Below are 276,398 nucleotides of genomic sequence, written 5' to 3'. Positions count from 1 at the left end.
GATACTTTCAAGATGCATTAAGCCTTTTTTTATGCTTCTTTCTTCTTTCTCTGACTTTTACTGGGAAAGTAGGCTAAAAAGATTATCAAATTATCATGCCACGGAGCGAGTTTCATTGTTGATGACGTCAGGAGCGTTACTCGATCATTTGCTATTATATGTATGAGGATTATGATCAGGGTCCAACAAATCCCGGGCGACTAAAAAAATTTCAGAACAAAAAACTTTAGAAGCTATTTTACGCTGAACTTTCCTGTAAAATCTGGGAAATAATTTTTTTGGCCCCTGAAACTGTTTCCTTGCTAATAAGCTTTCACAATTTTTCTTGGTGTCTGATTACGATGAGTATTATTATCATCAAAATAGCCATAACAAAGTGATATTATCGCCATGGTATCTAAGAACCAGTTGAAAGCAGGCTTAAGACGGCAGAACATTGTGGCCTGCAGTTTGAATGTTAGGTTTATGAAGTTAAAAATGCTTTACTGAAAAAAAAAGAGTTACTCGCCTTATTAAGTAACCGATTTTATCTCGAATTGAAAAAAAAAAATAATAATAAGCACTTTACAGTAAGAAATAACAATATGGGATAAAAACTAGCAAATGCCATCCATCTCAGGGCCACCAAGGTGAGCCCTTGTCAATTATGTCGCAGGGCCCCTCCCGGCCTCCCAAAAAAATTAAAAAAGAAAGACGAAAAAGAAAAGGAGGAAAGAAGAAAAAAGAGGGAAGAAAAGAAAAGAGGGGGGGAAGGCGGGGAGAAAAAAATTATAACTGCTTACTAGAAGAAAACTAACTCTATTTTAAGTGCAACAGACTAACTTTTTCTTAATCTTTACGTTTTCACTCACTTGGAGTTTTTTGCCCCCTTTTTCTTACTTCCTTTCCTTTTTTTTCCTTCTTTTTTTCTTTCCTTCTTTTCCTTCTTTTTTTTTGCGTCAGTGTCTCCGGCCCCCTCCCTAAAGCCCGGAGCCCGAGTTTCCGACTTGGCTGACATGACCTCTAGTCGAACCTATCCATCCATATGTTTTATTTCATAAAAGACACCGGAGAACATTTTCTGCTCTACAGAACGATGAAGGTGATTAGTTGTCAAGTAAACATTTGTAGGAGAATATGGAAAACAATCAATCAATCACACACACAAACACACGCACACACACGCGCGCGCGCGCGCTTGAAGCTTTTTTTTTTTTTTTTAAATTATAAAACTGAATCATCAGGGAAATGAGAATAGGAAATGGGTATCACATGTAATGGTCCGGAAATGCGAAATATCAAGATTTCGGCTCCATTAGGCGCTGCTATCAAGTGAAAATGAAAACCATGAACTAGATATATACTTAAGGAAGACTAACTCTCTAGATTCAGTGAGCTGAGCGTTGACCACTTCTTGTTATAACACCGCTGGAGAACGAAGAGTGTTACATGATATTCAATAGCAGGTAAGTTTTAAAAACATTTTAACTTGATACTCAGGGGCGCACAGAAATTTTGGGGCCCGTCACAAATGACTTCTCCGGGCGCCCCTTCATGTTGTTTAACTCTATATTTCACGCCTAGTTTTGAAAATATTGGGCCCCCTTCAGGCTCGGGCCCGGGCCAACAGGTGTCCCTTCTCCCCTCCCCGTGCACGCCCCTGTTGTTACTATGGACAGGGGTCTCCGATGGGAGGTCACGAGCAGGGCCGTGCACAGGAGGGAGAAGGGACCCCTGTTAATTGGCCCGGGTCCGAGTCTGAAGAGGCCCCGAGATTTTTAAAATGAGGGGTAAAATATAAGTAGAGACGTAGGTGTAAACAATATGGAGGGGGGACTGTTAAAGTCATTTGTGACGGGCCCCAAAATTTCTAAGCACGACCCTGGTCACGAGAGGTCACAGTGACCTCCCAAAAGTTTCCATATTGGGAAAATTTTGGCTGACTATTTGGAAAATTTAGGGACATTACCAGGGCTGCGGGGTCGGGATTATTGGGTAAAGTAGTTGAAGTCGGAAGTCGAAGGTTTAAAATTCCAAGAGTCAGAGTCGGTCATTTTTCTTCGAAATCCGCAACTCTGCCAGCGCTTCCAGATTCGGAGTAGAGTCGAAATGATTTTGGCGTAAAGGAGTCAGGGGTACCCCCCCCCCCAGAACATTAACGCACTCCTCTAAATATTGCAAAGATCCCTCAAAAAGCGAGAGCCCCCCTCCAAAAAAGTAAAAATACCCCTCGAAATACCCCCCCCCTAAAAATTTCAGTGGTGCATTCTGCGCCATGAACTCCTCTAGGTGGGCACCCCTGAAATAGTTGAATTCGGAGTCCATGCAAAATTCCCGGAGTCAGAGTCGCTCATTTTCCATCCGACTTCGCAACCCTGGACATAACCGCACTATTGCAATTTTTAAATGCTCCTAATGTCCTAATTCATTTAAATGTACTAATGAGTGCACAACCGTATTTTATCATTTGGCAGAATTCCGAAAGAATTTCCGGCAGAAAATATTTTGTCCGTCATTTTAAAGGTTTAGTTTCCAAGATGGCGTGCTAAGTAGTTTTCTGTAGAGGTGTTCAATGTCGTTCTTTTTAATGATTAGTTCGTTCATCAGAGGATCGTTCATTCTTCTGATCCGTTCATTCAACTCGTTCATCTGAACCACTTCGTTCATAAAAAAAAAGTTGCAGGTGATCTCCCTGAAGACATACTCACGTAAATTCGAAATGTTTCATTAAAACTGAAATATTCTTTGAAGGAAAGATAAGTAAAAAGATCTAAAAGTAAGAAAATATGCCTATGGAAAAACTTTAAATCAAAAAACTTTATTCAGGTTTGTATGCATAAAGCAATTATATTTCAGTTTGTAAGATTTTTTCAGTTGCCGAATGGTAAGATATGTTTCCCATTCCAAAAATCGCAGGTTCCATTTCAGCGTCGCAAACAACTAAGTTATTACATTTTTCCAGAACACATACTTTGGTAGCTCAGCCGGAGTCCGGATAACTTAATTAAAAAAAAAAAGACTCACCAAAGGAAGTTTTAATATTATTCCACAATGCACAGTACCAATGAGAACAGAAAAAAAAAAACGCATTTATTGGGAAAAAAAATTAGACAGAAATAATCCTTATTAAAAATCTCTGGATATTGAATGCAAAATAACCCGACCTGTAAGTCTTCAAGCAAGGTAAAAATATAGCCAAATCAACACAGATGTAGTCGATAGAGATGTTAAGACAAAAGGATCGCCAGAAAAGTCATAAAAGGTATTTTTAGAAATAATTTCGGCAACAGAAAGCGTGAGAAGGATTTTAGCAGGTGCGTGAGACAGGAAGTGGAATGGCTAAACATTTTGTTAACAGCCCAAATAAGTTACACGAAACATTAATGATGGATACATTGGAAAATTGCAAAGGAACTGCAACGGTTTAAAGAAAATGATGGAAAAAGCAGAAAATAAAAAGATTCAAAATAAATATATTGGACTGCAGTGGAAAAAAGGAAATTTTTGAGATTGATTGAGAGTTAAAAATTTGAAGATGAATGTATTTTTTAAGAAAAATACAATTTTATCACAAGTGCATTTATACAATGTTGCAAACTGCTCATCGTTCAAAAGAACAGTCGTTCATTTTTTAAGGTGAACGAACGGTTCCATTCATTTCAAGGATTCGTTCTTTTTAACCCGTTCGTTCATGAACGACACATCTCTATTATACTGAATACTCGATTTCCATAATATCTAATGTTCAATGACGCCCAATGTGGTTGTCCCTGATACTTCTAAATCAATAGTGTCCCCACCTGTGCAGGTATCATCGACATCTGTAAAAAAAATCAAAAGTCAAGTAGAGGTAAAATAGTCTTTATCTTTTTTATGATAACCGTCTTACCCTCCCCCCCCCCCGCCCCCAAAAATATTTAATCAACTGAAAGAAAGAAGCCAAAAAAAGAAAAAGGCTAGAAGCTTCAAAAGAATTAAAGGAAAATACTAGTCCCAAACAATCCTCCTCCCCATCAATGTGTGTAACCTCATGTTAACACATCGTTAACAAAGTTTTTTTTTTTTTTTTTTGTAAGAAAGGTTTTTGAAAAAGAGAACCCCTCCCCTTGATAATACAAATGAACTACTTGTTAGCACTTAATGTATTCAGGGGTGCCCAAAGGGGGGGGGGGGGGGGATTATGGCACAAAGTGCGCCATCACAATTTTAAGGGGGAATTTTTTTTAAGGGGCTAGGTCGCAAGGTGTTCCATCAAAACTTTTGGAAAGATTTCTCATTTTTTTGAATTTAATTATTTAAATTTGTTTATTGATTTATTTTTAATTATTTATTTTATTGTATTTTATTCTGTTTATATTTTATGTCATTTATTTATTTAGTTGTGTGTGTGTGTCGTTGGCGTAGTACAGAACCTTTCTAATAAAATAATAATAATTAAAATAAATAAATAAATAATATTTTTAAAAATAAACAAAATATTTTTTAAAAAATATTAAAAAAACAAAGCTAAAAATAAAAAAAAGGGAAAGAGGGCTAAGGAAAAGGGGGGGGATTCGCGTCATTGAGCTTGGAAAGGGGGATGGGCACCCCTGAATGTATTTATTAGTAGCTTTCTACATACGTTATTTAAGTATTTAAACATTTTTTTCCTAGTATGATAGGATGTGTTGAAGGGTAGTCCGAAAGAACTAAATTTCGGAAATCGTATTCTCCACAAGTCTGCCCTTGTTCCATTAGGATATATAGGACTAAGGGTTGGATTTGATTTGAAAAAGTCGATTCGTTAAAATTTAGGAGTTGCGAAGATTCACGGGCAAATGAAGTTTTTATTAAAACAATGATATTTTTGTTTAAAAAAATTTACTAATGCTCTAATGAAGTATAGAAATGTTGTGGAAAAGGAAAACGTCCCAACAATATTGCGGATTTTCACACGATACTTGATATTTTTCGCTGCGGTATTTTTGTCGCTTTCAGAGGCGCCGCGAAGATAAATTTTTGGGAGGGAAGAAATTCTCAATTGGCCGAATGATGATAATTTTGTCGAATGGAACTCCAAGTTTCGCCGAGTGATGATTATTTTTCCGAATGCAACTCCAAATTTCGCCGAATGATTATAATTTTTCCTTAATAACTCCAAATATTGCCAAGTGATTATAATAGTTCCGAATGTAACTCCAAATATTGCCGAATGATGAACATTTTTCCGATTTTAACTCCAAATTATGTCGAAGGATTATAATTTTTTCCGAATAGAACTCCAACTTTTGCTGACTGGTGACATTTTTGCAGAATCGTCAGACAAAATTTGCCGAAAAAGAAATTTTGTCACAGTGACCTCCCGTGACCTCCCATCGGGTGCCCTGGTCGCTTTATTTATCACATTCAAGACTTACCGATTTTTTTTTTTTTTTTTTTTTTTGGAGGAGGGACATTTTTACTGAATCCGTAACATATGAATCAGAAGGTTATGACACAATTTTTCATAAATAATTGCATTTTAGAAAAACCATGTTCGTTACTTTATTTATGTACTATTAGTAAAAATCCACTCGAAAACGTAAACCTTTTTTGAAGTACTACGCCTCATCTGCGTGTAAGTCAGCATGGAAAACGGTTATCAATATAAACATAAATCTGCGTTATCTGACGAGAGTTTGTGTGCAAAGTCAGCATCATATCGCGCACGATCAAAACCGCACACACGATTTAGTTTGTCAAACGTAATGAATGGCAGAGGTGGCGGATTTTTGCAGAAAGAAGAAATTGCTATCTCAGTTATCCTTGTGACGTCAGAAATTTACGATGATTCCCTCCGAAATATGCAGGATTGAGACAGAAAGAGTTCGCCGTTCCGACGCTTTATTTGCAGAGCGGAATTTCTCGTGCGGGCTTCAGGTGAGAGGTTTTTGATTTTTCTCTCTAGTGCAGGGTGTGCTTCATACCTTTTTCTCCCCTCCCTCCCCCCTTTTGTTTAACCTACTTACCTGCAAAAGAATTGATTGAGAGAAGACATGAAACAAGGTTTAATACACCGTAAAAATATTGCAAGAAAGAAAGTACAGTTTGGCATCGATGCCCCCGGTAACTTAGCCACAGGGGTGCCCCAGTGGGAGGTCACTGTGACCTCCTAAAATTTTTCTTTTTTTGGAAAATTTTCTTATGATTCGGCAAATTTGGAGATGGCATTGCAAAAATACAAGTATTTAAAACAAATTAAAATGATGCTATGCTTATATGTATTTTGTCAGTCGCTAAAATTAAAAATCGAGTTTCATTCGTTTTGAAAGTCCCCCCCCCCCAAAAAAATTTTGTTTGAAGAGCCCCTGCGGTGCTCTTGCGCTTCTTTTCAATTTTGTACAAGAGTTTAGACAAAATTTAGACTATTTACGCATAAAAATCAGCTTAAGAGTATAGAGCTCCCATGCTTCTTTTGCTATAAAATTAAGCTCGGATTATTAGCAATAATAGTTAGATCAAATAATACTCACTATATATTTTATTAAATATATAGTAAGTATTAGATATATTTTATTAGATGGGGAAAATCTAATACATATCTATGATATTGTCCGATTTGCACAAATCTTGTTTTATTCGAAATATTTTCGACAGAGCACTTCAGTCTTATGTCTTTCATTCTTTCTCCATCTCAGGGTCTCCCTGATGGGAAGTCAAAAGAGGTCACTGTGACTTCCCGAAAAATTTCCTTAGTCAACGAATTTTGCTTGCGATTTGGCAAATATTGCAACACCGAGATTGTTTTGTTCTGTTTTTTAAATTTTTTAAATTGTTTTTTTTTATGATGCTTGATGTACTTTCTCCTTAGATGTTATGCTATGTGTGCTTCTCGCATTTTATCATACGTTAAAAAAAATTCGAGTATCGTTTGAAAAGTTTTCTCCCCCCTAAAACTTATAGTCTTCGGGGTGTGTGCCTCTGCCCCCTCTCTCTCTCTCTCTTTCTTTTAAAAGATTTTTTCTTTAATTCTGAACCGTAATAAGAAACTTGACTTAAACTCCAGCAATATATTTGAGTTTTTAATAGGATTTGCTGCGAACAAACATAATTGTTCCTTACATGTTCCGTATCATAATGTATTAGTGTTCTGTTCCACACGGTTTATGCCGCATTGAACCAGTACATTAACAATTTACGCACAATTATTTATTTAAAAGAGCCATTTTTTCCTTTGAATTACTTAAGGTAACAACGCATACGTTTCAACTAAAATTTGCACAAACACTGATTTTCTTGCTCTTTATTTACCGATTCAGTTTTTCCATGAATATTTCTGTGCAGGCGCGGCTCCTGGGGGTAGGCGACCTAGGCAGCCACCTAGTTCGGCAGATTTCATGGGCGGCAATTAAAATCTTTCGAATGTATTAATACTGTTTCAGTGCCATAAAACGAACAACTTTAATGCTAAAAACAGTGGCGTCACTACGGGGGCGGTCCACTTCGGGTTTTACCCGACTGGAGTGGGGGCATGACACCTTAAGTGGAATTCCAAGTTTTTGAAAAATATGAAGCTAAAAGGCATTTTTAAGACTACAAATTTTAAAATTTTCCGAGGGTATATCCTCCCCGCCACCCCCAACACTTATATCTGTTTTTGAACATTTGCCGACTTAAAATTTCGTTATAACACAAATGTAGTTGTTTCTGAATTGCATGAATTTCATGTTGACGTATTTTTTTTCTTTTGCGTCTGTAGGGGGGGGGGTTGCCGCCCTGGCTATTACCCATGCTAGGTACGCCACTGGCTAAAATAGATAATTTAAGGTGTGTATCATACCATTGCTTGGATATGCAAAACCCAGTTTGGAATTTAACTAGAAACTCACTTTAATTTTGAGCATTTGACTATTATTTTAATTTATTAATATATTACTATTTTATATTATCACTATTACTATCGTTATCATTCAATGGAGGAAGGTGGCACTTGTCAACATCGCCTAGGGCGGCAAAACTACTAGAGCCGGCCCTGCTTCTGTGACAAACAAACAGTAAGTGTTGTTGTACAGTGAGTTGCAGAGTGATGCTTTTAACTCTCTGCAGGTTTATGGAGCCCATTTTTTTTTTTTTTTTTTTTTTTTTTTTTTTTTTTTTTTTTTTTTTTTTTTTTTTTTTGCATCAAAAACAATTACTGGAAGCAGAGCAAAATTACGGTCAAGTACATAAAAAAAACCTTGAGCTTTAACTTTTGGTATTAAACTTAATTCATTAAGTGAGTCAACGTGAGTTGCAGTACAAATAAAAACATTAAAAAGAGTTAAAAGCCACTAAACAGCTGTTTCGAGGCTATTGAAAACAACCATCTTCATCAGCGCATAAAAAGAAAGAATAGTGCATGAGGTCCAAACTAATGATCAAGTGAACGAGAAATACAAGACTCAAAGGAGTTAAGGGGTCTAAGGACCTTTAACCTTCAAAATTTTCGACTTTCTGGAAAAAATATATGTTATGCATATTTTAATTCTGAACATTTTGATACCTTTTTTATTACTATAAACAAAAAACTTTTCAAGTTATCGTAAAAATGCGTAACCTCTCCACGTAGAGATTTATATTAACAGCAGGGTGCTTATTCCAAGCTCGAAATTCACCTTGCGAGATTAGTTCTGATCGTCTCACTAGATGGCGCTTTAAGGAAAATCGCAGTCTCGCAGTATAAATCTCGCAAGTTCGTATTCTAAGCTCCAAAGAAGGGGAAAAAGTGACTTTTCGCGCCTTTACTTGCGAGCGAAATCTCGACTGCCGCGAAGTAGGTGAGATTATGCGATTTTTGTGATACAATTATGGGAGTTTGTTTTTCTGAAAGGTATTGGATCGAGGAAAACGAATTTGGATGATGCCAATTTTGGAAATGGTTCAGGAAGGGGGAGGGGGGGGGGTTAAAACTGCCCCCGGGGGGGGGGGCAAGTGGTTTTCTATTCAATTTGTGATACAATTGCGGGAGTAAGTTTTCTGACAGGTATTTATTGGCAGGAGGATAACAAATAATGAATTAGGATTTTGCCGGCGCCGAAAATGGTGCAGGGGGCAAGGGGGGTCGTAACTGTACAGGGGGAGTGGTTTTCCGTTCCATTTTCGTGCCGCAAAAACGGGAGTTAGTTTTCCGCTTGCCAATACATTTCAGAAAAACTAATTTGAATGTTGCGAACACCGAACATGGTGCAGAGGGGGGGGGGGGTGCAAATGGTTTTTAGTGGAATTTTTTTGATAAAATTACGGGAGTTGGTTTTTCTGAAAGGTATTGGCACGAGGAAAACGAATTAGGATATTGCCAACCCTGAAAATGGTGCAGGGAAAAGGGGCGGGAGGGTCATATAATTGCACTGAGGGGCAAGTGGTTTTCCGTTCAATTTTTGTGACACTAAAACGGGAGTTTTGCAAAAACATTTTGCAGGGAAGAAGGGGTGGGGAGGGGGGGCAAAGTGGTTTTCGGCGAAATTTTCGTAATAAAACTACGGCAGTTGGTTTTTCTAAAAGGTATGGTATTGGTACGAAGAAAACGAATTAGGATGGGGCCAACCCCAAAAATGGTGCAGGGGGGTAGAGAGGGGGGGAGAGTTATAACTGCAAACATAAAATAGGTATATATGCAACATTTTTCGCTTTACAACAAATTTTCAATGCTTAAAAGACTTAAACCCACTTTCACAACATTATAATACACAAATATCCGAATTAAATTGCAGACACGTGTTTTGGAGACATTAAGAGCTCCTTTTTCAATACAAAAGATGTCAGTTTATGAATAAAAATGCATTCTCGGCTAAGGTTGTTTATTTCCCTTGATTTCATTTTCTTTTAACCAAATCCATCACTTAGGAAATACGTTGGGCGGGGGGGGGGGGGATCGGGGACTTCCATTTTCAAGAAATAATGCATTTGAAAAAATTAAGGAGCGATGAATTTTCTACTCCCCTTTATTGGTTTTGACCGCTTGACGGCCTGCACAAATGCGTCTAGGGCAAATTATATAAAAAGCGTTCATAATTTTTATTTGTCTTTTGTACATTATCCCACTTAAAATTTAGTTGTTTCACAAAAGTACTATTTGTTTCTGAAAATTGTATGAATTTGAAGTTTACACAGAATATACAATCCCCCTTTTTTTTTGCGTTTAAGGGGGGGGGGGGCGGTGACATCACAAATTACCGCCCCGTCTGTCACCCATGCTAGGTACACCACTGACGAATGTAATTTTTTTCTGTCTTCTTTTGCTGTAAAATCCTCCTCCCCCTTTTTTCCCCTAAATTCTTTATTTGTTACCTACTGTCATTATTCAATTTCAATTGAATTTAATTTGTAAGAATTTTTTTTTTCTTTATTGAAATTTGATATTGATTAACTAATTACAAAAAAGTACAAAGCCTGGTAATTTCTGGGAAATTGTTTCCAAAATTTGATTTTCCATTTCGCCCCCATTGCTCCTTTTTTCATTTCTTCTTCAATTTAGAATATTTCCTTTGGGTTGAACGTTTAAAGTTCTTTATCAGCTGAAGTGAAACGATGATTAAAAAATATTACTCCCTTTACGAATATTTTTCAATATACATTTACAGAAGCAGAGTATTTATTCATTTTAAACTGCTCTTATAACCAAGATTGCTGTTTTGACTTTTTAATCTTGAAGATAAAGATGAAATTATGTAATCATAGTTACAAGTTGCTTGTTTTGAAAAGGAAATCTAAAAAAGTACTGTTTTGAAGATATCTTAAGATTGGGTCTTGGAAAACAATACCTAGAAAAAATGGATAAATAAATAAGGAATAATGAAGAAATAAAACTTTTTATTTAAGCATATGCTTATTAAATTATAATTTTAAAGAAAAAGAGAACAAAACTGGAATATGCCTTTGATACTGAGATTGTTGCTATAATTACAAGTTACAACTGAGCGGGGGGGAAAGGTTGGTTTTTACATTACCAATCCTAATATGGAAGATTGTATACTCTGTTATGACTGCTCTCATCCCCAAAAGCTCAATTAGCCCAACAAACCTTTTACATGTTGCAGGGGTGCCCCTCCCCCCAAATATCGCAAAGACTCCCCCCTACAAAAGCAAGAGCCCCCCCCAATAAACAAATACCCCTCAAAACACCACCACCATCCCCTAAAAATTTCAATAGCGCAGTCAGCGCCATAACCTAGCCCCCCCCCCCTGCATTTTAGTGTTTTATATTCAATTTGAATTACCAGATTTTTTCATCAAGACTTTTGGATGCAGCTAAACCTTTCGCATTCGACACGAGACACGACAACAACATAATATACAATCCCCGATTACGGACTATTAATATTTCTTCGTCTGCATTTATGACAGTTAGGATTTTTTTTTTTTTTTTTTTTTTGATATCATGATTTTTTCTAAAGTTATTATTATTATCATTATTTTGATTATAGTTTTTCGGGAAAAATATATTTCATACAAGACGTTCTTACTATTATAGATGGTTTTATATTATAAATCAACAAAATGTACGGTTATTTTTTTTTCTCATATATGTATTGGCTTTTTTCCCCTCTTCAATTTTTGTTTTAGACACTGTAATACTGAAATACTCGTATGCATAAAATATGACTTACCTTTAGCCCTCGGCTCATTTTTCCTTTGTGTACTATTTTATAAAATTATCTGTGAATTTATTTTTATGAATTCTGGATTTGCTTCTAGAAAATCTAAAATTATTTCGATGTGATTCTTTGCAACGTAAAACGTATTCTTTGAAGTATGAGCCATTAGCGTGCCAATCGTCAAAATTCGCGCCTTATCTTGCACGGATGGAGCAAAACAAAAAGTATCTGCGCCTAAAGACCATTGGTTGGAAGAAATCACGTGCCTCCTCCCCTCCCCCCGCGCCGCCAAAACCGGCGAAAAACTCTTCCTCCCCCATCGCGGCTGGAACTTGGACTCGTCGCCACATCGTAATAAGAATTTTTTTATCTCAGAATTCCACTTTGCGAGATTTCTCGTCACGTGGATCGGCTCTGACGTAACGTTTCGAACTCGGAAGTAGAAAATGCTTGGAATGACCTCCCAGGTCCCCTACTCTTAAGGAGACCAAAAAACCACATGAAATTATCTTTATTTTGTCGGAACGTTTCCCAATAGGGAACTCCTTTCATTTCTGTCTTTTTTTTTTTTTTTTTCTGGTCATCTTGCGCTTATTTTTCCGTTGGCCTATCGGAAGTGACATCACAGTATCCATCGTTATGCTGGCCTACGATTTGCTTTTGAAATTGCATGTCTCCTTTCCCTTTCTACCCCAAACTTAACCTTTGACCAGCTAAGTGGTCTTCTAAATTTTTGTGCATCCTTTGGCCAGGGTGTTGTTGTCCAGCTGCAAAAAATCGCCTAAGAGGTCTGGTGTCTCATTTTGTTTGGGTAACATCGGGGTCGCTATAAATTGAATCGAATCGGAGAAACAAACACTGCAAAACTCGAAACAGAAACCTGGAAGCGCCGAGAAACGAGATAGGAAAAAAAGGAGCAGAAACTCAGATCCCCGTCTGACTTCTGTTGACTTATTAGCACGAGAGTCGTAAAAAAAAAGGGGGGGGGGTAGTTGTCCATCTAGTTTCAGTATCTCAAAGTTGTCCCGTTGTTTCCCCTAAATAGCAACAAATACTCTGGAATGACTTTCAAGCTAGGGAGGCCGGCGACACGACTATGAATGGTTGACATTGCACACGGGAGAAGGTGTCTCCTTTCTAGCATCCCTCCACTGAAGCTCGTGTGCGCAGAGCATTGGAGTTCACTTTCCGACTTTCCGTTCACTATACATATCACCTATTTTGTTTTTTTTAGTCCATTTTTTTTCCGATGTTCATTTCGTTTTATTTAATATGAATTAAACATGGAAAATTATAAATTATGCAACTGTTCCAAGTCTTCAAAGCAAAAATAATTTCCCCAAAATAATGAATTTCATCTTGACAATTATCGAGGGGGTCCAATTTTCAAATATTGAAGGGGTCCGGTGCTCAAATATTGGGGGGGGGGGGGGGGTCCGGGCACCTTGGGACCCCCCCCCCCCCCCCCCCGGCCGCGACGCCCATGTGTGCAAGTATTTTTTTTCATCCTCATATTAGAGAATTTATACGAAAATTGGGTTTTATCGCCCCCTAGGGGGGTTTTGTCCCCCATAACGGGGTGAAAACTACCCTATGTGTTATTCTGATGCATAAACTATATCAATGTAAAGTTTCAACAAAATCCATTCTGTAGTTTTTGTGTGAATGTAGGATTGTTTTTGTAGATTTTGTGTGTAGGATGTTTGTAACAAACATCCATACATCCATACAGACAAAACTTCCGCATGTATAATAGTAGTAAGATTAGAAGCATGAATTTAAAAAAATAAGTCAAGTATTACGCAAAACGAAGAAATTTTCATTTTTTAAATTAAATTGCGAGTACTAATAATATCTTTATATAAACTTCCGATCAGATGTCAGCTTTAAGAAAATATTCTTAGGCTAGAAAAGTAATCAGTCTTGAAGAATAACAGAAATAATTAAAGAATGAAATTTAATTCTCGAGTTTGAAGTGAAAATAATAAAAATAAATAAATAGATAAAACACCTTGCTAACGTACTGATTTCATACTGTCATGTCAATGTATCCTGACATTTTCCTGTCATAGCAATACATATGCAAGATTACAAAAGCAAGATCATCATGCCTAGACCTTGATTTCATGCTGTCATGACAACATCTTGATATTATCCTGTGCTATCAAAGTACGTATGTAAGATTACAAAAGCAGCCTACCTTGATATTTTCCTGATATTATGCTGCATACATCTTGTCAGTCAATATTGTGGCAGCCTGCTGACAGCATAAATGGAGTAACATAACAATACTGAGGCAGCATTAATGCAAGATGATTTTTCTTGCATGTCAACCTTTATGCAATACGGAGGCAAGATATTTTGCTTACTGGGAACAGAATGGTTCGCCTCTTAGAGTGACGTCACGTCACGGCGAAACTAGTTTTCAGCCCTTTGGCCCGGGTCGTCAAGAAGGCAGTGCACAAATACACCGTCAGGGAGCTCAAACATATCCTAGTTCCATTTTATAAGAGCCATTTTATAGTGCTTCGGGTCATTGTCATTTACCGTTTGTTCGATCCCCGACATTGTTAATAGAAAAAAACCTACCTCTTGTCTTTTTGTGTGTGAAAATCCTAAGGCTTTTTGCTAAAAGGTAATAAAATGTGTGGGAAAAGTTTTGTTTTGTATAAAAATGTATACCGGAGTGACGTACGGGCAAAGCGGGGGGGGGGGGGGGGGGGGGAGGAGATGTCCTTAAGGTGCCCAACGGTTCAAGAAATTGAAAATAACTAAAATACTAATACTTATTAACGTTCTAAATATACACTGCTATAGCCTCTGGGGCTGGCCTCCGCAGCTTTTGTTGCAAGGGGGGGGGCCAAAATTTACAGCTTTGGGTCTCATGAAAACTTAAAAGTTCTACATTTTAAAGTTTGAATTTGTTAATATGCACTTAAAGTACCAATAACAAGTTGTGTTAATTACATAAAAATGATTTTAGGGTTTTCTAGTTGGATTTAGCCAGAAATTATTCAAGTATCAACATAGTGGCAGGGATATGTATGTTATCCCCATTAAACGCCAAGTCTCCCATTTTGGGACCATACCATCTCCTAACCTAATAAATATTTTTTGCCAAATTTCAGCTACATATGATTGGAGATGTGTATTGAACATCAAAACATATGAAAACTTAAGTATTTTTAATGTGGTTCATATAGCGGCGCTTAATGGGTTAAAGTAAGGAAAAAATTACTAAAAGCTTTTTGAATGTTTCCATAAATATATTTATCAACTTGCAAAAATATCCGGCGTTGCCTGGGTTAGTAATAATTATGAGAAACAATCGCTATTGAGCAATCATGATTGCTTATTGCTTTCATTTGACTGTTTTGAGGTCCTATCATTTTATTTTCCCGCCAGCACCCTCTGCAGTACCACCGTCAGCCGGTCTCACGATGCTACTCCTCTAGCAAAAACTGTCTCCAGGTTGCGTCCATATCCTACACTTACACGCATACATACACGCACGTACACAGACACACACACATACATACATGCCTACACACATACACAAACACATACACACGCCTACACACATACACAAACACATACACACGCCTACACACATACACAAACACATACACACACTCAAACACATACACGCATACATACAGACACCTACACATACACACACACCTACACACAACTATCCACACACTAATACCTGCCCACAGGCATTAGTGTGCACACAACAACCCACACAAACACACACATTCCCCCCCCCCCAGTGGCGTAGCTATGGTTTCTGCCGCCCAGGGCGGCTCCTCAGTTTGCCCCCTCCCCTTTTTTTTGAGAAATAACTAATACATTAAACGATCAAAAGTATTTAAAATAAAATTTAAAAAATATTTTATGACGAAAGAAAGCTAATTTATTTCCATATTTTTCTTACAGAAGAAAAATAAATCAGAGCTTCACCGAAAATTTCAAAATTTAAGTCAAAAATCCCAATTTTAAGCAATTTTTAGTAACGCTAATAGAAAAGGGAGTTGGGTTTCTTAGCAGAATTATTTTCAGAATTAAAGTCAGTTTTAGGCGTTTTTTGGTAATGTTAAGGAGTTGGGAGCTCGTGAAAGAAAATTTCCGAAACTGAAGTGTAAAAAATAGCAGTTTTATTGATATCTCTGGAGACGTTAAGGGAATGGAGAAGATTCGAGCGCCAAAAATTTACTGGGGTTTCCTCCCAAAATATTTGCAAAATTGAAATTTATCTTTGGCTATCTTTGGTGACAAAAAGAGAATGGAGAAGGTTCGGCATCTTTCTTTGGAAAATTTTTCGACAACGAAGTTTTAAAAACGCAACTCTAGGCTATCTTTGGTGACGTTAAGGGGTGACCGAATGTCACCAAAAGTGTTGAGAAGTCAGACTTTAAGAGAGAGGAGAAAGAGAGGGCAGAGGGAAGGTTCCCTCCCGAAATATTTCTCCAGCTATTCTGGGCAGTGGGGGATTGGTTAAAGAAATCGGCCTTGGTATAAAGGGATGTCGCGGCCCCATAGCTTCTGTAGATACTATTTTTTACAAAAATGATTGGGGAACGATATCACTTAAATATGAGGAAATTATTCAAAAAAAAAAAAAAAATAATAATAATAATAATAATAACAAAAAATAAATAAATAAATACTTTCTTTTAAACAAAATTTAACAGATGGAATTCTTTTCTGTGTTTTAATGGTGAACAATAGAGACAAGATAAGCTAAACCTTTGTTTGTAAAAAAACAGGGTGGCGACAGGAACTGTGAAAAAAAGTTCCCTGACTTTTCCCTGATTTCCCTGATTAAGTTCACCAAATTTCCCTGATTTACGTTACCAATGATAATGGTTTTCTTTCTTTGCTTTACTTGAAATCCCTTGTATGTTTGTATAAAATGCAGTGTTTTAAACATTTTAAGTTATGTAAAGTTGTAGAACTAAAGAGAAAATTACAAAAAAAAAACTTTACTTCCAGAAACTACTTAGCATAAGAATTTAAGAAACTATTAAAATTACTTTTAAAAACATGTGTATTTATGATAGTTCAAAATAATTTCAATTACTTTTTAGTTCTAAGTTTTCAAACAGTATAATAATTGTTGCAAGAATAACAAGTAATAGTGAAAGAATAGAATTAATGTAATTATTCTTATATAACTAATTGACATATTTATGCAAAACAGATGAAACCATTTGACAACCATTCATAGGGAGCTTTTCTCTAATCAAGGACATAGGTTTTAATGAATGAATACAGCATTTTTAACAATAAAAAAATAAAGATATTTTCTTAAGTACACAAGTTAACTCTATTTCAAATGATTTCAGTATGTAACGAGAAAAAATCTTAAATTGCTTTTGTAACAAACAACTTTGAAATGCAAGGGGGAAAAAAAGGAGAAAAAAAAAGCAATTAGTTAATTTCAAAATATATAAAAGAAGAATATAACTTGGTTATAAAATTAAAGAATCACTAAAGTCTGAAGAAAAGAAAACCTTTATAATCTGCCTGTAAGGTTGTTTATTTTACGTAGCATTGAAAGCGTAAAAAGAAATTTCAAGCTAGGTAAAATAAACAACCTAACAGACACAAAAGCAATCTTAAGAAGTTCATCCTGTGGTTAATAAGTAAGATTCAATACTTTGACGTTGAGGAAAAAAGATGCACAAATATGCGGCAGTGTATAATCGCACCTCATTAATTTTATTTTTATTATTTTTTTTTTTCTTGAACAGATAATTGGCGGAAAATGCGTAGGGAATTAAGAGTACTTAATTTTGTAAATCAAAAAAAAATTTTTTTTTTCTTCAAAAAATCATTTTTCCCTGACTTTTTGTTATTTTTTCAAAATTCCCTGATATTTCCCTGACTTTTCCCTGATTAATAAAGTACCCTGACTTTTCCCTGATCTCCCTGATTTCCCTGATCTGTCGCCACCCTGAAAAAGGTGATTGTAATAATCTATTATTTAAGTATTTTCAAGTTGCCTGGTGCTGTATTGATTATTTCTGTAATGATATCTTCTAACATTACTTCAGTTAGAATAGGAAGGTTATTAGGGAGACGAGGGGTATGGGAGTTATTAAATGTAAGCATTAAAAACCTAATTGTAAGTTTAACATTGAATCGGAAATATGGGGTCCTGGGATCTCTCCCCCGGAATTTTTTTTTCAAATTGTAGTCCTAAAAACGCAATTTTAGATGATCTCTATTGATGTTAGGGAGAACGGAGATTCGAGGGTCCTCTTCCGGCATTTCTTTGGAAGTGAAACTCCAAACTTGCATTTATACGTTATCTTCAATTATGTTAGGAAGATGAGGTCCGGGAAAATTTCAAAATATTAGCTCTGAAAACGCAGTTTTAAAAGATTTTGGGTGATGCTAGGGAAAGGAGAGATTCGTGCAACATCCACCAAGAATTTTTTTGACATTCAAATCTTAAAAAAGGTAATTGTGAGCTTTTTTTTTTGATAAAAACTAGTACATCGACAGTTATTCAAAAAATATGTTCTAAAAACGAAACTTTCACCGACCTTCGATGATTTTAGGAGGAGGAGTTATGGCGAGGCTCTACTTGAAATTTTTTTGAAATTGAAGCATTAAAAACGAGATTTCTGACGTGCTTTACTAATGATGACGAAGGGGGAGGGAGGGAGGGGGGACTTTCTTTAAAAATTTTCGATGCTGTATATTCGAAAACGGAGTTTTAAACTATCTTTCATAATGTTTCTAAGAAGAGAGAGGATCAAGGGCTTTCACCTGGTAAACAATCGAAACTTCGGAAAGAGAAATCAGAGGGGTAATATTTAATGCGGAAAGATGAGGTTAGTGGACAATGGAAGATATAAAGTATTGGTGTACCTGTGAGTCCATGTCAATATGACATGGACTTTTACATGATACAGAATCTGAAAGTGAGAAACGAAGTAGATCGATAGGGAAAGGACTATGGCCAGTTACAAAAATTGCTTGGTGTGTGATGCTTAGATTTAAATATGAGGTTTTAATTTAAGTTTTGAGAATAGATCGAAAAATCTTCTGTCATGATGTTATGGGGAAAGTGGGGATTTGGGGGTTTTCGTCCCCCCCTTTTTTTTGAGATTGAAGTCTAAAAAAGGTAATTTTAGACGATCTTCGATGATATTATGGTAAGGAGATGCTTAAGGGGCCTCCGAATTTTTTTCGACACTGATTTCTGAGGCTCTTTAATGATGGGGTGGGGACGTTTCTAGGTCGATTGTGGCGAAAATACTCTCCTCGCAGTTTTTCGAAGCTGAAATCCCAAATACGCTGTTGTAGGCCATCTTTAATGACGTTAAACTGAGGAATGGGGTTCGAGAGTTTTTCCCAGGAACTCCTTAAAAATCTAATTAAGTCTCAAAAACGCTCTTAGGCAAGCTTTGGTGACTAAAAAGGAGGATATAAGCTCTTTTGGATCCCTCTCTTCCTCCCCCCCCCCCCTCTTGGCTACGTCCCAATTTTCTTTTATTTATTTTATTGATAAAAAATATGAAACCCCCTCCAACAGTGTTCCCCTCAAAAAATAGTTACATTTAGATTTTCCATACTAAAATTTTCAATTTACAGCCTAGTATTTTTATTTGCTTGAAATGCAAGCCATCTACGGCCCCAAGTAAAAAAAAAAAATTTTGAACTGATCTGGTGCTTTGGTGATTTTAAATAACCTTAATGATCTTTGGTCTTTTTTTTTTCACTCTATTTAATTTTAAATATCATTCCTTCTTCTCCTCTTGATAAAGTTTTGTTTCAGTTTTCGATTCATACATGATTTTTACATTTAAACACTTAGAACTACTGATGTGACTGTTAATTACAATATTTTCAATCTCTCTCGCTATACTTTAATTTTTCTCCTAGTTAAACCATATTTCTGGAGCTATATACTCTGATTTTCAGGATGATATTTTTCATTTTTAAAAAATAGGAAAGGTAAATGGTAGAAAAGGTCGGTGTGTCGGCGACCGCTGAGAATCATATTTTTTATATAATCATTTTTAAACTGAAGGGTCTTCAACCGTGGGTTTGAAACTTTCGAGGGATATTGAGTAAGAGAAACTGAATATTTATTTTTCCCAAAAAAAAAAAAAAAAATGTTAGAAACGTACATTTAGGAAGTTTTTACTTAAATAATCTTTATAATACAGAATTTTGGATGATCCAAATTGTGTTTTACGATTGCATTTTCTGTTAAAACTTTATTGAAATATATTTTTGTCACTTTTATCGCAATTGTTATGAACTACAAATCATAACAATTGTGAATTGCCATTCATAAGTAATGTAAATGTGAATTGCAATCTTACTACTATTATATATGCGAAAGTTTGTCTGTATGGATGTATGGATGTTTGTTACTCTTTCACGCAAAAACTACTGAACGGATTTTGATGAAACTTTACAATAATATAGCTTATGCATCAGAATAACACATAGGGTAGTTTTCGTCCCGTTATGGGGGGTGAAACCCCCTTAGGGGAGCAATAAAATACAATTTTCGTACAAATTCTCTAATATAGGGATGAAAAAATACTTGCACATATTTACATTATATGTTCATCGAAAGCTCTGATTTTTCTGCTGAAGATGGCACCTATTCGAAATTTCTAAGTAGAATAAAAAACGAGTTATGAGCTTTTTAGTTCCATGTTCGAAGGCTTTCCTCAACTCAATACAGTATTTAGTGTATCATCTCAACCCCCTGTCGATAGCGACAATTGTTGTATTGTTGACTATCTTGCTTTTCGTGACTGTTCAAGGCTTTTCTCAAGTCAAATCTTGAAGTAAGATTTTTGCACAAGATTGGCAAATAATATATGATTTGGCTGATCATTTTCCATTTAAACGGAACTTTAATGTAATTAATGGTTTTTATTATTATTTATGCTGATTGAACACTTACTCATTATCCAACCAATCAGCAGATCGCCAAAATTTTTGCAGAAAGATTTCCGTAGCTGATGCATTTGACAGTTTTTTTCAACGTCGCTGTTTTTGAAGCCGAAGACCACGTCATAATGTTTATCAGCTTTCACCATGTAAACAAAATATCGCCAATCAAAGAATCTTTGAAAAACTTTTTTTACTGTGTTAAATAATCCAGCAACTAAATTAGGCAAATCCATACATTTCGGATGAAACTCTTTAGCGCCATTTTATGGTGACCAAAAGTATCTCAGCACCTGGCGATAATATCTTTGTAACGAAAATTAATATCATATCGTTTTACAAAGTAAGGAAAGAAGGAGGGAGCATCATCGAAGGTATCCCAAAACGATTCCCGCAAATTCGGTAAAATCGCACCAAGAGCCCACAATGATTGAAATTTCCCAAAATAACTAAAGCAAGTATAAGGGGATTACGAGCAACTTCAATAGCAATACAGAGAAGGTTTTAGACTCCATGTTAAAAAAAATAAAATAATAGTTTAAAAAACTAAAAAAACACGCTTTCGTAGCAAAATGAACTAAAAAGTGAAAAAAAATCTTTGGATGATAGTAGTTGACCAATCACTTAATTTCAATGTAATACAAAAAAGCGTGGGGGGCTGTCTATTTACATTTTTGCTTGGACAACAAATGGAAAAAATTCATGACAACTGATAAGAAGCCCCCCACGCTTTTTTGTATTACATTGAAATTTAGTGATTGGTCAACTACTATCATCCAAAGATTATTTTTCACTTTTTAGTTCATTTTGCTACGAAAGCGTGTTTTTTTAGTTTTTTAAACTATTATTTTATTTTCTTCTTTTTAGTTTAATTTGTTTTACGAAAAAATATTCATTTTAACATTATTCAAAATCTTTTATATTCATAAAATTTGCCCAAAAAAAGCTAATCCAGCTCAGTCATCGATGTACAGTGGCTCCCAAAAGTGTTCGTACACCTTGAAATTTTGTAGTAAAACCAAAATAACGCGAAACTGAATTCGAATATGAAGTCCAATTTTTTATCACACCATTCCCATACCATTCTGAATAAAACTCAGTAGTTTTTTTTCAAAATATTGCCAGATTTTATTTTTGAAATTTGTCAAAAAACGAAGAGAAAGAGAAAAGATACGCCACAAAAGTCATCGTACACTGAAATATTTTCGAATAAATTCATAATTAAAATTATCATATGTGGTTTATTTATTATTTTTGCATTGTGTTGACTCTTAAAGGTCATTTGGCTTTAATTTTTTTGTGTATTTATTCCTTAATATTTTGCTTATTACTTGAAAATGGCTGGTATTCGTAAAAAACCACAAACACCATTCGAAAGTTGAATTTTTTCCCCACAGTAGCGGTAAATTGGTTTGAAATGTCTCTAAATTAGTTAATTTATTCCATTCTATAGTAAAGTGCTTGATAAAATGCTTTAAAGAAAGGAATCAGATCGAAAACAAGGTAAGAAAAGGTTAACTGGCAAAGTTAACAATGCGTGATCGGAGGTTTACAGTTAAAAAAATTATGAAAAATACACATTTGAGTGCTGAAAAAGTTTCTGCAGAATTGAATGAAACATTTTACGTTTAATTTTCACCTAAAATTGTTCGCCAAGTTCTCTGATTAGCTGGATTAAATGGGACCTCATCCCGCAGAAATTTTCTTGTTCGTGCGAAAAACAGTAAGCTTACGCTTTTCGTCGTAATATCAACGATAAATAAGCTCAAAACGTTTTGGAACAACGTCTTACTTATAGATGAAAATAAATTCAATATTTTGGTTTAAATTGTTGTATAATTGTAAATAGAAGAAAAAATGAGGAATTTAAACTTAGGATCATAGTTGGATCAGTTAATCAGGACGGTGAAGGTGTTCTAGTGTAAGGGTGCATTACAGCATCAAGACTTGGAAATTTGGAATTTTTTGATGAAATAATGAATCATTCTGTTTATTTAAATATTTTAAAAAACAATTTTAAACTATTTGCCCAAAATTTGGTAATCGGAAGCAACTTTGTTTTTTTTATCAAGATAACTACAAGAAGCACGCGTTTGCGTTTGGTGCCTCAAAAATTGTCCTTAAGCTTAGAAATATCTCCTCAATCGCCAGATTTGAACTTAATGGAACATATTTGGAGATATCTGGAAGCTGGATTACGAAAATACACCATTGAAACGAAAAGCGAACTAGAAACAGTAAGACTGGAAGTACGTCTGAACACTTACTCAGAAATTACCCAAAAAAAGAAAGAAAAAAAACAATGAAATCTATTCCCATACGTTTGAAAGCTGTTGTTGATACTGTATGATATTCTACTAAATAATAACTTTGTAAAAAGTTAGATTATTTACTAATTTTTTGACATTTTTTCAAAGTGTACGAAGACTTTTGTGAGATAAAATTTCCGGAAATTTTTGGTTTTTGATTTTTTAAAAATTAGGTTTTCATGTTTTATTAAAAATTTTCATGTAGTTTTGTTAAGAATAGATCATAGATCTTATAATAAAATACCTATTCCGAAATATTAATTCTAACTAATGGATAATGGCCTATTTCATTGAATGTCGTAGGTGTACGAACACTTTTGGGAGCCACTGTATGTGTGCGGAAATCATATCTTCATTAATTTGAAAATTTGAGAAGCATTTGAATAAAAGTTTTGTTCAACAATGGTCTGATCAGCAATGAATTTCCAATTGAAGGCTCACCTAAATTTTGGCATGAAATTAGTTAAAAACAATTATATTTCATGTTCTAATTACCTTGGAACATTGGAACAAATTTTGTCTGATGCAGAAAAATTAAAGGTTTTTGTAGATATTTTTAAATAATTTTTGCGAGCATTTTTTAATGTATTTTATTAAATTTTTCCTTTTTCACATTGTTGGATTTATGCCAAAATATTGATTAAAATTGGAGGAAACTAACAATTAAAAGAGTTAATTAATTAATTTGATTATAGAATATTGCATTGTCATCGGGTCTGAGGTCGCGTGCCAAATTTCAAAAGAATCCGATCGCAGGAAGTGGGCGAAATTTGAGCTGCAAGATTCCGTTACACATACATACATACATACATACAGGTGAAGCTAATAAAAGCGTGTTAAAAAAAGTATCAACAGATTAATCTTTTTAAACATGAGAGGAATAATTTCATGTTTTGGAAATTTGTATATGCTTAAATATAGTGCTTTCGTTTCTCAATCAATACTATTTTTTTCTTTATACTTATTGCTATTTTACTTTTATGGATAAGGAAGAAACTCGATTTTTAATCACGTCAAAAAGATGTGTTTTAAATTCTTTCACTTAAACCAGAAAACAAAAGCAAGTAACGATTTTTTCTCATAATTATTACTGACCAAGGCAACGCCGGGTATTTTTGCTAGTTCATAATGAAATTGAAAAATGGACAATAGTATTTAAACTTTTAATTACTGCCCTTGTTTTTCTGTTTTTATTGCATTACTAAAATGAAATTGGTGGCCCCATTTCTGAAGAACTGGGCTGGAGTAGCACCCCCACGGCCCCCTTAGTAACGGCCTTGCACCCTCCATCCGTGGGCTTGAGCCCATGCGTGTAAAGAGGGATTGAAGCTAGAGAATTTACGTTACTGTATTTACATTTTACTATTTGTAGACAGGGCAACTGATCGGCCCGAAACATGACCGGCTCACCGGGCAAATGCCCGGTTGCCCGCCGGGTGTATCCGCCACAGATTCTGGGCTGTCTTTCTTTCAAAAAAAAAAAAAAAAAAAAGATTTCGCGAGTTTCCCTCGGAAATTTCTGAAAATGAAATTCAAAGCTGTCTAAGACGACATTTGGAGACCGCTTAGAGGTTTGAGGCCCCTTGGAATTTTTCTGAAGTTGCTATTTGAAAAAACGCAATTTTAGGCTATTTTGGGGGACGTTGGATAAAATGGAGAGCTTAGGGAGATTCCTGTGAAAGTTGGTAACTGAACTCATTTATAATTGATAGCGAGCGATCCGAAAAAGTGGACTCCCCCCCCCCCTTTGATAAACCCTTGATTTTCATCTGCCACCTCACTCAGTTTGTAGTTTCAGATCAAGGGAAAGAAAAACCAGCAGTAGTGCTGATATGTCAACAAATGTTTATGTGGTACATGTGGGGCTATAGGGGCAACGTTTTACAAGCACGAAATTCCGAATTTCCAGGAAAAAAAATCGGACTAGTACACACCCGCTAGAATAATTTTATGATCATAGTCTACCAAAACCTTACACTTTAAAGTTCTTTTTTTTTGGCTCCAGTTTTTATACCATTAAAATCATTTTAGAAATATATGCTGAATTATTTTTCACACCAAAAGTATCAGAATGCCGCCCGGGGCGAACCGCCCCTCCCTAGCTACGGCACTGCCTCCCCCCCACACACACAAACACTCATACACACAACAGCCCACAAACTCATACCTGCATAAACATAAGAGACATAACATAAACATACATACCCCCCACACACACATAAACACACATGCCTACATACACACAGACACTCGTGATTGAGAAAAAATAATTTGAATTCAAGAGGTCAAAATTCATTTTTTTTAAAATTTGTTTTCTGTTTTAACTGATAAATATATTTATCAATTGTGCTTGAAGAAGCATATGTAATTAACTTTTGCATGATAAAACTAAAAAAATATTTTTCCTTCATACAAATTTTTGAGCAGAGTTCATATAATTACAAATTCTGTAAATTAGTAATTATTTTTATGATTAATTTGTTGCAATCTGGCTAAATTCGGCGTCTATTCCATTATTCTTCATCTAGAATTATTGTAGTTACTTAACTTGTAAATAGCTTTTTGTTATGTACATACAACCCCCTAACATCCGATTGAAGTATATGGTCCCTCCAATTCTGCACGCTACGATTTGTGAATGAAATAAAAAGAAGATATGAGAAATTTGTAGAACCGGAGTAGGATTTTCTAGAATATCTGAGAAGCTCTCTTTCGATGTCTATAAATAGCCGTGTCGCATGATAAAAAGTTAGTCTCGAGTTAGTTTTTGCTTGTGAATCGTGTCAGCGGTACGCTGGAGAGCAGTATTAGCTCTGTTTTGTGAAGCCTTTGAGCTGTATTTTCTTGCGTATTTTGATGTAAATACGTGGTTGACCGCTGAGTTTACGGTGATAATCGATATTTGCCTAATTGCTATGGTTAATTTAGCATTTGTAACTATGCTTCCTGTACATAGCTGTAAATAAATCTCCTGTGTTTTCTCAAGAACTGTGTCATCATTTCAAGAAAGTTTGAAGCTGCAAAGGAACTCTTAACAATATGTTTAATAGACCAGTGCTTCTCAACCTTTTTTACTTTGCTGCACACTTAAAAGAATTCTAGATCAACGGGGCACACTGAACTTAATTTCGCAATGGTAATATAGAAATGTTTATCATTCACAGGTAAAAAGCCGGGGGGGGGGGATTTTTTTCATATGAATAAAACAATTACGCTAGTTTTCCCAGTCAATATTTGTCTTGCAACAAACTGGCTTACTGCATTTCGTTTTTTAAAATCAAAAACTGTCATACTTCCGTCCCTCAATTCGAAAATTATTGATAGTACCTTACCGCATGAAAGTCAGCGAATCTTTGTATGAAGAAGTAGGGAGTGGTGGCCTGCACTCAGTTCTTCACAAAATATACGGAGAAAAGGCGAGAATTAAGCGGCCTCGATTTTATGAAATTCACGATTTTAGCCAAAGCTGACTTCAGCTCATGTGGTAAGATCTTTGCTATGAGAGCTTCATGATGGTGGAAACAGAATATTGTTTTAATTTCCAGTTTGCTAAGTCTCAGAACCGAGCTTTGAGGAACTACGATAAAATTAAATTAGTATCGGAACCGGAAATGAGGAAAACACAAGTTAAAGCTGTGGCTAAAATTCTGGGCGGGAGGGCACGATCCCTGCCTGGGGGAGGGGGCGATAATCCTGTTTGTGAAAGATTTAGAAAAAATTCTGTATAATCAGTTGATTTCGTGGAAATTAGAATCCGTTTTCAAAAACTGAAAGTAATAGGATCACAAGAAGATAAAAGAGGTGAAACAGCAAATCCCGCCTCTCCCGTTCCTGGACAGGTCTAATTGCACAAGATCGACAGGGTGAATTGAGAAGTTACAGAACGATACAAACGCTATACATCAAGGCTCTTTCTTATTATATAACTACGAAAATACTGCGGCACATCGGTTGCGAAGCCCTGTAACAGACAGTATGGTTTCATCTATTTCCAAAACATTTTATACAGTTTTATGGTCAATCACAGCCTTCTATATATCAGGCTTACGTGCTGTATTGCGCAATCGATGTCACGTGACCTCCCAGAGGCGATGAGCGGTAAATTCCCTTTAGTTCAAACAACGTTCGTGGACTAGCTGATCGTTGCAAAACAACTCTGGAATTCGTTAGCAAAGTAATAATTATTCGAAAAGTATGTGTGAATGTTCAGTTTACGTTATGAGCAGTCTTTTAATGAAGACTAATGAATGATGTTCTTTTTTTCTTTCTTTGTATTGTTGTGCTTAACGCTGCAGAAGTCGTTGGGATGCTTTAGTAGTGAAAATTTAACGTTTTAACATTTCCGAATATGTTTGGAAGCTACATTTTCGGACCATAACATGTTTTCAAGAAGGTAAGTCTGATTATCAATGTTTTTTTTTAATAGAATCGATAATAAAAAATAAATACTAGTTAAATAATTTTTTCCCTGTAAGGTACAAATTTTTATGTGTGGTTTTTTCATGCTATACATTTTCATTACTTTCGATTTTAGTGACGAAGGTTTTCAGTCCCCACTTTGGGTAATAATTATATTTTGTAAATATTGTTTCAAGGAACTTTTTAGCATGAATTGTCTGAAGAGTGCGTTTTAGTAGAATACAATAAATAGCGACATTTTAAAATGACCAATTGTTTTATATTTTAAAGCAGCTTCTATTACTGTAAGGTATACATTTTTATGTATGATTTTTTTTTTTCATGCTATATATTTTTATTACTTTCGATTTTAGTGAAGAAGCTTTTTTGCCCTCAATTTAAGCAATGATTTTTTTTTGTAACTAATGTTTAAAGGAACTTTTTACATAAATTATCTGAAGAGTGCAGTTTAATAGATACATTAGACTGCGGCTCTTTAAAATGGCCAACTGTTTCAACATTTAAAGCACCTTCTATTTGTACAAATATATTTCAAAATGTTGTGGAAAATTTTTAGGAGGAATTCGTATTAAATGAAAATTAATTAAAGCTTTTAGCAAATATTGGCGAGCCATGCATTAGAAATCTGGTACATGATCATTACGAGCTTTGGTTTCAACATTTTCTTGATTTTGCGAAATGTAGGTAATGCAAACGATTTATAAAATACTGTTGTACAGTGATGTTCCCATCAATTTTTCTGAGGGTTTACTTCCAGCAATACATTACGCACAATTTGTGTATGTGATCAAATGCATGTCATAATATGAAAATTTATGAAGCTTGAGGGTATACGCTATATGTCTAAAAAATGTTTGAGAGTATACGGCGTATCGAGTATACTCTATGGGAACACCACAGTTGAATAACTTTTCAAAAAAAAAAAAAAGAACTAGTAATGAAAAAGTAGATAAAAGAAAAATAAAGAAGTTAACTCACAATAGATTCCCAGTAAAAATTTATGATAAATCCATACATTTTTTGCTCTGAAATATATGCATCAGTATTGTCATAATATATCAATTGTTTGGTTTGTTTCATTTGTTTAGATGTTTTGTAATTATTATTGGGTATTACAGCGATTCATTTCTCAAAAATGTATGCTGTTTTTTTTTAAATCTTTAGCAGTTAGAAAAATGTTTAAATATATAGGTTCCAATTTATATTATTGTTTCATTTGTTTACATTTATATCAAAGAAAATCAATACTACTGTTAATCATTCGCGGGAAAAATGATTATTAGATTATGAATGACAATATGCACTTCCCGTTTATCTTAACTCATTTTACAATTTACAGTAATCAAAATTTATTTCGTACTTTCTTTTACGTTAGGATTTAAATTTCAAGAGGTTTTCTTTATATCCATACAAATAAATTTTCATTTTCCTTTCTTATCTGTAGGTATATGTTGCGTAATATAATATTTAATGTGTCATATGCATACAGTTAAATTTAATTTACTAGTTAAGAACTATTTGTGTCAATATTAAATCTTAAAGGATATTAAGTTTTAAATGGGAGATGTATCAGAGTACTTCATGTGAAAACCATTTACTTTCTCAATGGATTTTTAAAAAATCTTAAATTTTTATTCACGGTAGAGCTATGATGAGATGTAAACAAACCGCCTTCATGGGCGGCCATGTTGAATGAGCGCGCAGGCCTTGTGTTAAGATGGCTGTGGGTCAATTGTCAATGAAAAATTTTTTAAAAAAAATTCTGAAAAAGTTGCAGCCAAATACGACTTATGCGCTTAGGACAGCAGAATAGCTGTATACAAACTAATCTTACAAAATGTCGATTTTATCCACAAAAACGTACAAGAAAAGACAGAAAGACTAAATTTTAGGTATCTTTTCTTTTAATAGTTAAGATACAAATGACACACATGCGCACAGCATTACTGTCACTATTATCTACATGTTTGGTGATGCACCACAAATCAATGGTAAATACAATCAATTTCAGTGGTTGCAGCTTTTTATGTACAGCGCCAGACTGGAAACAGAACATGACAAGCAATTAAAAAATGCTAAGACTGAAAATTACAGATAAAATTGAAAATAAATATTTTGTTTCAAGCAACAGAGATTTTTTAAGAGTAAAATTTGTACTTGTGACCAGGCAATGAAGATTTTAATTATGAGAAATGGATAAGATGATAATATACAAAAAAATGTTTGATTACAAAACACAAAATAAATTCATTTCAGAGTTGAAAGTAAAAATACACATAAAATTTAATCATTAGCTAATTATTTTTTTACAATTTATTATATATTCAGTCTAAATGCTATGCATGTGTTCATTTCAATTTACTACAGATGTACACTTAACACAAAAATGAAAGTCAAGCAAAATAGTAAAGCTTAAACATATCAATGCATTATAACAATTTTATAAACATAAATTGCACTTTTGAAAATAGAAAAGCAGTATTATTTGAAATTTTAATAACAGATAAAATTTGAAATTGAATGTTTTTAATGCTTCATGTCATTATTAGTAGAAGTCTCTACCGTTTTATCGTTTAAAAGTTCCTAAAATACAATAATTAATCCTTATCATAGCAAGCATAAAAAAATCTACTTAATGCAATAAAAAACAAGAAAAGTAAATAAGCCTGATATTTTCCACTTTCAGAATGTTTTAAAACTAATGTCATAAAGAGTACCTATTTTAACATAGTTTGTTTATATATAAAAGAGCAAAGACAGAATAATCTCTCGGAGAGAAAAATTTATTTACATTTAAACACATAAGTATTTATTAATTTAAATCTAGTCAGTATTTTTAAGCAGATACAAAACGGTGCTAATTGGAAAGCAGTTGAGAGAATTTGCATGAAAAACATTTCATCTCACCAATGTCAAAAACATGTCTTGAAAAGCAAAAATATTTACTTTAATTAATAATTACAGATGAAATTGTTTTTTGATACCACAATTTAAAAAAAAGCTGAATAATAAATTCTGAGAAAAATTAGGGAGGAGGGATAGCTCTGCACACAAGTTAATTACAGCGTTCAAGATAAAAAATATATAGCTCAGCTTTGTGTGTTGTGAACAAAATGTCTCAAGTTTTAAGAAGCTAATCCTTACATACTCTACTTGTGAAGTTTAGTTACCTTGGACAGCAAGTATATTAACTATTAAAAATGCTGACTAAAGTAAAATTCTGACCAACTATTTTCATATTAAATAAATATCATTAGTTGGGAAAAAAAATTGTTGTCCTGGCAGATGGAATTATATATGCAATTTGAAATAATTATATACACCACAACATATCAATATTTCAATTAGGCAATACAAATTACAGTATGTGGAGTGAAAAATCCAAAAAGCATCAGTTTAAAAAAATCTGAATAAAATTTTATTTCTTTTACTTAAGAATTTTTCATGAAATTTTAAATTATTTCGATCTTCAGAAGGAGTACAGAAATCACAAAATACAAACTAAATGCATGACTTCAAAACGTAAGTTCAAAAAAAAAAAAAAGGGGGGGGGGACATTGAGGCAAGACCTATATGGAATACAAACATGAAATTTTCTGTGTGGTATAAAAAGTGAAACGTTTTCCAGAATTTAAGTTCTTATCCAAATTTTATTGCATTCTCTAGTTTCCAAATTGCTTTTAGTGAAGAGCAGTGATTTGTGCTTAGTTTCAAGCATCAAATATTTTTGTAAAAGGAATTAACGAATTAAAAAAAAAAATCTACCGAGTAATGATAAAAATGGCAAAAAATATATACAATGAAAAAAGCAAAATACTACATACATATTTCATATTTACATACAGGCTCTTTTAAAAAACTCAGATCTAGCCTTACTGATGGGTTCACCATTCGCTAAATTAAATTTCAAAATGAAGTTACTCTCAATCATGTTAGAGGATGATTATGTAATAAAACTGTACTATAAATTGTAAAGAAAACAATAGAAGTGAGTTACAGGTTTATAACTCGTATCCAACAACATAACATTTCCCCCCCTCAAATATGTTTTATTTTATACATAAATGTAAGACCAAGATTTTTCTCCAAAAATAGAAAAAAGAATGTTTGTATAAAACATAACAATGTTAACAACATTTGCTTTTCAACTTTATTTAAAATGCAACAAAATTAATAACCATAACAATGCATAAGATCCCCCATTAATTTAGAATTTGAAATCACCATTCATGAAAAGTTTCAATTTGATTTGATCAGAAGACTATTTTTTCCTCTTTTTTCTCATTCTTTTTGAATTTTTAAAAAAACAAGACAGTATGGGGATAATCGTGTATTTAAGACATTTACACATGCTTTACTTCTTTAGTAGTAGTATATTTTTATTTCAAAACTTTTTTTTTTCTTTGGAGGCGGGTGGGTACACTTTGTGTTGTTTACCTTTTATAAAATGAGAAAAAGCATGGCAAACCAAAAGCAGTTGGTAAAAGATAGTCATCAGATTCACATGCTTTTTTAGATGCCTTACTCAAGACAATCAGGCTTTGACAACATAATTTTTTGTGTGAAAAATATTTATTTTGGTGCAGAGTGGCATAGAATTCCATAAATGGCAAAAGTTTGATGCAGTCAGCACAACGCTTGCACCACTGAAGAAATAAAATTTCAATATGCTGCAACAGAACAAACACATCCAAACTAGAATTCACTTCCCTCAAAATCTAACTTTGAGCTGAAATGTGGCTTTGTCCTTCCAAAAAAAAAAAAAAAAAAACTCAATTTTTTCAACATTTTCATGAAGAAACTCGAAGATTTTCAATAAATAGAATTCATTTGCCAAAGTACAGTGATAAAGCTTTATACCGAGACTTTGTACAGATATTTAAAAAGATTTTTATACATATATACACATAAATATTTTACATTACCATTAACATATCTTAAGAATTTCGTGTACTGCAACTTAAAAATATACCTAGGCAATTTTTCATACTAATTTATGCTCTAAATACATAGTTTGGCAAATATCTGAAAATAAGAGAAATGCAACTTTTAACATTTTATTTTGCCAGAATGCCTTGACTTTTCTTCCAAAAAATCTGAAACCCTTGGCATTTTTGGCATTTGGAGATTTACCGATCGTTGTCTTTTTCTGTATAAGTGAAAAATAATAACAATAATGATATGCTTGGAGAAAATAAAAGCAATATAAAGACAAGGAAGGAAACTTATTTTTTTTTTCTTCTCCATTCAAACACAAAATCAATTCTAACCTGAATATTGAAGCTGCAGTCTAGCTGATTTCATTTAATCAGTACAAATACGGGTAATCGAGAAAACACTTATCGTACCTCAAAATTTCAATGCACACAAGTGGAGTTACACTAGTACAATTTGCATAACTTTCATGGATATGAACAAATCTCTTCAAATCCATTTTTACAGAAAATTTTATAAAAAGAAATTATTGCATTTGTATCTTTTTTTTCTGATATAAATTATTCTACTTTAAAAGAGCACTTATCACAATATTATTTTATACATGAAAACTGCTTTTGAGGGAGGAAGCAATAAAAACATAAAGCTCAAAGAAAATTATTTCTCTCATAAGTAACTATTTCAAGCTACAAACAGATGAGAGGGAAATGGATAAATTCATTCAAATAAAAAAAATATATATATATATATATATATATATATATATATATATATATATATATATATATATATAAAATCAATTAAACCATCTATAAGCCCCTTCAGTCAATATCTATAGGAATGGTGAACCTAAGAGTATAACACCAAACAGATATAGTGCATAGAAAGATAAGTTTTAGTTATTTTTTAAACACATTATATTTTTTCTATTTTGTACATCAACAAACACAGAAGGTACTTAAGCCTTGCGTCTCCAGGATTTCCCATTCAATTACTTTCGACAATTATGAGTGTGACCAGTACAAAACAAGTTAGATGTAAAATTTCAGCTTAAAATCCCAAGTCCACCATGAATAACAATATATTACAAGTGCAATGAAAATTTTGGCTTCTACTGCAAATGAATTTTTTTCTTATGGTCAGAGTTCTTATATACACTATTTCTTCCCCACGATGGACAGAATGAAGCAATTTCTTCGACACGAGAATCCGCTACTTGTCGTTGACACCCCTCGGGCTCACGGGTACTTTTAAGCAGATGAGCCACATTGCATACTACTAAAGAGAATGATATTTTCAATTTTTGAAGTATTTACAAAACCATTATTTGCTTATGGATGATGGCTTTTTGCAGGTGGGAAGAGGCTCTTAGTTAAAATACGCTACTGGGTCAGATGAACATGAAATCATCCACACCTTTTATTTTCACAACTACTCATGTAATGTTCTCTCTGAAAACTTTAATTTTTTGTACAAAATAAGATTCCAACATCTCGGCACAGTTATAAAAAGGGGATGACCTCGGGTTATAATATCTACAATTGTCGAATATCTTCGTCATATCACCAATAAAATCAGCCAGTTTCTTGTAAATGTGGTTATTGAGTCTGTGCTCCACAGTTTTCAAATCTGAAAGTTAAAAAAAAAAAAAGGTTCATTTAATATCATGAGGGGGGAAATGCAATTTTTGAACATACACAATTTAATTTAAAACAACATGTATCAGAGAATTTTAAGAAATTTTGTTGGTATGTTACCATATTGATGAGACTGATGCAATCAGATTGCTTCATTAGGGCAGGATTGCTTGGTCATAACAGCCCTTACAAAAAGAAAAAGTTACCTGTAATTTTTGGGCCTCATTAATGTTGTTTTTTATCTATTTAGTCCATTCCGAGATAAATATTAATGACAACCTAACTGAAAAACCAAGAGTTCTATGAGCAGAGGTGCAGTTTAACCCCTAAACACCCTGGTAAGTTATCATGAATCTTGAAGAATGAAAATAAAAAGTAATGAATTTAATAAATGATCTCTAAAGCTTAAAATACAGTATACTACAAACATATCCTCATCACCAGACACCCTTCGTCATTTGGGTTATCTTCTGAGATGGAATTCATACCGTGTAAGTAGACTTTTTTCCCCATACATTGATATCACATTGTACTGGGCTTTATCATAGTTAATTTTCTTAATTTCCTTTGTATCGGCAAAATTTCTTAAGGGTTTTCAGCAGGAATGAATTCTAGATTTTATGACTGAAACTTATTGATGGTTTAGCTTAGTGATGGGCATAATCGAGATCTTTTGATAATCGAGATCTCGGGAATCGAGTACTTCCGATAATCGAGTGATTGATAATCGAGATCTTTTTTAAGTCGATCACTCGAGTGATTGATAATCGAGATCTTTTGAAATCGAGAACTCGAGCGATTGACTTCTCGAGATCTTCCGAATCGAGTACTCGAGCGATTGACTTCTCGAGATCTTTGAAATCGAGTACTCGAGCGATTGACTTCTCGAGATCTTTTGAATCGAGTACTCGAGCGATTGACTTCTCGAGATCTTTTGAATCGAGTACTCGAGCGATTGACTTCTCGAGATCTTTTGAATCGAGATCTCGAGATGTTTTAAATCGAGATCTCGAGATGTTTTAAATCGAGATCTCGAGATGTTTCAAATCGAGATCTCGAGACGTTTGAATCGAGTACTCGAGTAGTTCATTTTCTGAGCTTTTCCAAAATTGAGTTGACTGCTACGGGGGTGCCCACTAAAAGGGGGTGGGGCATGGCGCAGCCTGTGCAACTAAAATTTTTTAGAGCCGGTTTTTTAAGAGGGTTTTTTTAATCTCATTTTCGGAAGGGGGGGGGGGGGGTTCATGGCGCAGCCTGCGAAACCGAAATTTTTAGAAGCGGTTTTTTGAGATTTTTTTAAAATCTCATTTCGGGAGAGGGGGGGGGAGAGCTCTTTCTAGACGGATGCTCCGTAATATTTGAGAGGGTGGGCCATCGCCTTGCGAAAGGGGGGAGGTGGACTTCCTTGACTTCAGTTGAATTCCCGAGTTGTTTTGGCAAAGGTGCGCTCGAGATAGGAATGTGACATTTAGCCTACCATTTAGGGGTATAATAAGGGGTGAACCCTCCTGGCTTTTAGAAGTTTTAGGTTAAGTTGGGGGGGGGGGTTATTGACATCCCCCATTTAGAAGGGGGATCAATACCACTCCCCCCAAAATTCCATGAAAATTTCTAGTTTTTACATTTAAGTGGGTCTAGTTTTTTGTTGTTTTCCGATAAAATGAGCAGATACACCTTTTGTCCCCTTACCCTCCGGTAAAGTTCGAAATGCAAGCTTGTTTTAGGGGGTCGATTCGATAGATTTTAGTCTTCATTTTTGGGGTCGCAATCCTTGGGGGATGCAGGTTCGACTAGATTCCCTGTTAGCTTGTCAGAAACTAGGAGCTCGGCATTTGGGCGACTGAGTAATTTATTCGAACGGTTATGCATTTAAACTAATGATTTTCAGTTATCACTTGATTATTTCGAATGGTTTCGGACTCGCAAACACGAAGTTAATAATGTAAACAAGTAAGGGGAATAGTTGCTCTGCGCAAAAGTGCTCATTCTTTCCTAGTTTATAGCTTTGCTTTTTTTTTTTTTTTGATGTTCTTGTTAAGAGTAATTAAGTATATTTATCTGACTAATATATGAGGAGGGAGGGTAAAATATTTCTGATTACGTTTTCCAGAGGATTGGGATTCCCGACCTATTGATAAGTGTACAAGTGTGGCTTGAAGTGCATTGAAGTTCATGATTGTTTTTTTTTCTTTCTTGATCCGCCTCTTTTTTATTTTTCTTTTTCATTCGTCGACTTTAGGAATATGCAATAACAGTAAAAGTGTTGGGAGTAAAGTTGAAATGTTTCTGAGTGCATTAAAAAGAAATATTGAAGCTTGTCGTGTGGGATTAATTTTAGCTTCCACTCTTCGGGCCCAATTTTTAAATAAAAATTACATTTTATACAGATTGTTTTTTTTTTTTTTTTTTTTTTGAAATTCCATACGCAAGATATTTGTGACTTCTTGTGTGCGTAGCATTTATTTTCGCGTGGTGGGTAGTTAAATTTAAGTATTTTGCTTGTTTTACTTGCTTCTGTTTATGTCATATTCCTTATAGTTTCGTAAATGTTGATTAGTATATTATTTACTCAACTTAAAAATTTTCAGTCAATTAATGTGCAATTTTATGGTTTTTTTTTTTGTAAAGTTGAGGCAATACTGCTGAAAATGCTTAGGCTCGCAACGGTCCATTTCGGAACTTAAGGTTCCGTAGCTACGTTTCATTTTCCGTACGCTGGTCCTCAAAAAGGTTAAAATTGATTGTCAAGTTTCTCTGAAAAGCAGATTACGTATTCTGTTTTCAAATCATCCGAGATGCTCGATAACCGAGCATACCACAACAAAACAACATATTATACAAGAGAGAGCGCGGGAGAGGGGGGGGTAAATGGCGCAGACCGCGCCATTGAAGTTTTGAAGAGGAGAGGGTAACTTAAGCGGGCTTTAATTTATTTTAGGGGGTTCAATGTCGCATTTGAAGGATGAGTGTCATCACCATGGGGGGGGGGGGTGCACCACTGCATTATAAACACCTTGCGTTTAAAACATTTCATAAACGTTTTAACATAGCTGCCACAGCGTTAACAATCGCTTTAAAACGTTTACTCAACGAAGTGTGCTCTCTGAGTAACCCCATTCGAAAAAAAGCAGAAGCAATTATTAACCTTATAGAATGACAGGGGTGACACATTTGAGAAGCAATTATTTGATTTTAAAACCTTATAGAATGACAGGGGTGTCCGTCCGTCCCTGTGAGCAATGGCGCGCTTTTTATGACAATCCCCCCTCCCCCAAGAAACGATAATCCGAAAAAGCTCTAAGACTACATTAAATTTTCAATTACAACGGTTTGTACCATACCGGTCCAAGGGCGCACCATATGCAAAATTTTAAGGGGGGGGGGCCTCAGATATTTTCCCCCATGTAAAGTCAGAACAAACAACGTAAGTAGAAGCACAAATTTGTAAATTACAGCAGACACGTGTTTCGGCGTTACAGGGAACGCCTTTTTTCAATGCAAAAAATAATGAGCTTATGGATGAAAAAGACATCCGACAAAAGATGGTGGTGGAACTTTTGTCGGATGTCTTTTCATCCATAAGCTCATTATTTTTTGCATTGAAAAAGGCGTTTCCTGTAACGCCGAAACACGTGTCTGCTGTAATTTACAAATTTGTGCTTCTACTTACGTTGTTTGTTCTGACTTTACTATTCAGCACAAAGGTATTTATTTATCTTATTTTCCCCCATCGTTTAATAGGATATTTTCCCCATAGAAACCGATTTCAGTACAGATTAGAGTTATTAAAATTTGACATTTTTAATAACTTATTGATTAATTGCTGGAGAAGAAATGATTTTACATTTTCGCAAAAAAAAAGTACTAAAAGCAAGGTTGTCCCTAATTTCAAAGAAGGGGGAGGGGGCTTGAGCCCCCACTTGCCCCCCCCCCCTATATGGAAGCCCTTGATACCGGTTTAATATATTTTTAAGTTTAACAACTCTCAATTTTAAACCTCCTAGTGTCGCCCAACGACTTGCCCATATTATCATTATCCCTCACTTTTTAATAAAAATTGTACATACGTACGTATTTAATCTTAATAACTGTCAAGTTCAAAACAATATGGAAAGCGTTTCTCTATCCTTTGTTTCAAAATTTCACCACCAGATCTCACCAGGGATGGATACAGAAAACCATTTGAAGGGGGATGGGGGTTATGCTGAAGAAAGCCCTCCCCCATGAACGAAATTAACGTTTTAAGTACGAAAAAATTCTGGAACTTTTTGGGGGTCAATAAAAATGCCCCAAATCGGTCAGGAATAAGGCACATAATTGGGGATAAACGTTGCAAATTAGTTTCATAAGCAGTAAAACAAAGTAGTTGTTCAAATATTTTCTTTGAAAAATAATTGATGTATTGAAAAGATAAGATACTGTCATCGTTTGCATTTTATGCATAAATTATTTGAACACAATGTGTACGGATACTATTCTCGAGAGTTCAGGGGGAGGGGGTCATGACCCCCACGACCCTTCACTGTATCCGCCACTCACACAACACATGCCCCTTCATAAATCCGCTCATATGATAATTAACAATTTTCGTTCTAAAAATATCGTTCGATTATTAAGGAATCTCACAAGTATCGAAAATTCGAAGCCAAACATTCAACTTTTACCCCATTCGAATAAAGCAAGAGAAAAGCAATCATTCGATTTTAAAAATCATTCCAAGAGCAAAGATCACCACCTATGAAGCTCTTCCCCCAAGAGCAATACACCCAAAAGAGACGAAATCCCCTAAAAATTACAATCCCGCAGTTTACGTCAAAACTCCCCCCCCCCTCACCTCCCCTCGTATTTGCACCCATAGGAATGAATTACACGAGAAGTTAACCACTTGTTTTATTAAGAAATAACTAAGTATCTTTGTGCCGAGAAGTAACATGAAATAACAAACGTTTTGTATCCCAAATGCACAGAGTACTGCAGAAACGTGTTTTGGAGTTTTAAGGTACCCTTTTTTTCAACAAAATAGTAAGCTTTTACATATAGGGGTCCATTCCTTTGTTACGTATGGATGATTTTGTCCATTTTTGACCCCTTCCCCACATGTAAGGGTACGTAAGGTTTTTCAAACCCCTCCCCGTATTCTTACGTAAGATTCCATTTCGTTTTTCGAAATAATGAAATAACTAATCTAATATCACTGGAATCGAAATTTAATTCACTATTATTAAATTAAACCTTTTTGTGTGAAGCAATATTTACTAAAAAGTTGGAATCTAGACTGAATGTGTTTTCGACATTTTTTTGTATATGATGCGATAGTAGTTAAAAATAAAACATGCCATACAATAGTGCAATTCTTTTATTATGTTTTACATAATTAATTCTTCGTAAAACAAATAAAAAACAGTCATCCTAATACGTTTTTATTTTCCAGACGCAAATGAAACATCGGCTTGGAAAATACTGCGTAAGAATGCGTTTGAACCCCTCCCCCCCTCAAAGTATGTAGACATTTTTTCAACCCCACCCCCTCGGGATCCTTACGTAATTAATGAATGGTTCGTAAAGACATTCAGTAATGTCCTTACATCCACAATCTCACTATTTTGCGTTGAAAAAAGGGTTCCTTGAAACCCCGAAACACGTGTCTGCAGTGATATGTATATTTGGGCTCTAAAACGTTTGTTACTGCCTATTACACTTGTATCATTACCCAATCGTATAGTCGAAGGTGAACGTAAGGGGGAAGACGTCCCCTCAGGTTTTCAACTTTAGTATTCCCCCCTTTTTACCTGAACTATAATTTTAATGGCTCTCAAGTTAAAACCTTATAAGCGCCTCCAACCTTTACTTCCACCACCGGGACACACGACACATGTCTCCCACAAACCAGTCCATGTGTTCATTCATTAACACCTTTCGCTCAAAACATATCATTAGACTACCAAGCATCCCCAAAGAATCATTTGATAATCAAGCATTCAACAGTATACATTCAATTATAACACTATTCGAATGAAACATTAGAAAGGCAATTATTTGATTGTAATGCCATTTAGATCGCAAGGGTATCTATTCCTCAAGTGTGCTGGCACACTTTTTAAAATTAGGGATCCTCTTTCCCCCTCAAGAAGGACACTCCATAAAAAAGTCTAGCGTCCATTAGGAATTTCAATGGCGCAGTCTGCGCAATGACCCACCTCCCCTGTGGGCTCCTCAGCGCAGCCCGTCTTTCTGGGGGAAGGGTTAAAAGGTTTCAATGCAAATTTTTTCGGAAGACAGAAAAAAACCATGCTCATTCATAAGTAAAATCATTAACTTTGACCGCCTAAATGACGTATCCGCCCCTGTAACTAAAACACTTCAGAAGCAAGGTTGCCCACCCGCCCTGAGGTCAAGCCCCCCCACCCTCAATATCGCAGAGACCTCCACCCAACAAATGGGAAAAATACCCCTTAAACCCCCCCCCCAAATGTCAATAGCACAGTCCTGCGCCATGACCCCCCCCCCCTCCATAGGTGGGCACCCTTGTCAGAAGTCAACTATATTGAGAGGTTCATTCGATTATCAAATCGATCGAAGATTACACTGCTCGAGTGATTGACATCTCGAGAACTCAACATCTCGAGAACTCAACATCTCGAGAACTCAACATCTCGAGAAGTTCAAAGCGAGAACTCGAGCAGTTGATCGCTCGAGTTCTCAGAAAGTGATAATCGAGAACTCGAGAAGTTTATCGCTCGAGAACTCGAAAAGTGATAATCGAGAACTCGAGAAGTTCATCGCTCGAGAACTCGAAAAGTGATAATCGAGTACTCGAGAAGTTCATCGCTCGAGAACTCGAGAAGTGATAATCGAGAACTCGTGGTAATCGAGTTCTCGAATGATCTTGAATAATCGAGTGATTCGATTATGAGAACTCGATTATGCCCATCACTAGTTTAGCTAATAAAACAATGAAAAGACACCATTCATAAGCCCAAGAATATTGTAAAAGGGTATGCAAACCTCCAAATATCTCTTATCCACAGAGTTTTTTTTTATATATATTTTTCTTCTCTTTTCGTTTTTTGGTGCACGTTAAATGCTATGAATGTCACAATATTCTTGGTGGTTTTTATGATTTTCCTAATACCATGGGAGGCAATTTCTACAATCCATTAATATTGAGACAAAGGAAAACAGTAGACTGTTCCTTTACTGTCTGCTGTCCTTTACAGATGCTATGGGATTGTCAAACGTCCAGTTAAGAAGAGTCTATCTGAATCGGGAAAAGCAAAAATCGGTTGTTCAGTGCATGATGTTTCATTCATTTCAATGTCACACTGCTTAATTTAGACAGGGTTCATACCCTTCAGGGAGAAAAAAAATTCAAGCACTTTTCAAGGCAAAAAAAATTTTTTTTTTCAAGGCAATATCATAAATTTGTACTAAAAATATTGTATGTAGATTTCTTTTAATACAAACATATAGTTCATGGGCAATAATATGAAAAAGTAAAGGAAAACAAAATCGCCTTTTCTACAACAAGAGACTCTTTGATAGAAGACCTATACTGCATCAGAAGTTTTTTTTGCAAATGTTTGAAAAGCTCGGTCATAAAGAGGAGCAGGTCCCTTGAGGTTTAATTTTTAAGCTCCGCCACACAAAGGAAGGGGGTTATAAGTTTGACATGTCTGTGTATCTGTCTGTGGCACTCTAGCGCCTAAACGGATGGACCGATTCTGAAAAAAAAAAAATTTTCTTCGAAAGGAGAGTTGATCAAGAGTGTTCCTAGCTAGGTTGCGTCTTTGGATGACATTAATTAATGAAGATATTAATTAAAAACCTCTAAAAGGTTTTTCGTGATTTTTGCAGTGAAAACATATTTAAAAAATTTAAAATTTAATACCAAAATAAAAAGATTTTTTTCCCGCATCTTATAGAATGTGTTTGGAACTTCCATGTTGTATAGAATTCAAATTATAACGTTTTTTAAAGCAGATTTTAATAACGTCTAAGACTTTATTCACCAAATTCATTGTTGGCCGACAAGGAAATTAAACGCAACGATTAAAAATTTGTATCTGTTAGTTTCTAAAGGATTTTCAATTTTCCCTCTTGATTCTATAGTCTATCAGTCGCGGTTTTTAAAAATTTTTAATTTCATACAGCTTGTTCAATCTTCATATCATCGCCTCAGAGCAACAGTAGGATATCATAGTGTTAATTCTGGGATTAAATGTATTAGTGTTGCCCTGAGGGGATGATATTAAAAAAAGTAATTTATAGAATCTGCAAACTAATATTTAAAAGAAAAAAAAACCCTTTCTTGAATGCTTTTAAATTTTATGGGAAGAAACCAAAATACCCAAGTTCAATGGAATAGCTGGAGAAGAGGTTTGGCAGTCACCCCCCCCCCCCCCCCCCCGGTTTCAACATTTATTCCCAATACTAATAGTGGTTTATACACGTATAAGGGCGGTAAGAGTCAAAAATACCACCCAGAAGGTAATTTCTGGTTGCACTATCGAGTTCAAAAATATTAGAGGTTTGTAAATTATTTATATGTATTCATACTTGCCAACCTTCGAAGAAAAAGAAAAAAAAAAAAACAGGAGATTCCACTAGAGGTATATAGGTGATTCACCAGCAACATATCTTCACAACAATTATTAATTGCGCTTTTAAATAACATGAATACTAAATTTCAAGTGAAACGGGGAGTTTTTGCAGATGTAAGCTAATTGGTAGCAGCAAGAAAAACATACTGCAAAGGAAAAACCTAATAATAAGTAGTGAAATTGCTTAAAGTTCTGTACATTCCCCAGTCTCTTCTAGAAAAGTAGGCATCAAAATTTAATTCCTAAAATCCGGGGGAAAAATAAATAAATACATTATATATATATATATATATATATGTAAAAAATAAGTAGGTATAGCGTAGCACATGTTAAAATAACTTCAAACTTTCAAAATAATTGAAATATTTTCAAGACGCAAAAAGATTGGAATCTGCAGCAATTTTCGGCAGAGCACGTGCTTTGTTGAACATGGAAATGTTCAATTTTTACTAACGGAGTTATTGATTGGAAAAATTCTTATTCCCTGACATTGGTAAACCAGAAAGGGACACCATCTATTGAGAAAAAAATGGAACTTTTTTATAATTGACTGAAAAAACGGAAAATCGGGAGATGGAAGCAAAAAACGGAAGCCTCCCGTTAAAAACAGTACAGTTGGCAAGTATGAGTATTCAAAGTATAAATCAATTATTCGTATGTATGTATTAGTTTTTCAAGCAGTAATGTATTTCAACTGTCTTTAAGTAAATTTAAATATTAGTAAGAAAGAAAACATTTTATGAAAGTCCCAAGTCTAGTCTCCACACTTCAAAATTCGCAAAAGCTGCTCAAGAAGTGATAAATACGCTGAATGTGAACTTGAGCCAGCTTTTACAGAATAACTTGTAATAGTCAATAAATGTGCAAGCTCAGATTCACAGAACCATATTTCCGAATTGAAAAGTTTCAAAAGAAGTTGACATACATTATGACAAAAGTAGTTTTATTTTGGGGTTATTGTTGAAATTAGAATTTAAATTTAGAGAAGCAACAATATTTAGGTGTGATTGCGATTTCATAAAAAATTCACTTGTAAATTTCAAAGAGCTAATTGGGGGAAGAGTGGGGAAAATAATTTTTAAAACTAAATTTTCTATTACTTAAATATACATACATACAACAATTACTTTTGATATACATACAATTCCTTTTTTATGTATGAATATCAATGACCTTCCTTAAGCTATCTACCCCTTTGCTGATTACAGCCTCTTCTGGTAAGCTGTTCCAAGTGCCCACAACCCAACAAAAGTAGTAATTTTGAACATTTGAGGTAAAGGGTGAAAATCAGAAGTAGGGAGATGAAAGTATAATGAACACTACTGGATTTCCAGTGAATAACCAAAACACAATCACTCTTGTTACATAAGTTAATTATTTTAGCAGACATAATTCATTTTTTAAAATACAAACTTTTAAGTTAAAATGTTAGGTGCTCAATTGCTTAGATTTAAATTTTTTTCAAAAAATCTGTAATAACCAAAAAGTTAGCTAATGACAATTAGAATCAAAGTTGTAAAATTAAATAAACATATATGTAATTAAACAAAAAGTGATTAATTTCTTAGTTGTTAAAAAAAATTATATAAAGCAAGCTAATCTGATGTAGCATGTTTCATAATCATTTCTAATTGCTAAACATATAAAAATATTTACAGATGCAAAAGGGTTAAAACCTGAAAAAAGGAAAGCAAATTGTTGCGAATTAAGTTCAAATGTTGGCATGTTTCCCATTAAATAACATTATTTTTTACTAAAATGAAACATAAAATATGCTAATTCGAGGTAGCATATGCAAAAATATCATTTGATTAGCCATAATATTTAAATAATTGGAAGATGCAAAAAGATTTGAAATTTCAAAAACAAGAGCAATTTTCCGCAAAATACGGGAAGTTCAATGTTGTGGTTTCCAAAATAGTTTCTTTTTTATATATCGAAATTAAACAAAAAAAAAAAAAAAAAAAAAAAAACTAATTTGAGGTACCATAAGTCAAAATTATAGCTTCTGATTGTAAAAAACTTCAAAATATTTACAAGATGCAAAAGGATTGAAATCCCAAACACGGGTGCAATTTTTCGCAATGTTGCAAATTGAACACATGTTCAGAAAGTTGCATTAGCGAAATACTTTTTTCTTAATTTTAAGCACACTCTTATGATTTTTGAACGAATTTAAGCACTAAGAAATTTTTTTATGGTTTAAAAAATTTTTCAAGGTTTTCAAGCAAATGAAAAAACTTTTTCTTCCAAGCACTTTTCAAGGTTTTTCAAGGGCGTATGAATCCTGTTAGAGGCTAAGATCCGCAAAAGCTGGCATCTCTAAAAATTAATAGATGCGTCCATTTCCGCCTGTAAACCAAATGTTAGCTTTTCCATCTCATTGATGGTCAGACTATATGTTCCCTCCAAAGAGCTTTGTATCTTTATTTGTTTTAAAAAATTCTTGTTAATCAGAAACGCTGTCATTCTTATGCAGGAAATTTTCTACAATTTAGAAAGTGGAAACTGCAAAAAAAAAAAAAAAGTCTTTAACCCATTAAGCGCCAAGTCTCCCATTTTGGGAACCTTCAATTAAGATTTTTTTCTTCATTAAGTAATTAAGATATCATTTTGAAATTTTTTAAAATGACTGATAGAGAACCTAACTTTACTGGTAATTTTTTCAAAAAGGTTTGGAATGTAAATTCTTTTTTGAAAAATTTTTAAATTTTGCGAAAATTTCTTGTTTTTGCATTACACGGGGAAAAAATTCCCTAAAAATAATAAATGCAAATGCTTTAAATTAGGAACATGGAATATGAAGCTCAATAGACCTTTTTTCAAATCACAACAAACAGGGGCCAAGAAAAATAATTTAAAGGAGTTTTAGAGGACTTTATTTACTGAAATCCCAAAATGGGAGACTTGGCGTGTTCTGATTAGCAGAGCAAGTCATGCCCAATAGAAATCGTCTTCACCCATTTTGCATGAAGGAACTCTCCCCTTTTTTCCTGTTGAAGCCACAGCCCCCTTTGTAGTTTCTCATTGTAAATACTCTTTTGTTGTTCAAGGTCAAGAGCAGGTGCTTTTATCAAAACAAGTAACATTCCATTCGTTTAGAAGAAAGTTCTGAAAAAACGGGTGCCAATCCTCCCTAAGGAGAATTACACATCTCTCCAAATTTCTACAGACTATTCCTCCCCCCTCCATAAAATATTTTGTAGCTCAGTCAGCTCCATGCTCCCCCTTCAATTAGGGAGGTTGAATTTCAACAGACAATTTTCCTCACCTTTTTTTTTTTTTTTGAAATCAAAAATGTAGTAAGAATTTTTGACTTTGCTACGAGCTTCAAACACTATTAAAATAATATATTTTAGCTTAAAACAAGAAAATGAATGCAGTATCACTTGTTTGTGAATCGCCAAATTCTTTTCAGATAGTTGAGAAAAAAAAAACTTGAATCGAAATTGTTTAGATCACAGATAATGCGATAACTGCCTCACTTTACATTTTTACCATTTATCGTAATTTTGCTGGATGAAGTCGAAGAAACTATGACCTTTGATAATTCCTCAAAGCGAAGCATGTTAGACATTTATCTCTAAAAACATTATGATGATGAATAAATCATTTCATCAAACATGTGAAGCAACCGAAATGTTCACTGCAAAAAAACCCTTGCCTAGAATAACACAATTACGCCATCAGGGAGCCCAAAAATATCTTAGTTCCATTTTATAAGATACATTTTATATAGTGCTTCATGTCATTGTCATTTACCATTGCTCGATCCTCCTACATGGTTAATAAAAAAAAAAAAGCTACCTCTTCTCTTTTTGTGCATGAAAATCCAAAGGCTTTTTGCTAAAAGGTAGTAAAATGTGTGGGAAAAGTTCCGTTTTGTACAAAAATGTTTAAGAAGAAGGAATGCAACAAGAATGAAAACCAGACACGGAGTGATGTACGGGCAGAGGGAGGGGGGAGACGTTCTTAAGGGCCCCAGTGGCTCAAGGAAATTGAAAATAACTAGCATACTTATTAATGTTGCAAATATGCACTGCTAGCCTCTGGGGCTGGCCTCCACAGCTTTTGTTGCAAGGGGGCCCAAAATGTATAGCTTTGGGTGTCATGAAAACTTAAAAGTTCTACATTTTAAAGCTTGAATATGTTAAATATGTACATAAAGTACCAATACCTAGCCATAATAATTACATAAAAACGATTTTAGAGCTTTCTAATTGGATTTAGCCAGAAATTATTCAAGTATCAACATAGTAGCAGGGATATATATATTGTCCCCATTAAACACCAAGTCTCCCATTTTGGGACCATACCATATCTCCTAACCTAATAAATATTTTTGCGAAATTTCAGCTACATATGATTAGAGATGTGTATTGAATATCAAAACACATGAAAACTTAAGTATTTTCAATGTGGTTCATATAGCGGCGCTTAATGGATTAAATAGAGACTGTTGGTATTCAGAGAACCAACATGACGCCCCGAAGTCCCCCCTAAGAGAACCAACAGTAGAGAACAGGAATAAAATATCACTTCAGAACAATCTGCATCATAATAACAGCATTTCTATCACTGAACAATACCTTTTTCAAAATCAACTTGAACATTTCCAAGCAAATTTCTGAATATGCATTTAAATTCATTTAAAAGCATAAAAATTACAAAAGGATTTGTACGTTAACAATCCTGGAATTCTTGGGAAAGTTTCATAATTGCATCTCTCTACATATGCCGAATTCAGTTTATTAACCGGATAATCATTGACCTCTTAATTTTTATGTCACATTTTTAACTAAGTAAGCCCATGATTAAAATGAGAAGTAAAAACAATAAATAAAATAAATATAACACAAATCGTTAAGGAAATGCTGCAAATGGCTATTTTAAGGCTACAATGGATCCCCTTATCAGGTGTTCACTCAAAACATTGTGTGTTGAGCACTCTTAGCACTGCTAAAGGGGCCCAAATTAGCAGCAAAATAGCAATTTGCAGCATTTTTTGTGACAATTGTACTTTAGTTACATTGTTTTATCATTTCAAACTGTTGACTTCAGAAACATAGTTATGCTTGGAATTTTTTTTTTTTCTTAAGTTCAGACATTTTTGCAAAGAGGTTTTTAAGAAATATTTACAAAATAACACTTTTTTAAATATGAGTTCTGAATAAACTTACCCATTGGCTCTTTTATCACTTTGTAATAATCTGGAGCTTCTAAGGGATCCACAGGCTTCATAAAAGGCCAAGCATGTTTGTGTGCCTATAATCATTAACTATTATTAATACTAATAGACTCTTTTAAATACAATCAAAAATACTTGGCTAAGCAAAATGCAAAACAAAAATTTTTTTCACTCCAACCTTAGTAAAGCCATCCCTAAGTAATCACACAACTAATCTCCCCTCCCCCCCCCAAAAAAAACACAGGAAAATTTAGTTTGCTGATCTTACAACTATCATACATTGCAGGGCCTTATGTAGGGGAGACTGGGGTTAGTTGTTACACAGGGTAAGTTATTACATTCGAATTTAAAATTAACCGCCAGTAGAAACTGCCTTTCCTTGCACTAGATGATAGCAATCGCCCATCTGCATTCCCTGACAATCACTGGAGTGCCTGCAGTCACTAGCAGGGACAGTGCTCAAGGAAAACAGTTTTTTGAGTCTGGAAGTAATTTTTCTTTTTGCTGTTATTTTTCTATTTGTGACGAAGCCGTTGCAGATAATGGACTGATTTCTATACCACGTGAAAGCTTAGATTTCCAGATAAGTGCTAACATATTTAAAAGTTTTGTACAAAGATGTAATACCAGTAATATGTGCCAAGATTTGAATTATCATCACATGGGGCAAGTTGTTACAGCTTTGTTGGGGTTAATTGTTACAAGTAACAACTTGCCCCATGCAAGTTTTAATTTAATATTATTTTTTCTTTTTAAAGGTGATATGGCGTGGGACTATAATAACAAGACGGACATTGACAAAACATCTAAAGAAACATGCCTGGAGGTGGGTTAAGAAGCAATGGTAGGAAGTTCATTATGAAAGGCAGCCGTTCAATACAAAATAAAATTCCTGACAATACAGAGATTCAGCAATAAGATTAAAAATGGTGGTGGGAAGTATTTCTGATCTGTTTCATTGCATGATTTAATTCATGTAAAATACTGTAGTTGGATGATAATAATATTAATAATTCTGATCTCTTTCATTGTATGATTTAATTAATTGTTAATATGTATGGTTGAATAAATAATAACAACAACAATGATAATACTTATAAAGTATTATTGAATGTAGTTCTTTCTCCACCGCTGCAGACAGTGCAGAAGTGAAGACGGTCCGCAAGCAGAAACCATAGGTCAGAGCCACTTTAACAAATACACCAATAAAAAATGTTTTGCAAGCCAAAGCTGGGAAACAAAATTTGTGAAAAGGAAATTGTCTCTAACAGAGAAGAAATCAACAGACACAAAGACAAAAAAGTGCAAAAATGTGCATCCAAACAGTGCGTCCTTCGGATGAAGATGATGACTGCTTCTGCATAGAATGCGCTAAATCGTATTCAGTATCCAAAAAAACATCTAAATGGCTTCAATGTCGTAATTGTGATGAATGGGCACATGAACGATGTGCTAAGTTTGATAAGTTATATGTTTGTAAATATTGTAATTCGGACAATGATTATGATGATGATAGTTGACCAGAATAAGTCGTTAATAAAGTTAATCTGTGACGCCAAACAGTTTTTGATTTTTAACGTGGTTAAGAATTTTTAAAATTGTAACAGAATAAACCACAAAATGTGAAAGATTCATTTTATTAATTATATATATATCATGTAACAACTAACCCCATATAGTGTAATAATATGCCCTGTGGTGGGGTAAGTTGTTACAATGTACAGTAGTACCTCCTTTAAGGAACACCTGTATTTAAGGGACACTTTTTCTGGTCCCAGTCCCTTTGAATAAGAACCTCCATGCATTTGCCTCTCATTAAGGGACACTCTATCTAAGGGACAAATTTCATCTAGAACGTAGCATTACTTCTTGGGATATGGCACTCACAATGGAAAAAAAAACATTTGATTGGGCCTCCTCCTTTTCAGCTATTGACACCAAAATAGAATCGGCTCTTATACCCTCTAAAGGCTACTTGTCGATACATTTTTGTTTGATTCCGTTCATTATTTCTTAAGATACAGCAGACACAATTGACGACAAAAAAACGTTCTATAGCTCAATCCTTGTTTGAGCGATTGACACCAAAATTGAATCAGCACCTGTTAGGGGCAACATATGGACTAAATTTCGTTTGATTCCACCAGTTACTTCTTGGGGAATAGCAGGCACGCATAGCTCAAGAAACCTCCCATTGCTCCATCCCCCTTGGAGGAATTCTCTCCAAAAACCAATGGGCACCAGTTCACATAAGGGCACATATGTGTACCAAATTTCGTTCGATTTCTTGCGGTAGTTTTTGCTGTAGAGCGGCCACAAAAAACTAGTCACACACATACGTGACACACACACAGACACAGAAACAGACAGTTATTTTCCAAAAATGATCGAAATGGACTCAGCACACCTCAAAACGTTCGAATCCGTCAAAATTCGAAAATGTGCACAAATCTAATACTTTCTTCTATACATTAGATATAGAAGAAAGTAAAAATGGGGGATTCGGGGACCAATTTAATGAAAAAAAGAGATCTTAAAGGACTTAAGGATCACACTAAAAGCCTTGAATTATACTATTCAAACAAATACCATAGAACATGGATTGTTTTGCAAACAATGAATGCAATAACACCTTTCAAGTAGATTCTTTTCTAGCATGAAAATGCTATCACTTTTAAAGGGAAGATATAAAACAACAATCTTCTGACAGGCAACATTGATTGAACTCTTAGCAGGAAACCTGGATTTTAATTTTTTTCCTACTTACCATGAGTGTTTTGAGCAATCTTCTTATACTCTCATAATCTTTATCTTCTAGCATCTTCAAGTTTGCATGATTGATATCAGTATTGCTCTGACAATTTGGACAGATGTATTCATCAATGGAGTCTGCTTCACTTTGAAGAACACCCACACAGCGGCCATGAAACCAATCTTGGCATCGATCGCAACAAATGTAAAACCTGTTGAAAAATATTCATTTTTTTCAAGTAAAAAAAAAAATCTAGTTTAGTCAGAAGCATTAAATTGCACACATACATAACAATATCATGATAATTCTAAGACAACAGTAGCATGATGGCATTATACAGTAGAACTTGGATGTAATGCCTCACAACATTTAACATTTTCCTTCATTTAATATTTTTTCTCATTGATACTGATATTTTATGCAAGAAAAAGCGATTAGTTACAATTTGAAGCTGAAATTTAAGTAAATAATATGCAACTACAATAAGTCTTTTAGAACACATTGATAATAGTATTTTTAATGAATGCAGGGCTCCCAAATGGTCAGCTTTTCCCGCCAAAGTCCGTTTTTTAGGGTAAAGTCCGCTTTAGACCGCTTTTTAACATTTTGGTCCATTTAGTCCGCTTTTGTATTGTTTTTACTAAAAAATCAGATGTTAAAAATTTTCATTACATTAAAAGATACTGTGTGCTGACTTATGTTAAGCCCGAACACGCTGCCGCGGCGCCGTTTTTCTACTGAACTTGACTTTCTGGTATTATTTCGCTTCAGATTGACGTCATTACTCCTCCTCCCACTGCTGTAACATGGAAATCTAGCAAATGGAGAAGTTTTAGGGAAGAGTTATGACGTGAAATCAAAGCATTTTGCTACCGATATTTTTCACGGGTTCGTACGCACTTGAAAAAAAATCAAGAACGTTTCGTCAGTGCAATTTTCTGAACTTGTGTTCAATATGTAGCATCGCAAAAAATTACTTCCTGTGTTTGCGAGTTCAATCTTTTTGCATCTTGTTAATATTTTGATGTTTTTGACAATCAGAAGTTACTTTAACATTCATTAACTTAGATTAGCTTATTTTATGTTTAATTACAATAGATAATAAACTTTTTTTTCGGAACCATGATAACATCCAACTTTCTTGGACTTCGCCGAAAATTTCTTGCTGGGTTTTGAGATTTCAATCTCTTTGCATCTTGTAAATATTTTGATATTTTTGGCAATCAGAAGTTATTTTGGCACACTCCAACATAGATTAGCTTATTTTTTGTTTAATTTTAATAGATAAGAGACTACTTTTTTTTTGAAACCATGGCAACATTGAACTTACTCGCACTTCGCGATCTTTTTGCATCTTGTTAATGTTATGATATTTTTGGCAATCGGAAGTTATTTTGACATAACACCTCCTTAGATTAGCTTATTTTTTGGTTAATTTTAATAGACAATTAATTTTTATATTTTTGGTACCATAGCAACATTGAACTTTCTCACACTTCGCGGAAAGTGCTTGTCGTTGTTTGAGATTTCAATCTTTTTGCATCTTGTAAATAATTTGATATTTTTGTCAATCAGAAGTTATTTTGACACACTCCACCATAGATTAGCTTATTTTTTGTTTAATTTTAATAGATAAGAGACTACTTTTTTTTCAAAACCATGGCAACATTGAACTTACTCGCACTTCGCGGAAAATTGCTTGTCGTGTTTGAGATTTCAATCTTTTTGCATCTTGTTAATATTTTTGGCAATCGGAAGTTATTTTGGCATACGCCACCATAGATTAGCTTATTTTTTGTTTAATTTCAATAGGTAATAAACAACTTTTTTTTTTTTCGAAACCATGGCAACATTGAACTTACTCGCACTTTGCGATCTTTTTGCATCTTGTTAATGTTATGATATTTTTGGCAATCGGAAGTTATTTTGACATACACCATCATAGAATAGCTCATTTTTTGTTTAATTTTAATAGATAATAAACTTTCTTATTTTTGGAACCATAGCAGCATTGCACTTACTCGAACTTCGCGAGGAATTGCTTCTTGTCTTTCAGATTTCAATCTTTTTGCATCTTGTACATATTTTGATATTTTGCGCAATCGAATGTTATTTTTCACATGTGCTATCCTAGACTAGCATATTTTATGTTCAATTTTAGTCATGTTTAGTTTTAGAGAATTTTTTTTTTTTTGAAATTATGCCAACAGTGAACATACTTCGCGAAAATTTGATTCTCTTGTGCAAGATTTCAATCCTTTTGCATCTTGTAATTATTTTAATATTTTTTTAAAATTGGAAGCTGTTTTGACATGTGCTACCTCAAATTTTTTTATTTAATTTTATTTTTAAAAACTAAAAAACTTTGTATCCTAATTTTTTTAAGTACTCATAATGAGTATTTTCAATTTGAAAACATAGCTCTATGAATCTAAACTTACACATTTATTTATTACATTAAGTTATCCAGTAAAAGCAGGCTCAAATTTACAATCAGTGTATTTATCGCTTAAGCAGCATTTGTATATTTTTGGGTATGGTGACTTTAATAAAAATTTTTTCTTTTTCACTAATTTTTATATGTACTTGAAGACAGTTACAATATTTTTTTGGTTCCCGAACAAATAATACATACATATGAAGAAATGATTTGGATACTTAGCATACTAATAAATGATTTGCAAACCTCTAATATTTTTGAACTTAGTCAGTTAGTAGCTTAGCCAAAAATTCAGGGCTCCCAACACATTTTAATCATAGAAAAGGGTAAAAGAGGACCAGTTTGAATCAAAAAGGGGACCAAAGAGGACCGGTTAGGATTAAAAAGAGGACCTTGGGAGGACCAACCATTCATAGTTAAACCCAGGGAAGCACCAAAAAGGCAAATTAGCTGCCTGGCACTAAATACGTGAAGATAATTCGTTAATTAACCATAAAAATAATTTTTAATGATAAATCCTTATCACCTTCTGTACAACTGAACTTTTCATCCATTGAATTATCTTATTTACACAAACATTTGGAGGGGGGGGGGGATCACAAGCAAGCATGTAACTGATCATCTTACAGAGTAACTTTAATTGTAAAATAAATTTTTCTACTAATTAACAGGTAAAAACTGGCTAATTAAAAATAATCACCTAAGTGACCGATAATCAGTGCATACATAAATTATTACAGTAAACACCTTGGCACATAGTAGTTTACAAAAATTTTCACATAACCAGTTTAAAGATAATTCATTTTGATATAAGGTACCGCAAGACAAGAAGACATAGTTTAGAGGCCAGAAGGTCCCCCTCCCCCTCCACAGCCCTTGGTTTTTTACACATATTTCCAGCCTAAATATGGTAAGTTTATATATATATGAGAGTTCATGACCAAACACACCAAAGCAGGAGGTAATTTCTGGCTACGCTACTGACTAAGTTCAAAAATATTAGAGATTTGCCAAATCATTTATTAGTATGCTAAGTATCCAAATCATTTCTTTATATGTATGTATTAGTTGTTCGGACACCAAAAAATATTGTAACTGTCTTCAAGTATATATAAAAATTAATGAGAAATTTTTTTTTATTAAAGTCACCACACCCAAAAATATACAGACACTGCTTAAGCGATAAATACACTGAGTGTAAATTTGAGCCTGCTTTTACTGGATAATTTAATGTAATAAATAAATGTGTAAGTTCAGATTCATAGAGCTATATTTTCAAATTGAAAATACTCATTATGAGTATTTAAAAAAAAATAAATAAGGATACAAAGTTTTAGTTTTTAAAAATAAAATTAAATAATATAATTTGAGGTAGCACATGTCAAAACAGTTTCCAATTTTCAAAAATGTTAAAATAATGTGCAATGCTGCTATGGCTCCAACAATAACTAAGTTTATTATCTATTAAAATTAAACAAAAAATAAGCTAATCTATGGTGGCGTATGTCAAAATAACTTCCGATTGCCAAAAATATTAAATATGAACAAGATGCAAAAAGATTGAAATCTGCAACACAAGAAGCAATTCTTCGCGAAGTTGGAGTTCGTGCAATGCTGCTATGGCTCCAAAAATAAGAAAGCTTATCTATTAAAATTAAACTAAAGATAAGCTTATCTATGATGGCGTATGTCAAAATAACTTCCGATTGTCAAAAATATCAAAATATTAACAAGATGCAAAAAGATTGAAATCTCAAACACGACAAGCAATTTTCCGCGAAGTGCGAGTAAGTTCAATGTTGCCGTGGTTTCGAAAAAAAAGTAGTATATTATCTATTAAAATTAAACAAAAAATAAGCTTATCTATGTTGAAGTGTGTCAAAATAACTTCTGATTGACAAAAATATCAAATTATTTACAGGATGCAAAAAGATTGAAATCTCAAACACGATAAGCACTTTCCGCGAAGTGCGAGAAAGTTCAATGTTGCTATGGTTCCAAAAATAAAAAGAGTTAATTGTCTATTAAAATTAATCGAAAAATAAGCTAATTTAAGGAGGTGTTATGGTAAAATAACTTCCGATTGCCAAAAATATCAAAATATTTACAAGATGCAAAGAGATTGAAATCTCAAAACCCAGCAAGCAATTTTCGGCGAAGTCCAAGAAAGTTTGATGTCACCATGGTTCCGAAAAAAGAAGTAGTTTATTATCTATTGTAATTAAACATAAAATAGGCTAATCTAAGTTAATGAATGTTAAAACAACTTCTGATTCTCAAAAACATCAAAATATTAACAAGATGCAAAAAGATTGAACTCGCAAACACGGGGAAGTAATTTTTCGCGATGTTACATAGCGAACACAAGTTCAGAAAATTACACTGATGAAACATTCTTTATTTTTTCAAGGACGTACGAACTCGCGAGAAATATCGGTAGCAAAATGCTTTGATTTGATGTCATTAACTCCTCCCCCAAACCTCTCCATTTGCTAGATTTCCATGTTACAGCGGTTAAAGGAGGAGTAAGGACGGTTGAAGGAGGAGTAAGGACGTCAATCCGAAGCGAAATAATACTATAGAAAGTAAGGTTCAATAGAAAAACGGCGCCGCGGCAGCGTATTCGGGCATAACAAACGTCAACACACAGTATCTGTTAATGTATTGAAAATTTTTAAAATCTGATTTTTGAGTAAAAACAATATAAAAGCGGACAAAACGGACCAAAATGTTAAAAAGCGGTCTAAAGCGGACTTTACCCTAAAAAACGAATTTTGGCGGGAAAAGCGGACCATTTGGGAGCCCTGGAAATTACCTCCTGCTTTGGTGTTTGGTCATAAACTCTCATATGTATATAATCTTACCATATTTTGGCTGGAAATATGTGTAAAACCAAGGGTTGTGCACAGGGAGGGGGACCTCCTGGCCTCCAAACTATATCTTCTTGTCTTGCGGTACCTCATATCAAAATGAATTCTCTTTAAACTGGTTATGTGAAAAATTTTGTAAACTACTATGTACTAAGGTGTTTACTGTAATAACTATCTAAAAGGTCTTTATTAGGTATGCACTGATTGATCGGTCACTTAGGTGATTATTTTTAACTAGCCAGTTTTTACCTGTTAAGTAGTAGAAAATTTATTTTACAATTAAAGTTACTCTGTAAGATGGTCAGTCACATGCTTGCTTGTCACTCCCCCCCTCCCCCATCCAAATGTTTGTAAGAATAATATAATTCAATGGATAAGAAGTTTAGATGTACAGAAGGTGATAAGGATTTATCATTAAAAATCATTATTTTGGTTAATTAACGAATTACCTTCACGTATTTATTGCCAGGCAGCTAATTTGCCTTTTGGTGCTACCCTGGGTTTAACTATGAATGGTCCTCCCAAGGTCCTCTTTTTAATCCTAACTGGTCCTCTTTGGTCCCCTTTTTGATTCAAAGTGGTCCTCTTTTACCCTTTTCTATGGCTAAAATGTGTTGGGAGCCCTGTGAATGTTGTAGTTTTTTGGTTAAACAAATTGTTATAAGCTGAAAAAAACAAAAATATTTAAGTAATCCTCCCTAGTAGTGGACAAAACTCTTGGAATCTTTAAAAAATTTCATTTGATTGAATCTCAAAAATGAAAAATTCACACATAACTCACTCAGAAACCAATCCAGTTCAAACCCAAAAAACAGTTGATGGCTGAAATACATTTATTATACAACAGGTCTGTCCAACTGCAAAGAGCCCGCGTTTCAGAATTCCGGTCTCTGATCACCTGGCCGGGCTGCAGTTTAACACTAGAAAGACGGAGGGGCCTGTGTGACCCCTCGCGTAGTTTGTTGTTTAATAACTCGGATAATATCTAACGGAACTTAATGGAATTTTCTGACTTTTCATTATATGACACTATTTGAATGCTTGTTTAATCATTTAATCATTCGCCTCATAGTACTGTTAATATTGATCCTTATACCTAGAAAGACGGGAGGGGCCACAGTGGCCCCTAAGCATTTTGACAATTAAAAAATTTATTTTTTTCCTTTCTCCTAATTGTTGTAGCATAAAAAAATGCCATTCACTCTAGTTTAACCTGTAACTTCCTCTTTATGCAGCCGATTGGATATCCAAATGCTATAAACAGTACCGACTGCTTACCATCCGAACGGTGGCCATTGCTCTTAGAAAGGAAAACTAATTCAACCTTTTGCCCAGTATAGAGAGAAAAACTAAAAATAATTAAGTACTACGTTTTTATTTAGTCATGAAAGAAGGTGTATCAGGCATGTGGACTCCCTCAGGAAGAATTTTTAAAAGAATTCACTCCAAAAAATGGGTAGGGGCCACACTGGCCCCTTCAGTCTTTCTAGGTATACAGAAAATGTCAGTCGTTCTAGTGTTAAAATGTTGAACAATATCTCTTACCTCTTATACCATAACAATTAATAATAATTAACTATTAACTATAAAACAATGAAACAGAAGGATTATGAAACAATTAGTTTTCATTTTGATGGGAAAACTGAGGCCGATCCGCCTTCTTTACAAACTTAGGAATGTAAACATCGATGCGGGCCGCACAATACGTGTTGGCGGGCCACCAGTTGGACAGCCCTGTTATACAACATATTCAGAAGCTTCAAAAAGAGTTGTGTTTATCTTAACGTGAACAAAATCTTTATTGTTTTTCATTTTTTGAAAGAAAAAAAAATAAATAAATCAAAAAACGGATAAAATGAATTGACTTCTGAGTGATTCAAATAACAATTCACAACAACCAACAATAAATAATTAAAGCAACACAAAAAAACTCTTACTGAGATTCATCATAAGGTGACCGACATAGACAGTAGAGTTCTTCTGCTGCATTCTCTGTGGCTTTTGTACAATCATTGCACACATATCGGGACATGGATTTCGCTTTGGCTTCAGTCAAGCCGATGCACTCGACATGGAACCAATTTGAACACATATCACAGCCAATCATAAACCTGTAATTTATTTTAAAAAGGAAGACATTAAGAGTTTTATAAAATAATGCATTTATTGGAACTTCAAATGCTAAAGAAATAAATAAATAAAATAATTGTTTCTTGAGAATTATATTTTGCTTTGAAATCTTTCAGAGAAGGAAAAAATCCAAGGGTCAACAGCTTTTTTTATAGAAACAAACTTATAACTTGGCTTAGAGAATTGGAACTTCAATGGATATAGGATTAAACAATTCCATTTGTTGAAATAGAGACAGGAAAAGCCACTGTTTAGCTATTAAGTTGTTCTTTTATCTGCTGTATAAAATATGTTATGTTTATTCATATTTTGTGATAAATATCAACACATTTTTAAAATTAAAAGAAAAAAAAAAAAAAGATTTAAATAAAAAAAAAAGTTGTATATTTTTTCTTTTTTTAAATCTAAAAAATCAAATTTTGCAAACTACAGATGTTACGTATGTATTAAAACACTTTAAAGAAGTTGAAACAAAAATTAATTTCTGTACCAGCAATTCCATACTTAACTTTCTGACATTCAACATTCTTAAAGAGCATGAATTTCGTTAAAAACTTTTCAATTTAATGATTTTAATAAAAATACAAATGAACTTAATTTTTTTGCCTCTTCACAAGGCACAATATGCATCTTAAATGCAAAAAATCTTATACCCATGGTGGATCAGGGTTCATACACTTGTGGTGAAAAAAAATTCCGACTTTTTCAGGTTTTCCAGGTTGTTTTTTTAGAAAATTCCAGGTTACACGCTTCATTCAAAATTAAGTTTAAATAACAAGACAGTGAAGCACCGTTTCTACGTTTCTCTTTGATACATTTTTATCAATTACACATTTTTTAAATTGGTCAATGCAGAGGCTAATACACATTAACGAATACCAATAAACGTTTTTTCATGGGGTCCCTTCAAAAACGTATAAACGGTGATTCACTGTATTTTAAAATAATCAAAATTGTTTAAAGTAGCAATGCGTAAGGACTGAAAATTTTCCCCTTTTGTAGCAATAAAAAAAATCTTGGAATTTTCTTTCTTACATTTTGTTTAAAATTGTTTTTATTTGTTTACAACTTGCTAAAAACAAAGTATTTCAACTTATTTTAGCATTTCTTCCATGCTACGTTTCATGCACATTAGCCTTTTGTTGTAAAGTCTGTTTTTATAAATTTACGTCTACTTAAATCTTGCAAACGACCAATATGGCAACGAAGAATATAAGAAGATTTCTTAATTTGTAGCATAAGAGTATTTATAAATAATCAAAAATACTTAGAAAACTACAATTAGGACAAAAGAGTCAGCTTTTAGCGCATAGGCATCCAAATCGATTAGAATAAAAAAATGATCTGAAGATAATATTTGGCATTGTTATCAATAGTTTGCATTGCAATAAACATCCAATGCTGTTTTCAGAAACCTAGGCACTTAAAAAAGTCTTGTGTACTGCCATCTTGGGAATGACCAAATATGGCTGCTACGCTAAAAATTAAGACCAAATTTTTTGAACTTGTAGCATGAAAACAATTTAAAAAATAATAAATCTTCATGAAACTATCATTCAGTTGAAATGTTTTAGCACATTTGCGTCCAAAGTAATGAGGATGCTTTGTTTTTGGAAACTTAGGCATTTAAGCATTGTGTTTACTTCAATCTTGTGAATGACCGAAAATGGCGACTAATTTTCACACATAGGAAAAAAAAAGAAGATTTTCCCCAATCGGTCCTTTCATCCTGAAGCTTGTGCTACTGAAGTATTAATTTGTCTTTGTCGAGTTTGCGCATAGTTCCCGTTCACCGGAGGGATTTTTTCTTGGGAACTATTGAGGGGCAAAAATGGCGACTGCGGAAGTTTTTTTTTTTTTTGGTCGACACTTTTTTTTTAAAATTCCAGCATCATTTTGCCTCAAAATTTTTAATTTTTTCCAGGAATTATCGATAAAACCAAAGATTAGATCTCATAGTGCAAAATTCCTTGAGATAAAATTGGTTAAAAAAATTTGGGAGCAAAATTGGAAAATTCCCTGTCATTTTCCCTGACAATGGGGTTGTTTCCAAAATTTTAAAAGTATTTTTTTCTAAAAGAGCATGCTTAAAAACATAGAATCTGACCATTTTTTAAATAATTTCTTTAAGCTCAATATTAAAAAAAAATTACTTTGCTCTTTCATCATTTAACACTTCTGCGGATGACACCACAAATGGTGAAATGCCATTCAGTGTTGCCATTCACGGTTCAAAATATTTAATTCGCATCTTTACTCACGTGTATTGGCAACAATTTGGTTGATAGCAAGCGTAGAGCGCAATTGTAGTTCGCTTCTTGATTATCATAAAGTGTAAATGCAGTAGAAAGATGTGACGTCATAAAGACCACACCTTGTTTGAAGAATCGGACATTTTAAAAAATTAATTAAAAAATAACTGTTAGGAAAATAAAAGTATTTTCTGAGTCCATGTTATTATTATTATTATTTTTTGCTTATTCTATCAATTTCAGTCACAAAAAGTACTACTTTTGACTAAAGGAAAAAACCCCATTCCAGGTTTTCCCAGAGCGTACGAACCTTGCGGACGTAAAGAGAGAGCGATTTTCAAAGTGTTAAAATTATTAAGAACAACACATAAAAGACTTTATTTAAGCACATTTTTTAGAATTGCATTTTAAAGCTCTACAATAAATGTATTATTAATAAAAATCGACGTAATTGAAGCAAAAATCAAATTAAACCAGCTATTTAGATTTTAACTTTTTGACTCTCATAAAGGACACAAGACTTGGGCTTGAAAATATTAACTCTGTGATTTTTATAGGAATAAAAAAAATTCATTTGCCCTCTAAAAATGCATAATAAGCATCAAAAATCAGGAAAATTCAATTCTCATATTGGATGCAAAGCGATCGCTTCAATCAAAATGAAAGCATCAAATGTCTAAAAACGTCAAATGAAATTTATTAAGGGGTCACAGTACCTTCAGGACATCTTTCTTAAATTTATGTAAATTTTATTTCTCTTTGAAACCATAACATGCACATTTATCTTGCAATCAATATTTTTTTTTTAAAAATCTTAAAACATTGCCCCCATTTTTTAAAAATTCAAAAATGTAGGAAACTTTCAATTTTTAAAAATATCTAAGACTTTTTTTGTTTTTGCACCGATTTAAAAAAGGTTTTTTGCTAAGCAATCACGAAAATCATATCTAAAAATCTGTGCATTCATTTGCTTAACTATGAATAAGAACATTTTCTGTGATTATTTATGTGAAAAATAGTAATTGTTTTAAGAAAAAAATTTGATTTTAAAGGTATAACATGCTCTAAACATTTGAGTAATTTATAAAATGCTAATCAGATGCACAGTTTTGTTAAATATGTTATCCTGACTGCAAAAAAGTATTACTTAAAAGCTGTATCTTTAATAGAAAAAAATCCTTAGGGATTCTAATGATATGAAAACACAAAAAAACGATTACCAAGAAAAAGCAATCTTGAGTCATTCCACGTCGACTGACCTAATTTTTCAAATCGTCCCCACTGAACCATCTCCAATTTGTATAAAATTTTATAAAGGCGTAGAGATGCCTTTGAAACTAACCTGTGCAAATTGTCAGCATCCTAGATCCAAATCCTGAGGATCTAGGATCTTCGAAAAATGTGATCCAAGATGGCGGATTAGCTTTTTGTGCCAAATTGCCATGTTAACACCAATTTTACAGGAAATTTTATTACACTGGAAGCCTGAAATTTTAGGCGCTTAAAGTATGTTTGACCTTCAGTATATTCAAGTATTTTTGTGAATTTGAGCTCGTTAGATTTTCTGTAGCATGACGTGAACTTGTGAAAAAGCTCGATGGGAAATTTTTTTCCTGGATTTTAGGTTGTCCTAAAATCTGAACAAAGATAATTCAAAAGCTCGTACTGCGTGATTCCATTGTAAAAAAGCTTGTTTTTAATGGGTTACAGTTACAGAGCTTAAATATCTATTTCCCAAAAGATATTGTGATTCAAAGTGGCTATCAAAACCGTTCAAATAAAAAATAGCCTATTTTCAAAGCGCTATAGCTCAAATTTGTCACCTCGCATCTTCTTTTCATTAATACCATTAGAAAGAACACATTTTTCCCTTTCAAAATAAGTTTTTTCTTCGATGGTGTTCTTTCGAATAAGGAAAAAAAATGAGCTTGAAATTATATCTGTCGTAATGAATTGACACGTTCAATCTCAAATTACGGGACGTTTTATAACGCTGGAAGCCTGAAATTTTAGGAGCTCCAAGTACTTTTGGTTGTCAATACGTTCTGGTATTTTTGTGAATTTGAGTTCATTAACTTTTGTGTAGCCCGTATGCAAAGTCTTGACAAAACGCAGCAGAGAAACCTTTTTCTGGATTTTAGAATGTCATAAATTCTGAACAAAAATTATTCAAATGCTTGAACTTTGTAATTCTATTGTCGATATGCATGTTTTTAATGGGTTATAGTTGCAGAGCGTAAATATCGATTTTCTAAAAGATATTGGCATCCCAAGTGGCTATCAAAATAGTTCACATGAAGAAAAGCCTGTTTTTAATGCCCTGTAGCTCAAGTTTGTAACCTTGCATCTTCTTTTCGTTGGCGCTATGAGAAGGAACATATTTTTTCCCATAAAAATAAATTTTCTTTCTGATGGTGTTCTTTCAGACAAGCGGGAAAAATGAGTCTGAAATACTATTTGTCGTTAGCGAGAAAATCTCGTTCTACAATAAATAAAGAATGGTGAATACCGTGGACAACCAATTTATAGGGATTTTGCATCTGTTATTAGTCAGAAATAGTTTTTTATTAATCCTTTAAAAAGTTCGTTTGCAGATTAAATATGTTAGAATCAGAAAAGTATTTTGTTCAGGAAGCAGACTGTTACATCAGACGGAACAAGATAATTTTCTTTTTTTATCATATTTCATTTGCAAAGTATCTTTTTAAATGATTAATAAAAAACTATTTCTGACTTATAACAGTTGCATAATCCCTAAAGGCGGTTGTCACGGCACTCACCATTCTTTATTTATTGTAGAACGATATTTTCCCACTAACAACATAGTATTTCAGGCTAATTTTTACCCGCTTTTCTGAAAGAACACCATCAGAAAGAAAAATTATTTTTATAGGAAAAAATATGTTCTCTCTCATGGTACCAACGAAAAGAAGATGCAATGTGAAACTTGAGCAACAGGCAGGGGTCTGTCCAGGATTTTTCACTGGGTTCGTTTTTTGTGAATAATCAATTAATTTTGTGAAAAATCAAATTTTGCAAAAAAAATTTTTTTTTTTTGTAAAAACAAAATTTTTGAATCTTGAGGTGGCGCAAACTGCACCATTGACATTTAATGTTGAGTGTTTTCCCTCTTTTCTGTTGAGAATATCATTCTTGAGTGTGTTTCGAGTATTGGAGTACGGGAGGGCGGCATACACTCTGGGAGATGGGCACCCCTCAAGTATCAATACTTATTTACCATTCTACATTATGTTAAAGTATACTAGAAATGTTATATGTATAGTATTTAAAATAATTGTAATAAAGAAATTCAGGCAGGGGTTCAGCATTTAACTTTTTGAACCAAGACATTGTTAAAAAGCATAGAATTTCGTTTAAAATTTATAAACTCCATGATTTTTACAAAAATAAAAAGTATTTTAATTGTTTACCTCTTAACAAAGCGTACTAAACATCGAAAATTCGAAAAATCAGATTCCCAAAGCGGATGCAAAGAGATCGCAATCCTCAAAGTGAAAGCATCAAAAGTATAAAAACGGCTTGTAAAATAAATATTTCTGATAAAATTATTTTAAAATCGCACTTTAGAGTCCTATGATAAACATTTCATTAATGTCTGGACACAGTTGAATCAAAATAAATAAATAAATAAAAAATAAACCATCGATTCAGCATTTAATTTTTTGACTCATAAACGAAAATGGAATTCCTCTTTAAAAACTTATATAAGCGTTGTTACAAAAATAAAAAGGCTTTTCATTTATTTGCATCCTAATAAAGCGAAGTTAGCTTGAAAAAAGAATAAAGTATGATTCTCACATCGAATGTAAAAAGATTGCGCTTTTCAAAATGTAGGCATCTAAAGAAAAAAACAATAAATAAAAGAGCTTATTTAAAATTAATTATCCTTTTTAACATCGAAAAATCAAACCCATATAACTTTCTCCCAAAATGACAGTTAAACATCGCACCCGCCAGATGCTAAGTAGGCGATAAGTTCAAAGTTGGTAACCCTATCTAAAGCGATCACATTCACCCCACCCCCCCCATCCCTACTATCCTTTGCAGTCCTAAGTTCATTTCGCTGTATGTTATTGTTTATTAAATCATGAGCCCCGAGAAAAGTGCTTACAGGGAGAAAAGTGCTTACAGTGCTTACGACTAACTTTTTCAGAGAAGTTTGCAACAACACCGCTGCATAAAACAAACAAGCAAAATTATTAACTAAACTGACTTCCAGCTGTTAATTTCTTTTATAGAAACCAACAATAAGCAATTATTAGGCCTTAGTAGTTATTTATCGCTTGCAGGAGCATCACAAGAAGGCCTTTTTTTTTCTTTTGCAAAATTAGCAGATTTTGTATAAGTTGACGCCTCTAATATAACATTAAAAAAGGTTCCAAACATGCTGCGTTATTTTGATTTGAGATTTGCTCTTTCAATAAACAATTTGTGAAAGATCCGTTTTTGTTTATCAGAATTTTGTGAAGGGTCCGTTTTGGTTGGTGGGGATTTTGTGAAAGGTCCGTTTTTGTTGATCAGATTTTTGTGAAGGGTCCGTTAACAGACCCATATTTCCTCTGGCCAGACCCCTGACAGGGCATTAAAAACGGGCTATTCTTCATGTGAACTATTTTGATAGTCACTTTGGATGCCAATATCTTTTAGAAAATCAATATTTACGCTCTGCAAGTATAACCCATTAAAAACATGCATATCGAAAATAGAATTACAAAGTTCGAGTATTTGAATTATTTTTGTTCAGAATTTATGACATTCTAAAATCCAGAGAAAAAAATTCTCTGCTGCGTTTTGTCAAGACTTGGCAAATTTGCTACATAAAAGTTAATAAACTCAAATTCACAAAAATACTAGAACATATTGACAACCAAAAGTACTTTAAGCTCAATAAATTTCAGGCTTCCAATGTTATAAAATGTCCCATAATCTGAGATTGAACATGGCAATTCATTACGACAGATATAATTTCAAGTTTGTTTTTTATCCTTATTCGAAAGAACACCATCGAAGAAAATATTTATTTTGAAAGGAAAAAATGTGTTCTTTCTAATGGTATAAACGAAAAGAAAATGCAAGGTGACAAACTTGAGCTATAGTGCTTTGCAAATCGGCTATTTCTTACTTGCATGGGTTTTGATAGCTGCTTTGAATCACAACAACTTTTTGAAAATAGATATTTAAGCTCTGTAACTGTAACCCATTAAAAACAAACATTTTTACAATGGAATCACGCAGTACGAGCTTTTGAATTATTTTTGTTCAGATTTTATAACAACCTAAAATCCAGGAAAAAAATTTCCCATCGTGCTTTTACGTGCATGCTGCACAAAATCTAACGAGCTCAATTTCACAAAAAAACTTGAATATACTAACGGTCAAACATATTTTAAGCGCCTCAAATTTCAGGCTTCTAGTGTAATAAAATTTCCTGTTAACTTGGTGTAAACTTGGCACAAAAAGCTAATCCGCCATCTTGGATCACATTTTGAGGAGATCCTAGATCCTCAGGATTTGGATCTAGGAGGCTGAAAATTTGCATAGATTGGTTTCAAAGGCATTTCTACGCCTCATTAAAATTTCATCCAAATCGGAGATGGTCGAGTGGGAACCCCTAGGTCACTTGACATGGAATGATTCTCTTAAGTTTTTCCTCTCCGTAAGTGCACATATAAAGCATGACGTAAAACCACTCATAACTGTTTAACTATTTGAACTAAAGCAAGGAAACTTTTTCTCTGTGTTCGGAATAATTTGTAGTTTTGAAATAAGCAATAAAATTTGTTTTGATCGTTTGATCATTTTTGAGGTACTGAGACCACTTAAAGCAAAAAAAAAAAAAAAACTTTAGAATGGTACTTTAACATGTCGACAAGATGTCATATTATTAATGATTATCGACATAATCGGCAGAAATTTGGAAAAAAATTTCGGATGTGGGGAAGAAAATAGTCTAACGAAAAAATCGGTTCCGATATTAACAGATGAAAAAATAGTGGAATTCTGGTAAAATATATTCATTCATAACAGATTGGCGATAGAAGAAAATCAATTATCTTTAAGGTCATGTAGAACAAAAAAATAAGGAGTTTGTAAGGAGATAATAGCAAAATTCAGGAGTTTTAAGGGCGAATTTTCTCTTCTTAAAAAGCAGTTTATAAGGAGCATACAAATCCTGATTCTGTTGTCTTTTTTGTTTCATATATTTATCTTTTGTCTTCAATTTTGCATTATTGAAAACTAGGGCGATAAGTGAACCACGAAAAGTGTACTTGACAGTGAAATTATGTAGCCACTGGTCCACTGGAACAGTGACTTTGCAAAATTTCTAGCCCAAATGTGTTTAAGTGTGTAATTTGAGTTTCATACCTTTTGCTATCATATGGCTTTTTACAAATGCAGTAGAGCTTCCTCTGGTCCAATGCTTTATGATCAACAGGTTTAGTGATCGCAATAGTTTTTTGTTTCTTGGTACTCCTCGAGTTTTGTTCAACGTTGCCGCCTGCATCACTGTCGCCAGACTGTGATTTTCTTTTCTTGGGAGGCCTGATAACTTTTTCATCTTTCATTTCCTTTTCAATTTTAACAGGTTTATTAGGAACAATTTTGACCGCTTTATTTGCTCTGACTTGGGTCTTGACAGCAGCTGGTCTTGGAGCAATCTTCGGAGATTTGACTGTTTTGTTGACTTTTTGCTGAACTGCTGGCGCCTGGACTGTTAAAGCTTGTGGAGGTATTGCTGTCGTGAGGGCCTCACGTTTCTTAACTTCCACTTGAACTTCAGCCTGGGAAAGAGAGAGAAATCAAATTTCAGATGTAGAGCATATGCAAGAAAGAAGTCATACTGCCATGGGAAGGTAAAGAGCAGTATTTGCATTTTTTTTTGTTTTGTTTTTCCATTTATCTATTGTAATTAAACTTTATTGTAAACTAGGGGTACCCGCATGGCTTTGCCTGTAATAGAAAAATTAAAAGGTCTTTTGCAGTGGTGGCTCATGCCTTGAAAAAGTGAAGGGGCCAGATCTGGGTGCACTCGCTCCTCCTCTCCCGGTTTTTGAAAAAAAAAATAAATAAATAAATAAAAATATTTTTTTTTAACATATAAACTTTTTATATTTATTTTTTGTGTTAAATTAATAAAATTAAAAGTAAATCACGAAATATATTAATCTTATGTTTATGTCCATGATTGCCGGCAGATAGGGCACTTTCTCCCCCTGACTTTCAAAAGTAAAATTTAATTAATCAGATAGGGAAATCTACAAAATACATCACGAAAATTATTAATCTCACGTTCATATCCAATATGCTTTCTGGCGTTGCAGTACGTCTCCCTTTCAATACCTGTAATTGGCCGTAAAGGAAGTACTTTCAATCCCTAGCTTTTTAAAAACAGTAAATAAATTTTAAAAAGCAATATTAATCTAATATTTTTAATAGTAATGTTATTTTTAATCTTTTAATAACTAATTATTTTGAATGAAGAAAATTTATTTTCTTTTAAACAAAACTAAATTACTAGTGCAAAAATATTGTGATCAGAGAAATAAGTAAAAATTATAAATTAATTTACTTTTTTAACAAAGATGAAAATACATCTCTGTATTCACTTTAAAATAGATAAAATAAAAACAGATCAGCTAAATTTAAAAATCTTAGCGATTTATATTTGAGTGTGTACCCTTCTGCATAAAAAAAAACACCTCTTTTTATTTTCCTAAAATTATTGATGACTTGTCACATTTTCTTTAAAACTACATGAGCAGTAATTATTTAAAACAAGTGATAATTTCTGTGTAACAATGGGAAGACATTTTTTGAATTTAAAAAAAGAATCTTGTAACAATACATACACACACGTACATACAATACAGCACACGACAGTGGCGCAAATAGAAAATAATTTTTAAGGAAGTAGGAGCATAGCATTAACAAAATCTCATCAATTTGATTGAATTGATTTGCTCATCATAAAATATCTCAATTTTGAAACTTGTAGTTTTAAAAACGATATTTTACATGATGGTCTTTGATGAAGTTTGTGGAAAGAATGGTACAACGGACTCAGCGGAAATTTGTAGAAATTGAGGCCTTAAAATGCGGTTATAGGCCATATTCATTGATGTTAGGATAAGGGATGGAGCTCTGGGACTCTCCTGTTTTTTTTTTTTTTTTTTGTTTTCTTTTTTCGAAAAATAAATAGAAATAAATTCCTCCTCTCCTCCCCCTTCAATTTTTCAAAATTGTAGTTCCAAAAACGCAAATGTAGACAAACTTCGAAGATTTTTACGGGAAGGGGTTCTGGAGCTCTCTCCCTTGGAATTTTTTTCAAAGTCCTAAAAGCTTAAGCACAATATTCTATGATATTATGAGGAGGGGTTCAGAGACTATTTCACTCAAATTTTTCATAAGTTGCTGTTTAAAAAACCTATATTTTGATGATATTAAATTAAGGCGATTCAAGGGCCTTTGTCTGAATATTTTCTGAAAATGAAGTCTTAAAAAACATGATTGTAGGAAAATATTTGGTGACATTAGGGACAGCAAACTTTTTCGAAATTGAAGCTCCAAAAACGGAATTTTAAGCGATTTTCAAACGCAATTTTAAACTATGTTGTAAAGTATTCGGAAACTTTCCCAGAAAATTTTGCGAAATTGAAGATTTAGAAATGAAAGTTGAAATGTTCTGTCATGTTTTTGGAGGGGGGGGGGGGCACCTAACTGAGTAATTAGTTGTAACTATCGAAATTTTTCAATTCAAAGATTTCTTTTGAAAGAAATTGAGATTTACCGTAACATTACTATTCTTTTCGAATTAAAATCTTGTCTGCCCTATTGTGTTTCTCACATACGTTTTGATTTAACATACAATTTTAGCAGAAATAAAAACGTGAAGAAGTAATAACTTTTAAGGCACATTCAAAACTAAAAGAAAAATAATCGAAAAAAGTATGATTTCTTCTGTGAATTGTTATTATAGTACGCTAATTATTTGAAGACTAAGAGTCAAGAAAAGAGCAAACGGTCAAACCTTGTGCAAATGAAGGCCGTTTTTTACTGTATGTTGTTTGTTTTACGTAGCCTAAATCACGTAAGAAGAGCATTCAAGCTATGTAAAATGAATAACATACAGGCATGATAACTGTCTCTGCGAATCCTGCTGCAAATATTGAGACTCAATGCTTTTATGTCGAGAGGAAAATAAAACTCTCAGATAATCCACACCTCATTAATCTTTTTTTTAAGCAGAAAATCCGCAGATTACACGCAGGACAATATCAGACAATTCATTTTTTTTTTTAGAATAGGTACGCACAAAGAAAAGGGGGAAAAAAATATATATATAAATTATTTTCTAAAAAAAGTGAGAGGGCCCCGGCTCCTCCCACGAGCCGTCACTGGTCTTTTGGTTCGCCTGTATGTTTACAAATAATGTATGGTGAATTTTCTCACCAATTGGCTTGTACCTATGTTACGTTTCCACGTTACGATAATTTCGTGATTTACTCGTCCATCTTATGATAATTTTGTTCTTAAAATTGGAATAGAAAAAGAACCATGTCCAATTTTCGAAAAATCACTTCGAGGTGCACACCCCCTTGCTACAAACTAACTTTGTGCCAAATTTCATGAAAATCGGCCGAACGATCTAGCCGCTTTGCACGTCACAGAGATCCAGACAGAGAAACTTTCAGCTTTATTACTTGTAAAGATAAAGAAGCTTGCTCATTTGGTTTCCGTTGAAAATAAAGCATGAAAAAATGTCAAACTCCGACGTTTTCCAATTGTCAGTAAAGAATCCAAAAGGCATTTCTTCAACTATCTCAAAAACTGAATTCTGCAGATGCTGCCCTTCACCCGCCTATGCAGAATACTTCTTAAATGCATAGCTTTTAAGATCTTGTCCTAAACATATAAAAGTATCTCAACCATTAAGAATAGGGTAGTTTTCTGTTATAAGTACATCTATCAGGGTTCATACTCTATTTGGATGAAAAAATTCCATGACTTTTCCAAGACTTTTTCATGACCTTGTTACATGAAGAGAATAAATAGTAGTACTTAATATCAAACTTGTCAATTTTCGGAAATGAGCATTAGCAAAACTTCTGCATGAATGCCACTACCTTATTGAAGCACTTACTTGTGATTGAAAAAATATCAGTGTACACCTAAAAAACTAAACTATTCTTATTTGTCTTTGTCAGATAAATTTAAGTAAAGTAAAAATACAGTGAATGTAATATAATGACGCTTAAATGTTTATTTATTTATTTTTTTTTTTTTTATAAACAAGTAGAATGATAATGAATGGGACAAAGTTTGAATGAGTCATCACTAAGCTTCCATAAATTTGCTTGAAAAGTTGCCTTTTAGTGTTAACTGTTCATTTAATTATCTACATAACTTGACAGTATTTTGGTACTTTACAGCAAAGCCACATTCTTAAGTAAATTACTGTTTCTAAACCAGATACTTATTTAAAAAATATATTTAGTGGTAAATAAATCTTCTGATTCATATTTGCTTGATTACTTATTTGCACATTTTCAAATGCATATAAATTAATAGGTTCAGAAATTCCAGAACATAGGGTTTGATTCCTGACATTGAACGTAGTAGTGGGTTGCATGGATTAGTTTTGCGGGCCATATGTTAGGCACTACTGTTTTAGAGTATTAGAATACAGTCGAACCTCCATATATCGAACTTCCACATATCGAAATTTTCTATATATCGAAATCCCAGCAAATTTCTATGTTCATCATACAGAAAAATAATTTCTATATATTGAAAAAATCCCTATATATCGAATTTTTTTTCGAGACATTCGTAGATTTTTTTCCCTCTTTAGACTGTTTGTCTCATGAAAAATGAAGGTTAGAGGAAAAAATTACGTCCAACGGAACTCATAAGAAATCTGGGGTTGAAAGGTGTGTAGTTACGTCGTTGTTCCGTTCTGAAGTTCTTAAATTCCTTTAAGTTTATTTCAAAAACTTAGCTGCAACCAGTAACACTGTAAAATCAGTTTCAAATTATCCCTTTTGTTTGTTGATTATCATTTCTAGTCTTCTTAGCTTCTGTAAAAATCAGTCAAGTAGATTAATTTTTTACTTTTCTCTCGATCACATTTGTTCAAACGAAAATCCCCTAATGTGGCGATCAAGTTGAATTGCCGAAGAATATAAAGATGTATAGTTGGCGTAAAAATATCATTTCTGTTAATTTTTTAATCATCAACTTTCAATTAATCCGATACTCGTGTAAATTATAAATTGGGTATCATACACGAAAGTCAGCTTTTATTTTAATGTTTTAGGAGACTTTTATGATAAAATAAGATCGTTTCCATATATCGAAATTTCTATATATCGAATTTTTTCCCGGCAATTTGCTACTTCGATATATGGAGGTCCGACTGTATTCCTATTTCTGTATTCTACCGCCTGACTGAAAATCTCAATTTTCTAAAACCTTCAACAAATTAAGATAAACTCTGATAACTTTAATAATAAAGTTTTTAGGAGTGATAGAAGCGAACTTGAATACAATTGAATTGTGTTTTTTGAGAAGGCGAAATCAAGAATATAAGCAGAGTTGAAAATAATGGTCAATTAAAAATGAATGACGTCTAAGCAGTAAAATTCTATGGCAAAAAAAAAAAAAAAAGACGCGGCTGCTACTAATGCTCTTTTGGCTACTGTTGTTTTCTCTTTATCCAGAACATTTTTCCATGATCTTAAATAAATTTCCATGACTTTGAATGAAAATTTCAATTTTCCATGACTTTTCCAGGTCTGAAATTTGCTTAAATTTTTTCCATGACTTTCCAGGATTTCCATGACCCGTACGAACCCTGATCTATAAGTACATCACTTGGCTCATTTTAAACTTTAGCGATCATTTATTCATTGCCACTATGCCTAGCCAAAGATTACATAGAAATTAATTTTTAGGGGAAAAAAACTTTAATTTGCCTTTTTCAACAACTTTAAAACAAAATCAACCTTTAGACAAGACTAAAGTTCCATTAAAATGAGAAAAAAAGAAGGCCCAAATAAGTCAAGAAATAAGTTAAAATAGAAAATAAGATGCCAAGGAATGCTATTAAATAACTTGGAAAGTTTAATTCAAATATTCTGTCAACTAAACATTAAAAAAAGTAATTAATTAATAAAAGCAAGAAGTCAAACCAATTGCAAGATATACTAATGAAATCATTAATTACAATGTCCCAGTAAAATGTAAAATCAGAGAAATAAGAGCAAATAGGGCAACGACATACACATTATTTCAGTAAGTTATATTCATTTCGCTAAGGGAGGAAAAGTAAAAATGTCAGCAAATCAAGTTTAAACGGCGGGGGGGGGGGGGGGGGGGCACATACATAAAAGGTTGAGGACTCCTGCTATATACAAACACTTTTTTAAATGCTCTCTGACAAAATTACTCAAGAATTCTTAAGTCTGTGTAAAAGATCAAAAAGTCAATAAAAACAAATTAGGAGAAGGCAGTTAAAATTGCCTTGTGGTAGAGAAATTAAAGAAAACAGGTGAAGATTGGTTGACTTTTCTCCGCACGCACCCCACCTCTTAGCCGTAGGCCTTAGGTTCCACCGCCCGGGGGGTCCGCGTAGCGGGCCCCCCGCACGGCTGAGTGCGGCGGTCGACTGAGAAAAAAAGAGGTTAAAAATAATAACATTTAAATTAATGAAACATATATGAAGCATATTAAGTACCTGTATTTCCACCTGAATCTCCTTCTCCATTACAGATCTCTTTTTGAGGATATCCCTTCTCAAGAGTTCAGTATGTTTGACCAGGAGAGTCTGTAATTTTGCATTGCTCGCCCTCACTTTCCGCTCTTCGGCAGTTTCTTTCATCTTCTGCTTGCGTTGCGTGTTCTTTTCTTCTCTTTCGACACGGTCAACGATGGCTTTCAAAGCTTGTTGACATATGATCAACCTGTTAAAAGGTTTAAGAGCATTAATTTTCTGAAAAATTCTAGTTGGAGCACACTGAAATTTCAGACTTAATAGGAACAAGAAAAGCCAGTAAAGAAGCAGGTGAAATTTCAAACTCCTCTGTACTAACCAGAAGGATTACATTGCATACACAGATGAGTAAGAAACGGAAGATGGCAAGAATTTAGGCAAGCAAAAACCAAATAGGCATATATGGAAAGCAGACATGTTTGATTATTTCTCAAGCAATTTTTCTAGATGCGAGCTATGTAATGCATAGTTAAATCTTACAATAATTCTTGAACTAATCATTAAAAACTAGGTAAAATTTTTGTTAATTGCCAAAATGCCTGTTTGATATCTGACATAACTCTATGCAGCTTGATACATTTGAGTACGCCCGATGAGATCAGTCTGCAAAGTTCACTGTTTTCAAAACACACATTAAATACTTTAAAAAAAATTAAAGTTATTGCATTTGCTTCCCATGCTAAGCAAAGACAAAAGAAAACATACTTAAACTCACCTTTGGCTGTCTTCTCTCTGTTCGGGAGTTAAGGTCTTCCCTTTGTTTTTGTCTATCAAAACGGAAGTCAGGGGACTGGCAATTTTTATTGGTGTGGCAACAGATTTTCCTTCGGCTTCCAACTGTTTGTGCATCTGTTGTTGCTGATGACGTTGCATGGCCAGTAACTTTTGCTGAATCTCTGGTGATGCATGCTGATTCATGAGAGCTTGTCGCACAACTGGAGAAAAATGAATAAATATTAACTCATAAAATGTCTTTAAAAATATACATCAATTCTCAAAATATGTTCAAGCAAACAAAGAAGTTATATGCTATTTTTAGATGATATTCAAGATGTTTACTTGTTGAATAATTGCTTATCTAACTAGGAGGCTCCACCCCTATTTACTTTTGCCTGTTAACCCCATTTACTTCAATGCTCCCCATAGAGAAAATTCTTTTATCATATTTGCCATGGATTTTACCACATAAATGATCCACATAGCAGGTATTTCATGTGGTTGGGTTGGCAATACCAATAACTTACTTTTCTAACCCCACCACTTAGCGATGCATTTTAGGTGCCAATAACTTACTGGTTCAATTGCACCTTTTTTTCAACCAATGCAACCGGCTGCTTATGAGCTTTTCTTTATCAGCAGACTTCAATTAGGGCATTCTCTTTCTTACTGTCTTCTTCCACAGGTCACAACACCAGATGGTTCATCTTCGTTTACCAATGCTATTAGGGCAGAGATGGCAAACCTGTGACGTATAGGTTGCATGGTGACACGTTTGCTGCATGCCACCCCACATTATATAAATAAGAGTTCAATGTAAATTTTGGAACTTCGATTTTGATGCATTAGATGTGGAGGCCTATAAACTAATTTATATAAGAAATGGATGATTTTCAAAATGGTGTTATTTGGACAACATTTGTAGAATTAAACATAAAATTGTAAGATCTGGACAATTGTAATGCATATACAGTGGCTCCCAAAAGTGTTCGTACACTTTGAAATTTTTTAGTAAAACCAAAATAACTCGAAACTGAATTCGAATATGAAGTTCAATATTTTTTCACATCATTCCTATGTCATTCTAAATACAACCCATTGGTTTTTTCAAAATATTGACGGATCTTTTTTTTGAAATGGGTCAGAAAACGAAGAGACAGATAAATAACACGCCACAAAAGTCATCGTACACTCAAATATTTTCGAATAAATTCATGATTAAAATTATCATGTGTCGTTTTATTAATATATTTGCATTGTGTTGACCCTTATAAGTCATTTGGCTTTAATTTTTTGTTTATTTATTCCTTAATATTGTGCTTATTACTGTAAAAAGGCTGGTATTCGTAAAAAACAGCAAACACCATTCAAAGTTTCCACAGTAGTGGTAAATTGGTTTGAAATGTCTCTAAATTAGTTAATTTATTTGGTTGTATAGTAAAGTGCTTGATAAAATACTTTAAAGAAAGGAATTGGACCGGAAACAAGGTAAGAAAAGGTCAACCGGCAAAGTTGACAAAACGTGGTCGGAGATTTAAAGTTAAAAAAATTATGAAAAATACACATTTGAGTGTTGTAAAAGTTTCTGCAGGGTTAAATGAAACATTTTACATTTAATTTTCACCTAAAATTGTTCACCAAGTTCTCTGATTAGCTGGAATAAATGGGACCTCTTCCCGCAGAAATTTTCTTGGTCGTGCGTAAAACAGAAAGCTTACGCTTTTCGTCGCAAAATCAATGATAAATAACCTAAAATCATTTTAGAATCATGTCTTACTTACAGATAAACATTAGTTTAACATTTTTGGTTAAATTGTTGTATAATTGTAAGTAGAAAAAAAAATTAGGAACTTAATCTTAAGAACTTATTTGGATCAGTTTATCAGGACGGTGGAGGTGTTCTAGCGTGAGGGTGCATATCAGCATCAGGACTTGGTAGTTTGAATTTTTTGATGAAATAATGAATCATGCTGTTCCTTTAAATACTTTAAAAACCAATTTTGAACTCTTAGCCAAAAATTTGGTTATTGGAAACAACTTCGTTTTTTTATCAAGATAACGATAAGAAGCACACGGTTTTCAACGTTTGCGTCTAGTGCCTCGAAAATTGTCCTTAAGTTTAGAAAATACTCTCTTAATCTCCAGATTTTAACTTAATGTAACGTATTTAGAGATATCTGGAGGCTAGATTACGAAAATAGGGCTTTAAGACAAAAATAGAGTTAGAAACAGTGAGACTCGAAGTGTGGTTGAACACTTACTCAGAAATTACGCAAAAAAAAGAAAGAAAAAGAATAAAATCTATTCCCAGACGTTTAAAAGGTGTTATGAATACTGTATGATATTCTACTAATTAATAACTTAATCAAAAGTTAGATTATTCAATAATATATAGACATTTTATAAAGTGTACGAAGACTTTTGTGAGATAAAATTTCCGGCACTTTTTGGTCTTTGATTTTTAAAAAATTAAGTTTTAATATTTTTTAAAAACTTTTCATGTAGTTTTGTTAAAAATTGATCATAGATTTTATAATTAAATACCTATTCCGAAATATTAATTCTAACCAATGGATTGGGACCTATTTCGTTGAAAGTCGTAGGTGTACGAAGACTTTTGGGAGCCACTGTATATGAATAAAAATTGAATATAATATTTCAACCGAATAAAACTCATGTTCAGTGAAAAAGTCAGCGAAAGACATTTTGAAATGTTTGGATTAGCCTATGCCTGTAAATAGTTATTTCCAACATGAATCTTATTTACAAGTAAAAACAAAAATTTCACTAGCATCGACTTGTCTGTTGCATGTCCATGACTAAAAGTTTCAAATATTGAACCATTGTATGAATAAATTGTGCGTAAGACAACAAACATTACATTAAATTTGATACTTCTGTGCTTTCTTTCTGAAATTGATAATTTTAAACAAACAATTATAAAAAGTTAAATTTGTTTTTATTTTAAATATATATACTTGAAATGTTTAGGGTGAAAACATTCAATGGATAAAACTGCAGCTTTTTAGCATAGTAGATAATAATAAGATCTAAAGTCATTACATGGAAATTAAAAGTTCTGGTTGCATAAACTGTGATCGATCATCAGTCACTTATGTAACAGAATTAACATTAATCCAAAAATAAGAAAAAATGTTAACTACACAGGATAAAAAATTTCGAAGAGACATATTCGAACTAATCAGAGGGGGGTGAGGTTGGGAGAAAACAATACAACTATATATAAGAATTCAAAGGTTAGGACAAATGGAGAAACTGGACGACAAGTTACAAACTAATCTTTGCATTGAATTCATTTGTTATGCATAGAAATACAATGCTTCTAAAAAAGGTATTCCTCAGCTTTAAAGTCCAGATTTTTATACTACAGAAGAAAATTACAGCAGTTTCATGTATATTAACTAACAAGATCAAATTCAAAAACATTAAAAGAAAAAAGAAATTTCCAAATATGCAATAAATAATTGCAATCTTCTATGAGACTGCAAAGAGAGATAACAAGAATATTTTTATAATTTTTAAAATATAGCCTCATAACTGCAACATTTCAATCACTGTAAATTTAGTACCCTTCTACAAAATACCAATTCTTTTCTATTTTGGGGGTGATGTTCAGAAGTTCAGCACTATTAGTGAATAAAATAAAAAATAACAATTGCAGGTACAAAAACTTACTCTGCTGCTTAATAGCATTGGTCAAAACAAAGCCTGGGCCGGCCTGTCCTTCGGTTTTTGTGACGGTGACTACTTTAGTTGGGCTGGTGAGAACTTGTTTAGCTTCTGGAGTAGTAATTTTTACAGGAGTTGGTGGCAGTAAAAGTTTACTTCCCACTGTAGTCGTCTGGCTAGTAGCCACAGCAACTTGGGTGGCTGCTGTCGTAACGATGGGTTGGACCACAGTTCCGATACCTGGAATGGTGATGGGAGTTTGGATCCTCACTTGCTGGCCAGCTGGAGTGACAGGACGTACTAGCAAAACAAAAATTAAAGCAAATTACTTCTCAGAAACTTGAAAAAATTTTTTTATTTCACCCAAGAAAAGCCTAACTGTTACAAGGAAAACACTTTTTCACTTTAATTTCTTATTTTTTATTTGACGTTATTTGATATCCAAAAATCAATAGTTAGAGCCTGTACTGTTAACACCTAGCAAAATGAATTCAAGACCCAGAAAGACTGGTTTGAACAGACAAAATTGTAACAAGTATGCATTATTACCTTTGATTAAATAGCAATAATGCCATTAAAAAGTAATCTGAGCATTAAAAAAAGTAATTTTTTGTTCAAAGGCAAAACTAATTGCACAAACACCTTACATTTTTCATACAGAACTGAAATAAAAAAGATTTATTTTAGTTTGACCTGGCTGAAGTTGCATTTTAATTTTAGTCAAGATTCATACAGGTTAAACTAGTATGTTGTGGCCATCACGAAACTTTCTTCTATATTTTTCTTTTTTTTTTTCTGATCCCTCCCCATGCTTGACGAGGGAAGCAATATTCCCAACAAAAACAAAATGACACATGCAAAAACTTGACGACTATCCCAATGTCTGAATTATTGCAAAAGCAAAGCAAAGAGCGAAAATTGAAAGTTATTTTAAAAGCCTTGCTTGAATGAATTACAAATATTTTATTTGTTAACAAACATAAGATGGCAACAGTTCAAAATTTTAAATCATTGAGATAATATTTCCTATCATTTCCATACAATTAAAATCACGAGAAATACGCAGACGACAATCTATTACGATTTATCTTTCTTATTGTTGCATTAATAAAAATATTTTTATTCGCAAAAAAAAAAAAAAAAAAAAAAAAAAAAAAAAAAAAAAAAAAAAAAAAAAAATCAACACCTCTTGGAGCGATCGGCGTCAAAATAGAACCAAAGCCTGTTTACATATGGATTCACATATATTCCAAATTTCAACCAGAACGTAGCATTACTTCTTGAGATAGGGCACACAAAATGGAAAAAAAGAACGGGTGATTGCGCTACCCCCCCCTTTTAGCTGTTGACACAAAAATAAAATCAGTTCTTATACCCACTAAGGGCTACTTGCCGATAAATTTTTCTTTCATTCCGTTCATTATTTCTTGAGATACAGCAGTCACAATTGACGACAAAAAAACGTTCTATAGCTCAACCCCCGTTTGAGTTATTGACACTAAAATTGAATCAGCACCTGTTCCTGTTAATACCAACATATGGACCAAATTTTGTTTGATTCCGCCAGTTACTTCCTGAGTAATAGCAAGCACGCGTAACTCGAAAAACGTCCCATTGCTCCACCCCCCTTGGAGGAATTCGCGCCAAAAACTAATGGGCACAAGTTCACATAGGGGCACATATGTGTACCAAATTTCGTTCGATTTCATGCGGTAGTTTTTGTTGTAGAGCGGCCACAAAAAACTGGTCACACACAGACGTGACACACATACACACACACATACAGACAGACAGACATTTTCCAAAAATGGTCGAAATGGACTCAGCACACCTCAAAACGTTCGAATCCGTCAAAATTCGAAATTCGAAAATTTGCACGAATCCAATACTTTCTTCTATATATTAGATATAGAAGAAAGTAAAAAAAAAAACTCGGAATTATTTTAAAGTTGAGATTTTGCTGTAAACACATATGTTGCTAATTTACGCAGTGAAGAAAATAAACATATTAAATAAAGAAATCCTATTCTCCAAAAAGATTCAAGAAAATTGCTGCCTTGTAACCATTTTAACGAATTTCATAGGCTCTAGGCTGCTGACAAGAAATAATTTTAATTTCCTATGGATTCTCCTCTCCCCTAACAATTACTGCTATGCTGAAGCAGTGACTCGTACAAGGTATAAAACTTTCTTATTTAGGCTTTTTTAAAAGTAAACCAAATTTCTGCTGATTAAGCCTTTTTTTATGTTTAGAACTTTTTGAAGTGGATTTAAACCATTGTGTCACAAATTATAAAACTTATTACAGTAGAAACAAAAAGAAACTGATTTAATTTTCACACACGTGAAAACCCTGATCTCCAAATAATTGTAAAGCTAACATTTTACTCAAAACAAAGAACATTTTGACTTAATTATGTTGTAAAGATATTTAATCAATGGATAAAATGAAAGAATCAGTCTCCTAATGGATGCAGAAAGAACGAGCACAGCCAAGAGTGTATTAATCACATGAGCAATTTAAAAAAATGTTTTTATATTGTGAAATAAGCAAGAAATGATCGAAGTAATGGGTTTTAAGATTGGAAAACCAATAATTTTTTCATTGATTCACTTAGTGTCAAAAAATAAAATATTTTTAAAAACAGAAAATATTGTCCATCTGAAAAAGTAGCCAAAATAACCGGTGCAAAAAAAATGCGACTTGCGCCCATCAATTATATTGTCGACATGATTCCTTATCAAAATATTGCTTCACTAATTTTACAGAACATGAATTATATCAATCGGTACGTATTGGTTTTCCTGTCACAAATAATAACTGAATAAGCAAGAATAATGACCCCCCCCCCCCCCGCAACATAATTGTACAACAAGCACAGAGCACTTCACTTGATGATTTGTGAAGAGAAAATATTTGAAATTACTTACCAATTTTTGTTGGAGATTGTAATACTTGAGTTTGTGGTCTAATCTGAATTAATTTACTTTGTGGTGTTGTTGTAACAGCAGCTGTAGTGGCTGCAGCCAAATTTGGAGATATAGCAACAGGAGACTGAAACTAAAGGAAATAGAAAGGATACATGACTTTTAACTAATATCCTGTCAAGCAAAGTATACATTATTTAGGAATACTGTTACTTGAAAAAGAGTTTAAACATGGTAATTTTTTATTAATGAATACTTTTTAGTAATAATTATTACATGAACACCAAAATATCAGTGAAATTTTTAAAGTTAACATACATGTAAACGAACAATAAAATACACACAAATTCAACAATAATCTCAGATTTGATTTTAACAGCTCATTAATGACATATACAGGAGTCTCTGTTTAATGCAATCACTTTAGTAACAATAACTAATTCATAAAAATAAACATCATGAAATTAGATAAATTTACCAGTTATTTAAGTTACACACAATAAATTTTAAAATAAAATGAAAACAACTCATTCGATATTCCTACACCTTTAAAATATAAAAATTATAAACATAATTTTTCGAAAATCATCAATTGTTGATCGTGTACAGTTTTCAGGAGCTTGAAACCCTCGTTAAAGTGGTGCTGTAGTCTTGCATTCCCCTCATTTCACTATCTGTAGGAAGTGCCTCAACATCAAAGCATTCTTAATCTGACTCATGCATTTATAATTATCGAGTAAATTTCTGATTATGTTAGTGTGCAGCTACAAGGATATTTTGATCTATTTTGTACCTGCCAACTTCTTCCCATGGAAGAAAAGGAAAATTTAAGTTCAAAAACCAGAAGAAACAGGAAGCTATTTTTAGAATAAACGAAATGATAATTTTATACTGCTATATCATTATATAATACAGGAAAGAAATGCATTTGGTTGGCCAAGTTGGGGGAGTGACCGGTAGGCGGCATTAAAACAGGCTAGATGCAGTGGCGTAGCTAGGAAGGGACGGGGGGGGGGGGGGGGGCGCCCCAGGCAGCACTTTTCGGGGGGGGGGGCGGCAATTTCACAATTTTAATGCGAAAATGTTTCACACGTTTTCTCAATAAGGAAAATCATACTTTTGATCTATTACTGGAGGCAAAAAAGAAAAAAAGGTCTTCCAATTGTAAGGTTTTAGTACGACTGTGATAATAAAATTACTCTTATACAAAACCTGTGGTTTTCTTGTGGACATCTCAGCACTATTGTTTTTTTCTCTTCCTTTGACTGAAGCTACAGACTGAGGGAGGTGGTAGTGTAATGTCAAGGGACCATGTTTTTGAGCAATCACGATTGCTTATTGCTTTCATTTGACTATTTTGATGTCCTATGACTTTATTTTCCCTCCGCTACCCTCTGCTGCTTGATTTTAAGTAAGTTCGTAGGAAACCACCATATTAAAAAAAAACTTTTTTATTCAATCTGATAACAAAAAAAAAAAAAAAAAAAAACCTTACATTTTGCTTCTAATTAATTTCTTGATTTTTAAAAATTTAGCATACTGCTTTATGTATTTATAAGAAAATTTTTTCGAGGCTAATATATTCACTTTACAGTAATGAGCTTTGTTATTCTACTATGCGAGTAAATGATATTTGAGTCATCCTCTTACCCATGCATTGGTAAGATGCATTAACCAAAATTCTTGATTTGTTAGGGTAATTTTATTGTTAATATAAATTTTAGTCTGGGTTTTTGACAGAAATCTAGGTCATATTTACTAGAATCAGATATGAATATAAATCTGAAGGTTTTAACTCATTTTCGGCCGAAGGTGCGTATACGCACCATTTCAGTAAAGAATTTTTAATTAATGATGTTTCGTATATTTTCACAAATGTAATTTTTATGCTATTTTAAAAGGTTTTGAAGGCATCTATAAAATAATAGTAATTCATTTGGAGCAAGAAGAAAAATTGTAATTTGAAAATTGTAATTGTAATTTGTAATTGTAATTGAGAAATTGAAATTTTCTCTAAAGAAATTTTCTTTAGAGAAAATTTCAAAATATGCTTGTTTTTTACCTCAAACCGTCGACTGTCAAATTCAATATTTTTAAATTGTATAATTAATCCCCACTTGAGATTAATCACACGTTCTTATAATGGGCTAAAGTTGTAAATTCTATAGATAAAATAGAAATAAAAATAATGTCATAAAAAATCTTATAAATCGTTATTTAAATTTAATGGTGCGTAAACGCACCATTGGCCGAATGCATGAACAAAAAGCAAAAATTGAAAACCTAGTTTTTATGCAAGGAAACTTACGTTTTTTTTTTTGCAAATTGTTGTTATTTTATTTAAATTTGTCTAATAGATGTGTCTGAATCATGTGTCTAAATAGACTTGTCTAATTTCTTTTTTCAAAAAAATATGCTAATGACAATAATAGTCACGATTTCCAATTTCCAGCAACCGACTTGAAAAGATTTTTAGGCATACTAATTCTTTCTGGATACCATTCTCTTCCCCCAAGTAAATATGTACTGGTTTTTTTGATGAGGATAAAGGACTGCCAATGTTTTGGAAAAGAACGAATCGAATCATATTTAAAAACATAAAACAAAATATCCATTTATCCGATAACTCTTGCCTTGATAAAACAGACAAGTTTGCCAAATTACGCATATTTTTCCTGCATATAAAAAAAAATGTATCTACAATTTGGAATCTTTTGCATCTGGAACAGCTCGCGAAAATCGCATTGCTGAATGTGTACTGGATGACTGCAAAAATATGAAAAAAAACCTCTCGGGGCTCCTATGATTTTGCATTCAACAAGGATGCGAAGACATTGGCTATCAAATAGAACGACAATGCTATAGCAATGATTGTTACCAATAATGGGACCGTTTTGCCAATTGTAAATGCCAAACGTATAGCCGCAGTGAACGAAAGGAAATTTCTATTTCACAACCGAACTTTATTTTGGACTACTATAAGTGTATGGAAGGCGTTGACCTGCATGACAATGCTATAGCAAGTAAGCAGATCAGAATTCAGAGCAAAAAATGGTGGTGGCCATTATTTACAAATATTATTGATAGTGTGATAGTGAATTCATGGAAGCTACATAGAATTGCTAATAACACAAAAATGCCCCTTACAGACTTTAGGTCATACATAGCGACTGCCTTATTAAAAGCTGAATTCAAGGACAATCTATTTGGTGAAAATACGGTACAAATAACACATCCAAACAAGGGTCGTCTATCATCCACAGCTCTACCGAAAGAAATACGGACTGATAGAATCGCATATACCATAAATGAACACGAAGAAAAAGCCTGCAGACGATGTAAAGTGCGCAAAAACCACACGATTTATTTGTGCCTCAAATGCACAGTCCATTTACATAAAAATGCTTCGAAAATTTTCATTTAAAAATGTAAAAACTTGACTAAGAATAATATTGTTCCACTGAAATATTTGTTCATTGATTTGGCTAATGGTGCGCATATGCACCATTTTATTTTTTTAATTAAATATTATTTTTTATGCAAGAAACTTTTTTTGTGTCTTAATGGATGTATTTTAAACCCAATTTTAAGAAAACATTACCACATTTTATAAAATTTCTATGCTCGGTCTTAAATGGGTTAAGAATAACTTTTCCTTTTAATCGGAACACTGCCCTCTCTTGTTCTGGGGGAAACACTAGACTATGGTGAAACCATGGACCTACTACCATCCTGTTCAAAACTATAATCTTAATGATCTTTTTTTCAGAGAAAATATCAAAAAAGATAAAATCTATTGAAGTATTATATTACATTAAAAATTAATTGTTTGTAAACATTCAAGTAGTAGAGGAAAGGAGGGCAAATGTGAACAATTTTTTTCATTTCTTTATTTAAAAAAAAAGAATATTAGTAATTTCTCAAAGCAAAAATGTCCCCATGAATGAATAGCGTTTTCTGTGCATCGTGGATTTGAGATTTTTCTAAAAAATATTTTTTTACTCTAAATAGTACTTCTGACTACCCTTTTTTAGTGCATCAATTTTTTTTGTTAGAGAGGGTATTTGAGAATCTATTACAGCTTTGGTGTAGTCTTTTCTTTACTATTGTGGCGTTTCATGATCTGAAACTAAATTAAACTATCAGTATTATAATGAGTTTATGGCTCTGCAATTTAATATAGTTCTTACTAAGGAACCTATCCTGTCTTCTCTAGTCTAAAATTGCATTTTTATTGACTCAATATAAACAAATTTCCAGATAGAGCCCTTACATCCTGCCTCTGACCTCCATTCTGTTCCCTAACGTCATCATAACTTAAAATGGAAAATTGTAGTATTACCTATTAATTGGTTCATAAAATTATTTCCCACCGTTTTTTGAGCAATCACAAATTGCTATCATTAGACCGTAGTTGATGTTTCTTCGATTTAATTTGTTTATGCTTATAATGAACTCTTCTGGTTCACAAGTCACCGGGAGCATGTCCCTCCTTTTGGGTGGCGATGTCCACGTCCCCCGGAATCGCCTAATTTATACTCGATTACCCTGTTGATTTTACAACACGACAATTTTTAGACAATCCAGTGTCTATAGCCCCTGGCATTCACTTCTTGAATTCAAAAGAGAGGCAAGTGCCTTTCACGTCAGTTTTCCAGTTTGGGGGCAAATTTAATTCATTTTATGGGAAAAAAGCACTAAAATACATGCAAAAATACATTATGTTTTTCAAAAGCCAGGGCCCCTAATTGTCTGAATGACTCACCTGCCTCCTGCCGGCACCTATAATGGAACACCGACAATCTCCCATGGTCTTGCGCCTCTGCTATGGGTCAGATTTGAAATAACAAAATTTACTTAACAAAATTCTACGGAGGTCTAAAGTATAACATGTGACTAATCATGAAGAATCGAATTAAATACTCCATCTATAATAATTCATAGCTTTTTGAAAAACATCGACACCAACGTTCGTTTTACTGAGTAGGAACCAGCTCAGGACTACGACCCGTGCTCTGTTGCCGCTATAATGGGTCGGACCTAACTTTAGCCCTGTCTCCCCGACATTTAGGGTTGTCATGATGTCAATCGCCCCCCTCCTCATCCTTTAAATAATTTCACATTTGCTCCTTCAATATTCCTAAAAACAAATTTAAAATTCCACATATGAACAGGGGTGATTGTAACTCCATGAAAAAATACCTGAACTTTTTTTTCCCAAGAAGAAAAAGTGTTTTGATGGGCATATATATACACATTACATGTATATGTACACATCATATTTTGTATATAAATAATTTAGATACATAGTTATTTGTTGGGGCCAAAACTGGAAGTTTTAATTGGACTTCATACGTCCATGTGCATGGTGGGAATTAAATTCTTTTAATTTTCCTCATTTCTTAAAATTTTTCAAAGAATGTTTTATTTTCCTCCTTTGTATCTGAATCCTTAACCACTAAATACATTCATTTACTAATACACTAAAGCCTAATACACCAGCATTTTTTAATGATTCCCGGTTTCTTTTATGAGTATTTGTAGAAGAATGTTGCATTGCAATAATGCCTTCACACCATCATTAGAATATGCAAAGGGCTTGTTGCAAGAAACACAAAGCCAAAATCCAGCCCTATCAATTTTTTTACGCTATATTTAAATCTTTTCATTGTAGGAATCCACTCTGTTTAACCATTCCCAATTAAACTTGTTCTTCTTTCCTGCATCGATGGAGCCAATATCTTCAGATTTATCCAGATACCTCATTTTTTAAACGAGAACATGCAAAGTTCAAATGAATAAATTTAGCAAACAAAAAAAGTAGCAAAATGAAAAGTAAGAGTTAACTAGTAAAATTTAATTAAACAAACTTATTTATATTTACGAGGAGCATATTAATAACGATAAAGTATAATTAGAATTAGTTCAATAACAACAGAGTGCACACAGATAAAGATCATAAACCAGAATATAAAATAAAGAAAATATTTGCATACGATCAATTCCTCCAACTGCCATAAAGAACAAAGACAGGAGTCGAAGCTCTTATCACTTTTCTCTTCCTGCCTTCCCCCAGTTTACAAAACATGACCATAGCTTACGCTTTATATTTATAACAAATGTCTTCAATTTGGATTTTTTCGTTTCATTAAACATCGCCCTAAATTTTACTAAAGTGGGTTTTTCTGAAAATATAGAAGTTCCGGTATTTTTGAAGATGAAGATACCGGAATTCAAGATGAAAATACCGGAATTCAAGATGAAAATACCGGAACACAATAACCCCTGTGTGAATCAAAATTCACAGCGCGTTTCATAACAGTGCCATTTACATCCGAGGAGAATAAACAACGAGCACCTAATGCTCGGCCAAAATCAATCCAAATGACGAGAACCGTGAAAGTATGCGAAGGAGGCTAGTCGATCCGTTGAATGTTTTGCGCATGCGCAAGCCTATAGGTCGGACACCGAATCCGCTCCCGGTGGTTGGAGCTCTAACCACTGTGTTAATAAAATCAAATGAAGTCCAAAAAACATAAGCCTACTAAATGTTTTTTGGTAAGTATCATTGCAGAATAAATAATTGACACTGTCACAAACCATGTTATTAAAAAAGAATATCAATCTAAAATCTGTCAGTGATATCTTACGGTAACCTACAGTTAGTGAGAAATTAATGGCAATGGTTTTTAGAAGAATTGAAGTAGCAGTATTTTGCTACCCACAGATTTGGCGTGATATCAGCATGAGAGCTGATATTTTTAAAGAATAGTATTCATTCTAATTTTAGAGAAAATTCTAGTTTCAAAGCCAGCAATTAAGTTCAAAATTTTCAGTTCCAAGGATAAGGATAAAGTGCTTCTTGTACAAATGCTGTGCAAACTCAAGAGTAGAAGGCTAAAGGAATAACTTGCTCATCAACAACGAAGTACCATTTGTTCAAAAATACCCTCAATGAGTACACATTCACTAAGTTTTTCCAACAATAAATAAGCTAAACAGCAGAAAATGTAGAGTAAAATATTTACATATCAAGGAGGAGGTGAACAATGCATTAAAAAAGTCATCTCATAATAAAAAGGTTAGAAAGTACGGAAATAAAAATGTAAGATGCACAAACTAACCTTAATTTGAGCAGTCTGTCCTTGGGAAACCAGCTGGATGGTACCTGGAGCACCAATGCTAGCAACAGTAGGCATGGAGAGAGAAATAGGTGCAGGTGCAGGAGCAGCTAAAGTAGCAACTGCAGCCCCAGTATTCACCGATGCAGCAGGAGCTAGGGAAATCGCAGGGCGAAGAGCGGGTAACTGAACGGCAGGGGCTGCCTGCTGCTGCTGTTCCGGCTGCGTTTGTTGCACGGTGGGAATTGTGAGCAACTGCAATCGTCCATCCGATAGCCTGATCAATTGTTGTCCTACAAGAAAAGTTACAACGATGCCTTTAAGTTTAATGCAATTTTATAACATATTTTTTTTACAATAGGGTTTAAAAAAAAGATTTTGTTTAAAACACTATATAAGAGTATAAGAAAATATTTCCGACTAAATATTCACACACAAGCACAGATAAAAAATAATATCATCAATATAAATAATATAATATAGCACCTTTATGCTTCACTACAATTGACTTTACATTTATAAGAGACAGCATTAATTATACATCTCAGGTTTACAATTTTATGATAAAGATTGTTACTGACCAATCAATTCTAGATTTTTGGCAACAGTTCTGTAAAAAGCAAGCTATATTTGCTGTTCTTTGAAATTGTTGCACTAATTTTAAAAAAATAAAATTCCTAGTCATATAAATAAACATGAAAATTGAAAAATAAAAACAAAAAGTTTAATTAACATCATCATGCACCCCCGTTCAAGTACAGCAGGATTCGGACGAGAACAGTTATCAAATACTAAAAATAAAAAAATAAATAAAGATAAATAAAGTATTTTCTAGTTTATAATAATGAATTTATTTTTTTCAAATATGTCACTGGTTGCAATAAAAAAAAAGAACTATTGCATTTAAATTTTTATGAAACTTTATTATTTAGACTTCTAATTTAAAATAGGAATTATCCAACTTTTGTGAAAATACTTTGCGCCACTAACAACTAGGGCTGCGGAGTCAGAAGGAAAATGGCCGACTCTGACCCGACTCCAGTATTTTAAAATGCCAGACTCCGAAATTTTTTATTATTTTTTTAATTGTACTTTTCGATTCCTTCTCTCCCTTTAGGGAAGGGAGAAAATCTCTAAACAGAGATTGAAATATTAATTCTTGTTTTATGAAAATTTCACATTTTGTTTTTTATTGTAAACTCGACGCATACAAAGTTAGAAATTCAATTTAAAAATCAAATTTTTCCAATAGTTACGAGTTTAAAAGTGAGATGACTTAAAAATCCCTTTCAAAAAATAAAAAGGATTAGTTGTAATTCCTTCCCCCCTTAATGTTTAACAAATAGATATTGATCAAATCGTGTGCTTTCAATTTTTGAAAGCTGTAACTAGAAAGAAAAAAAAGCTTTTTTTCCAAGTCCAAGCTCTTGAGAGGGGGTGGTTTGGCCGGGGTGACACCCATCTGGTAGGTGACACCCTAAGTTAATTTCAGAGTTTATAAAAAATATTAATACTTTAATTATGAAAATTTTCCAGAATATATTTCAAATTATATTTCATCGATAAAATTTCTACAAAAATTGGGCACATATACCTCAGGAGCTAATTTTACACAAAATGTAGCGGTATACAAATGTGTATGAATAGCTTTTACTATACCTATACTTCTTTGCTAAATTTTTAATTTAAATTTTATTGGCTGCCTTAGAATTAACCTTAATATGAAGATTTTAAGATTAACTGCAATTACTGAGTGTTGTAACCAGGGTTGCCAGACGTCCCGGATTTCAAGGAACAGCCCTGTATTTTAAAAAATCGTCCTGCGTCCCGGGGAACTTCCATACGGGACGGCTAATGTCCCGTATTCTAGCTAATAACAATATTGTACAAAACGAGACATTATTTTAAGGGAAAAAAATATAAAAAAAAAAACAAAACAAAAATGTCAAAGAGCAATAAGAAAATCAAAGAGCAAAAAGTTCTGAGACAGCTGACTCTATAGTAAACTGCTTGACTCTTATTAAAGCATTGATTGAATCAGACTTGGATTTAGTCAGTTTCATCATTTTATCCGACAATACCAACTCTAATTTTGAAACAAAGCGGTCAGTATATGCCCTATTTTAGAGAGGAAAACAAAAATTTACTTAAGTCAGGGTGTTTAGCTCATATAGTTAGGGTGTTAGCATAGCAACACTGCATTTCGCTATGCTGTAGATGCTTTAGAAATTGATGTCAAAACTAAGCGGAATGACCTAAAGGAGTTTTTTGAGTTTGCTGCTAAGTTAGTTTAAAGAGCTACTAAAACATATCCCGACACGATGTCTAAGTTTAGCTCCTGATGTAGATCGACTCATTAAATTTTGGCCTTCTCTCATGAATTATTTTATAAGCGAGGGAGAATCCATCCCTAAACCTGTCTGAAAACTATTGCTTTTAAGTAAAGAAAGTACAGCTGAAACAAGTGAAACCAATAAAGTTGCATTAGTTTTCCATTTTCTTAGTGTGTCCTCCGTTTCTGAAGTTGCCAGTAAAAAACTTCAAAATGAATCTACAACTGCAGCTGATAACTTAATGATATTATGACACATTTGGTAAAACAGCTAGAGAGCAGATTTGAAGATAAGTTTTATGAATCGTTCGTTACTAAAACCTTAAAACATCTAGACGGTAGAAAAATACAATGCCTGACTGAGGGATACCAGAAATTTTTGAAACAGCTGTGAATTACATGAGAAAGTAGTTTGATTTCACAGATAAAAATTCACTTCTTGTTTTAAGACCAATGGCTTTAATGGATTAAGTAGTTTTCTGACTTGTCATTTATTGTAGAACAGTTACAAATTGAAAATAAAGTATTAGTAGATGATCTATACGATGAGTTTTCAACAATAAAGGAAGTTCTTAACAGCTTAGCTGCACAAAAAGATATGAATGTAGGCGATAACTTGCAAATGGTGCATTAGAATTATTTTACTCATTCAGATTTCTCCATAGGCTGGTATGGCATTAAAAAACAAGTTTTGCTGTACGATTCCTTGCATTACTATTATATGTCAGATAAAGCAGTCACATTTAACACAGGGTGGCGACAGGAACTGGGAAAAATGTTCCCTGACTTTTCCCTGATTAAGTTCACCAAATTTCCCTGATTTACGTTATCAATGATAATGGTTTCTTTTCTTTGCTCTACCTGAAAAGCATTGCATATTTAATAAAATGCAGTGTTTAGAACGGTTTAAGCTGTTAATTAAAAATATATTTTGAAAAGATGCTCCTTTTTTGTTTTGGTAAAAATAGTGTATTAAATTATTGACTGAGAAATATTGTAGGAAATCTAAAACAAATACTTTACTTCCAGGAACCAGTCAACATAAGCATTCTAAGAAATTATTAGAACCACTCTTAAAGAAATATCTAATCATGATAAAACTAAAACATTTAAATGGAAATAATCTTGAACTGAATTTTCAAGCAGTATAATTGTTGCTGCAAGAATAACAAGTGATAGTTAATACGTAAATAATACTGCCGTGTGCAGGTAAACGGCAGTATCTGCAGAAATTAGTTTTCGAGATATTTGAAGAAATGTGTGGTGGATTCAATATTAACAATAGGAAAATGTTGCAGTTAGACGTTTTTGTCGCGCCTCTTTTTCAGCGGGAACCAAGCTTGTACAATCAAGATAACGTACAATAGATGACAAAAGTGAAAAAAAAAAAAAGTGTAGTTACTGCCCTTTATTTGCTTACGGCAGAATAGACATATTTATGTAAAACAAATTGAAATCTTTCAACAACCAGTCATATTGAGCTATTCTCTAATCAAGGAACTTACGTTTTAATGAATGAATACAGCATTTTAGCCATTAAATAATAAATAATAATAATATTTACTTATGTACACAACTCAATTTCAAATGATTTCATTAGTTGTCGAAAAAAAAAATCTTAGATTACTTTTTAGTAAAAAACACATTGAAATTCAAAAATAATTATTAATTTCAAAATGTATATGGTTTTAAAATAAAAGTGTTTTAAAGTCTGAAAAAAAAAAAACCTTCGTGTAATCAGAAGTGACAGCAAATAATACTATGTCAAAAAAAAAAAAAAAAATGATTTTCATTCAAATTCCAATTTCAGCAATTAAATTAAAAATGCCAAGTGATAACTTTTAAGATTTTTTCAGCATTAATTTAAAAAAAAAAATTTTTTTTTCGGAAATCGTGATAGCAGTTTGCTAATTACTTCAAGACAATGAGTAAAGGCAAGGGAGCAAAGTCATTAACGAAGGCTTCCTCTTTGCCTGTCGGGTTGTTTATTTTAAGTAGCTTGGAATGCTTGGAAGGAAAATTCAAGCAATGTAAAATAAACAACTTTACAGACACACAAGCAATCTTAGAAAGCTCATCTTAAGATTGAATTCTTTGATCTTGAGGAAAAAAGATGCACAAATATTCGCCACTGTATAATCGCACCTCGTTAATTTTACTTTTTTAAAACAAATAATTGGTGGAAAATTCTTAGGGAATCAAAGTACTTCATTTTGCAAGGAAAAAATTTTTTTTTCTTCATTTAATCAATTTTCCCTGATTTTTTGTTATTTTTCCAAAATTCCCTGATATTTCCCTGAGTGATCAAGTTTCCTGACCTTTCCCTGATCTCCTTGATTTTCCTGATCTATTGCCACCCTGTCACTTGCATTAGGAAGTGAAAACATTTGCGTGAACAAATAGATATTTTTCAAATGCTTCTCTACTTCAAAAAATTAAAAAAATATGCGGCACTGGTATTATCACAACTCATTAATTTTACTTTTTCAGAACAAATAATTGGCGGAAAATTCGAAGGGAATCAAAGTACTTCATTTTGCAAGGAAAAAATTTTTTTTTCTTCATTTAATCAATTTTCCCTGAATTTTTGTTACTTTTTCAAAATTCCCTGATATTTCCCCGATTTTTCCCTGAGTGATAAAGTTCCCTGACTTTTCCCTGATCTCCCTGATCAGTCGCCACCCTGTAACAAGAATTTTTGTTCAATAACACCGTTTAATTTATAGTGAAGGCAAGTGAAAAACTAATTAGCACCTGTTCCTATCAACGTCGATCTCTTTACTGAACTTCGTTCCATTGCTTGCTTTATTCTTTGAGTTAGAGTTCCTCTAAAAATGTGCTCACCCATAAACATATTGAGAGAAATCATCCGAAAGCTATTAAAATATGGTTGCTTATCACCCCCAGGGTTCATACTCTATTTGGATGAAAAAATTCCATGACTTTTCCAAGACTTTTTCATGACTTCAATGAAAATTTTCATGACCTCGTTATACGAAGAGAATAGCACTATTTAATCTCAAACTTGGTAATATTTGGAAATGAGCATTAGCAAAACGTCTATATGAATGCCACAGCCTCATTGAAGCACTTACTCGTAATGGAAAAAATATAAGTGCACACTTAAAAAACTAAACTATTCTTATTTGTCTTCATCATATAAATTTAAGAAAAACTGAAAATGCCGAGAACTAAATATGATGATGCTTAAATGTCTGATATTTTTTTAAAAACAGGAAGAATGATATTGAATGGGACAAAGGTGGAATGAGTCATCACTAAGCTTCAATAAATTTGCTTCAAAAGTTACCTTTTAGTGTCAATAGTGCCTTTAATCATCCACGTAACTTGACAATATTTTGGTTCTTTGAAGTAAAGCAACATAGTTTAGTTCTTTATGTTTCCATTCAGTAATGAATCAATCTTCTGATTCAAAAATATATTTGTTTTGTTTACAAATTTGCATATTTTCAAATACATATAAATTAATAGGTTCAGAAATTCCAGAACACCTTTAATTCCCGACATTGAACGTAGCAGTGGGTCGCATGGATTAGTTTTGCGTGCCGTATGTTGGGCACTACTGTTTTAGAGCATTAGAATTCCTCTTTTTCTGAATTCTATCTCCTGACTTAAGATCTTGATTTTCTAAAACATTCAACAAATTAAGATAAACTCTGATAAATTTAATAATAACGTCCTTACGAGTGATGGAATCGAACTCGCATGCAATTGAATTGCTTTTTTTTTTTTTGAGTGGGCGTGGCTAAACTAAGAATGTGAAATTTTGCTACTACAGAATATAAAATATAAGAAGTGTTGAAAATAACAGAAAATTCAAAATAAGTGATGTCCAGGCAGTAAAATCACATCCCAAAAAATGGCAAGCGGCAGCAACAGAAGTGATGTCCAGGCAATGAGATTTCAAAATTCAGATTTGATTTTTGGATCGTTCAATTTTCCACTTTTAATAGCTTTTATGTGCTATACTGTTAAATCACTCAAGATTTCTAATGCTCCTTTAGCTACTGTTCCTTTCTCTTTGTCCAGGAAATTTTTCCATGACTTGAAATAAATTTCCATGACTTTCAATGAAAATTTCAATTTTCCATGACTTTTCCAGGTCTGAAATTCTGTTATTTTTTTCCATGACTTTCCAGGATTTCCATGACCCGTACGAACCCTGCACCCCTTAAAAATACATAACCAGTGATTGCTCTCAACCTCAAAAATACCCCCCCCCCCCTTCTCTCTTTGAAGCCTGTCCCGTACTTACTGTTCTAAAATCTGGTAACCCTGGTTGTAACCAAGAAATCATTTACACTTATTTCGTTGCATACTTTTTTGTGAGAACCAAGCTTATAGGAATAGTCTTAATAAAGTAAAAAAAAAGATTATTTCATCGGATCTTTTGGATTCATGCTTTCGCACTAGAACTTACAGAAAGTTCAGTAAGCACTCGAGCTAGCTGATTGTCATAATGGCAGTTATCTTCTCATTAGTAGCTTTTTATACATGTAATCGAACGAATTGGCAGTCAGTTTTTAAAAAATGCAAGGCGAGTCGGTGAAAACCAAAGAAAAAAAGAACCCCTGAGTTGGAGTCGGAATGCTTTCTAACGATTCCAACTCCTTTACCCCAAACTCAGTCCGACTCTGACTCCACAGCCCTGCCACTAACACAACAAATAAATCTCAAGAAATTTTGTTCTTTGCAGAATTTTCAAAAATTAAATCAAATCCACAGTAACAGAATGAATTTCGTCTAATTTCTAAAATGCTTTGTAGCAAAAACAGAACAAATTAAAGGGTAAGAAAACAATTTCCACTGTACCTGGTAAAAGTCCTCTCACTTGTAGTTGTCCATTAGGACCTTGTATAAGCTGTATTTGTGTTCGTATTGGAGTTGTAGGAGTAGTTGGATTCTGGACAACAGGAGGACGAACAATTTGGCCTCCAAGCTAAAAATCATTATATTGTATTTTAAAATTTGCACAGTAGTAATTCACTATATTTTGATTAGATTAAAAGTAACTTACTTCTTAATTAAAATAGGAATGAAAAATATTTGTATATTGAGACATTTTAAGAGTATGATTTAGAATAAATAAAGCAATCGTTAAAATAATAAACAAAATTAAATGTAAGAAAGAGTTTAAAGATAGACAAATCTTTATTGTATTGTCATTGTAAGTTATTCGACTTAAGCTGAAAAATGCAAGTAAGCCAACATCTATTCATTTTGTGAGGTAAAAAAGTATATATAAGTACAGAGAAATGCTCATACGCATTTCAAATACTTATTAATCAAAGTTTCAAATACAGTGAAATCCTGTTACAACAAATACAAAGACAACAAAACCTCCATTTCAACAAAATTAATTTTCTGTTCTGATTTAATTTCAATTGCATTGCTTGGATTCCATTACAATGCACAAAATTTGTGGTCCCTTGAAGTTCGTTGTAATGGGGTTTCACTGAGTTTAGATTGCTGTTCGAAGAATAAAAGGCATAAAATTTTTAGTTTACATCAATTTTGACGCAGTAAATTTGCACCTTTTGTTTATTTTTTTTATTTTTATGCGTCATTGTACTTGTATCTTAAATTACCCAAGTGATGCAATATAAATGTCTTGCTAAATTTGTATTGGGTGAAAAACCAAGACTGGAGAAAATTCTACAGTTTAAAATTTATAAAATCTATAGTTGTAGAGCTGTTCTATTTTAGTGAAGAAGCAACACAACAAATACTGGGGATGATTTCAGAGTCTAAAAACTTTGTCAGTTTTTATATCTTTGCAAAGTTAAATCAATACACTTGTGGTTTAAAAAAAATCCCCGACTTTCCCAGGTTTTATATTTTTATTGTTCTGCAGCAAGTTGCCTGTGTTCGAATCTGGAACGTATAAAATGGAAATGTGATTATTTTATTTTATTTTAAAAAATTTCTGCAAAAACTCTAGTTGACAAAATATGCAAAGTAAATCGATAATTTTTTTTATACCTATCATTCCTTTTAATTTTTGCAATAAATTAAACAATTATGTTTCATCCTTTTGTTTCATTCATAATGTAACATCAGCTTCTATACTATTGCTTTTAAAAAATAGAAAAGAAAAAACCGTGATTTTTCCACAGAAAACTGAAATTTTTTTACTTTTTTTGATAGGTTATAATGGATGAGATTTCTGAATCTGGAGTAATAATGGTTGGCACCTCTGTGTAGGCAATACTTACAGTGAGAACTGTTGGTCTGGTGCCAGCCGCAGTGGCTGAATTTGCCGCATTAGGCGCTCTGACAACGAGAGGAGACTTGGGTAAGATGGTCGTGGTGATTGGAACTTTTGCAGTGGAGGTACTAATGGATGCCAATGACTTGACTATAAAAGTATAAAACAGAAATTATGAGACTAATTTCAATTCTAGGCAACACTAGTTGATAGATCCTTAAATTTTCAGGGTATATGGAAGATAAAATATGTGCACAAAACAAGGGAGAAAATATTATTTTACATCAAAAATAATATTTTCTCCCTTGTTTTGTGCACATATTTACGATTACTAAAGACATTAATGTATTGGAAAGGGTTCAAAGGCGGGCTACAAGGCTAATAAGTGGACTTTCCCACTTAGATTATGATTCCAGGCTTAGAAGTCTAAAAATGTACAGTCTTGAGCAAAGAAGAGATCGAGGGGACATGATTCAGCTGTTTAAATTTATTAAAACGAAAGATGCTACGGGGCTAAAGTTTAGCACTGAAAACAGGACAAGGGGTCATTGTTTTAAGCTATTTAAATCTCAGGCTAACATGGATATTAGGAAAAATTATTATTTTAGCAGGGTAGTGGAACCTTGGAATAGCTTACCGGAAGAGGTGGTAATGAGCAAAGGAGTAGACAGTTTTAAGAGGGCCATTGATCTTCACTGGGGATTGTAAATTGACTAGGACCAGTCTAGCTGGGCCCAGAGCCTGTTGCTGGTCGTCACTTTTGTATTTGTATTTGTATCAAAATGATTCACACATTGTTGGAAAAAAGGACTTAAATGAAAAATTTCAAAACAGCAAAAGTGAAACATTTAATAATTCAACCCCAGATTGGCTAATTAAGTTTGTGAATAAGCAAACTAAACAGCAGAAAATAGGTGATAAACTTTCATATGAATCAATAGATGAGAGCTTGGAGATGAATCAATTAAAAACATGAATTTGCAGCTAAACAGTTACTTTAGGATCAGTGGCACAGTAAGGTCAGTAACGTAACTAGGGGTTAGCAGGAGTGGCTCTCGCCAGGGGCATTTCGACCGAATAAAATAAAAAATTTTAAAGAGTTTTTTTACTTTTTATTATAGAATTTGAAAAATGCTTTAAAATTTTTTAAAAAAGAACTCGCAAGAAAAAGAGCTAAAGGGGTATACACATACATAATAACATCTACTGAGCAGGAACATTAGGCATCACTGAAAACAATTCTAAAAAAGAAAATAAGAAAAAAAAAATACTATGTTGCCTCCTATTTGTCGAATCAATTTATCAAAATGTTTCAAAAAAGAAAAAAAAAAATTCTTTTGGAGGACACAATGATCTCCTGTGATTTTCCGTGTGGGCGAACCTGGGGGGGGGGGGGGTGCAATTTCTTTAGTTTCCCAGGGGCTCTAGACCCCATAGTTATGCTACTGAGTAAGGTCATCTCTCCCCCTCAGCCCCATCATTCAAAATCCTAATACAGTACATTTTATATACATTTAGGGACTTACAACACCCAATTCCCTCAAAATACGAGTTCTGGCTGTGCTAGCATTTCAGAAAAAGAAATTCAGCTCTAGTAAATTTCATTTTATTTTATTTCTTTATTTAATATTTGGTATTGTAAAATTAACATACCAGGATAACAGAAAAAAACAAAGGAAAAATCTTCAGCTTTGAGATGCTTTTATTTACACAGCTCGACATTGAAAATGCAACACTAAGAAAGAGTGTTCAGAAAGGTTTGCAAATTTTAGAGTAGACGTACATCACTTAGTAATGTAAATAATGTGAAATGTGCAGCTCGCCGATGCACGTGAAGTAAGATATAAGGGAAGTAACTTGCAGAATGGGCAATATTCATGTCGTTATTTCTGACCGGAGAATTAAGAAATTTTCTTCTTGTCTTGGAGGGTACGTGTAACACAAGAGAATGCCAGTCCGCCGTCAACGAAGGCACTTCTAGCAGATAGACGATTTTACAAGGGGTATGGTGATTGGACTGAGAAGGGGACGTTAGTGTGTAAGTCAAATCGCAGCCGATACCCACATGGATGAGAGCACGGTGCATCGGCTGTGCCGAAGATGGTTGGAACAACGAAATGTGACAAGATTGAGAGGAGCAGGGGCAGCCAGAATGACGTCAGAACGCATGGATCGACGCATCCACCGACAAGCTGTAGCAGACCCACAAGTCACTTGTTCCTCGATTCTGCAGCAGGTGCAAGATACCCTTAATATTCCTGTGTCCACCAGAACCATTTCTCGTCGTTTGGTCGCACATGGTCTGCAATCACCGCGTTCGCTAAGACTGCCATTGACCCCACAACATAGACAGCAACATTTAGTACGGTACCGGACTACAGCGATGTGGAGGACAGTACGGCGAATTGTCGTGTTCTCAGATGAATCCCGCTTCTGTTTATCCAGCGATAGTCACCGCATACGTGTGTGGCGTCGACGTGGAGACAGATCTAATCCGGCAGTAACTGTGGAACGTCCCACTGCACGACAACGTGGCATCATGGTTTGGGGTGCAATTGCGTACAATTCCGTATCACCTCTAGTTCGTATTCAGGGCACTATGACGGCCCAACAATACTTGGATAATGTGCTGCAGCCAGTGGCAATCCCTAACCTTCAAGGGCTACCTAATGCAATTTTTCAGCAGGATAACACCCGACCACACAGTGCTCCCACTGCCAACATGCTCTCCAAGGCACACAGATGCTTCCCTGGCCACCATCCTCTCCTGACCTGTCACCAATCGAACATGTGTGGGATGTGATTGGACGCCGTTTGCAGACTCTGTCCCTGCCTCGTTCAGAAGACCAACTGTGGCAAATGGTTGAAAGGGAATGGAGAGCCATCCCTCTGGACACCATCCGCACCCTTAGTGACTCTGCCTGGATGTGTTTCTTCATGTACCGCTGTCTGCGGTGGTCCTACATCCTACTGAGCCGACGCCGTTCTCGTTATGTATTCTTCCTATCATTTTGAAATTAAGATCATTTATTATTCCTTGTTATCTCTTTTTTACAAATTTCATCACTTTCTGACCACTCCTTCTTGGTGTTGCATTTTCAATGTTGAGCAGTGTATTTAGCGATGAGAGCTGCCACATGCAAAATTTTTCTACTGGATTCTAAATAGTTGTATTTGTTTAACATGAAAACTGATACCCACCCTCAGTTTTGGGAGTACGACTAGTGAATATCCTCCTAACACTAGGAAAAGTCTTAGCATTGGTAGAGGTAGTAGCAGAAGTAGTAATCGTTGAAGTAACCAAAGAGATCTGAAAGTAAATATGTATTTAAATAATTACAATAGATTTTGAAATTTATTACAAAAGTTTTGAGCTCGATTAAGCACCAAATTTTCATTAATTCACATAAATGACCATTTACTATAATGTCATTAAGAGCATATTGCACAGTGAGCATATGCATGATGACATTTCAAGCTCACATTTACATTTAAAATTAGGCGGACAAATGCTTCTAATTTATCACTTTAAAAGGTAATACAATCCTCAATGTTATCTTGTAGAACAACATGAGTCTGCGCTTTTTCTTGTGTTGTCTGAGTTAGCCACAAAGCTGTCTCAGCAATTTAATTCAAATAGTTTTTAAAATAAGCCTACTCTGTGGAAAACCAATTTTTAAAACATAATAAATAAAAAGGATTTCATTTTCAATGTTTAAACTATAAGTCACAGATTTAATTGGTTGCAATCAGTAATACATCTATAAAGATATGTATGCACAATGTTTTTAATTGCACTATTGGTTTTATCATTCAAACTTCTAATCAAAGCTTACATCCACAAACTATGGAAACCAAGATTTCCGGTTGGATCCCGACTTAAGCGAGGGATGCATTCTAAGACTCCTCACATAAGTTGAAATTTCGCATTGTGGAAAAGTGTTGTATACATGATTTTTTTATTCACATACCCATACCCAATCATTTTCGACATTTTTAAACACCGTTTTAACTATTTTAGACCATTTTTTAACTATGTATTACCGTTTCTTAGATAAAGAGCTGAATTTTTCCAGTATTATTTAAAAAGGCTGCATTATTCAACATATCACAAAAACAATGATCAGTGGGAAAGGGAGACATAAGAATAAAACAGCATGGTACGTCAGTAAGTAGTAATAATAAAGCACTGCACTGTAAGAGCACTATATAATAGATACAATAAGTTACATTGATAACTTAAAAAAATCAAGATGATGATTTATGCTGCACAATCTGATCGTAATTCTAATATATTTTTAAATACAGTAGCTTTGACCTTACTTTTATAACACTTACATCTATGGTAGCACCCCTTTTTCAGGGTCTCTATAATCTGCAATACAAGAGCTGATTCCAATTTCATATTGTTTGCATTTTGCTGAAACACTACTCTGCAAGTGTCACATTAAAACTAAGGACTGGACTTATATGGATTGCCTTCTCATGACGTTTAATTATACATATGAAAGATTCACTCATACCTAATTGTCATGCTACCTTCGATCTACTTTCTAGTTGTTCAAGAGTATCAAGATCTACCTTTTTTTAAAGTGTCGCAAACTTGTCTTTTGTTTTCATCTTCAAACTTTAGATGAACAGCGTGCCTAGGTGACACAATATACGTACACTTCATCACCTTTCATTTTTAGAGTAAATCAATGAAAAATGAGGAGTGGTGATATATACACACTAATAAAGCTATTTATAGTGCGGTGAGTGGAAACTTGCGCAGTCAGTGATGCTGAAAGGAATTCACGAAGTCAATGTTTAGTAGTCAATAACAAAGCGAAACTTAGCATCACGATTGCTTTCCAAATATTTTCGTCTTGAGAGCGAGAAATTCACCTTAGCTCTAAAATTTGTTGCTCCCAAAAAACTCGCATTACAGCCATTTCAAGTAAGTCGAATCACGTTGTAGCGGGAGTCGACTGTTAAACATTATGCTTAAAGGAAAATAAAAATAAAATATAAATGAATAGCAGAGCATTACAGAACACATAGAATACATTTAAAGAAATGGGGGGGAGGGCAGCAGTTTAAAAAGCTGACACATTTCTATCAAAGGAAAAAAGTTTTAAGAATACTGATGGAAACTCATGCAAAATGCAAAAATGAAGCCAAATGAAAGCATTAACTTAAAAAGGGTATGTGAATATATGTCTCTGAATATGACATGCAAAAGAGCAATTTGAGCTAACAAACAAGATTAAATTTCTAACAAAACCATTTACGAAAATGCACTTGTCAAGAGTTGGCCGATTGCAGATAAACAATTTAAAAAAAAAAAAAACAATTTGCTTTCCATATTTTAAATGTCTGGAATATTTGTAAATATTTAACACTCCATGGTGTACAAATTGTTTTATGAGAAACATATCATATTAAATCAATTGCAGCATTTTTGCTTGAATGAAGAAATGTAGGACTTTAAAATAATTAAACATATTTTTTAACAGTTTGATGTTTCTTAATTTGACAAAAACCCACTGGCATGCAACAACTGAGCCCATGAAGGCAAAACCAAGCAAAATGCAGATTCGTTAATTTTCATGAGTAGCAACAAAGCAACTAAACTTGCTGCACACGACACTCATGCTCAATTTCTATGTCATGCTAAGAAATTTACCTTTGCCACAGTGGCAGTAGTGGAAGTTGTTGTAGAAGTTACAGAGCTTATTTTTGAAGTTTTGGGATTAGAAGAGAGAGTTACTTTATTGGGAGTCTTTGTGGTCTGTCCAGATGACTCTAACAATCTTTTTTGTTGTAACGCTAGTCTCTGTTGTACAAGTTGAGCCTCCATTTGAGCTTTAATTTTCTCAGCACTTTGTTGGGCTTGCTGCTGATGAGCCTGGCGATCACGCAGGTGTTCTCTCTTCTTCTTTTCCACCCTTAATTTTTTACAAATATAGCATAATAAGAATGATATAATTGATTTAATTACATTTTAGTTAAATGATGATGTTCTTGAAGATAATTCCTTCACTTACATTTCCCCAAATTCTCTTATTTCCCACAAATCAAGATCTTCTTCTGGCACCCAACTTTCTGAGACTGTAGGCAACCTATTTTCAGGAGATTCTGGTCTTCGTCTTTCCCGGAGGCCACTTCGCTGGGGAGTGGATTTCACTGTTTAAATAGTTAATTTTTAAAAAAATTAATAAAACAAAACAAATTCAGAAACATGGCAGTAAATTCAGAAAATTTGAAAGAAATATAGCAATTACGGAAGCAGACATTTCTACAGTTATGTATAAAATTCTCACACTAATGACTAATTAAACACAGGGCCATAACCAGCCTTTTGTTTTTAAGCGGGTTTTACAAAAGACATTTCTTGAGAAATTTGTATCAGCAAATTTTATTTCAATTGTATATTATATTGACTTTTGTGAAGGTAGATCATTTAAATGATGCTGCTTTGAGATCAATAGAAATTATGATTTTTTTTAAAACTCAAATAATATTGGTGTTCCGATATATATCCTATATTTATTTTGAAAATATCACGATATTTTGATAATTTCGATATTTTTTTTAAACTATGGTATTTTCATTATAAAAAGTATATTAATCATAGTGAAATTGTTCATTTATTATTAAAAACAACCAAAAAGTTACGTACTATATTTTTATGATGTATAATACATCATTAATATAACAAAGTTAAGATAATATTCCTTTGTTACTTGTATTTTATATTCATATGTTCCAATTTTGATTCATATTTTAAAAGTGCCTAACTAATTTTTAAACATTGCTCAGAAAAAAAGAAAATGTCTTACGACAGTGCACCGACTAATGCATTTTTTTATTTCTGAATCATATGACTGTGAAAATAGAGTGATTTGGAGATGCATTTACTATTTTGAAGATTTTAGTTTGTGCTCATAGAAAATATAGGATATATATCAAAATCTGTACTAATATCATAAAGAGAGAGGGCGGATTTTTGTGTGTTTATCTATTCGAGGTAATCTCTAGAACCAATGCACCTATTTGAAAAATTCCTTCACAATACGAAAGGTGCTTTCTTACCGAGTGACATAGGCTATAATTCGAAAAGATCTGATAAACAGTTATTTTTTTATTCCAATCTAGGTCCAAATTTCACATAAATTCCCGAATAAGGGAGTGAAAAATTACTTGCACACATTAATATTATATATCGTTGAAAAGGATAGAATTTTCCGCGTTCTAAACAATTTGTTACAGTACGGCAAGAGTTATTTGCGTTTTTAGCTCAAACTTTTTTAGGCTTAGCTGAAATTTAAGCACTACTTTCTGAATTAAATCTATCAACAAAAAATGAAGGAATTCTCCCACGGTTTTCTTTTTGACACTACTGGAAAAAGCGACATTTTTTACTCCAGATCTCTCTCAACCTATGGTCAAAAAACTTAGCTTCTATCTTCAAAGGAAAAAAGTTACAAGCGTTTTTAAATCAATTTTTAAAAAATGACATTTTGATTCAAGTTGTCAACCATTTTATTTTCGCGTTTCCACGGTTACCGTTTTTGAATATATTGTTTCTTTCCTTAATTTGCATTTAATTTCTTAAACTTGCTAGGTTTTTTTTTCTTTTATTTAAGCCTGATTGTTGAATATATATCACTTGACACAACTTTTATTCTCAAGGTAGACCGGGCAAAGCTCTTAATATATTAAGATTTGAAATCTACTGTTGATGTGATTTTATACTTTTTTGTTTGTTCGGCGAAACATTTATTATTGCCAAAGAAAAACATCCACTTCACTCGCAAAAAGGGCTGGGTTCCAGTAGCCTGGTCGCTTGGCACGTTAGGCGCTGAGCAGTTCAGTCTAGGATTATTGTTTTAAAGCAACCGTAAATGTAATTCATTGTTTTGGCGATTTGTTTTGAAAGAAAAGCAACTTTTGATTTGTTTTTATTTGAGTGAAATGTACAACATTTTCTTCTTTTTTTCTGACGATGATTTTTGAATATTCCATGGGATGTTTTTTTTTTTTCCGTTAGACGGATGGATTATGAAAGCGTGGTTGCTGGGCGAGTTTGGCGATAAACAATAGAGTTGCGGAATTATTTTTACATTTGAAAGATATTATTTAATGTCTTTTCTTTTTGTTTAATTGGCAAAATATTTTAAATTGCAGTAAAAACCCCTTCACTCGCTAAATAGAGTTTTAAAGCAACTGTAAATCTAATTGAATGATTTGACAAAAAGTTTTAAATTCCAAAAAAACTTTAATCTAGGTTTTGTTTTTAAAGTTTTGTATGCATTTTATACAAAGAAAAGTTTTATTTCACATCAGAAGGGAAGGGGGCGTCATTTTTTTTTAATTCAACGAACTTCCATTAAATTTTTAGCACTGGCATGGCTGTGCGGATACTGCTAGTATTGGATATTTTCGAAAATATTATAATATTTTCAAACCCTGGTATGCACTCCATATGTGTATATTAGACGTAATACTTCTTAAATGCATATTTTTCTTGACACTTGTGAAAATATGTTCAATATAGAGTATGGTCATTTTTAATTACAATAAGTTTTACGTGTTTGTTCATGTCTAAGACCTAAAACTCAAAGAAAGAAAACTAATATTACAGAAATAGTTATATTTTGCAGAAGTCAAGAAAATAGAGGTTTTTCTCATGAACATTCAATAATTAATTTTTCTTTTGAACTTTTAAAAATAATTGTGTACTAATAGTGAATGCTTATTGCTGTTTGAAATTAAAGATGATTTATCAATTAAAATCAATTTAATATATTATATTGATCTATAAACTTTGTTTTTCACCCTACACACAAAAGATAATAAGGTGTTTACAATGTTTAATAATATAGTAAAACCCCTCCTAATGGACACCCCTCTTATGCGGACAATTTTTAATTCCCTAATTCCAAAGCAAATAACATTATTAAACCCCTGTCCAGCGGACACCCCTCTTTTGAGAAAAAAAAAACGTGTCCCATTTGTGTCCGCATTAGAGGGATTTCACTGTATTTATCACTAAAATTAGAACAGATGTTCTTGCGTTATGCGATCCAACATGCCGCACCAAGTGGACCAACTTGGCATACCCATGGGGCACGTTGGTCCAATTTACAAGCTTCAGTTTTTAAAATTAATGAAAAAAAAGTTAATCAATTCAACATTTTCAAAAAATTCTGTGGTGTTGAAAATGATTAGTGAAACTTATGGTAGAAAATAGAGCTGTTCATTAAAGTTTTTGATAAAATGAAAAATGAAAAGTAAAAAAGGGGACCAATGTGCCCCACCTCCCCCTACTCCAGTACATTTAGGAAATATACTACCAAAATAAAAGGCATTAAAATACAAAACTTGAAAAAACGCACGAGAAATATCAAGAAAACAATTCTTCAATTTCAGTTTAACAATTCATACCTCTGGGTTTTGTAGGCAAATCAATTGGGACAGTTATCCTTCTGACTAAATATTCTGATCTGAGACCAAACATTCCCACATCACGTCGTTGAAGCAATTCCACAGTCTGAACTTCTGTTTCAGTAGAGATTGTGTTCGTGCCACTGGGTGGAGGTTTGGCTTGCACATCGTCCCACCGAATGCAAGACCAAATTACTCTTAATTGCAGAGCAGCTTCATGAATGCTGGAGAGCGTTTGAGTCCTAAACTGCCATGCAGATTTAAATGATGGCCGAGGACAGGTGCCATAGGGCCAGATGTACTGGTTGTTCTTAGCACTGTAATTAAAGCCAGCACATTCACGGAAACCTGATTTTCTGCTTAGCTTCCTCAATTCGTGCGGGGGCAAAGCCAAGATGCTTTTGATTTTGGCTGGAGTTGTAAACCTATTACAAGGGGGTAAGACACCTTTCCCTATTTTTTTAGTCTTTTTGGTTGTCCTAGCTTTTCCTAAAAATGCTTTTCCACTGGTACCTTTTACTTTTTTAGGAGCAGGAAGGTTTTTCACATCTGCGACATTTTTAACATCAACCTTTTCTTCGCTTTCTGTTTTTTCCACTTTTGGGACCAGGGGTTGAAGTGGAGGAGGGGAACTGCGATTTTTCATATCAGCGTTCGTGATTCCGCAATTCAGGTGCTTGATGAGAACGGTATCATTTCCGGATGAATCCTTGCCTGTGATGATTTTTCTGTCGAGGCCAGCAGCATTTATGATGTTAAACTTTGTGAGAGACTGTTCGGAGGCAGCTTTGACTATGATCACTTGACCCGCCCTGAAGGTGCGGCAAGAAGGGGAATAACAGTTGCAGGATGCACCCAACTTCAGCTGTGCACTTTCAATTCTGCAAAGAGGAGAATAACACCTCCTTGGCGATCTTATGAGTGAAGTGTTCGTGGGTATTTTTAAACCGGAATCTGTATCTCCAATTACGAGTTCACCGTTGGACAAGCTCTTAGCCAACTTTGGTTTGAGGATATCACGCCTCCCAAGTTTATTTGCTATTGCTCGAGAGATGTCACTGGCCGTTGCTCCTTTTTTAACATACAGTTTTACACTGTTTGGTGTAGCAAGATTGCTCGATTTGACTTCAAGTTTAAACAAGCTGGGGGTTATTTTTTTCTCAGCAGGATCGGGAGCTTTCTCTTCTGCTTCGATGGTTTTCAGTCGAATATCCAGAAATTCATCCAACTTGCTGCCTTTAGGAATTCTAGGATAAACCATACGATTTTTGTCAATTAATGCTTCAGACACGTTTACTAAATCTATATCTAGATGAGGATTCAAACGATAAGATGTGAGAACACCAGCATTTTTGGGCACATATTTTTTCTTCATAACAGGCTTGCAATCAATTGCTTCAGACATATCACTTGGTTCTTGTTTAATGCCCTCAATGTCAACTGCATCATCTTCCAAGAATGGAAACATTTTCTCTCCATGAAACATTTCTTTAAACTGTTCACTAAACATGTTACAATTACTTTCTTCTATATCTGAACCAAAAGTTTTAAGGAAATCTTTAGTGTCGTAAGTTTGTGGATCAGAATCCTTTTCACATTTTATAACTTTCACCGGGCCTGCTCTCAAACCTAGTTCGGAACAAGGTTTGAATCGGTATGTTCTCATGTAGCTGATGTATCTCCACCCTCCTTGACCACTGATACGGTATTCTTCTCCTTTTTGCTTCCATACCTTTAGAGAAACACAGAAAGCAACTTTTAGAATAAAAATTTTAATTATTAACATTCAGATTACATAGTGGAAAGCTTAAAAAGAGATGGATGACACTCTTGTGAACACATTTTAAACATCCTTCAATAGATTTAATGTTTAAAGTTCCAATGAAACAAGATTGTTTGGCAAACGATTTGTAGTATAATATCAAACAGTGGAAACAGAATAAAGTGCATACATGAATGAGATTTGTTTCTGCACTTAAAGACAATATTTAGCAGGGGGCAAAGCCTCCTAGTTTTATATGAATTTTAGAAAAATTCTTTCATTCTTTCCTAGGTTATTTTCTTCCAAATTCATCCCGTGAAAAGTATAAAACCCTTTTTCTAAACTTTTCAGTATCTAATATTAAAAACAACTTTCGAACTACTATGTCTCAAAAAACATAATAGTTCGAAAACTAAATAACATTTTTGTTCTTTCAAGTACTAATTAGCCACTTTTCTGTCTTGAATGTAGTAACTTTTCATCTCTACTACTCTGTATACCTATAAAACAAAGCAAAATGTTTGCCAATTTCCACTATATGATATGATGGACAACAGTCTGTTAAGAAACCATCTGTTTTACACATTAGTAGTTTTAAGCGATTGTCTCCAATATTACAATACACACAAAAGAATTATAATTTGATATTTACGAGTTAGTTTTTGTTGCATAAATTAGTAATGCATACTTAGAGTTCCAAAATATCTGTTCTAATTTATTAAAAATTAATGATGTATCCCTATTAATTATATCATTCATACGCCACCATGTACCAATTACGTAAGCTATCTTTGGGTGAGTTTTGTGGCAAGAAAGAGCATTAAATTTAAATTTTAAGTCAGTAGCTATTACCTTTTCGCAAATTTTGAGTTATGTCACTTTCCTTGCTAGGGTGCGATATGTCAATTGCAGTTAAACACTTGTCTGTTTCAAAGTCTTGCTAACACACCCTAGATGTTTTTATTTTATAAGGTACAACAGACTTTTAAAATTAAAAAATCTCTATATCGTATTTTTTACATTTCATGTCAAAATATTTGATATTTTTTATTTGTTTTCTTGACTTTCCGGTACTGGGGAAATGAAATGAATAATACTTACCTATTTTTATGTGAGGGGACTCTCCATATCTTGACGTCGCACTAATTAAATACAGTCCCAAAACTTTCGTTCTTTTCTGCATGCGTAGTAAGAAAAATGTAAACAAACCGCACGGTGCTTGATTGACGGTTCAGTTAAAAATCACAGTGAAAAAAAATCTTGTCCGTCAATGGTAACGGTTCCAACGAAATTAAGTGTTGCCAAAATATTTTTTTTGAGTTTTCTTAGTGAATTTCATCGAACTTGCAACAAAGAATATGTAAATTGTGTGGAACGTCATCGAAGCAGTATTTAAGCGGTGGACATCCGTCCATCGATCTCGCTTTCCCCTGTTTCGACTACCAGGATGTCTCCTCCGGCATAAGTTGTTGTAGTGGGCTACCAGCCCTTGGATCTATCGTCCTGTTGATGATGGAATAGCGTTCCACTTGATCTACATGCCAAATGAATAGGGCCCGCCGGCCTTACGTGGATGTTTCAAGACTTCGTTTGGAATCAACTGGCGGAAGATGATTTGATATCGCTGGACTGTTTTTCCATTATCGAGATGAACTTTTTAGGAGCACCTGTGGTATAACTATTCTATTTATTGTTCATGTTCGCTGCAATATTTTTATTATTGCTGGATAGGATTCTACAAGAATAATATATTTTTAAGAAGCCTTTTTTTCTTGTTAACATGTTGTATTTTAGTACTAATAAATGTTAATGATTTACTTAAATATGTTTTTTAATTTGACCAAGACACATTTGTGAGGTCCACCAAGAACTTTAATTAGTTTTTCCTCCTGACATTTCAGTAGCTTTAAGGCCAAAATAGTATCAGTTTTTAACAAAATAGTCATTTTTGGCTTAATAGGGAAGTTTTCGATTTTTTGATTTTAATTTTTATATGATAGAGTAACATGTATGAACATCATAGGTGAAAAAATTTTTGCGATACGATAAGTAGTTTTTTTTAAATTAATTTTTAAAGTTCAAGCGCTTGTGACGTCAGATGGCATAGGAAGTGACGTCATGTGGTCTTCCGATAGGGGAGAAGCCGAAGGTCACGCATTCAACTTCGAAGACGAAATGTAAGACTTATCTCCTCGCGTTTCTAGAACATTAAACCTCTCATCCTCTTGGAAATATTCGAATATCATCGTTGATCTTACATGAGGAAGATTATTTAGATTGTGCTTTAACGAATCTGGTCTCCATAGTGTGTTCAAAAGGATTATTGAATTTCTAAATTATAAAAATATCAGCGCGCTCAAAATGTCCCTAGCGAAAACAAGGGATCTTCGGCGGAAGGCTGCCCATTCGCGCTCTGTGACGTAGGCTCGTGACATTTCAGAAGAGCGCACTTTTCCGAGTGGATTTTTAAAAATTCATTAAAAATCAACCACTGTGTTTTAAAATTTGGCGATGGTGAATTTTTTAGTTTTGAGAGTCAATTAACAATATCCAATAGCCAAAAGATGAACATTTAATAGGTTGCAACTTCCTTATTTAGGTTGAAATAGTTGTCATAGTCTGCAACTCAACAAAATAGGCACAATAGTTGGTTTTTTAGTCTGCAGAGACAGCCCTGTTATAAAAATATAAATTTTTTTTCTTCATATTTCAAAGAAATTTTTCAGGTTTATTTTTAGAGCCCTTTCTCCTAAAAATTTCAAGCTTGAAGATTTTTTTTTTTTTTTTTTTTTTGAATTCACACAGTAGATAATAAAAAGAATGACTTTTCTATGCACTATACCAAGCAGTGTATTTAATTTCGTATGTTCCCCTTATCTGGCTAGGCTGTGTCTTTGGTCGGTGCTGAATCTTTTCTTAAATACTACAGGGAACTCAGATACATCAATTTCTTTTAGCAATTTTAATCAAACATCACTGGCAGTTTTTTGCATAACTTTTGTTTTTGTTTATGAATAGGATTGGCGATAAGGTTAAAATAAATACAGATAGATAGATAAGAATAAATATATAAATACAGAGATAGTTATGCATACATCATACAGACAGAAAAATATACGTAGACAAACAGTAAGAGACAAAGGAAGTATTTCAGTCAAATTAATACTTGTACTGATATAGATAGATGAATACCACCTGCAAATTTTTTTAAGCAGTCGCCGAAGGCAGCAATCTTTGCATAAAAAGCGAACTGCACACGTAGTCACTGGCGACAAGTTTAAAAATAAATTACATCACATTAGCAACCATTCTGACATGAGATATCTTTTAAAGAGTATTTTCAATTTAAGGTCATCTTGAAACTGTTAACTTTAAAAAAATTGAATAGCTTTGAGTAGGAAGTTTTATAAAATTTGAAAAGAAATCTTGCTTTACTTTTCAAAATTTACAATGTTGAACTATTTAGTAAGGGTATTAGTGTGATTGATTTTTTCTTTGCCACAATATTTATCTTTATTACAAATTTAAAAACAATTCAAAAACTCTGTTTTGAATATTTATGCTTCCTCCAAGGAGAACACACAGCTAACAAATAACTTTTCATAACTACAATTACCAGCATTTCTTTCTCCAAAATGGACTTTCCCTTGTTTTAAAATATAGGCCCATGTGTTAACCAAGTTGAATTTTAAAAAATGAAAAAATAAATAATTGATTTTTTTGAGAAGTAATACTGCATAACTATTCCGAAGAGGTTAGAAAATAGCTTGAAACATACAAAATCCAAAGCTATTTACCTGATGTTTTAAACCCAAGGTATATTTGACCCACATGGTTCGATCAATTTCTTCTTCAGGACCTTCCCTTTTTTCACGTTTCTCTTGCTTTTTCCGTTCCTCACGATCAAGTGCTGTCGTTCGTTGCAGCTTAACATGACCTAAGTGCAAGAACAGATAATCAATATTTTGTCCCCTTCTTGATTTTATGAAAATAGAGCATAAATTCCGCTTTTTTTTACAATTAAAAGTTGTGGTTTCTATTCAAATTTAATTGCTCTTTCAAACTAAAATGTTTCACAACAATTTAAGTTATAAGGTAAGTGTTCCAAATAAGGTCTCAGAGCGTAAAATCTCGCTCATTTATTGTTCAATTGGTTCCAATCTTTACGCATTCATCAAATGACTCTTTAAAAAAATTTTTTTTTTTAAAGCAAAAAGAAAAACGTCTATGTGAGAGATGTTAAGTGAAACATGTTAAAATTTATATTATGCTTGGCAGCAGTTTAAAAAAAAAGCAAATTGGCCTTATTAGAAAAGAAATGCAGTGGACACAAAGTATCTTGTCTGATTCCATCATGTGAATGATCAAATATTAAAAGGATGGAATGAAAGACCGAGTCGCAATAACAAACCAAAGAAACAATCTAACAATCATCCATATGAAAAATACACAGTTGGAAACAAAGATACTAATTACAAAAATATAAAAATAAAATTAAAAAAAGAAAACGAAGAAACGCCTTTCAACAATACGGTAACAAAATTTTTAAGTGTAAAAGAATAAAATGCAATTGCAAATGAAAAAAATAATAATATTTCTGTGCAATAAAATCATTTTTATTACAAATTTGTTTTGTGTTGCAAAAGTGGAAACATTCTTTTCAGAGCATCCATTTATCATTTGAAAATCAGTAAAACATGTGAAGTTGAGTACCTGTATAAGTTGACCGTTTTTTTCAAGCACGGAATTAGCATTATATCATATAAATCAACCTCTGTAAGTTGACCACCTGTTTAAGTTGACCACTAAAGTAGTGCACTTCAAGTAGTCAACTTACACGGGTTTAACTGTACTAACACTTTCAAATCCTGTAATGTTGTCATAAACTATGATACAAAAAGCAAAGCGAATATAAAATGTAAATGTGTTTTAGTTAAAAATAATCATAAGCTGACATGCATTCTCACCAAAATATGAGCAGATATTCGAGTTTTTTTAAAACAAAAGAAAAAGGCTCAAAATGCAAAGCTAAAATAAATTTGTTCTTAAATATGGGAAATAAAATTTATAATAAAATAATTAAACTAAATAGACAAAGAAATAAGTGGACTAAAGGGCAATCCTACGTCTTTAAAGCATTGAACAAAAGTTTTTGTTTAAGATACGACAATTTGGGGGATCAGTGGGTCAATTTCTCCCCTTCCTGGCTTTGGAAAATTAATGCTTTACTATACAAGTTAGAGAAGTTTTGAGTATTTATAATTAAAATTTACATCAAGTATATACGTCCTTCGCTACCCACCCCAGGGGGAAAAAAACAAAATGACGGGCCAGTTTTAACTTTAACTAAGCAATCAAAATGGAGGGGGGGGGGAGGAGAATACATGCATGGCAAACATAGTATTTTTATCAAAGACGAAGATCAGTTACTAACGCTTCTCTGTGCATAAAACTTGTAAAGGAAGTCATGTAGCTTATTTCAATCCTAACATACACCAAAAATATTCATTCTTGAACAATTCATGAAATTGCAAGTGTGGGGGGGGGGGGAGCACCTAGCATCAAATGCCCGCACATCCCCCCCCCCATTTAATCAGGCGTCATGAGTACTTACAATAACTTACAATAGATAGGTCGCATCAGTATAATTAACGCACCCCGAAAAGAATCTGTCAAAAGATTCTTAAATGCTCAGAAACACCGTATTGCCATAAACGCAGCACAAAAAAACAATGATCAACTCATCGACATCCATGATACATCAGAGTAGAAAATAAACATTAAAAAGAAAAAAAACACAGTACATATTTGCATGTGGCTATATCCCCCAACTATTACAGAAACAGCGAAGAAATAAAATGGAATCTCACGTTTAAATCAATTTTCAAATTTTCTCTAAAAATCGGGAATGTTTTACTCATCTAGGTTTTGCCCCTCCCCCCCCTTTTTTTTGCAAATACTCTTTGCAACGAAAGGAAATGTTAAACTCATGTTTACGATTTAGAATGAATAATAATCATATTTACATATGACAAAAGTTAGTTTCCGCAATTATTTTTGAAGTGGTTCGTTTTTGTGAATTTCTGCAAACTGTTGCTTTTATTTTGCACTAACATCAATAAAATATGTACAGATTTTTCATTTGCTTCCTTATGCTCCTTTTAAGGTTTTACATTGACTTTTTCTCTAAAACGAGCTCCATTTCACTTGTAATCAACTATACAAATAGAAGATTCGACTTCCCGCACTTTTTGAACAGTCGGCCGCTTACTGTAACTAAAGCTTCTAATTAACAGATAGATAATATATAGTTGCATCAGACTGTGCCAGTATCTATTTTACAGAGTTCATACTTAATTTGGATAAAAAAATTCCATGACTTTTCCAAGACTTTTTCATGACTTTGTTACACGAAGAGAATAGTACTATTTAGTGCCAAACTTGCCAATTTTCGGAAATGCGCATTAGAAAAACTTTTATGTGAGTGCCACTACCTCATTGAAGCACTTACTTGTAACTGAAAAAAATTAAGAGCACACTACAGAAAAAAAAAAAATTCTTATTTGTCTTTATTATATAAATTTAAGCAAAGTAAAAATACAGTGAATGCAAAACACTGATGTTTAAATCTCTAACAAATATTTAATAAATAGGGCAGAATAGTAATGAATGGGACAAAAGTTGAATGAGTCATTACTAAGTTTCCAATAACAAATTTATCCTTCATAAAATCATTGCCCTTTGGTGTCAATAGTTCATCTAATCACCAATGTAACTTCACAGTATATATTCGTTCATTAAAAAAGCCACGTTTTTCAGAAAATTCATTTTTCTAAACGAAATATTTCAGCTCGCCACAAGGATCAGTTTTGCGAGCTGTATGTTGGACACCACTGTTTTAAGAGTATTAGAATTCCCCTATTTTTATGTTCTATTGCCTGACTTAAGTCTTTATTTTATAAAGCCTTCGACAAAAAACTCTGATTAATTTAATAATGATTTTTTTACAAGTAGTTGAAACGAACTCGGGTGCAATTGAATTACACTTTTGAGGGGGCGCGGCAAAATCAAAAATGTGCAACGTGCAAGTCTGCTACTACAGAATATAAAATATAAAAAGGGCTGAAAATAATGGTGAACTCAAAATTAGTGATGCCCCAGTAGTAAAACCACATTACAAAAAAAAGGCGAGTGGCTTTTACAGAAGCGAACGAAATTGAATTCCAAAACTCAAATTTGTTTTTGAGAATGTTCAAGTTACATGCAATACTACTAAACCACTCAATATTTCCAGCTCTCTTTTAGCTATTGGTACTTTCTTACTACCCAAGACATTTTCCCATGACTTTAAATAAATTTCCATGACTTTTAATGAAAATATTGATTTTCCATGACTTTTCCAGGTCTGAAATTTCATTATTTTTTTTCCATGACTTTCCAGGATTTCCATGACCCGTATGAACCCTGATTTTATTAATGTTTCGTTTAAACAGTTGAGCTAAAGTCGGGGCGATAAAGAGAAACCAACTGTAAACGCCATTTCGGCAAAAAATTCGCACTTCCGGAAATTTAACTTTGAAACACACAAACGCCGCTCCATTCCTTCCAGAAATTATTGTAGTCAGTCAATGAAATGCTCACTATCTGCTTGTACCTTTTTCTTTTTGAGATTGAAACATGCTGAAAGTTCTCGGTAAGGCATTGTAAAATTAAGAATCAATGTACAATTAGAAGTCCAGTACTAAAAAAAGAAAAAGTAGGAAAAAAAAGGAAAATAAGGAGAGAGCTCTAAAACGTAGGAAAAATAGAAAGGCTTTCTGATGTAGGCTTCAGGACCATTAAAAATTTCTTTAAAAGAGATGGTCATAAAGTAGAGTGTCATTAAATAGAGAACCAACTGTAAGTTGCTTATATTAACAGTTAATTCAGAAAATGTTTTAAATATTAAATATTTACACCAAATCCAAAATACAAGAGAACATTTGAATATAGGTGAAAAAGAACATTATAAGCATAACTGAAGTGTTAGAAGAAAACTGTCTAACAGCAATATTTAAGTTTCGAAAACTGTATGTTACACTCGAATTTGAAGCTTTAGGGGCCGCTCACAAATGATGTTTAACTTTGAGATAGGGAGGGAGCTTCATGAAAGTATGAGTTTGTGACAATGGGAACAGAGGGGATAACAAGGAATGTGACATTACATCAATTAATGAAAATATTTTCATGAAAAATAGCGTGACAAGGGAAGGAGAGGGTATTAGGTGGTCACAAGGTGGAAGGGGATAAAAAATGTTGAAAAAAGGTGTGATATCATTTATATATGGACAGCCCCTTAGTTAAATTAACATTTATTCTGTGCAAAGAATGAGCTATAAGCAAACTACATACCCAAAGAATCATTCCAAACTGTAGTGAAGAGGACGGGTTTCATGACTGCTTCTAAAATACTCAAAGCTAAAGCAAACTCTTTGGGAAAAGTACATTTGTTAACAGCTTTCAACCAATTGCTACGGTGTATTGTCCAATATGCATGTAAAAGGTAAGCAGGGATGTTATTCTCAAGCTGCAAAATGGCTTGCCGAAGAGTAGCGACAGTAAAACTACGATCACCATGAGTAGTTCCTTGCCACTTGAACTCACTCGCCATCGTGAGACTAAACTTGTGAGACAGGTGCCTCTTCTTATCTCTATCTTCAGCATGCTGGTGCTTATTAAGAGCCAAGTTGTTGATTGCAAACTGGTTTGTGTAGTTCTTGCCACTGTTCTCCATTCCAAGTCGAAATAGAGTGGGTCCACCACCGTTGGGTGCATTGCTTTTGGAACGAGTAGTCATGCGTGTTATTTCACCATCCTTACTAACTATTATAATAGATTCTTCGCCATTTTTACGAGTTTTGACGAAATTATCGCTAGCGAAATTGCGAGGCGTCAGGGCACCTGTCTTGGAACGAGTGATAACACCAGCCTTTTGACTGTCAGCTAGAAAAGAGAAAAAAGGACAAAATAAAAAAATAGTTAAATTGCTATAATAAACTGAAAATTTACAAAATTTAACACTGATGAATAAGACTACAATTAACTGGAGATAAATCATTCTTTAAAAAACACAGCAATAAAATAGATGCAACTATATTGGTTTTTCTTGGTGAATAGAAGTAATTTATGATTTTTGCCAGCATGCCATAACTACAGCAAGTTTCCAAAATTTCTTCTTACATACATAGAATACACTTATACTTTACCTTATTTTAGAAATAAGATAAAAATAAACAAACATATGCGTTCATATACACAGATTAGAAGTTTTATTTAATTATTTTTTTATAAATTTTCAGTTCATATGAGAAAGTTTAATATACAATTAATAATCATGTATTTACGATGTACTACAGCTTAAAAACTAGATTTTTTTACCCGAAAATTCAGTGTGAAGATAAAGAGAAACACAACCAATAGGAACAACCCCTACTAAGAATAAGGAATCAGGTCATTCAATGAATTAAAAATTTTGCTTTGGCGACAAATGTATGCCTTTGCAGAAACTATACGTTAATACTGTGTGAAAACAAAAAATTATGCAGAAACTATACGTTAATACTGTGTGAAAACAAAAAATTATATATTAAAATGTCAGCAGGAAAAAAATTGAGCACATGTATATTCTATACCCACTCTAATTTGAAAATATAACATAACAGGAATCAAGATAGATATTTACCTACACAGATGTAAGTGAATATATAAAAAATAATAGCTATGGCTCATAGACTAATAATAAGAGTAGACCGAGCTTTACCAGACTTACTGATGAAAAAATTGGTTCATGGATACATCATGTGACTGGTGGGATTCTTGGCGAAAACTTTGGCAGCATGGTTGTTAGATGGCAGATTTATCTATAGTTTGGCACTCAACATGTATTTTAAGACGTAATGTGATCTTATTATAATTTTTTTTCCAGATGCAGAGATTGAACTGTTTTTCTTTTAGTAATGCATTATTTTGACATTAGTAACTAGTTTTTGATCACAGTTTTCAGTAACTTTTATTTCATTCGGAACTGCTACGTCAGCGTTGGCGTAAATGTTTTGCGTTAACGGTATCTTAAATTGAAATTGTAGGTAAAAATCTTACCGTTTGCTGATTCTTTTTGGGTGCTTGCATCTTTAATTGCTTAGAGAGTTATTGAAATTGAATAAAGAAAATGCACAATACTATCTAAACTAAAAACTCACTATATTAACAAAAAAAATATTTACAACTTAGAATAACAAATTTACAAATTGGACTCCATAAAAGATCATTCTTCCTTGTTCCATCAATTATATTTATTTTATTTCTCACGGGCGCTGATCGTCTGCTACAATCAACGCTCGCTGTTGCTAGGATATCCACCAGTCACATGGTTTAGTTTATGAGCAGCAAAAGGGTTGCCATAGCTCGGTCTATTTTTATTATTAGTCTATGCTATGGCTAGTTAAAGCTTAATAATTCAATGTTTACTGTCTGTATCTGATATCTTAAATTGAAATGAAACTAAATGAAGTGTCAATAAGTAAAATGGACAAAAATATCATATAAAAGCACCTTGGAAAAAGAAGAGGAATATTTTTAAACATAATTCCCTAATTTAAAAATCAAGTAACATACAGATTGACACTTGCGTACACTGACATGTGAGAATACAAATAATAGTAAATATAGGGAATGTACTTTCAATTTAAAAGAAATTAATAGGTATTAGTCTCTGAAACGTTACTGCTATAATAATAACTGAATTGAGTACAAAGAACACTAATACAATTTACAAGTGCTTTGGAGTGCAGAAAGGAACATTTTAAATACCTGTGCCTCTCAGTCTGTTGTGAACCAATGCTAGCAACAGTTTTTAAAATTGTTGATAGAAATCTCAAGAATGGTTTTACATGGCATTCTATAGAAACCACGATAAATATTGTCAGCCTGACACGGGTTTGGTATGTTATTTTAAAAGATACACAGTTAAAATTTATAACATCAATATTAATTTATGTTGAAAATCTTCTTTTGGCAAGATAAATTCCCCTTTACTCATTGGGAAATAATGAATGGGGCAGGAGGGCAAATAACTCGGTTATCAGCACAGTAAATTTAATAGTTGAAAAGACTAATAAAGAAAACTAAGTATAATATAAAATTTGTATACTTACTATCATCATCATCTTTACGTTCAACCCTAATAAAATTTCCCTTTCCACCCTTGGCAAATATTTTTAAATTTACACCTTTCTTTGCTTCCAAGTCATCTGTTTTCTCGCTATTTTCCGCACTTTCTTTTTTTTGGTCGTCGGCTATTGATGACTCCACTGCCTCGTTACTGGATTCCTCATGAGACTCGCTGTTGCTTTCTATTCCTTCCATGGTGCTGCTGATTTCTACCTCATTAGAGCATGTATTTTCATCATTTATTACAACTTCTGATTGAGCTTCTAAACCTTCATGGTCATCTAAAGGCCTATCAATGCTGTTACTCAAGCCCAATTGCAATGGATCTTCTTCTTCTAGCTTTCTTTCTGGTTCTGGTTTTAGATTTGATGAAATATCATCCATTTTCAACTCAGTGTTAATATTTCCTGAAAGAGAAAACCTGATTGAAAAAAACAAACAAAAGACTGAAAGAAGTTTTTTAAAAAAGGTACAGTACAGAACCTCTTAGTAAGGGACACACACTAAAGAGACTACGGGCTCCCGACAGATTTTTAGTTGGTCCCTATGGAAAAGGGACCTAAATTACAAAAGAGGGACCGAAGGACCTTCATCTTAACTTTTAAAGGTTAAAATTAGTAATGCAATGATTAATTATAATGAATTTTAATGCTACCCCCCCCCCAAACTCATCTTCTTTCCCCCGGCTTACCAGAATCATTTAATGGTTTGTTTTCATTTCTATGAATAATGATTAAAGCTGAAGAACTCTGAAATGTTTTCAGGTAAAAACGCTCCATGGAGAGTTTGTTGGATGGTATTTTGTGGTCTCTAACTTATGCTTCATGAAAAATAATTAGTGATTGAGCAGGCATGCGCGTTTATTGCTTTATAGAGTGCATACTGCATATCCTACTCCAGGGCCTGATCCTAAACATCCTTTTCAATGCCTTTAGAAATCCAGGATAACATTGATGAACTTATTGTTTTACAACATTCCCATACAGCAATTGAATATATTGATGCCGACAAATCATTTTCAACCTATGAAGATATGACTCAGGAGAAAGCTATTGAGTTGGCAATTTCCAATTCACATTACGAATCATCTGAAGCAGAACCTTTGGAAGAAGTGAGCATTAAGTCTAAATATGCAAAATTTGCTATTAGAAACAAACAATATTCTTAGAGAAACATGTAATAGATAAAAAAGTGATCTACGATTTGATTGCATTAGAAAAGCACATAGTTTTATTTTGGACAAAAACATCAAAGTAGCACCTTGTATACTATATCTTGTATACTACCCTTATATTTTGCACCTTGTATACTAAGGAGTTAAGGTAATACAATGTTGGAGCTTCAAAATCTGTTTTTTTTAAAAATCTTTTGAAGTAATAAAAGTAAGAACACGCTTTAACTTGATCATATTGATTTAAAATTTCGTGCACTTGAAATAACGCCACCAGAGAATTGGATCTGGCAGCACCATTATATCAGAGTTTGACTGTAAATTTTTTGTGAAAAAAATAGTCAGATTGTCAAGAGCATGTTGTTTAGCTATCAGAAATCTAATCTGTAATCTCTTTGGCATGAAGGAATTCATAGGGAATGACTTGGACCCTGGAGGTTTTTGTTTTAGTGATGTTTCGCTTTCAGACACATTGATTGAGCATAAAAGTGATGAAAGAACTGTTTTTACAAATGAAATACTGTGACAGGTCTAATTTTAAGGTATGACATTTTGTTAAGTGATCGCTTTTAGAAAAAAGAATTTTGTGAAGGGGCTGCAAAACAGACCCTATTTGTGTCTGAAACTACCCCCGCACACAGCTGTCTTTTTGGCCCTTTGACTAAAAATGGCATAAAATGTTTTCTTTTAAAAGGGGGGGAGGGGGGGAGGAATTTCAGTTATTCCTGAGGTTTAGCACTTGGGAGGGGGGGAAACTAAAAACTATTACATATCTTGTTGTGCCTATACCTTGCCCCTTCCTAACGGGAATCCGGGATACAACCATGACTTCAGGTATTTTCTTCCCTTAACCACTGGCAGTTTTATATTTTTACCGTTTCTTTCCTGGCACTAGATATTAGTTCAGCACTGAACTGGGTGGACATCCTAGACAATATTTTTGAAATAATTATTTAAGATTGTTTTTTCCTTTTTCATTTTTAGCAATACAATTTTACAGATATTAAACCAAATCTTTTGTAATTTTCTTAACATTATCTATGTATTTTTTACAGTACAGTTTATAAAAAAAAAGGGAAAGAATTTTTTTAAAAACCAGCTGAGGGAATAGATAATAAATATGAGATTTTCCGTGAATTAGGGGAAATGTATGAACAATGAAATAGAACCACAGAAGAAACTAAGAAAGATACTTTACCTTGATCTTCATGCTGAGTGTGTAACTGATTAACACTAACGGAATCATTTAAGTTCATCCAAAGATTGTTTTCAGAAGAACATATCTGCTCATTAGAGACCTAAAATGTAAGAGTTATCTTTAAAATAAGTCAGAGGAAAATAAGTATAAAGAATATAACTATCAACTTTATAAAAAATGTTCCTCAATTAACTGAATCTGTATGTGCTGAGGTACGCCTCCATCTTTTGATATCTCCCTTTGCTATCGCATTTTGGCAACAGCAGAGAGTTTAATCTTGTTTTCATAGAATTCCAATGTTAGTTGAGTGAGCGGAGATAACTTCACTTGAAGTTATGAGCTACACTTCCCATTTTGAGTCGGGAAAATGTGATGAGATTTATAATATTAACACCTCTGAGAAGGTTTTGAGAATTTATATTGTTTCATTTCAAGTTTGCAAATAGTCTTAATGTTTTATTGTGCTAGTCTTTCAATAAATGTTGTCTTTAATGCCGAGTACTTCCTGATTCAAACTGCGTATTCAGAGCTAATACGTTAGTGATTTTTTACAGTATGCATATCAACTATGATATAAAACACATATCAGATGCATAGTGAAATGAAAACATATCTATTTAAAAATGAAACTGAACATTTTCTCAGAAATTTTAGATTGTACAGTTACAAAAGAGAAATATGAAAAATTACTCTTCTCATCAGAAAAAAAAAGAATCAAAATGCTTTTTAACAAGCTAGACATTGAAGAATTGCATGTTTTACTTCACTGAGAATAGATCAAATCCAGGACCAAAAAAAAACTTCATTGATACCTTTCCTAAAAATTAAGCATCTGACTATAAGAACCAGCAAAATTAGAGTTCTAAGCTATTAGTGTTGCAATCAATACATATGCGTCAGAAAATGTTATAAAGCTATTAAAACCTAAAAATCGCCAATAAAGGGGGTCTGGGGGCTCTCCCCAAACTGACAGTCCCAAAATCACAATATAGGGCAACCTTCAAAAATATTAGAGAAAGGGGGAGGGGAGTGCTGTGGGCTCTAAAAGAAATTGTAGCTTTAAAAACGAAATTGTACTCCATCTTTCACAATGTTTTAACGCTTTTTGAATGCATTATCAAAATGGAGTTCCGGAACTCTCCTTCGGCAATATTTCGAAATTGAAGTTCCAAAAATGCAATTTTAGACAATGTTGGGCAATGTTATGAGGTAAAAGCATTCAGGGCTCCCCGCCATTAGTTTTTTGATGATCTTAAACATTTTTATTGCAGCAATAAAATTGCTTGGGACATAAAAAATTTTTACTTTTGCAATATAAATCAGTTCTGATCGAAAAGTCTACCCAAGAACGTCTACCCAAGATAGCGCAAACAAACCAGAAAATAAGAAAAGGCGGGGGAAGGGTATGTGCGCCGTATGATAATGAACTGGCTCCATCCCCCCCACACTGTCTTCATTTGAAAAAGAATTCTTTTATAAGATAGCAAGTGGTGAAATTAGCAATAAGAAACTGCTTCAGTGAAGTAGATATATTTTTCAAAGTAGGTACACTTTCCAGTACTCAGTTATTAAAAAAAAGCAATAGGGGAACTGAATCCTCACCCCAAGAAGGGTCTGCAAATCACATCCCTCTTAAAGCACTCAAAGTCTATAGTGGTGTTTTAAATATTTCAGCATCGAGAAATTTTCGGAAGAGAACTCTCGAACCCCTTCCTCTGAGTTCACCACAAATGTCCTAAATTTGAGTTTTTAAGGCTTCAGTTTCTAAATTGTTTTTTAGAAACAGTACCCCTTTTACTTATATACATGACTTATGACAGAATAAAAGATTTTATACTTTAATTTTGGAAACTTTTTGAAAGAAGATTTCTACTCCCTTCCCCTTAAGTCATCCAAAGATAGCCCAAAACAAAGCTGATAAAATTTCAGAAACAGATATATTTCGGGCTGGGTGGCAGAATACCCCTCTCCTTGTGTTCACTGTTCACTAAAGGCAGTGTAAGTTTGTGTTTAAGATTTATTCTTCTATTGAAAGAGCAACTCCCCTCCTCACATCGCCAAAGACAACCTTAAGTTTTAAGACTTCAATTTCGAAAATGTTTCGAGAAAGATCCCCGAATTCCCCAACTCTTTTCTCAAAAACAGCCAAAAATAGCGTTTTAATACATCAGCATGAAAAATTTTCGGTTAGAGAGTACCCCACACCCCCTGAACTCTTTTCCCTAAGTTCGCCAAATATGACTTAAATTTGTGGTTCCCCTTTTCATCACCGAAGTTTTAAGAATTTAAGTTCTAAAAATTTTTGAGATAAAGCCTTCAAAAATTCCCTCTTCTTTAAGATCCCTCCAAAGATTACCTACAGCTTAGTTCTGAATACTTTTAACTTCGAATATTTTTCGGGGAAAGGGACCCTGAACCCCCAGACGGTCTAAAGTTGCACTTTTAAGGCTCCAGTTTTGAAATTTCGCCTAAAGAGAGCACCCTACCTCCGCCCCTCTTGACATTGCTAAAGAAAGCCTAAAAGTTTTAAGATTTCAATAACAAACACTTTTCGAAATAGGGTACCTAATTCCCTTTCTCTTAAGTCTTTCAAGTATAGCTTCAAATAGTTTTTAATATGTCAACTACAAAACATTTTCAGGTTAGAACGCCAAAACCATCTCTCATAAATTCGCCAAAGATTGCCTAAATTAATGATTTTAAGACTCTACGATTTTTTTTAAAACCTCCCCTACCCACTTTTACACCATTAAAGACACCCTAAACATTTTTGACTTTTAAATTGAGACTTTTCATTTTAATTTAGAGTTTGCAGAGGAGAAATCCCAAATCACAACTAGCTTCAAAAATGGCTTTAATTCAGATTTTCAATATTTTATTCTGGAGCCCTTGATAGCTCCCTTCCCTCCCCCTCAAGTGTTAGAATATTTTACCAGAAACATGTCAAAAATATAGGAACAGTTGCGTATCAGCGTCAAAACAACTTGAAATTTTACACCGATTCTTCCCAAAATTCAAATTTTCATTAAAATCTTCAAAATCCCTGACACCCTTTGCTGTGGCATAAACATTTCATCCCGTTAGTAACCACTTTCAATTGGTGATTCAGATTCAATTATAAGACATTTTAAGAACGCACATAATTTTCATTTCTGCGGGTAAAGTTTGCAAAGAAAAACACGCAAATGGAAAAAAAAATTAAAGGATGATCGAGAGGTGAAGAGAAAAGGCTAAATTTTCATATAGAGACGATTAATTCGAAAAATAAGGGAGAATAGCGAGCAACTCCATGGTCTGCAATGGAGTGAGTTGGAAATAAAAGAATTACCTAACAACTAGTATGTTGTGGCCATCTCACGAAACTTTCTTCTATATCTTTCTTACAATTCTGATCCCTCCCCATGCTTTACGAGGAAACAATATTCCCAACAAAAACGAAATTACACATGCAAAACATGGCAACCCTCAAAAGCAAAGGAAAGAATGAAAATTAAAAATTATTTTAAAAGCCTTGCTTAAAATAATTACAAACATTTACTTGTTAACAAGACGGCAACAGTTAAAAAAGTTTTAATCATCACGATTTTCTGATCATTTTCCAACAATTAAAATCAAGCTAAATATGCAGACGACAGTCTATCACGATTTATCTTTCCTATTGTTGCTAATATAAAGCTATTTTTATTCAAAGAAGAAAAAAAAATCAGCCCCCCATGGAACGATTGGCACCAAAATTGAACCAACGTTCGTTTACATATGGATTCACATTTATACCGAATTTCATCCAGAATGTAGCATTACTTCTTGAGATATGGCACTCACAATGGAAAAAAAGAACGTTTGATTGCGCCTCCCCCTTTCCAGTTGTTGACGCCAAATTAAAATCAGCTCTTATACCCTCGAAGGGCAACTTGTCGATAAATTTTTGTTTGATTCCGTTCATTATTTTTTGAGATACAGCAATCACAATTGACAACAAAAAATGTTCTATAGCTCAACTCCCTATAGTTTGAGCTATTGACAACAGGTAACATATGAACCAAATACCAATATGAACCAGGCACCCATAACTCAAGAAACATCCCATTGCTCTCCCCCCCCCCCCCCCCCGAGGAATTCCCGCCAAAAACCAATGGGCACAAGTTCACATAGGGGCACATATGTGTACCGAATTTCGTTCGATTTCATGTGGTATTTTTTGCTGTAGAGAGGTCACAAAAAACTGCTCACACACACACACAGACAGACATTTTCCAAAAATGGTCGAATCCAATATTTTCTTTTATATATTATATATAGCAGGGGTGATTATGAGTTCATAAAAAAATACCTGAAAGTTTCAAACTGAGAAGGGGGGGAGTAATCTTTGACCCCTATTACTTAAGTGCACCTTTGCCATAGTATTAAATAGTTCTGAGTCAAAATATTGTGAGTACATTTGATTAAATTTTTAATGTGTTACAAAGTTACTTTTGAGCTGGTATTATACAAATTATCTTGACATTTGTACATCTTAAGGGATAGGGGTTCATCTTAAGGCTCTTGCAGGTATATTTGATGAGTATTATGTAATTTAAAAAAATTGCGGAGGTAGGGAGATAAAAGCATAACAAAAGAAAGCATAATTCCGGTATTTTTGGACATAAAAATACCGAAAATACATCCGAAAACACCGGAAATTCGGTAAAATACCGGAACACAATCACCCCTGATATAGAACAAAGTAAAAAAGTCAAACGGCGCGAGTCTAAAAGCCACTCCTCCAAAAGCCAGTTGCAAACAAAACAAGCCCATGGAGGAAAAATCTAAAGAATATTGATGCCAATTCGTGGTTATGGAACGGTCCACAGTCCAGTAATTAAAGCATATTTTTCAAACACTTCAATTTTTCTTTTTTATGTAAAAACTGAAGGAAAGTCAACGAATTTCTTTCCGTCTAGACCTCTGTCTCGGAAATTTTGTCCAAGACAGAAATCCGTCCTGGGGCAAAAGGTCTTGCACCATGATAATCAGGGTTGCTATTTTGTCCACTTTTTTGTAAAAAGTCCGGGACGACGGAAGTTATTTTATTTTGAAACCTTCACATTCAGGATAAGTGTATTTTATAGAATCTTCAAGCGAGTACTTTAAAAATAAAATAAACCTTTCATAAATGCTTTTAACATGGGAAGAAACCACAATAAGCAAGTTCAATAGAATAGCCAGAGAGGATGTTTTGCAGTCAACACATGAGCAATTTTCCGCGAAATCTGAGCAAGTTCAATGTTGTCCAAAATAATTCTTTTGTTAAATATTGAAATTGAACAAAAAATCAACTAATCTGAGGTACCACATGTTAAAACAACTTCTGATTGCAAAAAACTTCAAAATATTTACAAGATGCAAAAGGATTGAAATTTTTCGTGAACATGGAAGCAAATTTTCGTGATGTTGCAAATCGAACCCGTTCCGAAAATTGAATTTTTAAAAAATTTTAATCACAATCCGATAATTTTTCAAAGATTTCAAGCACTGAGAAACTTTTTCAAGGTTTTCAAGCACTTGAAAATAAACACTTTTTTTCAAGCACTTTTTAAGGTTTTTCAAGGTTGTACGAACCCTGAACACACAAATTTATTGTTATGGTGTAATAATATTAGTATATTATTCTAATACATTTTCTATTATGAATTAATCATTTAATTGATATAGAATCATTAGATTTAGAATTTCATAAATTTAAAAAAAAATTTAATTACACATTGGTGCGGTTAATTTTAGATCATAATTTACGTTAAAAGTAATAAAATTTAACAATGTGAATAAGCTATTGGGCCTGATTAGACTATTATATACAATAGTAGAAAATAAACTCAAAGGGAAGAAAGTCAAATGAAATGCTTGGAGACATACCCACAAAACAAAGATTTATACACTAAAAATATTTTATAACTAATATTTTATATTTTTCAAGTTTTCATTGATGTCACCCGTAGTAAAATATTTATGTACTCGTCACATTTTATGGATATGTTAATGTCATACAAATTAAGATAAATTACTACTTTAGTAGGGTTGTGGGTACTCAGAGCAGTGTACTGGAAGAGGCTATAATAGGCAAGAGGGTAGATAGTTTTAAAAGGGCCATTTATTTCATTGGGGACTAATAAATAGACCATTGAACAGCCTAATCAGAGCCTGTTGCTGATCATCACATTTGTATGTGTATTGCAAGAACAGATTTCACTTCATGCAAACATTTTTTTTATTAATATTAGAGACGTACCGAGTAGCACTTTGGCCGAGTACTCAGCGTTTCACTACTCGGCTGATTACCGAGTTACCGAGTACTCGGCCGAGTTACAAAGTACCAATTATGTTTTTAAAAAACCACCGACACACATGTGATGAATTTTGAATTTATTGGAATAATAGTATAGACCTCCTTGTCCATATACAAAATTTTAAAACTAAATTCCTGCTGAAATGTAACGCATTATATAAACAGTTTTGTTTGTGCCAAGAATTTTACAAAAAAATTATTTTTAAAATTAAAAATAAATAAATAAAAGGTATGATTAATCAAGTTAGAATTAAAATAAATTACAGTAAAATCCCTCTAATGCGGACACTATCAGGACAATTTTTTTTGTCCGCAATAGAGAGGTGTCCGCAGGACGGGACAGAGTCAGATAAAAATATAAAGTATCTGCGCACTTAACTCAAAAGTATCTGCAAGCTAATCATTGTCTATCACGTAAAAAAGGGGGGGGATATTGTCCGAATTCCAAAAAAATTAAAAAGAAAATTTGTATTTGGGCATTATAAATTCAAATTATGTTTTTCGCAATCACGAGCGAGTGTGTGTATGTAGTCGTGTGTGTCTTTGTGTAGGTGTGTGTGTATATGTTGGTGTGCGTGTCTTTGTGTAGGCGTGTGTGTGTATCGCGTGTTTGTGTGAGTAGGCGTTCGTGTGTGTATGTAGACGTGTGTGTATAAATGTATGCAACAGTGTGTAGACATTCATGTGAGTAGGCATGCATGTGTGCATGTATGTGTAGGATATGGATGCAATCTGGAGATGGTTCTCGCTAGAGAAGCAGCATCTGGATGGGCCGGTCGACTGTGGTGCTGCAGAGGAAGGGGGGGGGGGATAAAATCATAGGACATTAAAGCCGTCAAGTGAGAACAACAAGCAATTTGTGATTGCTCAATAATAATAATAATAATAATCAGAAGAAATAAATACTTGCAGGTACATGTTTTGAGGTTACATGGAACTAATTTTTTTCATGCCAATTATGTGAGCCCATAGATGCAAAGACCTGAGCAATATTTCAAAATTTTAAAACTAAGCTTCTTTTAGCAGATATCTTTGCATTCCTTAGCTCACATATTTTTGGGAACTATATATCCACTGCAGATAATACATTGGTGGGACCTTTCTTTTCATAAGCTGTCAAGTCAAGAAATCAATAGGATACCCGAATTTCTGAGAATGAAGGAAAAACTAGCAATACGCTGCTTCTTGGAAATGCTCTGTTGAGAGAGGGGACAAACACAAGTGCTACAAATCTAGTAGCAAAAGTGTTATGCCGCGGCACTAATGAGAAAAACAAGTTTATAAATTGCCGATGCGGCGGACACAGCATATGGTGCGTTTTGTTTTTTAGTTTACAACATTTTACGGAAAATAAACTATTTTGAAAAGAAGGAAAATGAAATGTTTGGAACTTTCTTTGAAATGATCGGAAATTTGTTCAAAATGAGTTTTGAACAAAAAATAACAAAATTTTCCTTTTTTAATTCCTGATAGCATTATTAAACACGCATTTTCCCCCCAAGCGATCAACTATGCAAAAAATTGATGAATTCATAATCCTCGTGTCCCACCTTTTTTGCACAGTTTAGCTTCTACTGTAATTGAAGTCTTTTTTAACTAATGGGAAGATAACATAAAATTATGCCAGAATGTGTTTTATGTCTTTAGTTTCTAGTTAAAATGATTGAGCTAAAATCGGATAAATGTCCTAGTTTTCAAGTACATATCGGAAAATTTTGCGGAATTCTTATTTTGCGGTTAAGTCCGAATCTCCTGCTTTAAGAATCGTTTTTTGGACTAAGGTACTGAAATTTAAGAGAGTTTATTCCGTAATTATTTCAAAGTAAGTTCATAACTTTTTTAAACATCCATAAAGGCGATCGTTCAAAGTTTTTTTTTCCATGCACAATGCAAAAATTTTCCGCAGTGATCCGAAATTCGGTTCTGAATGAGTGTCGCGAGATGCGCGTGCTCGAGACAAATGTATCCGCACAGCAGCGAATATATTCGCCTTCCGTGCTTGTGTATGTACTATCTACTAATAATTTTTACAAACGAATTAAATAATATCAGTTTAAAACAAATTAAGAGTGATAAGTAAGAACTTGAACGATTATCACGAGATGCGCGGGCCCACAACGAATGTATCCACCTTACGCGCTTGCGTATATACTATCTATTTTTAACTTTTACAAATTAACTAAACAATATCAGTTAATTACACAAATTAACTAATCAAATTAGAAGTAAGCAGTAAGATATTGAATGATTATCGCGAGATGCACGTGCCCGCAGCGAATACATCCACCGAACATGCGGGTGTATATACTATCTTGTAATAATTTTTAGAATCTAAATAAATAATATCAATATGATTAAGGTGAAAAAACAACGTAAATAAAGCACAAATATTCGAGAAAATACAGCATATAGCTATTTCAAGGCTACAATGGAGCCTCTTCATCAGTGCAAAAAGCTCACCAACACAACCAGAAGTTGCGAGAGAACTGACAAAAAACCAGGTGGACACCGGTATTTATACCAAAGAGAGCCAACCAATAAGAATACAGGAACATGACAACAAACAACCAATCAGCGAACAGCATGTACGCTCCGGGCTCAAAAGCAAGGCAAGAGACAACCAATCAGAAGCCAGGAGACAAAAAGAGTGCGAGACACCAAAGAAACAGGAAAGGCAATTATAGAAATTGCTTCCAAATATCATGAAAAAATGGAGTGCTGGAAAAATCATTGACAAGAGAATGAGAATTTTTCCAAATATGGTAAGCTTCCCAGAAATCGAGGTCATAAACCGAAGAACATTTACAAATAATCTTTGCAGATGAAAAATCAAAACAGTGACCAGAAGTCCAGCAATGCTGAACGATGGAAGAACGAGCAAGTTCTTTATGTTTAACATAGTTTTCGTGCTCTTTCAGACGGTGCTTGAGAGCACGTTTAGTCTGTCCAACGTAGCCAAGTCCACACTTGCAGGAGATGCTATAAATGCCCCAGTTGCTATAGCAATCAATGGGGTCCTTTAAGTTTGTAAATTTTATCTTATTAACTGGAGAAAAAGCTGTATCGAAACCAAATTTCTTCAAAATCTTTGCAACTTGATGACTAACTTTTGGATAATAAGGCAAAACAATAGTATACGAAGCACTAGAAGCAGAAACCTTTCCAGAATGAGAGGGCTTAATTAACTTATTATAAATAGAATCAATGATGCTAGGAGAATAACCACGATCGAAAGCCACTATATGATAATTTTTCATTTAACTTCGGCTTAAACGGGCCTTTGATCATATTTTTTGCATTTATTATGTCTGATGTGAATAGGTTTTGTAGTCTTAGACTGAAGAAGTATAGGTTTTTGGATCATTTGTCCTTTCTTTGTTGTTGTAAACGAAAGAGAATTATTCCCAAGTTTATTTCTTTGAAATGTAATCTTTCTTCATCTCCTAAAATTAGCAAAGTGCTTTTCCTCTCCAAGTTAGCTCTGTTAAGAGCTCTTATTCAGGAAACTCGTAGGAAAATTTCTATTATTGAAAATGAGTTGTTTAATTTACATCTCAAGCTTTCTAATTCCATCTCTAATTTTAATTTGATTGACAGTAAAAGTTGGAACAGGGTTCTTCAGTCTACTTCTAAGCATAGGTCTATTCATCGTAAGAAGTTGGAATCTCTTTTCGCAAATTATGCTGATAATGCTTCTGATGTTTTCCCTCAGGTGAATCAGAATGCTGTTCTTAATCTTTCTTCCAAACACTTGACTTCAGATCAGCTTAATGCTCTCAAACTTAATAACAATTTTGCTTCTGGTTCAAAACCTTCTTTTCCTAAGTTGGTTGCTCCAATTGAGAAAGCCTTTAGATTTAGTGCTCTCACTGCTTCTCAAAAGGATTCTATTAGGCATATCATTGCCAATACTGTGGATTTCAATTCCAAATGGACTTCAAATACTTTTAGCAAGCATGCTAATTCTTCCATCAAAGTTTTGTGTTCTGATCCTGATCTTGTTGTTACTAAGGCTGATAAAGGTGGCCAAATTGTTATTCTTGACAAAAGTTCATATTTAGATAAATGTAATGAGCTCATTGCGGTTGGTCCTTATGTGACACTTCACAAAGACCCTAGTATATAGAGGTTAATCTTATTAAAAATGTTGTGAAATCTTCTCCTATCATCAGTGAGTCTTCAAAAAGGTCTTTAACTCCTTCTGTTGCACATTGTGCCAGATTTTATGCTCTACCAAAGGTCCATAAACCTGACATTCCGCTTAGGCCTATTGTTTCAAACATTGGTACTGCTTCATATAAACTTGCTAAGTATTTAGTTTCTATCTTCTCTTCTCTTTTGGTTAGCAACTCTTTTATTGTCAGAAATTCTGTTCATTTTGTTCAGAAGTTACGTTATTTTAAGCCTCATGGTTTAACGATGGCTTCTTTTGACGTGAAATCACTTTTCACTAATGTACCGGTTATTGGGGCATTGGATTGTCTTAAATTGAGACTCCAAGAGCATCATTTTTCTAGTTTTGAGATTGAGGAACTCGTTTCACTTACTCGTGTTTGTCATGAACAGAATACTTTTGTGTTCAATGGTACTTACTTTCGAATGTCTGAAGGTTTAGCAATGGGTAATCCTTTGAGTCCTATTTTAAGTGACATTTATATGCACTATTTTGAGACTAAACTTTTTGAAACCATAACGTTTCCGTTCTATGTTCGGTACGTTGACGATTGCTTTGTTTTGCTTGACCAAAACCATGTTGATAATGAATTTTTACTTTCTACTTTAAATTCTATTGATCCTTGCATCCAATTCACTATTGAAATGGAAACTGATAGTTCTCTTTCATTTTTGGACATCTTTATTACTAAAAGTAATGAGGAATTTATGACTTCGGTGTTTCGTAAGCCTTTTGCTGTTACACTACCTCCTCACAAATGTTCTTCTCATCCTCCAAACCAAAAGTTGGCCTCATTCAAGGCTTTTGTGTTCCGTGCTTTGAACATCTGTTCTTCCTCCAATTCTTTAAATGCTGAGCTTTCTTATCTTAAAGCAGTGGCTTTCGATCGTGGTTATTCTCCTAGCATCATTGATTCAATTTATAATAAGTTAATTAAGCCCTCTCATTCTGGAAAGGTTTCTGCTTCTAGTGCTTCGTATACTATTGTTTTGCCTTATTATCCAAAAGTTAGTCATCAAGTTGCAAAGATTTTGAAGAAATTTGGTTTCGATACAGCTTTTTCTCCTGTTAATAAGATAAAATTTACAAACTTAAAGGACCCCATTGATTGCCATAGCAACTGGGGCATTTATAGCATCTCCTGCAAGTGTGGACTTGGCTACGTTGGACAGACTAAACGTGCTCTCAAGCACCGTCTGAAAGAGCACGAAAACTATGTTAAACATAAAGAACTTGCTCATTCTTCCATCGCTCAGCATTGCTGGACTTCTGGTCACTGTTTTGATTTTTCATCTGCAAAGATTATTTGTAAATGTTCTTCGGTTTATGACCTCGATTTCTGGGAAGCTTACCATATTTGGAAAAATTCTCATTCTCTTGTCAATGATTTTTCCAGCACTCCATTTTTTCATGATATTTGGAAGCAATTTCTATAATTGCCTTTCCTGTTTCTTGGGTGTCTTGCACTCTTTTTGTCTCCTGGCTTCTGATTGGTTGTCTCTTGCCTTGCTTTTGAGCCCGGAGCGTACATGCTGTTCGCTGATTGGTTGTTTGTTGTCATGTTCCTGTATTCTTATTGGTTGGCTCTCTTTGGTATAAATACCGGTGTCCACCTGTTTTTTTTTTTTTTTTTGTCAGTTCTCTCGCAACTTCTGGTTGTGTTGGTGAGCTTTTTGCACTGATGAAGAGGCTCCATTGTAGCCTTGAAATAGCTATATGCTGTATTTTCTCGAATATTTGTGCTTTATTTACGTTGTTTTTTTACCTTAATCATATTGTAGCACAAAGCTTATATGATAATTTTTCATTTAAAATAATATCAATATCAATTTAAAACGAATTAGAAGTATAGATTTTATCGTTACTTCTTATTCGTTTCAAATTGATCTTCAATTGACCTAATCTTTATCTTTTATTTAACCCATTCTTTGCCCCGGCCGATACAGGATCGGCCACGCAGTTTGTGTTAATACTGCCCCGGCCGATTCAGGCTCGTCGCAAGAAAATGGTTCCTAACTGCCTTCGACGAACCTGTGTCGTCACGGCGTTTCTAGCAGTTTTTGCCTCGGCCGAACATGTGTCGGCGATCCTTCCAGGGGCAGAACCCTGTTATTGCGCTTCTCTGTTGGGTTCTGGTGCTTTTAGGGGAGCGGTAATCAAGTTCCTTTCCTTAGACAAAAGGGATGTAACTTACAGTATTTCACGAAACTTGTTGTAATTTATTTTATTTTACTAAGATATTAACCTTTCAAGTACTCCTGGATGGGACACGTATAATGCTTCAAATAATCAGGCATTATATTTTTATCTTTTCGTGGAAGCTTTGTTTCTTAGCATTCTGGCATTTGAACTCCTGATGAACAAGTGTGAAAATATTTCCTTACACATTTAACAATATTTCTATGCCTGAATAAAGCAAATAAACAGATTTTTTTTCTTGTTATCAAAAATCCACCTTCTTACACAAACAACCTTCACTAAATTGTTCAAGATCCTTAAATTTTATAATTTATTTTACACAACATTTTTTAAAAATTATCTTACACATCTTAATTTTATACGAGTATGTTTTTTTTAATTATAACGTGTTTACTACGCTTTTTATTTATTTGTATACTATTATTATTTTTTATTATTTATTTATTTTTAAATCGTGATATTTTCAAACTTAAATTTTAACTTTTTATATTCGCGGCATCCTTTGATGGATTTTTATTGATATAGTTTTGAATATTTTTCATTTCACAAACAAAAATTATGACAACCGCATTGATTATACGTAATAGTTGACCATGCAAAACATAAAATATATACTTCAGTACAAATGAAATTATAATATCTTGAGTTCTTTTCGCTTTACTCATACGAAACGAAACATTCCTTTTCTCCCTTTCTTTTCCAGATTTTATTTATTGTTTTAAAATAGGTCCAATGTTTTAATTGCACCTTCTTTTATGAGATTTTAAAAATAGAAATAAAATATTTGGTTTCTTTTCAATAATCAAGTTGCTTTAATTAGTAAATAATCCTATGAAACTAACTAAAATTTATCCAAATATTTCATAAAATAAGAAAAATAATCCGACTCGATTTCAAGCAAGATTTTCCTTTTTTTTCTTCTGAATACATGTTTTCAAATACAAGCAGTAAAGCTTGCTTTGAAATTCCTTCCTGATTCAAACCGTTTTGTTGTAAGAAAACAATGTGGAAGGGTTGACCGCAAGACACCAAGGGGGACATCTCCTTAGGGAATCCGCCCAGACAGTCTCTGTTATTCCTCTCTCAGCTGGGGGCTTTTAGTTGCATGCACAAAAGTATCCTTTAGGGAAATAGGGGATTAGCCGCAAGTTTTGATCTTTTGTAATCATTTATCTTTAAAATACTTCCCACGCTTGAGCAACTGATATCTGGACACTCAGAAAGGATTTAAAAGTCATCGCAATTACGATAAAAGAACCGAAAAGCAAAGAGATGTCTTTGTGTTTATTGGTCGTTTTGAATGGTCACAATGTATCAAAAAGCACCGAAGAATACTTTTTATCCGCTTAGAAAATCATTCCCACAGTTAAAGCGTTTTTGTCAATTCAAACCCCTTGCTCACAGGTGGGATCGATCAGTCAATTGTTTGAAGAATGTTTTGTTGAGCCCTTTTGAAAGGTAGATCATCTTACATTTAAGAGTTTTGATTTCTTAAGTGTATAAAAAGAAAAGAATGATATACTGAGATAAAAGCAAAAAGAAGAATAAATCAATAAAATAATTAGTGTTATAAAAATAATTGCTTTTCGTCCTATCCTCTATTGTTTATTATTTTCCCGTTATGTACTGTGTAAATTTAATGAATATTTCAGCACATATTAGCAACCTGGTATTTTATTGAACTATTTAATTCAGTGCCAAAAAACTAATAAAGCGAAGCGATTTTCGAATGCAAGCTGAACAGCAAAAACAACATTAAAATCCCGATAGCAAAATGGGGAGAAAAGCGTTATTACAACGTAGCAAAAAGCAACCCCGTTCGTTATCTGCGGCATGCGCGTTAAGGGGTTTCGAGCTGATCATTGAATGGGTTAAAATCTTTTACGATTATCGGATGATGTGCAACTCTGCGGCCAATGTATCCGCAGGTCAGGGGATGCATTCGCGCACGGCGTGCGTCTACATTATCTAGCTCTGGACAGGGGTTTAATAATGTTATTTGCATTGGAACTGGGGAATTAAAAATTGTCCGCATAAGGAGGGTGTCCGTTAGGAAAGGTTTCACTGTATACCAATCAATTATAGTTCTAGTCCACCAAACATAAATAATTTTTAAAGCAGATAAAATAAATGTGCAGGAACACTGCAGACATGTGTTTCTGCCTCCCCTCCCCCCATTACAAGGAATGTCTTTTTCAGTGCATAACATGTAAGCTAAATAATGTAAAGACATTCAACAAAAAAATCCGACTTTTGTCGGATGCCTTTAAATCCATGAGCTCCCATTTTGTGCATTGAAAAAGGAAGTCCTTGTAACACCAAAACACATGTCTGCAGTGTTCCTGCACTGTGATTTTAACGTTGCTTTATTTCCTTTTATTTCTTAAGCAAAGGTATTTTTATATCTTTTATAACTAATTTTTGTTCGTAGCAAAAATCCATTTTTAAAATAAAAATTCCATATTTTCTATACTTACCTTTTTTGCATTATTTTTTATAAATAAGTTTTATTAACTTTGGAGACATTAAAATAAAGATTTATTCCATTGAAGCATTGCAAACTTTATTATTCTCAAAATTTAAATTTGACTTGTAAATTTTAATTGCAAGTGATTGCAGTATATAATGTTTGCTCTTTTTTCATAAATTTTAGTATCTGTCTTGGACTATATTCAATTTTTTGCAACTACTCGGTATTGGCCGAGTACCGAGTAGTTACCGAGTACTCGGTGCGTCTCTAATTAATATCAAGCAGTTTCTTTTTATATATATATAAAAAAAAATTAATGTTTTGAAACTTCCAACCTTTAAAAACTTTTTATTTCTACTTTTAAATTTTATAAATGCACTTATCATGGGCCATTAACTTCCATATCACAGGTAAACAGCTTAAAATTTACAGCTGATGTGCTTGTTTTATAAATGCTATTACATGCATTATAATTTATTTTAACACTCATTGATTTATTAACACACTTATATAAACTTCAACTGATTGAATTTTTTTTATTTTCACTTTAAAATATTTTACCATCAATTGTTTATATACATATTTACGTATGCTATTTTTATATTAAAATATTACTTGAATAGGAAAAATTTATATATTTATTTATTATTTTCAAACTTCAAATTTTTAACTCAAAACTTTCGGTTTACTGATGAAGTGAACAAAATGGACAAATGACATTTTGTCTGGGACGGTTTTTTTTCTGGGGTGGACAAAATAGGACAACCCTGATGATAATACTATATTCTTGGCACCAAATTTTTTGGCCTTGATGATTTTACCCAGAATGAATTGATAATTGCCAAAAATTTCCTTTATAATATAAGTCCTCACCATAGGTACTCGCACTTCCCATGATTTTGTTAAATAAATGCAAAAGTATTATTCAACAAATTTGTATGACAGTGCTACTTCAATAGTATTTTAATATATAGCAAAATACAGTCATCTCTCTATAACTCGAATTTGAAAGGGGCCGGACAAAGCCTTTCGAATAATTGATAGTTTGAAATATGAAAAGTCTCTACATCATTTTCAAGAGTTCGGGATCCAATAAAAACTTTGAGATAAAGGAATATTCAAGTTATCACAAATTGTCTGTAGAAAATTTTCAATTTTAAGGGCATGTATCTTAATGGCTTTACTTTCTAACTTTCAGGTAGCTCATTCTATCTAATTATGATTAAGAATAAATAATTAGGAAACTAAAAGGATTAGACTTTGCTAAGTAAAGATTAAAAATAAAAATTAAGCTTACATTAGCACCCAACATTGCTGCTTCTCTCTCAGCCTCCCTGCGCCTCTCTTCTGCCTCTTTAGCTCTTTGAATAGCTCTTTCACTTTGAATCTTAGCTAAGGCAGCTGTAAAAATCTTTCACATTAATAAGATACAAAATTCATACATTAGAAACAAACAATCAAGGTTAGTCCAAAAAACAGGACATAGTTCACAAAAGGGAGAAACTACAGAAAAAGAAGAAGTACATGGGGTTTCATTCATGACATAATGTAACTCCTGAAATGATTGGAAAAATACAATTTTGTTAATAATCATGGAAAACATTGGGTGCTCAAAAGGAAAAAAGGTTGTTAGGAAGCTTAGAACGAGCCATCTGTAAACACCTGTAAAGGCTTATTTGCTTTAAGGGTTCAAAAAAATAAAAATAATAAAAAAATAAAACAAATTGAAAATTAACATCAATACACGAACTATATTAAAACTTCTATCTACATCAACTTTGTTAACATTTCAGATTTGGTGTCACAAAATCATGAAATAGACACATATTCCTTGTTTACCAAAGCAGCCCCCTATGCTACACACACGTATACAAGTACATAGAAGCATGTGAAACTACAAAAATAATCTTTCAGAATAAATAGATCACACCATACATGTGTACGGAGAAATATTTTTACTAATTTGCAAATAATATCAACACACCACGGAAAAAATTAAAACTAATTGAATGTTAAATTGGCTGTTTTTTTCTTTTTTATGTTTTTTGATAGCGCACAGCTTACAGGAAGATTGAATTTTTTGAACATGTAATTTCATACTTTTAGTTGCTTAAATGAACAACTTAACAATGACATAACTGATCATACATAATCAGGGTTACCAGAAGTCCTGGATTTCAAGGGACAGCCCCGTATTTTGAAAAATTGTCCCGTGCCCCGGGGAACTTCCATAATGGTCAAAGTCCCATTTTATAGCAGATAACAATATTTTACAGAACGAGACATTATTTTAAGGGAAAAAAATTAAAGTAAAACAAAAAATTTTAATTAATGAGCAATAAGAAAATCATGTGGCAGCAAATGCAAAAATCATTTTCCTTTTCATTTGGTTTGCATGTTTTTGTTTTGGCGGCAGACCATGAGAAACCGAATGGTTGTTCCTTCTTTGCTCATTGACTCATGTTGGAAATATATCTTTGCACATGTATTGTCAATCGCAATGAAAACGATTTTTACTTTCTTCTATATCTAATATATAGAAGAAAGTATTGGATTCGTGCAAATTTTCGAATTTCGAATTTTGACGGATTCGAACGTTTTGAGGTGTGCTGAGTCCATTTCGACTATTTTTACTTTCTTCTATATCTAATATATAGAAGAAAGTATTGGATTCGTGCAAATTTTCGAATTTCGAATTTTGACGGATTCGAACGTTTTGAGGTGTGCTGAGTCCATTTCGACCATTTTTGGAAAATGTCTGTCTGTCTGTGTGTATGTGTGTGTGTATGTATGTATGTGTGTGTGTATGTATGTGTGTCACGTCTGTGTGTGACCAGTTTTTTGTGGCCGCTCTACAACAAAAACTACCGCATGAAATCCAACGAAATTTAGTACACACATGTGCCCCTATGTGAACTTGTGCCCATTAGTTTTTGGCGCGAATTCCTCCAAGGGGGGTGGAGCAATGGGACGTTTTTCGAGTTACGCGTGCTTACTATTCCTCAGGAAGTTACTGGCGGAATCAAACAAAATTTGGTCCATATGTTGGTATTAACAGGAACAGGTGCTGATTCAATTTTGGTGTCAATAACTCAAACGGGGGTTGAGCTGTAGAACGTTTTTTGTCGTCAATTGTGACTGCTGTATCTCAAGAAATAATGAACGGAATGAAAGAAAAATTTATCGGCAAGTAGCCCTTAGTGGGTATAAGAACTGATTTTAGTTTTGTGTCAACAGCTAAAAGGGGGGTAGCGCAATCACCCGTTCTTTTTTTCCATTTTGAGTGCCCTATCTCAAGAAGTAATGCTACGTTCTGGTTGAAATTTGGAATATATGTGAATCCATACGTAAACAGGCTTTGGTTCAATTTTGACTCCATTCGCTCCAAGAGGTGTTGATTTTTTTTTTGCGAATAAAAATAGCTTTATTAATGCAACAATAAGAAAGATAAATCGTAATAGATTGTCGTCTGCGTATTTCTCGTGATTTTAATTGTATGGAAATGATAGGAAATATTATCTCAATGATTTAAAATTTTTAACTGTTGCCATCTTATGTTTGTTAACAAATAAAATATTTGTAATTAATTCAAGCAAGGCTTTTAAAATAACTTTCAATTTTCGCTCTTTGCTTTGCTTTTGCAATCATTCAGACATTGGGATAGTCGTCAAGTTTTTGCATGTGTCATTTTGTTTTTGTTGGGAATATTGCTTCCTCGTCAAGCATGGGGAGGGATCAGAAAAAGGAAAAATATAGAAGAAAGTTTCGTGATGGCCACAACATACTAGTTGGAAAATGTCTGTCTGTCTGTGTGTGTGTATGTGTCACGTCTGTGTGTGACCAGTTTTTTGTGGCCGCTCTACAGCAAAAACTACCGCATGAAATCGAACGAAATTTGGTACATATATGTGCCCCTATGTGAACTTGTGCCCATTAGTTTTTGGCGCGAATTCCTCCAAGGGGGGTGGAGCAATGGGACGTTTTTCGAGTTACGCGTGCTTGCTATTCCTCAGGAAGTTACTGGCGGAATCAAACAAAATTTGGTCCATATGTTGGTATTAACAGGAACAGGTGCTGATTCAATTTTGGTGTCAATAACTCAAATGGGGGTTGAGCTGTAGAACGTTTTTTGTCGTCAATTGTGACTGCTGTATCTCAAGAAATAATGAACGGAATGAAAGAAAAATTTATCGGCAAGTAGCCCTTAGTGGGTATAAGAACTGATTTTATTTTTGTGTCAACAGCTAAAAGGGGGGTAGCGCAATCACCCGTTCTTTTTTTCCATTTTGAGTGCCCTATCTCAAGAAGTAATGCTACGTTCTGGTTGAAATTTGGAATATATGTGAATCCATATGTAAACAGGCTTTGGTTCTATTTTGACGCCGATCGCTCCAAGAGGTGTTGATTTTTTTTTTTTTTGCGAATAAAAATATTTTTATTAATGCAACAATAAGAAAGATAAATCGTAATAGATTGTCGTCTGCGTATTTCTCGTGATTTTAATTGTATGGAAATGATAGGAAATATTATCTCAATGATTTAAAATTTTTAACTGTTGCCATCTTATGTTTGTTAACAAATAAAATATTTGTAATTCATTCAAGCAAGGCTTTTAAAATAACTTTCAATTTTCGCTCTTTGCTTTGCTTTTGCAATAATTCAGACATTGGGATAGTCGTCAAGTTTTTGCATGTGTCATTTTGTTTTTGTTGGGAATATTGCTTCCTCGTCAAGCATGGGGAGGGATCAGAAAAAAAAAAAGAAAAATATAGAAGAAAGTTTCGCGATGCCCACAACATACTAGTTATACTTTGTCAGGCGATATTTTATGAGGTTTACTCTTTGTTGCGAATGAATTTTTCAGATTGTCTCAAAAATATCCCCCACCCCCACCCCCCTAAGCCTGTCCCATATTTGCTGTTCTTAATTCTGGCAACCCAGCACATAATAATGAACTACAAGAAATGAACAAACATATATTTGTAGTTTCAGTAATAAGATCAATAAACCTACCTAAATCTAATCTGGTTTTGAGGACATCACAGCTGAAAATCAAGTACTTTGTTTTCAAAAATAGAGTAAAATACTAAGTGACTGAAATTACCTTGAATCCACATTTGTTACCAACCTTCAGTAACAACAAGAAACTTGAAAAGCGTTTTTGAAAGTTTATTATTACCAAGAAAATTGTACCAACAATCATTACCAAGAAAATTGTGATTGTTACCAACAATCATTTTAACCAAGTAAATTTAACCCAAATAACATTTCAGAACGTGTTCCAGTAAAAACAGAGGATCTAGAAATGGAATGATTCAAAATATCTTTGTCCTGAAATCCATTGCAGCAGATGAGAATCTCAGGAGAATTGTGTAGAGAAACAAATTTATATTTTTGTAAAGTGCAACAGATAAACTAAAATTGTTTTTGAGTTCCACCTCTCTACTTGTGTGAATCATAATTTTCGTCCATAAATATTATAAAATCTAAGTAAAGACCATGGCTTACAGATGATCATCTTAAAGAATGCTTACACTTAGAAATATCACCTTGCTCTTAGCAATAGCAAATGAAACACAATTACAAAATTCATATTAATTTTGAAATTTATATTTTTTAAACTTTGTAGATTTTATGGGTATTTTTTGTTTTTATCTATTTTGCAGAAGAATGTTTAAAGAGAGTTTTGAAATCTCTTTTTTAATACATTATGTGTATGTAGTATTCAGTATGTGCCCGTATTTTAGAATGTGCTCCTAAATATAAAAAGGTTGGAAATCCCTGATCTACACTACGATGACAAATGTAGAGCGTTTTGAAGCCAAAAATTTTAAATCTTATTACGGATGCAAAAAAAAAAAAGACTTTTTCCACAGATAGATATGTTGTTAAAAGAGAAAAGCTTGAAAAGCAAAAATCTGATGATGTAAAACAAGAAGTTCTGTCTAGAACTAAATGAGCCTACTTTCCCGTATACCAATATCGACTTTTTAGTATCTGATCAGTATTCTCAAATTTAGCTAAAATCGTAAATTATTTCAAATATATTTTTTAATATTTTAAGCTGATTTTGAGAAATAAAGTATGCCTCATTCATCTAAAAAATTAGATACGTAAAAAATAAATAAAAGAACAAATAAAATAGCAGCACCTTTTAACAAAGCAGCTAAATACATTTTTTCCCATCAAAAAAAAAAAAAAAAAAAGGAAAAAAAAATCTTCAACCGCTTTCAAAAAAACAAAATAATAATAATTCAAGTTAAAAGCTCATTAAAATAATCATATAAAAAAAATAATTTGTTTTCCCTCTGTTGCCAAAAAAATTTTTAAGAATGAAGTAATGTACTTTCAAAAATAAATAAAAATTAGTATGTTGTGGCCATCACGAAACTTTCTTCTATATTTTTCCTTTTTCTGATCCCTCCCCATGCTTGACGAGGAAGCAATATTCCTACCAAAAACAAAATTACACATGCAAAAACTTGACGATCATCCCAATGTCTCAATTATTGTAAAAACAAAACAAAGAGCGAAAATTGAAAGTTACTTTAAAAGCCTTACTTGAATTAATTACAAATATTTTATTTATTAACAAACATAAGATGGCAACAGTTAAAAATTTTAAATCATTGAGATAATATTTCCGATCATTTCCATACAATTAAAATCACGAGAAATACGCAGACGACAATCTATTACGATTTATCTTTCTTATTGTTGCATTAATAAAACTATTTTTATTCGCAAAAAAAAAAAAAAAAATCAACACCTCTTGGAGCGATTGGCGTCCAAATTGAACTGAAGTCTGTCTACATATGGATTCACATATATTCCAAATTTCAACCAGAACGCAGCATTACTTCTTGAGATAGGGCACTCACAATGGAAAAAAAGAACGGGCGATTGCGCTCCCCCCTTTTTAGCTGTTGACACCAAAATAAAATCAGCTCTTATACCCACTAAGGGCTACTTGTCAAAAATTTTTTGTTTGATTCCGTTCGTTATTTCTTGAGATACAGCAGTCACAATTGACGACAAAAAACGTTCTATAGCTCAACCCCCCTTTGAGTTATTGACACCAAAATTGAATCAGCATCTGCTCCTGTTAATGGCAACATATGGACCAAATTTTGTTTGATTCCGCCAGTTACTTCCTGAGGAATAGCAAGCACGCGTAACTCAAAAAACCTCCCATTGCTCCACCCCCCTTGGAGGAATTCGCGCCAAAAACTAATGGGCACAAGTTCACATACGGGCACATATGTGTACCAAATTTCGTTCGATTTCATGCGGTAGTTTTTGCTGTAGAGCGGCCACAAAAAACTGGTCACACACAGACGTGACACACATACATACACACACACATACATACACACACACATACATACATACACACACACACACACAGACAGACAGACATTTTCCAAAAATAGTCGAAATGAACTCAGCACACCTCAAAACGTTCGAATCCGTCAAAATTCGAAATTTGAAAATTTGCACGAATCCAATACTTTCTTCTGTATATTAGATATAGAAGAAAGTAACAATAAAATGTCAACTTAAAGAAATAATTTTCATTGTCCAAAAAAAAAACATCTGTGCATATCTTTATGTAGAAACATAAAGGACTCCGAATTTCTCCGCCAAAAACTGAATACATAAATTAAAACTTAAGCTTGAAAATAAAATCAAAACATATTTAAAACAATTATTTCACAGTAAAAACCATGGCTGTGGAGTCAGAGTCGGAGCCCATCTGATTTTGGGGCTTAAGAGTTGGATTCGAGAGCCGAAAGTTTTAAATTCAAAGACTTGGAGTTGGAATCGGTCATTTCCCCAAAAAAGTCCGCAAGTCTGCCAATATTTGCAGAGACGGAGTAGAACTTATTATTTGATACAGGAGTCGGAGTCACATTCGAATTTCCAAGAGTCGGAGTCAGCCATTTTTCCTCCGTTCATAAATTTTTGCCAAAGCTACAAATTCATATTCAAAGTCTGGAAGTCGGAGTCCGAGTAATCTTCGGGCACAGGAGTTGGAGTCGGAAGCACCAAAATTATCGGAGTCTGAGTTGGGAGTAGGTCGTCAAGAGCTATTTCCAACAAAGTTTGTTTGAAGTAAATCCGCCTTTAAGTTCGGAATCTATAATGACTTTCAGTTTCCCCGTAGGCGCTAATGTTAAGAGATTTGAACTGTTCAAAACTGAACGAAAACTTGTTCAAATCAAAAAGATATTTTTGATACATGTTTTTCATCAAAAGCTTTTCCCTACAAAGTTTGCTTGGAGCCACTTCACCTCTAAGTTCAAGATTTATTTTTGCCTTGGATTTCCCCGTAGGCGCTAATGTTGTTTATTTGAAGTGTTTAAAATTGAACGAAAAATTGTTCAAATCAAAAAATGAATTATGGGAATGAGATGTCCTCGGCGAGATCTTTCTAACAAAAAAAATTTGTTTGAATCGGACTATTCATTAAAAAGTTATTAGGGGGCGGACAGACAGACCGACAGACAGACATTTTTCACCATCTCAATACCCTACTTTCAAGTTTTTAATTTTTCAATATTTATCTATTTTTGACTTTTTTTTTTTTTTTTTTTTGGTTTTTTGTGATATTTTTAAGAAGCATTAAGCCTTCTTTCAGGCTTTTTTCTTCTTTCTCTGACTTTTACTGGGAAAGTAGGTTAAAAAGCAGGAAAAGACACAAAAAAGAAAAAAAAATAGAGAATGGAAACAAACAATCAATTTTGAGTATCTCTGCCATATAAGCAAGTCTCTTTTCATGATTTTGGTCTCAAATTTATTTGTTGAAAATCAGTACATCAGCCTAACTATGAAGCAGAATTAGCAAATCCGCGAAAGAATCTCATGCCTATTTTCCTCACACATGCAAACAATAAAATTCCTTTATACTTCAATGAAATAATACATAATATCATGACTTTGAATAGAAATTCCAAATTTACCATTTTCAATTTCTAAGTATGACTTTTTATTTCCTTTAGCACTGTTGGTCAACTTTTCAGTTAAATCCATCTGCCGAGTAATTTCTTCCTTTATATCTTCTATGACCCGATACAAATCATATTCCAAGTCTGATGAATCTAGGACTTCAAGGAGCTCTTGAAGTTGAAGCTTGGTAGTGTAGTAATATGCACCATCATCACCCTCCCTGGGAATGATAAATAATATCTCATCAAAATATTTTCATATCATAATTTGGCATTCAAACTTCTTGCAGATAAACAAGACTCCAATTAGAATCAATGGACCCATTTGGAAATCAAAAACTCTGATCATTGGAGTTTTATGGAAAACTGGCATATTTTAATTAATTAATGTGTGTATATAAACATGAAATATCCAACGATTTGTAACAGAGATACAAAGCAGAAAACGTTGGATATTTCCAGTTATTTTTAGGCACAAAGGTATTTATTTATTTATTATTAATGTATGCATGTTGAAAATGTGAGAAAAAACTTTTAATAATAATAAAAAAGAGCTTTTAATCAATCAAATAGGACGATAACACTTTTCATGTGAAGCATATCTACAAGCATGGGTGGATGCAGAATATCATTTTAGGAACAAAACTATGGTTTTGGGTACGAAAAATTTCTGAAATTGCTTGGGTGTAGAGATGTAAAATGCTCGGGTATTTATTTTTAGGGGTAATTATCCAGGGTATATATATTTTTGCACAGATATTTATTTCAAAAATTTATATTCAACTAAAATACTTTTCTGTATGTATTCCACTATGTGTATATAATTATAACCAACCATATACAAAACAATAATTTTTTGCCCAAAAAATTGTATTTTCATCACATATTTAAAGAATTATTGTGTGAAACAACGTAGCAATCTAATATGATATTCACATTAAATGTGTTGGAGATGCCTAATCAATGTTGATAGCCAAAATTTCAGACATAAAAAGTCATTCTACAAAAAGTAAAAAGCTTAACTGATTACAAAAAAAAGCAAACATCAAATTTTTAATGTCCTAGTCTTTTATAACCCAGTAATATGTCCCTGCATAAAACCAAAATGTAACAAAATGTCAGTCAATTTATTGCTACTATTTATTTACCTATATCTTTTGTAGAAATTTCCTCCAAACCTAGTTCAAGTGTTCAGGCGTATTCTGCATCTCATGTATATATGTATGTGTGTGTATATATATACGGTTGGCTCTCTGTTTGATGACTTTCAAGGGACCACAAAAAATCGTCCTTAAACAGAATGAACAGAATGCTTTTAACACTATAGAAGGCCATCTGGGACCATGAAAGCCGTCATTAAATAGAGAAAGTGGTTTAATAGAGCGTCGTTAAACAGAGAGCCAACTGTATATATATGGGCAGTTCACAAAAGTTGGGAGCAAGCACAGACCTAAACTTTGAAGCTTTAACACCAAATAACTTTCATTTTAATTAAATCTAAAATTTTTGAATTAAATTATAATACTGTATGGAGACAAAAATTGACATAGATTATGGAAAAAATGCTCTTCAAATATCCTTCAAAAAATAGTTTCTCTGCTAAAAGGCACATTTTTGGACATTCAAAAAGTTAACTGAACAACTGAACCATCCAAAAAAAAAAAAAAAATTTTTATAATTTTTTCTATACGTTTCAAAAAAAAAAATAAGAGCATGAATCTCAAACTGAATAATTTTTTGATAATATTTTCCACAAATTACAAAAGTAAAGACATATTATTTATTTTGTAAACGATTTTAGAAAAAAAGGAAGTTGGAAATGTATGTCCAAAAGTTACGATCTGAACAATGCTATTATTTGAAAACTAAATATATGACTTATATGTTTTAAAGGTATTTTTTGATCCTCAAAATCAATTTTTAATTATTTTAAAGTGTTTTGATATGTTTTTATGCAGTACCTTTGAAGCAAAATCATTTTTCTTAAACATATATGTGAGATGTCCAAATTGCGTTACAATCTAGACACCGATAATTCTGTCCTATTATTCAATACTAGTGGTACCTGCACGGCTTTGCCCGTAATAGAAAAATTAAAAGGTCTTTTGGTTTGCCTGTATATTTACAAATAAATGTATGGTGAATTTTCTCGCCAATTGGCTTGTACCCATGCTACAGTTCCAGGTTATGAAATTTCGTATCTCATCAACTGGCTTGTGCCCATGTTGCGGTTCCACGTCAGACCCTCCCCCAGGATTGGGCGGGAGGGCGCCGCGCCCAACTTGCCCTTTGATTCTTAGAACGTGCCCAACTTGCCGTTTTATAGGTAAAACGGCGCCCTGATTGCCTTTTTGTTCATGAACTGGCATCCTTTGGATTTAAGATTTTTACTAGAAAAAGGAAGGAGCCAGTGTCCGTTTCCGTTGTTTTCCTACAATGACTTTCTTCTAAGTGAAAACAGCTGACATCCGCCAATCCCCCTCACCTCCCAACTAGGATTGCCATTAAGCTGACTATTTGAAAAGCATGCCTTCCATTATCAGTTACCACAAGGGATAAAAAGCGGTCTACTGGGCATTGTAGAGACTTAACAATGTTCTTCTAAGGACCTTTCACTTTTGGGAACACTACTGATAAGCCACTGATGAATTCCCAGAATCACTTCCTTGCTCCTTGCCTCAGGCTTTGTATCACCCTTTATTTAATAATGGAGGGCTGTAGCAAAGAATACTGGCTGTCATCCTTTCTCCTTATCGCTTCGTGACAAGAAAAGTGTTTCTTTGTCCAATTGACATGTATGTTAAGAAAATTCTTCTCTTCCAGCCAGATAAACATTAAGTTAGCCCTGCATTTTATAATCTTTCAATCAAATTCATATTTTTAATAGTGCTTTTCCATTTTCAATTAGAATTAAGTTGGTGCAGTGGAGCGCCACAAATCAATCGACCTGAAATCCACCATCTTCCAAAATCCGCGCCATTTTTTTTTCTGTGCTGCGAATTTAATCTTTTTTTTAAATTTTATTTCAGTTTAAAATAATCAAAATCACTATTATTTGCTGAAACAGCTGTTTTAGCGGATAATATGTTGTTTTATTATTATGCATTATACGCACACCGATAATTTTTTGGTCCGAAAAATATGTTTGTATTTTTGCTTAGTTTACTTCATATTGAGTACTACTCAAAAAATAATAAGAAATATCGAAAACTAAACGCAGATGCTAAAAGATGCTGCAGATTAACAGCAAAACGCTAACATTTCGCGTGACACGTGGCATTAAAAGAAACTCAAAAATACGACAAAAATACAAAGAATACAAAGCATTTAAAAGTCAAATGTGGATGATTTTGGACAGTTCAAATGAAAACAAATGACTTTTAACTATTGAAAATAAATAGTAAGTGCTTTCAAACCGGTGCTGTTTATTGGTTTTTGTTTCCTTATGGTGGTTACTCCAAGAGCAATTATTACTTTTGGATTTAGAAGTCTTTTAAGTTACAGCTAGTAACAGCTGAAAGAATTAGTTTTCCGCCCCCCCCCCTTTATAGTTCATTCTTTTTTTTTTTTTTTATAATTTAGAAACCAAAACTAGAATATATATATATAAGTAGAATGTCCAAATTTTCAGATCATAATTATTTGTTTTACTTATCTGCTTTCAAAACATTATTTAGCCACAAGCAGAAACTTTTACTTCATATATTCATTGTTTAGATATAAGTAAATCAATTGTTTTACTTAAACAAGCCAATCTTGCTTAATGAAATTGTTACCAAATGTTTGTGACATCTCAAAGTACTTTGTGGTAACTAATGTAAGTCTAATTCATGTTCAAGTGTGTCATTGGGGAAAGTTATTATGTACATAATTCATCAAAATCGTAAGAGAAACTTGAGTTAAGCTGTTAGATTTGCATCAATTACCACTCACATGCTCTCAAAACCAGCCTTAGCAAAATTTTGTACTGTTTTCTCTCCTTTTTTTTCTTTCCTTTTTCTTGCAGATGCTAAAAATCCTATGAATTTTAGTTGCTTTCTTTTTTTGACCCCCCCCCCCCCCCACTTCCCCAATTTTTAGTCCCAATCGCCTCCTTTGAAAATGATTATAAACTATTCAAATGTCCTAGGAAGTAATTCATAAATGTTTTGAAGCTTTTATTGTTGCGACAGTAAGACATTTGAACCCAGGAATAACAGTAATATCCTACGACTATATCCACTGATGCCTTGAAGCTATGATTAACATGCCTTTTAGTTTTGAAAAAGTGCCCTTATCTCCAAAAAATTGCCCTTTTTTGAAAAACAGCACCCTGCCCCTTTTTTAATCCTGGGGGAAGCTCTGTCCACGTTATGATAATTTCGTAATTTACTCGTCCATCTTACAATAATTTTGTTCTTAAAATTGGAATAGAAAAAGAACCACATCGAATTTTCGAAAAATAGCTTTGAGGTGCACACCCCCATGCTACAAACTAACTTTGTGCCAAATTTCATGAAAATCGGGCGAACGGTCTAGGCGCTATGTGTGTCACAGAGATAATGACAGACAAACAGAGAGACTTTCAGCTTTATTATTAGTAAAGGTTATAAATGATCTTCTGTCTTGTAATCTTAATAAAAAAGGCTATTATAATGTTAGTTTCTTTAATCCATTGGTATTTTGCACAATTAATACCTAATGCGTTTAACATTACATAAATAACAGCAGAAATACAAGTTTCGATCGTAACGAATGCATTTAAGTAAACAAAACGGTGGCAAATATCACCAAGCAAACCCAGATTGGTGACGACTCACAGCGTACAATAAGCAAAGGATTACCAGAGGGGAATTCCGTTCTTCGCCAACAGCATCGGTTTTGGTGACAATCACCTGCGCTGGCAAAATATTTTTTTTTTTTGATTCTACAAAATCATAACAAAATTTTATTATTTTAAGACCAATACATAAGGTCACTCATGTATCTCATAAATCCTCTATTTTTCATTGCAGAATTTAAAAACAGATAAAGTTTTCATTTGAAAAAAGTTCAAAAACTGAAACTTTCATTATGATGATGTCCAAAATCTGGTACCTACAGACTGATCACTAAATTTGCTATTTATTAATTGTTTATAAATACCTGCTGTCTTTTTTAGTTTATATATAATGTTCTACATATCCATACTATGCAATAAAACCAGAATTAATCTCAAATTTCAAAATTTTAAAAATTGCTCAGAATTAACATTTTTGCTCCCACCTTTTGAGAACTACCCATATATATATATATATATATATATATATATATATATATATATATATATATATATACAGTGAAGCACCGTTTATATGTTTCTGAAGGGACTGTATGAAAAAAGCGTACAAATGAAAAAAACATATAGCAGGATACATTAATATGTATTAAACTCTGCAGGGATCAAATTAAAAAACGTATAAAAGAGAAACGTATAAATGATGCTTCACTGTATATATATATGCGCGATTCAATAAAAAATGTCCTGTGTGTAATGTTAAGTTTTTTTCTTTTATTCAAGTAACTATTAATTAAATATGGGATTAACTGTTATGCTTTGATAGTATATTAAAGCATGTATTATTCCTATTATTCCCCAACAGCAATGAGGAAAAGCTAGGGAAAAAAAAAACTTAGCATTACGCATAGGACATTTTTATATGAAACACGAATTAAAAATACTATTCAAATATTTTTGTCATTTCTTTGTTTTCAACCATATTAGTCACTAATTCTATAAATTCCATATCTGTCCAGCTAATTTTTTCTGGCTTTCTCCCTTCTCAATTAATTTTCATATTTCATACTTTTTATTAATCTCAAGTTCAGTTAACTTTCTTTTTGAAGCCTTTCTACATAAAACTAGTGTTCACTCTAGAAAAAAAAAAGGGCAGGGTGCTGGTCTTTAAAAGGGGCACTATTTATTATAAAAAGGGCACTATTTTAATGTGATCTTCCCCCATCCAAGACCAATGACGCACCTCTCAAAAAGTACTGAGCCCCCCCCCCAAAAAAAAAAGAAAAATAGCATCTTAAAACACCTTGCGAAAATTTTATCCATTCCTCTGTACCATGAGCAACCCCCCCCCCCCCGAGGGGCATGCACAGCGGGGACGGGGGAGAAGGGACACTTGTTGAGGCCGGGCCTGATCCTGAAGGGGGTCCAATATTTTTTAAACTAGGTGTGAAATATAGAGGCAAACAACATGGAGGGGACCCGGAAAAGTCATTTGTGATGGGCCCTAAAATTTCTGTGCACACCCCTGCCCCCCCCCCCCCCCATCGCCACCATTGACTTCAGTATTGAATTACATTTCTTCTAGAAAATGCACTTGTCTTAAGGGTTAAATTGCCCCCCCCCCCCCTATGCCAAGTACACACATTTTTCAAACTGCGTAGGAACATTTTGCTAATGCTGAATCTTAGCTTTGGGTGTGTTTCAACATTTTCAGGCTATAATTGTGAGAAAACTTGTAGCAAAAAGAGCAACAAGTTCGACTCTCCCAGTTAATAAAGGCAAAATTAAAAATGTTCTATCTCTTAATGGGCAGTTCTCAAAAGGTGGGAACAAAGACAGACTTCAACTTTGAAGCTTCAACACCAAATAACTTTCATTTTAATTAACTCTAAAATTTTTGAGGTAAATTATAATGCTGTATAGAGACAACAATTGACATAAATTATGGAAAAAAAGCTCTTCAAATGCCCTTAAAAAAATATTTTCTTTGCTAAAAGGCACAATTTTGGACATACCAAAACGTTAACTGAGCAAATGTACCATTAAAAAAATTTTTTTTTTAAATTATTTCCATACGTTTCAAAAAAAAATTAAAGGTATGAATCTTACACTGAATAACTTTTTGTTAATATTTTACACAGATAACAAAAATAAAGATAGATTATTTACTTTGTAAACGATTTTAAAAAAACGTAACTTTGAAATTTGATGTATGTCCAAAAGTTGCAATCTTTAAAATGCTATTATTTGAGAACTAAGTATATGATGTTTTCGTTTTAAAGGTATTTATCGATCCTCAGAATCATTTTTTAATTGTTTAAAAGTGTTTTCATAAGCTTTTATGCAGTATCTTAGAAGAAAAATGATTTTTCTTAAACATACATGTGAGATGTCCAAATGGCGTTACGATCTTGATGCCGATAATTCTGTCCGTTTATTCATAATTTTTGATGATCCACTGTCTTCTAACCTCAATAAAAAAGGTTATTATAATGTTATCTTCTTTAATCCATTGGTATTTTGCATAATTAATACGTTACACATTGAACAATGCATAAATTACAGTAGTAACATGGCTTTCTATGATCGAACGAAAGCCATTTTGCGCTAACATCGCCAAGCAAACTTCCGCTGGCGACATTGGCGACAACACAGTATACGATACGATCAAGGTTACCAGAGGGGGATTCCAGTTTAACAAATGTAGTTAATCGTCAGCTGCACCAGTTTTGGCGACGTTATCACCTGCGCTAGCAATTTTTTTCCCCGCCGCTTTTATTATTTTAGAATTTTTTTTTCTCTTTCTTTTAAACATAATTTAACGATCTCGAAATAGAAATACGAATTTCTTTTTTCAATAATTTTTTTAGACATCGTTTTAATTCTCATGACATTAGAAAAAATATTCGTTATTAAAACTGATGTCATTTTTTACATTCTTTCTTAAAGCATATTTTGTTTACTTTTCCTTTAAAAATATATATGTCGTATTTATTTGTTTCTATTTTTATTCCTTATTTGTCCCAATAAATCAAACTACAAGTTTGTATAATTATTTCCATGAAGCTTTTTTCTACCTTTCATCAACTTCTTCAAAATCATTCCAAAACTTTATTATATGTAAAGAGCAGTATGTATAGCCATTCAAGTACTTCATTAATATCCTCTTTATCATTAAATTGCAAAATTCAAAAAGTAGTAAATAAAATTTTCATTGGAAAAGTTAAAAATCAGATTAACAGTTGTCAAAAATGGTGAAACTTACATTATGATGATGTCCAAAATCCGTTACCTACATGACAACAATGTCCAAAATCTGTTACCTACAGATTGCTGATTTAATTTGCTAATTAACAATTTTTACAAATAACTGCTGTCTTTTCATGTTCATATATTGTGTTCTAGGTATGCATACTATAGAATAAAAGAAAAATTGATATCAAATTCGAAAATTTTTGAAATTGCTCAAAGTTAACTTTTTTGTTCCCACCTTTTGAGAACTGCCCTAATCCCTTGCACCAGAAATATGTAACTTTACTCTTTAGCAGACCCAGATCTGCGTACCCACAGTGCAGGGGTCCATGTCCTTAAGGGGACTAACGGCCCTAGAAAATGAAAAAAAACTAGCACTTAGACTTGTTAACTTTACAAATAGACACTGCTGGCTATTAGGGAGAAGACCTACATATTTTGTTGCAAAGGGCTAGGGCTCGAGCTGGCATTTTTTGGCCGATGGGCCGATGCTGATTGTTCAAAGATGGCCGATTGTTTTCCTCCAAATGGCCAATTGCCGATGGCCGATGCCGTTGGCAAAAAAAAAAAAAAATCTAACAGAAATAAATTGATGAGATTGTCAGGGATTTAAAGGATCATTGATTCATTTCACTTTACTTCCTTTCTACGAATTAGGAATTGTTATCACAAAAAAAAAGTAAAAATCAGATTTCGACCTAAATTTTTATTTTACGATCACCCAATTTAAACTTCACAAGTTTTTTCGGCGCATCTGTACATGCATATGTATCTAAGAACATATAGTCGACCGAAATATCTATTTTGAACGCCTTCTTAGTTAATTATCGCAAATTCTCTTGTGATGGCTTCATGCGCCTAAACTTGCGTCACTCAAAAACGTTATGAAATAGTAAGTTGAAAACTCACACGTACGTAGTATCATCTAAAAGTTCGAGGACAAGTTGTTTAAAACCTTACTTTGAATAGTTCACATTACCAAAGTACATCTATCTACAAAATACTCACCTTGAACGACTATGCACTTCTGCCAACGTTGATGTGACAAACAAATAACATAACGTTTCGTCGGACTTAGCTCCGTGTGACTTTTACCTGTTCCCAGCCAAAAAAAAAACATTTGCATGGACGCCGCTTTTTTCTGTCAGGAGAAGATAAAGCTGCATCACAAAAGGTAGAGAAAAATGGCTTTGAGGAGAGTTTCCAAGAGTTATATGAAAACTGTCAGAAGTACATAGTCTCTCAATGTGCCGTTTTGAAGGTGGATGTGCTTAGGTAATGTGAACTATTTTGGGTAAGGTTTTATACAGCTTGTCCCCCGAACTTTTGGATCGTACTACGTACAATCTGTATAGGGTGTAGTTATGCTTCTCCTTTTTTGACTGCTGTATGATGGAAGAGAAAGAACAACAGCAAAAAAAAAAAAAAAAAAATAATAATAATAATAAATAAATTAATTAATTAATTAAAAATAAAGGAAGAAAAACAAAAAGACTTTAATAACCAATTGACTTTTTTTTTTAATTGAACATATAACTAAGATTTCAGTAATATTGTAATAATGTATGAATTTAGGTACACTAAACATCGTTAAAAAACATTAAATTATGTTGTTTAATCATTCAAAAAAAAATTTAAGAATAAAACTACGAAACCGTCAACAAATTACGCAATTAAAGTGAAAAGATTGCACGTAGACATTTTTTAGTCATCAAATTAACCAAAAAAGGTAACAGGTAAATTACAATATTAAATCATAATAGGAATATTTTTGTACCTATTTAAAATTTATGAAAAGAAAAGTTTGCATTTTTCATAAAAGATATAACCGTGACATAAATTTTGCAAAAAAAAAAGAAATAGCCACGTAAAGAGCGAGGTTCTTAAAACGCAGCCACAATAAACAAACTCGATATTTACATCAAGTTAATAACTGAATACATATACTACTTGATCTGATGTTTTCACACGTAATATTGAACAATTTAATTGTTTAATCTTTTATGAAGCACTACAAACAAGTTCAAATTAAATTTTGAAATTTAACAATAATTTTCTGAAATTTAAAAAATTGCATAATAGAAAATCCTAAGAAACTTTTCTATAACATATTATTAATAATATGATGAAAACAAAAATAACTTATTCATTTATTTTATATGTATATAAATAAAAATAGCTACTTACAACAGAAAAAAAAATCAATCGCTATTAATGATGCAAAAAAGATGGCGCATTACGAAATATAGGTGAAACAAGTATAAGAAATACGCAAGATGATATTTCTTGACCAAAATAAATAATCGCTAAATATTTAAGAAGTGCTTGAAACGACGAGGGTGGGTTAGGGGGGTCACCCTCTGATTTTGGAGTGACTCACAACTTTAAATTTCGGCCTCATCATTTTTTTAGAACAGAACCGCTACCACCAACGCCTCGGAAGAGTTTCTGAATCTACTTCAGCACTTTCGAAGAAAAAATTTCCCTATGGTTTCCGAGTTATGTTTCCATTCAAAACGTCTTTAATCAATTTCTGACAACAATAGATAAAGCTTGAAAAAAAATCTCTAATTTCATGAATGGTGTTAGTTTTAAACAACTCAGAAGTACAACTAGAGTTTAATTTCAGAAATTGTTCGATTTGGAGGAGAGGCACGTAAGTGTTCTCGGAAATACAAAAATTAATCGTAAAAAATAGAGTTCAAAATAATCATAAACATTGAGCCAGGAAAACCCTTTTAAAACTTGCACCCGAGTTTGTTTTTCCCGTGCAGTGGCGGATTTGAAATATAGCAAATGTTGCAATTGCGCGAGATGCCCATAACCATAGGGGAACCGTAGGAGTTACAAAAATGCTTATGATAAATGTTTTACAACTTCTGTGCTACAGAAACAGGGCCCCAAAATGTATTTCGACGGGCCTTAAACTTGTAGCTCCGCCGAAGCAATACAGAAAAGTACAATTATTCACAGTAAATGCATTACTGTGATTCATATTACAAATATCGAAAAATTAAAAATTACCGTCGTTTCAACTGGAATCTAACAAAATGAAACAAAACCGGCTTCGCCATCTCATATTTGTTTCCATAGTCTCCAATTCGGCAATATATCACCAAATGATCGTCAGTCTGAGACGCTATATTAGTTTAGCATTGAAATAAGTAATTAATAGATACAAAAAATGAGTAAATAGGCTTTTTAGGACACCCGATCGAAAACAAAAAGTGAAGTTCACAACTGGAACGTACGCACACCCCCACATGCGAAAATATAGCCTTCTACAGTTTACCATTTTTGAGTTATGAATTATGAGAGATACGTACATCCAGCCGCAAGAAACAACGCAACAATTAACTTATTTGGTACCTGATTATTTGGTGCTGTATAAAAAACTCTTTCAGGGGTGACTAAAATAGAAATTCATACTGAAATTTAAGTAAACAATTTTATATGAAAACAATAACTCCCTTTACTTTGTATTAAAAAGTAAAACAACAAAGGTCCTTTTTTTTCAAAAACATCGGCCAATTCCATCGGCTTTTCGATCTTTTTTAAGGCCGATGGACCGATGTTTCCTGCAAGTTAGCATCGGCCGCCGATGCCGATGGCTAAATTGTTGAACCATCGGCGCCGATGCATCGGTCGAGTCCTACAAAGGGCCCAAAATTTATAGATCCGGGCCTGCTCTTTAGCACAATTCCAGTGTTGTCAAAATATATTGCAACTGAAAGAAAAGACTTTGTACTTTTGTACTGACAGCTTTTTTCTTTGAACAGAGAGTAGGTTTATCTTAAATAGAACAATGAATGAAAAACAAGTTTGGAGAATAAAGAGCAGCATAAGCTTTATGCTGCAGTTTTATTTAGTTATTAAAATGCTAGTCTGTTAGTAAAAGCACTAAAATTTTCTTGGAAAGCTATCAAAAAAATAAAGATAAATAAATAATAAAATATAAAATAATTGCTGAAGAAAGTTACTAAAATTCTGTTCCTGACAAAAGCGGTCAATATAGACAGGTGGTTAACTTACAAAGGTGGTCAACTTTACAGGTTTTACTGTACCCCCGAAAGAAACAAAATCCCCTAAAAACCACAATTACAATCCTGCAGTTTGCATCCTAACACCTCTCCTCCCTTTTTGTCACTCCCTACGAATAAATTACACGAGAAGTAAACCACTTGATTCATTAAGAAATTAATAAACTCTTGTGGCGAAAAATAACAGGAAAAACCAACTTTTGTAGCACAAATATCAAATTTACTACAGACACGTGTTTCGAAGTTCATTACCCAATTGTGTGGTGAAAAGTGGACGTAAGGGGGAAGAGGTCCTCGCAGGTTTTCAACTGAAGTATTTCCCCTTTTTACATAAAATTTAAATTTAGTTTTAATACCTTTAAATTTAGAACCTTATTAGCGTCCCCAACCTTAAACACCACCACCAGGACTCCAGGGTTGGCAAGTTTCTGCCGAGGCGGTTAAAACCACTGGTAGAAACCGGTTAAAACTGGCATGGCAAAAACCACTTTCTGCCACATTTGCGGCAAAAACTCACAAAATGCTAAAAAATTAATTTTGACATACAATAGAAAATGCATGGAAAATATAATTGTTAACCAAAGCACAATTTAATTACAATATTATGTGTAATTCAAAATCAAACGTTACATTGTTTGAACCCCGCTGTTGCCTCTTAGAAAAGGTGGTTTTAAAAATCTAAAGTTTCTCAATTTATTATGCACAAATGAGAAACTTTAGAATATTAATGCAACAGAAAAGCTAGCAGGCAATGCATCAAGGAACAAGCAGTGTTTGTGAAACTTTCATCTGTTGCACATTTTTTTAAACTGGTGTAGTGGTAAAAATTTGATTGAGAAATGTAAGTTTCAAGAAATGGGGTCAATTTCTTTTACAAAGCTGTGACATTAGGTACAAAACTAGGTTAATATTGGCAAGTAAAATTCTTCCACTTTCTTCTTGAAGCGCAGGAATTGCAATCAGTAATGCCTGTTGAATTCTGTGTGTCACTTCTCTTTCCAATATATGGTTTTCCGTCTTTTGTTAGATTAATCCAAATATTACAAGCGTCTGCAATTGAAAAGTTCCCTTTCTGAACTAAATCAAAGTCACTAGCATAAGATTTTATTTTTTACAATGATGAAATAAAATTTAATTTTTTAGTTTACTTAAACGAATATCATTTAGTAACTTAGTTTTCATTTAGTAACTAGTTACTTGTGTTATTGCAGACGCTTTTAAGTTTTTGCCAGTTTCTGCAGGTTTTTACAGGTTATAACCAGTTCTGCCACTGGCATGGCAAAAACTAGTTTCTGCCGGCAGAAAGCCATCCCTGAAGGACACACAACTCGTGTTGCCCACAGACACTTTCATGTGTCCATTCATTAACACCTTTCGCTAAAAACATATCATTGGACTACCAAATCATCCCAAAGAATCATTCGATAAGCAAGCATTAAACAGAATATACATTCAATTATAACACTATTCAAATGAAACATTTGAGAAGCATTTATTTGATAAAAACACCATTTAGATCACAGTAGTATTTATTCCACAAATGTGCTGGCGGCTATTTTCACCCTGCCACCCCCCCCCCCCTCTCCACCCTAAGAAAAATACTCCCTAAAAAACGACTAACATCCATCAAGAATTTCAAAGGCGCAGTATGCGCTCCTCTTTCTCCCTCCCCCATAACCCACTCCCTCTGTGGGCTCCTCAGTACATGTCCAAAGCAGAAAAAACTAAAACTAAATTTTATGTAGTTGAAAACCTGAGAGGACCTTTCCCCCTTACGTGTACTTTAGACCACATCATTAGGTAATGAACCCCAAAACAGGTGTCTGTAGTAAATTTGATATTTGTGCTACAAAAGTTGGTTAGACTCAGCGGTCATTCCAATTTTTTCTGGGGGAAGGTAAAAGGATATATACTTTATGCAAATTTTTCGGAAGAGAACAAAAACCGTGCCCATTTCATATGTAAAAAGATTAACTTTTCAAAACCAGCCCCTTGACCCCCTAAATCACGGATTCGCCCTTGCAACTGAATCCCTTCAGAAGAGAACACTGAAAGAGTGATAGACATCTCCAGAAGATCACAAAGTGAGAACTCGAGCAGTTGATCGCTCGGGTGATTGACATCTCGAGAACTCAACATCGCAAGAGTTCACAAAGTGAAAACTCGAGCAGTTGATTGCTCGAGTACTCAGAAATTGGTAATCGAGAATTCGAGCAGCCCCATCGCTTGAGAACTCGAGTTGTGATAATTGAGAACTCAAGATCTGATAATCGAGAACTCGTAATAATCGAGTTCTTGAAAGATTCTGAATAATCGAGTGATTCGATTATGAGAACTCGATTATGCCCATCACTACTACATACTCTTAAAAAGATGCACAGTATGTTTTTACTTACACAACTATCCTCCTGCAAAGAAACCAATATTTTCTTCCACATCTGTCCAACCCTAAATACTCTTGACGACTCAACAGCATGTTCTTTTCGATTTCCGATATACAATCAGTGACTCCAGGAACCTAATAAAAAAGGATGAAAATATTTAATTACAGAAAAACATTAAAGCAAGCTCAACAATAATGTCGAATTTTGAGACAAAAATAAATGTGGGAGAAATGTTAGACTCTGCACTAACAACTAAAAATAGTGGTAACTTAATTTGTAAGATTCTCCCGCATTAATTTTGAACATATCATCAAAAATACCCGAGTTTCTCATTACCGTATATCTTGTGTATAAGTCTAGAAATTTATTACAAAAAATGAGGTTAAAAGTTAGAAACTTATACGCAAGGCAGAATTTCCGAAAATTTTCCAGATTTTTCTTAGAAAAAGCACTTGAAAACGTGAACATTTTCCCGATTTTGGTCCATCCCTTTTTAGCTGAATGCTAAAGAAATAAATAATTAAACATTCTGCTATGATTTCACATAGTCTGACTGTGAAATAAAAGAACAAATAATTACAGTAAACAGTCCGACTACACGAAAAGAGCAGAGATCGCCTTATTCGCTAATTATTGCTCATTTTTTAAAAATAGTATAATATGGCTACAGCATAAAATTTTATTCATATAAAATCAAAATAAAAGCAACAAGTAAAAAGAACTGTAACAGCAAAATCGAATCCTTTCCAAAAATCGTGATCGCAAAAGTGAACTCTCTTGGTGCAAAAGAATAATAATCGGACTTTAACATAAAAATGTTTATTACATTTTATTTTCCTCTTTTTTATAACATTTACACTCAAAATTAGCAGCAAAACACTCCTGTTTCTTCCAAAAGTAGAGACTCAACTTATACGAGGGTTTTAGATTTTTTCCACGATTTTTCTTCTAAAAATAGGAGGGTCAACTTAATACGCAAGCATATACGTACTAGGGTTGACCATTTTGCCGGGTCAGTGGGAAAAACCTGGGTTACGTTCACATAGTGCTATTGATCCACCAGTGATTAACCAGAGCGTTCTAATAGAGCGACCAGTAAACTGGTTGTTTTAATAGCTTCACAGGTAGACCACAATTTAAACTGGTTGATTGAATCACATGACATTTTTGGCCAACAATGAATATTTTTCACCTGCGCAAAATTTGTCTGCTCAATTAACCACGTATCAACCAAAAGCAGTCAGTGAAGCATCGGTTGGTGAACAACTGGTTAAGAACAGCTGACGTCATTAGCTGTCATGTGATCAACCGAGCGGGGTTCGACCAGTAGCGCTATGCAAACAAAACCTTGGTAAAATAAGCAAAAACTAGAAAAATTGGCTAAATTTCAAAATATTTATAGTAGATACTTAAAACAATATCATTTTATACATAATACAATTGAATTGTTTCTCATTTTTCAAAAATATTTCTATCTGAAACAGCATAAGGGGAGGTGGGGCACGTTGGTCTGCTTTTTTACTTATCATTTTATATCTCATCAAAATATTTAATGAGCAATTCGATTTTCTACAATAAGTTTCACTCAGCACTCCTCAACACCACAGATTTTTTTGGAAATGTTGAATTGACTGACTTTTTTTACATTAATTCTTTAGCAGAACCTTGTTAAGCGGACCAACGTGCCCCACGGGTGGGGCACGTTGAACCGCATAACTCAAACAACATTTGTTATCATCTTAGTGATAAATACTATAGTGATAAATACTTTGTAACTACCTTATTCTCTTTTGTGTGTAGAGAGAAAAAATATAAAACTTAAAGATAAATATAACTAATTAAATAGATTTTAATTGAAAAATAATCTTTAATTAAAAACAACAATTAGTTTTCACCATTAGTACACTATTATTTTTGAAAAATCAACTATTGAATATTTATGAGACAATTAATGCAGATCAGGGTTCGAAAATATCATGCTTTCGAAAATATGCAATATTTTGATATATATCGGATATTTTGATATATATCCTATATTTTCAACCAGCACAAACTCAAGTCTTCAAAATAGTAAATTGCACCTTCAAAACACTCTTTATTTTCATATATTGTTATTAAAACATGTAAACTTAAAATCAAGGTTTCTTTTATTGTTTATATCTAATATTTCAATTCACATTTTAATCAATTTTAATGGATTAATTTAGCATAAGCTATTTTACTCATTTTTCTTCCGTTATCTAGTTTTAATATAATTCAGAAATAAAAAAATACATATTAGTAGGTGCACAGTCATAAGATTCTTTTTTTTTCTGACAAGCATTAATATTAAACTACACACTTTCAATCAGAATTAGAGTTGTTACATTACTAATGATTGTATGAATATAAAATAAAAAAGGAATACTATATTACTTTGTTATATTAATGATGTATTAATACATTATAAAAATATAGTACATAACTTTTTGGCTATTTATTTTTAAAAATAAATGAACAATATTACTATGATTCATATAATTTTTATATTGAAAATACTGTGGTTGAAAAAATAAATATTGAAAATATCAAAATATCATGATATTTTCAAAATAAATATCAGATACAGTGGCTTCCAAAAGTCTTCGTACACCTACGACTTTCAATGAAATAGAATCCTATCCATTGGTTGCAATTATTATTTCGGTATAGGTATTTAATTCAGGGTTGGCTTTTTGCCGGCAGAAACTGGTTTTTGCCCTGCCGGTGGCAGAAACTGGTTATAACCGGTAAAAACCGGCAGAAACTGGTAGAAACTGGCAAAAACTAGAAAACGTTTTTAATAGCTCTAGTAATTACTTAATGACAGGCAATTTAGTAAAATAAAATATATAACTCATTTTGTCATTGCAAAAACTTAATATAATAGTTATTTAATAATTAGTGTAAAAATATGTTAAATAACAAGACTGACATTTCTAAAGCAAAGTAAAATTTATCGTAGTTGAAATTGCTATGTGTTAGAAATTTTAGCCTCGTAATGTTGTAAGTAACAAATTTTTCAGTTTGTTTATAATTATTTTGTTTGCATTTAATATAAAGTGTGATACATCAAATATTTAAATAGATACAGATTTTTTTTTAGTTCATTAAATTCTAAAAATCAGAAACTTGTCATTTTACACTTAATATAACTGAATAAAGCTATTCTCAAAGAACAAAGAGCTCCCCCCCCCCCCCTCCATTTTGATTTCTATGGAAAGCTAATAATCCAATTATATAAGTACTAACACAGTCTTCAACTTTGCTGTATGTAAGAAACAATATAATTGGTTAGATTCACTGACTCATAAATGTAAAGAATTTCATTGGTTGAAACTAGGGGTGCAACATGAATGTCGATGTTTTGGAAACATCGATTTTTTTTGTTAAAACATCGATGTTTTTAACATCGATGTTTTACTTTCAATGTTTTTGTACTATCGATGTTTTGGTTTCAATGTTTTTTCGATGCTGATGTTTTTGCATTTTAATTGAAAATTATCATAAAATTTTGCTCCAATCTTCTCGCTAGGTAATTAAGTTTACTTATGGAGCTGCCAAAAAAAAATCATTTTTTGCACCCGTTTTATAAGAACAATTTTTCTGCGTAGAGGATGATTTTTGGGAAGATCACTACAAGATAGTTAAAAGATTAACTAGAGAGTAAAAAAGAGATCAAAGCTATTGGAAGAACCTGACACTGGTAGTCTGGTGCCAGAACTTGCAGTCTAGGCTCCAGTTCTTAAACTAAAGGAAAATCCTATACGCATTTGATAGTGATGGAAACTTCTGTTCCATCGAAAGAGATGTTTCTCAGACTGGTGGGATAGTCTGCGAAAAGAGAAATGCCCTTCTGGAGGACAAAGTAAGGAAACTTCTTTTTCTCCAAACTGTCAACACCAATATTCGGGCTTACTTATCAATTTTGCTCCAACAAGTCGTCCGTCTATTACCTTAAATTTGTGTTTAATTATTAACTAACAGTACAAACACATATTTCTTACTCTTAAAAATTATTGTTAGAGTTAGTTTTGGATTTTTAAAAATAATTAGCACAACTTTTTCTCATCATTCAACTGATGGTAAGTGCATGATGCATTTTTTCTTAGATTCTTTTTTGATGTAATTTACTTTTAGTTTAATTCAGTTTGAAAATATTTCCTTATTACTATAACTAAATTGTATTAACCGGTGCTTGTCTTATTATCAATTTTTTGCCCAACTATAATACCTAAGCTGTTGCGAAATTATTCTTATTAAATTATATTCATGATTTGAGGTTCAGTATTTTCAATATATTCGTCGGATACATATTCTTTTGTATTGCTTAAATTAGTGTAGTATATTCAAAAATGTATGTTATACATTGATAAAAAGATCGATGTTTTAATTTCTAAACATCGATGTTTTGATGGGATTGAAAGAATCTTCTCAAATTTCTCCTTTGTGCACAACAAATTAAGAATTTGTTTAGGTTTAGAAACAGCGTCAAAACTTGTATTTTGTTACAGGCTGCTGCAGTGTGAAAACATATGTAAAATTTGATTTTGAATGGTGATAGTGTTGTAAATAAATTGTATTTGGGTTAATATTTAATTATTTTTCTTATACATTTTCTATTGTATGTCAGGAATTGCATTTATGTCATTTTTTGAGTTTCTGCCAGTTTCTGCCATAAATGTGGCAGAAATGGGTTTTTGCCATGCCGGTTTTAACCGGTTTCTACCAGTGGTTTTTACCGCCTTGGCAGAAACCTGCCAACCCTGATTTAATTATAAGATCTATGATCAATTTTCTACAAAACTACATGAAAATTTTTTTAAAAATATTTAAACTTAATTTTTTAAAAATCAAAAACCAAAAAGTGCCGGAAATTTTATCTCGCAAAAGACTTTGTACACTTTAAAAAATGTCTATACATTATTGAGTAACCTAACTTTTTATTAAGTTTTCATTTAGTAGAATATCATGCAGTATCAACAACATCTATTAAACGCCTGGGAATAGATTTCATTCTTTCTTGTTTTGCGTAATTTCTGAGTAAGTGTTCAACCACACTTCGAGTCTTACTGTTTCTAGCTCTATTTTCGTTTCAAAGTCGTATTTTCGTAATCTAGCCTCCAGTTATCTCTAAATATGTTACATTAAGCTCAAATCTGGAGATTGAAGGGGTATTTTCTAAACTTTAGGACAATTTTTGAGGCACTAGACGCAAACGTTGAAAGACGTGTGCTTCTTATCGTTATCTAGGTAAAAAACGAAGTTGTTTCTGATAACCAAAGTTTTGGCTAAGAGTTTAAAATTGGTTTTTAAAATATTTAAATGAAAAGCAAGATTTATTATTTCATCTAAAAATTCCAAACTACCAAGTCCTGATACTGATATGCACCCTCGCACAAGAACCCCTTCACCGTCCTGATAAACTGACCCAACTAAGTTCTTAAGATTAAGTTCCTCATTTTTTCTTCTATTGACAATTATACAACAATATAACCAAAAATGTTGAATTTAATTTCATCTGTAAGTAAGACGTTATTCCAAAACGCTTTGGAGCTTATTTATCATTTATTTTGCGACAAAAAGCGTAAGTTTTCTGTTTTTCGCACGAACAAGAACTTTCTGCAGGAAGAGTTCCCATTTAATCCAGCTAATCAGAGAACTTGACGAATAATTTTAGGTGAAAATTAAACGTAAAAATTTTCATTTAACTCTGCAGAAACTGTTACAGCACTCAAATGTGTATTTTTCATAACTATTTTAACTGTAAATCTCCGATCATGCTTTGTCAACTTTGCTGGTTGACCTTTTCTTGCCTTGTTTTCGGTCCGATTCTTTTCTTTAAAAGCGTTTTATCAAGCATTTTGCTATAGAATGGAATAAATTAACTAATTTAGAGACATTTCAAACCAATTTACCTCCACTGTGAGGAAAAAATTCAAATTTCGAATGGTGTTTGTGGATTTTTACGAGTACCAGCCATTTTAAAGTAATAAGCACAATATTAAGGAATAAATAAACAAAAAACTAAAGCCAAATGACTCTTAAGGGTCAACACAATGCAAAAATAATAAAAAAACGACATATGATAATTTTAATCATGAATTTATTCGAAAATATTTGAGTGTACGATGACTTTTGTGGCGTATTATTTCTCTGTCTCTTCGTTTTTTGACCCATTTCAAAAAGAAGATCCGTCAATACTTTGAAGAAACTACAGGGTTTTATTTAGATTGACACAGGAATGTTGTAAAAAAATATTGGACTTCATATTCGAATTCAGTTTTGCATTATTTTGGTTTTACTAAAAAATTTCAAAGTGTACGAACACTTTTGGGAGCCACTGTATGTACAGTCGAGTCCCGACTTACGCGAGGGATACGTTCCAAGACCCCTCGCGCAAGTCGAAATTTCGCGTTATAAAAAAGGGTACTGGTTGCGACGAATGTTAGGTTCTTGGATAAGCTTGCAGTTTTTTTGGTTATGAAGTAAATCTCTCTTGTACTGCAGATATATTTTTTTGGGAACGTGTGAAATGTAACTTTACTGTTGATTGTTAATAGTATTTCATCTTCCAACCATGAGTAAAAAACGGAAGATAGATAGTGAGAATCGAGTGTTCCAAGACCGCTGGGAAACCCAGTATTTCATCACGAATAGAGGACAAACTCCAGTGCTTGATTTGTGCGCAAAGAATATAATGTCAAAAGGCATTACGCGAGTTTTCACAAAAAGAGTCACAGTAAATATCAAGGAGAAGCAAGACTAGTCGACCCGTGCGGAACTCCGCACTGTACTTCAAATCGTTTCATAAGGCATTTCGTTCTTTAAAAATTTCAAAGAAAGAATATTATGAAGAAAAATTGAAAAAAGTAAACGGAAAAAAGTAAGCGCATAAGAGAAGGCATGTAATTTGAAGACATCAGTAGCAAAACCTCGTTAAATACAACATTGTGATAATTTGATCATCGCTCCCCTTTTGGTTGTACGTATTTTCAATGCAAATATAAATATCATTAAAAGTGTGGCTGAGTGACACGTGAAAAATCAGTAATTTTGCATATGAAAAAACAGGTTGTGGCAAATACAGTCTTGCCCATGTGAGCAGCTGACGGAAAAAAAAGAAACATTAAAGAGATATTTAGTGGCACAGATTCGAACTGGTGCCATTCTGATTAACAGTACGACGTTCCAACAAACCTAGCAACTGTGCCTTCCTTTTCGAATGCTATTCATTGAAGGAATGTGTAATAAAACACAATTAAATAGTTTTTTGCCGAAAAAATATAATAAGATCATGCGTCTATGTTTTGTCATTAGCCAGCATCAGTCTTGCATAATATAGACGAACGCGCGAACGGCGTTCGCAGAAAATTTTGGACTCTGCAGAAATTTTTTTTCAAACTGCTAACGTTAATTTAAAAAAAAAAAAAAAAAAAATTTTTTTTTTTTTAAAGGGAATTTTTAAGAAAATCCCAGAGTTTATTTCTGTTAAAGCCTTTCTCCAAAAGCTTTTTTAAAGCACATGTGTAAAAAAAATAATGGTTTTGACAGTTTTCTTCAGTTAGTGAAAAATAAGCAAACTTTATGTTATTGTAAAAAAAATTAAATGATTTAAAGCACTTTTTTTTTGTCCCTTTCATGTTTGAGTATAAATTTAATTTTTCATTCAAGGGTGAGTTAGGCAAAATAATTATTTGCAGAAAATTTTCCAGTTAGGATTTGTGTTCGCAGAAAGCTTTTCATTTTATCTAAGTCTGGCCAGCATGATACGATTTAAAAATATTCATAAAACATGGAATTTGATTAAAGGATGAGGAAGATCTCACGTAGCTATTGAAACAAACATTCTAGAAAAATAATAAATTCGGTTGAAAAAATAAGTGTTTTTTTTTTTTGAATATTCAACAATTTCCCATAACAGGCTTTTTTAACCTGTACGGCTTAAAAGCCTGCACTTGTTTTTCTTTTAATCGAACACTTAAAATTCAAAACCAAAACCAGTTGAACCGAGTCCGTTTTTTAAGTGTAATTTTTCGAACGTAGACAAAATTTTTTTTTTTTTAGTCGAAAGCAGAGGAGTTAGAAAATGATTTCTTACTAATGAAGTTGATAATAATTTTAATGTTTTATATCGTATTCGAATAAATAATTAAAGATTTACTGGTTGAAACTCGTAGTTTTAATTTGGCGTAGTATTTTTTCATTTGTACAAAAGTTCGAACACTGCTATTAGAAAAATCTACATTTCAGCATACAATGAAAATGTTTTTCTGCACAAAAAGGATTCCCTTGAGGTATATCTAATACTTTTTTTTATGCTTACATTATGCTCAGTGGTCTGGACGGAGTCAAAGTTTTAAAAAAAAGGGAAGAACACCCTTCGATTAGCAGTCAACTTATCTGAATGATAACTGTAGCCTGCATAAAGAAGTCGAAACACCAAATAGCATTCCCACTGCATTTATTTTATTACGTGTGTTATCTGTTGTATGTTATGAGTACATGTAATGCGTAATATTACTGTAAATTTGCTATTATGTCGGACAGCCCGAACTGGCCCGAAGTTCAGACAGTTTATAGCCGAACGCTCTACCGAAAAAAAAAAACCCACAGGTAATTTCAAATTTTTTTTCTTGCCGAGTAGAGTTTTTATTTTTGAAAATTTTTACAATTAGTTACCGCAGGCTGTTTGAACCGTTATGACTTAGATGGCAGCATGTGTTCATCATTTAACAGCACGGTTAAAATACAAAATAATTTGAACTAATTTCTTTTTTAAGCGTAGCTTTTCAAACGTAGTAAAAATGTGATACGCTTTGTTGTTTTTTTTTTGCAAAAAGAAGAAAAATATATATATTACCCTTTAAATTGAGGTAGAATTTTTTTTATTTGTACAAAGAGTCAAAAACTCATTAGCAGAATCTATATTTCAACATACGATTTATTATATTTTACTGAACAAAAAACAATTCCAATGTAGTCTGAAATCTTAAACCTGATACTTATATTTTCGCTTACATTATGCTTTAATTTTCTTCCCGGAGCCAAAGCTTAAAAAAAAAAAAAAAAAAAACCTTACAATTGAGTATTAATTTAGCTCCATGTTGCATCAAGTTTTCATAACAGCTAGGAGTGTTTCTACCTCATGTATTCCTCATATTTGTTATTCATTGTTCATGTTATGCGCAGTATTTTTCTAATTTTTTGATGCAAATTGTCCAGACGTGGGCCCGAACACGCATTCTCCTGGTTACCAGTCGAACGCTCTGCCGATCAAGCTATTCAGCTCTGTCGGTAACAGTGCAAGTTAAAGTTATAAATTTAACTGAAAACCTCATTCTGATTCTTTAAAACAGGTTTTTTTGCCCGAAAAAACAATTTTTAGACCGTGGGTCTATTTTTCGTCAGTAGCCTTCACGATAAGCTTTAAAATAAGGTGTAAATCAAAGAACTTGAACAAGAATTGAGGAAAATCTCGCGTAGACACCAAAAACAGGCTACAGAAATAATAAATAAAGGATCTCTGATAGTTTCAGAACTGAAATCAAAACTGCAAAAACAAACTGGGATGTTTACTCAAGTAAAAACTGATCAGCAAAATGCTTTGCATGCTTCGTAGGCAATTTCACTTGAGCTTGCTAAAGCGAAAAAACCTTTTACTGATGGCGTCATTGTTAAAAAGTGTGTTGTAGAAATGGCAAATGCATTTGGTGATATCAAAATGGCTAAGCATTTTGATTCAGTTCCAGCTGCTCATCAGACCGTCCAACGAAGAGTTGCCGAAATGGGTGACCAAATACAACAGAAATTGTCCTGCGAGATTTTAAAATGCTGCTATTTCTCCTTGTGTATCGACGAGAGTACAGACCAGTCGGACGTCCGTCAACTCTTGATTTTCATTCGCACTGCTAAAGAAGACTTTGAGATCGAAGAGGAACTCCTTGCCTGTGTTCTCTTCACTCCACAACAAAGGGTAGGGACATATTTGAAGCAGTGATGAAAGCGGTTAACAGTGTCGGAGGTTTTAAAAAGTGTTCGGTCGTAGCTAGACTGTGCAAAGGCAATGGTAAGACCAAAGATAGGACAAATTGAATGTTTGAGAGAAAATGGAATGAAATGCCCTGCACTTCATTGCATTATTCAATAGTATGCTTTATGCGGGAAATTGGCGAAGCAAACTGAAACCCTCAAAAAAGTTGTAAAAGTCATCAACATGATCAGAGGCGGCAACAGGGCTCTTATGCATCGGCAGTTCCGCAACTTTTTAGAGGAAATTGAAGCAGAGTATGGAGACCTGCTTTTGTACAATCATGTTAGGTGGCTTAGTGCCGGAAACTGCCTCAAAAGATTTTTTGAATTTAGAAAAGAAATCCCTCTTTTCCTTCACCAGTTTTCTCCATCAGAAAACCTTGAACAAGTACTTTTAAGCACGGATTTTTCACGTCACCTGGCATTTCTAACTGATATTACTGGCCACCTAAACGATGTGAACTTAAAACTACAAGGAAGAGGTCAACTGATGTCTGACCTAATGACACACATCAATGAGTTTAGAAACAAGCTCAAAATTTTCCATGCAACTTTGGGGAAAAAAAACTTATCTCACTTCTCCAGCTGCAGTCGTTTGGCATCAGAGTGTGAGGATGCGCTGGATTTTTCTGAATTTTGCCCTGAGTTGCAGACTATTATTGATGAATTCAACACGAGATTTTCAGATTTTGAGACTATCAAGAATGACGTGGCTCTGTTTTGTAACCCAGTCACAGCAAGAATTGAAGAACAACCGGCCAACCTACAAATAGAGCTCTGTGATCTCCAGGCTGACCCATTCTTTCAAACAAGAACAGAGAGAAGGTCCGAGTTCTTTAAGTTGCTTCCAACTGAACGGTTTCCAAATCTGCGTTGTTACAACTTATGTTTAAGTGGAATAAAAGGTGCAATAATCATCTTGATTATATATGTATTAAAGGAAGAAAAAGATAGTTACACATATACATTTTGTCATGCCGATCTGGCCGAGACGACAACAACTAAGCAGAACGTTGCCAGACCACACAACATAAACTTGGTGTTGCCATACAGTATTATTTACAATAAGGATTAATAAAATGTAAGGGAAATATAATCATAAATAATGAGGTAATTTTAACACCCCCCCTTGATTAGATTTCCCTTAGTCCTATACCAACTCTTTGGTTACTTAAGGATTTCTTCTGTACATTTTTGGTAAACATGTCTGCAACATTTGACCCAGAAGGTACATATGTAAAGGTCAAAAGTTTCTCCTCTACCTTTTCACGAAGAAAAAAATGTCTGAGCTCTATGTGTTTGTTACGCTCAGAAGTAACTTGATTTTTGGCTAGAGCAATCGCACCTTGATTGTCAACAAACACGTTTTGTGGAAAGCTTATGAACTGTTCATTCACTATTTCTTGTAAAAAATGTTGGTACCACAATACCTCTTTTGCAGCATGGCACATTGAGAAGTATTCGGCCTCAACTGTGGAAAGAGCAGTTGTTCTCTGTTTCTTGCTACTCCAAGAAACAGCTCCACCTGCAAGCAATACCACATAGCCACTGAATGACCGTCTGTCAATCTTGTCATTAGCCCAGTCAGAATCACAAAATACTTCAATATTCTTTCCTGTCTTTTGAAAAACTAATTTCAAGTCTTTGGTCTGCTTTAGATAACGTAATAAATGCTGCACACCAGCCCAGTGTTCTTTGCTTGGACAACTGTTGAATTGACTCATGTATGTTGTAGCAAAAGCTAAATCAGGTCTTGTTCCCCCTGCCAAATATAAGAGTCCTCCGACAGCTTGTCTATACTTCAAAGCTTCTTCGGCATTCAACATAGTATCTTCTGTTGCATGAACATATTTCATTCCTGGGTCTAAAGGTGTTGAAGCTCCTTTGGCATTTAACATACCAGTGGTTTCCAGCAGTTCCTTACTATAAGTATTTTGGTCGAGAGTCATAGAGCCATCATTATTTCTAGTTATTTTGATTGACAGCAAGTGATGTATTTCTCCTAAGTCCTTGACTTCAAAAACTGCTTTTATTTCCTCTTTAAACTTCTGAATTGTTGAATTTTTGCTAGACATGACAAGCAAGTCGTCTACGTAAACTCCTACAATTAGTTCTTCTTCCTTATTAAAGTATACACAAGGATCTGCTCTTGATCTTGTCAAGTAAACTGATTTCAGGAAACCATCGAGACATAGGTTCCATTCTCTGCCAGATTGATGAAGACCATACAAACTTTTCTTCAGTAGGCAAACTTCCTCATCTGATTTTCCATGCAGATTTAAGCGTGGCTGTTCCATGAAGACTGTCTCATTCAACTTTCCATTCAGGTAGGCTGCTGTAATATCTAGCTGGTGAACTTGCCAATCTTGCTCAACTGAGAATGCCAACAGGGTTCTAATAGACTTTGATTTTATTACTGGGCAAAAGGTTTCTTTAAAATCTATACCTTCTACCTGGGTATGCCCGCGAGCGACTAATCTTGCGCGGTATCTTTCTATTTTCCCATCTTTATCAAATTTTCTTTTAAAAACCCATTTGCATTTCACAATTTTTCTACCTTTAGGTTTTGGCACGATGTCCCAAGTTTGGTTTCTGCTCAAGTTTTCCAGCTCTTCTTTCATGGCCAGTTTCCATTTTTCTGCTTCTGAACTACTTAATGCCTCTTCTAAGGTATCTGGATCATCTTCAAGAGCTTGCTTATGTTCACTTTGAGAATCATTATATTTTCTTAGCTGTCAACTAGAATCGTCAGTTGCTGCTCTATTTATTTCCGGGCAATTTTCTCCAGACACTTCAGAGTCGCCTTCCATAACATAATCTTTGGTCCATTTAGGGGCTATGGTTTGTCTTCTGGATCTCATTTGTGTCTGCTGTGTCTCTTCTATTTTGTCTTCTTGGGAGTTTGGATCTGCAACTTTCTCCTTTTGATGTTCAGGCGGATCCCCTTCGACTACCTGTTGCAAGGGTAATGTTATTACATTTTCTGTTGTAAAGGGCTTTTCTTCAAACACAACATCTCTGGAGCAAATCACAGTTCTTGTTTCTCTGACATAGATGCGGTACCTCTCATCTCCATCATATCCAACAAGAAATCCTTTTGTGGCTTTCTTATCCATTTTCCTTCTCTTTTGAGCTGGGATATGAGCATAACAGACTGATCCTATGATCCGCATATGTTTAATCCTTGGTTTCTTGTTCATCCACAGCTCATAAGGACTTGTACTAGGTACAGAAGATTTTCCTGTTCTGTTAAGTATATAGATTGAGGTGTTGATGAACTCTGCCCATAAAAATGCTGGGAACTCCACTTCTTCATTTGCATACTTTAATGTTCTAGCCATTTCGACAATGGTTCGATTATCACGTTCTACCCCCCCATTTTGCTGAGGTGTATAAGGTGCTGATAATCTTTGAATAATTCCGTGCTTCTTCAAAATTTTCTTAACTGCTTCATTGTCAAATTCTCCGCCATTATCACTCATTATTTCTTTAATGATGTGGCCTAGATTTTTAGCATGAGCTATGAAATCTTCAAGAACGTCTTGTATTTCTGATTTCTGCTTCAGAAAAAATCCATATCTAAATTTAGTGAAATGATCTTTAAAAACGGCAAAGTATTTAAATTTTCTGTGTGATTCATCGAACGGGCCACATACGTCTGTCGAAATCAATTCCCCAGCTTTTGTGGGTTTCTCTCTTGTGCCAAATTTTAACCTGTGGGCCTTTCCATAAACACAAGCTTCGCAAATTTTTGTGTCCGCCTTTACTTTGATATTCAACTCTTTTGCAATAATGGATCTGATATGCTGTTTATCTTGGTGTCCATACCTTTCATGATAAAGTTGAAGAGTTTCGTCATCGCTTACAGTCATGTTTAATTCAATTTGAGTCTCTGGAACTAAACTTCTCATTATAGCCTTGAAAAGTCCACCACCCACATTTCGTGTGCCTTGAAGAACTATTTCTCCATTGATCTTTAGATAACAATCTCTGAATGTTGATTCGAAAACGCTGTTTTGATTCCTGTCTTGCGCTGCAAGCACCGAGAACAAATTTTTGCTAATTTCCGGTACGTACCAGACATTTTCCAAATATTTTTCTTGGTCTTTTCCGTTTACAGTTGTTATAACTTTAACTTTTCCTGTTCCAACAGCTGTTAATTTCTTCCCATTAGCTACTGTGATGTTGTGGGGATTTTCAAAGACTTGAAAGTCTACAAAACAGTCCTTGTTATTAGTTACATGCTTTGAGGCTCCGTTGTCGATGTACCATTCACCAGTGCTCCTTTCCACAGAGAATGCCTCATTATCCAAAGCCAAAAGTGTCATATTTACAGCTGAATGATTCCCTTTATTGGCATTTGGATTGCTAGGTTTCGGAGGCCTTCCATCCGCAATCCATTTCTTGCAGGTTTTTACCCAATGGCCTTTTAGATGGCAATAATTACATTTGCTGCTCTTCTTGTTGGCGAAAGACTTGGTGTTTTTATAATCTGCACTAGCTGCTAGGGCTTCTTGATGATCTTTCACTTCTGCTAGTCTTGGATCTTTCTTTAGCTCCCTTTCGTGGGTGCATAGCTGCGTTGTTAATTGATCTAATGTTCTTTTCTCATCGCTTAGAAGCAACCAGCTTGATTTGAAGGAGCGATATGTTACAGGAAGAATATCTAGTATTTTGCAAATTAACAACATTTCTGGGAGTTTATTTTCCTTTTTGCTTTCAAGACCATTGTTCAAGTCGTTCCACAGATTTTTCATTTTAGATAGATGATCTGCCATCTCACCTTCGGACCAGCTGAACTTGAAAAATTGTAAACATGTATTGTACAATTGATTGTCCGATGAGTCTTCAAAAATCCTGTGTAACTCAAGCCAAACTTCTCTCGCAGTGCTGAATCTCATTACCTTTTGTAATGTATCTTCGGTCATAGAATTAGTGAGTACCATCATTGCACTGTTGTTAGCTTTTAGGAAATCTTTCTTTTTCTTGGCACTGTTATCGTCTGCTGTTGCCGATTCTTCTGGCATCTGCAACCTTCCTTCAACGATGTCTAAGGCATCAGAGTAATGATTTAATACAAATCGTATTCTATATTTCCAGATGGGCCAGTCGCTTTTGCCCACTAATGGCTTCACTGGGATTTTTCCCTGTTCCATTATGAAGAAATTTATCACTGTTCTGAGCGATCGAAGAAGTTACTGCATGTTACGATACTACAGTTAGGCCTAATGAGCAGCTACCGCTAACTTATCATTCCACTTAGCTAAAAACTTAGCGCATTTAACGCACTGGAGGCCATAACCTGTTACAACTTATGTTTAAGTGGAATAAAAGGTGCAATAATCATCTTGATTATATATGTATTAAAGGAAGAAAAAAATAGTTACGCATATACATTTTGTCATGCCGATCTGGCCGAGACGACAACAACTAAGCAGAACGTTGCCAGACCACACAACATAAACTTGGTGTTGCCATACAGTATTATTTACAATAAGGATTAATAAAATGTAAGGGAAATATAATCATAAATAATGAGGTAATTTTAACAAATCTCCCTTCCTTGCATTTGTTATTCAATCTTTATCTTCTTTATCTTTACTAATAATAAAGCTGAAAGTCTCTCTGTCCGGAGGATGTCTGGATGTCTGTGACGCGCATAGCGCCTAGACCGTTCGGCCAATTTTCATGAAATTTGGCACAAAGTTAGTTTGTAGCATGGGGGTGTGCACCTTGAAGCGATTTTTCGAAAATTCGATGTGGTTCTTTTTTTATTCCAATTTTAAGAAAAAAAACTATCATAAATTACGAAACTATCATAACGTGGAAATGTAACGTCGGTACAAGCCAATTGGCGAGAAAATTCACCATACATTATTTGTAAATATACAGGCGAACCAAAAGACCTTTAATTTTTCTATTACGGGCGAAGCCGTGCGAGTGCCACTAGTTACTAATAATAAAGCGGAAAGTCTCTCTGTCCGGAGGATGTCTGTATGTCTGTGACGCGCATAGCGCCTAGACCGTTCCACCGATTTTCATGAAATTTGGCACAAAGTTAGTTTGTAGCGTGGCGGTGTGCACCTCGAAGCGATTTTTTGAAAATTCAGTATGGTTCTTTTTCTATTCCAGTTTTAAGAACAAAAATATCATAAGATGGACGAGTAAATTACGAAATTATCATAACGTGGAACCGTAACATGGGCAAAAGCCAATTGGCGAGATACGAAATTATCATAAAGTGGAACCGTAACATGGGTAAAAGCCAATTGGCGAGAAAATTCACCATACATTATTTGTAAATGTACAGGCGATCCAAAAGACCTTTTAATTTTTCTATTACGGGCAAAGCCGTGCGGGTACCACTAGTTACTAATAATAAAGCTAAAAGTCTCTCCGTCTGGATGTCTGTGACGCGCTCAGCGCCTAGACCGTTCGGCCGATTTTCATGACATTTGGCACAAAGTTAGTTTGTAGCATGGGGGTGTGCACCTCGAAGAGACTTTTCGAAAATTCGATTTTGTTCTTTCCTATTCCAATTTTAAGAAAACTTTACCCAGCAAATTGTCACAACGTGGACGAGTAAATCACGAAATTATCATAACGTGGAACCATAACATTGGCGAGCAAATGAACATAGCAAATTGGCGAAAAATTCTTCATCCATTAATTGTAAATATGCAGGCGAACCAAATTTAATTTTATTTTTTCAACTACGGGCAAAGCCGTGCGGGTACCACTAGTAACAAATAAATAAGTATTGTTTCAAAAGTGCATCCTTTGATTGAAAAACATGATTTTCAAAAAACATTTTTTTTTTTTTTTTTTTTGAGCAATCACGATTGCTTATTGCTTTGATTTGACTGTTTTTGTCGTCCTATCATTTTATTTTCTCACCGCCACCCTGTGAAGCATCACCGTCGACCGGCTCCTCATGATGCTGCTCCTTATAGCGAAAGCCGTCTTCAGGTTGCATCCATGTCCTACACACACGAGCATACATACACAACTACACACACACGCAAGCACACACATATGCACACAAACACATACACACACATACACCTGCACACACAAACACATACACACACATACACCTGCACACACAAACACATACACACACAATTGCATACAGACACCTACACATGCACACCCACACACAAACACATACAAACAACTACCCACACATTCATTTCTGCACACAGACACAAACACATATGCCTACACACAGATACACATACCCCCCACACACATTCATACACACAACTACCTACACACTTATGCCAGCACACAGACACAAACACACATGCCTACACACACACACATACCCCTACACACAACACACATACCCCCCCACACACAAAGACACACGCGTACATACACACACTCGCGATTGCGAAAAACATAATTAAAATTCACGATGACAAAATTCATTTTTTTTTTTTTTTTTGAATTTTTTAAACACTTCATTCTTAATGGGAATATATTGTCAGATTTATTTTCCTCTATTGGTGGTCTTTTAAAAATGCCAGTTCCAGAGTCAGTCATCAGTATATGCACCTTATTCCTAATATTTTCTAATCATATTTGTGTGTACTTGTTCCGGACAGTTGCTAGTTCCTTTTGCGTTGGTGAATGAAAGTAAGCCCTCCAAAATGGGAGCTTTGAAGCTGTAAAGTTTATTCATATGATTTTCACTTCACCGTTTTAAACTTTGGGGATTCCCAGTGCTTAGAGACTTATATAAATGTTTAACACGTTTGTTTTCATGAGAAAGATCAATTCACATTAAGGCGCGGATCCCACTGATTGTCCTAAGAGCTATTACTCCTATTTGAAGTTTTATTTTCCTCCATTTCGGAGATGAAAATTTTATAAAAGAAAACTTTAATATTACTCATAATTATTTCCCTACCATCGTTGTAATCAGCAGGGCCCCTCCCCAAGAGCATAGGCACCCCTCTAAATATCGCGAAGACCCCCAAAAAAGTGAAAAATACCCCTCAAAATCACCCCCTCTAAAATTTCAAAGGCGCAGTCTATCCAACGAACCCCGTAGGTGAGCACCCCTAGATGTAATTAACACGAAAGGACAAGTCTTCCCTTCTTGTACCCCTCAGAAGTGTGATAACTTTTTTAACCGAAATTTTTTCTGTTGACTTATGCAACGAAACTACTTACTCTGAATACGAATTCAATCCAGATACAGTTCTCGTCGCCGAGTCCCTTTCTCCTTCAACCCTCACCATAAAAATTGGGATTAGGATCCAGAATCACGACACGTTGCTCTGCTAGGCTTTAAGAATCTGCCAGGAATTAGGGATAACCATCAAGTACGTTATTTGGTCATACGTATTTTACTAAAAGTTGGAATCCAGACTGAATGTTTTTTCGAAATTTTTTTTGTATATGATGCGATACTAAATAAAAATAAAACATCCCATATAAAAACGTTTTTACCATCCAGCGCAAATGATTTATATCTGCCAAACCACTTGACCGCACGATTTGTAATGCAAAATTTAGACGTGGAAAATATTACGTAAGAATGGGTTCCCCCCCTCCCCCCGCAAGTAAGGGTATTTAGAGTCTTTTCCAACCCCACTCCCCCTCGGAACACTTACGTAATTAATGAATGACTTCTTACAAGTGCAGGATGTCTTCCATAATTAAACGACACTACCTTAAAATATTTTACTGTTCAGAAATTAACAAAATTTTGTGTATAAAATATAGCTTGGAAGGGAACTAGAACCTCTCTCCCGATTCTTTTCTCTTAAAGCCTATACAGATCAATCAATTTTGAAAAAGTTCTGGGGGGGGGGGGACTGTTTCCTCCTTTCCTCTTGTCCTTATGTTTTCAGAATAGAAGCTTAAAGGTGTGTCTTTTAAAATTTGTAATCATTAGTATCCTTCTTTCAAGGCGTGTCAGTGTTCAAGGCAGTCAATGTGTGTCAGTGTTAGTTTTATTTTACGTTTCACAATTTTCTTTTTTTTAGAACTTTAAAACTTTATTTTAAAACTTAAAGGGAATATCTTTGCTCAACCTCAGAAGAAGATCTGGGACTGTTTAACTTTATCCAATTACTGAGATGGGCCAAACTGTTCTTCTGCCGACTGGGCCAAGGTGAACCAGTCCGCTCCTGCACCTCATACACATACATTCTCGTGGTTAAGAAAACCATAATTTGAATTCAAGATGTCAAAAATTCAATTTTCTTTTTTCTTATAATTTGCTGGTAATCCTAATAAATAGGAAATAGATACAGCAATAGTTATATTTTCACTCATTAGGTGACGCCACAATCACAATTGGAGCGTTTTCGTAATATTCCAGTGAATCGTGATGTAAAGTTGAAAACAGTATAACTTCGACTTAACGATACCCGATTTAATGATTTCCTGAATTTAATGATACATTTCACTCGTCCCAATTTGATTCCATTGAACGCCTATGCACCCTGATTTCACGATATCCTTGATAATACGGTAACTTTTTCCAGTTTCTTGTGAATCGTTAAATCGGGTTGTACTGTAATAATTACTTCCTGGGAAACTCGAACCACTACTAGATGGTACTGTGCATCCAGTTACGAAACATGCGTGGCAGCTGAACCGAATGTTTCCACACGCACACTGGCAGTGCGGAAAATCGTGAATTGTATGGGATATCACTAATGGAGAAGTTTCTTGAAAGAGAAATTGCCGCTTTAAAACTTATAATTTTGTTGCAATACTATTTACTGGCAGAACAGCAGTTTTGGAATTATTTGATTTTATGTTAAATTCTCTTCTAAAAAATAGGAATGTCGACAACAAAACAATTTTATTCTACTTCTTTATTGCATGTATATTGTTAGTTTTTCATAATTGATTTCCTTTCGCTAAAGCATATATTGAAATATGTACAGTGGCTCCCAAAAGTGTTCGTACACCTTGAAATTTTGTAGTAAAACAAAAACAACGCAAAACTGAATGCTAATATGGTGTCCATTTTTTTTCACACCATTCCTATGCCATTCTGAATAAAACCCGGTAGTTTTTTCAAATATTGCCAGATTTTATTTTTGAAATTAGTCAAAAAACGAAGAGAAAGAGAAAAAATACGCCACAAAAGTCATCATACACTGAAATATTTTCGAATAAATTCATAATTAAAATTATCATATGTGGTTTTTTTTTATTATTTTTGCATTGTAATAACACTTTAAAGTCATTTGCTGTTAATTTTTTGTCTATTTATTCCTTAATATTCTGCTTATTATTTTTTAACGGCAGGTATGCGTAGAAAACAAGAAACACGATTCCAAATTTGATTTTTCCTCCTCACAGTAACCATAAATTGGTTTGAAATGTCTCTAAGTTAGGTAACTTATACCATTCTATAGTGAAATGCTTGATAAAATGCATTAAAGACAAGAATCAGATCGAAAACGAGGTAAGAAAAGGTCAACTGGCAAAAATAACAAAGCGTGATCGGAGGTTAACAGTTAAAAAAATCATGAAAAACACACATTTGAGTGCTAAAAAAGTTAATGCAGAATTGAATGAAACATTTTACGTTTAATTTTCACCTAAAATTGTTCGCCAAGTTCTCTGATTAGCTGAATTAAAGGGGAGCTCTTCCCGCAGAAATTTTCTTGATCGTGCGAAAAACAGTAAGCTTACGCTTTCCGTCGTAATATCAATGATAAATAAGCTCAAAACGTTTTGGAACAACGTCTCCCTTATAGATAAAAACAAATTTAACATTTTGGTTAAATTGTTGAATAATTGTAAATAGAAGAAAAAATGAGGAATTTAATCTTAAAAACTTAGTTGCATCAGTTAATCAGGGTGCTTATTCCAAGCTCGAAATTCACCTTGCGAGATTAGTTCTGATCGTCTCACTAGATGGCGCTTTAAGGAAAATCGCAGTCTCGCAGTATAAATCTCGCAAGTTCGATAAGAAGGGGAAAAAAGTGACTTTTCGCGCCTTTACTTGCGAGCGAAATCTCGACTGCCCCGAAGTAGGTGAGATTATGCAATTTTTGTGATACAATTATGGGAGTTTGTTTTTCTGAAAGGTATTGGATCGAGGAAAACGAATTTGGATGATGCCAATCTTGGAAATGGTTCAGGAAGGGGGGGGGGGTTAAAACTGCACCGGGGGGGGGCAAGTGGTTTTCTATTCAATTTGTGATACAATTGCGGGAGTAAGTTTTCTGACAGGTATTTATTGGCAGGAGGATAACAAATAAGGAATTAGGATTTTGCAGGCGCCGAAAATGGTGCAGGGGGCAAGGGGGGTCGTAACTGTACAGGGGGAGTGGTTTTCCGTTCCATCCGCAAAAACGGGAGTTAGTTTTCCGCTTTCCAATACATTTCAGAAAAACTAATTTGAATGTTGCGAACACCGAACATGTGCAGAGGGGAGGGGGTACAAATGGTTTTTAGTGGAATTTTTTTGATAAAATTACGGGAGTTGGTTTTTCTGAAAGGTATTGGCACGAGGAAAACGAATTAGGATATTGCCAACCCTGAAAATGGTGCAGGGAAAAGGGGGGGGGGGGGTCATATAACTGCACTGAGGGGCAAGTGGTTTTCCGTTCAATTTTTGTGACACTAAAACCGGAGTTTTGCAAAAACATTTTGCAGGGAAGAAGGGGTAGGGGGGGGGGCAAAGTGGACTTCGGTGAAATTTTCGTAATAAAACTACGGGAGTTGGTTTTTCTAAAAGGTATGGTATTGGTACGAAGAAAACGAATTAGGATGTGGTCAACCCCAAAAATGGTGCAGGGGGGGTAGAGAGGGGGAGGGGAGAGTTATAACTGCAAACATAAAATAGGTATATATGCAACATTTCTCGCTTTACAACAAGTTTTCAATGCTTAAAAGACTTAAACCCACTTTCACAACATTATAATACACAAATATCCGAATTAAATTGCAGACACATGTTTTGGAGACATTAAGAGCTCCTTTTTCAATGCAAAAGCTGTCAGTTTATGAATAAAAATGCATTCTCGGCTAAGGTTGTTTCTTTCCATGGATTTCATTTTCTTTTAACCAAATCCATCACTTAGGAAATACGCTGGGCGGGGGGGGGGCGGGGATCGGGGACTTCCATTTTCAAGAAATAATGCATTTGAAAAAATTAAGGAGCTATGAATTTTCTACTCTCCTTTATTGGTTTTGACCGCTTGACGGCCTGCACAAATGCGTCTAGGGCAAATTATATAAAAAGCGTTCATAATTTTTATTTGTCTTTTGTGCATTATCCCACTTAAAATTTTGTTGTTTCACAAAAGTACTATTTGTTTCTGAAAATCGTATGAATTTCAAGTTTACATAGAATATACAATCCCCCTTTTTTTGCGTTTAAGGGGGGGGGGCGGTGACATCACAAATTACCGCCCCGTCTGTCACCCATGCTAGGTACACCACTGACGAATGTAATTTTTTTTCTGTCTTCTTTTGCTGTAAAATCGTCCTCCCCCTTTTTTCCCCTCAATTCTTTATTTGTTACCTACTGTCATTATTCAATTTCAATTGAATTTAATTTGTAAGAAAATTTTTTTTTCTTTATTGAAATTTGATATTGATTAACTAATTACAAAAAAGTACAAAGCCTGGTAATTTTTGGGAAATTGTTTCCAAAATTTGATTTTCCATTTCGCCCCGATTGCTCCTTTTTTCATTTCTTCTTCAATTTAGAATCTTTCCTTTGGGTTGAACGTTTAAAGTTCTTTATCAGCTGAAGTGAAACGATGATTAAAAAATCTTACTCCCTTTACGAATATTTTTCATATACATTTACAGAAGCAGAGTATTTATTCATTTTAAACTGCTCTTATAACCAAGATTGCTGTTTTGACTTTTTAATCTTGAAGATAAAGATGAAATTATGTAATCATAGTTACAAGTTGCTTGTTTTGAAAAGAAAATCTAAAAAAGTACTGTTTTGAAGTTATCTTAAGATTGGGTCTTGGAAAACAATACCTAGAAAAAATGGAATTTGAAAACAGGAATAATGAAGAAATAAAACTTATTAAATTATAATTTTAAAGAAAAAGAGAAAAAAACTGGAATATGTCTTTGATACTGAGATTGTTGCTATAATTACAAGTTACAACTGAGCGGGGGGAAAGGTTGGTTTTTACATTACCAATCCTAATATGGAAGATTGTATACTCTGTTATGACTGCTCTCATCCCCAAAAGCTCAATTAGCCCCAACAAATCTTTTACATGTTGCAGGGGTGCCCCTCCCCCCAAATATCACAAAGACTCCCCCCTACCAAAAGCAAGAGCCCCCCCCCAATAAACAAATACCCCTCAAAACACCACCACCATCCCCTAAAAATTTCAATAGCGCAGTCAGCGCCATAACCTTTCTTTATTTCGGAATCGCGTTACCTCTCAAAAGTTTTAGTTTTGTATCCCCAACTCAATTGGGAAAAATAATAAAAATAAAAAAATAATAATTTGATGTCTTGAATTCAAATTATGTTTTTCGCAATCACGAGTGTGTGTATGTAGGCGTGTGTGTTTGTGTGTGGGGGGTATGTGTGTTGTGTGTAGGGGTATGTGTATGTGTGTGTAGGCATGTGTGTTTGTGACTGTGTGCAGGCGTACGTGTGTGAGTAGATGTGTGTATGAATGTGTGTATGTGTGTGGGGGTATGTGTATGGGGGGTACAGAATAGGGGTCCCCCGCTCTGCTATGCCATCTAGGGCTTCCAGAGAACGGACCTTTCGGCCGGGGCCCCCTTACCCATAAGGGAACGAGAACTAAACCACTTACGACTCTAGACACCGTGGACCCAGGTACGGACCTGACTCGGTGGTGCCCATTGCCTACTCACTGTTCCACTCGATAGCCATTGGGCAGATACAAATCTGCTCAAACGCAAGTAAAGAGTGGTCGTTTTACATACGTGGATGCTACACCATCGTAAAACCCTCCCCATTTACCGGGCTTGGGACCGGCATAGGGACGGGCCCGGTCCCCCAAAGACCAGACCCCACCTACGGCTGGGTTTGTGTATGGGGGGTATGTGTATGGGTGTGTAGGCATATGTGTTTGTGTCTGTGTTCAGGCATGAATGTGTGGGTAGTTTGTATGTGTGTGTGTATGTGTGTGTAGGTATATGTGTGTGTATGTGTATGTGTGTGTATGTGTTTGTGCTTGTGTGTATATGTGTGCGTGCGTGTATTGTGTATGTATGCGGGTGTGTGTAGGACATGGATGCAACCTGGAGATGGTTTTCGCTATAGGAGCAGCATCGTGAGTAGCCGGTCGACGGTGATGGTGCAGAGGGTGGCAGTGGGAAAATAAAATGATAGGACATCAAAACAGTGAAGTGAGAACAATAAGCAATCGTGATCGCTCAAAAAAATCTAAGTTGACATCTTCAGTTCACGCATCAGGCTGAACGTTTGAAAAAAATGCGTTAAAATTTGAAATTTTCAGAAAATAATAAAATTAGTTTTTTGGTATGTTTTCATGATGCAACAGCCACAAATTGTGAGTATATAGCATAGTTTGAACCTAAAAAAATATTTTGCAGCTTTTACATAAGGACTTTAGCTGTTTCATACACCTTAGATTAGACAAGAGATTTTAGCCCAATTGAAGGCGTACGCGCAAACGAAAAATCTTATCCTAAAGCTATAAAATGTTTTTTTTTTAGGTTCAAACTATGCTATATACTGACAATTTATGGCTGTTGCGTTGCAAAAAAAAAAATTAAAATAACTAATTTCATTATTTTTTGAAAAATTCAATTTTTAGCATATTTTTTTTAAACTTTCAGCCTCATGCACGAACGGAAGATGGCACCTTAGTATTTTTTTTTTTTTTTGAGCAATCACGATTGCTTATTGCTTTCATTTGACCGTCCTTGATGTTGTGGTTCCTTTTTCAGCTTGGACCAGGGACACCAACACCACCCCCCACCGGCCTCTGCAGGCGCGTCTCCGAACACTGCCTTCTGGAATCCGTTTCTCCTGGTCGATGGCGTGCATGTCCTACACACACACACGCGCTCATACACACAAGCCTTCACACACATACACACACGTCTACGTGCATGCTCACAGGTCTACGCACACACACAAGCCTACACATACACACACGCTTGCACACACACACACAACTATACACACGTAACCGCCCAAGGGGAGGGGTAGGCTTGGGGGGATAGGAGCTGTTTCTAGAAACAATAGCCCCCAATGAGTAGGGCCGTGTCGCAACTCGTGATTGCGAAAAACATAACTTTAATTCAAGGTGTCAAAGTTTTTTTTTTTTTTTTTGACGCGATTCCAAAATAAAGAAAACGATTATTTCGAACCTCCCTGATATATATGTTAATTTCTTTCACTCTGCAGGTATATCGCAGCCGATAACATTGTTTAAATCAACTGTAATCGCAAGTCCGACAGAAATATAAAAAACATATTGAAATTATTCATTATTCATTTTGATGTTTTCTCCGAATTAAATGCATTCCCTATATACCCCCCCCCCCCTAAATTCAGCTCCTTTATCCACGAAAACTTTTGAAATGAAGGGACCGTGTATTTTTAGCTTCAATTGTATCAAAATTAAGTTTTTGTAAAAGGAGGAATCATAATCGTAATCTAGTACCCATTGTCTTAATTTTCCGTGTTAATAAGTATTTTTGTTGTACGAACGTCACCCATAATATTTTTCCAACATAGAGCCTGCTTACATTTCCGCACCAAATGGTCATTTCAGAAACATGAAAAAAAAATCTGTTAAAATAACTGATGATGATGAAACAATTTTATTCCTGCCGAAATTGGGATCTTAATTTTTTTCCCCAGTGATTTTTGTAGCAGACGTGCTATAAATATAAGCAGCTACCATTTGAAATTATATTCGTTAGGAAGTATTTCATTCCAGAACGGCCTAGGAGAGTCTTTAACCTTCTGCGGAGAAAGAATTAGCTCCAAGAAACATCAGGGAGAGGACTCCCCTCCCCCCGACGCGGGAAAATATGGTACCGCACCAGGCTGGGCCGCCTTGCAAAGGCCGCGGCGAATAAATCCTGACATTTGCGGGCGGCGGAAATTTGAACTGATTGAATTTCCTCGTATTTATTTGATGAGATTTTTTTTTTTTTTTACTAAAAGAGGATTGGAGAGACATTGACCCCACTACCAAAAGGATCGCCCGTTTTTCTTTTATCATTTTTGAAGTAATTTCAAAACCTCTCACTGTGAACATTGACTCACAGCTTACAAATCCTTATGTTAACATAATCAAAAAGAATTTCGATTTAATTATGAAAATGAGTATTTTTGAGTAATATCGACATTACTCAAAATACATGTGCGTCTTCACAGTTGCGAGCAACAGTCGTTTTCTTTTCCCGTGCACATTGATTCACAGTCGAAAAATCCTTATGTGAGCAAAGTCAAAATTTTCTCGGTTTAATTATCAAAATTAGTATTTTTAGCTCAGAAATATCACGGGGACAAGAATTAGGAGTCGACAACTAAGACATAATTTTGACAAGAGCGAGTGGAAAGGGGATAAGAGAAGTTGTTTTTCCTCATGCTTATATATATATATATATATATATATTATATATATATATATATATATATATATATATATATATGTAAAATAAGCTGTTTGCCTCTATTACTCAGATGTACTCTCGTGGACAGTGGTACGATTTCGTGCTGAAATTCGGACTCTGAGCGATTTTTCGGTGTTTTAGGGAGGTTTATACCTTCTGAACTTTGTAAAATGAATGAAAAGTTATAGTTTAGAATTCAAATATATTTGTTCTCGCGCGGGAGATGTGTAAGGACCGCTCAAACCCATTTTTTTCAAAGGAAAAACCAGAAAATATGTGTTTTTAATGACTTATACGGCGGAAAAAAGCATTTCTAAACACCCGGCAGCGATCAAAAGTTGTGTTTTATCATCCAATTCCTCGATTTATACTAAGCATTGTGCCACATATCACGGTAAAAAATACGGTCATACATTTTAGTTTTCAAAATCGCGACTTGGTTCCATTCTGAGCTCTGCGGGGCTTAGGGGGTTAAGAAATCCAAAAGTGTAGCACCACTAAGAAATAGTTGAAACATTTTGCCACATTTTGAGCTGTAATAGAAGATCCTTACTACATTCCATACCCAATTCGCAACTCCAATAAACTACAGCCACTAAACGTTCGAAATTCATTCAGATCCCATAGCAACTTGTTCTAAAGCAGCCATTTCCACGATTTTGAATTTAATAAAGATCAATTCTTGATGAAACTTCATTTTGATAGTGGTCATAAGACTGATAAAAAAACATTTAATGCAAGGTATTTTTATTCGATGACAATATGACTGATTATTAAAAGAGGAAGATGATAAGTGTTTGTTTTGCTTGGATGGCGCAAATTGTTTTGTATTTGTAGCTGAGTTATTTCTCAAACTGCCTAATTGGTGAATTTTTATTCTTGTTGTTTCATATGTTTCTAATTTCCCAACAAAATGATTTAATTCTGTTATGCTACGTAAATCATCAAAAAAATTCTCACGGATATATGGTGGTAGTTTCCTTTTTAATTGATCTTCCATCTGTTATTTAAACATAACGAATTCTGTAATCTTCGTACCTTTTTAATCCAGTCATCATAAAAATGGTTTGACTGACATAAACGAAATATCGCCAAGAGTTCCTTCCTAACCGTAAACAAACTTTTTTATGAAAACAATCATAATTTATATTATTCATAAACTGAGTTAAAACGATGACATTGTGGTGAAAAATATTTAACGTTGTAAAATGATTTTCAAAAATCCACAACACAAAGAGAACTTATTTCATGATAGTTAAAAATTTTCTCATCGAAAATTAACTAATGAACACACTATGAGGAAATTATGGCAGAAACTTAAATTAATAAATAAGTTTTATTAGAAAGCATGGTCCTCCCCCCCCCCTCAACTCCCTCCCGTGGAAAACAGGAAGGTGGAAATTTTCTTTAATTCAATACTTTTATGTTGCTGTCAATGTAAGAAGCAAAAGAACAAAGAAAATAATAACTTACTTCGATAATGTACGAATTCACGACGTGAGTATAATTTTAAAAGGAATTTTCAAACCCTCTACGTACGTTACACATTCCATTCCGTGACTCATAAAAGTTTGGTGGTAAGCTGCTTTTAAGGCTAAAATTTAAAAAAAAAGAAAAATCTGAAATCAAATAGGATGTACTAATAAATTCATAGTTGAAATATGGCTTTATCTGAATCTCAAAAATAAAGTGTTCGTACCGCATATGAGTTTGATCTATATCCCGCAGTGAGAAGTAATTTACAGCAATCATTGGAAAAGATTAAAGCCACAAACAGCGCTATTCAACTTAGTTTTCTTTGTCCATTTTAGAAGAGATTAAGAAATGAGGAGGGACAAGTAAGAAGTTGACCACCACTAGTTTTCTGCGCGTTATTCAATATATATTATAAATTTGAAGCTTCCGGTGTTCAATCTCGGAGCTTGCAAAAACTCTTAGCAACACTAGCTTTGAAGTACGCGCAGGATAGTGAAGAATCACCATCTTTTGCGAAGTAACAATTTGCATAGCACTGGTGGGAAGCAAACTACTTGATCTAAAGCCTATGACGGCCGCCAATTTGATTTATGTGGCAACCTGTAATCGTACCGCTAAACATGTTTGGGAACCTTCCAAAACAACGCATAGGTCATCCGTCCCGGTTTTGGAGGCCATATTCCACATTTTTTGGAATTAATTTAATCAATCATGTTAAAATCCCACAATATCGTCAAATTTTACAAAAAAAAAAAAAAAAAAAAAAAAACAAGAAATCAGCAGCCGAGGCGCCATTCCCTAACCCCCACACTTCTTTTCACCCCCCGTTTTCTCGTGTACCAAACGCATATGATTGAGCATAAATATTCTCAGAGCTATTTTTCTTACGTTCTTAAAATTTACACTTAATTTTTGGTCATTCATTCATTCTTTTCTTTAATAATAATAATAAAAAAATTAAAAAAAAATGAAATGTGATGTAGAAAATTGAAGGAAGACGGATAATTGGGGCAGTTTCGAGTCCTTGCCCGAATCAAAAAAATCGGTCGGCACCTCGAATTTGTATCACAGTTCTGTTTAGGGCCCCGTTAGATCTCTCAAATTGGGCCCCGCATCTGCTAAGGCCGGCTCTGACAACAGTTCATTAACGGAGTTAAGTGGAGTACAATATTTCAGACATAATACCACCCTACATGCGACTTTACTGTAATCCTCTTCGAAAACGAAAGAGTTACCCCCCCCCCCCTCCCCACACACCCATGACTCTACATAAATAAAATCCAACAAAATGAGATGACTGGGACACATTTTTTTAAGGTCAGATTTGGAGCCAGTTCAAAAACTAGCCTTTCAAAGACTGCAGGTTCTAGCAGAAAAGGAAGACCAGCCAAAAGGTGGTTGGACAGTATAGAGATAGATTTTGATATTGGTAATAAATAAAATGGAGAAACCTAGTAAAAAGTCCTACCGCTTCTGGGAAGGAGACAGATAAAGCCTTGGCTTGCATCATGCTGTAGTGCTGCTAAAAAAGAAGATTCACACTACATTGCATATCCAATTCGCAACTCCAATAAACTATACCCACTAAACGTGCGAAATTCATTCAAATCCCATAGCAACTTGTTCTAAAGCAGCCATTTCCACGATTTTGAATTTAATAATGATCAATTCTTGATGAAACTTCATTTTGATAGTGGTCATAAGACTGATAAAAAAACATTTAATGCAAGGTATTTTTATTCGATGAAAATATGACTGATTATTAAAAGAGGAAGATGATAAGTGTTTGTTTTGCTTGGATGGCGCAAATTGTTTTGTATTTGTAGCTGAGTTATTTCTCAAACTGCCTAATTGGTGAGTTTTAATTCTTGCTGTTTCATATGTTTCTAATTTCCCAATTAAATGATTTAATTCTGTCATGCTACGCAAATCATCAAAAAAATTCTTACGGATATATGGTGGCAGTTTCCTTTTTAATTGATCTTCCATCCGCTATTTAAACATAATGAATACTGTAATCTTCATACCATTTCAATCCAGTCATCAGAAAAATGGTTTGACTGACATAAACGAAATATCGCCAAGAGTTCTTTCCTAACCGTAAACAAACTTTTTTTTTATGAAAACAATCATAATTTAAATTATTCATAAGTTGAGTTAAAACGATGACACTGTGGTGAAAAATATTTAACGTTGTAAAATGATTTTCAAAAATCCACAACAGAAAGAGAATTTATTTCATGATAGTTAAAAATTTTCTCATCGAAAATTAACTAATGAACACACTATGAGGAAAATATGGTAGAAACAGAAATTAATAAATAAGTTTTATTAGAAAGCATGGTCCTCCCCCCCCCCTCTACTCCCTCCAGTGGAAAACTGGAAGGTGGAAATTTTCTTTAATTCAATACTTTTATGTTGCTGTCAATGTAAGAAGCAAAAGAACAAAGAAAATAATAACTTACTTCGATAATGTACGAATTCACGACGTGAGTAAAATTTTAAAAGGAATTTTCAATAGTCCTAAAAGCACCCCCTAAAAATTTCAATCGTAGTCTGCTCCATGCCCTCTCCTCTCCACAGGAATGAATACTGTGCATTCATTGATTGTATCATCGATCAAGTTTTTCTTACGCCGCTTCATATTTCTCTTAGTATAGTATATTTTAAAAGCAAATAGTGCGGAAATATTATTTAATGACCTCGCCAGTAAAACTCATCATGCCATCATCACGCCAGTAGTACTCATACTGTACATATGAAGCAGTGGGAAGCAGAGGGATGTAAATGCCAAAATTTAAAATTTGGAGAAAACAAATACAATGGTAGGTGAAACTCCCTCCTCTGCCTTGGGGCGAGAGATAGTAGGGGAATGTGAGGCAAAGTAAAATAGCAGGGCAAAGTGAAATGGTGAAATAGTTATTCTGCTTTAAGCGCAACCTATTTGGTAATATTTTAACTTTTAGTAGCACATGTAATCTATTCCAGTCAGGAAAAAAACCCAACGAAGATTAAGGCACATGATAATACAGGCAATTTTTAAAAATTGATACTTATATAGTAATATTTTGCTGTAAGGCAAAAATTAGTTTTGTTATTATAATGCTATAAAGTTCTTGTTATTAACGTTTTAAATATTAATTGAGGCCTCCTAATGCTCAGTAAAATATTTATTTAGTTAATATTAAGCTTATTTGTATTTTAAATATGTCCTGCAATCAGTAAAGTACATGCTGGGAAAAGTGAAATAGTTTATTTTGTTTACTCGCTCAATGATTTACGAAATCACTTACGTATTCATTTATTTATTCATTCATTTTCATTCCTCCATTTAGTAATTCACTTACATTTATTTATTCATTCACTTATTTTCTTATTCATTCACTATTTTACTTGTTCATCCATTTTTCTTCATTTTTTAAAATTATTAACTAATTTAATTTTCAGTTTATTGTTTGAGTATTTTTTCATTTATTCATTAGACTTTTTATTTACTGATTCATTAGATGAAAAAAAAAATTTGAAGTTGAATAGGAAATATTTCAGTAGGAAACATTTTTATTTTTCACTTTGCCCCATAAAATATTATATTTTTCCACTTTTTTTTTTTTTTTTTTTGAAGGCGCAAATTTACTGCCAAAAACTAAAAATACTGTTTCAGTGCAGGTTTTATTATAAAATAAAATGTTCTTTCTTTATAACTGTAATTTTCAAAATAAATTTCCATTCTTTTCATTTTGAAAAAACTCAATCATCTTAACTATTTTACTTTTCCCCACTTTTCCCTTCCTGTAGCTTTGGTAGTTTCTGTCATACAGAAAGATTTGGATCAATACAGCATGATTTGGATCAATACACCATGATTTGGACTTTTAGTGAAAGTCCACCGAGAAATGCGTTTTACTCAAACACGTTTTACTCAAAACTTGAAAATGTCCACTTACATCCCTTTACTTCTCATTATCTCATATGAGTTTAAGAACTTCAGAAACAGATGGCATTGGCGAAATATTTCCTTTCTGCCAGCTGAGAGAGCTTTGGTAAATCTGGTAACCCCATTAAGGTTAGCAGAATGGCTAAAAAATAGTCACTGTGTCTAATTTCGTTGCTGCTAGCTAAAAGTAATTTTTTCCTAACCTTTTGTAATTTCAGAAAAAAATTAGCTCATAAATATCAGTTTCGCACAAATCTCATGATATACAGTTGTAAACGCAAATTGTGTATCACCTTTTAATGGAAAAGATTTCCCTGTATATTGAACATAAGGGTGCAAAGAAATATCGTTGGTGCTCGGAGTTGTGAAACTGATTTTAGCCATTTGGGACTCAAAATCGAAACATATTATTTTTTCTGCATCAGCTCAACTTTAAAGATCAGTGCTGCTGACGTAACCAAAATGTACAGAAAAAAGACAAACAAAACACCCGTTCGTATTCAATGACTATTAACACTAGAGTCATGCTTAAGGAATTATTTTTCCTGAAATAACCGGAAAACGGACCGCCAAGGTATGACGGGTGAAAATTGCTTCCACATTTGAACGAAACAATGACAGGGGTTTATTCTGAATAGTTGAGAAGCCCTGGTCTGTTGGACCTTATTTGGCAAACCTAACTAACATTAGCCCCTTATTACAACCAATTTCCAGTAGTATTTCTCTTTTTTTGCTTTAATAGCTGCTTCTAAAAAAAATGAGAAACTTAGCATCATTTACAATGATCTGCTGCGATTGACGGGAGCGGTTCGCCGACAGCGCCCTCTAAAAAAGTGAACAATCGTTGCCACTTCTAAATAGGAAAGATTTATCTCCTCCCTTCTACCTCCCTGGTTTTAGCGCCATTTCATTCATTCGCCATTTCTTTGTGAAGTGATGAAGCAGATTTCTGACTTGCTGTATTTTGCCGCAAAACTGGTTGTATTTTCCAATCATATTTATTTTCTATTAATTATTTTTATCTTTTAGCTTTCAATATGCCTACTGTATATAGTGTTGTTGAAAACCAAGTATTTTGCGCCAACGCCAAAAACAAGTATTTTGCTTGGCGAGAAAAAAAGGAGCCAAATTTCCGATTTGGGGGGGGGATATCAAAGTAGTTCCGAGTACGTTTTGCACTAAATTTAAATAAAAATGAAATTCTTGGCATATTTTCGTGCAATGAACTTTTAAAATTAGCATTGCTTAAAGATCTGAGTTTTTTCAAATATTCGTCTCCGATGGTTCACAAGTTAGTAATAAGCGATATTACCCGTTTTACGACTGAATTAGGCACGGGCAAACATAAAATAAGTTAAATAAATGTGCACAATTATATTTATTGGTATATTTCTATTCTGTCGCTTCAGAAAACGGGATAGTTCAGCACGTATGGGGACAACGGGACATGACACCTTTAAATAGGTCTATGTTAATTTTACTACCAGTAAGGTTTGTAACAAACTTAGTTATATAATAAAATAGGTAGAGTCTTATTCATCGTAGATTAGGAAGAAATACCCACGCACCATTAAAAAGGGAATATCCACTCGCTTTCAACAACTTCTTGTTCGCTACAAGTTTGATCTCCAGGCAACCAAGGAAAAAAACGTTGAAGCTTTCGACCAGCCCACTCTTAACGGCATTGCGGACTACCTGTCCGAATTTCTCAACGCCCTCTTCAATCTGACCGACCCAAGAACCTGGACTATGGAAGAACAAAAAATCTACGATGATGCTGATCTTCTCGCCAAGGAAAACCAAACGAAGCTATACGGACTCTTTCCCCCAGACATCCCCATCGACAGCGAAAGCGACGAGGAGTTGCCCACACAGAACGACTTCGTTAAGGCTAAAAGAACCTGTCGGAGCCCTCCCAAGGAAAAAGTGACGGCTATCCCTACTAACAACATGTTCTCCACCCTCTCCTCTAAAGATGACGAACCAGCCAGTCTACAGAGTGCTACTCCTAGTATGGTTACAGATCAGTCCGAACCCTCGGCCACCCAGGATGCTCCCAAAAAGACCAAGGCACGCTCTCCGCCTCCCATCACTGTCGCCAACCCCCCTAATCCAGTTGGTATCTTAGAATTCCTGTCTAAAGTATGCGCCGGTGCTATCCAAGGAAAAATCACTGGCGATGACCTCAACATCTTTCCAGCCCTCGAAGACGACATCGACCTCATTGAGAAATATCTGCAGGAGAAGAATCTCCAATTTCATAGCCGTGTCCTGCCCAGTAAACGCCCGCTTAAAGTCGTCATCCGTGGCCTGCCCACCAACTTCCCTACAGAGGATATTCGCCAGGACCTGATAGGATACGGATTCGACGTAGTCAAGGTTCTCCAAATGAAGACAGGACCCGAGAAAAGATCGCTGCCCCTATTCCTAGCCGTACTTAACAAAGACGATAAGGCCGACGACGTCTTCGGTGTCGGGAACATCGGCTACCTACGGATCAAGGTGGAGCGACTTCGACCCAAGACCACAGTGATCCAGTGCTACAGATGCCAGCGCTTTGGCCACACGGCGGCCAAGTGCCATCGCTCCCCACGATGCCTAAAATGTGCCCAGGAACACAGGACATTCGACTGTACCAAGGACCGTACTACCCCAGCCTGCTGTGCCCTGTGCGGCGGCCCTCACCCTGCAAATGCTCCTGTCTGTCCTGAAAGACCAAAACCCCGTCTACCCAAGCCCCCCAGGACCTTTTCTGCACAGATTGGAAACGCATGGAAAGATAGGACTCCACGCTCAGCTCCCAGGACTACGGACTTCCTTCCCAGACCAGTCGCCCTGCAGCAGCTCTCCGCCCCCGACTCCAGCCAGGTCCTGGCACTCCTTACCCAGGTCCTCGCACAGCTCCAAGCCCAGCAACAGCAAATAGATGCCCTCGTAAGCGGCCTCGCAGCCCTAGCGAGGCCATAAGCTTTCTCCTCCCCCCCCCCTTCTCTTCCCTTCTAGGTATGCTTTTGCATATTTTGGCTACCCTCATCACCCTACTTGACTCGAGGTAAATAGGCTCTGCCTAGGCCTTGTGAAACATTCAATGACAATGACAATGACAATTATTCATCGTAGTCACAGATTGTTACTCTCGTTCAAGGTCTCTTCCATAAGGAGGGATCAACAAATCTTGTCTTCAATTTATGAGTCGAACTGCACGCACTGGCCGTTCCCAAGCGAATTCCAATGACGTGCTAATTCTTTCGTGAACACTAGATGGCACCAGTATTTAATTGTTTATTTCAGTAAGCAAAACTTATATTATTGTTGAGAAATTCAGTTTAGCTTTGTTTTTAGGTGTGTGGGAAGAAGATATTAAAAGTAATCAGTCAGTGCACCTATTGACATGTAATTAACCAATTAATTAAGAAATAAAATAGGTTAAAACTAATATAATTATTATCTTCTTTTTAAATTAAAAAATAAATATCTTAATGTTGACTTACATTTTCACACTATATATATGTGCCCTCCGCCGAGTACTGCATATGATGTTATCTAATTGATATAGTTGTATCAATTAGACCGTTGATTAAATTATTAATTATAACGTTAAACCTATAGGCACATGGATTGTCACATTTTTTTTTTAATTCTTTTAATTTAAATCTGCTGTTCTGTCCCTATAATAACATTATTTTCGGAATTATACGCAATTAAATTAAGAAAAAAATATTTAAAACTTACATTTGCAGCATTTTCATCAATGATTTCTTTTACTCTGAAAGTTAAATTTTCATTTTGATCGTTTGTAATATTAATATTTGAATAAGTAAAGCCGGATGGTAAGCTATCCGTGGTTAAAACTTCAAAAGACAAAAGACATTTTTAAAAAGAGCACAAAAAAAAAATACATGAAAAGTAGGGGCGCCATCTATCGAGCACGGAAGAAACCAAGCCGTCTTCCAAAACATAGCGTGGCTTACAGAATTACCGCTTGGGAACGACCAATATGCGAACCGCACGTGCTGAGGACGCTCGTTTTGGTGAGATATATTAGCTTTATCGACGTGTGTGTATATGTGAGCGCGCGTCTGTGTTGGGAACAGACGCCACGACCCTGAAGTGGTCCCGTTCGCGAAGGCCGGAGGAGAGTAGAGTTCGCATAGTTAAGTTTTATGATTAAGTTAAGCCTTGAGTGAATGCATAAGATTTGTAACCATATAAAACTTGTATTCTTAAGAAACCTTAAAGTAAGGAGCTAAGCTTATTCTCGTTGTCGTTGTTACCTGAAAAATCAGATCAACATCATCTTCGATCCAGTGAAAATAAACGGATAACGGACGCGATTGGGAACCCTTCGATGTAAGATTTGATGGAACTGATCAGCCGCTCCCCTCCTACTGAAATTAATGTGTCTACCTTTGATTGTAAAGACACTTCCAAACTAGCTCAATGCGGCAATGTTGATGCAACTATTTTCACAGAGCCATTGCTTCCGCTGTCGACATTGATGATAAATACAAATATACATTATGTAGACAAGATGTGTTGAACATTCGGCTATCATTAGCCTAGCATTGGTGCCATTTGTGAGAAAATTGACTGTAACCCATTGTCTTTTTCCCATTTCTACCAAGAGCTAGGAACCAGTTTTCTCTACGCGGCGAGGAGGAGAAAGGACTAAGTTTTAAACTTAGAGATGATTCCTTCCCCAAGCTTAGCAAAGAGCAGAATTTGTGAAATACATGATTATCATTGAGAAGCTACGGAAATGGCGACTCTCAGTTTGAGAACTGATAATTATGTGGCCGTACTAAAAACTGGTAAGCGGAAAGTTTTGAAATTATTTAATTTTGTATTTGATATGCATCTAAAAAGTAGTTCGCGTGGAAACTAAACAATAAAATTCTACTTGCTCCTTTCACTTTTTGTTACACTTTTCATTTATCAGCGGTTATTGAATACGTTTCGCTGTATCATGTATTTAATTATGTGTGTGTTAATTTTCGCCAGTTTGCAGGCAAAATGAAGTCGAAACATTTTTCAAATCAACTGTGATCGCAGGTCTGTCAGGTATTTTAAAATCATTAATCATGCATTTATTTTGATGTCCCCCCCCCCAATCAAATTCATTCAATATGTATCTCACGCAATCGTTTTTTTTTAGCAATCACGATTGCTTATTGTTCTCACTTGACTGTTTTTGGCGTCCTTTGATTTTATTCCCCCCCCCGCCTCCCTCTGCCGCACCACCGTCGACCGGCCTCACGATGCTGCTCCTCTAGCGAAAACCATCTCCAGGTTGCGTCCATATCCTACACGCATACACACATTCATGCCTACGCACACACACACACACACGCATGCCTACACACACACACACACACACGCATGCCTACACACACACACACATACCACCATAAATAAGGTTAAGAATTTTTTTCCTTTGTGGGTGTCTTGCATTTTAATAGAAATAATAAAAATTCACCAGGGCATATGTATATGTTACGGCCAAAGTCCGAAATCGGCCAGCCAATTTGCGAACTAGCCATAATTGCTGAAAACTTACCGGCCAAAACCCGAAATTTTCTTCATTTCGGACTTGGATCGGCCAATTCGCGAAGTGGCTATGGACGATCGGCCTAAGTACGAAGAGGAAAATAAAGAGCAGATAGTATTTCACTGTCAAAAATGCAGCATTTTAAAATGAGTAGTTATGTGCACAGTTTTTTTTTTTTTTTTTTCCCCCTTTTGAAGTACACTTGTTTCAGAAATGAGTTCAAATACGCGGGATACCTCTGTGTTGAAAATGAGCTCATAATATATAAAAATACTAGCTACATCGAGTACATGATGTAACAACGCGATAGCGTTATGAGGATTACATTTGCGCCCTTCAAATGAGCGAATTATATCTTAAATAAATGCATTGTGTAAATTTTGCGCCTACAAAGGTAAATTGAATTAAGTACGATGGACAGTCTTTTTCTGCTCCGTAGAACTAATTTTAAAGATCCTAGATCACATTGTACCAATAAATATCGCTTCAAAAAATTTTTAATTATTTTGCCAATTCTCAATAATAAGGGCTCCTTAAGACAAATATAAAGAAAAAATAGTTTTTTCAAAATTAAATTTCTTTAATGCCTCTTTTGTCGAAATTCCCCTACAACATGTCCTTATTTTTTTTTCTATATAAATGTCATTATATTTATTTTAATTTACTCTTAGTATTGTTTTTTTTTTTTTTTTTTGTAAAACAGTTCGAATTTTAAGAATCAATATTTCGGAAGAGAAAGCAATCTAGAAAACTTTGCATATTTTAACTTTTTTTTTTTTTCGCTTAGGAAAGGTTGTTCTTACTGTCATAAGAACATTGTTCAAAGTTCATTGCAGGAACGCATTGCAGAATGGCTGCGCCTGGTTGCCATAATTGGCAGTTTAACGTCTTTTATTTTGCTAAACACAGATTTTTGAAAAAGGGGAAAATCTTGTTGTAAGTCAAGAAAACGTTTAGCGGGCCACATTGTTGCTCACTTTTAAATTGTCTGCAGTTGCACTGCATGTTCTTCCCACAACGACTTCGAGCCATATTGGCCTTGCTGTTATTATTTTGCTAAGATTTACAAAATTTACATAAGGAAGGAATAATATAAACGAAACCCTCTCCTCCCCACTGTAATAAATATGGTGCATTCATTGAGGGTATCTTTGAGCCAGGTCTTATGACGCCACTTCATATTTCTCTTATTATAGTATGTTTTAAAAGCATAAAGTGCAGAAATATCATTTAATGTCCTCGCCACCAGTATTCATCACAGGGACTTGCAGTTTTATTTTCTAAGTCAAATAAACAACAAATTATGAAGTAGTGCAAAGTTACCCGGCATAACTAAGAGATACCTTGAATGACTAGAATGCACATATGAGTCTTAGAACTTTAAAAATAGATAATATTGACAAAATATTTTCTTTGCGCCTACGAAGGGACTTTCGGTAAATCTGGAAACCCCGTTAAGGTCAACAGAACGGCTAAAAATAGTTACCGTGTCTTATTTCGCTTGTACTAGCTAAAAGTAGTCATTATTTGCACATGATTTTGTAGTTTTAAACGCAAATTGTGTATTACCTTTCAACGGATAAGATTTCTCTGTTTTGAACATAGGGTAGCAAAAAAAAAAAATATCTTAGGTGCTCGGAGTAGTAGCACTGATTTTAGCCATTTGGGACGCAAAATCAAAACCTGAAATTATTTTTTCTGCATCAACTCAACTTTAAAGATCAGGGCAGCTGACGTACCCAAAATGTACAGAAAAAGACAAACAAAACACTCGTTCGTATTCAATGTCTATTAACACTAGAGACTCGTATATTGAGTTAATTTTTCTGAAATACGAGTATCTAAAAAACCGCTCATCAAGGTATGACGGATGAAAATTGCTTCTACATTTGAACGAAGCAATTCTATCTACAATCAATGACCGGGGTCCATTCTGAATAGTTGAGAAGCATTGGTCTGTAAGACCTTATTTAGCAAACCTAACTAACATACATACATTGATAGCATGGACACCCCTCTCCCCTTTCCACCGGCACCCAGTTTGAGAACCTCTGTCGTAGTCGATTGCATTTTTCAAAACATTTAAGCGTTTTAATTTAATTGCAGGTCCGGCAGGGATTTTCAAAAATATATTGTAATGACGCCTTTTGCATCTATTTTGTTTTTTCCCCAGTAACTCCACTGAATATGTACCCCCTCCCCCTGTGGAAACTTTTAAATGATGGGCTTGTGTAAATGTTGCTGTAATCGTACTCAAGTTACTTTTTTGCACAACGGGGAATCATATCTGTAATCTAGTACACTCTGTCGTAATGCACCGTGCAGGTCAATTGAACCTCTGAATCTTAGAAATAGTAAAAACCGAACCTGGGTATTTTTTAGTATCTTGTTTTTTTTTTCACTTTAAATGTATTGATCACAAGCCCCTCCATTTAAACTTTGATGACAGTCCTTGTGTGGTGTCTGCTTTCGAGGATATCGGAGTTTCCCGATCTCTGATAGAACTGCGTTCGAGACTAGAACGGGGACTCTGGGTGAACGAGACTAGAGGAGTGCGGCAGAGCGGTGGATGGATTTGTAAATAGAATGTGTGTTTTTGCCTAGTGTACATAGTAAGAATAAATAGTGATGTATCCATAATGATATTGTTTGTTGAGCACCCTAACATGAACCCACAACCAAAAGCATATACACTACAGCTGGCGACGAGGATGTGTAAGCAGTTTTTTCACAGCTTTTAGTGCAAGTGCGTAACGGTAAAGCAAAACCGAAAGTGTGGATTAGGGGATTTCCCGAAGTCGGCTCAAGGTAAAGCTTATTTAATTTTTATTCTTAAAGGATGGAGAAGCTTGTAGAACAACTCATCAAGCAAAATGAAGCTTTGATGGCTGCATTGCAAGAGAAATCAAACCACAAACAAGATAGAATATCAGTGTCATTTGAGAAATTCGATGAAAACACTGAAAATTTTGATTCGTTCATAGAACGGTTTGAAGCTTTTCTGGACATTCAAAATGTTCCAGAGGCAAAACGTGGGAAAGTTCTGATTTCTACCTTGAATGCGAGATTGTATAATTTGTTAAAAAATTTGCTCTCTCCGGATAATCCCTCGGATAAAAATTTTGCTGAACTTAAACAGGTTCTTAAAGATCATTTGAATCCAAAAGCTTTAATAATACCTAGTCTGCATATGTTTATTAATAGAAAACAACATGAAGGGGAATCAGTAAGTAATTACATTGCTCAATTACGCTCGTTAGCAATACCGTGTGATTATAAGGAAAATATGTTAAACACGATGTTAAGAGATGTTTTCGTTAGCGGTCTACGAGATCGTAACATCTTAGATCGATTATTTCAGGAAGATGATATAGATTTAGAGAAAACATTAAAAATAGCCTTGTCAATGGAAAAAGCTGTTAAGGGTGCAAATGAGATTATTGGGACATCCGCAGAAATGAAAGTACTTAAAACTAGGAAAAAAGGGTTTAAAACGCAGAAACAAAACTTTGTAGCTAAAAATAATAAAAACAATAATGAAACTTGCTCGCGTTGCCTGGGGACGGATCACAAAAAAAATAATTGTAGATTTTCGTCTAGTGAATGCCTTTTTTGCAGAAAAATCGGACACATTGCAAAGGCGTGTTTCGCGGCAAAGAAAAATCGGCAGGTTCAGCAGAAAAAAGTAGATGCAAATGTTGATCCTGAGTTACAAAATGTAGTTCCTATTTATGGATTTAGTTCTAAAAATAATGTGTTAAGTGAGGTAGAACCGAAAAGACCGCCAATAATGGTTCAAGTTAAAATTGAGAACAAAACTGTTAACATGGAACTTGACACGGTTTCTGTAATGTGCATTAAGGAATTTAGAAAAATTTCAAATAAAGAGATTCAGCCCACAAATTTAGTGTTTAAAACATATAGAGGTGATAAACTAGTACCTTTAGGTTACGTCACAGTCAAAGTGGAATACCAAAGCCAAAAATCGGATTGAAATTTATACACTGTGAAGGAAAATTTTTATACAATTTTCGGCCGGGAATGGCTGTATAAAATCAATCTTGATTGGAGTGCCATTAAAATGTTAAAAACTTCTAACGAATTGAGTTTAAAAAAATTGCTGGAAGAGTATAAGGAAATTTTTGACGGCAAATTAGGTGAAATAAATAATCATGAGGTAAAGCTGAATTTAAAACCTAATACTCAACCTATATTTTGTAGGTCAAGACCCGTACCTTTCGCGTTAGAAAATAGAGTTGAATCGGAAATCGATCGGCTTGAGAAGGAGGGTATCATAGAAAAGGTTGATACTTCAGAATGGGCAACACCAGTTGTACCCATTGTTAAAACAGATGGTTCCATTAGGCTTTGCGCCGACTACTCTGTAACACTTAACCCTAATTTGGAAGTACCACAACACCCTTTGCCAAAACTGGAAGAAATATTTACATGTCTTAATGGGGGTAAACATTTCTCGAAACTGGATTTTAGCCATGCATATTTGCAGATGAGGGTGCATCCGGAGAGCCAACATTTATTAACCCTAAATACCCATAAGGGGTTATACGTTTGTAAACGGTTGATGTATGGGCTAAATTCTGCCCCTGCCATTTGGCAACGTTATGTTGAGGGATTATTTCTTGGTATTGAGGGGATAAAAATATTCATGGACGATGCTAGAGTAACTGGTTCGGATGACCAGTCACATTTAAAAGCATTGGAAACATTCTTTAAGAAATGCAAACAACACGGTTTAAAATTGAACTTAGCTAAAAGCAAGTTTTTTCAAGATGAAATTAAATTCCTTGGCCACAAAATTGATGCCCAAGGACTGCATAAAACCGATGAAAAAATTTTGGCAATTACGAACTCCCCAACTCCAAAAAACGTCCAAGACGTTAAGAGTTTTTTGGGCTTGGTTAATTTTTATGGTAAATTTTGTCCAAATTTGGCAACATTGGCTTATCCCTTAAACAACTTGACAAAAAAGGAGGTCAAATGGAATTGGTCGAAAAATTGCCAAAATGCTTTTGAAAAAATTAAACAGGTAATATGTTCAAATAGAATATTAATGCATTATGATCCCACCTTACCGTTAACTCTGGCTACGGATGCCTCTCCTGTGGGTCTTGGAGCGGTGCTCTCCCATGTTTTGTCCGATGGAACTGAAAGGCCAATAGCGTTCGCATCGAGGACACTTACTGCCACGGAGCTGAAATATGCCCAGATTGACAAGGAAGCTCTCTCAATAGTTTGGGCAGTCAAAAAGTTTTATCTTTATCTAAAAGGAAGACGGTTCACCTTGGTGACAGACCATAAGCCCTTGGTGGCAATATTCAATTCAAAAAGTGGACTTCCTATCCTCACAGCTACTCGACTGTTGCATTATGCGCTGATATTACAGGCATATCAGTTCGATATTAAGTATAGAAACACGAAAGAACACGGTAATGCCGACTGTCTTTCGCGTCTACCTCTTAAGTCCGAAGATTTGAAAATTAAAGATGATGTAGACATCTTCCAACTCACTCAAATAGAAATGTTACCAATCACCGCAAAAGAGATAGCTAAAGAAACGCGTGCGGATGAAGAATTAAGTACTCTTCTTTCGAAATTAAAATTGGGTGAAAGTCTAAAAGGTAGGGAAGCCGAATATACCTTACAAGATGACTGTATTCTAAATGGACAGAGGGTAGTTATTCCAAAGAAGTTCAGATCTAAGATTCTCGATGAGTTACATCAAGGCCATTTAGGAATCGTTAAAATGAAGGCCATCGCTAGATCCTATGTCTTTTGGAAGGGAATAGATGACGATATTGAAAACGTCACAAAAAACTGTCCCGATTGTATTAAATTTAAATCAGACCCAGTAAAGGCAAAGGTTCATCATTGGGAATATCCGAGTGCTCCATGGGAGCGCATTCATGTTGATTTTGCTGGCCCTATTTTTGAACGAATGTTCTTTATAATAGTAGACGCACATTCGAAATGGCTAGAGGTCTTTCCCTTGAAGTCAGCAAACTCTTTCAAAACAATTGAATGCCTTAGAGACTGTTTTTCCAGATACGGCCTGCCTGTCGCTATGGTGAGTGACAATGGTCCTCAATTCACATCTAGCGAATTTGAAATATTTGCGAGGAGCAATGGAATTAAGCACAGGACGTGCGCGCCATTTAAGCCTTCAAGTAACGGGCAAGCTGAGCGGTACGTTTATACTGTTAAACAAGCTCTAAGAGCCATGCAGAGTCATCCTGGAAACATTAATCAAAAACTTAGCACATTCCTAATGAATTATAGGAAAGCACCTAATTTGACAACCTAGCAAAGTCCAGCCATGCTTTTCCTAAAGAGAGAAATTAGAACTAGGATTGATCTAGTTCGTCCCAATCTGAAGCAAAGAGTTGAAGATCGTATCCGAAAGGATTCATACCATTTCAAGGACAGAAGTTTTGAGATAGGGACAGAGTCGCTATTCGTGATTACCGATCGGCAAATCGCCGATGGAAAATTGGCACAGTGATAAACAAGGACGGTGTGCTGCATTACACTATCGATGTGCAAGGAACATTGATACGCCGCCATATTGACCAAATGAGAGCAGTAGGGAGTGAGGTACTGTCTTCTCCAGTGATTTATGAACCGTATGTAGCAGCTACTTCGAAGGATGTGAATCCAGATCCGCGGTCTGTGGTCAATGACTTTAGTAAAGAAACTGAAGTTTCGCCGACTACACCTGCTAGACCTGGAACGTTGGTGGTGTCCAGAAACACAATCCCAACACCACCGGTGAATCAGGACTTGGACTCACACCAACCTGAACTGAGGAGATCTACACGAATCCGCAAGACTCCCCAGAGATTAGATCTCTAAATAAGTGGGGAGGGATGTGGTGTCTGCTTTCGAGGATATCGGAGTTTCCCGATCTCTGATAGAACTGCGTTCGAGACTAGAACGGGGACTCGGGGTGAACGAGACTAGAGGAGTGCGGCAGAGCGGTGGATGGATTTGTAAATAGAATGTGTGTTTTTGCCTAGTGTACATAGTAAGAATAAATAGTGATGTATCCATAATGATATTGTTTGTTGAGCACCCTAACATGAACCCACAACCAAAAGCATATACACTACACCTTGCTTCGTGGAAATTTTTGCTGCACGAACCCCACCTATCATATTTTCCCAACATGAAAAATGGTAATTCCTGATTATGACAGGAAAAAAACTTAGTTAAGATAACTGATGAAGCAAGCAATTTTATTCTTTCCGAAAGTGCTTTCTACCAGTCAGTTTTATATCAAGCATGAATATAAAGAAGAACTAGCACCACCAACAATTGTGTACTGGTCACAGAAAATCTCCCAATAAGTCTCCTTTTCGGGAGAGATCTAAGAACAGCCAGATGAATATTCAGATTCTCCCTACCAACACAGCAAAATCCCTGGCAAAAAGGAAATCAATTAACGGATGGATTCGAAAACTAAGTATTTAAATTACTCGTTTCAATATGTTAGAGTGAATATTAATATTGCATATTTTTATATACTTCGGTGTTTTAATGTTTTATGTTAGAAACCCTCAGGGACAATTGCTTCTTTTTGAAACGCATTGTAATACATTTTGTCTTAATTGCTCCCCCCCCCCAATGTGATAGTTTACATTGTTACTGTTCTACTTGAAACTTTCTAGCAGATTTATTGTATAATATTTAGAATAATTAAAGGAAATAAATTTCATTTGTTGCGTTGAAAATGTTTTATTTCAGAAATGTTGTGTATTTTTCAATATTCTCTCATGTCTTATTAAATTGGATGAGCGTTTTGGCAAACACAGAATTAAGCACCTTTTACCAATTATTTTACTAATACTTAGACGCTTGCATCAGTTATATTTTTTTAAAAAAAACTTGTTTATAGTTTTCAATTTCATTAAAAAGTGTTAGAAATTTTTGCTGCTTCACATGCTTATATCGCCAAACTGAGTTCATACAAGTAGTCGGAGGACTTTTTTTTTATATAAGTATACATTATATCATATAAGTATATATTATTAAATTTCATTAAAAAAGTGCTAGAAAATTTTATTGCTATAAATTTTAATATCGTCAAACATAGTCTATTCAAGGAGACGGAGGCTTTTTTTATACATAATTATACATTTAACAAGATATCTGAAGGCATTGTTTATTTGTTGCATGAAGAAAACCTCCTGCTAATCAGTAGGAATCATTTTATAAACTTGCTCTTTAAACACCGTAAAGTCGTGTTCAAATGTCGTTAACTACACTCAAATGCCTTCCGTCTCATTCAAATATGATGTTCAAAGGTGTCTGTGGCCAACCTAATGTTACTTAAATCAATTACATTTTACGTAAAAAGTTCTACAATTCCAGTTAATCAATAATCTATCTCTGAAGACTTTCTTTGCTTTGGGTGATTATTTGATTATTTTCTCAAATCGGGACATTTATCAATTAAGGGCATCTGCAGGTTCATGTTGGGGAAAGAAAAGGAGGGGGGGGGGGCTTTTTTAAACTTTATCACGGATAAAAACAGAGATGAACACTTAAAAGAAAGAAAAAAAATATATGTAGTTTTTTAATGTAACAAATTTGCTTGTGTACGTTTTGTACTTAATTTGAATAAAAACAAAATTCTTGGCAGACTTTTGTGCAATTAAGTTTTAAAATTAACATTGCTTAAAGACCTGAGTTTTCGCAAATGTGCTTCTCCGCTGGTCCACAAGTTAATAATAAGCGATATTAGTCTTTCTTCGAGTGAATTAGGTACGGTAAAACATAAAGTATATTAAATAATTCTGCACAGTTTAATTTATTGGTTTTCTTCTATTCTGTCGCTTCAGAAAACGGGATAGTTCATCTTATTCACAGATTGTTACTCTCGTTCAAGGTCTCTTCCATAAGGAAAGATCAACAAATCTTGTCTTCAATTTATGAGTCGAACCGCACGCACTGGCCGTTCCCAAGCGAATTCCAATGACGTGCTAATTCTTTCGTGAACACTAGATGGAACCAGTATTTAATTGTTTATTTCAGTAAGCAAAACTTATATTTTTATTGAGAAATTCAGTTTAGCTTTGTTTTTAGTGTGTGGGAAGAAGATATTAAAAGTAATCAGTCAGTGTACCTATTGACATGTAATTAACCAATTAATTAAGAAAAAAAATAGGTTAAAACTAATATAATTACTATCTTCTTTTTAAATTAAAAAATAAAAATCTTAATGTTGACTTACATTTTCACACTATATATATGTACCCCCCCCCCCCCCCCGAATACTGCATATGATGTTATCTAATTGATATAGTTGTATCAATTAGACCGTTGATTAAATTATTAATTACAACGTTCAACCTATAGGCACATGGATTGTGACATTTTTTTTTTTAATTCTTTTAATCTAAATCGGCTGTTCTGTCCCTATAATAACATTATTTTCGGGATTATACGCAATTAAATTAAGAAAAAAAAATTTTAAACTTACATTTGCAGCATTTTCACCAGTGATTTCTTTTACTCTGAAAGTTAAATTTTCATATTGATCGTTTGTAATATTAGTATTTAAATAAGTAAAGCCGGATGGTAAGCTATCCATAGTTAAAACTTCAAAAGACAAAAGACATTTTTAAAAAGTGCACAAAAATATATTGAAAAGGTGGTGGCGCCATCTATCGAGCACGGAAAAAACCAAGCCGTCTTACAAAACATAGCGTGGCTTACAGAATTACCGTTGGGAACGACCAATATGTGAACCGCACGTGACGAGGACGCTCGTTTTAGTGAAATATATTAGCTTTATCGACGTGTGTGTATGTGTGAGCGCGCGTCTGTGTAGGGAACAGACGCCACGACCCTGAAGTGGTCCCGTTTGCGAAGGCCGCAGGAGAGTGGCGTTCGCGTAGTTAAGTTTTATGTTTAAGATAAGCCTTGAGTGAATGCATACGATTTGTAACCATATAAAACTGGTCCTCTTAAGAAAAATTAAAGTAACGAGCTAAATTTATTCTCATTGTTACCTGAAAAATCAGATCAACATCAACTTCGATCCAGTGAAAGTAATAAGCAATTCGGGATTGCTCGAAAACATACTGTGGCATTTAATAAAACAGGGCTAAAAAGGAACATTTGTTAGAGATGATTTCAAAAGAAGTGCGGAGCTATTTGTTGTCTGAATTGGCATGCCCTGAATGTGGAAACAAATCATTGGATGTTCGTTCATGCAGTAAGATTGGGTATGCATGCAAGATTTTTTGTAAGGAGTGTAATCAATGTTACTCTTCAGCATTCAATACCCCACTGGTCATAGAAATATGAACTGAACAAAAAACTCGCTAAGTCAGTTTTGGCAATCGGCAGAAGCTATGTCGCTTCGTTAACTTTCTGAATAGTTTTATTGTATTCCTTGTATGGATAAAAAGATCTACGCGGCCTATGCAGAGCCTCTTCGGAGTGAATCTAGCTACAATGAAGAAGATTTTAAATGCCTCGAGAGATTACATACAAGGAATGCCTCTCGAAAATGGAGCGATTGAGAATAATGGGATCCCCGATGTTTCATTTTCCATATGACGGACCATGGCACAATATAGTCCATTTAACGCAGCACGTCTTTAAAAGGAATAGGCAGAGTCATTGCCTGGTTTGGTTATTGACTATGAAGTCCTAAGAAAATATTGTCCTACTACAGAAAGATGTTTGGAAAAGGAAAGCTGCGAGTTTAGTGTAAAAGTGACCGACACTGTCAAAAGAATTTTTTCTGCTAGTTATTTAAAAGAGCGATAGATTTCAAATTTTGATATGTTTCCTTTTTACCTGATGTAAGGTATTACATATATATACAGTCAAACCTCGTTATCGCGACACCCGGATTTCACGACACTCCGGTTGTCACGTCACTTTTTCAAAGTCCCGAACCTATGCCATACAGTTTTAATGTTAAGTGGCTCCGGGTTTTACGACAGCTTTTTGGGGAGCTACTTCGGTTACGACGACACTTCGAGCTGCGCAGATTGGATCAAATATTTCTTTGTAATTGAAAAATGTTCTGTAAAATAATGAAAACATCTGGAAATGTTTGTTGTAAGAACTTCGGACTCAGACACGAGATTTGACCAGGCATGACACCTCAAAAATGGTGGGGGGCGAGTAGATAAGTTCTGAAAGGTACAGGTTTCAGACTTTGACAAGAGGGACAGTAGAAAGGAATTCAAAGCGGGTGAGTTTTGTAATACTGGACGAGGTAAATAGCAAGAGAAGAGAAGGGCCATAGCTACCTTAAGCTGTAGGTGGTCACTACAAGCATGAGAGAAAATATAAGGATCCTCAATAGATCGAAAAGGGACACACAACTCTAAAGTGGATAAAAGAGTTAGAAAGGGTTTTTTTCACTTTCGAAAGGTGGGGCTAGCCGTCAAAATCTAATCAAATTGCAGACAAAAGTGGAGAGTCTTAGATTGGTTTCTTTCTTGCTGATAATTTCGTGGAAAGCAGGAGTGTCAAAAATGTTATTCGCAAGTTTAGCAAACACTTATTAGAAAGTATTGTAGAATTCAAAAAAAAATAATAAGTGAAGTTTTTTTTTTTTTTTAAGTTTTTGTTATATTCCCCAATAACTCAAATTTACATTAGTTGAATATATTTAAAAACATATAAACACTATTAATTTCTTCATTAAATCCAATTTTATTGTGAACTAATGTTTATTTATGAATTTTTAAACTATTCCGGTTATGACGTCGCCCCGGCTATGAGGACACTTTGTTGGCAGTTCCAGAGGTGTCGTGATAACGAGGTTTGACTGTATATATATATATATATATATATCAGTCGACGAATCAGTTTCAGATTAGCCATTTTGGATCGAAGCGCATTTTGGAGTGATTGTCTTTTCTGGCGAGTTACCATGTTTGATGATTATTCACTGCGAGCTATTATTAAAGGCACGTGAATTGTTTATTAAATAAAATATTACTTTCGGCAAATTTGGTGAAACCCGAAAACTTTGCTGTGATCACCCTAGCAGCGCAACTATGAAAATTCCGATCCAAAATGGCTAAACTTAATCTGATGCGTCGGCCTGTTTATATAGCGGCTCTAACACCATGGGCATGCAAAGACCTTCAATCATTTGAGAATTCACACCGAAGAGGAATGTATAAATCGCATAGCAAAAAGATTAAAAACTGCCTCTGAAATGAAAATAAAAGAGTGGCGAATTAAAAAACGTGATGCTTATTGGTATAAAGTCTACTAATTTGACCCGAACGTCTCCAAAACTGCTACCACAAAGCAATAAAAGATAACGCCGAAACATAAACATTATTAAAACTGCAATTTTAGCATCACTGGGTTTCAATAGATGCTACTGCAAGTGTCCTCAAGGTGAATAACCTTGGTGCTGCTATCAGAGAGCAGCGTCAAAACATATGAAACTTTGAAGTCAGAAGCACATGAAGACAAAGCTCTGTAACACAATACTTTATTACGTTGTACAGCTGCAAAGCCTCAAAACCAGAATCAAAGCCTATACAGCAGCATTTGGTAAAAATGCCTAAAATAATCTTTGCTTCAAAAATGGGACAGGACTATTTTAGCAACAATCAGCGAGTTTAATTTTGGGTGCACTAAAACTTTAACTTTAGCATTAGACAGTAATGTACTAAATGACTAAGAAATTGACTGCGTTCACGAGACGCGGAACTCAGAAAAGATTGCACTCGACTGAAGAGAGCAAACAAAAATGCAATTCAAAGAAATACGCAAAATATCCAGCAACTACAACCTGGAAAAAAAAAAGAAAAAAAAAAGAGAAGGTGTCACGCATTCAGCTGGTGCATTTTGATTTGTCCGGGGGGGGGGGAGACGGACAGTTGCATCAGAAGTTTTTTTATTTCTTTTGACTATTTGTTCTCCTCCTAAAGGGGATTTATTTCCTTAGTACATTCATTATTTTAAAGGTGTGTAAAATAGAGTGCTTCATATATGTTTTAATGTATGTGACTTCATAACCTTGCCTCAGAGCAGCAGTAGGGTAGCATATAAACAACATTTACTCAGCTATGGACCTAGTAATAATTTTGGAACTCCTGATTGGTCAGTCGACGCAGATGTATGAGCCATGTTTTAACCATCCAACGTATTGAACAAATTTTGCTCCTCGGAAGTTCTGGATTGTTTGTCATCTTTGAATGTTTTTAATTCAACTCCTCCCTTCGAATATGTCGAGAAGACATTCTCGTTCTTCGACTTAATTCGAAATGGCACAATAATTAGAGCGTAAAACACAAACTATACGGGAGATGGATGGCGCTTTCACATGGTAGCCAATCAGCAGTCTAGAAATTTTTACATGGTCTCTAGCAGAGTTAAGATTGTTTATATGCGGTAGGGTATCTTACTGTTATCCCAGAGATGAGATGTCTTACCGTTCCTCTGAGGCGACTATAATCTAAAATGATTGCAATTGGTATACTTCTGCTTACTCGACAGATACTTTATAAGCTGTAACACTTGATTGGACTACGAATAAAACTATTTTTGTGTACAACTAACATATTTAAATGCAACATAAGTATATAGTACTATAATTCAGTGGTGCCCATCCTTTTTCTACCTGAAAGCTGCACCTTTTATTCACGCGGGCCAGAACACATACAAAAGTACAAAATACATATTGTTTTTTCTAAATAACATTAGAAAATTTGTTAAAGGAAAAAAAATAAAAACCAACAGTCGTTGTTATCATTACTATGCTTCTTTTATTAAATGCTTCTCTTTTACAGAAACCCATTTCTGAATATTTGGGCGTAGAATTTATAACGTTTTCATTAATCGTGCTTTTCGATTTCTAATGTTAAAAAAACAACGGGCCACATGGAACAGCTTTGCGGGCCGTAGTTTGTGCACCATTGCTGTAATTGAATGTAACATAATTTTTTTATAAAAAAAGCTATTTTAAAAATATTATATAGAAAAGTCAACTTTTGTTTCTTCCGATATACGTAAACTATAGCTTGAAAATTGTAAAATAAACTTTCATGAAATATTAGATTCCGTTTTAAAAATTTTTAAATTCACCAATTTTTATAAATTTCGATATTTTTGAAAAAAAAATAAAACATTGAGATTTCTTTATTTATTTAGACATACTCAGGGTACAAAATTTAAGTACGTCATTCAAAAAAAAAAAAAAAAGAATGAAAAAAAAAAACTTTTTTAATTTTTATTTTTGACACTTCAAAAATCTATAAAGCTCTCATTCTAGTCTTCTGCTGTCCGGTACATGCGCAAAGAGAAAAGGGGGAAGAAAACTGGTAATTTAAGCACCGATATGATCGATACTTCTATTAATTTTTTTTTTCATCTAGACTGTGCCCTTTGTAGCTCCAGGACCCAGGCCCTACTACGTTCCCTAGGCGACTCTCAGTTGTCAGTAGAACGCTATGATTGCCTTTTAGTACAGTAAAAACCCCTCCTGACGGACGCCCCTCAAATGCGGCTACCCCTCTATGCGGGCAATATTTAATTCCCTGATTCTAAAGCAAATAAAATCATTAAACTCGTGCCCTGCGGACACCCCTCTATTGCGAGAAAAAAAATTGTCCCGTTATTGTCCGTATTAGAGGGGTTTTACTGTACCTCGTAACTAAAATAGTTGAGGGGGTCTCAGGACTGTTAATCGTTCTTCTCAAATAAGAAAATTCACCCTTTTTTAGCAGAAACTTTAAAATTAGATCCCTCAATGTTCATAAACATATACATTATTTTCCAAAATTTCAAACAAATTTACTGAAAATATTAAAGTTGCAAAGAATGAAAAATTGGATACTGTTTTTTTTAAATTATGAAAATCAATATTTCACAGAGTGCAAGATTCTGAAGAAAAGAAATGATAAAAAACTTACAAAATTAATTTTATTTATTAGAAAATTACTCATTTTCAATGTAACACATACATTTCAAAAAATTTAGAGCCAAAAAAAATGTCTTATTTAAATATTTTGAGAATTTTTAAAATTTCGCATAAGAAAACATTAAAATTCCCATGAATTAATTTCTGCTTGTTTTTTTCCCTTAAAATGTGACATATGACGTATAAAATAGCTTCATTTAAACATGTGTGTGAAATTTCATTTCACTAACTGCCTTTAGATTTTTTGGATTTGCGGGCATCAAAAGATGCTTCCTGTCGGAACACGAACTTTGTTAACACCGATGAAGTGCGTTATGTGCGGGAGGGGGGGGGGGATTAGCTGAAATTCCTAAATGAAGTTTCAATTTTCCTTAATTTCATTGTTGAAAATTTTTTAGGAAAGATTTTTACATTACTGATAACTGCTCATTTTCCTCCCAAATAGTTTTCGTCGTTATTAATACGAAAGAAAAATATGTTTTAGAACTTAAAACGTATTTTTAAATTTTAGGTAGGCGAGCACTAATATTTTCTTCTTCAATTTTCATTGCCCATTTCAAAAACTTGAAACGATTACAAACTATGACCAAAATAACACATTTTGAATATTTGTTTGTTTACATAAAAATTTCTAAAGGTTTTTTTTTTTAAGGAAAAAATACGTTATTTAGCAAAAAATTCCTTAACACTTCCTGGGCCTTGTCTTTTTGATGAATGTTAGAACTTTTTGTGTCGATTTCTTCCTTAGATTCGAAAGATTGATATGATCCTCCCATTTGAAAATATAATTACCTAAAAACAGGTTTTATCGGTAAATGTTTTAAAAATTCATCCGAAAAACGTACTTTTTGCCCCCTAACTTTAATTGATCATTATTTCAAAACCACATATTGCATTTACATTAGCTTTTGGAGGTTTATATCACAAGAATATGTTCATTTACCTTTCTTGCAAAATTTGAAATGTTTATAGTTTTTTCGCTAGAGCTGTTGGAGTAAATAAAAACATTAAGCGTGGTTATGAGAAAATCAACAAAGAAAATTTAAATTTCAATTAAAAGCAGTGCATTTGAGTTTAGTAAATTCCCTCTAATTTTCTCACTTATTGATCAATTTAAAACAAATTGCAAATATAGAAAGAAGATCATTGGAGCTCTCTAAGTTTATCAAAATCTCAAAATCGACTTTTTTCGACAATTAGGGTGTTCGCCTACCTTTGACATATATTTATTAGTGTTGATTAATTAAACAATTTTCCTATTTCTTCCCTTCTTGAATCTCTCGAGGTATTATAACTTTTTTAACCAGAAATTTCTGTTGACTTACGTGAGAAAACTGCAGCTTCTGAAAAGCGTTCAGCCTCACTTTCGCGTCTAACAAAATGCTCTATTCTGGCTTTTAAACTGTTAAAATGAAACGTGCCATACATGTTCTCTGACTCGGCTACATACCTGCAACAGCAAGAAGCAAGTGGTGCTACTCTGTTGTTGTTGCTTGTCCCACTTGGCAGACAGAAACATCATACCATGAAGCTGTACGAACAAAGTCCCTCCAAAACAGCAGAAGGGTCGGTATACAGCTGATTCAGGTCACAGCCGATGCAAGAAAAAATATGGGCGGGAGCAGCCTGAGTCAAATTGCATTTTGGGCATAAGGGGAAAACCTTAATACCAGCCACATGTCGCTGTGCTCGAGTGTGTCCACTTCTCAGTCGGGCTAGGACGGTTTGATATTCTCTACTACTTGCCCGAAGCAAAGCAGCACCAGGGCGGGACGCTTTGTACCATTCATGAATAGGGGGCTGTCTCCAAGAGGAACTGATGCTTTGCTTGACACGGTTTGCAATTTCTGAAAAAGAAAGGCATCCGTTATGACGAGCCAGCCCATCAGCAATCTCATTTCCAAATACATTCACATGTGACGGTAGGTGCTACTCTGATCCCTCCCAATAGAGAGATCTCGATCCGGTTACGTACTAGACTTGAATTCCCTGTGATCAAACGACAGATTTACCTACGTTTATTTATTTTAAAGACTGTTCCAGAACAAACTGGTAGGTAAGGGAAGTTTTTGATTTTTGATTTTTATTTTTATATGATAGAATAACATGTATGAACATCATCGGTGAAAACATTTTTGAGATACAATAAGTATTTTTTTTTAAATAATTTTTAAAGTTCAACTTCATATGACGTCAAATGGCACAGGAAGTGACGTCATCCGCTCTTCCGCGCGGAGGGCTCGGCTTTAGCTGACAAGGAGAAACCGACTGAAGTGCAGTTGGCTTCTTTTAATAAGACGCATTTGGCAGTTTGGCGATAATCTACAGAAAGCGCGACAAGAGTGTTAATAGCGAACCTAAGGGGGGCGACTTTCTTTGTCTGCGAGTTTTTACTTCAAGTTGCCTTTCTTTCTATGATTAAAGATGGCAAGCACTGGTACTAACAAGTATTGTTTTGCACCTCAATGCATTTCAAGTTCGAGGAGAAATTCTGGATAATATTAATTGAGATCTTTTAATGCTGTGTAAAATAGTTGTTTAGTTGATATTAAGATTATTTGTATTTTAAATATTTTTACAATCATTCAAGTACATGCGGGGCAAAGCGATATTGTTTATTTTGTTTTCTCGCTCTATCAGTTACTGAATCACTTACGTATTCATTTATTTATTCATTCATTTTCATTCCTCCATTTAGTAAATCACTTATTTATTCATTCATTCATTTATTTTCTTATTCATTCGCTCTTTTACTTGTTCATTTATTTTTCTTCATTTTTTAATTAATTAACTAATTTAATTTTCAGTTTACTGTTTCAGTATCTTTTCATTTATTCATCAAACTTTTTATTTACTGATTCATTTGATCAAAAATGAATATAGTTGAATAAAAAAATATTTCATTTTTCACTTTGCTCCATGGAAAGAAAAAGTAAATTTTCCACTTTTTTTTTTTTTTGAAGGCGCAAACTTACTGCCAAAAAATAAAAATACTGTTTCAATGCAAGTTGTATTACAGAATCGAATGTTCTTTCTTTATGTACTGTAACTTTCAAAATAAATTTCCATTTTGTTCATTTTGAAAAAGCTCAGTCATCTTAACAATATTACTTTTCCTCACATTCCTTTAATTGCAGCTTTGGTATTTTCTGTCATACAGCATGATTTGGAAAAACCTTTCACTGAAAGTCTTCCGAGGACCGCGTTTTACGCAAACACGTTTTACTCAAAGTCCATTTACATCCCTCTGCTTCTCACTGGTTTCATTTCAGTCTAAAAACTTCAAAAACAGATACCATTGGCGAAATATTTCCTTTCTGCCAGCTGAGAGAGCTTTGGTAAATCTGGCAACCCCATTAAGTTTAGCAGAATGGCTGAAAAATAGTCACTGTGTCTAATTTCGTTGCTGCTAGCTAAAAGTAATTTTTTTCCTAGCCTTTGTAATTTCAGATAAAAATAGCTCATTATATATCAGTTTCGCACAAATCTCATGATATTACAGTTGTAAACGCAAATTGTGTATCACCTTTTAATGAAAAGATTTCCCTGTATTGAACATAAGGGTGCAAAAAAATATCTTAGGTGCTTGGAGTTGAAAAACTGATTTTAGCTGTTTGTGACTCAAAATCGAAACGTATTATTTTTTCTGCATCAGCTCAACTTGAAAGATCAACAAATGTCAGAACAAAGACAAACAAAACACTCGTTCGTATTCAATGACTACTAACACTAGAGTCACGCATAAGGAGTTATTTTTCCTGAAATAACTGGAAATCAGGCCGCCAAGGTATGACGGGTGAAAATTGCTTCTACATTTGAATGAAACAATTCTATCTATAATCAATGACAGGGGTTCATTCTGAATAGTTGAGAAGCCTTGGTCTGTATGACCTTATTACGCAAACCTAACTAACATACATACATTGATAATATGGACACTTCGCGGCACCCCTCGCCTCTTACCACGGCACCCCAGGACACCGCGGCACCCAGTTTGAGAACCTCGGTCAACTGTAATCGCAGGTGCGACAGCGATTTTCACAAACAGATTTTAATGACGCCTTTTACATCTATTATGACGTTTTTCCACAGTGACTGCACGAAATATGTCCCCCCCCCCCTGTGGAAACGTTTTAATGATGGGCTTGTGTAATCGTTGCTGTAATCGTATTAGAGATATTTTTTTTTGCACAATGGGGAATCATATCCGTAGTCTTGTACACTCTGTCGTAATGCTCCTGGCAGGTCAAATGACCGTCTGAATCTTAAAAATAGTAAAAAACGAACCTTGGTATTTTTTTCCGTATTTCGATGTTTTTGTCCTATAAATGTATTGATCACAAACCTCCCCCCCCCCCCATGGAAACTTTGATGACGGTCCTCGTGTCGTGGAAATTTTCGCTACACGAACCCCACCTATCATATTTTCCCAACATGAAAAATGGTAATTCCTGATTATGACAGGAAAAAAAAACTTAGTTAAGATAACTGATGATACAAAAGCAATTTTATTCTTTCCGAAAGTGCTTTCTACCCCTCACTTTTACAACAAACTTGCATAGAAATGTAAACAAGTACCACCACATGTTGCTTGTCAAAGAATAAAACTTCCTCGTTAACGGTCCCTCCTCTTCAGGAGTGATCAAATAAAAGCCAAATGGATATTTAGAATACCGATATATTTCTCCATAGTAACACAGCAAAATCCCTGGCAAAAAGGAAATTATTTACCGGGGAGATTTGGAACTAAGTATTTATATTACTAGCTTCAATTTGTTAGAGTGAATATTCATATTTCATATTTTTAAATACATCGATGCTTAAATTTATTATGTTAGAAACCTTTACGCAGGAATATCTGCTTCTTTTCAAAATTCATTGTAATATTTTTTTGTCTTCATTACAGTGTGAGATAATATGTTTGCATTACTATTCTACCTGAAACATTCCCGTAGATTTATTGCACAATATTTACAATAATTTTTCGTAGAGAAGTTCATTTGTTGCGGGAAAATGTTTTATTTCAGAAATAGTGTGCGTTTTTCATTTACTCTTCCGTTGTATTAAGTGGATGAACATTTAAGCAAACACAGAATAAGGGACCTTTTACCAATTACCTTACAAATACTTAGACGCTTGAATCAGTTATATTAAAGAAAAAAAAAATTGTTTATATTAGTTTTTAAATTTATTAAAAAGGCACTAGAAAATTTTGTTGCTTCAGATGTTTATATCGCCAAACTGAGTTCATACAAGTAACCGAAAGTTTTTTTTTTTTTTTTTTTAAGTATACATTTAACAAGATTTCGTTGATTCATCAGGAAAACCTCCTGCCAATCAGTGGGAAAAACCGTGTTTTAACGTCGTTGATTCAAATGATATCAGTCTTATTCAAATATGATGTTCAAATTTGTCCGTGGCCATTCAACAACCTTATGTTACTTAAATCAATTAAATTTCTTGACAACAATTCTACAATCCCAACCAATCAATGTTCTATCTCTGAAGATTTCTCCGTGGTCAAAGTGATTATTTGATTTTTTTTTTCTCTAATCGAGACATTTATCCATGAAGGGCATCTGCAGGATCGTGTAAAAATATGTGGCCTTTTTGAAGTTTATCACGGACAAAAACAGAGATAAACACTGAAAAGAGAAAAATTTCTGCAATTTTTTGATATAACAAATTTGTTTGAGTACGTTTCGCACTAAATTTAAATAAAAATGAAATTTTTGGCATATTTTCGTGCAATGAACTTTTAAAATTAGCATTGCTTAAAGACCTGAGTTTTTGCAAATATTCTTATCCGATGGTTCACACAGCGATAATATCCTTTTTACGACTGAAGTGGGCACGGGCAAACATAAAATAGGTTAAATAATTATGCACAATTATATTTATTGGTATATTTCTATTCTGTCGCTTCAGAAAACGAGATAGTTCAGCACGTATGGGGACAACGGGACAAGACTCCTTTAAATAGGTTACCTCATCCATGGTTCTTTCGCGCTTCGGTGGTGATTACTAATGTTAATTTTACTACCAGTGAGTTTTGTAATAAACTTACTTATGTATTAAAATAGGTAGTCCCCCCCATCTGGGGACATGCAGCCAAAACCAACATGAGGGCGATCCAAACTCTCCAAAACATATTCCTTAGGAAAAGCTTCAGACCCCCTTACTATGTTTCTAACAAAACCCTACACAACGACGCTAACCTTCAAATCAAATGATCACAGCTTATATCATCGATACCGCCACCAACTTCTACACCAATATCGAATTCAATCCCAATCCCCTTGATTTCACCTTCAATAAAGGTGATACTGGGTTCCCATCTGATACAATGTTTATTTCCTACTCACTCCATTCCCGTAAAAGGAACAATCGTACTAGGGCCGGCAGGCCCGCTCAGCCTTAGTTGCGGCTCCGGCCACACGAGGGCGCTCCGTTTTATTTTGATATTTTTTGGTCTCATCCCACTTGCGGCGGATTGGTCTGCTGCATTGTGCTCGCTCCAACCCCTCCCAGTGGATTAGGCTGCTGGGTTGATCGTTCACCCTTACCGACAGACATTTCATTCCGAGCTGAGCAACTGAACCCGCTTGACGTGTTTTCTCCCTGCTCCGCTCTGCGCTGAGATGTTGAAGCGCAACTCTTGGAGGAGGTCGGACGCCCCTGGGGATAACGGCGTAGAGGCCCTTCTCAGGGCCGGCGGGGTTTCTCCCGTCATCGAAACCGTCCCCCCAGGCCAGCGCTCCCGCTTCCCCCGCACCTAACTCCTCAACGACTTCCACTCGGAACGACCGACCCGGACAACCGACCATTGATATCAAGCCCGAATTTCTAGCTATTCTACAGAAGTACAAGTACAATTATCGTGAGGTCTCTAACAAGATTGATGGATGCCGTGACAAACCCACTTTGGACGGAACGTACAAATATCTCACGCAGCTGAATGATGAGCTCAATGCCCTGGATCTGTCTATCCACTCCGACGGTGAAACAACCATCTGTAGAGATATCAATCGATTCATCAATGAGACTACAATGCAGATACTCAGGATCACCATGCCCCAGCCAAGCCCTCCAGTTCCGGATACCAACAACGACCTAGAATCATTCTTCCGGAGCCCCTACAAAAAAGCAAAGAGGACATCCAGCACCAAGGACGACCCTGAAATCCAGCTGAGTAACCGATTCCAGCCTCTAGCCACCAAGGATGATGAGCCGCCCCAGACACAGATGCCGACAACGCATTCTACGGATGACGTCCCTAACAAACCCAGCACTCCAAAGACAAGACCCCCCCCCAATCACGGTCGCAAATGCCACGGAGCCTGTTCAACTCCTGGACACCCTCGCCAAGATGTGTGCTGGCCCAGTACAAGGGAAAATCACCGGAGATGATCTCCAAATCTACCCGTCTCTCATGGACGATTACGACCTCATCGAAGGATATCTGCACGATAAGCAACTACAATATCACAGCCGCACCCTCCCTTCCAAGAGGCCCCTCAAGGTAGTAATCCGTGGTCTCCCGCTAACCCACCCTACTGACGAGCTCATGAAGGACTTGAAAGGACTAGGATTTGAAGTGACAAAGGTGCTCCAAATGCAAGTCGGACCAGAGAAAAAGCCCCTACCTCTCTTCATAGCGGTAATAAACAAGAGGGACAATACTGATGACGTCCTCGGAGTTAGCCACATTGGCTATCTCCGCATTTCTGTCGAGCGTCTCCGGCCAAAGACTGCACCCATACAGTGCTACAAATGCCAAAGATATGGCCACACCGCATCCAAATGCTACAGGACCCCTCGCTGCCTGAAGTGCGCCAAGGAGCACCGTTCATTTGAATGCACCAAGGACCCCTCCACGCCAGCTTGCTGCGCCCTATGCGGGGGCGCCCATCCTGCCAACGCTCCAGTGTGCCCGGAGAAGCCGAAGCCAAGACCGCCCAGGACGCCGAAGACTTTTCCTGCCCAGGACGGTAATGCTTGGACCCGTAGGACCCGCCGTACCGCTCCCACGGATTTCCTCCCAAGACCAGTTGCTCTGCAACAGTTATCCAATCCAGGACAAGACATGGGGCAACTCATGTCGCTGATGACGCAAGTTCTCCATCAACTTCAGGCCCAGCAACAACAAATCAACGCCCTAATAAGCGGTCTCGCAGCCCTAGCGAGGCCATAAGCTTATCTCCCCCCCCCCTTTTTTAGTATTGGTTTTTCCCAGGCATCCTAAATGCCTGGAGGCCCAGTCAAAATTATTCATTCCCTTCCCCTCTCATTCGAATTAAATCTGAATCCGGGTAAAAACACTTTTGTGTTACAGGCCCGATCAAAATGTTGACTCTCTCTCTCACCCTTACCCACTCCTGGAGGAGGCCGGGTTTCAGGCCGTGCTGGTTTATTCCAGTCGGCCGGTGTTTGCTCCACTTTCTCTTCATTTACTCATATATTCAAAAAAAAAAAAAAAAAATCATAAAAATCAAAAATACAAAAAAAATTCATAAAAACCAAAAAGACAAAAAATATAGTTCACACTCTTGTACTTTCTATACGTAAGCTCGTTCACACCGCTTGCCCCATACCTGTATATATGTAAATAAATGTGTGGCCCTGAAAAATCTCCTTTTTTTTTTTAAATATTTTTTTCCTGTCCTCCCTCACACCGCCCCTTCACGCCAGCTCGACTACTGTTTATTTCTCTCATTCAGATCGCGTAAAAGAACCTTGGTTCTGGCGCAGTGAACTCTCCCGATCTGTATCTGTATCTGTAACCTTTAGTCACCTCGGATACACTTCTCACTCTCGTTCAAGGTCTCTTCCACAAGAAGGGACCAGCAAATTTTGTCTTTAATTTATGATTCGAGTAGCACGCATATTGGCCGATCCCAAGCTATAATTCTGTAAGCCACGAATTCTAATGACGTGTGAATTCTTTCGTGAATACTAGATGGCACCGCTATTTGATTGTTTATATCAGTAAGTAAAACTTATATTTTTGTTGAGAAATTCAGTTTTGCTTTGTTTTTAGTGTGTAAGAAGAAGATATTAAAAGTAATCAGTCAGTGCACCAATTGACATGTAATTAACCAATTAATTAAGAAATAAAATAGCTTAAAACTAATATAATTACTATCTTCTTTTTAAATTAAAAAATAAAAATCTTAATGTTGACTTACATTTTCACACTACATATATGTCCCCCCCCCCCCCCGAATACTGCATATGATGTTATCTAATTGTTATAGTTATATCAATTAGACCGTTGATTAAATTATTAATTACAACGTTAAACCTATAGGCACATGGATTGTCGCATTTTTTTTTTAAATTCTTTTAATTTAAATCGGCTGTTCTGTCTCTTTAATAACATTATTTTCGGGATTATACGCAATTAAATTAAGAAAAAAAAATTAAAACTTACATTTGCAGCATTTTCATCAGTGATTTCTTTTACTCTGAAAGTTAAATTTTCATTTTGATCGTTTGTAATATTAGTATTTGAATAAGTAAAGCCGGATGGTAAGCTATCCATAGTTAAAACTCCAAAAGACAAAAGACATTTTTAAAAAGTGCACAAAAAAAATATTGAAAAGGTAGTGGCGCCATCTATCGAGCACGGAAGAAACCAAGCAGTCTTTCAAAACATAGCGTGGCTTATAGAATTGCCGCTTGGGAACGACCAATTTGCGAACCGCACGTGCTGAGGACGCTCGTTTTGGTGAGATGTATAAGCTTTATCGACGTGTGTATATGTGTGAGCGCGCGTCTGTGTAGGGAACAGACGCTACGACCCTGATGTGGTCCCGTTCGCGAAGGCCGGAGGAGAGTGGCGTTTGCATAGTTAAGTTTTATGTTTAAGTTAAGCCTTGAGTGAATGCATACGATTTGTAACCACATAAAACTTGTCCTCTTAAGAAACCTTAAAGTAACGAGCTAAATTTATTCTCGTTGTTACCTGAAAAATCAGATCAACATCAACTTCGATCCAGTGAAAGTAATAAGCAATTCGGGATTGCTCGAAAACATACTGTGACACTTAATAAAACTAGGCTAAAAAGGAACATTTATTAGAGATAATTTCAAAAGAAGTGCGGGGCTATTTGTTGTCTGAATTAGCATGCACTGAATGTGGAAACAAATCATTGGATGATGGTTCATGCAGTAAGTTTGGGTATGCCATGGAGCTACGAGTGATAAGGAGGAGACATCGCTACTGAAACTCAGCAATGGGAGTGAAGCAATCGCGAAGATTCGCGCCGCCATCTTGTGGTTTGCATCGTACGCTTTCGACTATATGCGCTGGTTGACTCAATAGCTTTACTTTTGAACAATAAGAGTAGATAATTTATGGTTTTCTGAAGAGCAATACACAAAGGTTTTTGCCCAACCTCTTTAATGGAAAAAAAAAGGTGGAAAATCGTTGCTTTTAAGAATAAAAGCTCTTCAATTCAAGAATTAAAAAGCTGTTGCTATGCATGATATATTGTGTTTTGGTATCGGATGTGATTTTTTTTTAGAGCAAAGGGGCGTTTATTAAAATTAGTTCTAAAAGCGGGGTATAAAAATACATTTCCAACTGTCTAGTAATGATTTCAAGGCTCTTGTTTAAAGAACGATGACTTTTATTTGAACTAAATCTTTAAGTATCGTGTACTTGGAATAAATTTAAACCACATTGGATTTTTGAATACTTGATTCATCGAGTATTTTGAAAATTAAAATTAACTGAAAAAAACAAAACAGTTTGCATTAGGTAAATATACTCAAAAAGGGCTTTAAACATAAATGAAAGATGGAAATATGAAAATGAATAGACTTTCTCCATTTGATTTGAATCACTTATTCCCAATTTACTTTTTGAACAGGGAAGATGCAGAACAAAATGAATATTACAAATATTTATTTACTGAATACTTCAGGATTACATAACAAAGATATTATTATTAATTAATGAAGTTATATTTTTCGTTTTTGAAAAACACATTCCGGAGCAACAAAATATGTCTTTTATCATTTATTCAAGAAAAACAAAAGGAGCAGAACACTCGCAGTTTTCCTCCGTTTCAATCAAGGACAGCATTACTTTTTGAAAACGTATAGAAAATAAAAACCTTATAATATTTCACTTGGACCTTAAAAGGACTTGCGTGAAACTCCTGCAACAAAAACTGAACAATTGCTGTGCGATGAGTTTAAATACATTCTAAACAAAAGAACTTTTATTTCCACTTTTCACAGTAAAGTGACATTGCAAACACTTTACTATGTGGATATTACAAATATTTACTGTAGACAAGGTCTTTCCAAAACAAATCCAACCCTGGGCTTCTTTCAGACTTTTTGCTTCGGGGGGGGGGGGAGCACTTTAAAATTTTTTTGAGGGGCTGGCATATTTTAGGGAGCAGGGCACTTTAAGAGTTCGGAGGGGTCAAAGGCGTATTTAGGGAGTGGGACACGACTCCTTCCCCCGCCCCCTCTCTAAGAAACAAATTCTAAATTACCCTCTCATAATAATTTTAAATTTTCAAACAAAAGAGAAACGAACATGGGCATTTCCATTACAGCCCGTCAAAGATAACTCGAAACAGCTCACTATTCCCTCCCCATACATAAAGTGATTTCCAACCAGGTTGTAGCATTAGCGCCCACAGTACCCGTCTTAAGGACCCCCCCCCCCCCTCCCACTCCACCATGACTTCACCAATACAATATCTGAGTTTCCAACTGGATAGAGACAATAGTCCCCCCCCCCCTATCACAGGGTTGCCTATCCCCCACCAACAGCAAGGGTGTACACAAAGACCCGCTAAAGAGCCAGACCCCCCCCCCCTACAAAAAAGAAAAATACCCCTCAAAACAATCTCCCCTAAAAATTTCAATGGCGCAGTCTACGCCAGCCCGCCCCCGGGGGGGGGGCTGTCTTGAGCAACAGCAATAAATAGACAACAGACAAAAAAGGAAACATCCCTTCTTGTTTGGTAAGCGTCGAACATTAATTGCCCGTATTTTTCTGGGGCAAAATGTGCTTTTAGCAGTTTGAAGACAGAGGCAGTGGCGGATACAAGGGGAGGGCCATGCCCCCCCCCCCCCATTCCCGACAATATTATCCGTATACACTGTGTTCAAACAATTTATGCATAAAATGTAAACGATTTCAGTGTCTTTTCAGTTCATTAATTATTTTTGAAAGTAAATATTTGAACTACTACTTCGGTTCATGGATTATAAAATTAATTTACAACGTTTATCCCCCAATTAGGTGCCTTATTCCTAAACGAATTTTTGCTTTTTATTGACCCTCAAGTAGTTTCAGAAACGTTTCGTACCGGAAATCGTAGGTTCGTGCAGGGGGGGTCATTCTTCAGCATAACCCCCCCCCCCAAAAAAAAATTGTTTTTTGCATCCACCCCTGGACAGAGTCTGATTTTTCATTGAAAGTGACAAAATGGAGGCCACAGAGGCTGAACCCCCCCCCCCCCCCTTCCAGAAAAATTTCAGAATTTTATGTTTCCATTTTTTTCATTCAAAAAGAAAAAGAAAAAGAAAATTTCTCATGGTAGTGTAAAATGAATTCTTCTCCGGGGGGGGGGAGGCTTTTGGCATCCTCCGGGAGAAAAGTGCCCCCCCCCCGGAGAGATGCCTGAAAGAAACACCGATTCCAACCTTATTTTTTGTGCGAAAACTAGGCGGATATAAATGATTAATTAATCAAATATGTACCTCGTTTAATCAAATAATGTCTTTGGAATTGACGGTATTCGTTTAAGCGGGCACTCCACCTTCTTTGTAGCCCGACTTGTACAGTTATAAGCCGTGCAACTTGTCATATTTAATTTCTGAACATGAAGAACGTACTATGTAATTGACTGCAATCTTCCAATGTTTTGCAAACCACAAGATGGCTGCCAGTTAAAAGAACAGTTAACTAAGCTTCCGAAGCGGTTTCAGCGTATTCTGCCGTGTCGGCTCCTTATCACTCGTAGCTCCATGGGGTATGCATGTAAGATTTTTTGTAACAAGTGTAATCAATGTTACTCTTCTGCATTCAATACCCCACTGGTCAAAGAAATATGAACTGAACAAAAAACTCGTTAAGTAGTTTTGGCAATCGGCAGAGGCTATGTCGCTTCGTTAACTTTCTGAATGATTTTCTGTATTCCTTGTATGGATAAAAAGACCTACGCATCCTACGCAGAAACTCTTCGGAGTGAATCTAGCTACAAGAGAGGGAGATTTTAAATGCCTCGAGAGATTACATACGAAGAATGCCTCTCGAAAATGGAGCGATTGAGAATAATGGGGTCCCCGATGTTTCATTTTGATATGAGGGGCCATGGCACAATATATTCCATTTAACGCAACACGTCGTTAAACGGAATAGGCAGTCATTGACTGGTTAGTCCTAAGCAAGTCTTACCGTTCCTCTGAGGCGACTATAATCTAAAATGATTGCAATTGGTATACGTTCTGCTTACTTCACAGATACTTTATAAGCTGCAACTTTTGATTGGACTACGAATAAAACTATTTTTGTGTACAAATAACATATTTAAATGCAACATAAGTATATAATACTATAATTCAGTGGTGCCCAACCTTTTTCTACCCGAAAGCTGCACATTTTATTCACACATACAAAAGTTCAAAATATATATACTTTTTTTCTAAATAACATAAGAAAATTTGGTGAAGGAAACAAAATTAAAACCAACAGTCGTTGTTATCATTACCATGCTTCTTTCATTAAATGCGTCTGTTTTACAGAATCCCATTTCTGAATATTTGGGCTCAGAATTTATAACGTTTTCATTAATCGTGCTTTTCGATTTCTAAAAATTCTATAAATTTAGAAATTTTTGAAAAAAAAAGAGATTTTTTAATTTATTTAGACATACTCAAGGGTACAAAATTTAAGTACGTCATTCAAAAAGAAAAAAAAATTGAATGGAAAAAAAACTTTTTTTTTTTTTATTTTTGACATTTATCCTCCCCTTTAGTGCCAACCTCATGTGTCAAAAAAATATTTATAGTTTTTTATGTTGCAGATGTGAACATTGGTGCCGAAACCTTTAGTTCCCGAACTGTCTAAACCGTAGAACAGCAGTTCCGAACCTTTTTTGCATTTCGAACCCCTTCCAAATCGGTACAAGATTGGCGGACCCCTTATGCACTAAGTAAACAACGCCAACCTCCCCCCCCCCCATACGCAGTAAAATTTGAAGAATATTTTTTAGTTACAGAAACAAAAATAATTGCAAAAATATAGAAGTTCAAACTTTGCTATACAAGCTAAAATTATAAATAAAAAAAATTATTAAAAAAAAAAAAAAATTACGAAACACAACTGAACAAACCCAGTGATTATTCTTTGAGTTTCAGCCCTATTTGTCTAATACAAAATTAATTATTTCTGATACAACAGTACTTATATTTGGAACGCTAAATCAGCGAATTAAAAAATAATCTTTGAGCGTACTTTTTAGATAAATTGTCTTGGATTAGCAAGATTTTTTTTTTTCTTCCAGTAAAATGGGAAAGTTTTCTGAATGTACACTGTCTTGGAAAAAACTGCGAATGCTACTGTTTGAGAAAGATATACTCTGTACATTAACCGTTTGATTGCTGAAGAATTTTCTTGCCCTTATGAAAAAATGCTGAATAAAATGCGTAGTTTTTTTTTTCTTCTTCTTATTATTATTATTTCCAAAAATTAATAGAAACGTCTGGAATTCACTTTGTTGCAAAAAAAGGTAAATTTTATCAGCAAAAGTATTTTCATGCTCACTTATTACAAGAGTTATTCTGCTCAAATTTCACGAGTTCCTTTTTTTACAAACAGCACAAATTAAGTTCATTTTTAAATTCCGTAAAATATTTTACGACGTACCTCACACAGTCGCAAGCTTCACCAAGGAACTTTTCTTAACATTTTTTTTTCTTTTTTCACTTTCTAAGGTATTTTTTGAGTTGCTAACCTTTACTCTTTCATAAATAAAGCTCCAAGTATCATACATTGTAGTTTTAGGCAATGGCAAGATAAACAGCAGCGCCACTGCACTTATTGTGTCACTCTCATTTTCGGCGAAGCACAAGAAAAGCGCGATAGCTCTTCGTCGCACTCAAATGGTAAAAAAATTAAACATAGAAAATTAAGTAAAGATGTTTCAAACGGTCACATATCCTTCATATAATGTTCCCATCAAGTTTAATCGAATTTTCCAGGCAAATTCAGAAAACTGAAGCATTTATACTCTGTCATCTTAATATATTGTGTTCGAGAGTTGATCTTTTTCGGCACAGGCTGAATTCAATCATGCTCCAAGAAAACGGTGAAAACCCGTGCGATGTAATGTAAATTTAATTCCTTAAATTTACAAAGTCAGCAAGTCACTAACATTTGTATCCAAAAAATATTGAAAGTGCAAGAGACAAGTTAATAAACGATGAACTATAAACGCTTGAACTTGAGACTTCATTTCAAACGAACATGTTAGATTTCCGCCATTGCAATATTATTTTGGATACTCTGTACATCTCGCGACCACCGTTTGGGAAACGATGCGCGTATAAAATATGTTCATAGTCTATCGTTTAACTACCAGTATTTAAAAGAGCTGTAAGGTATTAGTTTTGGCTCGTTCGTCAGTCAATTGGTACTTTCTTGAAGAAGTAATCCCGTTACGAAGCCCTCCCAAACATTGTCAAAAGGCTGAAGTAATTGATCGGAGTTCCGCGGAGTTGGTGACAAAGATACCCAATGTGTTTCACTTCCGGATGCCAGTGAGAAATTTCGCAGTGCTTATGTCAAGATTGCCAACTTCGATCTTAATAATCTGACCAGGTTTAAGAAAGATTTTAATAAAATGAAATTTATTTTAATTATAGTTTGTTAGTTTATTACAAGAGGCTATGAGAAATCAAAGATACTCATAGCATGACATAAGTGTTTAAAGCAGTTCTATCAATTTTGAAATAATTATTTTTATGCTAGTGCTTAAAATTGTTTTCGAAGCTCAAAAGTTTTTACTTCAGAGGTTTATTTTTTTGTATTTTGATTTTTACATAAAATACTGAGCTGCTCCGAAAAATTTCCAAATGCTCCTCAAAATCACCACAGATGCTCCTCAAACAGTTTCTTCGAGGTCGGCAACCCTGTTATGTACATATCTAAGAACAAAAAACAAACGGGAGACTCTTTATCGGGGATCGTGAATCCCTGAAGTGACGTCATCAAAATGGTCACCTTAAAAGGTTAATAGATTCGTTGAACGGCGTAAAACGCCTTTAGAAATCATACTTTTATGAAAGATCTTCAGAAACGCTATTAAGAGATGGGGTGCGTCATTTAGTTGGGTCAGGAGGGGTCAACTTCTTCTCTCCCTACCGGATTTATGAAATCATGAACAGCAATTATTAATTCTATGATGATTTGTGTTCACTATTGTAAATTAATTTCAAAGTAGGAGTCACCCATAAATGATGACATGTTTTCAGGGGGAGGGGGGTTCGTTAATTATAAAAAAGGGCAGGAAGGGGATAGGTAGCAAGGAGTATGACGTCTCACATTCTGGTTCAAGTATATAATTTTTTTTTCTCTTGTTGCGGGTTCAATACTTCTATTTATTTATATATTTATTTATTTTTGTTGCTGTTCTTGTTAATTTAAGTTCCTAAAACATTCTATTTTTGGAAAAAACTTCGGTTAATGAAATAATTTATTGAGTAAAAGTGCAGCTTAAAGGGGTTTTTAAAACCTTTGCGTATGTTACTGATTCAGTTTTGATCCACAAAATTTTTGCAGTAGGCTGCTTTTAGGCGCAAATAATTATTGTAAAAAAGAGATCTTAAAACAAAACATTGAATGTACTACTAGTGAAATTATAACTGAATAGTGGTTTATCTGAACCTGAAAGCTGCTGTGATACAGCGCACGTGCTTGAACTATATCGCACAGTGTGAAGTAATTTTCTGTAACCTTATGATCAAACGCATAACTTAACGAACCAGCTGTTAAACAGCGTTATCCAATGTTGTTCCCACTGTCGATTAAAAAGCAAGTCAAGCAGAGAAAAAATATTTCTTTCCCACCACTTTTTTTCAACACAATATTTTCTATAAAAAAACGCGTCGACGTATCATGGCATGAAGATTTCAATACTGTACTGCTAAATTCTCGTCAACGTGCAGGAACTCTTGCACGGCAATAACTGCAAAAAAAAAAAAAAAAAAAAAAAAAAACTTTCAGAATCCTTCCGAAACCGTTCTAGCCGTTTCTTAACCAAAATGACCACCGATCGCTTTTCCTCTCCACATTTTGTTTCATTTTCGACAGTGTCATCGCCATTATTTTTATTTGCAGGGAAATGGAGCGAAAAATTGTCAATTCATACTCTTCTAAGGGACGAGCGATGTGCAAAGTTCAAAAGCATGAACATTTGGAGCAAGTTCGGAGGCTCATGGGAGTATTCCTCCTTAAAATACTTCAAAAATCATCATAACCGATCTTTTTTTTTCCAGAGGTTTGTTATGATATTTTTCTCTCTTATTTTTTCGTCATAAAAACAGAGTATAGGACTCACTCCTATAAGCTTCATACCAGAAAAAAAAAAAAAAAAAAAAATTCATGGTGCAAAAAAAGATTAAATTTTTTTTGAAAACATCGCATTTTGTATCGTCAGAGTCATGCTCCAGATCTTCACTTAAGAACCTCCCTGTATTCTTCAACATAATTCACAGACATAATTAAGATAAAAATAATGTTTAGTATGCTTAGAGCATAGCATTTATGAATATTTATATTTCTGGTGATCCACTGGCCCCATTACTTTCCACTATATTAAGAAAGGATAAACAGCTGACCCAGTGTATCCCCATACACATACAGGGTGTCCTGAAAAGGACTGCTTTCAAAAATGTATAACAGAAAAACGGAAAATGATTAAAAAAAAAAGTTCTTGCAGAAAATTCATGAAGGGGCCGTAACTTTCTTCCTCCTGAGTTCCAAATTTTAGTTTAAAATTTTTCCAATAGATGGCGCTGCAGACAACAAGCCCGTCAATAAAAAAAGGCATAGAAAATTACTTCATAATTTTTCGAAAGTAATGAACAAAAGAACAAAACAATAATTTCAAACAATCGTCGGCTGTAATCACATGTCGCAATCGGAGGAAAAATCGGTGAACTTCAATTCTTTTTTGACTTACCGGCTTACTATGCGCAGTGCCATCTATTGAAACATTTTTGAACTAAAAATTGGAAATCTGAGGGGGGGGGATTAGCGCCCAACACATGAATTTCCTGCAAGAATATAATTTTTTCATTAACCGTTCTTCTGTTATAAATTTTTGAAAACAGTCAGTCTTTTTCAGGACACCCTGTATTTATCAATTCAGCTTTATAAGCGTATTTCAGTTCATTTTAACCATAATTATGTCTGGGAATGTAAGTTGAATTATACAGGAACGTTATTTACTGAAGATCTGGGTTGCGACTCTTATTATGCAAAATGCGATGCTTCCAATAAGTTTTTTAACTTTTTTTTACAACGTGAAAAATATATCGGGTATGAGTGAGTCCTATGCTCTGGCTTTATACCAAAAAATAAGAGAAAAATTGTAAAACAACATCCTAGGAAAAAAAAGGGAGATCGGTTTTGATGATTTAAAAAATATTTTAGGGGGGAATACCCTCATGAGTTTCTCAATTTGCTCCAGATGTTCATGCTTTTGAACTTTGCACCTCTCTAATCCTTCATGTGAGTGTTTATGGATCCTTCAAATAAAAATAATAGCTATAAAACTGGCGAAAACTGAAAACACAGAAATGCGCCGTTCCCAAAAAGTGGGACGTGTAAGGGGAAAACGGTGATCATATTTGGATTCAGGCGGTTATTTAACAAAAGCATCAGTAATAATTACGTCAGAAGCATTTTGAAGGTATTTTTTTGGAGCACGGTGTTATTAGTAAGACGGGGCACAGCTTTTGGTCGAACTTCCGAATGCTCTATGCAATGAATGCATTGGGACCGTTTTTCAGTGTTTTTCTCAACCGATGGGTAATTCAAAGAAGACATCGGATTCGGATTTCGCTGCTGATCGCGGGTATCGGAATATTCCGATCGGAAATCGGAATATCGGAATATATTGTCGGTGTTATTAGAAAAACGAGGTATTGCCTTTGGCTGCTCTTCCGAATACACTTCACGATAAATAGTAGGGAGCCGTTTTCATGGTTTTTCTTAACCAGAAGGGAAATTCAAAGAAAAAATTGGATTCGGATATCGCTGCTGTTCGGGAGTAACGGAATATTCCTCCGGAAGCGTTCCGATTCCGGAATACTATCGACACGGAAATATAACGCTCCTATCAGACTAAGTTCGATTTGCGGACCGGATCCGCAAATCGAACTTAGTCTGATAAAAGTTGAGTCAAGTGTAGAGTTTACTGGGAAAGGCTTGGCTAAGTTGAGAATCATTTAAATGTAACTATATTAGTGGTGGGTTTTGCTGTATTGCCGTGTGCAGGTATACGGCAGTATCTGCAGAAATGAAGTTTGGAGATATTTGAAGAGATGTGTGTCGGATTCAATATTAACCATTGGAAAATCTTGGAGTTAGACTTTTTTCCGCGGAAACCAAATAAGCAAGCTTGAACAACAAAGTTAACGTACAACAGTTGACAAAAATGCAAAGAAATGAAAAATGAAAAATTTGCAGTTATTGCCCTTTACCTGCCCGCGGCAGTGTGGTCAACTATATGAACGCGTAGCCGCCTTTCAGTGGCTAAGCATGGGGCACAGATATACATCCAAGAAGACTGTTTTGTGATGTCACTCTGTGTTCAAGCTGAAAAGCTCACTCCATAATTTTCGACTAGAGAAATTCTCCTTTTCCTTCTTTATTCTCGAATTTTATGGGAGCAGTTCAGTTAGTTGCAACATTTTGTCCGTTGTTCAGAGAAACAACCGCAAGTGTTCAATGATTCGATATCTGAGCATCACCCACTGTTGAATTGTACAACCCTAATGGCTTTCTTTGAGACCCAATGGGTACAAAAATATGAATATGATTGATTTATGGTTATAACACTTACTCTAAAACGCTTGGAAATTTCAGACAATGGTAATGAATCTCCAAAAAACTCTTATTACTTATTAAGTCAATAAATTTATTTTATTTTTTAAATAAAATATTAAAATTGTTTCCTAAGGATATAGTGATGGAGAGAATTAGAATGTCAGCAGAAAATTGCATATTAAAAATTATTTATGAAGCACTTTAGTTTTATGTATGCATTAAATGCGTTTTTATGCCAGAAATCATTTTAGAATGCAGAACTTTTGAAGCTACAAAATATAAAGGTTTTGCCCCGGTTCTTTTAAAAGTGTAATTGTAAAAACTGGACAAAATTAAAAGGAAAACGAGCATTTCATGACTGAAACATTCTAATAATTTTAATTTTGCACTACTTTTAAATTACTCTTATCAATCTTGACGAGATGGAAGTAAAAGAACATTCTTCGACATTTCATTGAAATTTTAGGTATGTAGAAAGAACAAATCAAACGTTTCATTAGTTCAATCTTCGTTCCTCTCATTTATTATTCAGAAACAAACAAATAAATCAGGTTACAAAACTGCGGTTTTTGATGGTAAAACCTTAATTTTTCAAAAAGGAATTCAATTTTTGAAAAATGTAAACGCAGTTTTTAAAGAATATTTTTTCTTCAATCCAGCAAAAGACTTTTGAAAATTCTCCCAGATTCAGTCTCTTGTACATGCACCTTAGTCTTGAGGTTTTCTTATCCAGTTGTTATCCAGTCATCCAAATTGCCCCCCCCCCCCCCAAATAACAGTCCATGGTGCACTACCAGTCAGGGCTGCCGAGAAGAGGCGTTTTGGAGCAAATAGCGGATATGGCCTCTGGTCGAGCAATAAACATTGTTCGCTAATTTTGAGATGCTAGTACCATTGTCGTACTCTACTCACTGACATTTTTGCTGTTGGCCATGATATGAGACTTGGAAGAAATCAAAACAAAAATTAAAAACTTGATGAACCTCTACAGGTTTGTGTCGATATTCGTTTTTTTATCTGTTTCTTACGTGTTGATTTATTAAATCATCTGTATTAATAAATCATTATAATATGACTGTGATTTTTGTTTTTTTCTCTCTCTTTCATGCAATGCAAATAGTCAATCATGCGTAATTAAGAAGAAATAAACTTTTGTGTATGCAAACGTTTTTTTAAATTTAGACAATCAATTACATTATTACTTTATTTTCACATTTAAGACGAAAAACATGTATGGAAACCTTACTTTTGCATTTAGTTATTTTTTATTTTTTTTCGCTAAGAACTGGACTACTAATTATTGAGTACCTAGTTTTTGTTCGTGCATAACACAATTGATTATTTGAACTAGTATTATTATTATTATTATTAAAAAAAACAGAAATGATAACATGAAAATGAGGAATTTATTTTTCTCATTTTTTCTGTAGTGCATATAATTTTTTAAAGGCTTTTGGTATTGATTTCAAATGAATTCAATTCTTGCAGTTATGCTTGATGATCACACTGTTTCAGGCCGTAATTAAAATATCTTACAGGTGTTAGAAAGACAGAAAGTGTCTTCAGTGTATGTGTAAAAAACTGTTACATTTCTATTTTTTAAAGCCTTAAATGTTCACTCCTTAACTCCACATCTTTATTGGGAAAAATAATAGAGTATAACGCTATGGCGAATCTTTTTTCAACTGATATGCAGTTTTTAAAATTTGTATCCTGGCGGCCAATAAACATAAGTCACACATGAAAGCATAATTTTTTTTCCGATGGGAAAATTCTTTGCCAGCTCTTCATCAGACATTATACTCCACCAACTGTCATTTTTGCCCAAAGAATTAACACTTCTCAAATTAAGCGAATGCATCTAAGCAGCACTGCTTCAAGAAGCAAAACCAAAACAAACAACAAACTTTAGAATACTCCCCACACAAGTCACTTTTCTCATGTAAAAACTGTTTCTACAGTATTTTTAACCCGGATCAGCGGTAGCTAACACGAACAGTGAGAAAAGGGAAATGGGTTAACTTTAACTCGGATCAAGGGTATCCCGGATCAAATGTTGCAGTGCGAACAGGGTACAGTAAAATCTGTCAAGTTGACCACACTTGTAAGTTGACCACCTGTTTAAGTTGACCGCTATTTTCAGGCACAGAATTAGATCTTATCATATAATTCTACCTCTATAAGTTGACCACCTGCTTAAGTTGACCACTAAAGCAGTGCACCGCAAGTGGTCAACTTACACAGTTTTCACTGTATTAGGGTATATTTGCGAGTTCTTGCCTTGCATGTTAGGGTGGACCGCGAAAAATTTTTCTCGATTTTCATTGATGGGTGAAACAGAAAAGGAAACCAATGGTGGAACAAACTGCTCACAAAAAATTTGGAGTTTTGAGGGAACACCTTTATATTTCACAATTACGCTGAAATTTCGATCGTACGTTGTTTCTTGGAATTTTTAACAAAATTTGTAAACTATTTCTTCCTTTTTTTTTTTGATGATGAGTAATGTGCAAAAGGTGATATTGGTGCAATTAAGTTTCTATAAAAAAATTAGTTCCGGTACTAAAATGCCCTCCTTTTACCCAAATATAAAGAAATTTGGGCAGTATTTCGAAAGTGAGAAGCAACTGATGTAAGTGCCAAAAATTCGAACATAACCAGTACAAATGGTAGGGCATCCTCTCTTCTGTATTGGGGCAAGAAGGATGGGAGTAAGGAAGATCAATATGGGTAGGTCTTGTCCTGCACGTAAGGAGGGTTCGGGAATATATGGTACTGGTAGATCTGGTGGGTGCTGCTATACAGCAGGATTTAGGAAAAAAATCAAGGAAAACCTATCGAGGATTTTAACTTTAAACGAGTTTTATAAGAATTTTTTAAAGGTCCACTTGCATCCCTTTGCTTCTCACTGCCTCATATGTGGCATCAATGTGCAATAGTATGAATTTTTTAGATGTTTGATGTGCTATAAATCACTTATTTCTTAGCATTTGAATTTTAACATGTAATGTATACTACAGTAAATTTATTTACGTATTCCAGAATGTTTCATTTCAAAAGCAACGGAGAACAACCCAGAACTCACTGATCGATCTTAAAATATCAAGCAGAGAGTATTTTTTAACGAATACAGTGCTGGTAAAAAAAATTGCACCCCTCACGCATTTTCACAACAATGGGATTATGTGAGAAGTTTTGGTCGACCGATTAGCGATGAATGTATGTGAAATTCTGCAAAACTGATGAAATAAACATTTAATAGCAGGAATCCGATAATTGTTTCCGTAGATCGAGGCTGTTTTCGGCCCAAGGCAAACTGCTGACCCCATGCTCATTTTTCCATTTCTGAACCTGCGTGTGAGTTTAGAAAAAAAAAAAAAAAAAAAACTTAACCCCATGTCAATTTATGTCTAATGACAAGATAAAAGTTTTTAAATTGTTACTTACCCCCAGAATCATCCTGGAAAATGACGTTTAGAACTGAAGTAAAGTGATCCCGGATAGTAGGAAGCAATTTCTCCTCCAAAATGCCTAACACACCTGAGCGTTTACTGTTCCTTGCAGAAAGTGAAGCAAATCAACTCCTTGATCAGAAAAACATCCCCAAATCATCTGGGATACGGGATACTTGACTGTGAGTTGAACGCAGTCGGGATGATTATTCCTCTCCTTTTCAGCACGGGTGATGCAATTATTTTTACCACCACTGTAGCAGTGGAGTGCAACGGCACTACCATGCAACAGGGGAGAAAAATAACAGTGCTGTAGCCAGTGTTGAAACAAATATTGAAAAAAAAAACTGAATCATAGACTTGTATTTTTCATGTGAACGAGCTTTCAATCTGAGATCTGATGAATAAGCTAGACAGAGAATAGACTTGACTAAGGATTTTCTGGTCCAATCGAAGCCAAGATGATGAAATTCATAATGTCATAAAGCTCTCGTTCTAGTCGACTTCTGTCCGGTACATGCGCAAAAAGAAAAGGGGGAAGGAAACTGGTAATTTAAGCACCGATATACTCGATACTTCTACAAAGTTTTTTTTTTTTTTTCAACTAGACTGTGCCCTTTGAAGCTCCAGGACCAAGGGCTTATTACGTAGCCTAGGCGCCTCACAGTTGTCAGTAGAAAGCTATGATTGCCTTTCAGTAAAACCCCTCCTAACAGACACCCCTTCTATGCGGGCAATATTTAATATCCCGATTCTGAAGCAAATAAAATCATTAAACCCCCGTCCTGCAGACACCCCTCTATTGCGAAAAAAAAATTTTTGTCCTGTTAATGTCTGTATTAGAGGGGTTTTACTGTACCTCGAAACTAATATAGATGACGGGATCTCAGGACTTTTAACCGTTCTGCTCAAATAAGAAAATTCACCCTTTTTTAGCAGAAACTTTAAAATTAGATCCCTTAATGTTCATACACATATACATTATTTTCCAACATTTCAAAAAAATTTACTGAAAATATTAAAATTGCAAAAAATGAAAAATTTGATATTGTTTTTTTTTTTTTTTTATGAAAATCAATGTTCAATGCAGCGCAAGATTCTAAAGAAAAGAAATGATAAAATACTTACAAAATTAATTTTATTTATTAGAAAATTACCCATTTTCAATGTAACACATACATTTTAAAAAAATGGAGCAAAAAAAATTGTTTTATTCAAATATTTTGAGAATTTTTAAAATTTCGAAAAAGAAAACATTAAAATTCCCATGAATTAATTTCTGCTTGTTTTTTTTCCCCTTAAAATATGACACATAACGTATAAAATATCTTCATTTAAACATGTGTGTGACATTTCATTTCATTAACTGCCTTTAGATTTTTTGGATTTGCGGGCATCAAAAGATGCTTCCTGTCGCAACACGAACTTTGTTAACACCGATGAAGTGCGTTATGTGCGGGGGAGGGGGGGATTATTTGATATTCCTAAACGAAGTTTCAATTTTGCTTAACTTCATTGTTGAAAAATTTTAGGAAAGATTTTTACATTACTGATAACTGTTCATTTTTCCCCCAAATAGTTTTCGTCGTTATTAATACGAAAGAAAAATATTGTAACGGATTCGGTGCGACTTCCACTTTCTTGAAAGGATGACACAGTTCTTGATAAAAACACAGGAAATTTATTTACACTATGTACAGGAAAGATCTTCAACAACTGCTAAATTATTCATCAGCAATTAAGCAATTATCACACAACACCGTAAACTCAACGTTTACACACGTATTTACTTCCAAATACGAAAACAACACAGCAAAATGCCTCGCTATAAACAGAGCAAAAATGCACTCAGTTCGAAATCTCAATCGAAACTAACTGTTTATCCATCGCTAACGGCTTAAATACACCGAAAAGAATTTTCTCAAATATTCCACACGCTTCTCGAAATGCGTTGACCGTTATCAAATTTTATCAATGAACAAAAAGGGAATAGGGGTCGTATATTTTAGCCATATGAAAAAGGGGTTGTATATTCATTACGGGAAACTATTTACAGGTTACGTTACTACAATAATTACTATTTACAGGATTTGTAACATTGCCCCCTTCCTAAGGACTGCACGTCCCGGGCAGTACAATCCCCAGAAAGGGTGCCAAACTTCTATCACATGTTCACAAATATACACATTAATTAATAACTAAGAGATACAGAAAATACAATAATAACAAGAAATATTACTAAACATTAAAAGCAAAAATTATCTACAACTTTTATGTTATCAACCATGGTTGTTTACATAATACTCATGAACTATGGCCATAGTATGGGGCTAACCGATCATAATGTACAACCCTAGGTTTTGCATTAGGTGATTTCTGGATCCTCACTACGACGTCATTTAGTCGGTTAAGGACTTTGTAGGGTCCATCCCAATGCGACTGCAATTTGGGTGACAGACCTTTCCGTCGGATGGGATTCCATAACCAAACCTTGTCGCCTTCGTTGAATTCATGTCCAGTAGACCTTGTGTCGTATCGGGTCTTCATCTTCTCCGCCGCGATGTTGATTCGCTCTCGTGCGAAGTTATGAACGTCTTCCAACCGGGCCTGGAGATCCTGGATGTACTCCTCAGGCGATGAAGGCGCACCCGGAGGACGACCGAAGACGAGATCACAAGGTAGCCGAAGCTCTCGTCCGAAGAGCATCTGAGATGGGGCAAATCCGGTAGTCTCGTGGACAGCACTGCGGTAGGCCAGCAGGAACAAAGGTAGCTTCTTGTCCCAATCCTGTTGATTTCTGGATACCATAAGCGAGAGATTATTCAGGATTGTGCGGTTAAATCTCTCCACCATGCCGTCCGATTGTGGGTGTAGTGGTGTTGTCCTAGTTTTCTCAATTCCGAAAATTTGACATAGGCCCTTAAACACAGCAGAGATGAAATTCCTCCCTTGATCGGAATGAATCTGCAAAGGTGTTCCGTATCTCGAGATCCAATGTTGGACTAGAGTCTCAGCTACGGTAGTAGCCTCTTGATCTGGAATGGGATATGCTTCCGGCCATTTGGTGAAGTAGACGATGGAAACAAGAATGTATTTGTTCCCATAGGCAGTTCTTGGAAGAGGACCCAGGATGTCGATCCCAATTCGTTCGAAAGGAGCTCCAACGTTGTATAGATGTAGCTTCCCTCTGCTTCTCTTCTTCGGTCCTTTACGAGCAGCACAGGCGTCACAAGAATGGCACCACTTCTCCACGTCATCCTTCGCCTTGCTCCAGAAGAAGCGCTCCCGAACTTTATTGAGGGTTTTCAAGACACCAAAATGTCCTCCAGTCGCACTACTATGTATTTCTTTCAGAACATCTGAAATCCTTGATCGGGGAAGTAGTAACTGCCACCTAGATGTTTTGCCGTCATCAGATTCCCATTTTCGGTACAGTACGCCGTTCCGTAAATGGAGCGAGTTCCATAAAGCACAGTATCTTTTTGTTGCTGGACTGAAGATGGAAACGTCCTGCCAGCTAGGGCGTCGACTGTCACTTTCCATGAACTCCAAAATTGGTTTTATGTCGGGGTCTTCAAGTTGATCTTTTCGCACTTGGTCATCACTCCATGGATCAGGTTCTGATGATGTTGGAGTCACTGTCACCTGATAGGCAGTAGGGCTAGTCGTTCCATACTGTTTCTCGATTCGGGAACAATAATTGCAGTTCTCAGGACAGGGTCTCCTTGATAAAGCGTCTGCATTACCGTGAGACAACCCTTTTCGGTGCTTGATCTCCATGTCATATTCCTGGAGCCGCTGTATCCACCTGGCTATCTGGCCTTCCGGATTTTTGAAGTTCAAAAGCCAAGTTAATGAGGCATGATCTGTCCGAAGCAGAAATTTTCGGCCGTAGAGGTAATGATGGAAGTGTTCTACAGCTTTCACTATGGCCAGTAACTCCTTTCTGGTGACGCAGTAATTTCGCTCCGACTTTGATAAGCATTTGCTCCAGTAAGCGATGACATGTTCATTTCCGTCAATTTCTTGGGATAAAACAGCTCCGATGCCCTCGTTGCTCGCATCAGTGTCCAGGATGAAGGATTTTTCAGGCTGAGGATAGGCGAGGATAGGCGTTGATGTTAAAGCCTCCTTCAGTCGTAGAAATGCATCTTCGCATTCTTTGGACCATTCAAACTTTTGCTTGCTCTCCGTCAGCTTATGCAAAGGTCGTGCAATGTTGGAAAAACCCTTTACAAACTTCCTGTAGTACGTGCAGAGCCCCAGGAAACTTCGCAGCTGATGGATGTTTTCGGGACGACTCCAACTCTTGACCGCAGCTACCTTTTCTGGATCGGTTTGTACACCTTCAGAAGAGATGATGTGACCAAGGTAGTTCACTTCCCGGCGGAACAAATTACATTTGGACGGGCTTAACTTCAGATTGGCTTCCTTAAGCCTCTGCAGCACCTTCCTAAGATTTGCCAGATGTTCTTCGAAACTGCGTCCCACGATGATGATATCGTCTAAGTAGACCAGACAGGATTCGTAGGAAAGTCCTCTTAACACTGTCTCCATAAGACGCTCGAACGTAGCTGGTGCATTGCAGAGGCCGAAGGGCATCACTTTAAACTGCCATAAGCCTTGTCCAGTTGTAAACGCTGTCTTCTCTCGGTCATCAGGGTGTATCTCAACCTGCCAGTAGCCGCTCTTCAAGTCCAGGGTCGAAAACCACTTGTGTCCGGAAAGAGTGTCCAAGGTGTCGTCTATCCGTGGAAGAGGGTAACTGTCTTTCTTGGTGATTTCATTCAGCCGTCGGTAATCGACACAAAATCTGGTGGAGCCATCTTTCTTTCGGACCAAGACGATGGGAGACGCCCAAGGACTGGATGAGGGTTCGATTACATCGTTCTCCTTCATCTCTTTCAGGAGGGTCTCAACCTCTTCCTTCTTGGCGAACGGTAGTCGTCTTGGATGCTGTTTAATAGGGAGGTGTTCTCCAGTGCAGATCCTGTGCTGCGCTAAATTCGTCCTGCCCACATCCTCCGATGTAGATGAAAACAGATGCTTGAAGTCCTCCACCAATTGTTCCGCAGCAGTTCTTTGATCTTTCGATAATGGCGCACTCCCAATTAACTTCGATGTCAAGGACTCAGAAGACACAGTCTCGGGGGAATTGATTCTTCTAATGATGCAGTTTACTGGAGTACAAGTTGCCAACACTTCACCTTTTCGGATATTCCTTGGCCTTTCACTCACGTTGGCGACTCTCACAGGAATTACATCCATAGAAAGGTCCACAAGCGTAGATGCTACCAGCACTCCTTTTAGGTTATTGCTTAAGTTGGGGGCTTCAATGAGTCCAAAACGAAAACTATTGCTTTCTTCAATGGAGCCGGGTATTAATGATTCTGACCTTGAGGGAATTGACAAATCTGTTTGGGCAATTATTTGATGAGCGGATTTTACATCACTTTTTGCGGGAAAGACTGCTATGTCTTCTCTCGTCGAGTGCAGCTCGTTAGTCTTGAAGTCGAGGTTGAAGTCATACTTCTTTAAAAAGTCCAATCCGAGAATGAAGGGGTCTGTGATAGCAGCAACGAATGCCGTATGATGGTAAGTGGCATTTCCAAACACAATTTCTAAGTTTACTTTACCTTCAATCTCGATCTTGTCACCTGTCACAGTTTGGAGGGTAACACAGGGCGGCGTCCATAGAATGTTGAGTCCAAATTGACGAGCCACATCTGTTCTAATGATTGTAACATTGGCTCCAGTGTCAATAATCAGTTCGCAGGGAAACCCGTTTACATAAGCGTAAACAAACAGTCCATTACTGCCGCCACTCGTCGATGAAATCTGGAAAACTTTAAGATGGGGCTCATTCCAATTTGGCGACCTCCGCCCCGCGAGATTGCCATGGCTTAGTTTTCCTGGACCTGCGAGGGAGAGGTGCTCTTCCCTCTGGTTTCTTGGCGAGCTTCACAATTTCTTCGTAAGTGACCCTCGCCGCCACATTTCCAGCACTTAAGTGATTGTCCATTTTGGTACTTGGGAGCCGAAGTCCTTTTGAGGATTCCTGCAATTTCTTTTATTTGCTTTTCCAGTTCAGCAAAGCGTGACGAAACCGGATCAGGCTCATCAGTTTTCACGCCGCGGATTGATTGGCGATCCTTGCGGGTTGCTTGCTGGGCGGCCTCCAACTTCATCGCATACACAACAGCAGAACTCAGGTCTTTGACATCCGCCATCCGTAGAGCTTTCTGGATTTCCGGATCTCGAACCCCGTCGATGTAGTAGTTGAGTGCCAGGTTGTCTCGAACATCCGCAGGACAGTCGCAAAAAGCAAGATGAGACAGTCTCTCGACGTCCGCCGCTAGCTCTTGCAGGGTTTCCCGGTTTTCTGGAAACGGGACTTCAACTGGAGTCGGCTGAAATCTTTCTGGCACTTCTCACCGAAGCGAAGCTCCAACGCAGATGTGAGGGCGGCGAAATCCAGGCGGTGGCTGTCCGGAAGGGTCTGAAGAATGTCCGCTGCGTCACCTCTCAGGGATGCTGCAAGATGGCAGGCCTTGGTAGCAGAGTCCCATCCGTTCGCTTCCGCCACTATCATGAATTGGGTCTTGTACACCTGCCACGAACTTTTCCCATCAAATGTGGCCAGTTTAATGGACGGTCGAGCAACAGATGTGGGAGCGCAAAACTGTACAGAGCTGCTTTCCGCGGTCGCCAATCTCCTTTCCATGTCTTTAATTTTCTCATCCACATGATTCTCAACTGTTGCGATACGGTTTTCTACTGTTTCAAATTTTTCATCAAAGCATCAACTCGATGCTCTATCTCATTAAATTTATTTTCCATCACAGTCTTTACCGAAGTAAGGTCGTTTTTAATTTCCTCTTGGTTAGAAGCTAAATCCTTTTTCAGCACCATTAAATCACTTTTCCATTGTTCTTGATTAGCCGCCATATCATTTTTTAATTGTTCTTGATTAGCCGCCATATCATTTTTTAATTGTTCTTGATTAGCCGCCATATCATTTTTTAATTGTTCTTGATTAGCCGCCATATCACTCTTCACAGAGTTGATTGCATCAAGCAGTTGTTTTAATTGTTCATCCATTGCGCGAGTAATCACCATAAAATTAAAGTCCAAATTTAAAAAGTCTTTATGAAAAAATGTCCAAAGTCACACTTACTGCAAGAAAGTCCTGAAGTAGCCCCACGTTGGGCGCCAAATTGTAACGGATTCGGTGCGACTTCCACTTTCTTGAAAGGATGACACAGTTCTTGATAAAAACACAGGAAATTTATTTACACTATGTACAGGAAAGATCTTCAACAACTGCTAAATGATTCATCAGCAATTAAGCAATTATCACACAACACCGTAAACTCAACGTTTACACACGTATTTACTTCCAAATACGAAAACAACACAGCAAAATGCCTCGCTATAAACAGAGCAAAAATGCACTCAGTTCGAAATCTCAATCGAAACTAACTGTTTATCCATCGCTAACGGCTTAAATACACCGAAAAGAATTTTCTCAAATATTCCACACGCTTCTCGAAATGCGTTGACCGTTATCAAATTTTATCAATGAACAAAAAGGGAATAGGGGTCGTATATTTTAGCCATATGAAAAAGGGGTTGTATATTCATTACGGGAAACTATTTACAGGTTACGTTACTACAATAATTACTATTTACAGGATTTGTAACAATATGTTTTACAACTTAAAACGTATTTTAACTTTTAAGGTAGGCGAACACTAATATTTTCTAGTTCAATTTTCATTGCCCATTTCAAAAACTTGAAGCGATTACCAACTATGAGTTAAATAACACATTTTGACTATTTGTTTGTTTAAATAAAAATTTCTAAAGGTTTTTTTAAGGCAAAAAGACGTTATTTAGCCAAAAAATTCCTTAACACTTCCTGGGTCTTTTCTTTTTGATGAATGTTAGAACTTTTTGTGTCTATTTCTTCGTCAGATTCCAAAGAGTCCTCCAATTTGAAAATATAATAACCTAAAAACAGGTTTTATCGGTAATGTTTTAAAAATTCATCCGAAAAACGTCCTTTTTGCCCCCTAACTTTAATTGATCATTATTTCAAAACCACATAGGGTAAGGTGGGGCATTTGTGACTGAAAAATCCATTTTTGATTATTGATTATTTTTAACTGGAAAAGTATTTACAGCAAAGTATTAAAATAAAAACTGTCAGGTGATGTACTATATATTTATGTACATAATATGCTATTTGTGGATGCACTTTTGAATAATGGTTAAAACTGTTACTTTTTTAAAAAGGATCTAAAAAGTCACATTTGCACCGGGACTGGGGCATTAATGATTTTTTGAGGGTCATTTGTGATGACTGCCAATTATAGGTTCTTATTTTAGTGCTGTATCATCAGGGTAATTGTGATGAAAAATTTACATTCTGAACTGCAAGTAGCTACATTTTTAGTTTTAATATGACAATAGTTTATTGAGAAAATAATTTTATTATGACGCACAAATTAGAACATTTTTCAAAATTAAAAATGATACATGAAAAAAGATGTTATAACCTACAATTTATAAAGGAAACAGTGCAAAAATGACATTTTCGAATTTGTTAAGTTTTTGTACATTAAAGAAATCATTGCATATGTTTTTGAGTCCAACGTGAATGGTCCAATTCCTATAATATTTAGTGGACCAGCAAATATAAATGGCTTATTAATTTCTGAGATATCATCTCTTCTTGGCCATTGGAAAGTTCTGTTTTCAGCCTTGTGAAGAAACTTAAACATATATCCAGTTCCAGTTTTATTTTCTGACAAAACTCTCCCAATATAATAACACTTTTCAAAATATACAGCATAATATTTCTCTAACTCGACATGATACTGAACTTTATTCAATTATTGTTGGAGTCCATCTAAAGTCCATTCCTTTAAATCACCTAGTAAATTTAGTTGAGTTCCATGAATTTTGCCATCATCTTTATCAACAGAACTATTTTCATTTTGACTCTTTATCTCAGAGTAAGTTTCAAGTTTCCCTATTTCTTCATATTCTTCTAGTTCATCAATAATAAAGTCACTCACAGATATATTACCATCACTGTCCTTCTTCAACTCTCTGTTAAGTTCTTCTTCCAAATCTCCGTCTACTTCGTCACTATCAGAATCTACATGATACACTTTACGCTTTTTTTTTGAATGAATAAATAAAAGATGATACTTTATACTAACAGCAATACATTTGAAACTTACAAACCTACGGATACGGATCATGATTTTTCTCCGGTAGAGAGCGTGAGCTCTTTTGCCAGGTGTGAGGGAGTAGGGTCATTTATGGAACAGATCATTGTTGGTATGAGGGGGGGAGGAGGAAAATATATATATATAAAAAAAGGAATCTTTTCAGGGCCACTTGAGTATATACAATATTTACAAGCACATGTGAAATAATTGACAAGTATGAAAAACGAAGGATAAATATGAGTGGATAAATAAGGACTATTTACAATATGTACAGCGAAAATCCAATGGAAGATCAGTGCGGGTAAGGCCTGTCCTACCCGCAAGGAGAGTTCGGGAGCCGAACCATCTGCCGGAACGGCAGAGAAGAGATTTAGCCGTCGGAGACGGCAGGGGGAGTGCGCCTGGGGCGCTTTTTCCCCTTGAGTTGGAAAGTAATGAACATGATGTCCGAAGGGAAGCCTGTGTCTCCCTTATTGTATTTGGTCATTTATCAGTGGGTTGGGGTGGTAGGTGAGTCGAGTGAAGAAATTAGTTGCCATGTCAATAATGAAATCTGTTAGATACACAATGTGTGAATCATTATGGATCGTATCATTGGAGACAAACCAGGGGGCATTAAAGACCTTTCTCAGTATTTTGTTTTGGATGACTTGAAGCCCCATCATGTTGGTTTTAGCAGCATGACCCCAAACAGGGATGCTGTAAACCATTGCTGGGTGGATGATGGTAGTATATATGGCGAGTTTGTTCTTAGTGCTTAATGAGTTGGTCTTGCTTAGTAGACCGTACATGTAGCCAATTTTTGTTTTAGCTTTTTTAATGGTCTCTCTAATGTGATACTTGAAGGTGAGTTTTCTGTCTAAGCTGACGCCCAAGTACTTAACATATTTAGAGCACTTGATGTTTTCGTTGTTGACTGTGAGGGGTTTGGGAGCATAATTGAGGTCATTTTTGGAGAAGTAAATGGCCTGTGTTTTACCAGGATTGATAGCTATTCTCCATTTGTTGAGGTAAGAAGTGACATTGTTTACGTATTTTTTGTAATCTTAACTGGGCAAAGTTCCTATTCCAGTCACTAGCCATGAGACTGGTGTCATCGGCAAATAAGCAAGTTAAGTGAGGATCAATTTTGGGGAAATCACTAATATATATGTTATACAATGTTGGGCCAATCGCAGAGCCCTGGGGCACGCCGGCCAAGATATTGTGTATGCTAGATAGATAATCGCCAATGCGCACTTGAAATGTGCGTTTGTGAAGATAGTGGTGAATGATTTGGATTATGAATCTGGGAAAATTTAGTTTAATAAGTTTGTAGATACGCCCTTCGTGCCATGCGCGATCGAAGGCGTTACTGATGTCAAAGAAAATGCTGATGGTGATTTTTCCGTCTTGCATATTTTTTGGGATGTAGTTAACCATCCTAAGTAATTGGTGGGTAGTGGCATGAGCTTCTTTGAACCCAAATTGGAAATTGGGAATTAGCTGGTGCTGGGTAATGTGGTTTTTTTATTTGGTTTAGGATAATCCGCTCAGTGAGCTTAGAAAGGGAGCTGAGGAGGCTGATAGGCCTGTAGTTGTTAGGCTGTGAGAGGTTAGCATTTGGTTTGGGGATTGGGATTACTTTTTTCCAGAGAGTGGGAAAGTAGCCGTAAGCCATTATCTTATTGATAATTTTCGTGATTGTAGAGATGGAGCTGAGAGGGAGATGTTTTAAGTGTATGTTCTTGATGTTGTCCTCTCCACCCGCTTTTCTTTCTTTTAGTTTTTTGATCTCGATCATTATCTCAAGTGAGGAGACAGCAGAAGAGGGGGTGGAGGGAGAGGGGTGAGAGAAGAAGTAACTGACCTCGTTATTAACTATAAGAAGTACAAACTTAACAAACCTACGACCTAAGAGATGTTTAAAAACATGCTTCAAAAGAATACCAACTGGTAGCCATATTGGAATGACTTTTGCCCCGCTCTTGTTATCACTATTGCCCCCACCCCCATTATTAAAAGGGCTTAAGTGATTTCACTTAAAATAGCTGTTATAAGAGTTATAAAATTTATATTATTATGAATTTATAATGTAAAACTTCATTTAAATTAGCGCAGTACAAAAATTATATTTTTAGAACAAAAATTAAAAATTTAGTGAAAACCTTTGTAGATTAGCAACAAACCTGAAATCCATGTTCAAAAGTAATGTAATAGGAAAACTCCATCCATTAAAAAGTATAATGTAAATGCATCTCAAATACTTTTGAGTGTTATATACGACATTTTAAGGTCTAAGACAAAGGTAATTTCATACAGTAAATAATAATATCACAGGAGTAATAAACCCTGGTCACATTTGCCCCAAATCACAATTGCCCCACCTTACCATATTGCATTTACATTAGCTTTTGGAGGTTTATATCAATTATATGTTCATTTACCTTTCTTGCAAAATTTCAAATGTTTATAGTTTTTTCGCTAGAGCTGTAGGTGTAAATAAAAACATTAAGCGAGGTTATGAGGAAATCGACAAAGAAAATTTTAATTTCAATTAAAAGCAGTGCATTTGAGTTTAGTAAATTCCCTCTAATTTTCTAAATTATTGATCAATTTAAAACAAATTGCAAATATAGAAAGAGGATCATTGGAGCTCTCTAAGTTTATAAAAATCTCAAAATCGACTTTTTTCGACAATTAGGGTGTTCGCCTACCTTTGACATATATTTATTAGTGTTGATTAATTAAACAATTTTCCTATTTCTTCCCTTCTTGAATGCCTCGAGGGATAATAACTTTTTTAACCAGAAATTTCTGTTGACTTACGTGAGAAAACTGCAGCTTCTGAAGAGAGTTCAGCCTCACTTTCGCGTCAAACATAATGCTGTATTCTGGGTTTTAGAATGTCAGAATGAAACGTACCTTACATCTTCTCTGACTCGACTAAATACCTGCAACAGTAAGATGCAAATAGTGCTAACTATTCCCCTCCCCCACAATAGGATGATCTCGTTCCTGATATGTGGTGGTTATCACTTTTCCGAGATAAATCGACGGACTTACCTCCTTTTATTTATATTAAAGATTGTTCCAAAACAAACTGGAGGTAAGGGATGTTTTCGATTTTTCATTTTTATTTTTATATGATAGAATAACACGAACATCATCGGTGAAAACATTTTTGCGATACGATAAGTAGTTTTTTTTTTTTTTTTTAAATATATTTAGCTCTCTAAGTTTATCAAAATCTCAAAATCGACTTTTTTCGACAATTAGGGTGTTCGCTTTCCTTTGACATATATTTATTAGTGTTGATTAAACAATTTTCCTATTTCTTCCCTTCTTGAATCCCTCGAGGTATTATAACTTTTTTAACCAGAAATTTCTGTAGACTTACGTGAGAAAACTGCAGCTTCTGAAATGGGTTCAGCCTCACTTTCGCGTCAAACATAATGCTCTTTTCTGGGTTTTAAAATGATACAATGAAACGTCTCTTACATATTCTCTGAACTAGCCCTTCTTTTCCAAACTCACTCCTTACGGGAGTGGATCGTTCTATTTCCCTTACAGGTGGGGAAGGTAGAGATTTTCGCTGCTCTCGAAGCAAACTAATGCGCATGCTCAGAATCTTAGCGCTGAAGAGCGGGGGAATTAATTTGGATGACGACTCGGAACGGATTTTGGATAATGAATTAATGGATACGGATCAAATATTGACTTCAGACAATAATGTTGACGACTCGTAACGGACTTTGGATGATGAATTAATGGATACGGAACGAACACAGAACACGACGGACACAGGATTACATCTTGCTCAAGAAGTGAAGACATTTTCATGTTCTTTATGCAGTATAACGTTTTCCCGAAAAGATAATCTGCGGCGACATGAAAAAAAAATTCATTCCTTAGATAATGGAACTGGCTCCCAAATATGTGGAATTTGCAGTCAGAAAACACGAACAATTGTAGATCTGCATAAACACATTGTGGATGAACACCCTGACATAAAGTTAACTTTCTTTGACAAGGTATTTTTTTGTCAGTCTGATTTTGACCAGTGGAAAGCTGAAATTGAGAAGCAAACTGTTTCTTTCTTTGCCCTGCACGCAACTAAAATCAACAAAAATTCAGAAGTTAGATACTTCAGATGTCACAGAAGTGGTCAACCAAAAGTCTGTGAAAATCCAGCGGGTAATAAAAAACGGCATTCCAAATATTCTGGAACAATTAAAACTGGCATCACTTGTCCTGCAGTGATGAAAGTAACTACAGAAACTGTTCATGAGGCAACTCAAATAACGGTAGAATATCAGTCTACCTATGTTGGACATAAATGCGAAGTTGGCAAACTACATTTGCAAAAAGAGGAACGTAACAAAATAGCTAATTTGCTGAGCTCTGGTGTTCCAATCACTGTTCTCATGGATAAAACGCAAGCGCAGTTCTCCCCAAGCAAGCGATTGAGCCTAACAGCACGGCAAGATATTTACAATGTTGCAAGGGATTTTAATGTCAGCAGCGTTGTACATAAAGAGGATGCAATGGCTGTTGATATAACTGTGCGAAAAATGAAGCAGGAAAACTATAATCCGGTGCTTCGGTACAAGCTAGTCGGGGAAAAACTAGAAGGATATCCTTTTATTGACGAAGAAGAATTTTTATTGGGGATTTCTACCGAAGCCCAAATAGAACTGTTAGATTTGTACGGTAGAGAATGCATAATGTTGGATTCGACACATGGTACTGACCAATATGGATTTTATTTAACAACTGGTCTAGTCCATGATAAAAACCATGAAGGACTACCAGTGGCAATTTTTTTTTTCCAAAAGAATTACTGCAGAAAGTTTTGAACCTTTTTTCTACGCCCTCAAAGAAAAGTTACAAGATTTTGAGGCTGAAGTATTAATGACTGATGACACAACCTCTTTTTTAAATGCGTGGAAAAAGGTGTTTGAAAAAGAACCAAAGCATTTGCTGTGCGCATGGCATATTATGAAAAATTTCAACAAAAACTTGAACTCTAAAGTAAAAAATGACGAAATAAGAGAGAGCATGAAAAATGACTTAAAGAAACTACTGTATGAATTAGACGTTACAACTTTCAAGAAATACGTTGAATATTTTTTAACTAAATATGAAAAGGAGGAAGCTTTTCTCACTTATTTTAAAGAGTATTATTTATGCAGAGAGGAGAAGTGGGCATACTGCTACAGAAAAAGACTTAAAGTGAATACGAATATGAAGCTTGAGCGGTGGCACCGTCAAATCAAGTACGAAGAAGCAGGTGGTTTAGTGATGAAAAGACTGGATAAATCGTTAAACATCATCCTAAAAGCAGTAACCAAAAAACTAATTAATCGCTTTGAATCCATCGAAAGGGGAAAGTTAACAAACCGTGTCAAACTTATTAGGAAGAGACATGCAGAAAGTGAAACGATGGATGAAAGCATGTATACAGTTTTAAAAATGAACAGCAACTTGTTCATTGTTAGCAAAATTCAAGGTCAGGGTATCATTACATATGGTGTGGAAGTTGAAGATAATAAATGTGATTGCTCAACTGCGTGTATTGATTGCAATGTTTGCATTCATACACTATCATGCTCTTGTGTTGACTTCAATATAAGATTTGTTATTTGCAAACATATCCACTTTGTTTGCAAGTTCAACATCGTTCGAGAAAACAACTTGAGTTTTCCGAGTACATCTGCCGAGGAAGGAGAGTTACTCATTGATGTAACAGAAAAAGAAGTTTCTGAAAATGTTGAAAAGAATATTATTTTGAAACAGTTACATAAAAGACCTCATAAGGATATAAATGACAAAAAGTTCTTTCTCGAACAATTATGGAAAAATATTTCTTCCCAAATTCAATCATCGGACTCTTTCGAAGATCTGCAGTATGTAGAAGATAATTTGAAAAATATTCAAGGATATTTAGAAGTGAACAAAAAATCTAAACTAGAACTTCAAACTTCCAAATCTATCCCTGCTAATAAAAAAATATGTCCTCAAAGAACCTTCAAAATTCCAAAACGAAAACAGAAAAAGTAGATGTAATTAGCAATGAACTTTTTAATCTGAAGCATTTCATTTTTGTTTACCTTTTTTCAATCTTCATTGATTGTTATTGTTTATAGATTAAGGGGGGTGCTGGTTATATTTATCAAGTTTATCTTTTAAAAATATATGCTGTCATAGGTGTACAGAAAAGGAGAAACTGAATATTAAGTTAAAATTTTAAAAATGCCAAAAATCACTATGCTTTAGTATCCTTATGTTAACAATGTTTATAACGAACTTAATGATTTAAATAGATACATGAACTTTGTATGAATCATCTATAAGTTATTCCCATGATTCTTGTGATTTTTCTAGTTATATTTACTAAAGAACTGTAATGTGCATTCTTTCTGGTATTTTAATGTTCAACTAGAACTTTAGATGTTTAATAGCCCTAAATTACTATTAATGATCTTGATCAGTGATTAGAAATGTGTTGGATTTTGTCAACAGATTAATATAGGGCAAAATCAAAGTAATGGACGTACCATTTGCAAGAAAAATACAACAATTTAAGGTGTTTTCTAGCTCATTTATTCATTAACTGGTTAAAATTTTGCCATCTTTAGATCAAGCCTAACATTTTCTTTCACCCTGTACAAGTTTCTGTCTTCATGCGTAAAATAAATCTGAGAATTAGACATTTTTGTGAATGGTAACGGACAAGAACCATTCACAAAAACAAGACTTGAACAAGAGTTTCAATTAAAGGCTAGTGTTGATAAAAATTCTCTGATTTACTACATCTCACAAGTGAAAAAATATTTTTCTTACAGATTAAAGTGTACTATGATCCAAAAACAATGAAAACATTTAATTTTTTTTTTTTATTTTAATGAAAAAAAATTTGTGTCGGTAACGGACGTGCCTTTTCCAAAAGATTAATAATAAGAGGAAAAATAATTGATAAAAAGGTGTGTGTGATTAAATCAAAATTTTAATACAGGATTTTAAAAATGGTTTCGAACTTGGTTGTCAATAATTGAAACATTAAATTGATCCATAGTATCAATACAGGCATAATAATGTAGTAGTATAATGCAATGATAATATTCAGGTCCGTTATCTATAAATATCTAACTACTTTTAGTTTTCTTTAAATATTTCACCTCATACACAAGGGAACAAGGATTTGATAGTCTTTTATAGATTTATGTAATGTAGTCTTAGGATATTAGGTACAACAGCTGTTGTCGAGCCAAGTTAAATTTTTATTAATGTCTGGAATTGCAACATATTAATTATGCATTTTCAGATTGTCCTCCATTGCTAGTGAAAAAAATTGTGAAGCAGCATATCTAAATGTATCAAGTATTTTGAGAACTCGCCCAGTAGGCACTTGTTCTTCTTCAATTTTCTTTTGACTTTTAAAAGTTAAGAAATCCACCTGTGAAACAACTTTGTTCACATGCACTTTGCTTTACAAATTGTCTTTTACTTTAACCGTATTTACCATACATATGAATTAAGGATGGTTTTAGTTGCTTTTCAGTAATTTAAATTGAAAATGTTTTTAAGAGCAATAATGTCTAAATAAATATTAAAAACATTACCAAGATAAATAACAAACATTTTTTAGTTTTTACTTTTTTTAAAAATTAAACCAACAAAAACATTCTAAGTATACTTTTTTTTATATGATCATTTTATTATTATTTTTTAAAATATGAAATTAAATTATAGATGATTCAATAAAAACAAAAGTTTTATGTGTCTAGAATATACAAATAATATAAAAAACGGAAGATCTAAAAATGCCTAATTTTGGTAATGGACGTACTGGTACGTCGTTCACCATTGATTTATCCAATCGTTTTCATCAAATAATAATTATTTTTTAATATAATGTAATTCAACTGAAACAAAAAGTAAGCCTACGATTTGGGAGTTTTCTGCTAAAATATAAATTAACAGCATCATTTTAAACAGAAATTAGTAACTGAGGTACCAAAGTAATTCAGAAAAAAATTCATCAGCATTTTTAGACACATTAAATCTATTGTTAAAAAAACTTTTTGAATTATTCAGAATGATTTTGCCCTATATTTACTTAAATAAAAACTCAATATTTACATCTGTAACTACTTAGTAAAATAAAATTTTAAAAGAAATTGCTTAAGGGTGTTCCTCACTGACGTGCCTGTTCTGGTCGATGTTTAAAAATTTATTTTTCATATTAAAAATTGTTAAAAAATACTTCTGAATAAATTGTTACTATATTTTAAGCAAATTGGGTTTATTTGTATGTGAACTCTTTGTACTCTTTCTTTATAATATATTGTGCTACGAAGATATCAAAAGACATATCTAGCAAGAAATTAAGCATCAATCTATGCAGAATTCCTTATAAATATAAAACAAATTTTCAATCTCTATATTAATTTAAAAGATGTTTCATTTTTTATTTATTTTAAATTAACAACTATACTCAATGTGGAAAAATTTAGGAGTTGAATGGAAATGCATCGACATTTTACAAAAAAGTATAGATAAACCTTTTCTATATTAAATGGCATGAAATAAATATATTACAGTTAAAAACTTAGATCTAAATGTTCGGATTTCATCCGAATGTCCAGTTAGATTTTTAACCTAATATTCGTTGTTCAGTATTCTGCAAAATATGCTATTTGATGGATCTCGAACTATTAACTTTTTTCTAACTTATTAATTTTTTAGCAACTTTCCAGTTAAATAGAATAAGAGTATACTGCTAATATTGTAGGACAGTTTTTGGGTCAACATTGGGTCTTCAGTACACACAAACCTTTCAATCAAACGTAATTTTCTACTATGTTTTACTACATGGTAGAATTGTGTGTAACTTGAATAGGATATTTTATCAAATTATTATTGTAAAATGAATATAGCATATATAACTATAACCAAACCCAGGGCCATAACCAAAGTTTTGTTTTGGGGGTAGGTTTCAGATTTTGTAGTTTTTATATTACAAACAGTTAGAGGTAAGATCTGAGCCTTGGCTTCTGACTCTTATAGCTCATAATCAGTAAAGTCGGACCCTGCAGCCCTACTCCCTTGTGTGTTTATTAGATAATCAATGCCTATTCAATAAATAAAACATTTTAAATATCAAGCATTGTACGTTCAATTTTAAAGAAATTCGATGCTATCACCTGAAATGTAAAAAAAAAAAAAATCTCATGCTCAAGAACTTATATAAAACAAAATTAGGGAAATAGAAAACAGACTAAAGTAAAATCCCTCTAATGCGGACACTAACGGGACAAACTTTTTTGTCCGCAATAGAAAAGTGTCCGCAGGACAGGGGTTTAATAAAGTTATTTGCATTGGAACTGGGGAATAAAAAAATGTCCGCCTTTGAGGGTTGTCCGTTAGGAGGGGTTTTACTGTACATTCAAATCCAACTATCTACAGGTTTTCTAAATCTGAAGAAAAATGCTGTAGTTTCATTAAAAAATTATGTTCTTTACCTTTTTGCCTTATAGTTGCAATAAAATTAAATACGGAAGGTGCAACACTAAGTTTGCAAATTTTACATAATACTAATTTCATTTTTCGAATGAAGTTGAAAAAAAGAAATTACTTTTTGAATCCACGATTTTCTCAGCGGTAGGACTTTCCAGGTTAAAATAAAAACACACCTCTCCCCAAAAACCAATATCTACTCCGGCACTCCCCAAGGCAGCGTTCTCTCCCCCCTTCTTTTTAATCTTTTTATTTCTGACTTTCCCACATCCAACGATATTCTTCTTGCAATGTACGCTGACGATGTTGCGGTTATCTCGAAACACTACAATAGACGGAGTGCCAGCAATAGCCTTCAAAATTATTTGCACAACACCTCCAGTTGGTACAATAAATGGCGGATAAGAATAAACCCAAGCAAAACCAAAATTATCCACTTTAAAAAAGCCAACAATAAGAACCCCCCCCCCCCCCCCCCATCATCAAAATTGATAACACCCCCATACCCTTCTCTAAAGAAGTGAAGTATCTTGGTATCACGCTTGATCAGGGAATGTACTTTAACAAACACATCAGCAATAGTATCAAATCTGCGGAATCTCGCATTCTCGAGTTAAAGCCGATCCTAGGATATCGCAGTGCTCTTAGCAGGAAAAACAAAAAATTACTTTACAGCACTGTGATACTCCCGACCTTCATGTACGGATCAGCCATCTGGGGCTACGCTGCGATCTCTAACATCTATAAACTACAGGTCATTCAAAATAAAATGATTAGGCAGATGCTAGACGCTATGACAGGGGCAAAGACCTGCATAGTGAAATGAACATCCCATCCATTTCAAAATTCATCATCAAACAGGCCAGAAGCTTTTATCGCGAAGTCGAAATTCATAATAACCCGAAAGTTAGTAACCAAATCCTTTTTGAAGACAGAAACGCTAAATACCCATATCCATATTCGACACAATTCCTTAATTATGACTCACTTAGCACAATCAATAATCCCCTGCCTAATCCGCAGCTCGGCCCCATCTAGCTTGTGCCTTTCGCTTCCCTTTTGTCGTGTGTTCTTGTCGGTTTCGTGTTCGTGTTTGCTTATGTTTTTTTTTTAATCAGGGGGGGGGGGGAATGTATTAAAATAACCAAAAACAATTAAAAACTTTGAAAATTACAAAAAAATTATAAAATTTTGGAAAATACAAAAATATTTATCTTTGTTTACTCCGGAAGCCAGAGGCACAGACTTTATCTCGAGATATTCTTTCAGTCCCTGCTCTCCGCTCTCTCCCATTGAACTGAGCTCCGCACGGTTTACAGTTAACCTCTCTCCTCAATTCTTCGCTCCGCCCCTAAGGTGGAGACGCAATTGATGCCATTGGCTTACGCAATTTTAAAGCATACGCTCATCCAATAAAGACCTCGGGTAAAAGAGCAACCCTATCTCTGTACGCCCGATGAAAATACTTGTGAAGGTGAAGAAAAGAGCGTTTCTAACTTCCTTGATCCTCCCCAATAGGTGATCTTGTTCTTAATATGTGGTACTTAGTCGGCCTTAATGTTGCCAAGCCATGCAATAGTTAACAGGCGGAGGGGGAGAACCCCCTTTTACCTGAAATCTATAAGAAATGGGGCAGTAGAAAGCGCCGGAGCGCACCTATGAGAAAAGAAAAAAGGGGGGGGGGGGGGAGAAAGCATTATGGCCTCGCTAGGGCTGCGAGGCCGCTTTGAAGGGCGTCAATCTGCAGTTGTTGAGCTTGAAGTTGAGAGAGAACTTGGGTGAGTAGAGCAAGGATCTGGCTGGAGTCAGGGGTGGAGAGCTGTTGTAGGGCAACTGGACGGGGAAGAAAATCCGTGAAGGTCATTGGTGCTGAGCGTGGCGTCCGCTGGTTCCAGGCGTTGCCGACTTGAGCAGGAAAGGTCCTTGGGAGCTTCTGCTGGCGGGGCTGAGGTCGAGCGGGGCAGACCGGGGCATTGGCAGGATGGGGGCCTCCACAGAGGGCGCAGCTTGCTGGAGATGACTTGTCCTTCGTGCACTCGAACGAGCGGTGCTCTCCGGCGCACTTCAGGCACCTTGGGGCTCGAAAGCACTTCACAGCAGTGTGTCCGAAGCGTTGGCACCTGTAACACTGTACAGGGGTAGACTTGGGGTGAAGGCGCTCGACAGTGATGCGAAGCCAAGCCATGTAATAGCTAACAGGCGGAGGGGGAGAACCCCCTTTTACCTGAAATCTATGAGAAGTGGGTGCAGAAAAAGCGCCGGAGCGCACCTATGAGAAAGAAAAAGGGGGGGGGAGGAGAAAGCTTTATTGCCTCGCTAGGGCTGCGAGGCCGCTTACGAGGGCATCTATTTGCTGTTGTTGGGCTTGGAGCTGTGTGAGGACCTGGCTGGAGTTGGGGACAGAGAGCTGCTGCTCACTCATTCTCATTCTCATTGAATGTTTCACAAGGCCTAGGCAGAGCCTATTTACCTCGAGTCAAGTAGGGTGATGAGAGTAGCCAAAATATGCAAAAGCATACCTAGAAGGGAAGAGAAGGGGGGGGGGAGAAGAAAGCCTATGGGCTCGTTAGGGCGACGAGTCCGGCGATGACGGCTTGGAGCTGTTGCTGCTGGGCCTGCATTTGTGAGAGCGCCTGTGCGAGCATAGTCAGAATTTGACTGGTGTCTGGCTTTGCAGAGGATGTTGACTGTTGAAGAGCAACGGGTCGTGGGATGAAGTCCAGAGGAGTGGTTGTCGGCTTGATGAGGGGGCGAGTCCAGGCGTTGCCGGATGCATTCGGGAACATTCTGGGTGGTTTTGGCTGGCGAGGCTTGGGACGAGCAGGACAGACTGGTGCATTGGCAGTGTGTTCGCCGCCACATAGAGCGCAGCAGGCTGGGGTATCCTTTGTTTTCTTACACTCAAACGAGCGATGGTCCTGAGCACACTTAAGACATCTGGGAGCACGATAGCATTTGGCGGCAGTATGTCCATAACGCTGGCACTTGTAGCATTGTATGGTGGAGCTTTTGGGGCGAAGTTTTTCTATTCGGATTTTCAGGTAGCCAATGTCGTGTAGGTTGAAAATTTCATCAGCATTGTCCGATTTCTGGAGGAGCACGATGAAGAGGGGAATGAGTTTCTTTTCAGGTCCGGTCCGCATTTGGATGACTTTAATGGGGTCGTAACCTTGTTCCTTGAGAGTGGAACTGATGTCCCCGGTCGAGTAGTCAAGGGGGAGGCCACGGATGACTACCTTGAGTGGTCGTTGTTTCGGGAGAAGGCGGCTGTGGAATTGGAGGTTGTGGTCCAACAGGTAGCGTTCGATGATCTCAACATCTTCTTCTATGCTGAGGAAAACTTGAAGGTCAGAACCAGAAAGTTTTCCTTGGACCTTTCCAGCGCAGATGTCAGCAAATTCAGCCAGGAGCTTGGATGGGGAGGGAGCATCCGCCACGATTATGGGAGGTGGTGAGCGACGTCTAGCTGCACTTGGTTTGGCAGTGTCATCTGCTGCCGTACTAGGATCCTGGCTTTTCCGGGGGGGTTCTTCGGAAGCTAAGACGTTAAACTTGTTTTTGGTGGGAATGTTGACTTGCACCTCGGGCCTGTGATGGGGGGTCTCAGGAACGTCATCAATCGCTTGGTTGATCTCCATATCGTCGTCGCTGCTGTCGTTGAAGAGAGTTGCGATCTTGTTTTCGACGTTGTCAGAGAGAGCCATGATGTCTTTCTGTACTTGAAGGTCGGCTGCTGTCCAGTCTGTGGACTTGGCTGATCTGAAGAGGTCGGTCCTGATGGCCTGTAGATAATTTGAAATTCCTTTGAGGGATGGTTCGTCGGAGGAAGATTCAATTTTTGTTAGCCGTTTTTATTTATATTAAAAATTGTTCCGGAACAAACTGGTAGGTAAAATAAAGAAACTACTAACGGAAAGAGCAAAATTCCTTTACCTTCAGTACTTGTCTAAGCAAAAGTTTTTTTTTCTCTCCTTTTATCAAAACTTCTCCAATTATTTATTCACGCTCTCACGGAGCAAAGTAACAAAATGAAGCAGATTGCGGTTATGATTCCGCCTCAAGCCGAAAAGTAGTTCCAAAGTGATTACAGCTACGATAGGGGTAGATTAAAAAATCGTCATCTATAAGAGCAATATGCCTAATGGCAATTTTGTAGATCAGCAAATATTAGCACACTTTTTGAAAATACACGCTTGAAGCCAGCTACAACGAAACGTAACCAATTGCGATTGCGAAGTGAAAAATGTAATTTTCTATTTTGCACAAATAACACAAACTTGTTTTGTTGTTCCGTTTTTTAATTTTAGAAAGCATATCAAAGAATTTCAAGCATTACATTTGAATTAAAACGCATACAACCCCCATGCAACAGGGCAGAAAAATAACAGTGCTGTAGCCAGTGTTGAAACAAATATTGAAGAAAAAACTGAATCATAGAGTTGTATTTTTCATGCGAACGAGCTTTCAATCTGAGATCTGATGAATCAGCTAAACAGAGAATAGGCTTGACTAAGGATTTTCTGGTCCAATCGAAGCCAAGATGATGAAATTCAAAATCTCATAAAGCTCTCATTCTAGTCGACTTCTGTCCGGTACATGCGCAAAAAGAAAATGGGGAAGGAAACTGGTAATTTAAGCACCGATATACTCGATACTTTTATTAATTTTTTTTTTCAACTAGACTGTGCCCTTTGGAGCTCCAGGACCCAGGGCCTACTACGTAGCCTAGGCGCCTCACAGTTGTCAGTAGAAAGCTATGATTGCCTTTCAGTAAAACCCCTCCTAACGGACACCCCTTCTACGCGGGCAATATTTAATTCCCCGATTCTCAAGCAAATAAAATCAATGAACCCCCGTCCTGCAGACACCCCTCTATTGCGAAAAAAAAAATTTTGTCCTGTTAATTTCCGTATTAGAGGGGTTTTACTGTACCTCGAAACTAATATACATGAGGGGATCTCAGGACTTTTAACCGTTCTGCTCAAATAAGAAAATTCACCCTTTTTTAGCAGAAACTTTAAAATTAGATCCCTTAATGTTCATACACATATACATTATTTTCCAAAATTTCAAACAAATGTACTGAAAATATTAAAGTTGCAAAGAATGAAAAATTTGATATTGTTTTTTTTTTTTTTTTTTTTTTTTTTTTATTTTAAATTATGAAAATCAATGTTCAACGCAGCGCAAGATTCTAAAGAAAAGAAATGATAAAATACTTACAAAATTAATTTTATTTATTTGAAAATTACCCATTTTCAATGTAACACATACATTTAAAAAAAAATGGAGCAAAAAAAAATTAATTTATTCAAATATTTTGAGAATTTTTAAAATTTCGAAAAAGAAAACATTAAAATTCCCATGAATTAATTTCTGCTTGTTTTTTTCCCTTAAAATGTGACATATAACGTATAAAATATCTTCATTTAAATATGTGTGTGAAATTTCATTTCACTAACTGCCTTTAGATTTTTTGGATTTCCGGGCATCAAAAGATGCTTCCTGTCGCAACACGAACTTTGTTAACACCGATGAAGTACGTTATGTGCGGGGGGGGGGGGAATTAGTTGATATTCCTAAACGAAGTTTCAGTTTTGCTTAACTTCATTGTTGAAAAAATTTTAGGAAAGATTTTTACATTACTGATAACTGTTCATTTTTCCCCCAAATAGTTTTCGTCGTTATTAATACGAAAGAAAAATATGTTTTACAACTTAAAACGTATTTTAACTTTCAAGGTAGGCGAACACTAATATTTTCTAGTTCAATTTTCATTGCCCATTTCAAAAACTTGAAGCGATTACCAACTATGAGTTAAATAACACATTTTGACTATTTGTTTGTTTAAATAAAAATTTCTAAAGGTTTTTTTTAAGGCAAAAAGACGTTATTTAGCCAAAAAATTCCTTAACACTTCCTGGGTCTTTTCTTTTTGATGAATGTTAGAACTTTTTGTGTCTATTTCTTCGTCAGATTCCAAAGAGTCCTCCAATTTGAAAATATAATAACCTAAAAACAGGTTTTATCGGTAATGTTTTAAAAATTCATCCGAAAAACGTCCTTTTTGCCCCCTAACTTTAATTGATCATTATTTCAAAACCACATAGGGTAAGGTGGGGCATTAGTGACTGAAAAATCCATTGTTGATTTTTGATTATTTTTAACTGGAAAAGTATTTACAGCAAAGTATTAAAATAAAAACTGTCAGGTGATGTACTATATATTTATGTACATAATATGTTATTTGTGGATGCACTTTTGAATTATGGTTAAAACTGTGTTACTTTTTTAAAAAAGGATCTAAAAAGTCACATTTGCCCCTGGACTGGGGCATTAATGATTTTTTGAGGGGGCATTTGTGATGACTGCCAATTATAGGTTCTTATTTTAGTGCTTTATCATACAGGGTAATTGTGATGAAAAATTTACATTCTGAACTGCAAGTAGCTACATTTTTAGTTTTAATATGACAATAGGTTCTTGAGAAATTAAATTTTATTATGACCCACAAATTAGAACATTTTTCAAAATTAAAAATGATACATGAAAAAAGATGTTATAACCTACAATTTATAAAGGAAACTGCAAAAATGACATTTTCGAATTTGTTTAGTTTTTTGTACATTAAAGAAATCATTGCATATGTTTTTGAGTCCAACGTGAATGGTCCAATTCCTATAATATTTAGTGGACCAGCAAATATAAATGGCTTATTAATTTCTGAGATATCATCTCTTCTTGGCCATTGGAAAGTTCTGTTTTCAGCCTTGTGAAGAAACTTAAACATATATCCAGTTCCAGTTTTATTTTCTGACAAAACTCTCCCAATATAATAACACTTTTCAAAATATACAGCATAATATTTCTCTAACTCGACATGACACTGAACTTTATTCAATTGTCGTTTGAGTCCATCTAAAGTCCATTCCTTTAAATCACCTAGTAAATTTAGTTGAGTTCCATGAATTTTGCCATCATCTTTATCAACAGAACTATTTTCATTTTGACTCTTTATCTCAGAGTAAGTTTCAAGTTTCCCTATTTCTTCATATTCTTCTAATTCATCAATAATAAAGTCACTCACAGATATATTACCATCACTGTCCTTGTTCAACTCTCTGTTAAGTTCTTCTTCCAAATCTCTGTGTACTTCGTCACTATCAGAATCTACTTGATACACTTTACGCTTTTTTTTTCTGAATGAATAAATAAAAGATGATACTTTAAACTAACAGCAATACATTTGAAACTTACAAACCTTAGATCTAAGAGATGTTTAAAAACATGCTTCAAAAGAACACAAACTGGAAGCCATATTGGAATTACTTTTGCCCCGCTCTTGTTAACAATATTGCCCCCACTCCCATTATTAAAAGGGCTTAAGTGATTTCACTTAAAATAGCTGTTATAAGAGTAATAAAATTTATATTATTATGAATTTATAATGTAAAACTTCATTTAAATTAGCGCAGTACAAAATTTATATTTTTAGAACAAAAATTAAAAATTTAGTGAAAACCTATGTAGATTATCAACAAACCTGAAATCCATGTTCAAAAGTAATGTAATAGGAAAACTCCATCCATTAAAAAGTATTAATTTAATACAGTAAATAATAACATCACAGGAGTAATAAACCCTGGTCACATTTGCCCCAAATCACAATTGCCCCACCTTACCCTATTGCATTTACATTAGCTTTTGGAGGTTTATATCAATTATATGTTCATTTACCTTTCTTGCAAAACTACGAATGTTTATAGTTTTTTCGCTTGAGCATCTAGGTGTAAATAAAAACATTAAGCGTTGTTATAAGGAAATCGACAAAGAAAAATTTAATTTCAACTAAAAGCAGTGCGTTTGAGTTCATTAAATTCCCTGTAATTTTCTCAACTATTGATCAATTTAAAACAAATTGCAAATATAGAAAGAAGATCATTGGAGCTCTCTAAGTTTATCAAAATCTCAAAATCGACTTTTTTCGACGATTAGGGTGTTCGCCTACCTTTGACATATATTTATTAGTGTTGATTAATTAAACAATTTTCCTATTTCTTCCCTTCTTGAATGCCTCGAGGTATAATAACTTTTTTAACCATAAATTACTGTTGACTTATGTGAGAAAACTGCAGCTTCTGAAGAGAGTTCAGCCTCACTTTCGCGTCAAACATAATGCTGTATTCTGGCTTTTAGAATGCCAGAATGAAACGTACCTTACATGTTCTCTGGCTCAACTAAATACCAGCAACAGTAAGATGCATGTAGAGCTTTTCCCCTCCCCCCCCCCCAATAGGGTGATCTCGTTCCTAATAGTGGTGGTTATCACTTTTCCAAGATAAAACAACAACCTTCACCTTCACAAGTATTTTCATCGGGCGTACAGAGATAGGGTTGCTCTTTTACCCGAGGTCTTTATTGGATGAGCGTATGCTTTAAAACTGCGTAAGACAATGGCATCAATTGCGTCTCCACCTTAGGGGCGGAGCGAAGAAGTGAGGAGAGAGGTTAACTGTAAACCGTGCGGAGCTCAGTTCAATGGGAGAGAGCGGAGAGCAGGGACTGAAAGAATATCTCGAGATAAAGTCTGTGCCTCTGGCTTCCGGAGTAAACAAAGATAAATATTTTTGTATTTTCCAAAATTTTATAATTTTTTTTGTAATTTTCTAAGTTTTTAATTGTTTTTGGTTATTTTAATACATTTTTTTTCCCCTGATTAAATAAAATACATAAGCAAACACGAACACGAAGCCGACAAGAACACACGACAAAAGGGAAGCGAAAGGCACAAGCTAGATGGGGCCGAGCTGCGGATCAGGCATCGGATTATTGATTGTGCTAAGTGAGTCATAATTAAGGAATTGAGTCGAATATGGATATGGGTATTTAGCGTTTCTGTCATCAAAAAGGATTTGGTTACTAACCTTCGGGTTATTATGAATTTCGACTTCGCGATAAAAGTTTCTGGCCTGTTTGATGATGAATTTTGAAATGGATGGGATGTTCATTTCACTATGCAGGTCTTTGCCCCTGTCATAGCGTCTAGCATCAGTCATCTGCCTAATCATTTTATTTTGAATGACCTGTAGTTTATAGATGTTAGAGATCGCAGCGTAGCCCCAGATGGCTGATCCGTACATGAAGGTCGGGAGTATCACAGTACTGTAAAGTAATTTTTTGTTTTTCCTGCTAAGAGCACTGCGATATCCTAGGATCGGCTTTAACTTGAGAATGCGAGATTCCGCAGATTTGATACTATTGCTGATGTGTTTGTTAAAGTACATTCCCTGATCAAGCGTGATACCAAGATACTTCACTTCTTTAGAGAAGGGTATGGGGGTGTTATCAATTTTGATGATGGGGGGGGGGGTTTTCTTATTGTTGGCTTTTTTAAAGTGGATAATTTTGGTTTTGCTTGGGTTTATTCTTATCCGCCATTTATTGTACCAACTGGAGGTGTTGTGCAAATAATTTTGAAGGCTATTGCTGGCACTCCGTCTATTGTAGTGTTTCGAGATAACCGCAACATCGTCAGCGTACATTGCAAGAAGAATATCGTTGGATGTGGGAAAGTCAGAAATAAAAAGATTAAAAAGAAGGGGGGAGAGAACGCTGCCTTGGGGAGTGCCGGAGTAGATATTGGTTTTTGGGGAGAGGTGTGTTTTTATTTTAACCTGGAAAGTCCTACCGCTGAGAAAATCGTGGATAATTTTGACTATATAGTAAGGAGTGTCACAATTTATTAATTTGTAAATCAGCCCCTTGTGCCAAATCCGGTCAAAGGCTTTGGAGCCAAGCCATGCAATAGCTAACAGGCGGAGGGGGAGAACCCCCTTTTACCTGAAATCTATAAGAATTGGAGCAGGAGAAAGCGCCGAAGCGCACCTAAAAGAAAAGAATAGGGGGGGGGGGAGAAAGCATTATGGCCTCGCTAGGACTGCGAGGCCGCTTTGAAGGGCTTCTATTTGCAGTTGTTGAGCTTGAAGTTGAGAGAGGACTTGAGTGAGTAGAGCAAGGATCTGGCTGGAGTCAGGGGCGGTGAGTTGTTGCAGGGCAACTGGACGGGGAAGAAAGTCCGTGGTGGTCTTTGGTGCAGTGCTTGGAGTCCGCTGATTCCAGGCGTTGCCGACTTGGGTAGGAAAGGTCCTGGGGAGCTTTTGCTGGCGGGGCTGAGGTCGTGCGGGGCAGACCGGGGCATTGGCAGTATGGGGGCCTCCACAGAGGGCGCAGCTGGTTGGAGTAGTCTTGTCCTTCGTGCACTCGAAAGAGCGGTGCTCTCCGGCGCACTTCAGACACCGTGGAGCTCTAAAGCACTTCACAGCAGTGTGTCCGAAGCGTTGGCACCTGTAACATTGTACAGGGGTAGACTTTGGGTGAAGGCGCTCGACGGTGATACGAAGGTGCCCGATGTGGGAGACTCCGAAGATGTCCTCGGCATTTTCCGTCTTGTTCAGGACAGTCAGGTAGAGGGGAAGAGGTTTCCTTTCGGGGCCGGTCTTCATTTGGAGAACTTTGGTTACTTCAAAACCGAGTCCTTTGAGATCGTCTTGAATTTCGTTTGTTGGGTAAGACAAGGGGAGACCCCTGATGACAACCTTGAGAGGCCTTTTGCTGGGGAGGATGCGGCCGTGGAATTCCATTCTGTGGTCACGGAGATAGCTCTCGACGAGATCGACGTCATCAGTGTGGGAGAGGTAGACCTTGAGATCTGGACCCGAGATTTTCCCCTGAATGGAACCTGCACAGAGCTTGTCGAGTTCAGCAAGTAGTTTAACTGGGTCGGGAGCACTGGCGATCGCGATGGGAGCCGGTCTGGATCTTGCTGTGCTAGGGTTGGCAGTAGGAAGTGCGGGAGCTACACTTGCTTCGGTGAGATCGTCGTCTATGGCACTGTTGCCGTCAACTTGAAGGGGAGAGAACCTGTTGCTTAAGGGCAGGTCAGTAGCTGGAGCGGGAAAAACTGAAGGTTGAGGGGGTTGATCGTCTCCTTTGGTGTCCATGGAAGCGGGAGAGGGGGCTCGGAGAGTTCCTGCATAAGCCGCAGCCTTGATTTCGGTAAGCTCCATAACGATCTTGTTGTGCCTTGCAGTCCAATTACTCTGGTCGGATCTATGAAGGCTGCTTAGTAGAGTTCCGGCATAATTGAGAATTGCCTCGAAATCAGCACGGTCTGTACATGCTTCTAGACCTTTTCTAGCTTCGTTGTAGTCGTATCCATGATTCTCGAGAACTTGATCGGCGGACAATCTCTTTTTGCCTGACGAGTCGCTCCGAGAGGAGGTCGTGGAGGCAGGGGAGCTGGGAGAAGCGGGGACGCTTGACCGGGGAACGGTTTCGCTGACGGGGAAAACCCCGCCGGCCCTAACAAGGGCCTCTACGCCGTTATCCCCGGGAGCGGCCGCCTTCTTCTTCCGCGGTGGTTGCTTGAACATCCGGTACGAACGAGCAGGAGAAAAACACGTCCGATCAGTTCGGACGCTCGACGTGGAATGAATGAAAGGCTTTGGAAACATTACCTCCTTTTATTTATAATAAAGATTGTTCCAGAACAAACTGGTAGAAAAGGGATGTTTTCGATTTTTCATTTTTATTTTTATGCGATAGAATAACATGTATGAACATCATCGGTGAAGACATTTTTGCGATACGATACGTAGTCATTTTTTAAAATAATTTTAGCTCTATAAGTTTATCAAAATCTCAAAATCGACTTTTTTCGACAATTAGGGTGTTCGCTTGACTTTGACATATATTTATTAGTGGTGATTAAACAATTCTCCCCTATTTCTAACCCTTCTTGAATCCCTCGAGGTATTATAACTTTTTTAACCAGAAATTTCTGTAGACTTACGTGAGAAAACTGCAGCTTCTGAAAAGGGTTCAACCTCACTTTCGCGTCAAACATAATGCTCTTTTCTGGGTTATAAAATGATTCGATGAAACGTCTCTTACATATTCTCTGACTCAGCTAAATACCCGCGAGAGTAAGAAGAGACCAGTTCTAACTTCCTCGATCCCCCCCAAGAGGGTGATCTCGTTCTTAAAATGCCATATAATTGTCCATTTTGTTATAACGACGGACTTAGCCATTTTTTATTTATATTAAAAATTGTTCCGAAACAAACTGGTAGAAAAAATCAAGAAACTACTAACGGAAAAAGCAAAATTGCTTTACCTTCAGTACTTATCTAAGCAAAAGTTTCTTTTTTCTCTCCTTTCATCAAAACTTCTCCAATTATTTATTCACGCTCTCACGGAGCAACGTAACAAAATGAAGTAGATTGCGGTTATGATTCCGCCTCAAGCCGAAAAGTAGTTCCAAAGTGATTACAGCTACGATAGGGGTAGATTAAAAAATCGTTATCTATAAGAGCGATATGCCTAATGATATTTTGTAGATCAGCAAATATTAGCACACTTTTTGAAAATACACGTTTGAAGCCAGCTGCAACGAAACGTAACCAATTGCGATTGCGAAGTGAAAAATGTAATTTTCTGTTTCGCACAAGTAACACAAACTTGTTTTGTTCGTACGTTATCTAATTTTAGAAAGCATATCAAAGAATGTCAAGCATTAAATTTGAATTAAAACGCATACAATTGTCCTGGAGCGCCCCTGCCTTTCCCACCACCCCCGCTTTTCGCATTTCGGATGGGAGTGCAGTGGTTTAACCTCGTGGCCAATTTTTTTTTTTAATTAATTTAAATTGGGCGTTTTTCTTTTTTCAGCGCACCTTTATCGAAAACTTCCCTTAATAGTTTCTAATCTTTAAATCAAATCTTTTCCTTCCTCAACACACAATCGTGGAAAGACGCTGAATAAACCGAGTTTTCCTCGAAGCAGAACGAGAAAAAATGCTGCGCTTTACGACCGAGACCCTGTGACAGTAAGAAAAGAAAATGTGCCACTGGCGATCGGGAGCACGGTGGTTGCCATAAATAGCAGTTAGCGCCTTCTGTATTGCTAAACACAGAATAGGGAAGTTGCAACCTATTAAATGTTCATATTTTGGCTATTGGATATTGTTAATAGACCCTCAAAACTAAAAAAATCACCATCGCCAAATTTTAAAACACCGTGATTGATTTTTAATGAATTTTTAAAAATCCACGCGCAAAAGTGCGCTCTTCTATAACGTCACGAGATTCCGTCACAGGGCGCTAATGGGCAGCCTTTCGCCGAAGATCCCTTGCTTTCGCTAGGGACATTTTGAGCGAGCTGATATTTTTATTTTCTAGAAATTCAGTAATCCTTTTGAACACACTATGGAGGCCGGACTCGTTAAAACACAATCTAAATAATTTTCCTCAAGTAACATCAATGATGATATTCCAATATTTCCGAGAAGATGAGAGGTTTAATGTTCCAGAAACGCGAGGAGATAAGCCTTTGACGTTTCGTCTTCGAAGTCGAATGCACATGCTTCGGCTTCCCCCCTATCGGAAGAGCGCATGACGTCACTTCCTATGCCATTTGACGTCACAAGCGCTTGATTTTTAAAAATTAATTTAAAAAAAAAACTACTAATCGTATCGCAAAAATTTTTTCACCTATGATGTTCATACATGTTACTCTATCATACAAAAATAAAATTCAAAACTCGAAAACTTCCCTATTTGAGAAAGGGGAAAATCTTGTTGTAAGTCAAGCAAACGTTTAGCGGGCTATATTGCTACATACTTTTAAATTGTCTGTAGTTGTACTGTATACATAAAATACACCGCCAGCTCAGTTATTCTATACCGAGGACTGCAGTTTCGTGCTTTTTAGCTCTCATCAGCCCGAAATAGGAAGAAAATGAGCTGGAGGCGGAAAACCTCTTAAAGGAGCCAAGGGAGCCAAACAAGCTTGCACACAAGACGAGTGACCGCAGCAATGGTGCTGTTCAACTCAAAGATTGAAGGCAAAACTACGTATAGAAGACTAGAAAGTTAGGGTTGGAATAACTGAGCTGGCGGTGCATTTTATTTATTTCTGCTTTAGCCCTGGCTTAGGGCGGTAACATACATAGTTGTACTGTATGCCCTTCACACAATGACCTCGAGCAGTTTTTTTTTTTTTTTTTTTTGTAATTGAAGATTTATCGTAGACATTATTGTCCTGGCTTTTTCGATAGTGAAAATGAGTTCTAGCTTATTTTTATATTGGGTATCAGTTTTGCATTATTTATTATTCAATTCATGATTTTGAACTTTGAGAAACATGTAAATTGCGCATTATACTGCTTGAACAAGTGGTCTCCGCTCGTAATTAACTGCACTTGTTAAGGAAGGAGTAAACCCCCGTATATTTACATAACTTCCAAAATTCATGCTGCCATAAAACTATTGGTTAGCAGAAAAACTATTGGTTAGTTTCTGTTCGTAGCGAAACCTCCCCAGACAATTCCTGTGCTCCCGCCAAATGTACTTCTGGAAAAAAAAAACTTTTTTTTCTATACAGAGATGGTACAGTCATAGAAAAAAAAAACGAAACACTTGATCGTACTCGAAGACTATTGACACTAGAGACACGTGTAAGGTGTTATTGTTTCAGGAATTAAAAGTTCTACATAATTATGTTAAAAAATTGCTGTTAAGGGGTTGTCTTCATATTGAAACGAGCATCGACTTCAAATTTTTTATGAGAACCGTCCTTTTTTATACATATTTGTGATCAGCATCCTTTTTTAGCTTTGTATACAAAATTTTGTTGAATTCGATCCAGCTGCTACTTCAGAATCGCGTTTTGAAAAATTCCTCTCGTAATGTTGAAACGTATTTTGATATTTTTGCTAATACAGTAAAACCTGTAAAGTTGACCACCTTTGTAAGTTGACCACCTGTCTATGTTGACCGCTTTTGTCAGGAACGGAATTAGTCCTATAATGAAGGAAAACCTCTGTAACTTGACCACCTCTCTATCTTGACCACCTGTCTATCTTGACCACTAATGAACACCAAATTTGGATTGGAGTATTGTAAAAACCCTTTGTAAGTTGACCACTTGGTTTATTTTTTAAGATTTTATTTAGCAAATTATTTTATTATTATTTTTTTAAAGCTTTCCAAGAATATTTCTGATGCCAGACCAGCATTTTACCAACTAAATGAAACAGCAGCATAACTAAACCTCCTTTTGAGTTTAACCACATGGAAAAACTACTAAGAACACTCTTATTCTCCAAACTTGTTTTTCTTCTGTTGTTAAGCGAAAAATTTGTAATTTTTGATTAGCTATAAATTTTTAGGAACTATTATTATAAAATGAGCAACTTTTCATAAACAATAAGCCTTTTTTTTTCTTTTTTAATCAATTTACTGAAATTTTAAATTTGCACGACACATTATACGTCATTCTGGGAAAATAATCTCTAAAAATATTTGAATGACATCTTAAATTATTGTTTCAAAGTAATGCTAAACAATGAAAGTGAGTTAAACAGAAAGAGTGGGTGTCAATTGCAAGAATTACAAAAAAAAAAAAAAAAAGTTACCCCCTTTATAAGTTGACCACCTGTCTAAGTTGACCACCAAAGTATTGCACCGCAAGTGGTCAACTTACACAGGTTTCACTGTAACACAAAGACTAGATTAGGCACGGCAAAGATTTTTTTTTTTTTTTTTCAGGGTTTTTGACTCAACATTAACTTTCGGATGACTTCAGAGTGTCAAAGGAATTTTTCTGAGAAAGAATGTGAGGAGCTGGTACTCATATCAATTATAATTTTATGACCAAAAATATTGCTCGCTTTTAGCGGGTTTTGCTTGTTAAAAGCAAGTTATGCTCCCATTGTACCAACCAAATATTTCGGGTTTTCCCGCTAGATCCCGGTTTTCGTTAAATCGGGGCTCGGAATAAGCAAGTTTGACTGTATAAAAATTGGGACCCAGGCTCCCGAAACGTTGCTCTGCTAGGCTTTATCTTCTAACATAGACGTACCTTGATCTGTCATAATCACAGGGTCGGCTCTACTGTGAGTCCGTTTACTTTTCACCTGACTTTACTTTGTAAATGTTTTTTTAGGTTCCCTTAAAGCTAATTAATCTACTTTTAAATAGGGGATTGAGGGGCAAAGTAAAATTGTTAAGATGACTGAGATTTTTCAAAATGAACAAATCGGAAATTTCTTTTTAAAATTACAGTACGTAAAGAAAGAACATTGTATTTTATTATAAAACTTGCGTTGAAATAGTATTTTTCATTTTTGAGAGAAAATTTGAGTCTTAAAAAAAAAAAGTGGAAAATTGTCACTTTTTTTCCATGGGGCAGAGTTAAAAATAAGATTTTTTCTAATGAAATATTTTCTATTCGATTATAAGACATAGTTTTGATCAAAAGAATCAGTAAATAAATGATTGAATGAACAACGGAAAGATAATGAAGCACAAAAGAAGAATAATTAAATGAATAAATCAATTGATGTATGAAGAAAAATAAATGAGCGAGTAAAAGAATGAATGAATAAGAAAATGAGTGAAGGAATGAATAAAGAAGTGAATTACTAAATGAATTAATTAATAAATGAAAATGTAAGTGATTTAGATCAAAAGACTGAGTGAGTAAATGAAACATTTCACTTTGCTCCGTATGTACTTGACTAATTGCACAATTTATTTAAATTACAAATAAGCTCAATAATAACTAAATTTCTGCTGCATTGAATGTTAGGAGGTCTAAAGTAATATTTCAAATCTAACAAGAAGAACTTTATCGTTTTATAGTAACAAAAACAGTTTTTGACTTACAACAAAATATTACAATATGAGTACCAATTTTTTAAAATTGCCTATCTGACCAAATGCTTTAATCTTCGGGGTATTTTTTTTTCCTGACTGGAATAGACTATTTTAAGAATTGTAAGCAAATGAAGTACTACGACGTATTTAAAATAATACCAGACAGGTGGAGCTAAAACAGAGTAAATATTTTACCATTTCACTTTGCCCCATGTTCCCCAGCAAAAATATTATTCTCTGGTATACTTTGAACGGGGCCGTAAAACATTTTCAACATTTCACAGTACTGAAAACTTATATAATATTGTTTTTTTTTTTTTTTTTTTTTTTCAATGTTTCTGAAAACGTTAGTTTTTTTAAATAAATATTAGGAAGACAACACAATACTTACAAAAAAATATCTGCTGAATGCTTGAGAAAGAAAACCTAAAACTTCCTTGTAGAAAGGAGAAAAAGAGAGAAACATACAAAAACATGAATTGAAATAAATCTGCATTTGTTTAAGAAGTACTGTATAAAATAATCATGCATTCTCGATGAAAAATACTAACATTTTTAACTACAAAATTAAAATTTTAATCAACAAATTATCTGTGTATTCTTACTCTTTTTAAGCGAAACAAACAAAAAACGAAGGGAAAGAAAAACATTTCTCCGAGCGATGGAAGTTCCCTCCCTCTCCTTCTACGTGGTCTCACGTCAACCCTTGTCTTGGCAATAATAGTTGCCGAAAAGTAGACAAATTTTTATTCTTATACTAAATAAAAGTAAAGAATTGTTCTGTTAAATCTCTACATAGTATAAAATGAAGTCTCCAAAAAGCCTCTGTGTGTTTGAACTCGCAAAACTCGAGAACTACGCGGCCGATTTTGCTGAAATTTTAACAGTTTGTTCCTTTAAGTCCTGAGAAGGTTTGCAGGCCAATTCGAAAGCAATTCGATGAATAGTTCTTTTTTTTTATTCCAATTTAGGCCCAATTTTCACATAAATTCCCGAATATGGGGGAGAAAAATTATTTGCACATATTAATATTACATATCGTTCGAAAAGGTAGAATTTTCCTCGTTCTACTCTATTTGTTTCAATGCCCTAACTTTTTTACAGCGGGAGTTATTTGCGTTTTTAGCTCGATTTTTTTTTTGACTTAGCTGAAATTTAGGTACTACTTTTTTCATTAAATAAATCAATAAAAAGTGAAGGAATTGTCCCACAGCTTTATTTTTGACGTCATTGGAAAAGGCGACCTTTTTTACTCCAGGATTAACTCGACCTATGGTCGAAAAAGTAAGTTTTTATCTCGAAAGGAAAAAAGTTACAAGCCTTTTTAAATCAAGTTTCAGAAATCTCGATTCCATTCGAATTGTGAACCATTTTCTTTCGCATTTTAATTCCTTAAACTTATTTTATTTTGTGTTTCCAAGGTTACGGATTTTAAATCCATTTTTCTGGATTTAATTTCTTGAAAGTATTTTAATATTTGCCGTCATTGTTTGGAAGGGAAATCATGATGTTTTTTTTTTTTATTATTTATTTTTTCCGCCTGATTGTTGAATATACGTCACTTGACACAATTTTTATTTTCAAGTAGGACCGGGTAAAGCCGGGCAACGCAGCTAGTGATGTATATATTCAGCAGACCGACTAAGTGATTTAGTTAAAAACCGGTTATTTGATTACAAAAAGCTAATGGGTTATTTTTAAATATTTTTTAAAGCTTGTGAGCGTCCTCGAAGACTCCAATGCTTAGACAATTTCCTAAGCCTATGGAGGAAAACATTTGGCGAGATTCAAAGGTAACACTCTACCCCAATCCGATTCGACCCAATCCTGTCTCTAGGGTTACATTACATCTTGCTGGGAGGAACGACTAAGTTTTTAACATTAGAGATTTGTCCTGCCCCTAGACGCTTTCAATCCTATGCCGAGCTGACTAGTGTTAATAAGCACGAAAATGCATTCCTCGGCTGGAAATGACTGAGCTGGCGGTGTATTTCAGTGACTTTATTGTTAACAGTGCCAAATCATAAACTAATCCAGTTTCCAAGATGCTGAGAACATTTGGAATGCTAGAACTGTTTGTTTCAAAGAATAATGATAGATGATTGCCAAAAGAAAAAAAATGAAATTTTAGATATGCTGAGGAAAAAAATCAGTAATTTCATTAGTTCAATCTCCGTTCCTTGCATTTGTTATTCAATCTTTATCTTCTTTATCTTTACTAATAATAAAGCTGAAAGTCTCTCTGTCCGGAGGATGTCTGGATGTCTGTAGGATGTCTGGATGTCTGTGACGCGCATAGCGCCTAGACCGTTCGGCCGATTTTCATGAAATTTGGCACAAAGTTAGTTTGTAGCATGGGGGTGTGCACCTTGAAGCGATTTTTCGAAAATTCGATGTGGTTCTTTTTTTATTCCAATTTTAAGAAAAAAACTATCAAAAATGACGAAACTATCATAACGTGGAACTGTAACGTCGGTACAAGCCAATTGGCGAAAAAATTCACCATACATTATTTGTAAATATACAGGCGAACCAAAAGACCTTTAATTTTTCTGTTACGGGCGAAGCCGTGCGGGTGCCACTAGTTACTAATAATAAAGCGGAAAGTCTCTCTGTCCGGAGGATGTCTGTATGTCTGTGACGCACATAGTAGCGCCTAGACCGTTCCACCGATTTTCATGAAATTTGGCACAAAGTTAGTTTGTAGCGTGGCGGTGTGCACCTCAAAGCGATTTTTTGAAAATTCAGTATGGTTCTTTTTCTATTCCAATTTTAAGAACAAAAATATCATAAGATGGACGAGTAAATTACGAAATTATCATAACGTGGAACCGTAACATGGGCAAAAGCCAATTGGCGAGATGCGAAATTATCATAACGTGGAACCGTTTATTTGACTGTTTTTGTCGTCCAATCATTTTATTTTCTCACCGCCACCCTCTGCAGCATCACCGTCGACCGGCTCCTCACGATGCTGCTCCTTATAGCGAAAGCCGTCTTCAGGTTGCATCCATGTCCTATACACACGAGCATACATACACAACTACACACACACGCACGCACACACACACACGCAAGCACACACATATGCACACAAACACATACACACACATACACCTGCACACACATACACCTGCACACACATACACCTGCACACACAAACACATACAAACAACTACCCACACATTCATTTCTGCACACAGACACAAACACATATGCCTACACATAGATACACATACCCCCCATACACATTCATACACACAACTACCTACGCACTTATGCCAGCACACAGACACAAACACACATGCCTACACACACACACATACCCCTACACACAACACACATACCCCCCACACACAAAGACACACGCCTACATAAACACACTCGCGATTGCGAAAAACATAATTTAAATTCACGATGACAAAATTCATTTTTTTTTTTTTTGAATTTTTTAAACACTTCGTTCTTAATGGGAATATATTGTCAGATTTATTTTCCTCTATTGGTGGTCTTTTAAAAATGCCAGTTCCAGAGTCAGTCATCAGTATATGCACCTTATTCCTAATATTTTCTAATCATATTTGTGTGTACTTGTTCCGGACAGTTGCTAGTTCCTTTTGCGTTGGTGAATGAAAGTAAGCCCTCCAAAATGGGAGCTTTGAAGCGGTAAAGTTTATTCATATGATTTCCACTTCTCCGTTTTAAACTTTGGGGATTCCCAGTGCTTAGTGACTTCTATAAATTGTTTAACACGTTTATTTTCAATAGAAAGATCAATTCACATTAAGGCGCGTATCCCACTGATTGTCTTAAGAGCTATTACTCCTATTTGAAGTTTTATTTTCCTCCATTTCGGAGATGAAAATTTTATAAAAGGAAACTTTAATATTACTCATAATTATTTCACTACCATCGTTGTAATCAGCAGGGCCCCTCCCCAAGAGCATAGGCACCCCTCTAAATATCGCGAAGACCCCCAAAAAAGTGAAAAATACCCCTCAAAATCAACCCCCTCTGAAAATTTCAAAGGCGCAGTCTATCCAATGAACCCCGTAGGTGGGCACCCCTGGATGTAATTAACACGAAAGGAAAAGACATTTTAGGCCTGTAAAACGTATTTTAAACCTTTAACACTTATTTATTGCTGTAAGTGAAACAATAGTCCTATTTCTTCCCTTCTTGTATCCCTCAGAAGTGTGATAACTTTTTCAAACGAAATTTTTTCTGTTGACCTCATGCAAGGAAACTTCTTACTCTGAATACGAATTCAATCCAGATACAGTACTCGTCGCTGAGTCCTTTTTTTCCTTCAACCCTCACCATAACAATTGGGATTTGGGATCCAGAATCTCGACACGTTGCTCTGCTAGGCTTTAAGAATCCGTACCAGGAATTAAGGATAACCATCAAGTACGTTATCTAGTCTCTCAATTTAGAAGAGGAATAAATTGAGGTGTATTGGATGATGGAGCAGCGACGTTAATACCGGGCATTACTCCAGCAGGCAAGTACTGCTCGAGACACCTTGCCTTAGCAAGGTCACTATGGATGATAAGGGTGTGCTCATTTACTCGAGTAAAAAATCCATATTTACCCCCTGGCGAACAGGTGCAGATAAGAGGTCGTTGCTCCATCATAATAGGCCTTATTTAGCGTTAAGGCTTACGGATACGGATATGGATTTAACTTCGGTGGAGAGCGGGAGCTCTTTTGCTGGGTGTGAGGGTATAGGGACATTATTGGAACAGATTGTTGGTATGAGGGGAGGATAATATATAAAGGAAAAAGAGGAAAGCGGGGGAAAAGATACAGATCATAAATATTTTGAGTCAGAGCGAAGCTCTTTTACTCTGTATGAAAGATAAGATGTGATGGAGTTGACATTAGTTAGGTCATGAGGGGAGGGGGGGAGGAGGAAAAACAAGAAAAAAGGAATCGTTTCAGAGCCACACTATATACATATTTACATATTTACAACATGAGATAAGACAGTGTAATAGAAGAATAATGAAAATCCGGATAAATAGAAAATACTAGGATAAATAATAACATGAAGTTGAGAATAAGTATGAAGTATAATACAAAAATTTACATGAACGAAGTCATGAGATGGAGAAAAGCAACCTGCCAGACCAACCTGGCAGTTTGCAGCAAACTCCCAAAGGGGGAGCAAGTGAACAATGTCACTAGCAATACTAGGGTAGCTAGCCCTGGTATAGGAGACTAGTGGAGAGTGTAATGAATAAACATAGAGTCTGACGGGAGATTTTTCCCGCCAGAGTTAAAGGTATATAATACCTGTTCATAAATAAGGGGGTTGGTGTGATTTTCAAGATTTGTGAAGAAGTGAGTAGAGGTGTCAATGATGAAGTCAGTAATGTGATTGACTCCAGAGTCATTGTGTAGGGTAGCGTTGGAAACGTACCACGGGGCTTTAAATATTTTCCTAAGAATCTTATTTTGTATTTTTTGGATTTTTGCAATGTTAGATTTGGCAGCATACCCCCATGCAAGTATACTGTAGACAAGGGCTGGTCTGATGATGGTAGTATACAGTAAGAGACGGTTTTTTGTGCTAAGAGAATTTGTTTTGTTAAGTAAACCATAGAGATAGCCAATCTTAATGTTAGCTTTTTTTATAACGTTATCAATGTGTGGTTTGAATGTGAGGCTTTTATCGAGGTGGACACCGAGATATTTGACAGTATTGGAGTAAGG

General features: G+C 34.8%; 1 protein-coding gene across 1 annotated transcript; it reads right to left on the bottom strand.

The window, feature by feature from the left end:
- Positions 1 to 33,125: 33,125 nt before the first annotated feature.
- LOC129234461 (nucleosome-remodeling factor subunit BPTF-like) lies at positions 33,126 to 171,155 on the bottom strand. Its single transcript, XM_054868466.1, has 24 exons — positions 170,637 to 171,155; positions 159,169 to 159,290; positions 144,740 to 144,945; positions 137,074 to 137,177; positions 120,612 to 120,711; positions 118,227 to 118,649; positions 115,426 to 116,016; positions 110,832 to 110,971; positions 105,273 to 107,004; positions 101,870 to 102,008; positions 101,593 to 101,770; positions 99,042 to 99,150; positions 95,848 to 95,990; positions 94,445 to 94,571; positions 87,283 to 87,572; positions 80,162 to 80,291; positions 77,237 to 77,530; positions 73,539 to 73,758; positions 72,788 to 73,013; positions 66,418 to 66,833; positions 57,586 to 57,759; positions 50,354 to 50,549; positions 47,579 to 47,663; positions 33,126 to 33,790 (listed from the first exon to the last, which is right to left on the bottom strand). The coding sequence occupies exons 1-24, from the start codon at positions 171,153 to 171,155 to the stop codon at positions 33,597 to 33,599; spliced, it is 6,858 nt and encodes a 2,285-aa protein (XP_054724441.1). The 3' UTR covers positions 33,126 to 33,596.
- Positions 171,156 to 276,398: the final 105,243 nt, after the last annotated feature.

Source organism: Uloborus diversus, chromosome 1 (genome assembly GCF_026930045.1).
Source record: "Uloborus diversus isolate 005 chromosome 1, Udiv.v.3.1, whole genome shotgun sequence".
Classification (NCBI taxonomy): domain Eukaryota; kingdom Metazoa; phylum Arthropoda; class Arachnida; order Araneae; family Uloboridae; genus Uloborus; species Uloborus diversus.
This window is presented reverse-complemented; position numbering and strand designations above follow the sequence as displayed.

Coding starts and splice junctions, on each gene's coding strand:
- LOC129234461 (XM_054868466.1), bottom strand. CDS start 171,155: ATGACTCTCGACCAAAATACTTATAGTAAGGAACTGCTGGAAACCACT. Junction 50,550..57,585: donor TCACCTTATGATGAATCTCA/GTAAGAGTTTTT, acceptor ATTTTTCAACAG/GTTTTACATTTGTTGCGATC. Junction 47,664..50,353: donor GATTGCTCAAAACACTCATG/GTAAGTAGGAAA, acceptor TAATGATTATAG/GCACACAAACATGCTTGGCC.